This window comes from Microcaecilia unicolor, chromosome 5 (genome assembly GCF_901765095.1).
Source record: "Microcaecilia unicolor chromosome 5, aMicUni1.1, whole genome shotgun sequence".
NCBI lineage: Eukaryota > Metazoa > Chordata > Amphibia > Gymnophiona > Siphonopidae > Microcaecilia > Microcaecilia unicolor.
Genome location: NC_044035.1, coordinates 99,984,949 through 100,273,306, shown reverse-complemented (window position 1 = coordinate 100,273,306; position 288,358 = coordinate 99,984,949). Strand labels below are relative to the sequence as shown.

At 43.0% G+C, this 288,358-nt stretch overlaps 1 protein-coding gene across 1 annotated transcript; it reads right to left on the bottom strand.

Annotated features, from left to right (window-relative positions):
* Positions 1-169,898: 169,898 nt before the first annotated feature.
* On the bottom strand, positions 169,899-288,020 carry LOC115470171 (solute carrier family 22 member 15-like). Its single transcript, XM_030203127.1, has 12 exons — positions 287,656-288,020; positions 272,171-272,317; positions 266,781-266,913; positions 251,792-251,956; positions 239,035-239,164; positions 232,583-232,798; positions 217,165-217,305; positions 202,120-202,205; positions 196,900-197,008; positions 182,084-182,156; positions 178,274-178,432; positions 169,899-170,242 (listed from the first exon to the last, which is right to left on the bottom strand). Exons 1-12 carry the CDS (start codon positions 287,737-287,739, stop codon positions 170,216-170,218), a joined length of 1,470 nt encoding a protein of 489 aa, XP_030058987.1. The 5' UTR covers positions 287,740-288,020; the 3' UTR covers positions 169,899-170,215.
* Positions 288,021-288,358: the final 338 nt, after the last annotated feature.

The following is a 288,358-nucleotide window of genomic DNA, read 5'->3' as shown; positions in this document are numbered from 1 at the left end:
ATGTGTGCTACTCCCATGGTCATTTTTTCTTTTGCCATGGGAGGCATGTCTGGGGGCTGGGAGTAGGTATGCCTGCTCTAATCGGGTAGAGTGGGCACATTACCACATGCTACCCAATTGGGAGCCCTTACTACCTCCTAAACAGGTGGAGGTAAGGGTTCCCAGTGGTAATGGCCACGTGCTAATGGGGAAATTAGCATGTGGCCATTTTGTTTAAAAAGCCAACCACGGCTATTTTTCTGCCACACTAGAAAGTGGCTAGAGAGTGTGGCAAACCCCTACGCTAACTGCAGTGCAGGTCACTGTCTAGCATGCCTTAGTAAAAGGACCCCTTAATGCACAGTAACTGTGAAACCCTACCACACTTTAGTAAAGGAGCCCCATGGTTGACAAAGAAAAACATTTTCCTCTAATGGATAATATAAACCACCATATCACAAATAGCCATAAGAATCAAACATAGGATATATTCTCTCATTGTTGATTTTCAGCTATAAGAATTTGTCATTACTATTTCACAAAACTGAATATCTATTTATAATAAAACTCACATTATTAAAAGCTTTACTTGTAAAACCACTGTTCCTTAAAACAAATCAGTCATAGTGTAAAACTTCATTGCCTTTTTTTTCTTTTAAAGTTTTAAATTAAATATGTCCCTAAATGAAGAACATCACATTGCAGCAATGGGAATTCTGACTATAAAAGAGCCATTATTAACAACGGCAGCATAAAAGTGGTCTTATTGTGTCGTGTAATTGTCTATTAATACAAAATCACACATGTGGAGTCCCAAAGAGGATAAAAAAATGTCATGATTACCTCCTTCAATACCAACCCTATGGGACATTTTCATTGCGGTAGTTGTTGTAAAAACAAGAAAGGTGATGTTATATTAAAGCTTTTGCTGCCGCTAGTTAAGTAACAGTTCCTCAAGGCATACCCACTTAAGGCTCGGCCCACATTTACAGCAATGCAACTGCTTAAAAGAATTAGGGGGCCCTTTTACTAGGCCGCGTAAGCGTCTATGCCTGCCCACCGCATGCCAAAATGGAGTTACCACACGGCTACCGCATGGCACTTGAAGCAATTTCATTTTTGGACCCAAAAATTATTTTTTATTTTCTGGCGCCATCAGCTACACACGCCAAGTGACATTTGGTGCACCTAGGTCATTACCGCCTGGTTACCGCTAGGTCAATGGCTGGCAGTAAGGTCTCAGACCCAAAATGACGCATGGGAATTTTCATTTTGTCGCATTTCCATTTTCGGCAAAAATTTTAAAAAGGGATTTTTTACAGGCACACTGAAAAATGGATTGGCACACGCCCAAAACCCGCGCCTACACTACCACAAACCATTTCTCAGTGCACCTTAGTAAAAGGACCCCTAAAACTGGTGCCATTTTGTTGAAAACTATTGGTGCTCTAGTTTTTTCCCTCACTATTCTTTGATTCTGTGGAAAATTGGTGAGGAAATCTTTTCCTTCTTCTATTTTTGTGATGTAAAAGAATTAAAAGCCATCGTATATGTGGCTAGGGAAGAAGTAGCTGAACAATAACCCCTGGATTCTATAAATGGGGCCCAGAATTGCATGCCCAAGATGCAAACGCAGGTTAATTGAGTAACAAGCCAATTGACATGAGTGACTGTTAACAACCAATTATTCATATTAATTGGCACTCAATAAATTTGTGCACGCTATTCTATAAGGCATGGTGCCCAGTGGTGCAACTACTGGTGGGCCTGGGTAGGCACGGGCCCACCCAGCGGTGGCATCCCACATCAACATCTCTCCTCCTCCGCAGCATCCCAGCATCTGCCCACTCATCGCTGATCCCCGTCCTTTCCTAGTGTACCTTACAGGCGTCCCTGGTGCCTGCAGTGATTCAATTATTGCTGCCTGCACCAGCCCTGCAGACTTCCATCGGCCAGGTCCTGCCAGACAGGAAATGATGAAAGCGAGGACAGGACCCGGCCGATGGAAGCCTGCAGGGCCAGCGAAGGCATCAATAATTGAATCACTGCAGGTGCCAGGGACGCCTGTAAGGTACACCACGGAGGGACAGGTTCAGTGACAGGCGGACAGATGCCGGGATGCCATGGAGGAGGAAAGATATTGATGTGGGGGTAGGTGAAAAAATCTATAATTTTTTATATCTCCGGGAGGGGGCGGGGCTGTTGAGTGCCATGCCGTAAATGGGCCCATCTAAGTTAGCTCTGGGCCCACCCAAAAAACTGGATTTGGCTATGCCACTGATGGCACCTAACTCTACTAGCACATAACTCAAAAGGGGGTTGTGGCAATGGGCGTGTCAGAGGCATTCTGAAAACATGAAGAATTAATCAATGGCAGTGTAAAACAATCAAAACTGCCACACAGTTTTCACATTTTATTTTGCGTGCAGAATTATGAAATATGGCTTCAGTGCACCTAACTTGGGCACCAGCATTTGCACCTGATTCAGCAGGCGTATTTTTGACACCTAAACTTAGGTGTGAGAATCAGCGTTAGGTGGAAGAATCAGTGCTAAGTGTAATTCTGAAAAGGGCATGTGCCCTTTATAGAATCGCTCTTAGCGCCAATTTCTTTGACACCAAATTTAGGGGTATATTTACAGTTGCAATATTTACATTGGTCGACTACACGGCTATTTTTTGTAGCGCATCCGAATAATAGAAGATTTGTGAAGAACTTCAGTACTAGATCCTCACAACAATTTATCCGGTCATCAAGCACTACTTTACAACATCAAAGATTGATCAGGACCCCTGAGGCAGGCCTTCGGGCTGAAACACGGCCATGTCAGGTCGTCATTACCTTTTAAAATAAAGCATCTTTTATCCTCCTTAGACTCACCTCACTGGTTTGTTTTGCTTCTCACGGTCTCGTGAGGTTCCTCTTCTCCTCTTGTTGTTTTGTATATTTACTAAGGTGCATTAGCATATTTAACGCACCTGTAAATTTAAGGCGTGTTAAACGTTAATGCGCCTATACATTTCTATGGGTGCATTAGTGTTTAATGTGCGTAAACTATGCACGTGCATTAAAAACGCTAATGCGCTCATAGCGCCGCTTAGTAAACATAGGCGCTAGAGTGCCCTATATGTGAAAGTGACAAAGAATAACTGCCATCTAATAAATAACATTAATATATAAATATCAATGTATTGTCAAAATCACAGCATTAAAAACTCTAAAACTACTAATACTTGAAATGACAAACTCATCACATAATGTTGGCTGAGTGCCAGAATCAAGGAAACCAATTACAACATAAATGTATATTTATGGACATAATAACTGCATGCTTAACATTGTTATTAAAGTTATTTTAATTGCATCTAAAGTGTCAAGAAATCATCATGAAATTACACAGCCATATTGTTTTAATATAGTAAAAGCTACTACCCCAAGATTAATCAGGGCTTAATCACTGTACATTTATTTAAAACTAGTAAGAAAGGCCCGTTTCTGTTTTAAAGGAAACGGGCGCTAGCAAGGTTTTCCTTGTAGTGTGTATGTTTGAGAAAGTGTGTGTGTGAGAGTGACTGTGTGAGAGAGAGAGTGACTGTGCGAGTGTGTGTGTGTGTCAGAGAGAGAGTGAGACTGGGTGCTAGTGTGTCTGTGGGAGAGTGTGTGTGTGTGTGTCAGAATGACAGTGTGTGCAAGTGCATTTGTAAGACACAGTGAGACCTAGAGTTTGCTGAACCCCCTTCCCCTCCCCCCTTCCACCCCTGTCTGAGTTCCTGAAACCCTTGCCACTTGTTCACATCTGAGTTCCAGGACCCCCCCTGCCACTTCTTCCCATCCCCCTCCCCTTCCCACGCCTTTCAGGACCCCCCTCTGTAGTTTCAGGACCCCCCGTGTCGTTCATGACCCCCCTTCCCTCCCCTGTCATTTCAGGACCCCCCTCCCCACCTCCTGCACGTTTTTACCTCCTGCACGTAGGGACGCCGCTTCACACAGCCTCTTCTTTCGTTCTGTTTCAGCTAACCACACGAACAGCGGAAACAGAAGCGAAAGAAGGACCCCCTTCCCCCCCCCCCCTGTTGTTCATGACCCCCCCCCCTTCCCTCCCCTGTCATTTCAGGACCCCCCTCCCCACCTCCTGCACGTTTTTACCTCCTGCACGTAGGGATGCCGCTTCACATAGCCTCTTCTTTCGCTTCTGTTTCAGCTGTTCCTGTGGTCCCTTAATAATCAGACAGTGCAATGTGCCGTGTTACCTGATTAGTGCAGCAACACACCTACTCTCCTCTCATGGGCAAACCTCCTGCACTGAAAAATAAAAAATAATTTTCAGCGCAGGATTAGTGTACGTTGAGTAGCGCTCTACCGTGGGATGCCTCAGCACATCCTGCAGTAGTGTTTTTTAACACATAATAGCCATATGCTAGTGCTACCGCAGCTTGGTAAAATGGCCCCAAAAAATTCAAGGTGAATGGGACAACATAAAAAAAGAAAAAATGACTACATGCACACAGTTATTAAAGAGAAGGGAGGGGGAAGAAGAAGAGGAAGGGAAGGGGAAGGATAAAATAGGGGGGAAAAAGAGAAAAGAGGAACATTAAATAATTTTTTTGATGAAGCGGCATTATATACATTTTCATATGTTGCTGATCTCACACAATGACCATGATAATGTAGTGTATTTGGAGGAGTAGCCTAGTGGTTAGAGCACAAGCCTTACCATCCAGAGGTGGCTAGCTCAAATCCCACTGCTGCTCCTTGTGGTCTTGGGCAAGTCACTTAACTCTCCATTTTTTTTTGTTACATTTGTACCCTGTTCTTTCCCACTCATGGCAGGCTCAATACAGCTTACATGGGGCAATGGAGGGTTAAGTGACTTGCCCAGAGTCACAAGGAGCTGCCTGTGCCTAAAGTGGGAATTGAACTCAGTTCCTCAGGACCAAAGTCCACCACCCTAACAACTAGGCCACTCCTCCACTCCATTGCCTCAAGTACAAAATTAGATTGTGAGCCCTCCTGGGACAAAGAAATGCTCAGTGTACCTGAATGTAACTCACCTTGAGCTACTAAAAAAGGTGCAAGCAAAATCTAAATAAATAAAATAAATATTTATTTATTTATTAGGATTTATTTACCACCTTTTTAAAGGAATTCACTCAAGGCAGTCTATATAAAGAAAAAGTCAAACATAAGCAATACACAATTACAGCAGTGATAATATTCAAATATCAATACAAACTATGGTGTTGAGGGGCATTTTCAAATATGATGTCTAAGTCCAACTTTGGAAAGGACGAAGGCAGGAAGGAACCTCTATGTCAGGTAATCGCAGCAAACAGGAGTAGAGGCTTACCAAAGGACGAATCCAACGCTGAAATAGTGTGCAGTGATACTTTCATTGTAGCTGATACAAGGACCCAAAATGTTCCGTGTTTTGGCGCAGGGACGCACTTACATCAGAGGTCAGGCAGTAATTCTAAATTGATAGTGTATATGTATAAAGCATATAAAACATATAATAATCACACATTTCGCAAACAATAAAACACATAAAGCATAGGTCACAGGAGTACTTCTTCACCCCCCCCTGCCCTGTCGAACTTTAACCACCACCTCCAGGAATCTCCAGGCTATTGACCCCCCCCCCCTCACTTTATCCTCTAGTATCTCTAATCTCCTCCCCTCCATCAAGTCCTCCGAGACTGTAGACAAAGCGGTCTCCGCTTACAATGCCACTCTCTCCTCTGCTTTGGACACCCTCGCTCCATCCACCTCCCGTCCCACAAAGCGTACTAATCCCCAGCCTTGGCTGACCCCTTGCATCCGTTACCTTCGCTCCTGCACCCGATCCGCTGAACGCCTCTGGAGGAAATCTCGTACCCATTCAGACTTCCTTCACTACAAATTCATGCTATCCTCCTTCCATTCCTTCCTATTCCTTGCAAAACAGGACTATTACACCCAATTGACCAATTCTCTCATCTCCAACCCTCGTCGTCTCTTCACCACCCTTAACTCCCTCCTCAAAGTGCCCCCCGCTCCCACTCCCCCTTCACTCTCTCCTCAATCACTTGCTGACTACTTCCGAGACAAGCCACCACCTCCTCTTCAGCCTGTAGCCCCATCCAACAACCAACCAACCACGGCCTCTTTCTCCTCCTTTCTTGAGATCACCGAGGATGAAACCTCCCACCTTCTTTCCTCCTCGAAATGCACCACCTGTTCCTCCGATCCCATCCCCACCAACTTACTTAACACCATCTCCCATACTGTCACCCCCTCCATCTGTCGCATCCTTAACCTCTTTCTCTCCTCTGCAACTGTCCCTGACACCTTCAAGCATGCCGTAGTCACACCTCTCCTAAAAAAAAACCATCACTTGACCCTACCTGCCCCTCCAACTACCGTCCCATCTCTCTCCTACCCTTCCTCTCCAAAATACTTGAGCGCGCCGTTCACCGTCACTGCCTTGATTTTCTCTCCTCTCATGCCATCCTCGATCCACTTCAATCTGGTTTTCGCCCTCTACACTCGACAGAAACAGCACTCTCTAAAGTCTGCAACTACCTGCTCCTCGCCAAATCCAGAGGCCACTATTCCATCCTCATCCTCCTCGATCTATCCGCGGCATTTGACACTGTCAATCATGATTTACTTCTTGCCACACTGTCCTCTTTTGGGTTCCAAGGTTCTGTCCTCTCCTGGTTCTCCTCTTATCTCTCCCACCGCACCTTCAGGGTACACTCTCATGGATCTTCCTCCACTCCCATCCCACTATCTGTTGGAGTTCCCCAGGGATCTGTCCTTGGACCCCTTCTCTTCTCAATCTACACCTCTTCCCTAGACTCACTGATCTCATCTCATGGTTTTCAGTATCATCTTTATGCTGATGACACCCAGCTATATCTCTCCACACCAGACATCACCGCGGAGACCCAGGCCAAGGTATCGGCCTGCTTATCCGACATTGCTGCCTGAATGTCCAACCGCCACCTGAAGCTGAACATGTCCAAAACCGAGCTCCTCGTCTTTCCACCTAAACCCATTTCTCCTCTTCCTCCACTCTCTATCTCAGTTGATAACACCCTCATCCTCCCCGTCCCATCTGCCCGCAACCTCGGAGTCATCTTTGACTCCTCCCTCTCCTTCTCTGCACATATCCAACAGACTGCCAAAACCTGTCACTTCTTCCTCTTCAACATCAGCAAAATTCGCCCTTTCCTTTCTGAGCACACCACACGAACTCTCGTCCACGGTCTCATTACCTCTCGCCTTGACTACTGCAACTTACCCCTCACCAGCCTCCCACTTAGCCATCTATCCCCCTTTCAATCTGTTCAGAAAGCTGCCGCACGTCTTATATTCCGCCAGAACCGATATACTCATATCACCCCTCTCCTCAAGTCACTTCACTGGCTTCCGATCAAATACCGCATACAATTCAAGCTTCTCCTCCTTACCTACAAATGCACCCGGTCTGCGGCGCCTCACTACCTCTCTACCCTCATCTCCCCCTATGTTCCCACCCGTAACCTCCGCTCACAGGACAAATCCCTCCTTTCAGTACCCTTCTCCACCACTGCCAACTCCAGGCTCCGCTCATTCTGCCTTGCCTCACCCTATGCCTGGAACAATCTTCCTCAACTCCTACGTCAAGCCCCCTCCCTACCCATCTTCAAATCTCTGCTTAAAACTCACCTCTTCAATGCTGCTTTTGGCACCTAACCTTTCGAGAAATATAGTATGCCCCATCAGATCGACTCTACACTTGTTTTTTAGATTGTACACTTGTCTCTAGATTTACACCTGTCTTTTAGATTGTACACTTGTCTTTAGATTGTACACCTGTCTTTTAGATTGTAAGCTCCTTGAGCAGGGACTGTCCTTCCATGTTAAATTGTACAGCGCTGCGTAACCCTAGTAGCGCTTTAGTAATGTTAAGTAGTAGAAATGTTAAGTAGTAGAGTAAGATTTTGTCATATTAAATAATAAAAAAGTGACATAAAAGCAGAGATTACCAAAACATAAATAAAGTAATATAGCAGCATATATACAAGGCATGCAGGACATATATCTAATAAACTATTACATAAATAATGATAGTTATAAATAAAAATATAAATATGATAGTGGACCAACAATTTAAGAAACATTTAATGAACATAACCAGTGCATACTGCTCTCAATGAAGTCACCAAAGAATAATTAATTGAACAACCCACTGCCAATGAGTGTAAATCCGTCAATAAGAGAGGGAAGCTAAAGAACGGCTTGAAAAAGTATCCTAAAGTAGAGGGAAAGAAAAGAAATATGTAGATGCACTTATCCTCAGAGTGCACAATGTACTTTAAAATTGAACGAAATCACAGTTCAGAGGAATGCAGTACAGCAAATGCAGCCGTAAGGCATGAGCGCTTAAGATGTAACATAAAACAGAAAAAGTACTTATTAAATAATTAAGAATGCTTCTAAAACCTAGCACTGCAGGATAGTTATAAAGCTAAAAAAAAACATGATAGCGTTAAACGTGAATGCCGTATTGTGTAAGGGTACAATTATGCAAATATGGGTATCGCATTACAAAATTAGAGCTATGAAACAAAAAAAAAAGAAAGGGAGAGGGTACTACTAAAATCTGTATATAAAAGAACTATGATAAAAAGGTCAATCCAGCATGACGCAGGGGTGCTATAATAAATGTATAACCAAGCGAGAGGCGCATATGATGATAAAAATATACCACTAGTAAGGTGACCAGTGATAATGAGTGATATGTCTGTAATATGTCTGGAAATAAGAAAAAGGATATGTGTATGGTAGAGTCAAACCTCGGGTACAGAGAGAAAGGTGCCAACACTAAAAAAGATGCTAAAACAAAACAATCGAAAGATGCTGTCACTCAGATGTAATGACGCTGTCCTATAAGGCTGCAGGAAAAAAACCAAACAGAGAAAATAATTGGAGGTGCATTCATAAAAAAGCATGACTTTACCCAAAGAAGTGTAGGAAACGATGCTATCCCAAGTAGGTCTGCTCGTCAGGTAAGGGAGTGAGCCGTCAGAGAGGACATGCTTATAAAAGGCGTCTAATGTAGATGTATAAACATACATATTAATGAGAAGACATCTCAGTATGAAGTGAGGTGAAATGGAGAGTAAGAAACACAGAATGAGTGCTCCATAGAAAGTGATTGTAACATATAGAAAATGTAGAAACACTAAATCTTAACATAAAAAGTAAGAAAATCTGATGGACCCTTATATGCTCACTTGAAGCATAACAATAAATAATGAGAACTAAAATTAATGTAAAAGAAATATGTGCAAATAAAATATTTTACAAAATAGAGACAAAACATTTAAGCAAATATACTTAGTGTAAAAAACATTAAATACACTAAAATATCGCTAACAAATGTGAACATCAGATATAATGGAATAAAAGGCAATAACACACCAATGGGTCATAACATATCTAAAAAGGAGCCTATGGGCAAATGGATCATCTTAAAGTAGATAGAAACAATAAAATAAGCATATATATACATATATATATATATATATATATATATATATATATATATATATATATATATATATATACATCTGCATATATGCAGGGACAATGCCTTACAAAAAATATTAATTCTAGAGCAGCATTCAGACCATGAGGGCTTAATGAATTCAAATCATGAATAACTCTCTGCTCTTCTCTAAGTAGCTGTGCATCTAGGTCTCCACCTCTCCATGATTTCTTGAAGACTTTAAATACTATAAATTTCAAATCAGAGATACAATGATTCTTGTCATACCAATGTTCCACTAACGGAGCACTCATGACATGGCGGCTGATACAGCTTCTGTGTTCGATGATGCGTGTTCTGATGGCACGTTTTGTTTTTCCCACATATATTATGGGACAAGGACATATGATGATGTATATTACACTGCAGGTGTTGCAATCTGAAGAATGGTTTAAATGTACTGCTTATAAGTGATTGGATGGTGGAACACAGTGCATGTTTTAACGTTTTTACAGATGCTACAACATCCACAGGCTCTGTGTACAAATCTAAGATCCTGGAGCAGATCGTCCGCGTCTTCAGGAAGTGCTGATGGAACTAGTTTTTCTTTAATATTCCTATTTCTAGAATAAGCAATGACCAAGTCTTTGTTCCTGAAGTACTCGTGGCCTTCTAGAATGTGCCAGTGTTTCCTAATAGTTTTCTGTATCTGATTTACTAAGTAGGAGTACCTCAGACTGCAAACCAAGTCAGGTCTTCTCTTCTCACTCTGCTCTTCCAGCAATTCGCTACGAGGCTTAAAACATGGTTTTGTAAAGCCATCTTCAATACATTTCTAAAGATAACCTCTCTTCTTAAACCTTTGCTTCTTGATTGTGGATTGTTCTTGGAAATCTTCAATATTAGTACATATCCTTTTCAGTCTTAAAAACTGGCTGAAAGGGAGATAACGCTTGAGTGAAAGGATTGTGAAAACTAGAAAATTCCAGAAATGCATTCTTGTCAGTGTTCTTACGATACAGAGTGGTAACAAAGCCATATTCCTTTTTCTGGATGAGTAAATCTAGAAAGCTGATGTTCATCCACGTTTAATTTGAACTTGAGATGGGGGTTTCTTTCGTTGAGCCAATTAAAAAATTCTTCCAAACATATCTTGTCGCCCCGCCAAAGTAAAAAAATGTCATCAATGTATCTCTTATAAAAAACAATGTTATGTGAAAATAGATGATCTTTTAAAAAGGTCTTTTCAAAATTAGCCATGTAGAGATTTGCAGTATCGGGAGCCATGGCCGCTCCCATTGCTGTGCCACAAATTTGTGGATAAAAGACGCCAAGGAAATAAAAATAATTTTTAGTTAGAGCTATAGTCGCTAGGGTTATGATGAACCAATTGGGAATGTGTAAATGAGATATGCGATTCTGTAGAGATTTTGCTATTATCTGTATTGCTTCTAATTGTGGAATATTTGTATATAGAGAGTCAATGATTAATGTGACCAGTAAAACAGCTGAGAGATCTCCTTCAAAGTCTTCTAGAAGATTAATCATATATCCGGAGTCTCTCAAGTAGGACTCTATGGATGGTACCATAGGGTGGAGGAAAAAGTCAACAAAGATTGATAGTGGCTCAAGAATTGAACCATTACCCGATACAATAGGTCTTCCAGGGGGCTTGGTTACAGATTTGTGGATTTTGGGCAAAGTATATATAGTGGGTAAAGTTGGGTTTTTAACAATCAAAAAATCTTTTTCCTTATTCGTCAAGATTCCTCTTCATGATGCAAGGGTTATAACTTCCTCTATGTCATGTTGTATGGACATTGTAAGGTCCATTTCTAGGACTGACTAATAGCATTGATCATCAAGCTGACTCTTGATCTCATCCACATAATCGGTTCTATCCTGGATAATGATTCCTCCCCCTTTGTCTGTGGGTTTGATGACGATAGAATGGTTATTTGATAGGCTATAGATGGCCTCACATTCTTCTTTTGATAAATTGTAGAATCTTTGTTTCTTCTTTCTCTCTAAGTGAGCAACATCGTCTTTAACGCATGCCATGAAAGTATGAATAAGTGGGTCTGTCTGTTCTGGGGGTATCCATTTTGAAGGTTTTTTCACAACTGAGATATCCGTATGTGGTATCTTGTTATTGGAAAACATCGGAATTATTTGTAATTTCCTTGAAAACTTAAACAAATCAATTTGAGTTTGGAAGGCATTATACTTAGGAGTAGGTACGTAAAATAGACCCTTTCAAAGAACCTTATGTTCAGCATCTGAAAGAGAGCACTGTGATAAATTATAGACAGGAATGTCTACTTCCAGCTGGTCTTGTGCTGCTGCTGCTGCTGCTGCTGCTAATGTTGTTGATTGTAATATGGTGGAGGAAACCTGTCTGGAAACATCCTGGGGTAACCCTTCCCTCTCACTCTTCCTCTGTGGTAAGATTGATTCCAATGTGGTCTTCTGGGTGGTTGTTGTCCTGATCTTTAATTCGTGGTGAGGGGATGTGGATCCCATATTCTGTCTAAAAAAGATCTACTGGGTGTAGTAGATGGAGGTGGAGAAACAGGACTAGTCAAAGGTGAGGTATAGCAGTCACCAGAATCGCTCCTAATGCGCTTCTTGGTCCTTTCCGGTGTTTTATTGCTGTTCATAGGTTTGGATGAAGGGCCAGTAGTGGGGGGGGGGGGGTAAGGTTTCTATGTTTCTTGTGATGCTAAAAACATCCAAAATTCAAGTGAAGAATATAGCCATTTTCAAAACAGAAAACTGTCTTATTTTTGTTTTTCAAAAATGGCTATTTACTAGATGTTTTTGTACTCTGTGCATTTATCTTTTTGGCCCATTTTCGAAAAACAAAAAACTGTCCTAGTGAAAATGCTCAAAATCAAGCCTTTGGGGTGTAGGAGGAGCCAGGATTCTTAGTAGACTGACCACACACACATGCCTGGAGAGCAATGGGGCATCCTAGGGGGCACTGCAGTGGACTTTAAATAAATGCTCCCAGATGCACATCTCACCATTGTTCCCTTATCTTGTCCACTGAACCCCTTATGTTTAAATGGTTTTATTAGAGCATCAACATAGCAACCACAAGATATTATATCTTTCCATACATCTGTGTACAAGTTCTAACAGTGTAGTGCTAATATCAGTTATGCAAAGGCCGAAACAGCTTTCTCTTTTCTTTTTTTTTATTTTAACTCCCCATCCCCTACTCCCCTTCCCTCAAGTAATCACAACTATAATAATTTGTAAATTTCTAATTGGAACAGATAAAACAATCTTTAGTCAAGGATCACATTTATCTATAACTATTAGACCAATCCCAACCAGGCAACCCCCATTTCCCATGATACAACTCCACCAGGTCTCTGCCAACCTCCTTCCCTCCAGTCCACTGAACCCCTTAAAACCCACCCAAAATGCACTACCCCCAACTGTATACCATTACAATAGCCCTTATGGATGAAATGGGCACCTATATGTGGGTACAGTGGGTTTCTAGTGAGTTTTGGAGGGCTCACAATTTCCATCACAAGTTTAACAGATAACGGGAGGTATGGGCCTGGGTCCACCTGTCTGCAGTGCACTACACCCACCACTAGACTACTACTGCATGCTGCTCTAATGGACCGAGTACAGCATTTGAGGCTGGCATACAGGCTGGTAAGTAATGTTTTTAATCACATTTTTGGGGGTAGGGGGTTAGTGACTGCTGGGGGAGTTAGGGGAGGTCATCCCTGATTCCCTCCAGTGGTTTTCTGGGCATTTAGGGCATTTTTGTAGCTTATTCATTAATAAAACAGGTCAAGACCAAAACATCCAATTTATAGTCCTGGATGATTTTGTTTTGTTCCATTATGACAGAAAAATGTCCAACTGCTAGGAACGCCCAGATCTCTTAACACGCCCCAAAACGTCTCCTTGTGATTTCAACGCACTTCTGACAGACTTCATAGAAAAATGTCTAAACATTGCTTTCAAAATATCAATTTGGACATTTTTGTCAGAAAAATGTCCAACTGCAGAGTTATGCCACTTTTGGAACGTTTATTTATTTATTTATTTGTTACATTTATACCCCGCTCTTTCCCGCTCAGTAGCAGGTTCAGTGCGGCTTACATAGTACGGGTTACAGTGTATCATAGAAATAACATGGCTGTAGAATGGTAGGGGTAAGATGTGGTTGCTTAGAATAGGTTAGAATAAGTGAAATGGTAGGGGAGGAAGAGCTAACGGAGGAAGGGGTGTTATGGGATGGTCTCATGGGATGGTCTCTTTTGAGGATCTCATTCTCAAAAGAGAAAAAAATCTATCTTTTTTTTTTTTTAATGGCCATTTGCTAGATATTTTTGTACTCTGTGCATTTATCTTTTTGGTCCATTTTCGAAAGAAAGCTTCCAAGTGAAAAACACACAAAATCAAACCATTAGGATGTAGGAGGAGCCAGCATTTTTAGTAGACTGGCCACATAGACATCCCAGGGGGCTCATCTTCAAAAGAGAAAAACATCTAAAAAGTGGCATAAATCTGCATTTGGATGTTTTTCTCACAAAAATCATCCAAACTGGTATTTTCAAAACCAATTTTTAGACATTTTTCTATGAAGTCCACTCCACCCAGAGCTTGCTATGAGACAACACAAGAATGTGTGTTTTGAGCTAGTATCCTTACTGTGAAATAAACTTCTCATTTCTGTTTGTGTCAAAGTGTCACTTAAACAATTCACAGTTATATTAAACACTCATTTGTTTTGTTAGTGTATTTGATGAACAGGGTCCATGAGGGAGGCTTGCTGAGAAGTACTTGTAGCCGTTGACATTTTAAGAGCAGTGTTGTATCATTTTTCAGTGAGAACGTGTTAGGTTTATTTGCTATTATGTTAATTGGAGTTCATTTATTTTATATTTATTGTAATTTTATTATACTGTGAACTGCTGTGACCTGTACAAGCCTGGCAGTGTAGCAAAATTTAATAAACATATGTACACTGCTTTATGTTGGCATGGTGTATTTCCCAATGTAAAGGTGGAATTTGATTATACTGTGCTTTTAAGACTCAGTTATTTTAGAAATTTCACCAAAACAGAAAAAATAATAGAATATAGCAATATAGCAACTAATCCTTTGTATGTAGACCTTATATAGATACTGAACTTATTTTATGATCAATTTCCTGACCAATAGTGTATGTGCTACACAACAAATAAAATTGTTTTTCCTGAATCACTGGAATAAAAATATACATAAATAAATTCCCATATATAGAAGCTTGACCTTTATTGGTAATGCCATGATATTAATGCTAGAGGTCTTGCTGGCCATTTTGAAGAGCTGAAAAAACAAAGTGGGAACGAGTAGGCATAGCTCTTGCCCCACTAGACACCAGGGAGTAGGGATGGAAGAGTCTACTAGGAGGGGGCCTATCTTCAAGGACCTTGGGCATTGGGGGAGTAAGGGTTAACCTGGGAGGAGGCTGCCACATGTCAGGGTCTTGCCCATACCTGTGTTTCGCAGGGGGGTGGGGACTTGTACTGTGCTGGGAGGGTTGTCTGTGCCACACCATGAGTTTAATTAGGGGAGGGGGATTAATCAGGTGGGTCTTTGCCACTGGTGGGAGAGAGCTGGCAATTCAGGTTACCCCATACATTGTAATTTACAGCTGACAGGCACTTAGATGTGCCTCTGAGTAGGAATACATACCAATATCTTGGTTTCTCAATACAGATGTGCATTCGCTATGTGAACTACAGAATGCATCTCTGTATTGTAGATCTGCCCAGATCACCCCTTCTCTGTTTAGCTTCTGTATATGTTATTGACCCCTGTTTTGAACTGGCATTTAAACATCTGGGTCTCTCCAGACATTTCTATGCTGCCATTTACACATGGGGATATTTCTAAAATAAGGGCCACACTATAAGAATTTTTGTATTGGCATTTGCACTTCTCCAAGGCACATGCAAGTGTTGCTAACTGCTCATTTGAACCCTTGGTCTGCACTAATGAATCAGAGTATGGTAGCATAAAACCCTGTAGTGCCAATCACTAACTCAATGACTCTGATGAAAGAGTCATTTCACTCCTCTTCTTACTTCTCTCCTCTTGTATGTACATGTTTCTAAAATTCACCACAAACATGTGTGGGCAGGTACACAGATATGTTGAAAAAATTGGCACATACATATAGTATGTGCATGTTGGTATGTACATGCATGAAGCCCTGAATGATGCTGCTCTTTTTATACATGTGTACATTTATAAAATTGCTGTTCCTTTTTGATGACATCTCTAGAGGCTTTCATGTTCAACACGAACTTTATGTAAAATGCAAGGAAACTTGAGCACATCTTAACTTGGATTTCTCAATTCATAACTGACTAATCTATGGTAAATAGGGTTTATACTGTAGTACTTTTTGATATCTTTGGGGACCTTTTACTATGCTGCGGCAAAAGGGGCCTGTGCTAGCATCAGCACAGACATCCCAAGGAGAACAATGGAGCACCCTAGGGGGGATACTGCTGTGAACTTCATTTAAAAGCTTTCAGGTACACATCTCACCCTTAACTCCCTTATCTTCTCTGCTGAGCCCTCCAAAACTCACCCAAAACCTACTAGCCCAACTCTACACCACTACAATAGCCCATATGGATAAAGAGGTCACCTATATTTATTTTATTTATTTATTTATTAGGATTTATTTACCACCTTTTTGAAGGAATTCACTCAAGGCAGTGTACAGTAAGAATAAATCAAACATGAGCAATAGTCTTATATGTGTACAGGAGGCTTCTGGTGAGTGCGGGAAGGCTCACACTTTCCACCACAAGTGCAACAGGTAGTGTGGGATTTGGACCTGAGTCTAGAGAATGACACGGGAGCGGGTAATCGTGGTAAACTGCAGTAATCAGCAGTAAAACCGCAGGAATGAGGAACATTTTCAAAGTTTTACCGCGGTTGCAAAAAGAGGTTATTTCCCCGCCCCACAGGAGCAGTAATAACCCCTGCACCCACGGTACAACAGACGCCTACCCATGGGCATCTGTCATGTCCCCCCCCCCAAACGCAGGGCTGGCACAACGCTGCAGGCAGCTCTTCCCACCCTCAGCTCCCAAACAGGCTTCATCTTCGTTCCTTCCTGCCCCCCCCCCCCACGCACGTTTAAACCTTTTATTTTCCTTGCAGCGACGGCAGTGAAACACATAACACAGCAGGCTCACCTCCAGCCTTTCCCTTCCCTCACTCAGTGTCCCGCCTTCTTGCGATGATGTATTTCCTGTTTCTGCGAGGGAGGGACACTGTGTGAGGGAAGAGAAAGGCTGGAGGCGAGCCCGCTGTGTTGTGTGCTTCACTGCCGTCAGTGTGAGGAAAAAAAAGATTTAAACACATGGGGGAGGGGGCAGAAAGGAACAGAGAGGAAGGCTGTCGGGGAGCTGAGGGAGGGCAGGAAGAATCGCTGGACATGGATGGGAGGGGAGGGGGAGAGAAGAGATCGCTGGACATGGAGAGGAGGGGAGGGCAGGGGGAGAGAAGAGATCGCTGGACGTGAAGAGAAGGGGAGAGCAGGGGAGAGGAGAATTGCTAGATGTGGAGAGGAGGGGAGGGAAGGGGAGAGGAGAATTGCTGGACATGGATGGATGGTGGGGAGGGCAGGGGAGAGAGGACATGGATAGATGAATGGAGCGGGGAGGGGAGAGAGCAAATTTGCTGGATATGGGTGGATGGAGGAGAGGGCAGGGGAGAATGGAGAGTTGCTGGACATGGATGGATGGAGAGGGAGGGCAGGGGAGAGAGGAGAATTGCTGGACCTCGATGGATGGCGGGAGCAGGGGAGAGATGCTGGACATGGATGGATGGAGGGGCAGGGGAGAGAGGAAAATTGCTGGATATGGATGGATAGAGGAGAGGGCAGGGGAGAATGGAGAGTTGCTGGATATGGATGGATGGAGGGGAGGGCAGGGGAGAGAGGAGAATTGCTGGACATGGATGGATGGATGAATGGAGGGGGCAGGGAAGAGAGCAAATTTTCTGGATATGGATGGATGGAGGAGAGGGCAGGGGAGAATGGAGAGTTGTTAGACATGGATAGATGGAGGTGAGGGCAGGGAAAAGAGGAGAATTGCTGGACATGGATGGATGAATAGAGGGGGCAGAGGAGAGAGCAAATTTACTGGATATGGGTGGATGGAGGAGAGGGCAGGGAAGAATGGAGAGTTGCTGGACATGGATGGATAGAGGGGAGGGAAGTCAGGAAGGAGATGCACATGGATGGAGGGGAGGGAAGAGAGTAGAAATGCTGGGCATGGATGGAGTGGAGGGCAGGGAAGAGAGGAGAAATGTTGGACAAGGATGGAGGGAAGGAAAGCAACACCAGACTTTGTGGAGGGGAAGAGGGAGGGAAAGTGACACCGGATCTTGGCGGGAAGGAAGAAGGGAGGGAGGGAGAGTGACACAACCTTGCAAAGGGGAAGAGGAAGGAAGGGCATGGGTTATAGGGCTTTGGAAGCAAGGGAATGAAAGAGAGAAACAGATAGAGCTGGGGATTGATAGGGTGATGCGATCCAGTGGAGGGTAGATGAGGGCTAATAGGATGGGAATGAGGGCTAAGGAAGTGGGTGAAAAAGATAGGGGTGTAGGAGATTGGATATTAAGTGAGAGACAGAGGTAGCAATGGTTAAAGCTAGTAGGTAGATGAGAAGTGAAACAGAGACTAAAGTGAGAGAAAGGGGGATAAACACAAATAAGGGGGGAGGACATGAAATGAAAGGTCACTGCCAGACATATGTAGAGAAGAAAAGGACAAAGCCAAGAGGAAAGAGAAGAAATGGAAACGTCAACGTGGAAAAGAATTTAGAGAAGACAGACACGTGGAAAGTGGAAAAGAGACTGGGACCAGCCCAATTAGAAAAATAAAGGCTTGAACTACAAAGGTAGAAAAGAACTATTTTTAATACTTTTTAAGCACTGAGATGTGCCTGCTTTGTGAAATGTACGTCTTTTCTATTTTTATATTTTGCAGAGTGCAGGAGAAAATACATTTCTGTTTCTCTTTTACCAGTGTTTACCTGGCTTTCTTGAGGGAGATCTCTATTTCAGTTTTTCTGTGGTTCCCTGTTTTGTATAGTGAGAAAAGAATTAAATGTGCTTGGAGTTGTAGAATGATTAGAAAAATTAGTGCTCATTATTGCTTGTTATGTGAATAAATATTCCATCATTGTTTCATTATTGCTTGCCAAACCAGTCCAGTATTATTACATTTTAAGGGCATTTGTTTTAATTTGTGTATGCAGTCCTTACATGCATATGATTTTGCTTTTTAAACCCAAAGGTAAATCTTAAGTGTTGTTAAACAGCGAGGCTTCTGTGGATAGGGACAGAGTTTGCGGGGACAGGGCAGGGAATGGGATAGAGTTTGCGGGGGCAGGGATAGAGTTCATGGGGACGGGGACAAACTTTGTCCCTGCATCATTCTCTACCTGTCCTCTTCTCTACAGTGCACTGCACCCTCCACTACACTACTCCATGGACCTGCTTGCTGCTCTAATAGTACTGGCTATAACATCTGAAGCTGTCATAGAGGCTGGCATGTAAGGTTTTTATTCACATCTTTGGGAGTGGAAGGGGGTCAGTGGCCACTGGGGAATAAAGGGAGTCATTCCTGATTCTCTCCAGTGGTCATCTGGTCATTTAGGGCACATTTTTGTGCCTAATATGTGTTCTAAAAGCAGGGTAGACCAAAACGTTGAAGTTGTAGCCCTAGACATTTTTGTTTTGTTCCATTATGGCTGTAAAATGTCCAAGAGTTAGGAACGCCCTAAGGCCGCCCTAAGCCCACACCCAACACTCCACCTTATGATCTGGATGCACTACAGATGAATTACATAGATAAACGTCTGCGAAATAAGTGTTAAGAAGAAATTCATCCAAATGCTGCTTTATGACACTTTTTGGACATTTATCTCTTTCAAAATGAGCCCCAAAGTGTCAGCACCAATGCTTAACTGTATATGTACAATCAACAACACTAGCTACACAAATGACTCTACTGAGTATTCATGAAAGTTGTGACTGCATCATCTTTCATATGTGTAGCTTAGGACAGCTATTTTTGGTCTAACTTAAACATGTAACTTATAAGTGGCTAATTTTTGCCACTAACTAGAGCATATACAAATCAAAATTCACATTGAACTATCATTAATTTTGTAAACTGCCCTCCCTCTCCCCCAAACTCTCCCTTCATAACCCCATTCCCTCCTCCCCCCTTTCCCTTCCCCCCCCCCCACCCCAGACCCCCAGGTACCCTCCCTCTTATGTCTCGTTACCATTGAACATTATTTGGGGGGAGTGGAGTTTTGCCGGGTTCTTGAAGCCTGGATTGGCCGCTGTCAGAGACAGGATGCTGGGCTTGATGGACCCTTGGTCTTTTCAAAGTATGGCGGTGCTTATGTACTTATGTAAATTAAACTTTTGTGCCAGCCCCTGATCTGTCCCTAATTCTGCTTCTCATTATACAGAAAAGTTTTATGTGTATAGTGCACAACACCATGGTCTATGCATAAATGGTAAGAAGACTGTAGGAATAAAATGGACTTCTTAGAATTTAGCGCACCTTAATAAAAGGAGCCCAATCAGTTCTGACCGTATAAGTCATTTTAAATATAAGGCCCATTATTTTTTCACCCAAATTCTTAAGCAACTAAAATATTAGTTGAAAATACATAAGCTCCTCCAAAGTTAGAACATGAATAGTATTTTGTTTTCTTCTAGATTTTGGGCCTTAGAATTACTTTGGTTTTCAAGGAAGTAGTTAAATTTCTAAATTTGAGCACAAACAATGTTGTGGTTTCTAGGAAAAAAAAAAGTTAAACCCTGAGCATTAGAGAACATCCTCTTTAAATACCATTCTTAATTGGAATAGCATGAATATATAAAACCAATTTTCTTCTTCGTTTAAGGATTAGGCATTTTATTAAAATCTGTCTTCATGTAAATTGCAGAATATGCTCTTTTATTCAAACAGATCACTTACCTTCTACTCTGGTGTTTGTTAATAATAACTGACAAAATACCAAGGGCTCCTGTACCGTAAGCATGCCAAGTATGACTTTATAGCACAGTTAGATTAAGGACCCCTAGGGTTAATGCCAAAGTTTTTCTCATGTTATTATGATTTTTTTTGATTGTTTAGATTATATTCTATTATATAAACTTCTTTTTAAAACAGCAAATCTGCTAGATTTATTTTACATAGTCTGTGGGGTGATATAAGATTAAAAACATGAAGGAAAATGAATTAAATCATGTTTAGTCCCCTGGCTCACTAATGATTCATCCCTGGAATAATTATACTCTCTGTAGTTCAGTGTAAGTTGTGCTAGACTAGAGCATTGTGAAAAAAGATCCAGACCAGCCAATATTCAAAACATATACCTGGGTTAGTGGTGCCAATAATCGGATACGTGCTGGCGAGCGGGATAGTCAGCAGCATTAACTACATAGTGTTGCTGACTAATCCCTCTTGCTGCATCAGTATTATCTGGACAGTGACGAGGCAGTCCAGGGTTGATGCTTGGGCAAAGTTGGAAGACATCCAGTTAACAGCAATATTCAAATTGCTAACTGGGTAAGCTAACCAGTAGGGCCAGCTCAGGAGACCGTGGCACCCTGAGCCAACGTTTGGTTGGCACCCTGCCATTGGCACCCCTAATTGGCATGATCCCCTCAGGCCATCCCCTCGGGCCTCCCCCCCAGCCTACCTTTAAAGGCTATTTCCCCCTCCTGAATACTGACAGTGTTTCACTTAACGCTACCTGCATCAGCCCCTGTGTCTTCCCTCTGCCGCGCCCTGTGGAAACAGGAAGTTATGTCAAAGGAGGGGTGAGGAGTGGCAGAAGGAAGATGCTGGGGCTGATGCGGGTAATGTTAGGTAAAATACTGTCTTTGTTTGGGTGGGGGAAAACTGCCATTAAAGGTAGACAGGAGAAGGTGGCCTGAGACAGAAAGAAGAAGGGGGTTGCCTCATCTGGCCCTCTCTGATGCAGCTTCTTGTTGCGAGGGCCAGGCGCGGCAGAGGGAAGTCCCCGCAGTGTCTGAAAATGTAAGCTGCAAGCACTGTAGCGGCGGCAGAGGAAGAAGCAGGAAGCAGCAGATGCTGGACCTGTGAAAGGAGAAAGTAGGAAGCGATGCACCACAGCACCCCAGAGAGTTTGCTGCAGCACACCAGTGTGCCATGGCACAGAGTTTAGGAACCGCTGGTGTAGAGTCCAAAATTTCCCCCAACATTCTGGAATGGACTTCAATTTTCAGTTCTTCCCCCCAAAACAATGTAACCATTGCATTCAGGAGTTTAGCTGTATCTCCAAACCACAGTGTTTTTGTTTTCCGTTTATTCAGTTTTAAGAGATGATTCGTAGGCCAATCATCTATTAAAGAAATGTAATGTGTAATAGAGTTTAAGGTGCTATCAAAACTCTGCATAAGATAATATAAAAATTTTGCCATCTGAAAAAGTCACCCAGAGAACTCATATATTAAACAGAAAGGGAGAGAGAAGGGAGAACTCCAGAACCAGGGCTCCAACTAGGAGATCTTGAACCCTTCCCTTAACACTATGAAACCTGTTCTTCAAAAATTGCTCAAACCATCCAAGTGCTGTACCAGAAGTACCCAATTCATTTAATTTAAGAAGAACTGTATTATCAACAGCATCAAATGCTGCTGATATATCAAATTGTAACAGAAAAGCTTGCTTTGCTACACCAAGACTATGGCTGTGAACCATTATGTCCTTAGTTCAGTATCCTGTGCTGTAATTATCAGTTTCTTATCTTTAGGCTTAAATTCACCTCACCACGACATTTCTGTATCAAGTATTGATTCATTTGTGATTTATAAAGTAACTTTATTTCCCCATTGTATTTGTGGCTTAGTCATTTATCCTCAATATTTTTCTTTTATTTTGAACATTAGGGGGTCCTTTTACTATGGTGTGCCGAAAGGTGGCCTGTGCTGGTGTAGACGTGAGTACTGGATGCGTACAGGTCCATTTTTCAGTGCACCTGCAATAAAGGCCTTTTTTCTTTTGGCCAAAAATGGATGTGCGGCAAAATAAAAATTGGTACGCATCCATTTTGGGCCTGAGACCTTACCGCCACCCATTGACCTAGTGATAAGGTCTCATGTGTTAACCGGGCAGTACCGATCTATGCACATGCAATGCCAATTATCACCCAGCTAGCGCTGTGCGCTGGAAAATTTCCAGCTCACTTAGTGGACACACGTAAAAAAATCAAATTACTGCCTGGGTCATGTAGTAGCCGGGCGGTAATTCAAAATTGAGGAGCGTAGGTGCCTACATGGCTTAGTAAAAGGACCCTTTAAACTTAGTCAAACTAAGCAGAGAACAATTGTAACATACATAAGAACCATATGAAAAACAAATGAAACAAAACATAAAAACAATAATGAAAGATAATCAAAAACAGTAAATAATACCATACAACATGGAGATCATCCAAGTCAGAACTGAGATGTCCACATCAAAATGTACCAAACGGACATCCATCTCATAGATAATTGAAACCGGAAATATGTCAATATTTTGTATTTGAAAATATGTGAGATGGACGTCCTTGCGCTGGAAACATCCAACATGAACAGCCATTTTACAAATTAGAACATCCAAATTATGAACGGCAGAAAACAAGGGACATGAATGTTTGTATGGCAGCATTCTTAGAAAATGGCAACACAGATACCTATGCAGAGCAGAGGGGCAGCCCAGTGGTGAGTGAAGTGGCCTGTAAAACCAAGGGACCCAAGTTCAAATCCCACTTTAACTCTTTTTTTTTTAAATAATTGTGAGTCCTCCAAGAACAAAAAAAAATACCTGTATGTGCGTCATTTCAATAGACTTCAGGCTTGCAGGTGGCTTATATATTTAGGTACAGTAGGTATTTTTGTGTTCCTGAGGCACACACAATTAAAAAAAAGAGTTAAAGTGTGATTTGAACCATGGTCCTTTGGTTTACAGTCTACTGCACTAACCACTAGACTACTCCTCAGATCTGCATACTACTGTCTTCAGAATGCCCATAATACCTGAAGTTGTCACAGAGTCTGGTGTTTCTTTCCAGTTTCACTTTCAAGGGAGAAGGAGGGGACAGCAACCACTGGGGGATTAAGGAGGTGTCATTCGTTAATCCCTCCAGTGGCTAGCTGCTCAATCAGAGCATCTTTTTGTAGCCTAGACATGATTGAAACAGGTCTAACTAAGGACATCGTTTTTTGATTTGAATGTTTTCTTCCCTTCGGTATTCGGTGTTGGACATCCTGATTTTGAGGCCTCCCTAGACCCACCTAAAACATGCCTCCAACACTCCTCCTTGCTATTTCGAAGTACAGTAGTGTCAGATATCCAAATCCTGCCTTTGCAAAATTGGGATTTAGACATTTCAAGCACATGGACGTCCATTTTGCCATTATGGGACAGTCATAAACTTCAAAAATAAGCACCATAATGACATAACAGTATGCAGGTCACCAAATTTTAAGCAAAAAAAGCACAAAGTGCCCAGGTAAATGATATGATTAGCATGCAATCAAATTCCTACTATTCTTAATAGATAGTGGGGTCGTTTTACTAAGCTTCAGTAAAAGGGGCCCTATGCTACTACTACTACTATTTAGCATTTCTATAGCGCTACAAGGCGTACGCAGCACTGCACAAACATAGAAGAAAGACAGTCCCTGCTCAAAGAGCTTACAATCTAATAGACAAAAAAAAAATAAATTAATCAAATCAATTAATGTGAACGGGAAGGAAGAGAGGAGGGTAGGTGGAGGCGAGTGGTTACAAGTGGTTATGAGTCAAAAGCAATGTTAAAGAGGTGGGCTTTCAGTCTAGATTTAAAGGTGGCCAAGGATGGGGCAAGACGTAGGGGCTCAGGAAGTTTATTCCAGGCGTAGGGTGCAGCGAGACAGAAGGCACGAAGTCTGGAGTTGGCAGTAGTGGAGAAGGGAACAGATAAGAAGGATTTATCCATGGAGCAGAGTGCACGGGAAGGGGTGTAGGGAAGGACGAGTGTGGAGAGATACTGGGGAGCAGCAGAGTGAGTACATTTATAGGTTAGTAGAAGAAGTTTGAACAGGATGTGAAAATGGATAGGGAGCCAGTGAAGGGTCTTGAGGAGAGGGGTAGTATGAGTAAAGCGACCCTGGCGGAAGACGAGACGGGCAGCAGAGTTTTGAACCGACTGGAGAGGGGAGAGGTGACTAAGTGGGAGGCCAGCAAGAAGCAGATTGCAGTAGTCTAAACGAGAGGTGACAAGGGTCTGGATGAGGGTTTTGGTAGAGTGCTCAGAAAGAAAGGGGCGGATTTTACGGATGTTGTAAAGAAAGAAACGACAGGTCTTGGCAATCTGCTGGATATGATCAGAGAAGGAGAGAGAAGAGTCAAAGATGACCCCAAGGTTTCGAGCTGAGGAGACAGGGAGAATGAGAGAGCCATCAACAGAAATAGAAAACGGGGGGAGCGGGGAGGTGGGTTTGGGGGGGAAAATGAGAAGCTCGGTTTTGGTCATATTTAATTTTAGGTGGCGTTGAGACATCCAGACAGCAATGTCAGACAAGCACGCTGAGCATGCTAGCAGTGATGACAGTTTTTGCCACACACTGACGCCCTTTTTACCACAGCGAGTAAAAAGGTTGATAAAAGAAATGGTCGTGCAGTAAGATTGCACTTACTGCATGGCCATAGGGGGGAGCACATCACCACCCATTGAGGTGGCAGTAAAGGCTCCCGCACTAACCTGGTGGTAATCGGTAATATTTGTCAAATATTTGCACTAGCACCAGAAATGCCACGCACTGGGGGTGGAACTAGGATTACCATGTGGCTCCAGAAAAAGGAGGACACATTGATCCAGTCCAGGTTTTGCTTCCATTGAAAGCAATGGAAGTAAAACCCAGACTGGCTCAATCTGTCCTCCTTTTTCTGGAGCCATATGGTAACCCTAGGTGGAACTACCCTCAACATCCGCGTTGGGCGGGTGGTAGTTCCAGATTGTCACATGGTAAGCCCACGTTGGGCTTACCACCACAAAGTAAAAGGTCCCCATAGTTAGGAAGCAGCAGCAAAAGCCTGCATAAATAATATTGTCTTCAGTTGCTTTTTAAAAGCTTTTGTATTTGTCAGTAGCCTAGCATGGCTAGGAAGCTTGTACAATTCTTTAGGACCAGAAATAGAGGTATGCAGTTGTATTTTCTCTTTATTTTGGTTGTAAACCACTCTGGTAGCCTGGAAAGAGCGGTATAAAAAGTTATTAATAAATAAAACCATATACTGAAACTGATAGCATATTTTGAATATGTACCTGTATAATATGAAAGATCTACTAAACATACTAGTTTTGCTGTTAATGAAAAGAATCATGAATGGCAAGCAAAGGAAAACTCAGATGTGTGTGCAGATATTTTTAGTTTGTTAATGTTAGCAAACCTTGGGTGTTCAGTCAATTAAATCCTTTCACGTGCCTTGTGGTATTCCTCTCTACAAATCTGCATGTGACAACACTATGCAGTCAATAGTACCAGACACAATCCTTCTTAAATCATTATTATTATTTATTGCACTTGTATCCCACATTTTCCCACCTATTTGCAGGCTCAATGTGACTTACAGAGACCTGTTATGGTATCGCCATACCAGGGTGAAGAATACAATTGGTGTTACAAAGAAGTCAAGGAAAACAAGAGGAATTGGTCAAGCAGTTATAGATAGGTACATTCTGAATGAAGGTGGATAGGTATTGTGTTATAGTTAGTTATGGGTTCTCGTGGTAGGCCTTGTCAAAGAGATAGGTTTTCAGAGATTTGCGGAAGTTGCTTAGTTCGTTGATCGTTTTCAAGTGGGTTGGAAGTGCATTCCACAGCTGCATGCCCATATACGAAAAGCTGGCTGCATGTGTTAGTTTGTATTTTAATCCTTTGCAGCCAGGGAAGTGTAAGTTAAGAAAGGTGCAGGAAGATCTTTTAGCATTTCTGGGTGGCAGGTCTACGAGATCTAGCATGTAGGTCGGGGCATCTCCGTGAATCATTTTATGAATAATCATAGAGATCTTGAACACGATACGATCTTTAAGTGGGAGCCAATGTAGTATCTTTCTTAGGGGTTTTGCACTTTCATATTTTGTTTTTCCAAATATGAGTCTGGCTGCAGTATTCTGGGCTGTTTGAAGTTTCTTGATGGTCATGAATAATGAAAAGTACAAAGGAAATGGTTGTTCAAGTGTTGATATTTTAACACTTTCTAGACATTCAGATAGCTTTAGAGGGATAGCTGTGTTAGCTTGTATAAAAAGAAAACAAATGGATTGCATTCACTTAACTAATTTTTACAACTGGGCTTGGGTTTTTAAGAGAGATTCACAGTGTGGATGTAGCTTTAAAGACTACACAATAGAATTTAATTATAGTGTCACTAGGCAATGAGAGCTTGCAGGGGAAGATAATAGCCCAAGGCTGGAGAGACTGAGGGGTTTGGCAGATGTGGGGAATGTTTCCAGTAATTAGCAAATTAATTGGGGAAGAGGGAGCTAAAGGCAAGAGCTAAAAAACTCAAAACTATGAGCTAGAATAAGAGGAGGAAGGAAGCGTTAGGAAACCATTGCAACTAGAAGCTCTGAATCAGCTAGTGGTGGTATAACTAGATTTAGAATTAGAAGCCATAAAGACGTAAGCTGTTACTTTACCCTGTAGAAGCTACAATGGATGGAGGCAACCAAGCTGTAGATAACATCCTAGTCTTAGGCTGTTTTGAACAAAGTCCCTTAACAATTTTATGGAGTAGTTTGATTAAGGCTTCCTTTTAAGAGAATGAAGAAATGATTTAAAATCTCTCTAACTGTGCAGTTAATCTGAATGATTGGAAGCCTAGAAGTTTCCATAAGTCTCTATTGACTGATCACCACTTCAGCAACCTATACAGAAGTCACAGAAACTGATTCACAAAATCACAGGAAAGCATGGAGAAGATGGTGATTTAATAAACAAATAGACATGGCATATGATTATGGACAATTGTTCAAAGACAGCAAGGGATTTTTGGACACTAGAAGTTACAGATGAGCTGTCATTTTCAATGACATGGAAAATGTTAACAACATGTCCCATGTCACTTCATGTCATAAAGAAATGAAAAGGAGCAGGAAAAAAAACATTTTGTTTTTTTTTTTATTTTATTTAGAAGTTTACAACATTTGTTTTATAAGATATACTCTTGCTATTCAGAAACACAGTAGAAACCAAAGACAGATAGAATGAAATATAAAGGCAAATAGAATCAGCTTTCTTAGACCACAATCTCTCAGGAAGCATGACAAAATTATAGAAGATTATTATTCTAATACATATATCAACTATATATATATAGCAATAGGTACAAACATAAAAGCTATACATGATTAACTATCCTATTCTTCCATTTCCAACATTATTATTACTTTATCTTTTTTAAATCAAGAAATGCTTTCAATTGCTCAGGAGAGTAAAAGGTATATTTCGTCTCCCCATATCAGACCAAACATTTACATGGATAAGCAAGAAAAAATGTTCCCCCTAAATTCAATGTTTCCTGTCTCATTGCCAAAAACAATTTTCTCTGTTCTAGAGTTGACTTAAACATCTGGATAAATCCAAAATTTTTTCCCTCCAAAAAACACATTTGAATATCTAAAATAAAGTCTTAGAACGGCATTCAAATCTTGTTCGAACACAAAGGAAACAAGAAGCGTAGCTCTCTCAGTAGCATTTTCTATTGATTGTTCCAAAATGGCAGAAATATTAGTCACATCAATGTTTATATCCTCTCCACCTTCTCCTTCCTTATTTCTCCAGGAATTCTTAGACAAATAATAAATCTTATTAATAGAAGGAATGACATCCTGTGGTATTTTCAAATTTTCAACCAAATATCTTTTGAATAAGTTCAAAGGCAAAGTCCCGGGAACTTTAGGAAAATTCAATAGACGAAGATTTAAACACCTATTAAAATTCTCTATCTGCTCAATCTTTTTATGGAGAGCTAATTTATGTTTGACCGAAGCAAATTTAAAGTCTTGAAGCTGTTTCATATCATCTTGAATTTGTTTGACTCGAGTGGAGAGATCTTCTTTTACTGACTCAACAGTCTTAACTAGATCTTCAAATTTAAGATTAAAAGCTGTTACCTCACCTGAGGATTTCTGAAGTCTATCTTCTGAAGTATCATCCAAATCTTTTCCAGATTCACTTCTGGTGATATACCAGGGACCCCAGATACTCCCTGAGTCCCACTTTCCAGGCTGTCTCGCTGCAATGCTGGACCTTCACTAGGAGCCTCGCCAGCTACACTTCCAGAAACGAGCTGGCCATCTCCCAGTGAGGCAGTCAATGCTGGACATGGAGGAATGTTGGAATCAGAGGGAGGGGAAAGAGATGTTTCATGTCCCAGCAGAGGCTTCACTCCTCCAATTTCCTCCGTAGCGGGATTCACCTCCCTCAACTCCAATGGAGAGAGGCTCCGGCGAAGAAACAATCCAATCTTTGCTGAATTGGAGGTAACGTTGAGGTAGGCGGGGGAACAAACCTCACAGTCCCTTTTCTCCTTGTATGAGCCATAATTTCAGGAAAAAATATAACGAAGAAATCCAACAAAAGATGGGCATCTCTCACAACGCCGGATTCACGCCGCCATCTTGCCACACCCTAATTCCCAGAAAAAAACATTTTGGACGATTCTATATATGACGCCTGTAAAATTGGCACCTAGACGTGTTCTATAATCCTCGCCTAGATTTAGGCAAGGTTTATAGAATACAGCTAGTGGGTTTATAGAGCATGCCTAGTGGCCATGCCTGCGCCTAACTCTATGTGTGTCCATTTATGCCAAGTAAAATAAATACCGGCGCCTAAGTTAGATGTATTCTATAACCCTGTGCATAAATTTTCAGAATGCCCATGACCCGCCCATTCTTCAACCATGGCCATGCTCCTTTTTGGCAGCGTCATTAGAATGTACGTGGACAACTTTACAGAATACATTTACCAAGTGTTGCACATAAAGTCTAATTAATGTCAATTAATGTCAATAATTGCTTGTTAAATGGCAATTATCAGCCCTGATTGGTTAAGTAATTAAATTGCACGTACAAATCCAGAATGCGACAAGATTTGCACACGTAATTTTGGTTGCACTATATAGAGTCCAGGGGTTTATGGTTTTTTGTTTGCCAATAACAATGTGCACTGTTTGCAAAGAATATGCATGATTTGCAAAAACAGTGCACTCATTCAGAAGAGTGCACACTGTTTTCTGATAGTGTGCCTATACCTTCTTTGCAAAAGAATGATGCTGCAAACAACATGAGAAATGAAACAAATGAAACATTTTTGGACTGCCCCATCCCTACATGAAGTTGATTCTAAAGTTGTTACAAAAAGGACAGCAGCAAGATATTTGGATGGTTTTGAGCAGTAACTGAGTTTCAAAGCAAATTCCCTTATGGAGAATCAAGATATTAAAACATCAAGGGGTCCCTACCAGGAAATCAAGAGAAAGCAAATCTATCTCTCTCACTAAACTATATTATATAGACAATTAATAACTTGGGGACCCTTTAACTAAAGTATAATAAACTTTGCATGTACCGCATGGTTAAAGCCAAAATTACTGTGCAGTAAATGCCAAGACTGTGTGAGAAATGCAGGGGGCATGCCCTGCATTTACTGCACAGGGCAGGCAGCGCAGGGAGTGGCATTACATGGCAGGGCTTATAGTGTGGTACCTCCGTGCTATTGACAGTTGGCTGGGTCAGTGTAACTGGTTCCCAATCGCACCTCCAATATCCAATCTGCTCTCCCACACACACACCAACCCTACAGCTTCTGATTCCCCAGCCTCTGATCCTCCTTCCCTCCCTGCTAACCATAGTACCATGAGACAAATCCTAGGGGTCATCAGTGCCATTTTGGAATTTGGTGCCTACTTGACAGGCAGCATTGGGGTAAGATAGATGCCATCTGGCCACAGTGCACTCCACCCCCTCTTTTTTGCTTTAGTCTCTCATGTTCTCATGCTGCTGCGGTGCATAGCTAGTTGCCCACGTCTCAAACACCCCAGATAGACTCCTAGGTTGGATGGAAATAGCAGATACATAATGTCTTAACAACCCCTCACCTCTTCAGGAAAGTCATAAGCATTCTGACTTATCAAGATTTAACTTCAGCTCATTGCACCTATACCACCAAGAAATTACAACTGACTACAATCTAAGGAGGGTAGTTATTAAGGTGTGTTATAGCCCCAACTTACATTATTTGCCCCTTAATGCATGTTAAAGGGTATTAATGCATAATATATTACTGTCATGTATATTAATATGAGGTACTGCATGTTACATAATAATGATATATAAAACATGCAAAGATATGCAAAACAGCTCATTACTATATAAATTGAATAACATAGCATATTCCATTGCAATAGTGTAATCAAACTGTGGTCTTAATAATTTGTTATAGAGTAGTAAGAGTCCAATTATTCAAGTGATTCCCAATAAACTCCCACACTATCAATTAATATCTTTTAATGGACCATCAGAAAGTGATTCTCTATCAAAATCTTCACCATAATCATATGTTCAGGTATCACCAATATTCCTCATTGATCCAAAGATTTGATATTTGTTTATTAAATGTCTATCAATTTTTATATAATATTCAAAAATGCACATGCACTCGATTCTTCATATCAGTTTTGCTCCAACATTAAAATTAATTCAGTAAGGGTTTACTTATCCTTGCTGATATAATTTCAGACTTATAATCCTTCACAGCAAATCAGTCTGACATAGCACTATGTTGCACTTGTTAGCTGAGTCAGAGAAAAGTGACTTCATTCATGATACTTCTTTAACACACTTCATATGAAGTCTTTCAAAGGATACAATATGGACACCAAGGCAGGGAAAATGGCATTGGAGGGGTTTTGGGGTGGGGGATGTTAATTGAGGGGTCTTGAGGTGAGAAGATTGTCAATCAGGGTGAAGAGGAGGTACTTGGGGGGATAGGGGAAGGGTGAAGCTCCTGACTGCGAGCACTAGCCCCTTTAAGAAGTGGCTTGAGAGCATCATGCCAGATCTTTGTGGCCTAACTCTCCTGAAAATATATAATAATGCTGCTTATTTGCAAGGTTGATTACAAGCAGTGTTATTGTACCGTGGAACTGACTAAGTTGTGGTAGTGAGCTACCAGAGATTAGATACATGTGTAGTAAACTACCCCCTAAATGAGCTACTATTTCAGTCCAAATGCAAATATCACATCACTGGAGAGAGAACAGAGCCCTGGGGCAAAACCATTTTCCATGAAGATTTGTTCAGATAAGTCTCCATCCTTGAACACTATTTGAATCCTACCTCTTAACCATAAGCTGAACCCAGACAACACTAGCCCTATTGTCTCCAACCTCTGGAACAACAGGGATTAATTGATCAAATCCAGAAGTATCAAAAGCAAATTCTGTTCCCTATCAGCAGCCTTTCAAGCATTATTTGTAACCAAGGTCAATACAGTCTCAGTCCCATGGTCTGCCCCAAAGCCAGGCTGAAAACAAGGCTGTTGTTAGACATTCAGGGGCTCAGGCAGAAACTGGGGAGGGAGCCCCAAGGTCTACCTGCAGGCCATGCCTCCTTCAGCTTGATGCAGGCTTGGGGTCCCCTATAGCATGGGGGCCCAGGGCAGTTGCTCTGTTTGCCACCCCTCTAATGCTGGCCCTGACTGAAGAGGGTGAATAAAATCAGTCAACTACAATAATTCATAAGGGGAAAAGGAAATGGGCCTTGATATACCGCCTTTCTGAGGTTTTTGCAACTACATTCAAAGTGGTTTACATATATTCAGGTACTTATTTTGTACCAGGGGCAATGGAGGGTTAAGTGACTTGCCCAGAGTCACAAGGAGCTGCAGTGGGAATTGAACTCAGTTCCCCCGGATCAAAGTCCACTGCACTAACCACTAGGCTACTCCTCCACTCCAAACCAATTCATTTACCATCTTCATTTTTGTTCTTTTTTAATGCATCCACACCTATCCAGTTTTTAAAATAGGCAAAAAAGAGAGAAAATGATCATTGATAATGGTAATTAGCCCCTTTCTGAATAAATGTTACATCATTATCCTCACAATCCCCTCTACGAAAGAGGAGTAATTGTTTCTAATAGATGGCATCCATCTCTGGAATATAATTGTGACACAAAAAACTTGTTTTCACACCAAACAGATATTATGGTATTTATCTTTTAAACAACCTTTCTTAAATGTTTAAAGGCTTATTTTGTTTTCTAATACTGACTGTACTATAGCCCATCCTATGCTTCCCTCACATGGGACCTCTGACTGCCCTCATGCACTGTTGCTACCAGTAGAAAAGCTTCTTCTATACATTTTTTTATGCAATTCTGGCTTTTCTGCTTCATTAGATTTGAGGGCACAGAAGCAAGAAGTAGGAAAGGTAGGCTCTTCTAAAAACTGGAGGAGACGTCTACTTCCAGCTGGTACATAGGACAAACCTTTGGTTAGACGAGAATGATCGGAGGGGGTTAATTCATAATCTGATAAATTTATCACCACTGATTCCTTCCCCTTTGAGTTCAGGTCCACGGATGACTCTGGGTGACTGCAAATATGTGGGAAAATGTGGGATACAAATGCAACAAATAAATAAATAATTGAAAAAGTATATATATGTATATATGTGTTACATAAATCAACTAATACAACAATTGATAGGATAAAAAATGATGTAAAATAAAAGTTGTGAATAAAATATTATTTGTATAAGATACAATGGTGTTGTACACCAGCATAAAAACCACAAATGGGTCACAAAAATGTAGTAACTATATATTGCACAATAATAACTACATATGAACACCTAAGAGGACCTATCCAAATTAAAAGAAAAAAAAGGGAAAAAGGGAGAACAAAACAATATAGTGTTATATAACAAAATAATAAACCATATTTAAAACAAATTGTCAAATAGATATTATACACAAAAAAGAAAAGAAAACAAAGTTTAAGAAATAATACAGTATGTTCCAATAAATCTACTAACCTTATGATGTAAAGGACTTTCTATTATACCCCATAGTGTGTCTTCTCAACAGATATTCACAGTTCATTATATATCTTTTACCAGCTACAAACAGCTCATGATGTATCTTTCGCCAGCTACAACCAGATCTTCAATTATATTTCATAATGCATCTTCTCAACAGATATTCATAGTTTGAACTGTTTGAAGTTGGTAAAAGATATATCATGAATTGTGAATATCTGTTGAGAAGACACACTATCCACCTTATAATTGAAAGAGAAAAACGCCTAGATTTCGACCCAAATCGGGAGATAGACATTTTTCTCACAAAAACGAATAAATCAGTTTAATGGAAAGCCGATTTTGGACGTTTTCAACTGCACTCCATCGCGGAAGCGTACAAAGTTGACGGGGGCGTGTCGGAGGCGTGGCGAAGGTGGAACTGGGACGTGGTTATCGGCCGAGGAGAGATGGGCGTCTTTCGCCGATAATGGAAAAAAAGTATGCGTTTGTAGCTAGAATTTAGGGCACTTTTCCTGGACCTTGTTTTTTCATGAATAAGGCCCCAAAAAGTGCTCTAAATGACCAGATGACCATCGGAGGGAATCGGGGATGACCTCCCCTGACTCCCCCAGTGGTCACTAACCCCCTCCCACCACAAAAAATGATGTTTCACAACTTTTTATTTTCACCCTCAAATGTCATACCCACCTCCCTGGCAGCAGTATGCAGGACCCTGGAGCAGTTGTTAGGGGGTGCAGTGGACTTCAGGCAGGTGGACCCAGGCCCATCCCCCCCCTACCTGTTACAATTGTGCTGCTTAATGCTTAGTCGTCCAACCCCCCCAAACCCACTGTACCCACATGTAGGTGCCCCCCTTCACCCCTTAGGGCTATAGTAATGGTGTAGACTTGTGGGCAGTGGGTTTTGAGGGGGATTTGGGGGGCTCAACACCCAAGGGAAGGGTGCTATGCACCTGGGAGCTCTTTTACCTTTTTTTTTTTGTTTTTATAAAAGTGCCCCCTAGGGTGCCCGGTTGGTGTCCTGGCATGTGAGGGGGACCAGTGCACTACGACTCCTGGCCCCTCCCACGAACAAATGCCTTGGATTTATTCGTTTATGAGCTGGGCGCTTTCATTTTCCATTATCACTGAAAAACAAAAACGCCCAGCTCACAAATTGTCGAATAAAACATGGACGTCTATTTTTTTCGAAAATACGGTTCGGTCCGCCCCTTCACGGACCCGTTCTCGGAGATAAACGCCCATGGAGATAGACGTTTTCGTTCGATTATGCCCCTCTATATAACCTTTAGTAGGTTTGTTAGTAACCGTATATCAAGAGAATGGATTTTGTTTTATGAAAGCTCACCCAGTAAATAATCATTTTAATTCACAAACCTGATATGCAGTGGACTTAATTGTAGAAGAGTCAGAAATCTGAATGAGATGCATTAAAGAAGATTGTGTATTGGGTTAGTTGACACAGAGAAGGTGCCCAGTAGGGATAAGTTACAGAGTAAAAGGAATGTTTCAACAAGATTTGTACTCTAAACAAAAAGCCTTGGAGACTGGTCCTGCCTCACCACCACTCTACTCCAGGCTCTTGGGACCCTAAACAAACTTTAAAAATCATTCTGTAAGCCCTGAAACCCACCACTAAGCAAGGGGGTGCTCCAGAGACCCGCTACACTATCCTTATATTTTGCACAATACAGGGAAAGTATATTTCTTTCTATTTCTCTGGTGTTACACTGCATGAAGAGTCTGTCTTTTTTGGTTTCAGTTTAATTTTTGTCCATATATTTCTATTTTTTTAGATTGTGGTCACTTATTCTGTATTCAGAGATGGTCCGTCTATGTTCTGTGTATGTAACTAGGGCTAAGTATTCTGTTAACATGGAATTTCTATATAGAGATTTAAGCAGGTTTCCAAAAGGGTGTATTGATGTTCTAGGTCCAGTGCTGTCTTTTCGAAGGCAGGGTTCTTATTGTGAGTTCTGTAAGTTAGTGTAGTTATGATGTGGTAGATTTGCTCTATAGGTCCTAATCAACATTTACTGGAGAAGGTTTCTGTTGCTGCTACTTCTGTGGATGTAGAATTTGCATTTGCTGTTAATACTATGACAATTCATTTTCAGGGGTCAATATTGTTTTTATTTTACAATTCCAGACATGCTACCATTTTTGCTGAGTATAACCAATATAGTAAAGGAGGGTTTTTTTTAATATAATTGTAAGCAGCCCCATCAATTTCACACAAAAAACAGCTGCATTATTCAAGACTTTACATGTGTAAGAATAGGCAGTGGAATGGGATGGGCTACTGGAGCAATGACCTGTTTAATCTTTTGCTGAACCGAGCATCAGCTACTAGAGAACATGGAGCAAGACTTGAGATTGATTAGTTTGGACCTCCAGCCAAAAAGATAATTGGCTTCCCTTTCATTTAAGCACTGGTAGCTATATGTTTAAGTGCTGATGTTTATGGTTTATGACATTTGATATACTGCCTTTTATGAGTAAAACACAACAATTTATATAACAAAATATATTTTCTTATATAAATTGATGGGAAACTCTTATAGATAGATAGATAGATAGATAGATAGATAGATAGATAGATAGATAGATAGATAGATATATATAGATATAGATATATAGATATAGATATATATATAGATAGATATAGATATATAGATATATATACTAGCTCTACCCGGCCACACGTTGCTGTGGCTCAGTCTGGTTAAATGGAAAAGAAAGAAAAGAGGACGCGTACGTTTCCAATATGTTTAATTTCACAATGTTTGTGGGTATACAATATTTTTTGTTCTTCCATTGTGTGTGCATAGATAGAGATTGTCTGGTTTGCCGACTATAGAACATGCAACATATAATTGTCCATGTGAGAAGCAATCCGTGTGTAGATGTAAACGGGTGAATTCTTGCAAACGCCAATCGAATTGGGAATTGCCACTCTCAGCCTGTCGCTTTGATTCTGTTGAGAACGAAGCAGATCTGAAGCTGCAGAATGCGATCGCCATGCTCGCAACCATGCATCATCAAGTGTGGCTGCACATCGCTCTGCTGCTTCCTTGATATGTATTTGAGCCATTCTTTGTCTGTTTTGCTCGTTCAGTGATGGCCGTTCTTCCTCAGTTTGATTTGCAATTACTCGTCGCACTACTTCTGCTCTGCGAGTACGATAGCTGTGACATCTATATAATAGTAGATATATAAAAACATGGGCGTATTCGAATGCAACTTTGTGTCCAAATTTGAAAGCAATCGGTGAAGAACTTTCGGAGATTTAAGATTTTGAACAAACGAACATTTACATTTTTATTTATATAGATATATAGCTGATTTATGCTTGTTGAGTCTCTATAAATAATTTTCTTGAGACCACATTTTTGGTTAAAACACAGCAAAGCAGTTTACAAAGTATAACATTAATTAATAGGAAGGGAAAGGAATGCCAGTTAATAAAAGAGAAGCATAGACTAGAAAGTAAAGGATATAGAGCAGAAGCAGTAGAGAAATCAATCTGATTAAAGAGAACAAAGTTTAATTTGCAAGACCTGAGGCAAACTAGGCAGACTGCAGCCATGGCTGCATGCATATATATCTGCTGGACTTACAGCTGAAAGTGTCAAATTTCACAAGAGTGTACATAGAAGAGGAGCTAATCAAGGAGCTGAGGTTACACATCACTGAGGTAAGCACAATTGCCCCCTCAATCACTGGTGAAAACCTCAGGGCCAGGTAGTTGACACTCTTGCCACAGAGCAGATGTAAATGCTAACAGGTACATTAAAAAAAAAAAATATGCATGCATTGCCATAGTAAAACAGGAAATACACATGTACCCCCAAATTTTATATAGTGCGACCTAAGTTGCAACTTAATTGGCTTAACAAGCCAATCAGTGCAATAATTGCCACTTAAAAGCAATTATTGCCACTAATTGTATATTTTCTTTAGATTATCTATTATTATTATCTATTACTATTATCATGTTACCCAAGATCCTTAAGCAATACTAAATGTATATTTTCTTATAAATTTCCACTATTCACAATGTAATGTAAGGCACATTGAGCCTGCAAAGAGGTGGGAAAATGTGGGGTACAAATGCTATAAATAAATAAATAATTGGCTTTAATTAGAATTTACGTGTACAACATTCTAAGTGTATTCTATAAAGTGATGCATGTAATTTCTAAGACGCAGATCTGAAAGGGGGGCATGGCCATGGGCAGGGCATGGGCGGGTTGTGAGTGTTCCTAGAATTTATGTGCAGTGTTATAGAATATGCCCATTCTGTAGATGTCTGCATTTACACCAGGTTTTAGTTGGCATAAATGGCCATGACCAAATATAGTCACAGGAAATGGGCACTGAGCGTATTCTATAAACTAAGCCTAAATTTAGGCACATTCTATAAACCGCACCTAACTTTAGGTGCAGTTTATAGAATACACTTATAAGTATATTTTTTTCTGTGTCAATTTTTTAGGCATCATAATTAGAATCTAGCCCATAGGGGGCAATTCTATAACTCAGCAACAAGATGTAGGCGCCACAGTGGAACACGCTTAGTGCCGGTTCTATAATGACACTTAGGCGTGCCTAAGCTGTTATAAAATGCTAGCAGAAAGCCATGCTGATGCACCATATTCTAGGCACACCCACTTATGACAGGTCAATGGCTAGTATAAGTTGGTGCGCCTAAGTGTGCCATTCAATGCACACATCTGATAGTATTCTATAAGTTGTACACATTATTCAGCAACATGCCCACGGCCTGCGCATGCTCCACCCATATGTACACCCCTATTGCAGTTACTCACCAACCCACAGAATCTAACTTGGACTCCAGCTTTATACCAAGGACCAGATTCTATAAATGGCACTCAAAATTGGGCGTCAGAAAAAATCTGCACTAAACGCTATTGGGTAAGGAGTGCATGCCCTTTATAGAATAGCACTTAAGTGAAGATCCCGTGCTTAACTGTAGGTGTCAGAGTTATGCCTACTGAAACCTGGTGTAAATGCTGATGCCCAAACTAGGCACACGGACAGTATACTATAACTGCGTGCACAGATTTTCAGAGCTGGCAGAGTTGAGGAGGAGCCAGAAGTTGTACGGGTGCCAGCAATATTCAATGCCAGCACCTGCACAGCTAACTGGACAAGGTTAGGACAGGATTCACATGGTTAGCTATGGGGGCACTGACTAAATATCAGCTAGGACCCACATAACTTTTGAAATTGTGTTCAACACCTCTGATTCCCCTCCCACCTCCAGAATCTCCTCCCCCCACCCAAAACAGTCCCCTTCCTCCAGCAAGGACAGAACCCCACTCCTATCCCTAGTTACAATAGCTGCCTCCCCCCCCCCCCCCCCCCCCAGCCTACCAAAAATCCCTTGTAGTCCAGTCAGGCCGGTGGGGGCAGGAGAGAAATTCACGCACCTCTGCCCCTACTGGCTGCCGCAGCAAAATGCCAGCTGCAAACTCTAGGATTGTATATTTTCTGAAGAACAGGGCTAGTTAAAACAGAGAAGTGAAAAGCAGCTTTGTGATCTGAGCACTGAAGAAGATGCAATAAAACACAGGAGCAATGAATATCCAGATGATGGGGAATGCATAGGAGATTGAGTGTATGACCCACCTTATGAGTAGGAAAGTCAATTAATTTCTGGTAGTTAAGGGCTTCCATGTGGAGTATGAAAATCTTTATACCAATATCTTTGATGGTGTTTGGCATGAAGATTGAAATCACCAAGAATTGCCAAGGAGGGATGAGTATTAACAAGATCTAAGATAAGAATTGAAAGTTCCTAAAAACTAAATGAAAGAGAGGAAGGAGGATAATAAACAATTAACATGGTAGATGGCGAAGAATTAGTCAGGCAAAGCAACAAGTCCTCATTATATGATAATGTGGGAAAGGACAGAAGAACAGAACAGAAAACATATAGAGAAATACCACCATGTTACCTGCCCTCTCTTGGTTTTGTGATGAAAACATAGTTCGTAGGGCGGACCTCGCAAGCCAGGGTTTCATCACCAGCCTTGGTCTGAGTTTCTGTTAAACAAAGGATGTCAACTAGATGGTCTTCAATAAAATCTTTTACCACAGGAGACTTACAATGAACAGATCTGACATAAACAAAGGATCTTACAAATTTATTAATAGGGTTGTGAGAAATATGTGAGAATGAAACTGACAATACACACCTTACCTAAAGGTAGCAGGCAGTGGTTGAGGAGACTAATGAGGAATGACAGCCAATAATCACAGGGAATGGAAAGTGCTCCCTGGAAGCAGCAGCCCAAGAGAACAAATTAAGTAAGGAAAAATAACAAATAATTCATGATCTGAATATAGATGATTTTGAAATTCTGAGGTCACTCTTGGAGTTGTTCAAAGAACATGCTATTACCTTGGTGCTGCACAACAATGGAGAGTGCGCAAAATAGTCTTGGGAGCTTCCAAATATGTCACCTTTTTGGGCATAACTGGGAGGCGCAAACTGTTTAGTATACAACTACTGTCAACACTGAGCAAGGTATGATACCTATGGTAGTGAAAGCCAGATACCTGGAGAGCTGAGAGAAAAACTGAAGGAGTAGCTTAGTGATTAATGCAATGGAGGAGTGGCCTAGTGGTTAGGGTGGTGGACTTTGGCCCTGAGGAACTGAGTTCAATTCCTGCTTCAGGTACAGGCAGCTCCTTGTGACTCTGGGCAAGTCACTTAACCCTCCATTGCCCCATGTAAGCTGCATTGAGCCTGCCATGAGTGGGAAAGTGTGGGGTACAAATGTAACAAAATAAAAGTGGGCTTTGATCCTGGCAAGCCAAGTTCAATTCCCCTTATATTTCCTTGTGACCTTGGGCAATTCACTTAACTCTCCATTGTCCCACGTACAAAAATTTGTGAGTCCTCCAGAGACAGAGAAAATACCTGCATATAATGTGTGCAGTACTAAGTATGTCTAGTAGTACTATAGAAATGATCATTAGTAGTATACCCTCCAGACTGACATTTCCTTCAGCTAATAAATCTTGTTTTAAAAGAACATTAGATAAACTACTTAATTTCAAAGCAGCTATTGAATGGATGTTTTTACCTGATCAATGGATGGCAGTATGGTCCCAGGCCCAAAATTAACATGTGCTAATTTTTATTTTGCCACACGTCCATTTTTGGCCCAAAAAAAGACCTTTTTTGCAGGCACGCTGAAAGATGGACCTGTGCGCATTCAATACATGCATCTATAACAGCACAGGCCATTATTCAATGCACCTTAGTAGAAGGACCCCTTAGTGCATAAATCATGGGCATGCCCCTGACCTGTCAATGCCCCTCCCACATGCATGCGTCCCGTGCAGTAACACGCTATATCTTTTCTGCATTATTTCTAGAATAACAACTAAGTGCAGTTACGTGCATAACTGCAACTTAGTGCCAATTCATGCCAATTAACTCTAATTATCAGCAATTATTGATTATTAGTGCCAATTAATGCCTACTTTTCCAATTAACTTACTCATATACACTGGCACTATTTTATCATTTGCATGCACAATTTTGTGCACTAATCCTCAAATTCTATAAATGGTGCTTTAAATTGCACACACAAATCTGGGTATGCACCCAATTTGCATGCATAATTTAATTGAATAACAAGCCAGTTAATGCTGATATTTAGAATTTTAGCAAACAATTATTGGTGCTAATTGGATTTAATTAAAATTTAAGTGCCTAAATTTAGGCGAGGCATCTGCATATAAAATTTATTTGCAGGTCCAAAAAGGGATACGGCTATGGGAGATTCTTGGATAGATCAGGGGTGTTCCTTTAATTCATGCATGTTGTTATAGAATTGAGGGGATCCATGCCTAATTTAGGCACAGGGATTTACACCAGGATTTTGTAAAAATAGACATGCTTTCTGGCACTAAGCACTATTCTATAAACAGCACCTAACTTTGAGTGCCGTTTATAGAATACCACTTAATGCTTTTTTTCGGCGCTATTTATAACATTTAGTCCTAAGTGTTAACATGTGCAAACAAGGTTATAGAATGAAGGTGTTTATGCTTATGTTTCGTATAATATATTATTTCTTCCCAGGTACTGCAGCACTGCTCACCACACTCACCCACTACATACTATAGCAGGACATGTTTATCTACTCCTACCCTAGCTAAAATAATATTCAAGCACCTTTCTGACCTCATTTGCAACTTTCTTTAAATTAGTCCCCTTATTTTCTCACTCCTGTTACTCTATCTGTTCCATCTTTGCTTACACTCTATGCTGTCTATTAAAATGTTTTATTGCCTATTATGTTGATATTGCAATATATTCCTGATTACCTGCTTCTATTCTAATTTTTTAAAAAACCTGTCTTTTCACTTGCAGAGGGTCTGACCTCTAAAAGTTTCTAATCTGCCTTTATCCTATTGTCCTATTACCTATAACTTAAAATTGTTGTTGCATTGTGATTTCATATTTTTATGCTGGTACTAAGGCGCTTTTATCAAACTATGTTTTGAACTTCTGTGCCAGTAATTTCATATTTTTATGCTGGAATTGTCTTAAAGGTGCTCTCATTAGAAATGTGTTTTGAACCTGTGCCAAGTGACTTAATCCAACCAATTTGGCTACACAGAATTTGCTGACTCTGGTGTCTGTCTTAAAGGTGTGTTTATTAGAATTGTGTTTTGAATCTTCAGTGCCAGAGACTTAATTCAATCAATTTGGTTACATAGCATCTGGTGACTCATAGACTGCATACCTCTGGAGGAGGGGCAATTTGTATACAGCTGTGTGGTAAAAGAAAAAAAACAGAACTTAAGTTTACCTTGTGAGCTGTCTACATAGTAACATAGTAAATGACAGCAGATAAAGACCTTTACGGTCCATCCAACAAGATAAACTCATTTTATATGATATGTGTTACTTTATATGTATACCTGAGTTTGATTTGTCCTTGCCTTTCTCAGGGCACAGAGGATAGAAGTCTGCCCAGTACTGTTCTTGTGCTAAGTTCTGAAGCTAACATCGAAGCCCCTTAAAATTTACACTCCAGCCCATCCCTATTCAGTCACGATCAGGGCGTAGACCGTAGAAGTCTGCCCAGCTCCCATTTTGTTTCCCAATTACCAGCGTCGCCACCCAATCTCCGCTAAGATTCCACAGAACCATTCCTTCTAAACAGGATTCCTTTTCAGTTTGGAGAAGAGACGGCTGAGGGAAGACATGATAGAGGTATATAAAATAATGAGTGGAGTGGAACAGGTAGATGTGAAGCGTCTGTTCACACTTTCCAAAAATACTAGGACTAGGGGGCATGCGATGAAACTACAGTGTAGTAAATTTAAAACAAATCAGAGAAAATATTTCTTCACCCAACGTGTAATTAAACTCTGGAATTCGTTACCGGAGAGCGTGGTGAAGGCAGTTAGCTTAGCAGAGTTTAAAAAGGGGTTAGACGGTTTCCTAAAGAACAAGTCCATAAACCACTACTAAATGGACTTGTGAAAAATCCACAATTCCAGGAATAACATATATAGAATGTTTGTACATTTGGGAAGCTCGCCAGGTGCCCTTGGCCTGGATTGGCCGCTGTCGTGGACAGGATGCTGGGCTCGATGAACCCTTGGTCTTTTCCCAGTGTGGCATTACTTATGTACTTATGTACTATGCTATACTTTATATTGTTGTTTGAATACTTTTACTGCTGTAATTGTCTATTGCTTATATTTGACTTATTCTTGCCGTACACCCTTTATAAAATAGCACTTAGCACTCAAATTTTGCTGCACTGAATTTTTGGTATCATTTATTGAATTCCCTTCTATCTGCTTCATGTTAACAGTTAACATACAGTTTTCAGTCCCCAGCCATTCTCTGCCCATTCCATGCCCCTTTCCACATTAGCTGTTTCATGCTGGAATTACAGTGCAATGCTCAGATGCTAACTGTGTGTCATTTCCTGGATTAATCAGCTAAAACAAATAAGTATATAGGCCCCTAAGCTGAAAGGCCAAATGAAACTGTCAGTCACACACAAAAATATTACATTAGTTTGCACTGTGCTTTAAGATTAATAGGGCATCATTTTATAATTTTTTTTAGAAACAAAGAGAGGGGAAGTAAAAATAATCCTGAGGTTCATAACTTGTGCATTGCTGATATGCTAGAAAACATTCAACTTTATGACTGTATCTTTATCTACAGAGATCATCATATTTTTCATATATACTGTATATGACTTCATCATCCCCGTCTTTTTTCCTGTGACTATAATTTCTTACAAAACTTGCCTCTCTGTTTATCTTCTGCAGTGAGTTAAAGAAAGGCCACATCCGTCTAACGAGAGAACAAATAATACTGCAAATAAAAACTCAACTCATTTCATGCAGGTCAGGAATGTAGGGGATTTGGGGATGTGTATGAAAAATCTATCTGATGTAAAAGTAATGAAAATCTGACAATACAATGAAATTCCTTTTCTTATCCTAGGTAGGCTAACAATTTCTTATGTTGTGTCTGCTGGTGGAGCTGGTCTTGATGGCAGGTACTAAGTTTCTGTCAGCAATAGTGAGGTAAACATCAACCAAAGTTTCCGTACTCCACTTTGAAAAGTATTAGAATTTCTTACTAGCACAGGAATTTGATTCAAGGAGATGTGCTGCTTCAATTGTGGTAAAAAGGACAATTCATATACATCATGTAAGATAGTTTAGTAAGGTGGAGAGGCATAATCGAATGGCGCCAGCTAAATAGATGGCCGGCCATCTATATAGCCGGCGCGGGGAAAGCGGTGGCAGAACCGTATTATCGAAAATGACAGCCGGCTATCTTGTGTTTCGATAAAACGGTTGGAGACAGCCAAATGTCTGCATTTGGGCCGGGTTTAGAGATGGCCGGGTTCGGTTTCCGGCCATAATGGAAACTGGGCCCGGCGATCTCAAACCCGTCTAAATGCAAGGCATTTGGTCGTGGTAGGAGCCAGCATTTGTAGTGCATTGGCCCCTCTGACATGCCAAGAGACCAACTGGGCACCCTAGGGGGCACTGCAGTGGACTTGCTCCCAGGTACATACATCCCTTACCTTGTGTGCTGAGCCCCCCAAATCCCCCCCAAAACCCACTCCCCACTACTCTACACCACTACCATAGCCCTTAGGGATGAAGGGGGGCACCTACATGTGGGTACAGTGGGTTTGGGGGGGGTTGGAGGGCTCATCATTTATCACCACAAGTGTAACAGGTAGGGGGGGATGGGCCTAGCTCCACCTGCCTGAAGTGCCCTGCACCCACTAAATTCTGCTTCAGGGACCTTCATACTGCTGTCATGGAGCTGGGTATGACATTTCAGGCTGGCATACAGGCTGGCAAAAAAAATTATTTTTTAAAGTTTTTTGGGTGGGAGGGGGTTGGTGACCATGGGGGGAGTAAGGGGAGGTCATCCCTGTTTTCCTCCAGTGGTCATCTGGTCAATTGGGGCACTTTTTTGATACTTGGTCCTAAAAATAAATGGACCAAGTGCAGCCGGCGAAATGCTCGTCCGAGCCGGCCATCTTTTTTCCATTATCGGCTGAAGCCGACCATCTCGTAACCATGCCCCCACCCCGCCCCATCCCGCCCCTGTCCCGCCTTCTGTACCCTGCCTTGAAGTTTGGCCAGCTCCACGACTTTCGATTATACCGATTTGGCCGGGTTCAGGAGATAGCTGGCGATCTCCCGATTTGTGTCAGAAGATGGCCGGCGATCTCTTTCGAAAATAAGCTGGTTGGTAACATAGTAAGTGATGGCAGATAAAGACCTGAATGGTCCATCCAGTCTGCCCAACAGTCACTTTCAATATCAATTCTAGATTAAATCAGTAATGAACGTGATAATATATACTTGATCATGGTCTGTCCCGTCTTCCGCCGGGACCAACACGCAGCTGCTCGCCGCTGGTACCAGTGGGCCATGGGGCCCGGGGTCGCCATGGATGGCCGGCCTTCACCGCAGGTCCTCCGGTGGCCAGCTATCGCCAGCCAGTGGGGAGAGGCGGCCATTGCATTCAGTCTGGCTACAGAGGATCGCCGGTTGTTCTCGCCTCGTGGCCGCCGATGGCCGGCTTTCCACTTCCGGGATGGAACCCCAGCAACATGGCGCCGGCGGAGGTTAGCCGGCGTCTCTTCCAGTTGCGGGAGCAAGCAGAGGAAGCGGTGACTAGCGTCACCTCGGATTGGTTACCTGAAGACTCAACCGCAGGAAGCACCAGCTGGGGCCCCGCGCTAATGAGGAGGACTACTTAAGGAGCACTACTCCTCCTAGCCAGTGCTTCGGCTTCTCGTTCCTGAGAGCTCCGCATCGTTGGATGGAACTCTGTACCCTGCTATCGGACATTGCCTGCTACTGATTCTCCTTGACCGCTGCCTGCCTTGACCACTGCCTGCTACTGACTCTCCTTGACCGCTGCCTGCCTTGACCACGGCCTGCTACTGACTCTTCTTGTCTGCCACCTGCCTTGACCACTGCCTGTCACTAATTCTTCTAGACCGCTGCCTGCTTCTTCCTCTGCCACCGCTGTCCTCGCCAGCGTGCCAGTTCCCCAGGACCTCGGACCAGTTGACTTCCGGGAATCCAGAGCCGCACTGTCTGCAGGGCCTGTCCGCCCCCTGTTCCAGAAGCCCTGTAGGCTGCCCACACCTGGAGGCTCAACTTCCAGGGAACTGCGGCCTTCCCAGGCGAAGAGTGGGGGTGGGTCGGCTGTCCTCTGGAGAAGGAGGGGTTCACTCCGCCATCTCCGGCCGGATCCAAGGGCTCACACCAGCAAGCTGCTCATCCTTTGGCGGAGCAAGACATGGTCTTTCTTTGTTGTTTCTGGGACATAGACCATAGAAGTCCACCCGGCTCTGTCCTAATGTTCCAACTACTGCAGTTGCCGTTGTCTTGTCATTTGCATCTATTTCAAGGACATCTCATTTTCTGAACATGCAGTCGCCACTGTATTGTTAAAACTACAAAATAGTGGCACAGCATTTTTCAACATGTCATGAATGTCTCTCAACCAATCAGGTGTATTCTAAAGCCCTAAACTAATCAGGAAGAAGTCTTATGTCAGATAATCAATCATCTTAGACACAACATTTCTGACCACACTTCCAAATGACCAAAATGAATGAGACAATGCTTTAAAAAAATTGCATTATCATCATTCAAACCAGTGATTCCCATTCAGTTTCTGTATTCATGCCTCATGTCTGACTGATTACAGTGTATAAATCTCTAATACTGTTTGCAGAGATTTATAGCAACATTATCCAAATAATGGTGCTGAAAATCCAAGTATGGCCCTGGTCAACAACATTTATCCGGGTGGCAGATGTTGCAGAATATTAGATGATAAAACATGTTAATGTAATTAACTTAGGGATCTGTTTTCTAAGGTACACTAAGTCAGAGTTTTGCAACCCAGTCTTCCGGGTACACCTAACCAGTTGGGGTTTTCAATCAATGGGGATATCCTGAAAACCCCGACTGGCTGCGTGTGCCCTGAGGACTGGATTGAAAACCTCTGCACTAAGACCTAAGGCAGGTTTAGCATGCTGAAAAAAGGCTTATTGCAGGACACACTAAAGCATCTTGAGTAAATTTCCCTGTCTGCACATGCTAATTGGGTGCTATTTATTTTTTTCATTAGTTTTCCGGAGGGGTTGTGACATGGGCAGGGAATGGCTATGGAAGTGCTAACCAGCTAGCACGCTCACATTAGTGTGTGCTAACTGGTTACCATGGGGCTAACTGGTTACCATGGGGTTAATGCGAGAGTGCCTCCTAAATCAGAGGTGGTAAGTGCTCTTATGTTAATTATTTGCAGTTGCTATACACTAATGACAACACTAGTGCACAACCTGCAAATAAAAAAATCAAACATGTCTCATTTTATGGACGTGCTGAAAACTGGCATAGTGCATGGGAAAGTCTCCCGTTAGGACACACTAAGTCCATTTTGTAGTACATGTTGATTTATTTTAGTTATTTGTTACATTTGTATCCCACATTTTCCCACATATTTGTAGGCTCAATGTGGCTACATAGTACCAGAGAGGCGTTTGCCGGCTCCGGTGAGAACAAATACAAAGTGATGTTGTGGTAGGATAATGTTCATGTGGCACAGCCACAATTAGGGAATCATACAACAGAAGAGTTGAGTTATGTCCATTACGTACTTTAGTTTTGTTGTGTCGCAGAGATCAGGCATTTAGGGCCCCCAAATGTGTGCTAACCAATGCACATCCTTGCTTTTCTTTCCTCATCTACATTCCCTCTCTATTCATAAACTAAACTATTGTTTGGTAGATTTCTTTATTTCCCAAGGTAAGAATATCTAATATGAATCAAATGTCAAAACCTAGTTGAGCAAGAATGTAGAAGAGCCCCCAAAAGCCTGGTGAATATTGCTTTATGTTTACGTGACTCAGACTTGATGAAAATGGACTGCAGTTGAAAAGACATCCTGTATACAATGAAAATCACAATTTTTTTAGTATACGATGTACTGCATGAACTGACAATAAATATTAAAAAGGTATTTTTATGTTTAATCCTACAGGTCTGATTGCTTAGCTCCACAAAGGTGTAGTAGTATATCTAGTTCGTGATGTGCACTTTAGCTTGATTTTTTTTAAAACAGTACTTTATACTTCGAGTCTTTGAAAAAGAAATTTCATTCATGTGTAATGATTGTCACTGCCTGCAAAGAGGTAAAGCATAAAGATAATTCAGAAAACAGGTTCCCACCCCAGGCACATGTTGTTTGTAATGTAGCCTTCATAACATAGTTAAAGAAGTTTAAAATAGCCTTGACATCTGATATTGATTCCACTTTAGTGACTGATATTTTCTGAAGGCCTGATTTAGCAAAGGGTTTTTCCAATAGGCACAGAATGAGAAAAAAAACCTTGTGATAAATCAGGCCTTAAATTCCAAGTGCGCCTTACCAGTGTTGCATATTCATGATACCTGAGTACAAGAAGGAAAATATTTCAAACTTAGAAAGTTCATATCGAGACCCAAGATGGCTCCCTAGAGTGAGGACAGGTTCACATTGCACTCCTTACCTTATGCTTAAGCGTGTGAAGCAAAAGGGGAAATCAGGCTCTGCTGAGTCGGTGAACCGTTCACTCCCCCCTCCAATTTTCTCAATGATGGATGCCTTTGTGACTAGGATTTTACCATCAGGGGATGGGTTGCTGAGGACAATGGAGGGTGATGTGCCAGTTCAACTGCACCCTGACTGCAGCGTCTTGCTGACCCCTGAAGAGAGGAATCCTCCAGTGAACCTGGCAGCTGTGAGGGAAGAAGCGCCTGCGTTAGGGCAGGTGCAGGAGAAAGATTCTACTTCCTATTCCTTGATTGTGCTACAAGGGGACCCCGTCTTAGTTTCAGCCCTGATTAACATTTTGACGCCGCACCTCCCGGAGACACCTAGGGAATGATTCTCTAGCCCGGGAATTTCTATTTGGACAACCTCTCTCGGACCGGCTGGTAATATTGCAGTGCCTGACCTGCCAGCACCAGTTTTTTGAATTTAAACCCGGAAAGACCTTCAGCGTTAACTCTGGATGATTTATGGACTTTGATTGTCTCACTGGGGGGGGGGGGGGGGGGGTCTTTTACTAAAGATTATCTTGAGTTATCTGCAGCAGGGCCCATTTTATTCCTATGGGCCCTCCTGCAGATAACTTGAGCTAATCTTTAGTAACAGACCCCCTGGATCAAGCCCTATCTAAGCAATTAGCGCAAATAGTTCTCAAGTCTTGAAGTTAGAATCATCAATAGAAAATCATTAATCACGTTTAACTGTTTGTGAGTCTCATATTCAGAAGACAGAAGAAGCAATTAAGAAAATAGATACTGTATCTACTGTATCGATGAAAGATACTTATGCCTTGTAAATCAAATGTGAAAATTTGGAAAATACGGTCAGGTGCAAGAATTTGTGTCTGATTAACTTCCAAAGAAGCCTTGAGTTTCTCCCCATGATATGTTTAAGAAATTTATGCTTGAGTATTTACAAGTACCTTCTCAATCATTGCCTCCTATTGCTTGAGCATATCATTTACCCCCATTGAAGAAGAAGACTGGTGAGGGAGAGCAAGATGTTCTATCTCCTATATCTCAGGACAGTTTAAACTTGACTGCATTTTTGGAATCTTCTCAAGATGAACTTTTTATCCCATCTGCACTGTTAGTTACTTTTGCGCTGGATCCAAATAGGGATTGGCTACTGAGACTGTATTTTAGGCATAAAGGCTCTTCATTTTTGTCTTTGAATGTAAGAATGATCCATGATGTTGCTAAAGCTACACAACGACACCGAAAGCAGTTTTTACTGCTGTGTCCTAAGGTAGTAGACTTTGGAGCAGCTTTTGGAGGAGTGGCCTAGTGGTTAGGGTGGTGGACTTTGGTTCTGAGGAACTGAGTTCAATTCCCAGCACAGGCAGCTCCTTGTGACTCTGGGCAAGTCACTTAACCCTCCATTGCCCACCGCATTGAGTCTGCCATAAGTGGGAAAGCGCGGGGTACAAATGTAACAAAAAATAAATAAATTTCCCAGTAAATGTGTGGTAATACATATTACTAACACATATTCTTCTTTGAACCATCTCAATTAGTAGTGTTTTTGAGAAATAAAACTGTGGAGACTGGATGTCAGCAGCAGGCTAAGCCGGCTAATCCGGTATAGGTTGCCCTTTTAGATTAACTTCTCGTGTTATTTAAATAGAAGATTGTCTTTGCACTAGGTTATTTTCTTAAATGTATCTTTTGTGACTGTTTTGTACATAGTTTGTGTACATGGATCTCCTTTTATTGAGGACAGTTATACTGGTTGAAATAGAGATGTTAGGTAACTTTCCTGATTGATTAATGTGATATTTCACTAATTTTCTGTAAGGATTCATTGCTAAATGTGATATTTAAAATTCAGTAATTAAATATTTTAAAAAAGAGAATTATTGCTTTATCTACCACGCCTTCGTAAAAAGGACGTTTTGTGAGGCTAGGACACCGGGGTACACTAGTATTCTATAAAGGGATCTTAGCACCCAGATGCCACAATAGAACAGTGTCTCACTGCATGGCATAAGAGTGCTTAAATGGAAGCACCCACTTACAGAATTGCCCCCACTAATAGCATAACAAAATGCTTTAATATATCTTGCATCGTTCATTAATTGAAAAATATTCTTTGCCGAGATGCTGTACTTTACAGACCTTTGCGAAACTTACACCAGAGTTATGCAAGATTAATTTTTAGGATGAATCAGTAAAGTAACCTAACGTACGACTTCTGGAGTTAAAATGACTTCAGGTGTTTTATGAGACAGCTTTGAGGAACAGGAACATTCTGATCTTTGTCATTTTCTTTTTTCAGGAACAATAAATCAACACTGGGATCTTGTACAGATAATTTCTCCATGATGCTGCAGGTATGTCACTGCTATCAACGTAACTTTATTGAACCTCTTGCCCTTACATTTAAAGGGAAAAGGGCTTTATTAGGTCAAAAGCATGATTTAAATTCACAGAACATGTATTTGGTTCATTCACTCAATGCTTAGAATAAGAACATTGGCTGTGTTTATCTTCAAAAAAGGCGTGCATCCCAAACTCTGATATCTTGTTCTTGACCTTCAGTATGAAGAATTTACTCACTATTCTATTGAAGAGCTTTCAGGACTGAAGATTTCTTTCAGTTGATTACAATGTTAACTTATGCTAATGTGTCACAGCTCCTGCTGTGATTCGCACCCCAGCTCACCTTCCGACACCGTGTTGGTGTCGGGCTGGGTCCTGCGGTGCTCTTCGTCACTCCTGCCTTGCCTCGCGGCCTGGTCCTGTAGCGTTCACTCTGGTGTAGTGGCATCTAGGGTGATCCACGAGGCACACGCGCACACTGTGTGCTGCCTTTTCTAGGGCTGGTGGTGTGTCTCCCTGGATGCACGCCAGGAGTGACTTCATGGGCCTGGGCGCCTTGAAAAGATGCCCAGGCCCTTCTTCAGGGCCTTTGCAATGAAGTCTTTCTGTGTCTTGCAGAGTTCCACCTTTAATGTTCCTGCTGTGGTCCAGTTCCTGCTCCTGTTCTTGTTCTTGCCTTGGACCCTGCCTGCCTCGGAGCCTTGGACCCTACTTTGCCTCCAAGTTCCTGCCAAGCTCCAGCCCTGTCTTGCCTCTTGAGGTCCTGCCAAGCTCTAGCCCTGCCTTGCCTGTGAGTTCCTGCCAAGCTTCAGCCCTGCCTTGCCTTCGAGTTCCTGGCAAGCTCCAGCTCTGCCTTCCCTCTGAGTTCCTGCAAACCCCAGCCCTGCCTTGCCTCTGAGTTCCTGCCAACTCCAGCCCTGCCTTGCCTCTGAGTTCCTGCCTTGTCTCTAGACTTTACCTTATCTAGGACTCTATTTTCTGCCCTGACTAGTTCTGTCTTGCCTAGTCCTTGCTTTCCTTCTTTCCTTGCTTTGCCATTAGCATCTAGTTCTAGTCTTGTCCAGTCCTATCTGGATCCATTCTTGCCTTGCCCTTGTCTTGCCTGTCCTGGACCCCAGTTCTAAGCCTGGTTCCTTGCCTTGCCATGTCCTGTCTGGGTACCAGTTCTAGCCCTGCTGCCTTGCTTTCCTTGTCCTTTCTGGATTCAGTCATTGTCTTGCCTTGTTCCTTGTGTCTTGTCTAGTCTAGCTTTGCTTGCCCAGTCTCGTCCAGTTCTGCCTTGCTTAGTCTAGCTCTGTCTTGTCTAGTCTTTTCTTGTCCTGTCCTGTCTAGCCTTGCCTTGGCTCTTGCCTAGTATCTCCTGTCTTGTGCCAGCCCAGGGACTGTCTAGCCTTGCCTTGGCTCTTGCCTAGTATCTCCTTGTCTTGTGCCAGCCCACAGCTGCGGCTCAAGGGCTCACCATCTTGTGTCCATGACATAATGTTAGTAACATTAGCTGTTAGCAGGATAAATTTACTTTATCAGAAGTGGAAACATTTTAGCCATTTATATTTAGGGTGATGGGTGGGGGAATTACCAGCTGCATTATTGTTTGACCCTTAATGCGTGTTAAAGAGTTCTAACATACATTGCAGTGCATACATAGTTTTTTTAGGTTACTTTGGGGGTACATATAGTGAGATGAAAAACATGTAAAAATGCATGTAAAAACATCGCATTACTGTATAAATTCTAAACACCACAAGCCACATTATAGCTGGAAAAATAACAGCAGCAGAAAGTTGCAAAGCTATGGCCTGATGTGACCCCTCCCCCAGCTCAGACTTCCTCCACATGTCCATCGCCTAATAATGCCTCCCAAACTGAAGCTGAACAGTCCCCCAAATTATAGTTCCCCCCACCCAAAGTGCCTCTCTCATAGTACTACACTAGGGATCCTTATACAGAAACAAGATCCCTAGCGGTAATGCCATACGACTCTGCTAGGGGTCAATGAAGCTGTTATGAATCTGTGCCAACTAGGGCAGGAAGTGACTGGGGAATCACTGCTGCTTAACCCAAGTCATAAAGAAGTACAAAATCCTCTAAACTGAAAACATCTGTATATTCACATAGAGAAAAGAAAACAAATGGAGAAGCTTTAATTAAGTTATTTATATTAGCATTGAACCTTACATAAAGGGCAAATTTAGACAGGTGAAGAATGTCTGGTCACCCCATCTACACAAAACAAGAATAGCATTTGAGGTGAACCCAGGAAGCTTGATTATTTTACCTGTAAACATTTATATATAGCCATGATAAAGTGAACTTCAATACCAAATTAGTGAAGCATCTTTTCAAAGGCAGTGTATTTTCTCTATTTAAGTGGCGATTTGTAGATTTATTTTGCGCTGTGGAAATGTAGATGAACTGCTGCAGCAATTTTGACCACAAAATGTACCTTCAAGCTGCCAAACAGACATAGCTCTTGATAATGAATCCATTGATTTCAAACAATGAAGAAGTTGTTTAAAACAAAGACTTACAAGAAATGCATTGGCTTTTATTGAACAGACTTGTGTTGTCATTGCATTATGGGAATTGGAATTTGTCTGTATTGTGGATCTTTGATTTGCAATGTTTGGTCAAACGGTCTCACTAAATGTGTAGGAAGCAATAAGCAAACTAGCTTTATTGGTCCACTTTTAATCCATGAGGTTTGCACCAAAGATCAGATTAACATTATGCATTTACCTTTAGTTTGATTATTGCTTCTCAAAATTTACCCACAGAAATTTGCACCTACTTTCTATATTTTCAGAAAGCCTGTTGAATGCCTATTGCTGTAGTAGAAATGTTGAAAATCTGTTGGAAAATAAGAAATAAGAAAAAGATGCAAGGGAGCCACTGCCCCCCCCCCCCCCTTCTAGTTTGGGTCATCAACCTTGTTGGGAATTGTAATTGATGTGCTTCCAAAATAAGTGGAGTTAATTGGCAGCCACTGCAAAAAGTGATGACTATTCAGAGCAGAGGTTATCAAACAAGTCCTCGGGGCACACCCAGCCCAGTCTGGGTTTTCACGATATCCCCATGTATCCTGAAAACCCCAATGGTTGGATGTGCCCCAAGGACTGAGTTGAAACCCCTGATTCAGAGACTGATTGTAGAAGTAACTTTGTGATTTATGCAATTATCTTTCTGTGCACCCTTGTATATATTGGGCGCATGAGCAGAAGTTAATCTAACAGAACATAAAATTAGGATTCAAACTAGGAACCACACAGCTTCCCTTAAGAACATAAGAGCAGCCATACTGGGTCGACCAATGGTCCATCTAGCCCAGTATCCTGTTTTCAAACAGTGGCCAAGCCAGGTCACAAGTACCTGACAGAAACCCAAATCGTAGCAACAGTCCATACTACAAATCCAAGGACAAGCAGTTGCTTCCCATGTCTGTCTCATTTGTCCAAATCTTTTTTAAACCCAGATACGCTAATTGCTGTTACCACACCCTTGTGAATTAGTTATGGAAGAGTGCTGACTATGTTTGGAGTACAGTGCGTAGAGCCGGACACACAGATCTTGTTCTACATCTGCATAAATTTTCATGGAGATTTACAGCTAGTGTTATTAATATGTGCTACCATGTCAGTGTGCTCTAACATCAAGAATGCATGTTATTTTAATACAGGTCCCATTTAATTCAATGGGATCTAGCTACTAATAATGTGAATTGTGCAGCAGGATGCCAAGTCGCATGCTTTGTTCATGTGAAACATGCAATTGAAGGGCTCCCTCATTTACACACAGAAAGCCCCTCCTCTCATGCATTCTGGAAGACCAGAAGAAGTTAGGAGGTGGAAATCCAGGACCAAAATGACCGCTGGGTTCCCCAGGCCCCTCAGCCAAAGAAACAAGAAGCAGTCTGGAGTGGCAGTATAAGTGGCCACAGGTGGCCCATATACCCCATAGCTGAAGAAACAGAAAGCAGTCCAGAGTGACAGCACTGAGTGGTTTGTGGGTTCTCCAGGTCCAATGGCCAAAGAAGCAGATATAGAGAAAGTAAGCAGTAAGAAAGAAAAGACAACTACTTGTTTAAATTATCTATAAGCATGTTTCAGCCAATCTATGAAAGAAAGAAGCAGAAGACATTAAGAGCAGTAGTACTGAGCAGTCAGCAGAGTCTTCAGGCCTTGTAGCTGAAGAAACAGAATCAACCCCAATCAGTACAGAGCCACAGGTTGTTACCTATATCCCAAACATCAAGAAATGAAGACCTGGCTTAGAACAATGCAGCAGGAAGCCCATCGAAAATTAAAGTGGGTAGTGGGAAGTGATTAAGGCTAGAGGGGAAAGATTTTGCTGGTAGGGGTGGTAATTGAGGCAGAGGTGGAAGATTTGCATGGTGGGAGGAGATGACTGAAGTCTAAGGAGGGAGGTTTGCTGGGGGTAATTGAATGAGGTCAACTAGAAGGGGTTGCTTGAGAGGGGCATGTAGATTTATACTCCTAAAACACTGCTGGAGAAAGCTCTTTCTTTGAAGTTCATTAGGGCAGTACATCTCATTCTCTGGGAGGGCTACACATACTGTAGCATCTCTGTAATGGTATTAGCATGGTAAACCTGCATGAGACAAACACATAGCTTACATGTTTACTTACATGGCTCTAGTGATGGACTCTGATGTGGCATAGAATAATATCTTTTAAATGGAATTAATGTATTCATCTCAATTCTGATAAGGCTAGCAGGCCTAAATTGTGAAACAACATATAAATGCAAGACAGTCTACATATAACTTGCACCAACTTGCTTTTCTAAGTGGAGGAAAGATTTCAGTAAAAAACAGTGCTTGATTTTCAAAGACCGCTGCTGTCAAAAACCTCCCCCATCCTTTATTGCTTTTCTCTAGTTTTTATATAAATTTGTTTACTTTTTATAATTTTTCTCCAAACTTAAACTTAAATATTTATGAATGACATAGCTTTTAAGTCATGAAATGCTGTAATATGCTCGCCTTAAGCTCAATGGAGCTTCTCCATTTCACATCTGTTGCTTCCTCAGGAGCTGCAAGCAACAAGGTAGCGCTTGGGTCTGTCCCAGAATGGCAATATTTTATTAAATTAGTGCAACTTTCATTCATTTGTCCCAGACAAAGATTGTATAAAACACCCTAGATTCACCATTCTCCTTGATCAATCACTTCTCTTCTCCAAGAAGTTCTGTTTCAAAGTGCTGCTACTACTTCAAAGAAACGCCAACCTTTGATTGTCCAATCAGAGCACTCAAAGACAATCCCGGATGGGATTAATGTATTTATGTAATATTGCTTGCAATAGGTTTCTCTCTCTTCAAATAAGTTTGTCAGGAAATTTTGATAAAGCAAATCCAAGAGTTACTTGAGGAGAAAATATGAACTGTGTTACAACCCAGCAATTGTGAAGATTTTATACAGAAAGAATATTGTATTGTGTTATGGAATAATATTTCATATGGAAATATTCAAATTTACTGGTCAATCATTATTGTCATTATATGCAAAGTTCCTCTCTTCCTTTCTATGGAAGTCAATATTTTGTGGGAATATTGTATAAGGAAGGCAAGAGAGCAGCCCAAGATGATTTCTTAGGGGTTCTTTTACTAAGCAGCAGTAAGCAAAACACAGGCTTACCACTCGCTAAACCAGAAGTACCGCAGTAGCCCAGCAGTTATTCCCCAACCTCCAACGCATGCTATTTCCTGCGCTACAAAACATTGAGATTGAATGACCCATCCATTTTTCTGGCATTACTTTGTCATCCATTGATTTCAGCAGGAAACCCTGATGTTCAAAACCTCACAACCTTTCAGGAGAAACTCTTTCACTTACTTTCCAGTGCTTACAGGCTGATATTCACCCCTGTCAAAAGTAAATAATCTTCCACATTCATGTGCTCCTTTTTTGCTACCAATTTTTTATCATCCATATATGATCGAGATTGTCCCTATTCCAATTGTAAAGGCTGATTTAGAATCATTTGTCCTTCAGACAGTGAGATAATATTTATATTCTGGTATAGGGTTCAATTTAGTGAACATATAATTGATTCAAAATGCTACATGTTGATTTCATTAGTATAGACAGCATGTTTTCACATTCATGCAGTGAGCCATTAAGTGATTTCAACCAAGACTGATATTTATATCACTTTTACTGCTTTTATTTCTCTACCGCTGTGGACAATTTAATATACACACATAGGACTAGATTCTGTATATGGTGGCCGCTCGCTATGACCCCTCCTTACCTGTGGAGCTCCCCTTTATGCCCTCCTTCCCCCCACCTCCTCCCCCTGCCTTTTTCCTTAACCCTTTCCCTTACCACTGTTGGCCCTACAGCCCAGTTGTGTCCGGGGCCTCCCTAATCGGGATTGGCCTTTTCTATACACACATAGGACTAGATTCCATATATGGTGGCTGAAAAAAAAATGGTGCCAAACTAATTGTTGCCTAGGCATACCTGTAAACCATGTCTAGATTTAGGTGTGGTCTATAGAATATACCTAGCCAGTTTAAAGAATATGCCTAGCGGCTATGCCTGCGCCTAATTCTAGGTGCGTCCATTTACACCAAGCAAAACTTGGTGTAAATACCAGCGTCTAGATAGGCGTGGAGCAGGTGTACTCTATAACCGTGTGTATAGATTTTTGGAACACCCTGATCTGCCCATTCTACGCCCATGGCCATGCCCCCTTTTTCTCAGCACGCATTAGAATTTACGCACACCACTTTACAGAATATACCTAGCAAGTTGCATGCATAAATTCTAACTGATGCCAATTAGTATCAATAGTTGCTTCCTAAGTGGCACTTATTGGCACTGATTGGCTTGTTAAGGTAATTAAATTGTGAGCACAAATCCAGAATATGACTGGATTTGCACGTGCAATTTTGGTCACGCTATGTAGAATCCGGGAGATAATGAAGGCAGTTCTGTAGATGGGCACTTTCTTTTAGAACCCTGACGCCACATGGTAACAGCCTATTCTCTAATGGCATCTGGGTGCCCCAATTCCATTATAGAATACTAGCATAATTCAGCATCAGCTTCCTAATGCTTAGGTGTCTGCAGTTACACCAGCCATAGACCTGGTGTAATTGTGGATGCTAAAATACAGCAAGGATGCTTAGTCTGTAAGTTATGCATGTAAATGGGAGCCCCGTCCATGCTCCCCTTGCAGTTATGCATGCCCGTATAGGCTAGCGCTTAGGACACTCTCTTCACTGCATTTGCACGCACAAAGGGGCATGTAACCATGAGTGCCTAGCTATAGAATTGCCCTTAATCTAATTCTATAAAAGTTGCCAAAACTGTGCACACAAATTTGAGCATGTGACCAATTTAATTAAATAATGAGCTAATTAGCTGCAATAATTGGCTTTTTAAACAAGTAATTATTGACACTAATTAGATTTAATTGGAACAGGTGCATGTAAATTTAGGCACGGTTTTCCATTTCCACATGTGTTTTAACAACCTTTAATAGTTTTGTATCAACTGCAAATTATAAATATGTTAAATAGCACCGGTCCCAATACAGATCTCTGTGGCACTCCAATGTTCACGCTCCTTCATTGAGAGAAATGACCATACACAGGAGCAACCTGATGAATGAGGTGCTACACCACTATGTCACAGTAATTACTGTGTACTATTTTAAGTGGGATTATCTGAGGTGCTCTTTAAGCAAATAGCTATTGATGAAAAATACCACGGTTGGTAACAACAGAGAAAATAAGAACATAAGAATAACCATATTGGGTCAGACCAATGTCCATCTAGCCTAGTATCCTGCTTCCAGCAGTGGCCAATCCAGGTACCTGGCAAAACCCAATTAGTAGCAACATTCTATGCTTCCAATCACAGGGCAAGCAGTGGCTTCTCCATATCCATATCCATCTCATAACATACTATGGACATTTCCTCCAGGAACTTGTTCAAATCTTTTTTTAGAAAACATGTTTTTATTAGAAAGATTGTTAAACCTAGATATACTAACCACCATTACCACATCCTCTGGCAATGAGTTCCAGAGCTTAACTATTCTTTGAGTAAAAAAATATTTCCTCCTGTTTGTTTTTAAAGTATTTCCATGCAATTTCATTGAGTGTCCCCTAATCTTTGTACTTTTTGAATGAGTGAAAAATCAATTCACTTCCATCCACTCACCTGTCTCTTTTCCAACCTGAAGAGCCCTAACCTCTTTAGCCTTTCCTCATATGGGAGCAGTTCCATCCCCTCTATCATTTTGGTTGCTCTTCTTTGAACATTTTCTAATTCTACTATGTGCTCTTTGAGATACGGCAACCAGAATTGAATGCAATACTCAAGGTGAGATCGCAACTTGGAGCAATACAGAGGCATTATAATATTTTTGGTGTTATTTTGCCTCCCTTTCCTAATAATTCCTAGCATCCCATTTGCTTTTTTGGCCACCCTGCACACTGGGCAGAATATTTCAGTGTATTGTCTACAATGACACCTAGGTCTTTTCTTGACTGCTGACTCCTAAAGTGGACCCTTGCATCAGATAACTATGATTCAGATTATTCTGAATGTGCATCATTGTCCACATTAAATTTCTTCTGCCATTTGGATGCCTGGTCTTCCAATTTCCCAAGGTCTTCCTGCAATATTTCACAATCCGCATGTGTTTTGACCAGTGGCGTAGCCAGAAGTCAATTTTTGGGTGGGCCAACAGGTTGGATGGGTGGGCACTAGACAGTGGTGTGCTGGTAAATGTTTAACAACAGGCTCTCTCCCCGGTCCACCTCTGCGCCCGTCCACCTCTCCCCCCCCCCTCGTCCACCTCCCCTCAAAATTGCAGAGCTGGCTATAGCCGGGGAGAGAGCCTGGGGGGGGGGGGGCAATGCATTACTGTCTCCAGGAAAAAAAAAATTAAATGATCCCAGGTTCCAATTTAATTCATGTTTAATGTGGGATAAAATGCCATAAATAAGTAATAAATATAAACTTTTAATGTTGAGCACCTGATTCTCAAAGTGGACATATTCCAAACACTATAATGAAAATAAAATGATTTTTTTCTACCTTTGTTGTCTGGTGACTGTTTTTCTGATCATGCTGGCCCAGTATCCGATTCTGCTGCTATCTGTCCTCTTAACTCCGTTTCCAGGGCTTCCTTTCCATTTATTTCTTTACTTTCCTCCTTTCTTCTTCATTTCTTGCTCTATATCCATAAGTAAAAGCTGGGTCCTCTGCAGACTTGACTGTCTAGTGGATCCAGCTTCTGCCTATTTTCTTCATCCATGTGCAGTTTTTCTCCTCTCTTCCTTTTCCCTCATCTCATCTCCTTCCTCATTCTTCCATCCCCCTCCACCCATGTCCAGCATTTCTTCTCTCTCCCTTCCCTCTCTTCCATCCATGTCCAGCAACCCTCCTCTCCCCTTCCTCCATCCAGCAACCCTCCTCTCTCCTTCTTCCACCATGTCCAGCAACCCTCCTCTCCCCTTCCCTTCATCAGCAACCCTCCTCTCCCCTGCCCTCTCCTCTCCCCTTCTTCCACCATGTCCAGCAACCATCCTCTCCCCTTCCCTCCATCCCGCAACCCTCCTCTCCCCCTTCCCTCCATCCAGCAACCCTCCTCTCCCCTTCTCCACCATTCCAGCAACCCTCCTCTCCCCTTCCCTCCATCCAGCAACCCTCCTCTCCCCTTCTTCCACCATGTGCAGCAACCCTCCTCTCCCCTTCTTCCACCATGTCCAGCAACCTCCTCTCCCCTTCCCTCCATCCAGCAACCCTCCTCTCCCCTTCCCTTCATCCAGCAACCCTCCTCTCCCCTTCCCTCCATCCAGCAACCCTCCTCTCCCCTTCTTCCACCATGTGCAGCAACCCTCCTCTCCCCTTCTTCCACCATGTCCAGCAACCCTCCTCTCCTCTCCCCTTCCCTCCATCCAGCAACCCTCCTCTCCCCTTCCCTTCATCCAGCAACCTCCTCTCCCCTGCCCTCTCCTCTTCTTCCACCATGTGCAGCAACCCTCCTCTCCTGTCTGCCCTGTTTCCTTCCCCCCCCCCCCCCCCCCCGCCGTACCTTTAAATATTATAGTTTTGCTGGAGTCGCGGGCAGCCGGCATTGAAGACATCGGCAGGCTTACGCCGGTTCCAGCAGCCTTCCCTTCCCTCGTTGCAAGTCGGATGATGGCTCCGCCCTCATAGAAACAGGAAATACGTCAGAAGAGGGCGGAGCCATCATCCGACTTGCAACGAGGGAAGGGAAGGCTGCTGGAACCGGCATAAGCCTGCCGATGTCTTCAATGCCGGCTGCCAGCGACTCCAGCAAAACTGTAATATTTAAGGTACGGTGGGCGGCGGCCGGGGGAGTGGCGGGCTGGGGAGGCAGATGCAGGATCGGAGCTCAGCCTGCTCCCTCCGCTCCGCTGCCTCCACTGCTGGGTGGGCCTGAACCAAAACTGGGTGGGCCTGGGCCCACCCAGGCCCACCCGTGGCTACGCCCCTGGTTTTGACACTTTGAATAGTATCTTGTCATCTAAAAATTATCACCTCGTTCATCATTTCAATTTCCAGATCATTTATAAATATGCTAAAGAGCACCGGTCCCAGTACAGATCCCTCTGGCACTTCACTAGTCACCCTCTTCCATTGAGAAAACTGTCATTTAACCCTACCCTCTGTTTTCTGTCCAATAACCAATTCTTAATCCACAGAAGGACATTGCATCCAATCCCTTGACTTTTAATTTTTCTCAGGAGTCTCTCATGAGGTACTTTGTCAAAAGCTTTCTGAAAATCTAGATACACTACATCAATCGGCTCTCCTTTATCCACATGTTTATTCACACCTTCAAAAAATGAAGCAAATTGGTGAGGCAAGACCTCTCTTGGCTGAATCCATGCTGACTATGTCCCATTAAACAATGTTTGTCCTCATGTTCTGTAATTTTATTCTTATAATAGTTTCCAGTATTTTGCTCGGCACTGAAGTCAAGCTTACCAGTCTATAATTTCCCAGATCACCTCTGGAACCCATGTTAAAAATTGGCATCACATTAGCCACCCTCCAGTCTTCAGGTACTATTGACGATTTTAATGACAGGTTACAGATCACTAGTAGCAGATCATCAATTTCATGTTTGAGTTCTTTCAATGCCCTGGGGTGTATACATAGGCGTAGACTGGGGGGGGCGAGGGGGGGCAATGCCCCCCCAAACGATGCGAAGCGCCGCCGCGCCATTAGTTAAAAAAAAAAAAACACATGCAGGCACGCGCTCCTCTCCGTCCGCTTGGCTTCCCTGCCCTCTCTATCTGCTTCCCGCCTTCCTCTGACGTCATTTCCTTTCGGGCGGGACGCAGACAGAGAGGGCAGGGAAGCCAAGCGGACGGAGAGGAGCGTGTCCGTCTACCCCTCTCTCTTCCTCCCTCCCTCCGGCGCAGGCAGCAGTCTTTTCCAGCGTTCCTGGCAGCGGTAGCGTTGTACACGCTGCCTTTGGCTCTGCCCCGAAGCCTTCTCTTCAAGTTCCTGTTCCCGCATAGGTGGGAACAGGAACTTTAAGAGAAGGCTTCCGGGGCAGACCGAAGGCAGCGTGTACATCGCTACCGCTGCCAGGAACACTGGAAAAGACTGCTGCCTGCGCCGGAGGGAGGGAGGAAGAGAGAGGGGTAGACGGAGTCACCATCTTGGACCTCGCGGGGGGGGGGAGCAGAGGGAAGATGGATGGGACGGAGGGATGGTGAGCAGAGGGAAGGAACAGAAGATGGATGGGACTGGGAGCGTTGGGAGCAGAGGGAAGGACCAGGAGATGGATTGGACTGGGAGGGGTGGGAGCAGAGGGAAGGAACAGAAGATGGATGGGACTGGGAGCGTTGGGAGCAGAGGGAAGGACCAGGAGATGGATTGGACTGGGAGGGGTGGGGAGCAGAGGGAAGGAACAGAGATGGATGGGACTGGAGCATTGGGAGCAGAGGGAAGGACCAGGAGATGGATTGGACTGGGAGGGTGGGGAGCAGAGGGAAGGAACAGAAGATGGATGGGACTGGGAGCGTTGGGAGCAGAGGGAAGGACCAGGAGATGGATTGGACTGGGAGGGGTGGGGAGCAGAGGGAAGGAGCAACAGATGGATGGGACTGGGAGCGTTGGAGCAGAGGGAAGGAGCAAGAGATGGTTGGGACTGGGAGGGGGTGGGGAGCAGAGGGAAGGAGCAACAGATGGATGGGACTGTGAGGGTTGGGGAGCAGAGGGAAGCCTACTGGAAAGAAGGACACTGGGATCAAAGCGAATAGAAAAAACTAAATGATCAGACAACAAAGGTAAATAAAGTATTTTATTCATAATTTATTAATTGAAATGTGTCAGCTTTTTGAAATGTGCATCTGTGATATTTTGCCTGTAAATTTCATTTCCTTCCTCCATATTAGCATTATTCATATTGCATATGTATATATGCAAATGATATGCTAATATGCTCCGCCCATTCTTTGCCCCCCCCCAAATGAAACAGTCAAAACTACGCCTATGGGTGTATACCATCTGGGTTCAGGTGATTTATCACTCTAACTTGTCAGTTTGGCTCAGTACATCTTCTAAGTTCACCAAGATTTCTTTCAATTCTTCCGCATCAGCACCCCTGAAAGCCATTTCCATATAGGTAAATCTCTTACATCCTCTTCCGTAAAGACAGAGGCAAAGAATTATTTAATCTCTCCTCTATGGCTTTGTCCTTCCTGATCTAACTGTCCCACAGATTCCCTTTCAGGCTTCCTGCTTCTGATATACCTAAAAAAAGTGTTACTATGAGTTTTGGTCTCCGCGGCAAGATTTTCTTCATATTCTCTTTTAGCCTACTTTATCGATGCTTTGCATCTGGCTTGACAGTGGTTATATTGCTTCTTATTTTCTTCATTCAGATCCTTTTATGTATTGAAGGATGTTCTTTTGGCTCTAATAGCCTCTTTCACCTCACCTTTTAACCTCGCTGACTGTCGTTTGCTCTTTTTACCACTTTTGTTATGTGGAATACATCTAGTCTGGGCTTCCATGATTGTATTTTTAAACAATGTCAATGCTTACTTAAAGTCCTAACCTCTGTGGCTGGACCCTTTCAGCTTCTTTTAACCATTTTCCTCATTTTGTCATAGTCGCTCTTTTAAAATTTTAAAACTGCTACAGTAGATTTCCTTAGTGACTTCACTCCAGATATTAGCTGAAATTTGGATCATGTTATGATCACTATTTCCCAGTGGATCCAACATCATTACATCTCATACTATGTCTCACATTCCACTAAGATTAGACCCAAATAGCTCCAAGAAGTAGTCATTTATTACATCTAGAAATTTTATCTTCCTAGCACTCCCCGATGAAACATTTATCCAGTCAATACTCAATAATTGAAATCATCCATTATTATAATGTGTTGCCCAATTTGCCAGCTTTCTTAATTTCTGTAAACATATTTCATTTGTCTGTTCGTTCTATCCCGAGGATGGTAGTACAGCCCTACCAATATATTCCTTCCTTTCACACCTAGAATTTCTATCCATAAAGAGTCCATGCTGCTATCTGTTTCATGTAGAATGTTTATTTTGTTTGACTCAATTCCCTTTTTAACATATAGTGCAACCCTCCCCCTCCATTTGATCCACTCTATCATTGTGATATAATTTGTACCCTGCTAACACAGTGTCCCATTGATTATCCTCCTTCCACCAGGTCTCTGAAATGCCTATTATATCTACATATTCATTTATACTCCAATTTCTCCTATCTTATTTTAAGGCTTCTAGTATTTGTATATAGACAAATTGTCTTTTTTCCTTGCATCAACAGGCTGCTTTGAAGTTAATGGGGAAAATTTGCATCTTTTACTCTGTTGTCCATTGAACACTCCTGGATTTCTTTCACCATCATTGAAACTTTTCTATCAGGATTCTCTAAAGATTCTGTTTCAATAGTATCCTTCAGAATACTCTACACTGAACCATGAACTCCTGGGGACTGTCAGCTTCTCCCCCCCCCCCCCCCCCCCATTTTAGTTTAAAACTGCTCTATATCCTTTTAAATGTTAGCACCAGCAGCTGATACTCCATCCCAGTTAAGGTGGAGCCTAGCCTTTCAGACAGGCTCCCCCTTCCCTTTAATGTTGCCCAGTTCCTACAAATCTAAATCCCTCATTTCGCACCATCTTCTCAACCACATATTGAGACTTCGGAGCTCTGCTTGCCTCTTGGGTCCTGTGCATGGAACAGTAGCATTTCGAAAAATGCTACACTGGAGGATCTGGATTTCACTTTCTACCTAGGAATCCAAATTTGGTTTCCAGAACTCCTCCCACCTTTTCCTATGTCTGGTACCCACATGTACCAAGACAGCCGGCTCCTCCTCAGCACTATGTACAATCCTATCTAGGTGACGTGAGGTCTGCCACCTTTGCACCCAGTCATGGCAAGTGACCAGGAAGATCCTCACATCCACTGCCACCCAGCTATCTACATGCCTAATAATTGAATCACCAAATACAACAGCCTTCCTAACCCTTCCCTCCTGGTCAGAAGCTCCTGGAGACACATCCTCAGTGTGAGAGGATATTGCATCCCCTGGTAGGCTGGTTCTGGCTACAAGATTCCTTCCAACTTCACCAGGATGATGCTGGTCCTTTTAGAAGAACCTCCCTCATCCAAAGCACAGGGGCTGCCAATGTGGAGGTGGTACTTCTCTACAACATCCCTGTAGGCCTCCTCTATGTTCCTCTCTGTCTCCCTCATCTCCTCCAAGTCTACTACTCTAGCCTCAAGAGAACGGACTCATTCTCTGAAAGCTAGAAGCTTTTTGCATCGAGCACACACATATAACCTCTCATCAACTGGGAGATAATTATACATCATATTCCTTTCCAGTTCACTTTCAGGGGAGAGGGAGGGGGACAGCAGCTACTGGGGATTAAGGAGATGTCATGCCTTAATCCCTCCAGTGGCCAGCTGCTCATCAGAACCCCTTTTTGTACCCTAGACGTGATTGAAACAGGTCTACGGATGTACTTCTTTTAGTCTGGATATTTTCTTCCCGTTCGGCTAAACCTGTTGGACTTCCTGATTTTGGACCCTCGCTAGTCGCACTCAAAACATACTCACAACACGCCCCCCCCCCCCCCCTGCTATTTGGACATACTGTGGTGTGCCCTTACCATAACATCAGTGGGTGGTAGTAAGTGCTCCCCCTTACATGGTCATGCAGTAAGAGCAATCTTACAGCGTGGCCATGGCTATTTTCAGCCTTTTTTACCACTGCAGGAAAAAGGGTTGCAGCGCACAGCAAAAATGATCCCCACCACTAACACAGGGCCCTTTTTACCACATCTTGGTAAAAGGACCCTTTAGGTGCTCAACTTTCTTTTGAATATTGACTCTTTTCTCTTAACTTATCACTTGCCTCAGCCTTCTTGAGAACTCTTCCAACCCATGTAACCTACTACTACTACTACTATTACTTATCATTTCTATAGCGCTACTAGACGTACGCAGCACTATACACTTGAACATGAAGAGACAGTCCCCTGCTCGACAGAGCTTACAATCTAATTAGGACAGACAAATAGGACAAACAAGAGATAAGGTACTATTAAAGTGAGGATGATAAAATAAGGGTTCTGAACAAGTGAATAAGGGTTAGGTGTTAAAAGCAGCATCAAAAAGGTGGGCTTTAGCTTAGATTTGAAGACGGCCAGAGATGGAGCTTGACGTACCGGCTCAGGAAGGCTATTCCAGGCATATGGTGCAGCAAGATAAAGGAACACAGTCTGGAGTTAGCGGTGGAGGAGAAGGGTGCAGATAAGAGAGATTTACCCATAAAGGTGCTTGGCTGGAGGCCATGCATTAGGCTTTAGGCCAAGTACCTTTATTTACCTCATAAAGGTGCTTGGCTGGAGGCCATGCATTAGGATCCATCTGGAATCCAGCAGTCATGGGACCTAGATATAGCAACTAGATGTCACCATTCTACAATAGCTAGGACTCCCTGTGAATACTGCCTCCATTGCACTCAAAACTTTGCTTAACCAAGAGAAACAGTGAACCAGACCTAGGAGGTAGAACCAGGTTATTCACACACACGGTATAGATCACTGCTGCTCAGCCACCTTCCCCGCTCACAATTATGTTATCGTATTGCTGAGATGATTTTAGCAGGATAAATAGAAAAAAAAAGGATATTCTGATGTAGTTTCCATTTTCACAAAACACTGTGATGGACTAGGCCAGCGCTATGGTTTTAAGTTATAAAACAATATGGAAATGAAAGATTGGGGAGGTCAAGAGACAATGAGTATATGAGATTTTGTTATCCCTTCAACTGTTGTCACCAGATGCTATCATCAAATAATTCAAGCTAAGAGAAATGGTTTATAAGACTTCCTTAGATCTGACAGCTGTAGAAGTCCCTTGTGAGCTATGAAAAGGCAATCTCTAGCTCGCCGCTTGTGTTTAGGACTAGACAAAATAAAAAGGCTATAAATGACAGATTCTTTTCATCTTCTTTGACAGATGCCAAGACAGAGGCAGCTGCAAATACCAAAACAGAGTTTTAAAGCCAAAAGCTATGCAGAAACTATTTTTGTTTGCAGTAAAAGATAATAAGAGTTTCAGCTAAAATGAGAAATGATCATTTGTGTTTTCAGAGAATAGCACAGCCCAATGTAAAATTACTTTAGAATATCTCCCAATGGGTTAAACATTGCCGTCACAAATAAATATGGTGGAGAACCTGAGGGAACACAACATTATAGGTTTTTATACCCAAAGCTAAGCGATATAATCCTCTTATTTATCTTCCAAGTGTTTTTCCATTATAAAATGCTGGTATCTGTTACGGATGTGCTTTTGTTTGAAAAAATTGTAATGAAACATCCCATTCATTTCATTTTGGAAATGAAACAAAGAAAATTAATACAATTAATTGTATCTTGCTTTACATAAACAAGTAGTAACATCCAGCTCCAGAGCCCCCTTCTATAGCCGAATATTGTGCCTTTAAAAAGTAATACATACCCCACCAGATTTTCCCATTCACTACCTTCATAAAGGTCTTCATAAATCAGGAGTGATCTCTACTGCTTCACTATTCCAAATTCTCGTGTTATAGGGTGAGTTAATACTCTGAGAGCCCTCCAAAAATTAATAATCATTCAAGGAGTACTTTATCAAACAATAGTTTAAAGAGCAATCCTTCTTTAATAGTACTCCCATATCCACCAGCCTGGTCTCTTGGTTGAAGTGTCACTATTCCAAATAGCATCAACCTTGGATCAATAAAACAAATGGTGCATCCTCCAGTTAGCTAACACTATTTTGAATAGAGCCCAAGTAGATCAGAGTAACCAGGATAACTCCTCTCCCATGAAGACACTTTTACAGGTAAGCTGGAAGAATGTAGTACAAATGAGCTGGGTGATGGAGAAAAGCCATAGTAGAGATGTCTCACTTTTAGATGTATAAGTTTTTTTTTGTGTGGGGAATGGGGAATCCTGGGATTGGTTGCTACTGTTTTCATTCTTTTTAAATATTTACGTGTGTACCTGATGCCTAAATCAAGGCATCTCCTTATAGAACTACCCCCAAACTATTTAAATGAGTCAAGAATGAGCATGATGCTCCAGGACTGGACTTTATTCTTGCCTGTCTTCTGTGGTAGGCAGGCATTTCTTTGCAGCCCCCATAATGCAAGCAGGCAAGAATAGCTCTGTCCTGGGGGAATCCCAGCCAGTCAGGTTTTCAAGATATTCATAAGATCAATTTGCATACACTGCCTCCTTCTCCTTGGTATGCAAATCTACCTCGTGTATATTCATTGTGAATATCCTGAAAACTTGACTGGTTGGAGTTTCCCCAGGTCAGGTTTGAGAAACCCTCCTTAAGAACCTATTTCTCAATGTCCTAAGAAAGAGCATATTACTGAAAGCAGAACAGTAATTCATCACTAATAAGCTATTTAACTGCATCATGGATATAGGCAATTGTGTCCACTGATTCAGGGTCAGGTAGGATATCCTGTTGAATCTCCAATGACTTCAGGAGAGCTACATTTCTGTGTAACTGACCATTCCACTTTGCTATAACCCCTAGAAATTCATGAGACAATGCGGATTGCCATGAGTCTGAAAGGGTAAGTACCCTGCATATAGTTGCTGAATTGTCCCATTCTGTACAAATAGGAATAATTAGGCCTACTGGTAGATATGCACAGAGATGGGTTTGTTACTTTTTAAAAGTACTTAAGTAAAAGTACTGACTTCAAAATTAGAGAAGTAAAAGTAGAAAGTCTTATCCAAAAGAAATACTCAAGTAAAAGTAATAAAGTACTGCTTTTAAAATACTTTTTTACTACAAAGTAAAAAGTATTCTTAACAAGTTGGACCATAGAATCTAGTATGTTTACAAGCAAACTACCAGGGAGTCAACCTACCATGGGTGACATGCAGGATCCGGCTCTCTGCAGCACTGCTAGTGCTCCTATACCAGTCCCAGAAGTTTATATCAGAGGAGGTGGGCTTGGTGCAGAAAGCACTAGCGGCACTGCAGAGCCAGGTCCCATGCGACTCCGATGGTAGCTTGTTAGTGTGAGCCCTGCAGAGGTGCAACAGGAGGAAGGGAGTAAGTCTGCTGCAAGGCTATGGTGGAATGGAGGGGAGAGGGAGCAGGCCCTGCACAGAGTGAAGGTGCATTCAGGCTGGGAAGGCAGCTGAGCCTGACAACAACAACAACAACTGTTCTAGGCAGATGTAGAAGGCGGGGAACCTAGGGTTTCCAAGTGATGTCAGACCCTGGCTTGTATCTGATTGGGTCCAAACGTCTGATCCAGATCAATTGTTTTTTGGGACTGGAAACTCAGGCCCCCCAAAGCTGCAAGCTGCGTCTGATGCCACTTGAAAAGCTGTAGAAGGGGAGAAGCAGAGGGATGGAAATACTTTTTTTTAACTACTTTCCAAATGTGTACTTTGTTACTAAGTACAAAAGCACAGCTTAAATGTAACTTGTTACAAGTAAAAAGTATTGCAAAAAGAAATGTAACTCATTACAAGTATAAGTACTGTAACAAAGTACTTTGTTACTACCCATCTCTGGATATGCATCTTACCTGATATTTTTAATAGTCATCTGAATACTCAGATTTAAAGTGACCAATAAGGGCTGTTGTATATCTGAGCTAAATTGGTTTCTACTGTTGAGATTTAGAATATTTCTATTTGAAGATTACAGTAAAAAAAAATAATGATTAGTGATCTCATTTCATATTAAAAATAAGAAGACACTTCTGCTCTTTTTCAACAACCTTGTGAAAATTGAAATCAGCTGAATTGAGCCACGCCATAAAACATGCATGGCCCAGACCCATTATTGATGAAAATCCCTAGGATCCACTCCATCATGAAGATAATAGAAATGCTTCACAGTGCAACTCAAAGATTTTGTTCTGACCCTTGCCATTTAGGAATTGCCCAACTTCAGTTACAGATGTTCATTTATCTTTTCTGTTCCCCTGTTAGTTATATTACTCCTTTTTGTACATAATATAGTATCCTTTGTGTGTGTAATGGAGGTTTTTGACAGTTTCATATATACTGAAATCTTTTCCATGGGGAAATGATTTAGTGTAATGGCCTTTGTGTTGTTAAAACAGAAATTGAGAATATACTCCTGATCTACTTGGTGGCTAGCCCTGGAAAGAGATTCTTTTCAGAGAAGGAAAAGATGTTTACTGCTCTACAAGCATTTCTTGTAATTGGACAGAAACACTATACATAGTCCTCATTCTTATTATACTGATTTAAGGTATAGATCATTTTAAAAGCATCACACATTGTTTACATGATACTGCAAGAGCAGTGGAGAGAATACCCCAAAGTTCTTTGCAGAACACACCCCTCTGTTGAATAATAAATGGTAAAGCACTGTGCAAAGATAATTCTGGCACTGAACAGCAGGGAAGAATAATCTATAAACTTTTTTCTAATGGCACAATTTGAGAAAAAAATGTTAAGGCGTTATGGAACTCTTTTACTAAGAAGCTGCACAAGCAGCTAGCGTGGGTTTCTACCCTGCAGTGCACATTAGCACAGATACATGCTAATACCTCCTCTGCACTAAAACCCGTTAGTGTAGCAATAAACCCACTCTAGCTGTTTAACACAGATTGGGGCAATTCATGGGCATGGCAGGAGCGGAGTGGAAGAGTGATAGCTAGCTTTCAGATCACTACTGTGTGCTAGCTGTTGTGACTGCCCATAACACTTCTGCACCTAATGCCACTTAAAGAGGAGACATTAGGTGCTTTGGGAGGGGGTTTAGAATTGAGGTGGACTCAGAGGACATCTTCTGTTACTCTGGCCAGCAACTTTAGGATGCAGCCCAGGAGCATCAGGCCACACCTTTGCCACACTGCTTGCGAAGTGGTTCACAAGCAGCATTATTCATTTATCACAGAAGTCAGAAACCTGTGGTACTGAGTTGGTTGCTAACTCCTGCAGTAAATCAGGGTGTGGTAAAAGCCCAAATTTTATCACATAAGAACATATAAGTTGCCCTACTGGGTCAAACCAAGGGTCCATCTAGCGCAGTATCCTGTTTCCAATAGTGGACAGTCCAATCACATGTACATGGCACAGTCTCAAAAGTAGTCTTAATGGTAACCCATGCTCATAGCTTCCTTCTTCAGTCTGCTATCTGGATAACAACCTTCTGCCCTAAGTTATCCAGATAGTATACTAAATATTTGCCATTATTTAGATAAGTTCTGGCATGCCCTGGCTCCACCCACACTTCACTCCAGGCTGTAAGGATATTCAGAGGCATTATTCAGATAGTGCTTCTGAATATTCTGAACAACAGCACTTTCATAAATGGGGTAACATGGTCATAGCGACGTACATGGGAAAGTATTCAAATAGCAGTACTCTGTACTGTCTGAAGCTTACGAAAAAAAATATCAGGAAGCCCGCATAAATGACATACCATAATCCAATTTTTAGCAACCAATGCATAAAGTAATATAGCAAAACTTTCATCAGTGAGAAATGTATAAGGGAGTGTATCAGTCGAAGGGAACAGAAACACCTCCTAACAGTGGAAGAGAAGTGAGGGGAGAAAGTTAAAGCACTATCAAAGTGAACTCCAGGTATTTCAAAGAGTCTACCAGTTGAATGGGTTCCTCCTCAATGGTAGGAGTGAAAGAAGAATAGGAACAGTGGCCAGTGAGCCAGATTCCTGAAGTTTTCTGCTGGTTGAGGTGAAGACGGGAAGAAAGCCAGGAAGTAAAGTTGTCATTGCACCATTGAAAAGAACTAAGGTCCGGATGATAAGGTTCCTGTGAGGAGACTAAGAGGATGTCATCAGGATAAAATGTAACATTTAATGTGATACTCTTGAACAAGCAATGCAATACCACTTGCAAAGCTCTCTCAGTTATGTGAAAGGCCCCTAGGAGAGTGGGGGCCCTGTGCAGCTGCCCATTTCCCCTGCTTAAGGCCAACCTTGGCAGCACTCAAGGAGAGTGAAAGCTCATATAATCGAGATTTTGGGGTTTCTTTTTCTTAATTAGTTTTTGAATATTTCTATAGTTATTCTTTCACAGTGAACAGGTAGAATGTGTGTGTAGATCAGGGAACTAAATTCCTACTTTAATGTATCTTGCAATGTATTTTTTTTAGACAGCAGAGTGTGTATGAAGGTTTTTGCAAGGCACTGTATGCAACAACCTATGAAACAGATGGGCTAGCAGCATATTTTTGGCACCCAGACTGGAAGAAACATCTTAAAGAGTAATAATCATAGTGACAAAAATGTTGTAATGGATTTATTTTTTTGCTTTAAATTAAGATACTTTTTTTATCCATCTATACCAGGGTTTCTCAATTCAGTCCTTGGGACACACCTAGCCAATTATGCTCTTCAAGATAGTCCCAATGAATATGCTCAAGATAGATATCCATATATCCCATGCCCACCTTTATAATTAGTGTACAAAGTTGTGTGCACAATTTATAGAACAAAGTCAGTTGCGTGTACAACTTAATTCAATATTTGGCTGTGAATTGCTTAATTAGCACCAGTTAGTAGTTACAAGCATAACTGCCCTTAGTTGCTATTCTATGAATTGCGCACTCCAATTCCAGAGTGCGTAACTTTAAAAGGGCCTGGGACATAGGGGAGGCATGGGAGTGTCAGGGGCATGTCTGACAGTTAGGCAAGTAGGTTATAGAATATCATCATTTACGTGCCAAATTGCCTACAGTTAAGAAAGAGCATTTGAGCTGGTGTAAGTGCTCGCACGTAACGTTAGGTGCCTAGATAGGTTATAAGCAATAGATAACTTTTAAAAATAAATAAATAGATGCAGACTTATACTAGTATTCTATAACAGCAGTTCTGCACAGAGCTGCTGTTACAGAATTCACACTCAGCACGCATCATCCCATTGTCTAAATATTGGCACCATTTATTGAACATACCCATAATGCGAGCAGTACATATTCATTTGGAATATCCTGAAAACCAGACTAGTTAGTGTGTCCTGAGGACTGGGTAGAGAACCTCTGATCCAGATGGTAGGGATATTACTACTACTACTACTATTTAGCATTTCTATAGCGCTACAAGGCATACGCAGCGCTGCACAAACACAGAAGAAAGACAGTCCCTGCTCAAAGAGCTTACAATCTAATAGACAAAAAAATAAAGTAAGCAATCAAATCAATTAATGTGAACGGAAGGAAGAGAGGAGGGTAGGTGGAGGCGAGTGGTTACAAGTGGTTACGAGTCAAAAGCAATGTTAAAGAGGTGGGCTTTCAGTCTAGATTTAAAGGTGGCCAAGGATGGAGCAAGACGTAGGGGCTCAGGAAGTTTATTCCAGGCGTAGGGTGCAGCGAGACAGAAGGCGCGAAGTCTGGAGTTGGCAGTAGTGGAGAAGGGAACAGATAAGAAGGATTTATCCATGGAGCGGAGTGCACGGGAAGGGTGTAGGGAAGGACGAGTGTGGATATGCAGTTAGCTTGCATTCAGTTCATTAGGGCGCCTTCAAAAGTTAGGGTATGCAAAATCAATTGAATGCATATTAACATAGTAACATAGTAGATGACGGCAGAAAAAGACCTGTACGGTCCATCCAGTCTGCCCAACAAGACCACTCATATGTGCTACTTTTTGTGTATACCCTACTTTGATTTGTACCTGTGCTCTTCAGGGCACAGACCGTATAAGTCTGCCCAGCACTATCCCTGCCTCCCAACCATTAACACGTGGAAAGCTGATGCACATTTACTTTTTTATTATTTTTTTCTTAACAAATATGTGTTAAGTGAGGCAAAAAATCTGAAGATAGAAAAAAATGGTTTAAACAAATAGAAATTATTTTCCTGTATATATTCCTGAAATATGGCAGTGGATTACCATTGCACCAAGCCAAATGTCTGAATGTAAATAGACTATAGTAGTTTGTACTGTTTCATAAATAAATCACAGAGTGGTTTATCCTAGACACAGGTATATACCGTGCAGCAATCTGTTCCACACTGCTGCTTCTTCTTTTCTTGCTGTGCTCATGTACACCAGAAGTCTTCATGCCCTTTTTAGAGTTTTACAGAGAGACAGATATATTTAGTTCCCTACATATTTGAAATCTAAAAGCAAAGGTCAAGGTGGAGCTCCTCATTCTAAAGTTGATTTGAAAGAAATTTCAAAGCATTGACCTGCTCCAAAATCTGTGAACCACAAATAACATTTGTTTGTTATCAAGTTAATGTAACAGAGTGGTAACCTGGCTGCTGCTATATCTACTATAATAAACGCACCCTCAACGTTCTGAAGACACTGACGTCACTGCAACCACTCAGACACCGGTTCGTAAGTTCATGGTGGTGAAGCCAGAACCACTCACCATGTCTCCATGCCCCGCCTTCGCGTCACACGTGATGACGTCGAGGGCGGAACAAGTACACAACAATGCAAATGAACGAACGGGGAGGAGTAGCGTGTTTCCCTACTCCTCCCCTTCCAACGAATCGTTGCACACGGCCTAACAAAAGCAAGTCGCAGAGGACGTGCCCATCACCCCGCCCCTTTTGCGCCATCGCCCCCCCCCATTCACGATACCGCCCCGCCCCCGGTCGCCCCTCTTCCCCCCATCACCTTCCCTCTCCCCGTCACCTCCCCTCCCCTTACGCTACTATCCCTGGTGGTGTAGAGGTACCTGTTCGCTCGGGACAGGAAAGAAAGAGCCCCCGCTTTCCTGCCCGGAGCGCTGCTGCTAGCTGCCCTGCTGCATCCTGTGTGAGTCCGGCTCTTGGCATTTCAAAATGGCCGCCAAGAGTTGAAACAGCCTCGCGAGACTTCAACTCTCGGCGGCCATTTTGAAACGCCGAGAGCCGGACTCGCACAGGATGCAGCAGGGCAGCTATCAGCAGCGCTACGGGCAGGAAACAGGGGGCTCTTTCTTTCCTGCCCCGAGCGAACAGGTACCTCTACACCACCAGGGATAGTAGCGTAAGGGGAGGGGAAGGGACTCCCGTGCCCGCTAGCACCTGTTTCATTTCAGGCAGAAACGGGCCTTTTTTACTAGTTTTCTAATAACTAGCAAATATTTTCCGCAAAATTCTAAAGTAGACAAACTTACAATATAGTGTACAGAATTGCAGAATTATGGAGGCCCATCTAAATGCAAACAGCTTTATAGAGAACAATATACAAGAGCAGACCACTAGCACAAAACAAATAAAAGCTCAAATGATTTATTGGTAGTACTGCAACACTTTAAAAATCTGGTCGTAACATGGCCACATTTTTCTGTCACAAGGGCTGCATTAGGGGAACACTAAAAACTACTACTACTACTACTACTACTACTACTACTTAACATTTCTAGAGCGCTACTAGGGTTACGCAGCACTGTACAAGTTAACAAAGAAGGACGGTGCCTGCTCAAAGGAGCTTACAATCTAAAGAACGAAATGTCAATTTGGGGCAGTCTAGATTTCCTGAGTAGAGGTGCAGTGGTTAGGTGCTGAAGGCAACATTGAAGAGGTGGGCTTTGAGCAATGATTTGAAGATGGGCAGGGAGGGGGCGGGGGCCTGGCGTATGGGCTCAGGGAGTCCATTCCACGCATGGGGTGAGGCGAGGCAGAAAGGGCGGAGCCTGGAGTTGGCGGTGGTGGAGAAGGGTACTGAAAGGAGGGATTTGTCCTGAGAGCGGAGGTTACGGGTGGGAACGTAAGGGGAGATGAGGGTTGAGAGGTAAGGAGGGGCTGCAGATCGAGTGCATTTGTAGGTTAGTAGCAGAAGCTTGAACTGAATGCGGTACCTGATCGGAAGCCAATGAAGTGACTTGAGGAGAGGGGTGATATGAGTGTATCGGTCCATGTGGAAGATAAGGCGTGCAGCAGAGTTCTGAACGGACTGAAGGGGGGATAGATGGCTAAGTGGGAGACCAGTGAGGAGTAGGTTGCAGTAGTCAAGGTGAGAGGTAATGAGAGAGTGGATGAGAGTTCGGGTGGTGTGCTCCAAGAGGAAAGGGTGAATTTTGCTAATGTTATAGAGGAAGAAGCGACAGGTCTTGGCTATCTGCTGGATATGCGCAGAGATTGCACAGCATTACTCCCTTCATAGGATACTGAAAATAAAGAATAATCAACTTACAAGTGTATGCTGCATATCCTAGAAATAAGCAGTGGATTTTCCCAAGTCCATCTTAATATGGCTTTATTAAGCTGGAATTGGGAAAGTCCACTGCGTATTTCTAGGATATACAATACACAAACTAGTAGAAATTATAGTGGGCGTATCTCACGTCTTGTTACTATATGTATGGTATTACTCTGGTTCAAAGGGAAGTCTCATAAAGTCACCAGGGTCGTTATAACACCAATCATGGTGGGCCCCTGCTTTGTAACAGTTATAATCACCGACTAACCCTCCTCTAACCACTTTTTTTGTGTGTCTTTTTTATCTGTTTTTCTTTTTCTATTATTCGATTGTTTTGTTGTGGAGGTATTTAAAGTCTTCAATATCTTATAGTCCTGAAATAACTTTATCTCTTCAAGATCTCTGTGTACACACTATAGACTCATGTGTTGGACGATGTTGAAAAGATATAGCAAGGCTGTACTTGTTTTAACAATAGCAAGTATAAAGTCATAGCTTAATTTATATATCCAGATGCTAATGTCGCCCCAACAGGTGCCTGTTTCGCTCAACGTGGCTTTTTCAGGATATTAATCGCACACTGGTGAAAGCAGAGGCTGTATAACTGACTAGTACAGCCTTGTTATAATAAGCTAATCAGCGCTGTTAATTGGATGTTAACAAGCAATTATAAACACTAATTGACATTAATTGAGATTTACGAGCACAACTCACTAAGTGTATTCTGTACCATGATACACTTAAATTCTAAGTCGCATAGTTAAAAAGGGGGTATGGCCATGGACGGGGCATGGGCATTTCTACAATCTATACACATTTGCTCTGTGCCTAATTTAGGCATCGGGATTTACATCAAGTAAAACATGGCCTAAATGGACGCGACTAAATTGGTCACATGGAGAGGTGCTCACACATTCTATAAACCACACAGAAATTTAAACAGATTCTATAAAAATTAGGCATACTTTAGAGAATACGCCTAGGCGTATTTCATTTCCATGCGTCTTTTTCAGGTGCCATATATAGAATCTAGCCCTTAAGAGAGAAGTTATCCATGCTGTTTACTGTTAAGTTCGGTTATTTTACCACACAGTCTCATTACATAAAATGGGACCCTGTGCAAAAATAACCCAACTTAACAGTAGCCCACATAGCTAACATCCCCCCTTAGTCTCCTTTTGAATTGAAGAATAAAAATCTATTAACTTGACATGCCCTGAGACATGTATATCCTGGCTTTGTAAAACTGGGATTAGACATTTATGCAAACATGAATAGCCCTTCTAAAATGACCACCTAAGCGTTGCAGGTAACTCATTCCCTCTAATCTCCTTGACAGCTGTCCGGCTTCATGCCTCAGCTCAAAGTTCAACCTTTCGCCGTAGTCCTTATTGGTATTCCTTTGCCCCCCCTCCCTCATGCAATAAGCTCCATCTTGGGCTTAGAAAGCAACCACTTCACAGCCTCTCTCTCCCTTTCACCTCAGGTTGCCAACTAGATCCATGCATTGGGGTAAGCCCAACAGAGTTGATCCAGTCTTGGGCTTACCCCAATGCATGCAGGGACTTGTAGCCTTGCTTTTCTTCAGAACCACAAGTCCCTGCATGCAATGAGGTAAGTCTAGGCCTGGATCAATCCTGTCAGGTGAATCTGGATCTAGTTGACAATCCTACTTCCACCCCTAGAATATGAATCTTCCTTTTACCTTTTTTTTCCAACATCCCTCTCTTCAGCCATTCAGCATCTGCTCCTTCATTCTGACCATAGGCACCTGGTATAAGAGGCTTGGGGAGGCTTACCGCAAGCCCCAAGCGTCTCTCTCTCTCTCTCATCCCCCCCGGCCCCACCCCCCTGATGCACCATTTATCCCTCGCATTCCCTCTCTGCAGTGCAGTCCCTATAATTAACGTCTCTATCCCTCTCACTCCCTCCAATGTGCTTTAGATCGCCCATCGCTGCCGGTAGCGGCACGCCAACCTTATTACAGCTTGCTTCGGGGCTTCTTGTTCTGACGGCATGACATAACCCGCCTCCTCTGACCAGCCTTCCTGCTTCCGCGAGGGCTGGACACATCATAAGGAATGACTTTTACTTGCAAGATTGTGGTTTGTGGGATGTTCTGGTGTTTTGCTACACATTTATAAACAAAACCTAAATGGAAAAAATAGGAGTCCAATATCCAAATTCTACCTAAGATTATCCACTAGAAAGGTCAAGACAGTCCCTATACTATGAGTACTGTAAAACCCTGACTGTTCAAGATCCAACACAGTTCTCTAGTAGTCAGGTTCCCTGGGCTGCAGTCACTTACTCTAACACCTCACTTGGGAAGAGAAGCATCCAGATGATGGTTTCGTATAAAATTTCAGGAAATATGCCTTGTGAAAATGTTGATATTACTCTCTAATGGCAACAAGCAGCAGGAACCAGTCTGCTTTGATAATAATAATGGGCAGGGATCTGATAACAGATAGGCTCAGCTTTCCTCAAAATTTACTGAAACATCAAAGGGGTTAGCCTATGAAAGAATGTATTATCATGTTCTTTGTTCATTAATTTACTAGGACATTGCTGAGAACCCTGGAATAAGTCAAGTTCCTTATGTAATCAAATTACTTTGTCCATAAAGTGAGCAGCACAGCAGTTTTAACTGAATAATTAGTCAATTTCTCCTGATTTGGGATTTTCTGTAGATATTAATCTAAACACTTCTTGCAGGCAGTTTCCTGCTAGTAAGATTTGACCAGCATATATTTCTTAGCTTCTTTTAATTGAAGGTTATAATTTTTAAATGTATGCAATATTCCTTCTTGTCTATTTCTGAAAGCATCTTCTGCCATTTTCTGTCTAAATGATGTCTAAACTAAGCAAAATGTCTATAAACCAATGGGCGAATCTCTGCCCACCACATATCTGTTCTATTCCTGGTGCTATAGTATTAAAAATGTTTAAAATCCTTTATTCCATTCACACATTGACTCCTTCATTTTGGGGCCCTTTTACTAAAGCTTAGCGTGCACTAACAGGCATTAGCATGTGCTAAGTTCCACATGGCCCCTTAGGTATAAAACAGGATGTGCAGCATTTAGCATATGCTAATATTCGTTATCACGCACTAAGCTTTAGTAAAAGAGCCCCTTGATTAGTTGCAAATTTTTCAGAAAATTTGGAATCATTAGGGGGCCCTTTTACTAAGCCGCGTAGGTGCCTATGTGCCAAATTGGAGTTACCGCCCTGTTACCGCATAGCCCTTGCGGTAATTTCAATTTTGGCGCACATCTGAAAAATATTTTTTATTTTCTGGCGCACGGCATCTACGCGTGTCAAGTGGAATTTGACGCACGTAGACCATTACCACCCAGTTACCACGTGAGACCTTACCACTAGGTCAAGGCTTGCAGTAAGGTCTCAGACCCAAAATGGACGCACGGCAATTTTTATTTTACCGCACGTCTGTTTTCGCCAAAATAAAAAGGCATTTCTTGTAGATGCGCTAAAAAATAATTCTGCACGCCCCCAAAATACACGTCTACACTACCACAGTCCACTTTTCAGCACACCTTAGTAAAATGACCCCTAGATTCTTTTTGTTTCTAAATATGAAATCCTTACCTATATAATTTTTCTGCGATATAAAGCTATATATTGATATACCTAAGGGGTCCTTTTACAAAGGAGCACTGAAAAATGGCTTGTGGTAGTGTAGGTGTGGGTTTTTGGAGCAAGCTGATCCATTTTTTAGCGTGCCTGTAAAAAAGGCCTCTTTTTTCCCCTCGAAAATGGACGTGCGGCAAAATCAAAATTGTTGCACGCCCATTTTCGGTCTGAGACCTTACCGCCAGCCATTGACCTAGCAGTAAAGAATCTGTGTGGCAATGACCTACGAGCGTCAAATGCCACTTGGCATGCATCCGTTACACAAGCCAGAAAATAAAAAATATTTTTCAGAAGCGCATAGCGGATGCGTGCCAAAATTGAAATTACCACAAGGGCCACACGGTAACCGGGCAGTAGTAACTCTAATTTGGTGTGCATTTGGCACACGAAGGCGCCTACACAGCTTACTAAAACGGCCCCGTAGGTTCTACATTGTGAAGATGGACGAGACCTCTAGTGGAGCTACTAAAGTACTGGAATCTGACTTGTGAATACACCCACAGATTCCAGAACAAAGGGAAGACTCTCCTGACCAATGAAGTAGTGGTGGGAGGAGTTTGATTCCCAGTGCAGCTCTTTGTGACTATGGGCAAATCACTTAGGGGTCCTTTTACAAAGGCACGCTAGCATTTTTAGCGCACGCTAAAATAAGCACATGCTAAAAGTTAGAGATGCCCATTTATTTTTATGGGCGTCTCTAGGGTTTACACACGCTAATCATTTGCATGCACTAAAAACTCTAGAGCGCTTATGTAAAAAAAAAACCTAAACCCTCCCATCCCCTTAGGAGACCCTTTTTGAAAGAAACTGTGATTGGTATAAACCATTGCCCTGCTGAGAATTCTTTGTCTTTAGCTCCTGCTTCCACAGCAATCATGCTGAAGAGTGAGGGGAAGCGTTGTTGGCTCTGATATTCTGGCCATTATACTAAGTATTGGAGAGGATCAAGGACTTTGGCCAACCTAGCCATAGTGCCGTAAGAAAAAAATAAGGGGTGAACAGTGACAGGGATGCTGAGGCTTCTGCTCTAAGAGAATCAAAAGGAGTGGAGCAGTTGTAGAAACAGGAGAAACAACAGGGGATCCTGTTCCTAGGAATCAAGCGGGAACACAGAGAATGTCCTTCGGATCTATAAAGGGAAGGAACTGGCGGTAGTGCTCCCATTTGGAGGTAAACCAACTCTGACAGATGCACAGGAGTAAAAGAGATAAAGAGGAGTCTCAAGAATGGAGAGTCTAGAAGGACAGTGGCGTTCCTAGGGTGGCTGACACCCGGGGCGGATCGCCGATGCGCCCCCCCCCCCCACCCCCCCTGGCGAAAGGCCACCCCCCCACGAAAGGACACACCTCCCCCCCGGGTGCATTTTTACCTGCTGGGGGGGGGGGTACCGCGCGCCTGTCTGCTTCACTCGTTCCATGCTCCCTCTGCCCCGGAACAGGAAGTAACCTGTTCTGGGGCAGAGGGAGCACGGAACGAGCGGAGCACACAGGCGTGCGGCACCCCCACCCCCCCAGCGGTGTGCACCCGGGGTGGACCGCACCCACCACCCCCCCCCCCCCCAGGAACGCCACTGTAGAAGGAACAAATACGTGACTGTGGGGTTAATTTTTATATCACCTAGACTTACAAAGTTCCATAAGTTACTGTGTGTGCTGGGTTTTTTTTGTTTTGTTTTAATCTCTGCCCATAGTTTTGTTATTGTTGTGATTTTTTCTCCCTTTTGCTTAAAGACTATTTCTTTTAATACACCTTTGAACTGAATTATTGTGTGCCAAGGGAGAATGTAGAGTATGGATTGTTATGCCAACAGCTCCCCCCCCCCCCCCCCAATATCACTGGGCTCACCATGGACCTAATAACAAATTATTCCCCCTGCTTACTAAGCCATGCTAGCGGCTGCCCTGTGCTAATGCCAATACAGTCTATTCACTTTGAATAGGCTGTGCCGGCATTGCCTCACAGCTTAGTAAACGGGGTATATTTTTATGTGAAATATCTCACATAAGACTGATCCAGGCAAGAAGAGGTTACATACATAATGTGAAACAAATTCGGTAATTAGCCAACAGTCCTTTCAGAAGTACTGAAATTATCTTAAAACTCAAATTATTGTCCATTATTCAGGATGCAAAGACCAAATTTAAAGTATAACCACCTATAAGTAACATAAAGGAGCCAATTTACTAAACCTATTTTCCAGATGCACAGAAAAGGAAAGAACGCTTTGTAAATAAGTATGAAATAGTGTTGTGACATATATATACAGATTAAAAATCCTAAAATAATTTAACAGAAAATGATGTCAAACACCTAACAGGAATACTGTGCATTGAGCCATGGTCTACATGTTCGTCTTTGCTGTTTTCCCATCATGCAATGGTGGTACAAGGACCAGCATGAATTAACAACTACGCTACTGACTTCTCCCTGACTGCTCCTTTTGTTCTATTCCATCTTCAGTAGACAAACCTACTAGAAGGGCTTAATTTCTGTCATAATCTAAGAACTTGATCTATGTGAAAACGGTTGTTAATTAAAAGCAGTCTTCAACCTGACAACCTTTTTTTTGTATTTTTCTCAGTGACAACAAAATCAGTAGTTTCAAGAAAGTGACAGAAACACAAAGTATGTAGTCTTTGGTTTAAGAAGGGTGTATAAACCAACTACTATCACATGCAAAGATTCACACCATGCTAAAATAGAATTAAATGTTTGTTTAATTTCATGGTCACTTACGCTAATTATTAGGGGAAGAAAAACTTAGGGGTAGCTGTATTAAATATGATTACTTTTTCCCTACTTTTGGAAATCAACAAATATGGACTAATATGCAAAATCCTGTACAATCACACACAATTTCTAAAGCTCATAATAAGCACAGTATTTTGGTTTTGGCTCAGTAGATTCTTTGAACTTCCAGTTTAATTGGAACAAGCATCTTCTCATGACTGGTTGATAATCCAGTAAAGAACACCATGGGACCTATGGGCTAGGGTATGTGCTCGCCTATAACAATCTCCTTTCCCTTGGGTTGAGCCATCTAGTACTCAGAAATTACCAGGACTTAAGGCATGAGCCTATATAGTAAAGAATATTTTTACCAAAAGCGTTGTACAGTTTTGATGTTTTATGTCCTTTCTCACACAGCTAAAAGCTCAGTTCTTATAGTGACAGTCCTCTACTGCAGGTCACAAATCAAGGATCCAAGGAGTCTGCAATCATGGTTTTTAAATCCACTAAACTATGTGTTTACACTTCCATGCGTGTTATGCATGTAGACGTTTAGCATAACAATATATGTACATATCTAATATAATAAAACGCACCCTCAACGTTCTGAAGCCACGTTCTGTGAAGCCAGAAACTTGAAGCCGGAAGCCTCAGTTCTGTGAAGCCGGAAGCCTGAAGCCTTGAAGCCTGAAGCCTTGAAGCCATCTGACGTCACTCCCAGGCTGAGGCTGAAGGGTTCAGCCTGCCGTCTCTGCCCCGCCCTCGCGAGAAAACAAACAAATCCGGAAGCGAAACGTCAGGGATGGAGGCGGCGCTCCCGACGTCTAGCCTTCCCTTCGCTGTGTTCCGCCTTCAAAACAAGGCGGAACACAGCGAAGGGAAAGCTAGACGTCGGGAGCGCCGCCTCCTTCCCTGACGCTTCGCTGCACGAACCGCCACGGAGGTAAAGTTAAAAAGAATAAAAAAAAAAAACAGGATGCATGGATGCGAAGGGGGGGTATGGATGCGAAGGGGGGGGGGGAGAAGAGGGCGGGCCAGGCTGGGACATGGGAGAGAGCGTAGCATGGATGCGAAGGGGGGGGGAACATGGAAGGGCGAGAGGGGACTTGCTGGAAAAGGATGAATGGAGGCGGCAGGGGACAGAGGAGCATGGATGGGCATGGATTGGGAGGGCAGGGCTCAGGGAGAGAGGGAAATTGCTGGATAGGGAAAAATGGAGGGACCAGGTGACAGAGGAGCATGGATGGGCATGGATTGGAAGGGCAGGACTCAGGGAGAGGGGAATTGCTGGATAGGGATGAATGGAGGGGACAGATGGGCATGGATGGATATGGATTGCAGAGCAGGCCTCAGGCAGAGAGGGGAAATGCTGGATAGGGAAAAATGGAGGGGCCAGGTGACAGATGAGCATGGATGGGCATGGATTGGGAGGGCAGGACTCAGGGAGAGGGGAATTGCTGGATAGGGATGAATGGAGGGGACAGATGGGCATGGATGGATATGGATTGCAGAGCAGGCCTCAGGCAGAGAGGGGAAATGCTGGATAGGGAAAAATGGAGGGACCAGGTGACAGAGGAGCATGGATGGGCATGGATTGGAAGGGCAGGACTCAGGGAGAGGGGAATTGCTGGATAGGGATGAATGGAGGGGACAGATGGGCATGGATGGATATGGATTGCAGAGCAGGCCTCAGGCAGAGAGGGGAAATGCTGGATAGGGAAAAATGGAGGGGCCAGGTGACAGATGAGCACGGATGGGCATGGATTGGAAGGGCAGGACTCAGGGAGAGGGGAATTGCTGGATAGGGATGAATGGAGGGGACAGATGGGCATGGATGGATATGGATTGCAGAGCAGGCCTCAGGCAGAGAGGGGAAATGCAGGATAGGGATGAATGGAGGGGGCAGGTGACAGACAAACATGGATGGCCATGGATTGGGAGGGCAGGGCTCAGGGACAGAGGGGAATTGCTGGAAAAGGATGAATGGAGGGGGCAGGGGACAGATGGCCATGGATTGGGAGGGCACGGCTCACACTCTCTCTCTCATATACAATGTCTTTCTGACTCTCACTCTCACACACTCTGTCTCACACTGTATCACATTCACTCTCTATGTGCCACACAGTCACTCACACACTCGCTTGGTCTCATACACTCACTCAAACAGAGAATCTGTGTCTCACACACACTCTCTCTCTCGCCCACACACACACACTCTCACTCACACTGTGTCTCACATACACACTTGCACACACTCTCATTCTCACACACACACTCTCTCACAAACACACTCACACCCAGACTCACGCTCTCTCTCACACAATCACACTTTCACTCTGACTCACAAACAGACACTCTCACATACACTCTCCCAAACATACACACTCCGAGGAAAACCTTGCTAGCGCCCGTTTCATTTGTGTCAGAAACGGGCCTTTTTTACTAGTGTGCACATAAGTACCAGACTGAAACCAGCACTGGGAGAGACAGGTACGTACAGGTTTAAGGCTAGAACAAGGAAAAAGTGAGTGGGCAGTGAGTAAGGGCGAAGGAGGAGGGTTGAGCAGAAAATTTTGATTGGGTGAGGAGCAAGGAATGGGGTGGGGTTTAAAATTTTGAATCGTGGAAAAAGCAGTAAGCGGAAGAAGCTGCAGACATTTTGCTAAGGAGAGGCAAGCATCACACAGCCCCTCATCTGCTGGCACTCATGAATAGTTCCTGTGCTGACACAGTTTTGTCTCACTATAGCGTGTTGTATAGTGCTGCAGTTGCCATGCAGGGGGCCCCCAGGCAAGAGAAGAGAGTAGGTTCTAGTGCTCTAGGCAAAGTATAGTGTAGCCATAGGCGCCGACTCCGTGGGTGCTGTGGGTGCTCGAGCACCCCCAATATTTTCTGAGCCACCATCACCCAATTCAGAACGAGCCATCAGAAGTTCCACTTCCAACCCCAGCCCGATCTGCCCACCCTCTTCTCCCACAACTGTCCTCCGTCCTCACCTTCCTGCCACCCAGAATTTAAAACTCATTTTACCTCAGGTCGCGGCGGCAGTGAAAAGTGAACAGGCTCGCCTTCAGCCTTCCCTTCTCTTTCAGCATCCCGCCCTCATTTCCTGTTTCCGCAAGACATATTCCCCTCTGTTTACTGTGCCGCGCTAGTGGCTGCCGTGCATTAATGCTGACACAGTCCATTCACTTTGAATGGGCTGTGTTGGTAGCCGCTAGGGTGGCTTAGTAAACGGGGAATTATGTTTTAACAATACTCCTAACATAGTAAAATGATCAAATAAAAATATAAATCCTAGCAGTAGGCTGTTTGGTCCAGTTCTTTCAAAACATTTGTCTGCTCCATCTCCTGCAGAAGCCTTGGCTACTCCATTTCTGGTAAAAAGCCTGCCTATTCCATTTCTTGTTTTAAGTTCAGATTTTGCTTCTGAGACTCTGCCTTGCTAGTCCAGTTCTTATGCCAGGTCTAGTCTTCAGAGAATTCTGTTCCTATGTCAAGCCCATTTTCTGTTTTGAGTCCAGCACCTGCTTCAGGGACTCCATTGTGCCCAAAGCCATCTTCAGTTTCAAATCCAATTCCAGTTCCTATTTCAAGTCTAGCTCCTGATCCAAAAAATGCAGCTTTTGCTTCAGAGATTCCAGTTCTGCCTTCCAGTCCAGCTATTGCTTTGGGAACTTTAGTGCCAGCTTTGAATCCACCTGGACAATCTAGATCCTGTGCCTGATCCCAGTCTCACAGACTTCTTGTTTGATCTTAAGCCCTGGAGCCTTTTGCCAACCCTAATCCCAGGGGCTCCTTGCTTGATTCTGCCATTCACTCTGACTCCCTAAGCTTTCTCATTGATATAACTTATAAAAGATAAGAGGAGGGGGCAATTCCTAGAGGGATCAGGAGTATTTTGTTGAAAGGGGAATAATGTTAGAATCTGTTTCTCCTGCAGTAGTCGATGTCAGAGTTTGAGGTACGAATCATAGAGCTTATAGAGTCTTCCTAATGATTCCAAGCTGCTTCTACTAATGAGGCCTGTTGGCTCCTCACATGGATGTGCCTTGTCTATTTATGCCCCACCAGTTCCTGTGGTGGCAGCTGGTTCCTTGTGGATTCTTGCCTCTTGTTGCAGTTGTGATCTTAAATCCTACTCTTGTTTTTGTACCCTATCTTGCTTTTTGATTTATTTCCACAACCTCTATACTACAATTTAACATCCATAATAAAACAAAAAGAACAGTTATCTAGTTCTTGTCCCAGAATCCTGCCCTAATTCCTAACTCTTGATCTGAATCCTGGTATTCTGATAGCCAGCCTTGGATCATGAAATCCTAGAAGTTTTCTGAACCTAAGGGCTCAACCTATAGGAGACAATAGTTGTTAAAAGCAGAAGAATGTTTATCCATGTTGCTTTTGGGTGTTTCTTGTATTCTCCTTTGTCCCTGTCTCCTATCTCACGAAGTTACCATCACAGAAGGTATGCCTCCAGGATAGGCTTTAGGAAACACTGGCATACGGTTAGGTTAAATGAAGAGTAGTATACATTTTTAGCAGTGGATGCAGGGGACTGTAAGTTCATTACATCAATTATTCAGATGTCTCTAAGCAACTTAGAGTCCCCTAAAATATGCAGATTACCCTAAAACAGTCATAAGCATGCCTTTTTTCTGTCATTAATTATGATGTCTCTCCTACAGAGAAAAGACCATATTGATGGCAAAGAGCAATCAATGTGTCCTTTAGAGTAAATGAACACCTGGTATATATTGTTATATGTGGCTATGAATCTGCACAAGAGAGAAAACACCTGACGTGTTGTCAAATTGCAGGCCCAAAAAGTCACATTGAATTAACGTGACACTGAAATGAGTGACAGATGTAAAATGAGAAACAGATAAGTTTAGTTTAAATAAAGCATTTAAATAGAACTGTCATACAGTAACTGTCAAAAGTTCTAATACTGAGAAGTGAGCTTCTTCCCAGGAGGCTTCAGTTAGATGTTTCATCACTAGAGATAATAGGTCCTCATGAAATATCAACAAAAATACTTCAGGAATTTTAATTATTCCTTCTGCTGGTCCATTTCCACTAACAAGTCCAGATTGAAAGATTATGTTGCCCCCTATGTGGTTGAAGTAGAAATAATTGAAAACTATATTTTGAATGATAATGGTGCCATAACTAATACTCAACACTAAGATTAAAAGATTTTTAAATTTATTTTATTTCTTTAGTCTGACAATTCCTTAGGGCCGTGTTTACTAAGCCGCCCTAAGGGCGCACTGGTGTTTTTTTTAGTGTGCGCTAATGATTAGCACTTGCTAAACGCTAAGTTGCCCATAGGAACATATGGGTGACTCTAGTGTTTAGCATTCACTAATTTTAGCATGTACTAAAAACGATAGCGCACCTTAGTAAACAGGGCCCTTATACTCCTTTGCATTTGCAGCTCAGTCTCCATTAACTTCATGTAAAGCCACGATCCTATATTAACCATTATAGGTGACCATTTCTGGGAAAAGGTGACTAAAGTCAGCAGAAACAAACAATAAGGTTTTCATGAATTCTGTTAGAGCAAATGTAATACAATAGTCCAAACCCCATCCTTTTATGTGAAAAAAAAAGTTACAGAAGGTCAAACATATAACTTTTCAGACTGAAAAGTCGGCCATTCTCAACATTTTGGATCTATAGAGGCCCTTTTACTAAGCCGGGGTAAGCGTCTACGTGCACCCAACGCATGCCAAAATGGAGTTACCACCCGGCTATCTTGTGGCTCTTGCGGTAACTTCATTTTTGATGTACATCCAATATGTGTGTCTGAAAAATAATTTTTATTTTCGGATGTGCATATTGGGCGCGCGCCAAGTGGCACTTGATGCATCTAGGTCATTACCACCGGTTAACACGCAAGTCTTTAGTGCTAAGTCAATGGCTGGCGGTAAGGGCTCAAGCTCAAAATGGAGGTGCAGCAATTTTCATTTTGCCGCATATCCATTTTATGCAAAAATTTTAAAAAGGCATTTTTTACAGGTGCGCTGAAAAATGATTCTGCACGTGCCCAAAACACATGTCCACACTACCACAGGCCATTTTTCAGCGCACCTTAGTAAAAGGACCCCTTAATCACCTTTTCCCAGAGACAGTCACATATGAGAAAAGATGTTTCAGGTTTTTTCAAGGATAAGTAGGATCGCAGGGTCTCACAAGTGGGTGAAATCATCCAATGAAGTCACCTGCAGGAAAAAGCTTCTACAGTTTAGAACAAATTTTAGAAGCTTTTGTGACACACCGTGTATATGCATCATTTCCCACACTGCGTCATTAAGCAGGACCTCCTTTATCTTCTTTTTTTTTCCATGGAATTAGTAAAATATCCTTCCTGGCTTGGTGTACCATTTTGTTGATACAGTGGGGGAATAAGTATTTGATCCCTTGCTGATTTTGTAAGTTTGCCCACTGACAAAGACATGAGCAGCCCATAATTGAAGGGTAGGTTATTGGTAACAGTGAGAGATAGCACATCACAAATTAAATCCGGAAAATCACATTGTGGAAAGTATATGAATTTATTTGCATTCTGCAGAGGGAAATAAGTATTTGATCCCCCACCAACCAGTAAGAGATCTGGCCCCTACAGACCAGGTAGATGCTCCAAATCAACTCGTTACCTGCATGACAGACAACTGTCGGCAATGGTCACCTGTATGAAAGACACCTGTCCACAGACTCAGTGAATCAGTCAGACTCTAACCTCTACAAAATGGCCAAGAGCAAGGAGCTGTCTAAGGATGTCAGGGACAAGATCATACACCTGCACAAGGCTGGAATGGGCTACAAAACCATCAGTAAGACGCTGGGCGAGAAGGAGACAACTGTTGGTGCCATAGTAAGAAAATGGAAGAAGTACAAAATGACTGTCAATCGACAAAGATCTGGGGCTCCACGCAAAATCTCACCTCGTGGGGTATCCTTGATCATGAGGAAGGTTAGAAATCAGCCTACAACTACAAGGGGGGAACTTGTCAATGATCTCAAGGCAGCTGGGACCACTGTCACCACGAAAACCATTGGTAACACATTACGACATAACGGATTGCAATCCTGCAGTGCCCGCAAGGTCCCCCTGCTCCGGAAGGCACATGTGACGGCCCGTCTGAAGTTTGCCAGTGAACACCTGGATGATGCCGAGAGTGATTGGGAGAAGGTGCTGTGGTCAGATGAGACAAAAATTGAGCTCTTTGGCATGAACTCAACTCGCCGTGTTTGGAGGAAGAGAAATGCTGCCTATGACCCAAAGAACACCGTCCCCACTGTCAAGCATGGAGGTGGAAATGTTATGTTTTGGGGGTGTTTCTCTGCTAAGGGCACAGGACTACTTCACCGCATCAATGGGAGAATGGATGGGGCCATGTACCGTACAATTCTGAGTGACAACCTCCTTCCCTCCGCCAGGGCCTTAAAAATGGGTCGTGGCTGGGTCTTCCAGCACGACAATGACCCAAAACATACAGCCAAGGCAACAAAGGAGTGGCTCAGGAAGAAGCACATTAGGGTCATGGAGTGGCCTAGCCAGTCACCAGACCTTAATCCCATTGAAAACTTATGGAGGGAGCTGAAGCTGCGAGTTGCCAAGCGACAGCCCAGAACTCTTAATGATTTAGAGCTGATCTGCAAAGAGGAGTGGACCAAAATTCCTCCTGACATGTGTGCAAACCTCATCATCAACTACAGAAGACGTCTGACCGCTGTGCTTGCCAACAAGGGTTTTGCCACCAAGTATTAGGTCTTGTTTGCCAGAGGGATTAAATACTTATTTCCCTCTGCAGAATGCAAATAATTCATATACTTTCCACAATGTGATTTTCCGGATTTAATTTGTGATGTGCTATCTCTCACTGTTACCAATAACCTACCCTTCAATTATGGGCTGCTCATGTCTTTGTCAGTGGGCAAACTTACAAAATCAGCAAGGGATCAAATACTTATTTCCCCCACTGTATATGTATTGTTTGAATTTAATATTTATTGACATCAATATCTTAACTACAACAAAATAGAAATCAATATGTGTATTATATACGTAAATTCTTCCTGCATTTTCGTGCCTCCATTTCCTCTTAGTCCTCTTATTTTTTAAGCTTTCATTTTACTCCATTGTTTTCTGTCATCCCTTTCTTTAGTGATTTCTAGGACCTTTTGTTGTTGATGCTTGGTAATATGTCCCAGAAAAATGCAGGCTCTTTGGTAGCATCTTAGTCAACGAAAATATGCATAATTGGTGCTTACATTATTTATTTAATTATTTATTTATTTATTTCGATTTTGCTCACACCTTTTTCAGTAGTAGCTCATTGCTTGGGGTCAGACCGTGAGCTCTTCCAAATTAATCTGCGTCCTTAGATGACAATGAGAAGACTTCAGTTCATCTAAGTTTGATCCAGTGTCATCATTATCAGGGGCATTTGTTCAGAAAGATCCAGGAGCTGCATTGGAGACTAGGGATGCATCAGCATTGAGGGGTCTTCGATCTCCTGGATTTCAAGTATTTATAAAGGCATCAGAGTAGACCATCTACTCTCAAACAGTAACAAGTATTGGTAATATAGAGACTAAAACAGCTAAAATGGAAGAGCATTAGAACATTTTATAAACTAATGGCTTCTTTTACAAAGCTGCACTAGCAAGTAGCAGTGTGTCAAATGCGACAAAGCCCATTCAATTCCTATGGACTACATCGCATTCGGTGCATGGTAATCACTACCATGGCTTTGTAAAAGGAGCCCTATGTGTGGTACTTTACAGTTTGTTGGATCCACAGGGATCAAAGATAGCCTGGCTCTCCATAGGCAGAGGTCATGGAGAACCAGGCTACGAGTAAAAATTTACGAATACTGAATTTTCCTGTTTGTTCTTTATTATCACCTGAGATTCTGTTCCGGAAATATCAAAGAAGTATTGTTAATTCCTGAATCTGACAATATTTTGATTTCCTTATGTTATTATATTCCTAAGAATGTGAAACAGATTTCCCAGAGAGATGGTAAGCCTGATGTTGTGGGTCCGGTAGAATCAATTGATATGACACAATTTTAGAAACTTCACAGGACAACTTCTCAGAGCAAGCCACCCTCTTAGTATCTTTTTTTATCTGAAAAGATAAGGTAACGGTATTGAGGATTATCTATTTTGTGGTGGAAAGCTGCAAATGTTTCCTGATGTGGCTCATGCCATGCAGTTACATAGAAAACAACTTCTTCAATTGAAATCATGTGTGCTTGCAATGGGGGCAGCCTTTTTTTTTTTTAAGTTTCCTGCAAGTGCTTGATAAAAATTTCTGATTTAAGTTATAATTTTGATTCATGTCAGAGCGATTTTTGATAGATAAAGAAGTGAAATGATTTGTTTTATTACAGAGATTGTCAGTTAGGTGAGGAGTTAGTTGAAAAAGGTCTAATTGTAAAGGCATAAAAGTGGCAGTATAATTGTATGTCTGCTTAAATTGACATTTTTCATTTTTCTTTTCTTTATGATTTGTACTCCTCTCCAGAATGTGGATTTGTATATTACCTTCTTGCATTTGTGGATATGTAAGTTTGAAAATTCTAATAATAATTTAAAAAAAAAAGGATGGTACCTACTGATAACTCACCTGAAATTGAAGAAAGATTTGGTTTCTTAATCAACATTGGCAGTTACTGATGTCAATGTGTTTCACCTCTACCTGATGCACTACACCACTCTTCATCAGAACATAATGTGAAGGGCACCCAGATGCTGGCAGCTTCTGTATCTGCTAAGCACCCCAAATGGAAGACTGCTCTTCTTTCTTAAATACCAGTCCACCAATACCCTTAGGGTAAGCAAGGAAGATGTGTCCTCTTCAACTTTGGCACTGGCAGTCTTCAAGTAGGAGGCTCAATGAAGTGATCTGGCATCAATGACATCAATATTGAAGTAGGGTACCATGTGGCTAGTCATCAAACCCCATGCATTTCCTGGTGGTCTTTCATCAACACTGGGATCTTGGAGTCAATGATAGCTGCACTGGGATCTTGGAGTCAATGATAGCTGCCCCAATCTTGATATCTAGCACATTGGGTAATGGTAATGGTAAATCAGTTTTCTATCCCGCTATTACCTCACAGTTTTAAGCGGGTTACAATTTTTAAGAAGGCAGTTTCATTTAACTGGGACGAAGGGCCATAGTAATAAATTTAGTAATTAAAAAATACATGTTGGCTAGAGTAAAGAATAATTAATGATATCAACAATTAGAATGAGATACACAATTCTGAAACAAAAGAGTTTTCAAATTTTTCCTAAAAACAATATAAGATTGAGAAGACTGAAAAATAAATGTGATCACAGTCCATAATCTTGCCGCTTGAAATGCCAAACCTAATTCAAAAAGATGTAACCTTGTTTTCCCTTTTGGTGATGGAAAAGAATAACCTACAGCAGTGTTTCCCAAGTCCAGTCCTGGAGTACCCCTCGCCAGTCATGTTTTCAGGATATCCATAATGAATATTCATGAATTTGATTTGCATACATTGCCTCCATTATATGCAAATCTCTTTCATGTGTATTCATTGTGGATATCCTGAAAACCTGACTAACAAGGAGTACTCCAGGACCAGACTTAAACACTGACCTACTGTACCAGTGTGTCTTGTTCTCAAAGCATAAGTAAATATAAAATGTAGATATAAGTAATCTGGTGCCAAGCCGTGTAGAAATTTAAAGAGAAAATACACTAGCTTGAAATATATTCTGGCTTCAATAGGCAGCCAGTGTCATGTTAAATGGCTAGAAGTAATTCTATCAAATTTGGATAATCCAAAAATTAGTTGAATTGCTGTGTTCTGTATCATCTGTAATCACCTTACTAAATTTCTAGTACATCCTAAGTACACCAGATTACAATAGTCCAATTGGCAGATTAAAAGAGACTGATCCAAAATTCTAAACTGATCTTGTTCAAAATAAAAAAACACACACATCTCGTTTTTTTCATCAGGAAAAAGCATTTCTTCATTAATGAAGAAACTTCTTTTTCCATGGTTAGAGCACCATCAATCAACATCCCTAGTATTTTAATAACTGTAGAAAAATTGAAATGATGTCACAGCTCCTGCCATGACTTGCACCCCGACTCACTTCCTGATGCCATAGGGGCACCGGGGTTGGTCCTGCACTGGCTGTCTGGCACTCTTCCGGGTGGTGATCTGAGTTCCCGCCTTCCGTCCACTGCTATGCTGTAGGAAGCTTACACCCACATTAAATACCCCAGTCACAAGAAGTCTCTCCTATCTGTAGTAGGGAAACACCATTATCTATATGACATCCTATCATTTGAACTAGCTTCAGTTCTACATGTGTTCACAAAATGTCTAGACACAGTAACTATGCAGATAAGCAAACTTGGAGTGCATGTATTTCCCTGTCTGGACAATTGGCTGGTCAAGAGCACTATGATCAATGCACAGAACCATTTGACTGCTGGAATCACTAGTGTTCACCATAAATAACCCACAATCCCATTTTAATTCTTCACCTCAATTGTAATTTATAGGAGCTATCTTAGACATAACTCTGCCAACCCTTTCTTCCACTGGAGAGTATCACCCCCCCCCCCCCCTAGTATCCATGGTTCAGGAGATTGTAATGAGTCATCAGGCATCTGTAAGAGGTATATTGAGATTGTTACATCAAAGGTTCTAATGGCATCAGCTAGTTGGAGCTTGAGATCATCTCAGGAGGTATTTTTTGCAAACTCCCTTGGTGCATGAAGTGGCAGAATATAAGCAAGCAAGGATGTTGTCCATAGCAAGCCCTACTCTATGAAAACCAACTACCTGGCTTTTAGAAAACAAGTAAAAACTTGGCTTTCCTAGGGTGTTGAGGATAACTAAGAAGAGGACTTTGGCTAGTGTTCTGGTAGGGTGCAATGGGGTTGGATTGATGATTTGGTGGACAAACGTTTTAACATTTTATATTTTAACAGTGATTTTTATGTTGTGCATATCTTTGAGCTCTTCTTTGGACAGAGGAAGGGGTATATACATTTATAAATAAAGTGAAATGAAACAATGTATATAAATTCCCTGCCACAGCTCAAAATAAGGCAAACAGTGGAAATGACCACAACATGTTAGTCTAATGCCAAAAGATCAAAAGTACCGTTTATAAACCAACAACCTGATATGGCCATAATTCAGTGAAGTTCCTGCATCTGTCCAATGAATGTATAAAAATCATATTAATATATTTTTATAAGAATTGTCTTTAAAAAATTAATTTAAATATAAATGTAATATAAATAAGACAGGTAGAATGGACCTTATCCTCACAATGGACTCAGGGTATTCAGAACTTGTAGAGCATAGTCTTAATTACCAGATATCTTAGGAAATCCCTATCCTGGTGAATAAATTAATTTAATCTCACAATAGGAATTCCGCTTTAGCTTTTCCTGTCCAAATTGTCCTCACCACAGATGCGTTCAAACTGATGGGAAACCCAAATAAATGGACTTCGCGCTTAGGATCTTTGGTCTGCTCAGGCAAATCTTCATTGAATAAATTTCCTGGTGCTAAGTGCAGTCTGAAACACTCTAAGGGCTTTCAGAGATCAGTTAGACAGTAAAACTATTTCAGCTTCGTACTACATCAATAAACAGGGAGGAACAGGTTCATTCCTCCTGTGTAGGGAAGTGCATTCATTTGAAACAACATGGGAAATGTTAGAGGAAAATTGAGCAAAAACTGAAAATATCTCTCTGACTGATTATTCTAACATAGAGAAACTTCAGCAGGAAGGAGCAACAATCCACATAAATTACTGAGAGAAAAATATCGGCAAAGAATCTGATAGGAGACTAAAATTGATATTAAAAAGTGCTTTAACAGCATGGAATAAGATACAAGCCATTAATCAGCTAGCAATTACCATACTCTCCTACAGCTTTGAAACTGTAGATTGACCTCATAAAAATCATGAAAAATTGGATGTACAAACAAGAAAACTCCATGCCCATGAGGTAATTTACTAGAATCAGTGCAGGCCAAGACTGTACATTCCAAAGGAGGAATGGGTCTCATAGAACTAGATTATACATACAGAGCTGTTATCATAGGTTTCCAAGCCTACTTAGAAGCATCAACAGACTCAAATATGCAAAACGTGTTGAAGTATGAAGGTAAATATCCAGAATCTGTCTCCATCCTTAAATGTGGACAAGGTTTCCGCCATATAAAAGGAATCAGTGAGAATCCATAAGTACCAGATGGGAAGGAACATAAGTACATAAGTAATGCCATACTGGGAAAAGACCAAGGGTCCATCGAGCCCAGCATCCTGTCCACGACAGCGGCCAATCTAGGCCAAGGGCACCTGGCAAGCTTCCCAAACGTACAAACATTCTATACATGTTATTCCTGGAATTGTGGATTTTTCCCAAGTCCATTTAGTAGCGGTTTATGGACTTGTCCTTTAGGAAACCGTCCAACCCCTTTTTAAACTCTGCTAAGCTAACCGCCTTCACCACTTTCTCCGGCAACAAATTCCAGAGTTTAATTATACGTTGGATGAAGAAAAATTTTCTCCAATTTGTTTTAAATTTACTACGCTGTAGTTTCATCGCATGCCCCCTAGTCCTAGTATTTTTGGAAAGCGTGAACAGATGCTTCACATCCACCTGTTCCACTCCACTCATTATTTTATATGCCTCTATCATGTCTCCCCTCAGCCGTCTCTTTTCCAAGCTGAACAGCCCTAGCCTCCTTAATCTTTCTTCATAGGGAAGTCGTCCCATCCCCGCTATCATTTTAGTCGCCCTTCTCTGCACCTTTTCCAATTCTACTATATCTTTCTTGAGATGCGGCGACCAGAATTGAACACAATACTCAAGGTGCGGTCGCACAATGGAGCGATACAACGGCATTATAACATCCTCACACCTATTTTCCATACCTTTCCTAATAATACCCAACATTCTATTCGCTTTCCTAGCCACAGCAGCACATTGAGCAGAAGGTTTCAGTATATTATCGACAACGACACCCAGATCCCTTTCTTGGTCCGTAACTCCTAACGTGGAACCTTGCATGACGTAGCTATAATTCAGGTTCTTTTTTCCCACATGCATCACCTTGCACTTGCTCACATTAAACATCATCTGCCATTTAGCCGCCCAGTCTCCCAGTCTCGTAAGGTCCTCTTGTAATTTTTCACAATCCTGTCGCGATTTAACAACTTTGAATAACTTTGTGTCATCAGCAAATTTAATTACCTCGCTAGTTACTCCCATCTCTAAATCATTTATAAATGTATTAAAAAGCAGCGGTCCTAGCACAGACCCCTGAGGAACCCCACTAACTACCCTTCTCCGTTGTGAATACTGCCCATTTAACCCCACTCTCTGTTTCCTATCCTTCAACCAGTTTTTAATCCACAATAGGGCATTTCCTCCTATCCCATGACCCTCCAATTTCCTCTATAGCCTTTCATGAGGTACCTTGTCAAACGCCTTTTGGAAATCCAGATACACAATATCAACCGGTTCCCCTTTGACCACATGTTTGTTTACTCCTTCAAAGAATTGAAGTAAATTGGTCAGGCAAGATTTCCCCACACAAAAGCCGTGCTGACTCGGTCTCAGTAATCCATGACCTCGGATGTGCTCTGTAATTTTGTTTTTAATAATAGCCTCTACCATTTTCCCTGGCACTGACGTCAGACTCACCGGTCTATAATTTCCCGTATCTCCCCTGGAGCCTTTTTTAAAAATCGGTGTTACATTGGCCACCCTCCAATCTTCCAGTACCACGCTCGATTTTAAGGATAAGTTGCATATCACTAGCAGTAGCTCCGCAAGCTCATTTTTCAGTTCTATCAGTACTCTAGGATGAATACCATCCGGTCCAGGAGATTTGCTACTCTTCAGTTTGCTGAACTGCCCCATTACGTCCTCCAGGTTTACTGTGAAGTCAGTAAGTTTCTCCAACTCATCCGCTTGAAATACCATTTCCGACACCGGTATCCCACCCAAATCTTCCTCGGTGAAGACCGAAGCAAAGAATTCATTCAGTCTCTCCGCTACGTCTTTGTCTTCCTTGATTGCCCCTTTTACCCCTCAGTCATCCAGCGGTCCAACCGATTCTTTTGCCGGCTTCCTGCTTTTAATATACCGAAAAAAATTTTTACTATGTTTTTTTGCCTCTAATGCTATCTTTTTTCGTAATCCCTCTTGGCCTTCTTAATCTGCGCCTTGCATTTGCTTTGACACTCCTTATGCTGCTTCTTGTTATTTTCAGACGGTTCCTTCTTCCATTTTCTGAAGGCATTTCTTTTAGCCTTAATAGCTTCCTTCACCTCACTTTTCAACCAGGCCGGCTGTCTTTTGGACTTCCGTCTTTCTTTTCTAATTTGCGGAATATGTATGGCCTGGGCCTCCAGGATGGTATTTTTGAACAGCGTCCACGCCTGTTGTACAGTTTTTACTCTCTCAGTTGCCCCCCTAAGTTTTTTTTTAACCGTTCTTCTCATTTATCATAGTCTCCTTTTTTAAAGTTAAACGCTAACGTATTTGACTTTCTGTGTACAGTTACTTCAAGGTCGATATGAAAACTGATCATATTATGATCACTGTTATCAAGCGGCCCCAGTACCATAACGTCCCTCACTAGATCATGCGCTCCACTAAGGACCAAGTCTAGAATTTTTCCTTCTCTCGTCGGCTCCTGCACCAGCTGCTCCATAAAGCTGTCCTTGATTTCATCAAGGAATTGTACCTCTGTAGGGTGTCCGATGTTACATTTACCCAGTCTATATTTGGATAATTGAAGTCACCCATTATTATCACATTGCCCATTTTGTTCGCGTCTCTGATTTCTTTTATCATTTCTGCGTCTACCTGCTCGTCCTGGCGAGGCGGACGGTAGTACACTCCTATCACTGTTTTTTTCCCTTTTATACATGGAATTTCAACCCACAATGATTCAAAGGTGTGACTTGTGTCCTGCTGAATTTGTAATCTATCTGAGTCAAGGCTCTCATTAATATACAATGCTACCCCTCCACCAGTCCGGAAGCAACAGAATTTGCAAAACGAGAGGAAATAAAAATCTTTAAATAGGTCAGCAAATGAGGAAAAGCAGATAGTAAATGTACAAATACAGCAGAAAATACAAAGTGTTAGTCCTGGTATTATATATTACTGAAAGCCTGACACATAAATGGTTAAGAAGAAATGAAATGAAACCTAAAGATGAGAGATTGATAGTTGCAGCCAAGTACAGTGGATTACAGATGAGATGTTCACAGCATTTAGTTCTATTATGTTGATACTGTATTGTCCAAATTGGTATTTTTGAGACCTGTTTTGCAGACGTGTATCTATGCAATTCATATGCAGTGTATCCAAATCACAAAAGGGCATGTCGGGGGCATGTGGGGGTTAGGATTAGGGCTGGATTGGGGTGTTCCTAACATTTGGACATTTTTCAGCCATAATAGAACAAAACAAAAACGTCTAGGGCCGAAACATCAACGTTTTGGTCTAGACCTGTTTCTAGAACAAATAAGGCACAAAAAGTTGCCCTAAATGACCAGATGACCACTGGAGGAAATCAGAGATGAAACCCTCCCTTTCTCCCCCAGTGGTCACTGACCTCTCTCCCCCCCCCCCCCCCCACCGCCCCCAAAGATGTGAATAAAAATAGTACTTACCAGCCTCTATGACAGCTTCAAATGTTAAAGCTAGGTCAGGTAGAGCAGCAAGCAGGTCCCTGGAGTAGTCTAGTGGTTGGTGTAGTACACTTTAGAGAGAAGGACCCAGGCCCATATCTCCCTCTACCTGTTACACATGTGGTAGAAACTTTGAATCCTCCATAACTCACCTAAACCCTACTGTACCCACATATAGGTGACCCCTTAACCCATAAGGTCTATTGTAGTGGTGTACAGTTGGGGCAGTGGGTTTTGAAGGGCTAACTCTGCAATATAAGGAGCAATAGTGAGATGTGTACCTGGGAGCTTTTATGTGAAGTCCACTGCAGTGCCCCCAAAGGTGGTCCACTTCTCTCCTGGGATATCTGTTTGGTCAGTCTACTAAGAATGCTGGCTCCTCCTACATCCCAATGTCTTGATTTTCTACGATTTTCACTTGTACGGGTTTTTTCAAAATTGGACCAAAAACATAAACTCACAGAGCACAAAAACATGTTACATATGGTATTTTCGAAGAAAAAAAAAAGACATTTTGCTGTTTTAAAAATGGTTATATTTCCTATTTAGATTTGGGATGTTTAGCGCAAAATGTCAAGTCTGACTTAGACATATCGAAAATGCTTCTGCACCTGGTAAGAAAAGTATGAGAATGACATTGATAATAGGATTGTCAATGCCACTATGCGGCGCTAACCAGGCAGTAAAAGGCATTGTATGTGCATAGACCATTACCGTGTGGTTAACGCGTGAGACTTTACCGCTAAGTCAATGGGTGACAGTAAGGTCTCAGACCCAAAATGGACATGCTCTGATTTTCATTTTGCCACATGTCCATTTTTGGCCAAAAAAAAAAAAAAAAAAGGCCTTTTTTACAGGTGCGCTGAAAAATAGGCCTGCACACATCCAATACACCAGCACAAGCCACTTTTCAGCGCACCTTGCCAATTGCACATTTTTGTCCACTGTTCCATGTTCTGAGAATAAACACAATTGTTTGTTCGTTCTGTCTGTCTGGTCTGATAAAGAATCCTGGTGGTTTGTGTGTTGGATCTGTGAGTGCTTTCTGGGAACTGTGGGACCACTGGGAGTGTGGCTACAGGAAAATAGAAATCACTGGAGATAACTGGAGAGTGGGAGACTCACCCAGAGGTGGTTGTGACCCAGTCGGTGCGAGCAGGGTGCTAGTGTAGAGCACAAGCGGCAGGTGCAGGCGAACCTGAGCTGTGCTGGGGTTAGACCCTCTAAGTGGCTTTGGGGTAACCCCAGGGAGGTGGCTAGGCATTTTGTGACATGGACTATCAGACTATGGTCAGCATTGACCATTGTAGCCAGATATTCAGCACCACTCACTATCTGGAGAGAGATGCAGAATATTTTTGTTTATTTAAGTGCCACAAAGTCAGCAAGTGTAGTTTAACTATGGACCCACTTATTTTTATATATACAATGAGTGGACTGGATCAGACTTCATTTGAGTGGGTGGAGAGACTGAAGAGAGTCAGCAGTCACGTAAAGAGCTGGATTCAGTAAATGGCACTCAAAATTCGGCACTGACAAAAATTAGCATGGAATGGTATTCCATAAAAGGTGTTCTGAGATGGGTGCCCTGTATAGAATAGAGTGTAGTGCCAGGATCTGTGCCCAACTTTGGGCATGAGGAGTTGCACCAACCAGGTGTCATTCCCAGCACACGGATCTGCACTATTCTATAACACTTTGCACATTTTAAAGGAACATTCCTGACCTGCCCATGCCCCTCCTATGGCCACACCCCCTTTGCAGCTCCATGTAAAAAACAGACACTATTCTATAAAGATGTGTGTAAGTGTGTTTTTATGCAGATCTGCCATTTGTGCCCTGTTTCAGCGCCTTGCATCCATTAGAACGCTTTTCCATGCCATTCAACACCATATATAGAATTCCCCCCGTAAGCATCCATTGAACATTGGGCCTTAAAGTTGAGTCTTCATTCTCTCCATCCCACATAAGCCTGGAAGGTAAGGAAAAGACTCCTCCTCTCCATCTGGAACTGCCTGAGGAAGCCAAGTTAAAGAAGGTACCAGAGAGACCCCCCTATATATGATTTAAATCACTTTCATCCCTCTGCACAAGTTCTATGAATTGCGGCTTATTGAAAGGCGGTTTGGCGGGTAAGATCAGGACTAAATGATTCCAGAAGTCAACAAGAGGAATGATTGATTTGGAAAACACGAAATGTGGTTTTGAGTATGAATACTGACAGCAGAATGTAGCACAAATTCAGTGACTTCCTAACCATTTTGTAAGCTTATATATTGTTTTTCACAGTGATAGCCTCTCTTTCTCAGACAACATATTTTATAGTAACAAATTGACCTCTGAAGGATGTCTCATGGACTTAAAGGTCTATTCCCATGAGCAGGAATATATTTTCTACAGTTGTAAAACACAAGTCATTGACAGCACAGGGCAACACAAGCCATCAACAGCAATGTGGTGCTAGTATAAAGAAAGCTAATAGTAAAAAAAAAAAAAATCTGACAGGATTTCAAAGTATTTTGTTAAACTACATTGGTTACTGATTGAAGCAAGAATCTGGTTTAAGTTTGCTTGTTTTTTATTTAAACTTTTAGATGGTGCAGTTCCAAATTATATTTATTTATTTAAAAATTTATAACCCACACATCTACAATCCTGAGTGAGGAACAATATACATTCATAGTACTAAAGACATTTTTCAGACATACATCGTAATCAAGACTGCCGTATATGCTGGATAGCGTGGAGTTCTCATTGTTGACTAGGTCTCTGCGAACCAACAGTAGGTCCTTTTACTTTTCCTTCTGCTAAAGGATGTAAGTGGTTAAAAATTCACAAGCTATTGTTGGCTTATCAGGCTCCTCAGGGAGATTGTCCTGGCTTCTTAATGTGTTTGTAGTTATAGCAGTATATAAATACTGTTATGTTATGTTAGATGTACCCCTGCTATGCATTACTGGAACATGGCTGGAGAATTTGGATGAGATTAATCTCTGAGTACTATGCCTGGTTGCTCTGCTCAGCAACAGCCTAGAAAACAAAATGAGGTAGGGAGGGTTGTACTTATCTATCATGTGAATACTCCTATAAATCGGCTGCTTGGAGCTGGTTTATACTTCTATGTTTTTGAATATCGGAAAGCAAGATAAATTTTGGAATTCTTTTAGTATAATGTGTTCCATGAAAGCTAGATGTTTCTGTATAGAAATTATGTGGAGATTCTCAGAGATACTTTTGGAGTTTCTCAAATGTATATGTTTGAGTGACTTCAATATTTACACTGAGGATGGGCCACCATAGGCAGTGCCTTTTTTCGACTAAACAAAATGTGCCAGTACTGACATACAGAGCCATTCTTAAGGAGTGGGATAACCACTGAGGGTCCTACCCTCCACAATAGCCATGAATCTGACAACCAGTCATATGGGCTCATTTTCGAAAGAGAAAAAGGTCCAAGAAGTCCCATAAAGCACCATTTGGTCAGATTTCTTCTCAAAATGTCTAAATCGGTATTTTCGAAACATGTTTTGCAGATATCTATCTAAGCATTTCATCTGCAGTGAATCCATATCACAAGGGGGTGTGTTGGGGAGTTTCAAAGGTGGGATTAGGGCATGCCTAACACTTGGATGTTGTACAGCCATAATGGCACAAAACCAAAACGTCTAGGGTGAAAACTTCATTTTGGTCAAGACCTGATTTCAGAACGAATAAGATACAAAAAGGTGCCCTAAATGACCAGATGACCACTGGAGGGAATCGGGGATGACCCCCTCTTTACTCCCCCAGCAGTCACTGACCCCCACCACCACCACCACCACCACCACCACCAAACATTTGAATAAAAATAGTACTCACCAGCCTCTATGACAGCCTCAGATGTTATAGCCGGCTCCGTTAGACCAGCATACAGGACCCTGGCGTAGTGCAGTGGTAGGTGCAGTGCACTGAACACAGGTGGACCTAGGTCCATACCTCTCCCTTCTTGTTACACTTATGGTGGAAACTGTAAGCTCTAAAAGCATAAATGCACAAAGCACAAAATCTTGTTCGAGACAGTATTTAAAAAAAAAAGATTCACATTTTTCTTTTTTCAGAAATAGGTATATTTCATATTTGGATTTGGTATGTCTAGCACAAAATCTGACATAGATGCAATATTGAAAATGCCCCTCATAGTGTATATGAAAAGGCAGCATTGCAAGTATTTCCTAGAACGGACTGCTTGTTTAGAAAATAAGTCAGACTACTACAAAATCCCTACACAGAAACTTCTTGCTCACAAAATGCCAGCTGAAATTGTAGACAATAAATCTTAATTTTGCGTAAGAAGCCTTCTTTTAAGCAGTCCACATCTTCTGAATATTCTCAAGTTAAAAATCTACGTTTTAACTGCCGACTTGGGTCTTAAAACCTTGTGTGTTTGAAAAGATAAAAATTAAGAGGTTCTTTTACTATGGCGCGCTCATGTTTTTAGCGCATGCTAAAATTGGGCATGCGCTAAATGTTAAAGATGCCCATAGGAATGCATTGGTGTCTCTAATGTTTAGCGCGCACTAAGAACGAGAGCGTACCTTAGTAAAAGACCCCCTCAGAGTTGGGAAGATTATTTTTCATAGACAATGGATGACTACTTTTATCATGTAGAAGGGTGGTTCTATCTTTTGGTTTCCTGAATAAGGTAGCGGAAACCCTTCCTGGTGTGATGATAACCAGAGCACTTAAAAAAAGAAATAGTCTGTTGAATAAATTCTATTCATCACAGGTGTTCAATCAAGCACAGAAAGATAATAAATCCTGCTCAATCCCAGACCACAACAAAGAAAAATATTTAGCTCATGTCTTTTCCAAGGTGACTTTTTGGTAGGGTATTGTAGGTATTTCCCAGTCCCCAGAGGGTTTCAAGTTTGTCCCTGAGGCAATATAGAGTTAAGTGACTTGCCCAAGGCCACAAGTAGCATCAGTGGGATTTAAACTCTGTTTTTTCTGGTTCCCAGCCTGCAACTCTAACCGTTATCCATAACCTTTCAAACACAGCCACATATACACTGGCAACTGATGGAGCAAATGTTGCCCCCATGACTGTTGCAGAAATCTAATGAAAAAAAGACACTACTGAAAACAAAATAATTAGGCTTCAAAGCTATATTGGTCGGCTGCGACTAAAATTCTGATGTATCCTATGAGGTGTATAAAGCATTAACATTAACGATTATCAATATTAACCCATCTCTCTGATATCATGTTCATTTGGAATCATCAAAAAATGAGTAGTGTCATAGATTTATGATGGTGTGCTTTGGACAAATGGGGGAAAATTCTATAAATGGTGCTCAAAATTTAGCAGCGAAATAAATCAAGGCTGAACAGTATTCCGGGATTGGTGCCCTTTATAGAATAGCATGTAGTGCCATGATTTGTGCTCAACTTTGGGCATGAGGAGTTACACCAACTGAAACCTGGTGTAAATCCCAGCACGCAAGTTGGGCATGGATCCCTCAAAATCTAAAGCACTGAGAACATTTGAAGGGAATGTCCATGGTCCATCCATGTCCCTCCTATGACTACGTACCCTTTGTAGATCCAAGTGGAAACACTTATACAATATTCTGTAAATAGGGCATGTAAGTGTGTTTTCATGACGATCTGCCGGTTTTGCCCCATTTTGGCACCTTGCGTCCATTATAACACTTTTTTGTGTCAAACCATCTGGACAAAAGTAGTGCCTAACATTTGGCACCATATATAGAAGTTCCCCCGTGGTCTCAAAAATAAATCAGAAAACGTGAAAGAGGATCCAGTAGAAAATTTCTAGCCGATACAATCAAACAAGTGGCAAGTGTTTTTAGGAATCTGTGATAACAAAAATATAGGAATACAAGGAAAAACACAATTCAAAAAATTTAATTCCTGCTTAGACAAAAATCAATTGTCTCGCTTATTAGATAGAGTTGATGGCAATTTCTTTTTTTTTAATTTTTTATTTATAAATAGAGTTGATGGCAATTTCTTACATTCTTTTACAGAGTCACAAAAGAAAGGGTAAAACAGCAAACAAAATAATACAGAAACAAAAAAGAAGCAACACTGGGCCTTCAGGATTGAGATAATCAATGTCCTTTTTATTATGAGATTGACCCGACACAGGCCATATAGGTTTGACCAAAACATAGTAACATAGTAGATGACGGCAGAAAAAGACCTGCACGGTCCATCCAGTCTGCCCAAGAAATGTGCCACTTTTTTGTGTATACCTTACCTTGATTTGTACTTGTCTTTTTCAGGGCACAGACCGTACAAATCTGCCAAGCACTATCCCCGCCTCCCACCATTGGCTCTGGCACAGACCGTATAAGTCTGCCCGGCACTATCCCCGCGGCTCTGTTATCCAATACAGTGCCTCTAGCGTAGGTAGTGTCTATTCGCTCAGAAAAATGCTGTTGGTACAAAAAACCGCCAATTAATTTTTCTGAGCAAATAGACACTACCTACACTAGAGGCACTGTATCAAACCTATATCTCTAGGAAAGTCACAAACAGGATTTTCTGACCCCTGAGGCAGGCGTTTCTACGCTGAAACAAGGCCTGTGTCGGGTCAATCTCATAATAAAAAGGGCATTGATTATCTCAATCCTGAAGGCCCAGTGTTGCTTCTTTTTTGTTTCTTTTTTACATTTATTTACATCATTTAATTGCTTCTGCCAAATAATTATCAATATTCAAAAGAACTATTGCACCCCCTTATCTGCTTTGCCCCAAATTCTATATATGGCGCCTTAGGTTGTGCATGCTAATTTGGCTGCACAGCCAAACTGTGTACACAATTTAATTGATTAACAAGCCAATCAATGCTGATTGGTACTTAACCAATTAGTGGCACTAATTGGCTTTAATTAGAATTTATGCACACCACTTTCTAGGCATATTCCATAATGCAGTGTACATAAATTCTCATACGTGCAGTTGTAAAGGGGGCATGGTTATGGGCATGGAATGGGTGGTTTGTGGGGTATGCACTGTTATGGAATATACTCAATCTCCGCCTAACTTAAGTGCAGATATTTAGGCCAAGTTTTAGGTGGCCTAAATGTGTGTGCCTAAATTTTTGTCTCAAGAATGGCATGTGTGCATATTCTATAAATTACATGTGACACTAGGCATAGTTTATAGAATCACGCTAACCGCATGTTTTTTGGCACTGATTTTAAGGCGCCATTTATAGAATTTGGCCCTTTGCATTACAATAGGCTTATGAGGTGATACATTTTCTAAGGCTTTACGTTGTTCTTTATAATGATTGTAATGGATATACTTATTTTTCTTCACAATCGATTCCACATTAGATTTAGAGTTACTGGGCTATAGCAAAATGGAATGGATCTGAAGCTGGGAATAGGGCTGGGAGATGGATCTGAAGGTTGGGGGCTAGGGGATGTTAGCATGCATTAATTCCCATGTTAAACAGCTATCCCAACTTAGAAAAAAGGTCCCTATATGTTTGGCTTGTATTGCTTTAGGCCACAGAAAGTTATTTGTTGGTGATGTTTATGTGCATTGCATATACATTTGTTTCTATATTTTATTTTACTATAACTCAATTGTCATAGCTTCTGCCGTTAAGCAAGAAATACATTTAATAAATAATGTTGCCTTTGTACATTCTTCCTTGGGTACAGATCCGTGCTATTCTGTAACACTGTACGTATCTTTTCCGAACACCCCCTGACCCACCCATGCCCCTCCCATGGCCATGCCCCCTTTTGAGTCGCATGTGGTCCAATTTAGTTGCCCATTACTACAGAATAGCACATAGGCAAATCGGCACTTAAATCATAATTAGTACCAATTAAATGTTCATTAGTTCCAATAATTAAATCATTGGAGCCCATTAACTAATTATTTTGGGCACCAGACTGGGATCTGTGCCCAAATTTGGACAAGCTTTATAGAATCCAGGAGCGTGTGTATGTAAATTTCCCAAAGATTCAAATATGTGTGAATAGTTATATGTTAGAAAAAAAAATTGTGTTCTTTGCATCTGTAAGTGATCAAAAGCACCATGAAGTTTTAGAAAACACATTGTTAAAAGAGGAATTTGGCCAGAACACAATGTTTTCATCGCTCTCCTAGAAGGCCACAAAGAGATCTGATTCTCAGGAAAAATAAAATATGTAAATTAAACGTGTTCTTAGATCAGATGTCTGCAGATACTAATTGTAGATATGAATGTCATCTAACCCAGTTTATCATTACAATGTGGAGTACTTTGGAGACTACAGTATTATCTCCTAGCTGAACCAACTGATTCATTAAGACTTTTTTCCATGCTCTGTCTATCAGAGAAGACCTTGCTGAATTAGGCTGAAAATGATTAATTGTACATAAGATTTCAGGCCTCATAGTCTCCTATTTCAGTTATTGAGCACCAGAGACAGAGTAGGTTTCCATTTAAAACAAAGACATAGCATGTCTAGTAGTGTTTTAGTACAATAAGTTTTATGCCTTTAACAGAATACCTAGGCTGTCAAGGCACATATAGGCCTAGATTCTATATATGATGCCCAAAAAATCAGCGCCAAAAACCCCCCCACTATTCTATAAGCCGTGATTTAGGTTAGGAGTAGTTTATAGACTAGTGCTTAACTTTAGGCTCAGCTATTTACACCAACTGAAACGTGGTGCAAATGTAAATGCCTACATTAGGCACTTATCCCCATTATTTTTATTTATTAGGATTTATTTACCACCTTTTTGAAGGAATGCACATTGAGGCCCTTTTGCTAAGATGTGTAAGGGTCTACGCCATAGGCGCCCGGTATCGAAGGCTTGGGGAGGCTAAGCCTCCCCAGCCACAGTGAGCCGGCTCCTCCCCCTCCCTCCGGATCCAGTCCCAGTCCCTCACGTTACCGACCTGACTCTTCGTCTTCGGAGCTGTCAGCGCTAACTCTCCCCCGCTGCGCTGGTGCTGCCGGCGTTCGTGCTTTAAAAATGGCCGCCGAGACTTCCAGAGGTGGCCTCGCGAGACTTCTGCTGAAGTCTTGGAGGCCGCCCTGTAAGTCTCGGTGGCCATTTTGAAGCGCGAACACCGGCAGCGCCAGCGCAGCGGGGTAGAGTTAGCAGCGCTGACAGCTCAGAAGAGTCAGGTCGGTGGCGTGAGTGGACCGGATCCGGAGGGAGGAGGGAGGAATTCGCCGAACAACTCGGGAGGGGGTGGCAGGGGAGAAAAGGGAGTCGCTGGGCATTTCTGGAAGGAGGGGAGAGAAGGGTCGCTGGGTATAATGGGTGCATGCAGGGCAGGGGAGAGGAGGATCACTGCTGGACATGGGTGGATGGAGGGCAGAGGAAGGAGGGTCACCGGGTATGGGTGCATGCAGGGCAGGGGAGAGGAGGATCACTACTGGACATGGGTGTATGGAGGGCAGGGGAGAGGAGGATTGCTGTGTATGGGTGCTTGCAGGGCAGGGGGAGAGAAGGATCTCTGGACATGGATGGAGGGGAGGGAAGAGTGAGGAAGGAGATGAGATGAGGGAAAAGAAAGAGAGGAGAAAAACTGCACATGGATGAAGAAAATAGGCAGAAGCTGAGGACCAGAAATGAAGAAGAAAGGAGGAAAGGAAAGAAAGAAATGGAAAGGAAGCCCTGGAAACGGAGTTAAGAGGACAGATAGCAGCAGAATCGGATACTGGGCCAGCATGATCAGAAAAACAGTCACCAGACAACAAAGGTAGAAAAAAACTCATTTTATTTTCATTATAGTGTTTGGAATATGTTCACTTTGAGAATCAGGTGCTCAACATTAAAAGTTTATATTTATTTACGGCATTTTATCCCACATTAAACATGAATTAGGGTGTTTTGTGGCTCTACATGAGAATTGTGATATTATGATCCCTTGTTTCATATTGTTGATGGTCTGCATTTTCCGTATGGGTGGTATATTGGTGTATTAGGTTCTGCCCAGTGTAATATTTATGGTACAGTAAGGTTCTGAGTGTGTTTTTGCACAAAATTGTGCATAGTGTTTTGCAGTTGAGCGATTGTGGTTAGTATATGCTTTGAGCAACCACTTTATTCTTTGACATATGATACATATCTAATATCTATATTTAATAAAAGGTATTAATTGTGACTTATATTTTTATTTATTTATTTGTTCTGTGTGTTATCAGACAATTATGGATTTAAGCTCCACCCCGGCTCCACCCCTAGCCCCGCCTCCTTTAGCCTCCCCAAACAGTTGGGCCACCGACCGCCTATGGTCTACGCGTGTACAACGCACACCAAATCGGCACTACCACCCAGCCAGCGTGTGAGCCAGGTAGTAATTCTGAATTTGGCACATGCTGAATCCCACGGTAGAAAATAATTTTCTATTTTCTACCACTGACCACTTACCCAGCGGTAAACAGCAGTTGGTGTGCGCTGCATGCTTACTGTTTGGGTAGCACGTGAGACCTTACTGCTAGGTAAATGGGTGATGGTAAGGTCTCAGGCCAAAAATGGATATGCACTGGTTTCAATTTTAGCACACTTCCATTTTTTGGCCCCTTAAAAAAAAGGCCTTTTTTCTTAGACACGGTAAAAAAAAGCCCAGCATGCACCCAACAGACGCGCTCGCACTACCGCAGGCCACTTTTTACCATGGCTTAATAAAAGGACTCCATTAGTTCTAGGAATGCCCCCATTGAACCCATGACCCTCCCATTTCCGTGCACCCTTTTTCAGATCACATGTAAATTTTAGTCACGGATCCTGCACCTAAATTTGCACACAAAAATGGCAATTAAATCTAATTAGTGCTAATAATTGCTTATTAAAAAGCCAATTATTGACACTAACTAGCTCATTATTCAATTAAATTGCACACACAAATAGGGCACGTGCAATTTTTGGCAGCTTTTATAGAATTAGGAGGATGGTGCAGCTATTTTATGAAGCATTGCACCTATGGTATGTGGTGCCTTTGTGAGGGTGCTTTCAGGGACGCATCACGTTGAACCCTTATTTCAGGGGAAATAGCGATTAATAAGAACAATATTGACATGTACATATGCACTGGTGCTGTTCTACATGTTCAAGTCACTTAGGGGGCCTTTTACTAAAGTTTAGTGTGCACTAATGGAATTAGCACACGCTAAATGCTAAGAAGCCCATTTTATGCCTAAAGGCATCTTAGCATTTAGTGCACACTAATTCTGTTAGTATGTGCTAAGCTTTAGTAAAAGGGCCCCTTATAAAATTGCTCCTTAAAATATTTTGTGGAATACATTTTCCATATGCCCCTGAGGACTATATTTAATTAACAAGAAAATTGTTTAAATCTATTAGGAGAGGGAAATTCTAATTTCTACACTATTATTTGTTGAAAATGAATTAAGTGTTTTAGAGTGAAGAGCTGGGCAGATTTATCTGAGTTTCTTTTTAACAATGCCAAAGATGCATGTCTATGTATTCACATATATTATATGGATTCACTTTGAAACTCACAATCAATGGAATCAGACTCAAATTCATATTTCTTATCCTTAAATATTTGCCAATCTCAATAAATATGTTCCTATAAACACAAAATGGGAGCAAGATCTCCACTGACTTAAAATATTAAAGCCTCCAGAAACTAGTATGTAGGCATGTATAGTGCATACACGTCTAAATCCCAATTTTAGAATGCCAGGATGTTCACATCCAAAAAGTGACTACATGCATATGCCAAGGGGGCATGATCTGGGCAAATTTTGGGTAGGCATGGGGGGGGGGGGGGGGAATTCAAAAAGAAACATGTACATTCCCAAAGCATGTTTTTGTCTGCCAACATGAATGTCTGGGTTTTCACCTGCTCCTGGGGACATCTAGGTTTTTGAAAGCTACTCATTATTATTATTATTATTATTTATTGCATTTGTATCCCACATTTTCCCACCTATTTGCAGGCTCAATGTGGCTTACAATACATCATAAATGGTGGAAATACATTAGAAAGTAGACATTTAGTGTAACAGAAGATTCTTGGGTAACATGATAATGATAAAGCATGAAGTAATATTACAAGCAGATATTATAAAACAGTTCTGAATATATGTGGCGGAGTGGTGTGTGTTCACATTTGTTGATCTTTGTGTTATCAATAGAAATCAAACAAAATAAAACATGGAAAAGAAAATAAGATGATACCTTTTTTATTGGACATAACTTAATACATTTCTTGATTAGCTTTCGAAGGTTGCCCTTCTTCCTCAGATCGGAAATAAGCAAATGTGCTAGCTGACAGTGTATATAAGTGAAAACATTCAAGCATTACTATGACAGTCTGACAGGGTGGGAGGAGGGGGGTGGGTAGGGAGTATGCATGGGGACATCAAAGCATATCATTGATATTCTAACAGGATGGGTGTGGATAGGTGAGGGGAGGGTGATCAACAGAGACATACAGCTTCATGGTTTATAATGGGCTAGGAACCCCAGATCCTTGTTAAGTCCTTTCTGTTGGGTGTTAAAATATTCTTTGTGGTATGCCTTATTAAAGAGATGGGTCTTCAGTAGTTTGCGGAAATTGGTTAGTTTGTAAATCATTTTTAAATTGCGCGGCAGTGCGTTCCATAACTGTGTGCTTAAGTAGGTAAAGTTTGATGCATGCATTAGTTTGTATTTTAGACCTTTGCAGTTGGGGAAGTGCAGATTAAGGAATGTGCAGGATGATCTTTTAGCATTTCTGGGTGGTAAGTCTATCAGGTCTGACATGTAAGCTGGTGCATCTCCGTGAATGATTTTGTGAACTAGGGAGCACATTTTGAACGTGATGCGCTCTTTAAGTGGGAGCCAGTGTAGTTTTTCTCGTAGAGGTTTAGCACTTTCATATTTTGTTTTGCCGAATATGAGTCTAGTTGCATTGTTCTGGGCTGTCTGAAGTTTCTTGATTATTTGCTCTTTACAGCCGGCGTAGAGTGCGTTGCAATAGTCCAGATGACTAAGCACCATTGACTACACCAAGCTATGGAAAACAGTCCTTGGGAAGAAAGGTCTTACTCTTTTTAATTTCCAGATTGAGTGGAACATCTTCTTGGTTATGTTTTTCGCGTGGCTCTCAAGTGTTAGGTGTCGATCGATGGTAACTCCAAGAATTTTTAGGGTATCTGAAATTGGAAGGTTCAGATTTGGTGTGTTAATGGTGGTAAATTTGTTCGTATTATGTTGAGAGGTAAGTATTAGGCACTGGGTTTTTTCTGCATTAAGTTTCAGCTGAAATGCATCCGCCCATGAATGCATGATATGGAGACTTCGGTTGATGTCATTGGAAATTTCCTTTAAATCTTGTTTAAATGGGATGTAGACGTTACGTCGTCTGCGTATATGTATGGATTGAGGTTTTGGTTTGATAATAGTTTGGCCAAGGGTATCATCATTAAGTTGAATAAAGTCGGCGAAAGGGGGGATCCTTGTGGGACTCCGCATTCAGGTGTCCATATGGCTGAGGTGGTTGAGTTAGATGTCACTTGGTATGATCGTGTGGTTAGGAATCCCTTTAACCAGCTGAGAACGTTACCTCCAATTCCGAAGTACTCAAGGATATGTAATAGTATTCCGTGATCAACCATGTCAAAAGCGCTTGACATGTCAAATTGTAGGAGTAGTATGTTTTTTCCAGTTGCAATCAGTTGTTTGAATTTAGTCATGAGTGTTACTAGTACTGTTTCAGTACTGTGGTTAGGCCGAAATCCTGATTGGGAGTCGTGAAGTATTGAGAATTTATTTAAATAGTTTGTTAGTTGTTTGGTCACCATTCCTTCTGTTAGTTTGGTTATTAAGGGAATGGATGCTACTGGCCTGTAGTTGGTTAGTTCACTAGCACTTTTCTTTGCGTCTTTAGGTATGGGGGTGAGTAAATGTTTCCTTTCTCCTTCGGGAAGAGTCCATTTTGTAACATATAATTCAAGTGTTTCGTTATGTCTGTTATAAATTGTTGAGGAGCAGATGTCATAAGGTTGTTAGGACATATGTCTAGTTTACAATGAGATTTGGCAAATCTTTTGAACGTTTGGGAGATGATATCTTCTGATAGTGTCTTGAAGCTGGTCCAGGTTCTGTCTGCTGGGTATACGCCAGGGTCTGGGTCTAGACATTCAAGGAGTTCAGCATAGTTGATGGTACTGACAGGTATCTTAAGTCGTAATTGTACGATTTTCTCATTGAAGTATCTCACGAGATTTTCTGCTCCTGGTGCATCTTTGCTGTTGGTTGTGACTGGAGTAATATCTAGTAGTTTATTCACGAGTTGAAAGAGTTTGTGTGTCCTTGTAGTTTGGTCCAATTTCAGTTTTGTAATATAATCTTTTAGTTTGTCTTATGGTATATTTGTATTTTCTATGGAGTTGTTTCCAGGCATTAAGTATGCTGATCCTTTTTGTCTGAGGACCTTAAAAATCAAACATAGAACTTAAATTTAGACCTGTAAGGTACTGGTAGCCAGTGTTGTTTTCGCAGGAAGCGTGTGATATGTTCATGCTACATGCAACCTATTAATCATGCTGCAGCATTCTAAATTAGTTAGAAGTACTGCATACTATTTTTGTTTTGACCAGTGTACAGGGCATTGCAGTAGTCCAGTCATGACATTATAATGGCATAGACCACTATGGTCATACTCGTCATTTCATTATATGGAGAGAGATTTCATAGTTGCTACAGGTAATAGAAACAGCTTTTAAATGTTGTTTGAATTTGTGGGATCAACGTAAGTAACAATATCTCAACATTCCTGACCTGTGATTTTAGGGGAAGTTCATACTTCTCAAAAGGTATTTTGAAGTCAAATACTTGCTCACTTATGTTAGGAAGCCACAGAATCTCTGTTTTGCTTGGGTTCAGGCAGAGTTATTTTTTGCCCACTGCTGAGTTGCTGTTAGGCAATCAGTTTACTCAGAGCTATAGGTAGATATGGTTCAGTGGGTAGGGGTAGGTGCACATCATCAGCATTGAATATTGTGTCCATCAACCGAAGCAGCTCTGATAAAGGCTTGAGGTAGATATTAAATAAAAAAGGTGACACTATGGATCCCTGTGGCACCCCGCAGTTCAATGCTGTCGCTGAAGAGAACTGATTGTTGTCTGTCTGGCAAATAGGATTTGAACCATATAGATACCGTGCCAGTGAAACCTGTCAGCACTGTAAGCAAGATACTATGATCCACAGTATCAAAGGCTGCTGAGAAATCAAGCAACACTAGTATTAAGGCAGATCCCCTGTCATGGATTCTGTGGAGATCATTAAGAAGGGACAAAAAAATTGTCTCCATTCTATATCCAGGTCTGAAGCCAGATTGACATGGGCCTAGTCAGTTCATTTAGCCAGTCATTGAGTTGAATGCAAACTGTTCTGTAAGTTGGAGATTTGATCATCTGAGTGAACCCTACAGCTGTCATAAAAAAGAAAGGCAGCAGTAGTGTTGTCTCGATTTCGATGTTTAGATTAAAGTCTCCTATAATCAAATAACCTTGAGTATCTCAGGGCTACCTCTGCCACCAGATTCAGCAATTCTTGCACAGATGATGTGTGATTGTGTGGTGCTCTGTAAACCACAAGCAACCACATTGGTTCCTTAAAGAGGTATTCTGACTCAGACAGGTGAGAAATGGAGATTATCTACAGTTTGTCTCTCAGATCATGATTGCTACCCTTCCATCCCACTTCCCTGGTCTTGGTTGATGCAGGATAGTGAATGCTGTGGGGTATAGTTCAGTCAGTGGGACTCCTCCACTTTCATCCAGTCAGGTCTCAGTTATTCACTAATAACATCACGAATCAAAGAAAATTTTTATTGGCTGATATGGCATTTATTAGGCCCAAGTAGTGATTTGTTAGTTGTAGGGGTTACTTGACAGTGGTAGAAAGATATTTGTGTGGGTATATTTAGATAAGTGTTTTGCCTCTTGGGTTTATGTCCTCTAGGATATTGTTTCTTCTTCGCCAAATTACTGGGATATATGAAGATCTTTGGTTTATTGGACCGAAACACATTCTTGTTGTTTAAAGCAAGTAAGATTATAGAGCTCTCAAGCTATGCAGTTTAACAAAAAGCCAATTTCTCTTTGGCAGCAATTAACAGTGAAGTGTTAATTATGCAGACAGTACTTGTTGAAAGTCTAAGCATCTTTGAAGTGTCTGCTTCCTAGGAAGTTCATATTCTCCAGGGGATTGTAGTCAGTCAGTACTGTAGAACTGCTTATTCACCCATAAAAGAGGAGAATCTCTACCTATATTTTGTGCTTTTTCATCTTCTAGCATGGCACCTGTTTACTAGCACTGTAAATCAAATAACCTATATTCATTCCTGTAGGAAATTCATATTAGAAGTTTAATGCAGAGGTAGACTTAGCAGAATATCAGACATTTAAAAGTAATATAAGTTAAAGATATAAATATTGCTCCTGATGTCAGGAAGGAGGCAGTCAGGAAGTGGGTCTCTTGGTCTTCATTCCATGGACTGAAGTATCTCCTGTGCTACTCAGCCATTTCACTCCTAACAGTTGAAAAGGCCCCCAGGCCTAAACTGTTTGGGTAAAAGAAAGAATGTACTCAATCTGTTCTCTTCCCCACCTCCCCCCCCCCCCCCCCCACCACCACCCACTAACTCCCACTCTTATCTAACTCATGGAGAAGGAAGAAGCATCAATGGCCAGGGATCTAGAGACCCACTTATTCGTATCAGATAGCAAACTTGATTTCTGCCCTGAGGATCCATTTTTTCGTGGGAAGATATGGCATTCAGTCCAGGAAGTCCAAATGTTACCCCTCCAAATTTGGGCATTTTAATGACATCACCTAGTGTGTAATTAAAAGTCCTATGTTAGGAGAGTTGTGTTAACCTTCACAGAACCAGACCATATGGTACGTACAGGCACTCAGGGATAGGAAAAGGACAGAAGCCACTGTTCAATCCTACAATGCTTCTCTCACCATGGTATAGCTGATCCCTGGAGCATAGAAGGGGGAATAGAAAACATGAGCTAGAAGAAACTGAATAATGAGGGATGTAGAACATCTGCTGGAGCACAACAGTGGCACTGTCCAACCAAGCAAGTAAACTACTGCTGAGGACAGAAGGAAAGATGCATCCATTGTGGCAAATCCAAGCCTCAGAGTGCCTTTATCCAGCCTCTTGTCAGATTCCAAGGAGTCTCTCTCACGCTAACCATTCATGCAGCTCTGTAATTCTGCACTTTTTTCTCCCACAGTTAATATGTTTTACTTTTCTCTCCCACCTTGCCTCTCTACACTACTAACCTTAATGGTCTGATCTTCTTATATTCCTACCTCATCACAACAGGTCTGTAAGCAGGTGGCAACAATTTTGGATTCCATGGGGCCAATGCAGTGTTTCTGGTTACCCTGTATGATTTCAAATGTTTGCAACCCCCCCCCCCCCCCCCCCCCCCACACACACACACACACAATATCCCCAATTAAACTATTGTTCATGATACCTTCCTGTCCCCCACTGATGATGCCTCATGCTGCTGGGTATACACTGCTGCTGATGCACTTCCCCTAGGAATCCACCACACTAACCTATCTGCTCAGTTCTCAAATGTCTACTGAGGTAAGCCCAAGAGAAAGGGAATTAAGCTGTGGAATTACAGAACTTGTGAGTATGCATAGCTCACAGCTTGATTCATTTACTCACTATGCCTCTGCAAGCAGTGACAGGATTACCTTCCAAGTGCTGTTATGCCTCTGGTGCAGCTTGCAGCTAGAGTGCCAGCAGAGTCTCAGACCAGAGGTGATATGGGAAGCTGGGCCTCAGCAATCTATATCAGGAGGCTCAGATTCCCTGGGACTCAAGCCACGGGATGATTTTCAAAATGGAGGGAGGAGCTGAACAGCCCCAGAGCTTCATCAACAGAAACAAAAAGTTGTTATCTGCACAGTAGACAAAGAGGGGCATAATCGAACGAAAACGTCTATCTCCATGGGCGTTTATCTCAGAGAACGGGTCCGTGAAGGGGCGGACCAAACCGTATTTTTGAAAAAAATAGACATCCATGTTTTATTCGACAGTTTGTGCTTTTCAACGATAATGGAAAATGAAAGTGCCCAGCACAAATCCAAGGCATTTGTTCATGGGAGGGGCCAGGATTCGTAGTGCACTGGTCCCCCTCACATGCCAGGACACCAACCGGGCACCCTAGGGGGCACTTTTACAAAAAAAAAAAAAAAAAAAAGGTAAAAGAGCTCCCAGGTGCATAGCACCCTTCCCTTGTGTGTTGAGCCCCCCAAATCCCCCTCAAAACCCACTGCCCACAAGTCTACACCATTACTATAGCCCTAAGGGGTGAAGGGGGGCACCTAGATGTGGGTACAGTGGGTTTGGGGGGGGTTGGACGACTAAGCATTAAGCAGCACAATTGTAACAGGTAGGGGGGGATGGGCCTGGGTCCACCTGCCTGAAGTCCACTGCACCCCCTAACAACTGCTCCAGGGACCTGCATACTGCTGCCAGGGAGATGGGTATGACATTTGAGGGTGAAAATAAAAAGTTGTGAAACATCATTTTTTGTGGTGAGAGGGGGTTAGTGACCACTGGGGGAGTCAGGGGAGGTCATCCCCGATTCCCTCTGGTGGTAATCTGGTCATTTAGGGCACTTTTGGGGGCCTTATTCATGAAAAAACAGGGTCCAGGAAAAGTGCCCTAAATTCTAGCTACAAACCCATACTTTTTTTCCATTATCGGCGAAAGGCGCCCATCTCTGTTCGGGTGATAACCATGCCCCAGTCCCGCCTTCACCACGCCTCCGACACGCCCCCGTCAACTTTGTACGCTTCCGCGATGGAGTGCAGTTGAAAACGTCCAAGTTCGGCTTGCGATTATACTGCGTTATTCGTTTTTGTGAGATAAATGTCCATCTCCCGATTTAGGTCGGAACTTGGGCATTTTTCTCATTCGATTATAAGCAGGAAAGGCTCCTCTGGAACCAGAGATGAGATACACACTGCCCGAAAGCCAGAATGGATATAGAAGAACTTCCAAAGGAAAAATCCTTACTGCTAGCCACTAGCCAGAGGTAATCTGTATAGATATCTCTCAATGACTGGGAGAAGGGAGTGAATCAAATCAACCCAAGAAGGAACTCAGTCCAAGCAGGGCTCTGAAATGATTATTTCCAGCACAAAATACACAGAGACCATGTAGTTGACAGGTTTCTCTTCCCAAGTTAAAGAATATGATCTATTATTACAGTGCTCAAGGAACTGTCTGGACTGTGTGCATACCCTGCAGAGTGGGGAAGGGGTCTGTTTTTGAACATTTCCACCCTTTTGGCAATCAGTTCTTTTTGGATTTTTTTGGTAATTTGGTCTGGGACTGGGACTGCAACTGGAGTCTTATCCTAGTGCTATATGGCCAAGGATTTCCTTGTGTTTGAAATTATTTTGAATGCTTTATTTTAATGTCTACTTCTTGTTGAACCTGATAGTTTATTGTCTTGTAAATACCATTCCATGTTTCCTTGTACAGTTAACAAGTATATGCACTGCTTCCTCTTTTCACAAAGGCAGACAATTTTTCTCTGTGAAGCACGTCTTGCCAGCATTGTTTCATCTGTAAACTGGTTGCTCTCTAAATATAGATTGTTGTGGGTTGGTCATCTTTCCACCATTGCTAGAAACACCATATTTATTTCATACTACAAAAAGCTTAGTTTCTTTATACATTTCATACATTTCTCGCAATGTATATGTTGTCGTTCATACTGCATTTGTAAGCACTTTTCATGCCATTTGGTTTGCAGCAGCTTCTCTGCTTTATTTCTGTATCTTTCACCATTTATTCAGTACCTTATTTTCATGCTTTTTCACACTGCACTACACTCGCATCTGAATTGTAAACACCCATAGTTTCACGGCATTTTTTATTTTATTTACCACATACCTGGCAACACTTACTGCACTACCTGAATATACCTCTCACAGTTTGCCACCTTTATACTCTCCATACACTGTTTCAGTCTTGTTTTAAGATGGCATCTGTACTTTGTATTCCACGTGGTAGCCTTTTAGACATGTTCCGTTTTACCTTCATTTGCTTGCCATATGCACTCATCTATATATATATCAGTATATTGATATCTGGTAACTAAGATTTAATGCTAAAAAATGCAGGGTCATGCACTTGGGTCACAAGCTTCTGAGGGAACGGTACAATATAGAGAGTGAAGTGCTTCTGTGTACAAAGGAAGAGAGGGACTTAGGGATGATTGCGTCTGATGACCGTAAAGCTTTCAAACAGGTAGAAAAAGCGACGGTCAAAGCCAGAAGGATGCTTGGATGCATAAAGAGAGGGATGACCAGCAGAAAAAAAGTCTCTGGTGAGACCCCATTTAGAGTACTGTGTGCAGTTCTGGAGACCGCACCTACGGAAAGATATAAACAGGATGGAGTCGGTCCAGAGGAAGGCTATGACACTGGTAAACAGTCTTGAACACAAAAAATATAGGGACAGGCTTATGAACCTCAACACGTATATGCTGGAAGAGAGGAGACATGATAGAAATGTTTAAATATCTCAAGGGCATTAATGTAGAGGAAGTGAGCCTTTTTCAACTGAAAGAAAACTCTGGAACAAGGGGGCATATGATGAAGTTAAGAGGGAATAGGCTTAGGAAGAATCTAAGAAAGCATTATTTCACGGAAAGGGTGGTGGAAGCGGGGAATGGCCTTCCGGTGGAAAGCATGGGATAAGCACATGGGATCCCTTAGGAAAAAGGAAGAGTTAGGGGTTACAGAGGATAGGCAGACTGGATGGGCCATTATGAGTCCGTGTTTCTATCTCTTTATGCTCCCATTCTGTTATTTTCTGTAGCAGTGTGCATCATTTACACACTGTTTCGATTCACCTTTCCACTTTTACACGTCACATGTCATTTTTTCACCGTTATTCAATAGGGGGGTTTTAGTTAAATTACTGCAGCATTCACTTAAATCCCCTTTTTTTCATTGACACACAACAAATGCAGACTTAAGTTTTTATTATATTTGGTATCTTTATTCCTTAACAGCAGCATCATTTCTACATTTGGAATGTGCCGCATTTATCTATGCACAGTCTTTTTCCCCCCCTTTTTTCCCTTCCATATATAATAATTTTTTATGACGTCTCCATTATGGCACTTTCTCATTCTTATATATTCTTCTTTATTCAGACCTTCAAACATTGTTGTATTTGGCTGCATTATTTTCAGTCCTGCAGCTCATGTCCTTGTCAGGTCTGTCTTTTGTTTTTCATACACACCTTTTCACCATTCCATTGTTTATACATTTTATTCAAAGCCAAGAGCGTGTTCATATACCACTTTTCCAAGCCATTTATAATATCCTTACCTTTATTTATGTAACAAAAGAAGTACTTTTTGCATAACTTCTGATCATTCTTTTTTATCATTATTAGTGTTTTGATGTAACAACAACAGCACATATTTATTTGTTTCCAATATTCACTAGCAATGTATATGTATTTTTGCATTTTAACTTTTCACTCAATTTCATTGTTTAGCAAGTTCTTTTTATATTTATTCTTTTATCTCATTTATACTTGTTTGTTTGTAGACTCCTGAAGCAGGCACTACAGTGCAGAAACAGCATTAAAGTTGTTTGTTTATCCCATCATCTGTCATGCCTTCTTCCTGTTCCCACTTCTTGTTTAGTTACTTGTAGTAAATAACACACATCAGGACAGTGCATCTAGCTTAAACTGATTATGATTCCTTTGAGTTTGTGTTGTTGTCAGGCAGTGGCGTAGGAAGGGGGGGGCGGTCCGCCCCGGGTGCATGCCGCTGGGGGGTGTCGGCTCCGCGCTGGTGCACTGCCCTCTCTGCCCCGGAACAGGTTACTTCCTGTTCCGGGACAGAGAGAGCAGTGAACCAGCGCGGAGCCGACACACCCCAGCAACGTGCAGTCAGGGCGGATCGGCCCTCCCGCCCGTCCCTCGCCGCAGGTATGCGCTCCGGGGGGGTGCGCTCCAGCGGGAGGAGGGTGCGCTGTGCTGCACCCGGGGGGGGTGCGCAGCGGTGACCCGCCCCGGGTGTCAGCTCCCCTCGCTACGGCTCTGTTGTCAAGAATGATTATTTTGCTCTGACTGCTACTTTTCTATGCCCCTCTCCACATACTACTCCTAGTAGAGCTGATTGTGTGTCCCCTTATGAAGCTTTTATTCCTCTGTGTTCACCAGATACTGCATTGGGACTTCTCATATAACAGAATGTTGCCACAGCCTTTGAGAGTTCTCTTCTCCTCCCCCACCCCCACCAATTAACTCAGTGGTTCTCAAACCTGATATTGGAGGCACCCCAGCCAGTCAGTTTTCAGGGTATCCACAGTGAATATTCATGAGAGAGATCTGAATGCAGTGGAGGCAGTGCAAGCAGATCTCTCTCATGAATAATCATTGTGGATATCCTGAAAAACTGACTGGCTGGGGTGCCTCTAGGTTTGGAAACCACTGAACAAAGCAACCAATTCATTCTGATTTTAAAACTTAACAGCTGTGTCATGTGCATTGTAACATTAGCATAGACGGCCTGCAGGTTTTGGAAACAGTTGCCCATAGTACTCTGTTGGCATTTTAGAATAGATAGAACAGTCAGAGTGCCAACCAAAAAAATCCTGCTGAAATCCATGTATTTCCCCTGGATAATTTTGTACCTTTGCATATGCATAATGTGTGAAATGTGAGAATCCTTTAACTCTATGATCACGCTTTCTTCATAGTGCAATCGTGTTAGACAATATTAATAATCTCAATGTGCAGGTTTTGCTGTGAAGAAGAATTTCTAAACATGAGATAAATACCGATGAAGTATAAATTTCTCATGGCAATTAGTTTGCAGCCTAATTTGTAAATTGGGCGTTCCATCTGACCAAATGCTAGATAGAGTGGCAAGAGGAAAAACAGATTGGTTTGTTATTTGAAACATTTTCCTTTCGTAGTACTGATACCAGAAGATATGTGTGAGACTCTAGGTGGAGTTATGAGGCAACCCTATGAATACCTCAGCCAGCCAAGAGATATAAATGTGAAAATTAAATGTTTTATTCACTGAGTCCTGGGACCAGTTGCCTCACAGGCCAGGAACATCAGATGCAACAGTTTCTCTTATTTATTAACAGTCTTGAATAGGCCTCTGGCCAAGCAATCTGTAGCTGGTGGGCTGACCCACCCCAAACACAGCCAGTAAGTTCTCAGAACTTCTGAGACTCAGGTCTGGCCCTCAGTAAAGCTTGCAGGTCTTAACAAGAAACAAAGTTGGCTTACCTCACCAAGGTCACAGCAGCTAAACACATTCAGTAAAGGCATAGACATGGGCTTTAGTTCTTCCTTCCTTGAGCCTCCCTAACCTCAGCCTCAGGGTTGCCAGGTGGAAAATTTTTTTCCCACCCAAACGAGCCCAAATCCAGCCCAAAACCCGCCCAAAGTCAAACCCCGCCCCTGACACCCCCACCCCGCCCACGCCGTCATCAACCCCGCCTCCCATGTCATCGGCCCCGCCCAGAACGTCACTAACCCCGCCCCCTGCGGCTGAAAAAACGCTTAAAAAACCACCCAAAAGACCCCAAACAAGCCCAAAAAACCGCAACTCGCCGCGGGCAAAAATTACCCGTGGCGGGTCACGGAAAACCGCCCAATTGGGCAGTAAAACTGCCCACCTGGCAACACTGCTCAGCCTGGCCCTGTCTTTTAAATTCCCAGGTATTGACTCCGCCCCACCCAGCTCACTTCCTCCAGGGGTGTGATCAGTGCTCTTAAGGTGGCTCAGGCTAGTTAGTGAGGGGCTTTTCTTAAGGATGAGGGGCAATGTTCTATAAACCCCATCACAATAAGAAAATCAAAGAACTAGAACCAACGATAAGGCCTTTCTCCCAACAATAACTTAGGGGGCAATTCTATAAAGGGTCACATAAATGCAAGTGCAACAAAGAGGCGTGCTTAGTGTCAATTCTTTAATGGCATTAAGGCACGCCTAACCCATTATAGAATAGTTGCGTAAAGATACTTTGGCATGGCAAAACTTAGATGTGACAACTTACACCAAGTCAATGGCAGGCATAAGCTGGTGCACCTAACTGCACCATGTAATATGTGCATTTGATACAATTATATAAGGTGTGCGCATTGCTAGGTGGAAGGACCATGACAAACCCATGCTCCACCCACTGGTACAGCCAATTTGCTGTTAAGCACCATGCAACTAGATTGCCAATTTTATAGAATATTGCTTATCAGATACGTACATAAAAGCCCATTTGTAATGTCATTCACACACATAATGCCTATTTTATAAATTGGTGCATTCAATTGGCATCTAAATTTAGGCATCCATTACAGAATTGCCTTTATATTCTTTAAAATTATTTATTAAAAAAAAAAGACAATCTTTGTCTGCTGGCAATTGTTTTGCATTCATATTGAAAACAAAGAGAAAATGGTGGTATTCAAAATGAAGCTTGGCTCTTATTTTACAAAATCTGTTGGGTAATTCGGTGGTTACTGTTCTATAGGAGGAAAGGTGAGGTGCTCCATTATTTGCTAGGTTTACCCCAAAGCCTATGTGCAAGGGTGTTTCTTATCTAAGCTCAGCAGCCTCGGCTTTGTTTGTAGACCTGTGCAGGTTGTATAGGGTGCAGTTTGCAAGCCTTGCTGCTTTGCATTCAGTGGCAGAACACACTCTGTTCTCAGCCAGTATGGAATTACTGCTGCTTTATGCTAAGGAGCTACAGCTAGACAGCAAATCCATTCTGATTATTGCTGGCAGATCAGAAATTGCAATCAAATTCATTGCTTTCTCTTTTTTCCTGCTACAAAGAAATACATTCCTGGTGCTACCAAATGCCTAGTGCTACAGTTAGGTGCATATTTATGTTCTGATTGTAAAATTAGTTTTGAGGGGACTCAAGCAGACGTCTTGAATTTTTAAAATATACATCAGAGTTTCATATAGTGTTTGTTGCTGTGATTTTGTGAAGGTGTCCCCTGCTTTACTGTAATGTCTATGACATTCTTTTATGCTGCCTATTGTCTTCTTGGGAATGTAGGCATTCCAATGTGTTGCTCTATAAATCTATAATCTCTCTCTGAATATGTAGGATCAGTGATTGTGTCCCCGAATCGCTTCTAGTTCAACCATCAGTGTGTGAAGATTTTTGTTGTTGTTGTTCCTAAAAGAGCACTGAAAAATGTACTAAGTGAGAACAACTTGCATTGCACATTTCAAAATTTCTAGAATAGAGTTCACATGATTTGCGTTGTTCCTTATTACTTATTTTAAGGTCATGCATTTGGGCTGCAAAAATCCTAGAGAACAGAACAGTATAGGAGGTGAAGTACATCTGTGCATGAAAGAAGAGCGGGACTCGTGTGATCATATTTGATGATCTTAAGGTAGCCAAATAGGTAGAAAAGGCAATGGCAAAACCCAGGATGCTTGGGTACATAGGGAGAGAAATGGCCAGCAGGAAAAAGAAGGTGACAGTGCCTCTGTATAAGTCTCTGCTGAGACCTCATTTAGGGGCCATTTTACAACCCCACGTTAAACAATTCTCAAAAGGTCACCTAAAGTTTGGCGCCAAGGTGATGTGTGCTAAGCAGGGGCGTAGCCAGACTTTGGCGGGAGGGGGGTCCAGAGCCCGAGGTTTGTTTGCTTTATTTTTTGTCTACTAGATTGTAAGCTCTTTGAGCAGGGACTGTCTTTCTTCTATGTTTGTGCAGTGCTGCGTACGCTTTGTAGCTCTATAGAAATGCTAAATAGTAGTAGTAGTAGTGAGGGGGCACATTTGTGCTTTTTGTGTCAGGAACATGGCATGGGCATGTGTATACTTTGATAGAAAACTAGGAGAGGGGAGATGTGATAGAGACATTTAAGTACCTCCACGGTAGGTGTCTTTTAATTGAAAGGAAGCTCTGGAACAATGCGGCATAGGATGAAGGCAAAAGGGGGTAAACTCTGGAGTAATTTAAGAAAATACTTCTTTACAGAAAGGATGGTGGATGCATAGAGCAGCTTCTAGGTGGAGATGATGGTGACGAAGGCTGTATCTGAATTCAAGAAAGCATGGGATAATGTGCTAATGTTGCCATTTTAACTGATTAGCACAGAAATACCCAATCTCTGCCCCCCAGACACGCCCCCTCTGCAATAAAATTAAAATATTTTTTAGCACGTGGTTTGTGTGCACAAATCAGGACATTACCACAGGATGACTGAGTGCATCCCGTGGTAAGCCCTTTTAAGCTGCAGTAAAGGTGTGCTAGCACTTACCACAGCTTCGTATAAGGACCCCCATAGTCAGCTGCAGATTAGATGCACATGTAGAAGATTATCAGGAACTTATTTTTAAACTTTTAACCTGTCCTGGATGTTTTATGTTGTCTTTTAAGAATTATATATCCTTGCTTGGAAACCACAAAGAATTTTGGGGTCCTTTTACCAAGCTGCAGTAAAAGGACCCCTGTGGTGGCCACGTGCGTCGAGGCCCCCTTTTACCGCAGAGGCTAAAAGACTTTTTTTTTTAATGGAAATGGCCATGCAACAAATGAACCACTTGCCGCACAGCCATTTCCCAGCAGAGCCCTTACTGTGACCTATTTAGGACGCGGTAAGGGCTCCCGTATTAACTTAGCAGTAACCCCCCCCCCCCCCAAAAAAAAAAAAAATTCCAGTGCACCGGAAATAGCACGCAGTGGGGGCAGGCACTACTGCCAGTCTCCTGTGGTAGCCCAGCAGTAGTGCCAGATCGCTGCACAGCAAGCCCGTAGTGGGCTTGCCATGCCCTAGTAAAAGGGCCCCTTTATTAGTAGTCATATAAAACAATTTTAAATAAAAATAATTTACAGATACTAATTTAGAAAACCGGTGAAAATTCATGCATTCACCTTTGAGCACCAACATTTCCCTATCTTATGCACCTGTCAGTATGCCTTTTCCTGCTAAATTCCTGGCAGGTTCTTGCTGTCCACATCAATTGTAGCGAGGAACTTACATTTTAGTACAGCTGTTTTTCTTATCCTAGTCACGCGGGTTTCACTATCAGGAGTCCTTGTAGAAGCTCCAGACTGCTATGGGAAAAATGTCTCTGTAAAATTTCTATTATCTGTTATTGGCTTATTTTTCTTAGTGTCCTTTATATATTGCTGTAGTCACCTTGGGCATTGTACAATGTGCAGCATATGTAGCCTAATCTCATACTGTTCTGCACCATAATTATTTTGTAAAGGAGATCTATTGTTCCTCTATTTAACTCTCTATCCAAATATTAAGAACTGTACAGCATTTGAGGACTGTGTGATTATGCATAGTTCACTTCTTTTTGTCAGGATTTCTTACAAAGGTAGAAACTTCCTTCCTAATGGCTTTTACCTTGTTCTGTAGTGTGTGCATTGTTTTTCATAGTAAATCTGTGTCACAAATATCTACTTATATCTAAACTCTGTATGTAATGACTTGTAGCTATATTGATGATTCCCCTGTATGTACTATTTGAATGGCCTCTTCCTTTGCAGATAATAGGCTCTGCAACACATAACAGTAAATACACATGTTAGCAACTGGGGCAAGACAAAAATATCTCTGCGCTTGTACCTGACTCTGACCCCTGCTCTTCTTTCTCTGTACTCTCTGATCTCTGATCCCCAGTTCTTTTTTGTTCTCTACTTTGTTCTCCCTAAGCCCAATCCACCTTCTTCTGACCCACAGTGATAGATGCACTTTTCCTGGCTTTTCATCCACTGCTAGCCCACAATTACGTTTGCTATTTTTCTGCCCTCAATCGACTTTGTGTCCCTGTTGTTCACGCTCTTCTCCTTTTACATAGTAAGAAATGGTGAGACTTTGGGATTTTCAGTTTTACATCTAATAAAGTCCTATCCCTGTATCTTTGACTCTAAGGTGCCTTGCTGTTGTGTTTGAAAGCTATCAGCTGGTGGATTAGACTTGGCATTAGTCATTAGACTCCACATCTTCTTACCAGGCTTAGTTAGTCCAGGTTTTGCCCCATTCCATTTTTTCTCTTTATCCTTGGATAAGGAAGGTAACGTAATAGTTACAGGCATACTTTGGGTTGAAATATGGACAGGATAGATAAGCACTGAAACTTCAGAGTGCATTGGCAAGCCTGCTCCTCAGTAACTTGTTTGTCAAGACAAAAAGAATATTTGTGCCTGCATGCCTGGTGCAAAGGATTTCTTTCCCTTAGGGCCCTTTAACAAATGTGCATTAACATAGTAACATAGTAGATGACGGCAGAAAAAGACCTGCACGATCCATCCAGTCTGCCCAACAAGATAACTCATATGTGCTAATTTTGTGTATACCCTACTTTGATTTGTACCTGTGTTCTTCAGGGCACAGACCGTATAACTCTGCCCAGCACTATCCCCGCCTCCCAACCACCAACCCCACCTCCCACCACCGGCTCTGGCACAGACCGTATAAGTCTGCCCAGCACTATCCCTGCCTCCCACCACCGGCTCTGGCACAGACCATATAAGTCTGCCCAGCACTATCCCTGCCTCCCACCACCGGCTCTGGCACAGACCATATAAGTCTGCCCAGCACTATTCCTACCTCCCAACCACCAGCCCCGCCATTAGGCTCCACACGTGTGCAGCATACACCAAAACAAGACTACCGCCAAGCTAGCACACTCCCCTGGCGGTAATTTGGGATTTTCCACGTGCCCATGCTGCCAGGAAATATTTATTTATTTCCTATCACATATGGTGTTTCCAGCAGTAATTGGCAGTTGCCAACCAGTCACCACATATGTAGCACGTGAACCCTTACTGCTAGATCAATGGGTGGCGGTAAAGACTCAGGCCAGTTTTTGGTGTGCTTGTTTCAGTTTTACCATATGCCCTTTTCCCGTTCCATTAAAAAAAAAAGCTCTTCTTTCCAGACACGGTAAAAACTGGCCTGGCGCGTGCCAAATACATGCACCACACTACTACAGGCCACTTTTTAGTGTGGCTTAGTAAAAGGACCCATTAGAGTCTTATAAAATTCATAAGTCATACAGAAAGGGAGAAGCTTTGCAACCAAACAATTGTGTTTAAAATGCTGGTACAGCACTCTCTTGTGTAGCACAGAAAAACTGAAGGAAGTTAACACATATACATTGAATTATATTGAACCATACTATTGGAAACATAAACATAATAGGGAGCATTAAGAGGATATACTCTAAAAAGAGGAACAATAGAAATATTGTGTCTTCTCAAATGAGAAACAATGACAACTCTGCAATGCAAAAAAAAATAACTCACTAGAAAACCTGTGATGTAATCAATGCAAATCTGGTTTTACAGTGAGTTGTTTTTTTTTGCATTGCAGAGTTGTCATTCTTTCTCATTTGAGAAGACACAACGATTTACATAACTAAGGACTTTGACATCTTTTGGATTCAAGTTTTCTTTTTATCCACTTTAGTCCAACAGGCTTGTTTGACCCCTGAGGCAGGCCTATGTGCTGAAACACGGCCGTGTCAGGTCCCTTTATATGACTGCTACAATAAACATCCTCCCGATATCTACCTCACTTTTTTTTGATTTGGTACCAGCGTTTTAAGCACAATTGTTTGGTTGCAAAGAGCTTCCCAGAAGATGCAAAATAGCTTAAATAAAAAGCTTCTAACAATAACTAGGAGTCTTTCAGGCTCATTTTCGAAAGAGAAGGGCATCCAAAAAGCGACACAAAAGGCACATAGGTGTCCCCATGAAAGAAGGTCACCTAAATCCAATAATCAAAACAAGGCCATATGGATGTCCTCAGCGCGACGATGCCCATCTATGGTCGTCCCCACAAGGGGTGTGTTATGGGCCGCGTTACGAGATGGGCACCTCCAATGTATAACGGCTACCGAAATGGGTTTGCATGAGCGGAAACATGGGCGTCCTTAGTTAGACCTGAAATAAAAGTGACCAGGCTAAGAAGGAAGTCGTATTTAGACTCATTAGCGACTTTGTAGAGTTGGAGAGTGGCGAGATCGTTGTTGGGAGAGAAAGTTGAGAGTTGTTCAGTGCCCTGTTACCTTTTTTTTTTTTTTAATTTATGAAAAGTCTTTATTAAGTTACCTATGTCTGTGTCCCTGGTTTGCTGCTCTATCTGCCCTTCAGTATGCTGGGGCTGGTGCCCACTAAGACCAGCTTCTGTGTCTGACTGGTGTCATCACCTACATAGCAAAAGGGGTGGAAGTGTGTGTTGGTTAAAATAACCTGGTTTTGTTTTGCAGCATTCATATACATAGCCCCACATGTGAAGACCCAGGAAACAGATGATGAAGAATGGCATTAGCAGGTAATCACAGCTATCATTGTAGATGGTACAGAGCTGGAGATGAGGAGTGCGCTTTAGAGACTGATGTGCAAGAGAGCCACACAGGCAGGTGGGTAGACATAGAACTGTGGAAGGAGTGCAGAGAACACAGTGAAATTACCTTTGCAGGTGTGTGACTGTTTTGGTGCCATTCTGACAATGGGATGCAGAAGTTCAAAAATATTGAGAAGGACGTCCCAAGGACGCCCATGTAAGAGCGGGATGGTCGTCCTAATTTCAATTATGGGCAAAATCCCTAAACGTCCCCATCTGCTCCTTCCGATTTGGGCGTCCTCATTCCATTATGGGTGGGAACTATGGACGTTCCCACCCAGCTGCTCTTCCAGTTTGGAAGTTTGCATTCCCTTTATTGGCACCTCTTTAAAATGGCTTTACATAAGTACATAAGTAGTGCCATACTGGGAAAGACCAAAGGTCCATCTAGCCCAGCATCCTGTCACCGACAGTGGCCAATCCAGGTCAAGGGCACCTGGCACGCTCCCCAAACGTAAAAACATTCCAGACAAGTTATACCTAAAAATGCGGAATTTTTCCAAGTCCATTTAATAGCGGTCTATGGACTTGTCCTTTAGGAATCTATCTAACCCCTTTTTAAACTCCGTCAAGCTAACCGCCCGTACCACGTTCTCTGGCAACGAATTCCAGAGTCTAATTACACGTTGGGTGAAGAAAAATTTTCTCCGATTCGTTTTAAATTTACCACACTGTAGCTTCAACTCATGCCCTCTAGTCCTAGTATTTTTGGATAGCGTGAACAGTCGCTTTAGAGGTTTTTCTTTAGATTATGGGGTGGTATTTTTAAGCGTTTTACCTTCAGTTATAGTAAACCTTGTTTTTGCCACTGTATGCTTTTGTACACCTGTTTGGTTTTTTCAGTTTAATTTTTTTTTTTTTTTTGGGGGGGGGGGAACACCTTTTGGCCAATTCTTAAAAGATAACTGGTCAGTGGGCTGTGTACCTTTCCTTTCAAAAAGTTTGTGACTGGGCGTTAGCTGGCAGCTTAGCATATACTCTGCATTTTCTGCATCTGACCAACTCTCCATCCTCTACCCTCCAGGAGATGCTTGCTCTGTTTGATGCGGTCCCTCACTGACCACCACTCTCTCTCCTTAGTTGAAGCAGCCAGACTTTGGCCCCTTGGAGCAAACAGATTGGTGTTCCTTTTGGCAATTTCTGGCACCACAACTTCAAGGTAAGCTCATACCTCTCAGCCACCTCTTCTCCTTCTGCTATGTAGGTGCTAAACAAGCACTTCTTGCATCTTGCACTGCAGCTGGTCAACAGGATTGCAAGGGACAGCAGTGGACTCTAATACACTGGACTTCGATAGTGATGATTGTTTCTACCCAACACAGTTCTACAATCCTCCATAGTTATGGAACAACAACATTTTAAAATTCTATCCTGCAAACCATTTTCTAGGTGGCCACAGGAGTGTGCTTACCACGGCCTTGAGCCCTTAAGTCATGGTGAGGGAGAGGGGTTCTCGTTACAGTTCCTATTCTAAATTACCTGCAGGTGGCTACAGCCTGGTGACTATATAATTCCCCTAGCCTGTGCCCTTCTGTACCAGATATATTATATTGCAATTGTGATGACGTAAACATCTATCTCATGCTTTTACTGTTGTTTTCCCTTTTCTCCTCAGCACTATATAGCATTGTTGATACATTGAATGTGAAAAGTTGACCCAGCTGTTTGTAGCTCCTTCCTGGCCCTCACCAATGTGGTTTGGTTGTGGGGAAAGGGTGTATGCTGATCATAGAGCAAGCATAGTCTAGGCGCTACCTATGGTTATCTGCAAGTTTGTACTTTGCAGATCACTAGTGCTAGACAACATACCTATTATTTACACAACTCTGTGCTGTGGGGCTCTATGGTAAGGGGGAGAGGCTGGATGGGCATTTCTGTTCCTGAATAGAAATGCCCACCCAGCCTCCCCCCCCCCCCCCCCCCCCCCACTTACCATACAGCCATACAGTTTGGAACAAACAGGTGGCCTTCTATATGGCCACACATATGACACGTATGTACCAAAGTTTCTCTGTCACAGTTGACCTGTCATGCCACCCACACTCCTCTCACATCAACCCCAGCATATGATAATACCACATATGTAGTGCACAAAGTACACACTCAGACCCTGGTAGTTGAAAAAAGTGTAACATTGTATTATGTATATTAACAAAAAAAAACTATGTACAACAATTCAATGCAGCCTGTGCTCTCCCTCCATGACCCTTCTAACAAATTCAATCAGCACCAGCACAAGATGGCTGTGCATGTCTTGGCACTGCAATACAGAACGCCGAAGTGCTGCCACCTCCAGAAGCAACTGGTTTACTGCAGCAACCAGTTGCTGCAGGAGTTGCAGTACTGCGGCACTGTTGTCCACTGGTGGTGGTGTTGCTGGTGCTGGTGTTGCTGGGGTTGGTGGGTGCTGCTCCTGCTTCTCCTCCTCCTCTTCCTCCTCCTCCCCCGCCAGAGGAAGCAAATCAGCCCATTGGTCAGGTGCCACCTCCCCTTCCCCAACCTCCTCCTCCTACTGCACAGCCTCCTCCTGCTCCTCCTCTGCCTCTGGTGATGCGGCCGCTACCTCCTCCTCCTCCTGTTGCTGCCGCCCTGTGTATGTAAAAGGATTGTCCTTGAAATCAGCCATAGGTGCCCCCTATAAGAGGCTTGGGGAGGCTAAGCCTCCCCAGCCGAATCGTGGACTTCCCTTGGCTGCAGTGCTAGGTGGGGAGCAGTCGCTCCCCCAAAGATCTTTAAAAGAGATGCCGCCTAAGCACCAAACGCTGTCGCTGACCGGCGGTCTTTGCCTCCCCCCCCCTTGCTCTCACCTATCCGCGTTCTCCCTCCGACACCACGCCGTGGATTCACAGAGCCAGCCTTAATCTGCCTGCATCGAAGCCTCTCCCTCAGACACATCCCACCTCTGCGTAAGACAGGAAGTTGCATTAAAGGAGGCGAGACGCGTCTGAAGGAGAGGCTCCGATGCAGGCAGATTAAGGATGGCTCTGTGAATTGCCAGCATCAGAGGAAGAACGACGCTATAAAAATGAGCTGATGGGTGAGGGCGGAAGAGACAGGACCCGGGGGGGGGGGGGGGGAAAGCGATGGCTGGCTGGCTTGGGGGGGAGAAAGTGATGGCTGGCTGGCTGGCTTGGGGGGGGGGGAGAAAGCGATGGCTGGCTGGCTAGCTGGCTGGCTTGGGGGGGAGAAAGCGATGGCTGGCTGGCTGGCTGGCTTGGGGGGGGGGAGAAAGTGATGGCTGGCTGGCTGGCTGGCTTGGGGGGGCAGGGGAGAGGAGAGTCGCTGGTGGGCAGGGGGGAGAGCAGGGTTGCTGGACATGGGTGGATGGAGGGGAGGGCAGGGGGGAGAGGAGGGCTGCTGGACATGGGTGGGTGGATGGAGAGGAGGGTTGCTGGGCATGGATGGAGGAGGAGGGAGGAGTGAGGAAGCAGATGAGATGAGGGAAAAGGAAGAGAGTAGAAGCTGGATCCACTGGACAGTCAAGTCTGCGAAGGACCCAGCTTTTACTTACGGATGTAGGACAAGAAATGAAGAAGAAAGGCGGAAAGTAAAGAAATAAATGAAAAGGAAGCCCTGGAAACGGAGTGAAGAGGACAGATAGCAGCAGAATCGGATACTGGGCCAGCATGAACAGAAAAACAAAGTCACCAGACAACAAAGGTAGAAAAGATCATTTTATTTTCATTATAGTGCTTGAAATATGTCTACTTTGAGAATCAGGTGCTCAACATTAGAAGTTTATATTTATTTACTTATTTATGGCATTTTATCCCACATTAAACATGAATTAGGGTGTTTTGTGGCTCTACATGAGAATTGTGATATTATGATCCCTTGTTTCATATTGTTGACGGTCTGCATTTTCCGTATGGGTGATATTTTGGTGTATTAGGTTCTGCCCAGTGTAATATTTATGGTACAGTAAGGTTCTGAGTGTGGTTTTGCACAAAGTTGTGCATAGTGTTTTGCAGTTGAGCGATTATATTTAGTATATGCTTTGAGCAACCACTTTATTCTTTGACATATGATACATATCTAATATCTAAATTTAATAAAAGGTATTAATTGTGACTTTTATTTTTATTTATTTTTTCTGTGTGTTATCATACAATTATGGATTTAAGCTCCACCCCTGGCCCCACCCCCTAACCCCGCCCCTTTAGCCTCCCCAAACAGTTGGGCCACCGACCGCCTATGAGATCAGCACATCCAACATGGTTTGCATAGTGCAGGAGCTGGCTGGCATGAGGTGGGGGATGGGGAAAGGTGAGCCCTGGGCTATAAGCCCGGGGTGTGAGGTGCATGAGATGACATGACAGGGAACCTGGGAAGCTGGTCTGAAAAAGGAGTACACAAGATGTGTTGGCAGGGCACACTCATTGCTCAACAGCATGTTTGCATTTTGAGTGTTGACTATTGTTGGATGACCAGGGGTTTTTTTTTTTGGGTTGGGGGGGTTGGGGGGGAAAAGCACTATTTCTTTACATTACTTTAATATCATGCTATGACATCCACTAAGTGTAGGACCTCAGGCAGGAATACCATGAAACAGTATCCACCCCTGTAAGGGGGATACAGAAGGGAGGAATGTCATCTCATTCATCTCAGAGAAGGTTAGTTGGAAGTTGCAGCCACACTCATGGGAGGGTAGCTGCAACCTCAGGACTTGATCTGGGACAGAGGTGTTATGACTTACTTATTTGCCTATTAGCCACATGGAAACTGATATTGTACAGGACATTTGCATTAATAAATACATTTACAAATGAGTACAGGTGCCCTGTTTATAATACTTACGTCGAGCCCTGAGGCGCCATCTCACTCTTCTGATTATAACAGGGCTCTCCCGCTTTATCCTGCGGAATCTGCGCCTCAGGGACTCGAGGTCTCTCCGAATGCCAAATCTTCTGCAAGATACAAGTTTGTACACCAGGAGTCAAGGGATGGCCCTTCTTGCCTTCAGCACACAAATTCATTTGGAAGCAAAATTGGAGAGACACACAACACTGATTGGGGGGAACGACATTACATTGGTACAGGTGATGTCATAGAGGTGGACATGAGGATAGAGAGTACCATTTCTGTGCAGTATGGTTTCCCTTTCTAGTACATTGATTCTATTAATGAATGTGCATGTGCACAAATGACTGATTACACTTGAATGCAGACTACAGTTAGTGCTACAGGAGAGGGACCTGATACCCCATACCCAGTGCTGGGGAGGGGGGCATTCCCAAACAGTTACCTTTCCAGGGTATTCCTAATTAGAGTCCATGCTCTAATTGATATGGTCCTCGGGGGTAGGTGGTGGTGATGCATAAACAGGCACCTTCTGTGCATGAGGCATAGGTGCACTAGGCACATGGTTTTCTCCTCGCTGAAATTTGGCTCTCATCGGAGCGCCATGTTTCTCAGTGAATAACCGTTGGAAAATGTGCATCGCCTTATATGGACACCCATGTGTGATGGACATCCTTACATGCACAGTTCCATATATGGACGACCATCCCATATATGGAAGGGTAGGCACATGGACGTCCGGGTCAGCACGCGGACGACCATCACGCACGGACATCCATGACGTGCATGGACTGTCACGTGCGGGGCCTTACATGGATGAGTACGTGTTCATATCTGCGGAGCCTTCCTTATATAAATCATTATCAAGTGTGCGAACCTCTTCATATATACACAATAAAACATGTATGTTCCTTACATTTCCTATAGCTGCATGTTCCGCAAATACAGTGCATGTAGTTGCGGACATCCAGGTACAGGAAATGTAAAGAAAAATTCATAACTGCAAAGTACAGTAACAAGAATGTGTTTCTCACAGAACTGCCGAAGGACGTCCGTCTTATACAACCACTGTCCTTCGGCGGGCCTAGTAAGATGGGCGTCCTTCGGCAGTTCTGCGAGAACTACATTCTTGTTATTGTACTGTACAGTTAGCAATACAAGAAATATAAAGAGAAATTCATAACATTTGTCTTGGGGCCGTCCTTTGGCGGTTCTGGAAGATGGGCGTCCTTTTTTACTATACTTTGGGCATCCCTGATTTGGACGTTTCGCACTGCGATAATGGAATGTCTAAGGGCGTCCATACTATTTTTTTTATTATTCCTACCTGATTTTGGATGACTTCATGAGGGCATCCTATTTCATACTTGGATGACCTTTCGAAAATGCCCTTCTTTATATTCTAAAACAAAATTTACATAAATAAACCCTGGTTCACAAACAATAGGTCACTCACTATCCAGATAAAAATAATTTCTTTTGAAAGAAACAATTTAAAACAATACACATACCACTGAAATTTATAATATTTATTAAATTATGTAATGTGCTCAGAAAACAAATTGCGGCTATATTAAAATATAAAAATATGGCCACTGTTATCTATCATCATACAAAATATGTCCATACAATGCACAACATTTATCTTATTGGCAGGTCACAGCAAACGTTCAAGATGTTCATCCTTAAATCCAAAATCTTCAGTTTAGGTCCATTCCTTAATAATTCACTAGAGGTATCTACATTCAAATTGTGCATTAACCCCCTGACTCTATAAAGGACTCTGAAAATTGCACGTGCAAATTTAGGCATGGTCCTGATTTGCATTTGCAATTTAATAAGCTAACGAGCCAATTAGTGCCAATAATTGTTTTTTTAACATGCAATTATTGGCACTAATTAGATTTCATTGGGTGTTATGCGCATAAACTTTAAGCGTGGAACAAAAAAGGGGGCATGGAAAGGGGACAGTCATGGGCGTTTTGGAGCAGAGCGGGGATGTGGCTTTGAGTTATGTGTGTAAATACAGAATAAAGGTGCTTCGTGCGTAAATTTAAGTGCAAATGGTGACACACATTTCATTGGTGCAAATGGTGACACCTAAATCTACACAGAATAAATACAGTATATACTGCAATAAAAGTAGCTTGGTAAGTGTGTGTGCAAACAACTTCTGATTAATAAAGATTAGATACTTTTCTTTGAGCGCCTTGGAGTAATAAGGTGAAATGCCAGGAGCCGTGGGTTAAAAGAGTGTCACAAGGTCCTTGCACTCTTCAAAGGAAATCTTATCTCCTGGAAGTTAAGAAACTCACATCTGTCAGATGTATTATTTATAACACCATAGTGACCAGAAACTAAAATTACTTTTCTATAATGTATTCTTGTCACAGGGCACATGCAGCATGTAGACAAAGCACATGGTGCTCAGTACTTCCCTCTCCCTGTCCACCTTCCTCTGCTCTCTTCCTTTAGCAGGCAATTACAGATGAGTCCATAGCACACAGTCAGGAAAGATGGGCAAAAGCTGCGCCCATAGCCCCTGCCATCAAAAAGTGGCTTCATGCCTTCCACAGCTGTGCACTGATCACAAGAGAGAAAAAGCTACATATCAGGGGTGTAGCCAGACCTCGGCAGGAGGGGAGTCCAGAGCCCAAGGTGGGGGGGGGGGGCACATTTTAGCCCGCCTCACCCGCTGCCAACCCTCCCCTGCCCACCCCCGCCGCCAGCAGGTACCTTTACTGGCGGGGGTCCCTAACCCACGTCAGCCTTAGTCTTCTTCAGCGCTGGTCCTTTAAGGACGTGCAGGATGTCAGGACTCACAGCACAGATCAGCGAATGTGCCAGAGACTGGTGCTGAAGAAGACAAAGGCTGGCTGGGGTTGAGGACCCCTGCCAGCAAAGGTACCTGGCGGCAGCGGTGGGGGTCGAAAGTGGCAAGGGAGGGTCGGCAGTGGGGTCAAAAGTAGAGGGGGCCAGGATTAAATCTGTGGGGGCCTATGCCTCTGTGGCCCCTGTTACACATGCGTGTATTGAAGCTGTTCTGGTCATTGCTGTTACTCCTGGACTCTCAGTTCTTACAACAGATTCACAGACTCCTGATGCAGGCCTCCCGGCCGAAACACAAAGTTGTGTAGAGTTTTTTCAATTTTCAATAAATACTGTTTCACTTCAGTGCTCCGTGGTCCTGTCTTTGGATAGCCTGATTTTCATTCCCACTTTCCTCCTCCATTTGAGTTTTCCCATGGGATCCCTTGAGTTCTCCACACTTGTGGATTCTCCATGAGCCATTACTGCCATCTACTGTGTAGGTGAAAAGGGCTCATGCACTAATACTGTGGTAACCAGTTAACACATGGCAATGTAGATGTGCTAACTGATTAGCACAGAAATGCCCAGTCTCCACCCCCAGACATGCTCCCTCCTAGAAAAATTTAAAAAAAAAACTTTTTTTGCACATGCACATTCAAAACTTATCTCAGGACGAATTAGCATCTTCTGCAATAAGCCCTTTTAAGCTGTGATATGCAAGCGTTAGTTCTTACTGAAGCTTAGTAAAATGAGCCCTATGTTACTATGGAGCTCATTTTCAAAAGAGAAAAACATCCAAAGAGTGGCATAAATCTGCATTTGGATGTTTTCCTCACTGCAAACTCTCCCAAGCAGTGCTGTTTGCTCAAGCATTGTTTTCCAAGCTGATTGCCTTGTGGCTTTCTTGGTTTCTAAGGTGCCCTTTTACTAAGCCACGTAGGCCCCTACGTGCACCCAACACATGCCAAATTAGAGTTACAGTCCAGTTACCGTGTGGCCCTTGCGTTAATTTCAATTTTGGCGCGTGTCCGCTACACGTGTCTGAAATTTTTTTTTTCTGGCGTGCGGCAGCTACTAGCATCATGTGGCATTTGACGCACGTAGACCATTACCGCCCACTTACCGCATAAGACCTTACTGCTAGGTCAATGGCTTGCGCTAAGGTCTCAGACCCAAAATGGACCCGTGGCAATTTTCATTTTGCCGCACATCCATTTTCAGCAAAAAAAATGCATTTTTTTGTAGGTGCGCTAAAAAATAATTCTGCGCAAGCCCAAAACATACATCTACACTACCGCAGGCCATTTTTCAGCACACCTTAGTAAAAGGACCCCTTAGTGTCTTTTTCTGAACACTATTGTGATCCCTGAGGCAGGCGTTCTGTGATGCCGAAACACAGACCATGTCAGGTTCTTTGTGTCCACGAAGCAAATAAAGCATCTTTTAAAGCACCATCTTCTGTGTTGGATTGTCCGTCGGCCATCCGCTACTCCTTTGCTTTTGTGCTGTTCACATGGAGGTTCTTCCTGTTCACTGTGCCTATATCTGGCTAATGACATAAAAAATGTATTTAAAAGGTATTGGCACCTAGTGCAGGGCATTGAATGCTTTGATGGGAAAGAGTTATCAATAGTACATACACGAGAGTGCAGTCTTAGAAACATACTGGTCCCCTCAGCTTTGCCCTCTATATAATAACCTCCATTTACTGCTGGCCATTTTAAATATGGAAAATGTTCTTTTAGTAAGCAAATATAGGCAGATTGTGATCGCATTTATTCTCCAGACCTGCTGAATATCTCCTTGCTGTAAATTTTTCTAAGACATGAATTCAATCAGTCTCTGTTTACACACAAAAGATGTCTTTCTACACGAGGGTAGCACGATCATTGATATCTAATAAGGAACAGTGCAAACTAATGAAGCTTTGATATGATGCTGACAAATTAAACATTTTCCAGATCTTCGAAGACTTCTGGTAATTTGACTTGAAATGAAATAGAAAATAATCCAGTGAATATGTTTTTATTTGCCATAATTACTGACTGAATTATTTAAAACATCAGGGACAGCTGCTTTATAAATGATAGGGTTCAAAGCCATTGTGAATTCAGATGAATGCTCACAAACCAATCTTTTTGCCATATATTTATCTCTGCTGCCACCTGCAGGTCTCACACTAAATTGTCATCACAATAACGTGCCACTTCATGACAGCAGAAAATTAATATTTCCACATGCAGGCCCTTGATCATCCCTCAACAGTCGCTTAAGCCCTTCAAATCTCATTTTATGTAATATATTACTTCTAACTCACATATTTCAATAATATACATAATGTCTCCCAGGCATGCCCTTGCACAGAAAATGCAAAATAGAAAAGAATCCATTTATAAAAGTAATTAGAACATCCCACTTTTACAAACACATACTCTCAAATCACTCCTTCCTCTGCTTGTGAGAATTTATTTAGAGGACCTTGGGGTCTATTTACTATTAACACGTACTTTGCCATTAACACGTTATTTCACTAAAATTTGACACTAATGACAAAACATTAGCTTTAGCTCTTGAGAAAAATTTAGGAACTGAGAAACGAGGACGCATATTTCTACATTTTGAGCAGACAAGAAGAGAGGCAATGAGCTGCACACCAACGTAGCAGCAAGCAGTGAGCAGACCAGAAATATGGGAGCACTGGGCAGTGTGTTCTTAAATTACAAAGGGCCATAAAAACAGGAAGATAGCAAGACAGTATCTGAAGCTCACTTCTGCCACTGACACGCCTTGTGACCTCGAATAAGTCATTTTGGGGTCCTTTTACTAAGGTGCACCAATTCCATAACAGCATTTGTGTACCTAGATGCCATTATAGAATACTAGTGTAAACCCAAAATGGCATGTCTAAATTTAGTCCAGACCATTTACACCAGATCAATGGCAGTTGTAAATGGACGCACCTAAATGTACCGTGCAAAATGCGGAACTTATAGAATAAGTAAGTTGTGCACACACATTGGAAACATACCCATACCTCTCCTATACTCTGCCCAAATATACAGCCCCTTGCCATTATTCACTATAGCACGTAGGTCCAACCTTACAGAATAGGTCCTATTATGCTTTTGAGCATAACTAACTTATTCTGCATCCCTGATACACATATATATATATATAGGTGCCAAGTTATAGAATTACTCTTTAAATATTTTGTGAACTTTTCCTGTACGTGCTTTTTCAAACCTTATTTGAATCTGACTGTATTGGTTCCCATGACCACATTCTCCAGCTCAGATTTCATAACTTAATCACATGCTGAGTTAAAAAAAATACTTTCTGTGATTTGTTTTCAATCTCTGGGTCATTAGTTTAATGGAATGGCTTCTTGCTTTTATGGTGTTTAACAGGTTAAACAACTATTCCACCTTGCCCATGCTTTTACAAACTTCTATCATGTTCCCTCCCATCATCTTTTCTCCACACTGAAGAGCCCTAAACCACCTTATAATTGAAAGAGAAAAACGCCTAGATTTCGACCCAAATTGGGAGATAGACGTTTATCTCACAAAAACAATTAAATCGGTATAATGGAAAGCCGATTTTGGACGTTTTCAACTGCACTCCATCGCGGAAGCGTACAAAGTTGACGGGGGCGTGTCGGAGGCATGGCGAAGGTGGAACTGGGGCGTGGTTATCGGCCGAGGAGAGATGGGCGCCTTTCGCCGATAATAGAAAAAAAGTATGCGTTTGTAGCTAGAATTTAGGGCACTTTTCCTGGACCCTGTTTTTTCACGAATAAGGCCCCAAAAAGTGCCCTAAATGACCAGATTACCACCAGAGGGAATCGGGGATGACCTCCCCTGACTCCCCCAGTGGTCACTAACCCCCTCCCACCACAAAAAAATGATGTTTCACAACTTTTTATTTTCACCCTCAAATGTCATACCCACCTCCCTGGAGCAGTTGTTAGGGGGTGCAGTGGACTTCAGGAAGGTGGACCCAGGCCCATCCCCCCCTACCTGTTACAATTGTGCTGCTTAATGCTTAGTCGTCCAACCCCCCAAACCCACTGTACCCACATGTAGGTGCCCCCCTTCACCCCTTAGGGCTATAGTAATGGTGTAGACTTGTGGGCAGTGGGTTTTGAGGGGGATTTGGGGGGCTCAACACACAAGGGAAGGGTGCTATGCACCTGGGAGCTCTTTTACCTTTTTTTTTTGTTTTTGTAAAAGTGCCCCCTAGGGTGCCCGGTTGGTGTCCTGGCATGTGAGGGGGACCAGTGCACTACGAATCCTGGCCCCTCCCACGAACAAATGCCTTGGATTTATTCGTTTTTGAGCTGGGCGCTTTCATTTTCCATTATCACTGAAAAACAAAAACGCCCAGCTCACAAATTGTCGAATAAAACATGGACGTCTATTTTTTTCGAAAATACGGTTCGGTCCGCCCCTTCACGGAGATAAACGCCCATGGAGATAGACGTTTTCGTTCAATTATGCCCCTCCACGTGTTTAGCCAGCCTTCATAATGGAAATGTTCTCTCAATCTTTTCTAGTTGTGCTGTTTCATTTTTGAGATGGGGCAACCAGACCTGCACCCGGTATTCAAGGTATGGGCACACCGGGGACGTATACAGAAATATAATGATTTTCTCAGTTTTGTTCTCCATTGCCTTTCGGATAATCCTTAACATTTTATTTACCCTTTTTTCAAGCACCACTGAGTTGGAAATATCAACAAATTGACCACAACAACTTCAAGATCTTCTTCTTAGGGGGTAACTCCAAACTTAGAACTCAGCACTTTGTACCTGTAGTTGGGATTATAATTCCAAATGTGCATCATATTCAATTGCCCACATTATATTTTGTCCACCATAAGATCCTTCTGCAAATCCTCACAATCCTCTGCCATTTCAATGACTTTGAATAATTTATGTCATCCACAATTTTGATCACCTCATTTGTCATTCCTATCTCCAAAAGCATTTATGAATATGTTAAACAATGCAGTTTCCATTACGGACCTTTGGGCGCTCCATAAAATGATCCGGTGTATAGCTAGCAATCTAGTCCTACTCTGTTTATTATCCTTAGCCAGTTTGCAATCCACAAAAGGATACTGCTTCCAATCACATGACTCTAATTTTCCAAAGAGTCTCTCATGTCAAATGCTTTCTGAAAATCAAAACACATTATATAAACTGGCTCACTGTTATCCACTTGTAATAAGGAGAACACAATTTTTTTTAGGTATCTTAATGGCATGAGGAATTCATGGAGGTACTGATAAACCAGAGGATACTACAGTTTTTGGAATCCAATGGTTTTAACAGCTGAGTATTATTAATTTTTTGACTGAGTGTCCAAAGAGCTGGATCATGGAAAGTGCTTATTGTAGTATATTTCCCCACCCCCACCCCAACTCCAATATTAAGCACTATTTAACCGGCCTAAACAGCTGCTGATCGGTTAAATGGTGCTTAACCAGCTTTTCGCCAATATTCAGCAGGGGATAACTGGCTATCCCCCACACTGAATATTCCTGGTTAACAGCTAGCAGATAGCCTGTTATATATCACCCAATATAACCAGCTATCTGCTGATTTTTGTTTAAGCTGGTTTAGCAGCCATATTTAGCCGCGTGAAAACATGGGATATCTTTGACTGGTTTAAAGATAACTGGCTAAGTCTGAATATCAACTTAGCTGATTATATTTAAACCAGTCAAAAATAAAGCGGATATTCAATGCCAGTCACCAGAAATGGCCCAACATTGAATAACCAGGCTCAGCGTCAACCGCGGAAGATAGCCGGTCTAACTGCCATAGTCTGAATATCTGCCCCTTGGACTTTAGCAAGGCTTTCAACACAGTTTTTTCATGGACACCTAATAAACTGAGTGCCCTTGGTTTGAGTTCAGAAGTTGGTATGGTTGTGGAGGTCCATTAGTAATTAAGACTATTGATATTGTCTTGATATGGTTGTGGAGAACCTTAAGATTACAATTTTTTGAGAAACACAAAATGCAAATGTACAATGTAAAGGGAAGACATTATATATTATGACGCTGGGCAAATGTGACACTGAGTAGATGATTCTATAAAGCCCCTGAGATTGCAAGTACTTTTGAGTCCATTAATTTGATTTATAAAAAGAACTGAACATATTGCCATGCACAGCAGAACTACTGTGAGTAATACAGTAGAAATTTCAAATTTTGGACCTTCATCCATTTCCCCACTGTGGAACTTGAATCACTAGATAGTCAGATTCCCTTAGTGAGATCAGTCCTCAAGCCTACTTAATGCCAGTAACCTTTTCTCTCTCTTCCAATATCTAGATAAAAAAAGAACTGTTTGCTGATAAACATGATAAATGACTAGCCACAGATTCAGCTACACTTTATAAATTACTACCAAAACTTTAGAAAACACAATCTACAGCACACTGAAACAACAGGGGCCAGGTCTATACTTTTTTATTTTTTAACATAGGTGGTTTACTAAGCTGACATAAAATATTGCATTTTATCACAGCTCAATTTAACAGTCTGACTCTTAATGGTAACCGCAAAACTACAGTTAAAGACTGAGCAGTGCCATTCTGAAGCCAGGCGCTGAAGGGGCAGGAGTGTCCGAGGATCACTCCTGACCCCCCTCCTCCGGCTACCAGGAAAACCCACAGTAGATGTTGGCGAGTGGGAGTGGGGGGGGGGGGGGGGGGGGGGAAGTATTGGTTGCCAGAAAGGAAGATCAGGGAATTATGGGGTTGGGTATTCACTGCCAGAGGGATTTGGGAAGATTGAGGTGTTAAGTCTGCTCAGCAGCTGAGATGCAGAACTGTTTGCACTATGCTTTACATATTTTAGAGATGACAATAATTTCAAATTCATACATAACACTAAAACCACCTTTTTCTATCCATTGTAGTCGCAAACGTAGTATTGTACTGTTCTCTTATGATTGTAAATGCTTCATGGCAGAGATTCCAATCTCCTTTTATTTCTGTGGCTGTTATCTTGGGCCTCATGCACACCAACATGTGGTGCTATAAAATATCAGCTTCCTTCACATCATATACCTTAAGATATAGCCCTGTTTCCTGTCACACTGACCTTCCTAGAATCTTTTCTGTGCTTGTCAGCCTGCTTTTTCATATTCTCCTCTGAAATGTCACCTATGATTAAACAGCCTCTAAGTGTTTTGCACACACAACTATTCCCATTGATTAGTAGAGAAAAGAATGCTGTGTTTTATGGAGAATGATGATACCTTAATCAGGATAATCTGGTAACCGAAAATGACTCATGAGAGACTCCTGAGAAAATTAAAAAGTCATGGGATAGGAGGCAATATCCTTCTATGGATTAGGAATTGGTTATTGGACAGAAATGGAGGGGGTGAATAGTGGAATGCCGCAGAGATCTGTACTGGGACCAGTGCTAGTTAACATATTTATAAATGATCTGGAAAACGGAACCAGGAGTGAAGTGATTAAATTCGCAGATGACACAAAACTATTCAAAGTTTTAAAAACCATGAGGGTTATGAAAAATTGCAGGAAGACCGTAGGAAACTGGAAGACTGGGCATCCAAATGGCAAATGAAATTTAACGTGGAAAAATGCAAAGTGATGCACATTGGGAAAAATAATCTGAATCATAGTAACCTGATGCTGGGGTCCACCTTAGGAGTCAGCACTCAAGAAAAAGATCTAGGTGTCATTGTAGACAATATGCTGAAATCTTCTGTCCAGTGTGTGGCAGACCAAAATAGCAAACAGGATGCTAGGAATTATTAGGAAAGGAATGCAAAATAAGACCAGAAATATTATAATGCTTCTGTATTGTTCCATGGTGTGACCTCACCTTGAGTATTGCATTCAATTCTGGTCACCATATCTTGAAAAAGATATAGCGGAATTAGAAAAAGTTCAAAGAAGAAAGGGGATGGAACTCCTCCCGTATGAGGAAAGACTAAAGAGGTTAGGGCTCTCCAGCTTGATAAATCGACAGCTGAGGGGAAATATGATTGAGGTCTGTAAAATCCTGAGTGGTGTAGAACGGGTAAAAGTGAATCGATTTTTCACTCTTTCAAAAAGTACAAAGACTAGGAGACACTCAATGAAATTAAATGGAAATACTTTTAAAACAAATAGGAGGAAACATTTTTCATGCAAAGAATAGTTAAGCTCTTGAACTCACTGTTGGAATATTTGGTAACAGAGGTTAACGTATCTGGGTTTAAAAAAGGTTTGGACAAGTTCCTGGAGGAAAAGTCCATAGTCTCCTATTGAGATAGACATGGAGGAAGCCACTACTAGCCCTGGGTTTGGTAGCATGAAATGTTGCTGTACTTGTGACCTGGATTGGCCACTGCTGGAAGCAGCATACTGGACTAGATGAGACCATTGGTCTGACCCAGTATAGCTATTCTTATGTTCTTAAGTTAATGGTTCAGCAGTATTGCAGGATCTCTATAAACTAAATTATAGGTTTCATTAGGTGCACTTTTCATTTATTTTTTTTAAAGCACAGCTTGTTTAAGTTCATAACATTTTAAGGGACCCTTTTACTAAAGTGGCAGTAAGCACTAACACATGTTTATTGCACGCTAAAAGGCACTACTGCAGGATGCACTCAGGCGTTCCGCAGTAGTTCTGGGATCGGTGCTTACCAATCCTGCGCTAAAAAATATAAAATATTTTAGCATGAGGTATTGGAGGTGGAGAGTAGGCATGCCTTGCGCTCAGCAAATCGCCACATCCTGCCGATTAGCAAGGGTTTAGCACGGGAGCCCTTACCACCTAGTAAATAGGTGGCGGTAAGGGCTCCCACACTAATGACTGTGCGCTAATTGAGAAATTAGCATGTGGCCTTTAATGGAAAAAAAATTGCAGCCATTTTAACCCCACACTAAAAGTGGCCTCAGCATGTGGGAAATCCACGGGCTATAAATAGCGCATGCCACTTTTTAATGCAGCTTAGAAAAGGGCCCCAAAATGCGCAGAAGCATGTGAAATCTGTGCATTAATATATACGTCAATCTCTTTCATTTTATGCTGCAAGTTGACTAAATCTGTTTTTTTATTGTATGAATTAAGCAGCAATTTCCTGTCCTAAAGATTTTCATCTGGGCAGTTCAAAACCTTGGAATCCAAGTGACACAAGCTAAAAAAAAAAAAAGATATGAAAATATAAATAGTGCCCTTAAACCTTATAAATTGAATTTGCAAAACCTTGTATAATTTTATGTCACAAAAGCTCATTTTTAATATGAGAGGCTTCAAATAAAGAGACACAAAGGTGTTCATTGTTTCTTTAGTGCCATCTACAGACTGAAATATATATTGGTATGCACCCAAGGAGAGGATGTATTAAGAAAGAAAAAATGGCTAGTTTCTCAAAGAGAGCTAAAGACCTATTTACTAAAGTTTTTTCCCTCAATATGGAGCTAATATTACACATGGCATATATGTGAAAAGTCCATAAAGGCATCCATTTTCCCCTTAATTCTACAAAACTTGCCAAAAATTGTGCACGCAAATTTGGACACATGCCCAATTTGCATGCGCAATTTACTTGAATGTCGAGCTAATTAGCACCAATAACTGATTTTTAAACAAGCAATTATTGGCACTAATTAGATTTAATTGGCATTTTAAGTTCAGTATCTGAGCCTGAAATTTATGTGCAATCTGAAAAAGGGGGCATGGGTCGTGGTCATAACAGAGGTGTTCCTAAAATTAATGTGTTTTGTTATAACATAACGGAGATATGTGCTTAATGTAGGCATGTACATTTGCACCATGTTTCAGTTGGAGTAAGTGGCCACACCTAAAGTTAGGTGTGATTCCAGGGCATAAGCACTATTCTATAAACCGTGCCTAACTTTAAGCATAGCTTGAATAGCACTTTTTCAGCACCAATTTTTTAGGTGCCATATATGGAATTTATCTCTTTGTGTCTATTTTGTAAAGACCACCACAAAACCAGGAGTACTGCTACCTGATGAAATAGTTCATAATTCCTCAACGATTAAAGTTTTTTTAGGGGGTTTGTATTACATTGTATGAGAGTACCCTCAGACTTTTTCACTCATTTTTGCATCCAGATTCACTGCTGCTTGGTAGTATAGCACCTCTTTCATCGGGTTACTCTTCTTTTTTAAATATTTTTCACCATATACGTGCTGTTAGTATCGGCTAATAATACACTTTTTACTTTTTGTATATGTTCCAATACTTGCCGTGCTCATTCACTAAATATGAAAAGGTGGCATAGTCATTCATAAAGATTGCACTTATCTTTCTCTCTGTATCAGCGTCCACATAAACTCGCTGAATCAAAGGGCGGAACCGTGTGTATATGGTGAAAAATATAAAAAAAGGAAGAGTAACCCGATGAAAGAAGTGCTAAACTACCAAGCAGCAGTGAATCTGGATGCAAAAATGAGTGGAAAAATCTGAGGGTACTCTCATACAATATAATACAAAACCACTAAAAAAAACCTTTAATCGTTGAGGAAATGTGGCATAGAATAATTATGAACTATTTCATCAGGTAGCAGTAGTCCTGGTTTTGTGGAGGTTATAGATTGATTTGTTCCAGAGACAGAGGGATTTTTGTTTTTCGTTAGTTTGTAAAGGCAGCAAAGGGGCCCTTTTACTAAAGCCTAGCACATGCTAATGAACATTAGTTCTCACTATCTACAGCATGTCCTATTTTATACCTATGGGCCACTTGACATTTGGGGGCCCTTTTACCAAGCTGCGGTAAAAAGGGCCCTGCGGTAGCAGCGGCGGGAGTTTTTGCCACACATCAGGGCCCTTTTTACTGCAGTGGGTAAAAAGCCCCCCTAAAAAACACACGGCCATGCGGTAAGATTATTCTTACTGTGTGGCCATGCAAGGGGGGAGCACTTACCACCACTGAGGTGGCAGTAAGGGCTCCCGCACTACCCTAATTACTGCCAGGTAACCCCCTGCGGGATATTTTTTTTAATCCAGCAGCGCCAGAAATGGCGTGCACTGGAGGCAGAACTACTGCCAGCAGCTACATTGGGCCAGCAGTAGTTCTGGGTTACCATGCAGCAACCCTTTAGTAACAATTCTTTTTTTGTTGTTGTTCCAACTAGAGAATGACACAGGGATAAAATATGTCCCCATCCCCATGGGTTCTGTCTCCATTCCCACCTCATCCCCACAGGCCCTGTCTCTGTCCTCGCAGGTTCTGTCTCTATAAACGCCCTGTCCCCGTGGGCTCTGTTCTCATCTGCAGAAGCCTCAAACACTTATGATTTTATATTTGAATCTTTTTATTAAAGTATGAAAAGGAACAATATGCTGTGCAGCTGTTGTGCATAAATTACAAATAGAAAACAATAAAAGCAACGGGCAGCTATAATAAACCCTCCCACCACCACCACCCTCTATCCTTCCAAGCCAAACAATAGCTGACTTCTACTACCCCAAGAAATCCTAATCCACCCTGTTAAAATGTCCATGGGTACCTGTTTTGTATGCCCTAGAGGGTAGAAATATGTCCTATGAAGCACTGTTATGATTTTTTAATCTGTGGATGAATAAGAAGCCATCAACAATCTCAGGATTCAGTCTAGCTCTCCTGTCTTCCACAGTCCCTCCTGCAATAGAAGATGTCTTACTACTACTATTTAGCATTTCTATAGCGCTACAAGGCGTACGCGGTGCTGCACAAACATAGAAGAAAGACAGTCCCTGCTCAAAGAGCTTACAATCTAATAGACAAAAAATAAAGTAATCAAATCAAATCAATTAATGTGTACAGGAAGGAGGAGAGGAGGGTAGGTGGAGGCGAGTGGTTACAAGTGGTTACGAGTCAAAAGCAATGTTAAAGAGGTGGGCTTTCAGTCTAGATTTAAAGGTGGCCAAGGATGGGGCAAGACGTAGGGACTCAGGAAGTTTATTCCAGGCGTAGGGTGCAGCGAGACAGAAGGCGCAAAGTCTGGAGTTGGCAGTAGTGGAGAAGGGAACAGATAAGAAGGATTTATCCATGGAGCGGAGTGCACGGGAAGGGGTGTAGGGAAGGATGAGTGTGGAGAGATACTGGGGAGCAGCAGAGTGAGTACATTTATAGGTTAGTAGAAGAGGTTTGAACAGGATATGAAAACGGATAGGGAGCCAGTGAAGCAACTTGAGGAGAGGGGTAGTATGAGTAAAGCGACCCTGGCGGAAGACGAGACGGGCAGCAGAGTTTTGAACTGATTGGAGAGGGGAGAGGTGACTAAGTGGGAGGCCAGCAAGAAGCAGATTGCAGTAGTCTAAACGAGAGGTGACAAGGGTGTGGATGAGGGTTTTGGTAGAGTGCTCGGAAAGAAAGGGGCGGATTTTACGGATGTTGTAAAAAAAGAAACGACAGTTCTTGGCGATCTGCTGGATATGATCAGAGAAGGAGAGAGAAGAGTCAAAGATGACCCCAAGGTTTCGAGCTGAGGAGACAGGGAGAATGAAAGAGTCATCAACAGAAATAGAAAACGGGGGGAGTGGGGAGGTGGGTTTGGGGGGAAAAATGAGAAGCTCGGTTTTGGTCATGTTTAATTTTAGGTGGCGTTGAGTCATCCAGACAGCAATGTCAGACAAGCACGCTGAAACTTTGGTTTGGATGCAAGGTGAGATATCAGGGGTAGAAAGGTAGATTTGGGAGTCATCAGCATAGAGATGGTAGGAAAAGCCATGGGATTAGATTAATGAACCAAGGGAAGAAGTGTAGATAGAAAAGAGGAGGGGACCAAGAACAGAACCCTGAGGTACGCCAACAGGCAGAGGGATAGAAGTAGAAGAGGATCCACCAGAGTGAACACTGAAGGTGCGGAGGGAGAGGTAGGAAGAGAATCAGGAAAGGACAGAGCCCTGGAATCCAAGTGAGGACAGAGTATCGAGGAGTATGCTGTGATCGACAGTGTCAAAAGCAGCGGAAAGATCAAGAAGAATGAGGATGGAATAGAGACCTCTGTATTTAGCCAGTAATAGGTCATTGGAGACTTTAGTAAGTGCAGTTTTGGTTGAGTGGAGAGGGCGAAAACCAGATTGTAGTGGGTCAAGAATAGCATGTGAGGACAGAAAATCAAGGCAGCGGCGGTGAACAGCACGCTCAAGTAATTTGGAGAGAAAAGGAAGGAGGGAGATGGGTCGGTAATTAGAGGGACAAGTAGGGTCGAGTGAAGGCTTCTTAAGGAGAGGTGTGACCACAGCATGTTTAAAGGCAGCAGGGACAGTCGCAGTGGAAAGTGAGAGGTTGAGAATGTGACAGATAAAAGGAATAAGAGCAGGAGAGATGGCATTAAGAAGGTGGGTGGGAATGGGATCAGAGGAACAGGTGGTACATTTTGAGGAAGAAAGGAAAAGTGTAGTTTCCTCAATAGTAACTTCAGGAAAGGAGGAAAGGAGGAAAGGGAATGAGGGGAAGGAGAGAGAGGGATCGGATTAGTGGAGGGAGAGGTGGGGAGGTAGAGAACGCAAGGTTTATCTTTTGAACCTTGTTGTGAAAGAATTCAGCAAGGGTCTCAGGAGATAATGATATGGGATTTGCGTTACAAGTCGTGTGAGGAGAGACTTGCTGACCTGAACATGTATACCCTGGAGGAAAGGAGAAACAGGGGTGATATGATAGAGACGTTCAAATATTTGAAAGGTATTAATCCGCAAATGAACCTTTTCCAGAGACGGGAAGGTGGTAGAACTAGAGGACATGAAATGAGGTTGAAGGGCGGCAGACTCAAGAACAATGTCAAGAAGTATTTTTTCACAGAGAGCATGGTGGATACTTGGAATGCCCTCCCGAGGGAGGTGGTGGAGATGAAAATGGTAATGGAATTCAAAAATGCGTGGGATAAACATAAAGCAATCCTGTTCAGAAGAAATGGATCCTCAGATGCTTAGCAGAGATTGGGTGGCAGCGCCGGTGGTTAGGAGGCGGGGCTAGTGGTTGGGAGGCAGGGCTAGGGCTGGGCAGACTTGTACAGTCTGTGCCCTGAAAATGGCAGATACAAATCAAGGTCAGGTATACATATAAAGTAGCACATATGAGTTTATCTTGTTGGGCAGACTGGATGGACCATACAGGTCTTTTTCTGCCGTCACCTACTATGTTACTAGCAGTTTTAGCACAAGCTAATGATTAGCACAAGCTAAATGCTAGAGACACCTATAGGAATAAATGGGCGTCTCTAGCATTTAGCTCATGCTTATTTTTAGCGCGTGCTAAAAAAGCTACCGTGCCTTTGTAAAAAAAAACCTTACATTAGCAACCTGTAGGTGCTATGGGATAAATATTCTGCTTATTTTTTTTAATCATACTGTCCATCTAATACAACTGAAATATTGTTTTGTGATGCATGCAAGGGAACAATATCGCCATCTATCCCTTATTTCCAATAAAAGAATGCTATTTAATGTTCTTTAGCTAAGATGAAAAGATCAATCAAATACTCAAGAAGCAGGAGCTGATCCTAATTCTATCAAGACGACAGCAAATGAGTTCATTGTTGTTATCAGCCAGCACTGCCACTGCCTGATGCCTAGAAAGGCAGGTGGCATTTGTTTCCGAATCAAAGACTTGTATTATTTGGGACAAAAGTTATTGATTAGCTATCAGGGGCACTTACTTAACTGGAAGGCTGACAGTCAGTCAATAATATTTTGCACTTTCACCCTTCCTGTCAACATAAAGGTGAAAAAAATCTTAAGTGGCAGCATTATTATATTACAACAAATGGAGAAAGTTTACGGTCATACTACTGCATTTTAATAGCTCAGAGTTGATCCTGGGTCTGAACCTATGTGAAACCAAAATAGCTGTAAGGAGGTAAAGATTCTGCACTGGTGTTGGTAAAGTGAATGTACACAGTAAAGATGTTGGGTAGTGAAGCAGAACACTTGTGACAGCTACATAGTTAGGTAAGTCACCAGGCTGAGCAGCCTGGTGATGAAGGACATGGGGAATTTTCAAAGGCATGTCTGCAGATAGAGCATGTTACAAAATTGCTCACTTGCTATGGCAGTAAACCTGTGCATGCAAAATGGGGAAGGAGTTTGCACTTCTGTACATATTGTATAAAATTCAAGCATATGTTTATTACTTAACCCAGAAAATTTGGGTACCCCAAACTGTAGGTGTCATTTTTCATTTTTAAAATCTGTCGGAGTCCAGACAGAGAAAAGTATGTGCATACTTTTAACCCATGTGGATAGTTATAAAATTGTATTTCATTTCACTAAGCTATGGTAAAAAGTGTTTTTTGTGCTCGCTTACATGGGTTTTTCCTGTGCACTTAGGGGTCCTTTTACCAAACTGTGGTAAAAAGGGCCCTAAGGTAGCGGAATTCGGCATATTCTTTCCTCCAAAGGAGTCTGGGGAAGGAGGAGCAGCTGTAGGAGCCCAATCAGGTCTCAAGTATGGCCTGGGGTGCTACATCCTCAATGGGCACTAGGTCACCAGTTGGGAGAATTATGCCACAAACTAATTAGTCTTAACAAATCTATGAGTATGCCTAACAAGAAAGAGATGGGGGAAAAGACCAAGGGGGTCGGTGCAAAGAACAGACTGCAGAACCAAAATTAGAGGAGCCCAGTGCTCAGAGGAGGAGTGCCCAAGTTCCAGCAGCCTGGAAGGAAACAGTGAGTATAAGCGGCAGTAGGGCTATCATGCATGTAGCATGCACCAAATCGATCCTGCCGCCCAGCAGTGAATAAGAATAGTGAAAGTGCACAGTATAAAATATACATTGTTAATATTTTAAATAGTGAATATTGGTAAATATACGTGCTAGATAATAAAATATATGAATGGTAATAAAAAGTGATAACAGGTAAACAAATCAATAAAACCTATAGACTAAATAAAAAATATATCAAAAACAGATGGAGTGTGACCAAGAATGAAGATTAAATGAGAGAACGTTACTGTTTGATATAGCGCAAATTAGTTAAAAGGAGGTTCCAACCAAAAAGGGGACAACCTTATTTCCTAAACATATATTTCATAATAAGCTAAAATAACTAAAAACATATATGCAAACCTAATTTGCAAAATAGCTGAAAGAAATAAAAATTAAAAATTAAAGTTACGTTGCTGAAGTATATCTCTAAAAAAAATGCTAACAACTGGTTCACATTTATTATCATCAGATACCATGGGATCAATATATCAACTCTAATTTGGTGCATTAAGGTCTTCTTTTACAAAGTCATGATAGCAATTCCCGTATGGCAAATGAAAGGAAGCCCATAGGAATTGAATGGGCTTCTTCTCATTTGCTGCACTGAGAATCGGTAGTGCAGCTTTGTAAAAAAATAATTTTGCTATCTATTGATTTTCCCTTTTGCTTTTTTCCTAATCTGCACCATTAATCCTTTGTTTATGGGGGATCACCAATGAAGGTGGTTTTTATATAAATATATTCACAGTGCCCCCTTTTTTTTTTTTACTTATTTCACTTCAGCTCAGGCCTTGAGCTTTTGTTTCTCCTTATCCATCAGCACGTTTCATGTTATGTTGTGTAAACTAATCACCTTGTTGCACTTTCCCCTAATGTCTTTTATTTGAGTGGGAGCTCCAGGGCTGCTGAGAGACTGAGCTGAGCCCGGGGCAGGGCTGCCACTGCCGGGCCCCCCTCCCCAGGACTGCCACTGCCAACCTCCCCGGACTGCCGCGTAGCCAGACCACAAAAATTGGGGAAGGGGTGGAGCCCAAAGAGGGGCGGGGCATATTTTGCCCCCCCCCCCCCCCACACACACACTCTACATACCTTGTCTGGCTTGATCATGCGCAACATGAGGGGAAAAGCAGCCGCAGCCCGCAGGGCAGGCAATACAGCAGAAAACAGCTCTGGAGAAAGACTTCTGCTGGTGGGGCTTGGGGACCCCATGCCAGCCAAACCAGAGGCCCTGAAGACCTGTGTCTGCTCCTCCCCAACTTCTAAGAGGAGCCGGCACCAGAGTTTTCTCTCTTCTGCTCCTGTTGGGATGCGATCACCATCAGGAGTAGGAGAGAGACCCCAGCGCCTGGCCCCCACGTGGGTGACCAATGTGATGCCAATTTTTTAAAAAGGTTGTAAGGGTGATTCGGGAAATTATAGACCAGTAAGCTTGACGTTGGTGCCTGGCAAAATAGTGGAAACTATTATAAAGAATAAAATTACAGAACACATAGAGAAACATGGTTTAATGGGACAGAGTCAGCATGGGTTCAACCAAGGGAAGTCTTGCCTCACCAATTTGCTTCATTTTTTTTTTTAATAAACGTGGCTAAAAGTGAGCCAATTGATGTAGTGTATCTAGATTTTCAGAAAGCTTTTGCTAAAGTTCCTCATGAAAGACTCCTGAGAAAATTAAAGAGTCATGGGATAGGAGACAAGTTTCTGGTGCGGATTAGGAATTGGTTATTGGACAGCTGAGTGCCGTAGGGATCTGTACTGGGACCGGTACTATTTATGGAAATCGGGACAAATGAGGTGATCAAAATTGCAGATGATACAAAACTATTCAAAGTTGTAAAAACACGTGTGAATAGTGAAATATTGCAGGAAGACCTTAGGAAATTTGAAGATTGGACGTCCAAATGGCAGATGAAATTTAATGTGGACAACTGCAAGGTGATGCACATTGGAAAGAATAATCTGAATCATAGTTACCTGATGCTAGGGTCAACCTTGGGGTTCAGCACTCAAGAAAAAGATCTGGGTGTCGTTATAAATAATACGCTGAAATCTTCTGCCTAGTGTGCGGTGGTGGCCAAAAAAGCAAATGGGATGCTAGGAATTATTAGGAAAGGGAAGGTGATTAAAACTGAAAATACTATAATGCCTTGGTATCGCTCCATGGTGCGTCCGCACCTTGAGTATTGCATTCAGTTTTGGTTAAACTCACTCTAATTGCTCCAAATCAACAGGATATAGATGAGACAATGAACTACTATATTAGCATTTAATAATATATAGCCTCATACGTCCAGGGTACCTTTATATAAATTAGGACACCACTGACTGACATTCATCATCGGCTACCACCACCTACCTTGCACTGCAGAGAAAAACTCTCCTACTTACATCTAATCATGAGAGAAAAATCTGCAGTGCTTAGGCATATGGGAAAATCAATTTAATGAATCTCAAGTTCAAATACTCATCAAATCCTAAATATGACCCAAAACAAACTATATCAAGGGTCTAAAAAAGAAGAAAAAAATGTAATCAATAATGAAATATACGAATACAACAGCCAGGTTAAACAGTTCTATATGTACACTTAGCTTTGCCTCATTCCAAAAGGCTCAATCGCTGTTTGATTCTCTTTTAATGTCCATGGCTGTGACTCTTTAAAGTCCACGTTTTACTCCCACTCTTTCTTATTCCTCGACAGGATTAGGACTCCCACTGTTTCGTTCTCTTCGTCAGGAGAAACAATAAGAAAGCATCATACATTTCTCTTCATATCCATATGGACACAAAATGGCGAATGTTTATATAGGACGCCCAGAGGGAGACTCCTCCTCCCACTGACGACATTAAGTACTTCCTCAATCATAAACCAATCAGTAAAAGGCAGCCCATTCCATTGGGCCATTCAGCCCATTAGGGCTGACAGTTTGCAATCGATAGATCCACCTTTGCTCTTTTTGATGTAATACTTTTGAAATATCCCCCCGTCTACCATTATTGATGACTTGCTCAATGATCTTACATTTGAGTTGCTCAAAAGAATGTTTCATCTCATTACAATGTTTGGCTAGAGGCATATGGATTTTGCCGGCTTGAATACTATGCTTATGTTCACTCAGACGAATTTTGAACATGCGCTTTGTCTGACCAATATATCTATAGCCACAAGGGCATGTGATCATGTAAATCACTCCTTTTGAAGTGCAATCTGTAAAGTTCTTCAATGGAATCCATTGATCTCTAATAGGATCCCAAAATTGATCCACCTCCTCCATAACATCACACATAATACACTTCTTACATTTAGAGTGACCTACAAGGACAGGCTTTCTGTTTGTCCAGGTGTCCGAATGGCATAAAATATCAGCCAAATTAGCCCTTCTCGAATATGACACCATACATTTTTGTTCTGCAAAAATATTATGTGTAGTTAAGATGTTCCAATGTTTATGGATAATATTGGAAATTTTCGGAGACAGAGATGTATACTGCATGATACAGGGAGTGTACTGACCAGCTGCTATAGTGGGACTTTAACCCCACTCTGCAGCATCAAAAGTCAGTATGCTAACCATTAGACCACATTCTATAGCCAGTGCTTAGGCTTGTTTTTGATGAGACACCTCTCAGCATAGTAGGGATTGTCTGGCCAGCTGTGACCTGGAAAACCCCCAAATCGAGAACAACACCTAGCTCTTCCCATCAACTGAGATAAATGACTATGTTGGATAGTTCTGAGGATGTGAAAAGCATGGTTGGCCAAAAAGTAAATATATCAGAAACCCAAGTTATAGCATAGACCCCACTCAGTAGCATCAGAAGTCCATGTGCTAGCCATTAGACCATACTATATAGACAGCACCTCCCCCCCCCCCCCCCCAAATCCAGAGCAACATCTAGCTCTTCCCATCAACTCAGACAAAGGTCTATGTTCTGAGGAACTGAAAATCATGGTTGACCAAAACATTAACATATCCGAAGTTACAAGAACAGATTAGTCCATAGGAAAGGTAGTCACAAGTTAATATTTTCAGTCTGCACCAATAAGTTATTTTTTTTAGTACACTTTGAAAACAACAAAAAAATATAAAATGGGGAAAGCATGCAGAGCATAGCTCATGGAATTCCTTCTAACCCCTCTGCATGTAAATGCATGTGTGTCTGGTGGGAAGGGGGATAGTGTATGTTTGTATGTTGGTATTTATGGGTGTGAGTCTGTGATTAGGAGAGTTGATGAGGGGGAAAGGCCATTGAAAGGGGCAATTCCTTAATCATGTTACAGTGAATCAGTTTATGTAGCGGTTCCCATACTGTGCATTGCGGCACCCTGGTGCGCTGCAGCAAACTCTAGGGATGCCGTGGCAAATCCTGACCTTCCTCCCACCACCACCTGAACCGAGATGGCAACTCCCAGCCACCCACAATCCAGCATCACTCCCTACTTTCCCCTCCTGCAGGCCCAAAATCTGCCGCTTCCTCCTTCCCCCGCTGCAGTGCTTGCAGCTTACATTTTCAGGCCGTATGTGATTCACACAGGCACTGCGGGAAACTCCTTCTGCTGCGTCTGCCCTCGCAACAGGAAGTTGCGTCACAGAGGGCTGGATGCATCAGAGGAAAGGCACCAGAGTACCTGTGTGAATCGAGGACAGCCCAAAAATGTATGGAAGCTGCAAGCATTGAAGCAGCGGGAGAAAAAGAAGGAAGTGGCAGCAATCCTGGACCTGCAGGAAGGAAGGTAGTGAGCGATGCTGGATTTGGGGAAGGCAGAGGTGGTGCTGAATTTATGGGAGGAGGGAGGCTGCAGGGAAGGGAGAGATGTGCTGGACTATCTGGGAGGAGAGGGGCTGCAGGTAATGGTGTGCCAGACTTTCTTGGAGGAGGGTGCTGCAGGGAAGGGAATGGTGTCCTGGACTTTCTGGGAGGAGAGGGGTGTAGGGAAGAGAGAGGTGTGCTGAACTTTCAGGGAGGAGAGGTGTGCTGGAGAGGAGAGGGCTGCAGGGAAAGGGAGACCTATCTGGTGGGGGGTGGAGACCTCTGTACCGGGGGGATGGAGACCTATGTGGTCAGGGGGGTGCCGCGAAAATTTGCTCACACACTAAGGGTGCCATGAACTGAAAAAGGTTGGGAACCACTGAGTTTATGTACACTGATAAACTGTTGGAACTGCTTCTACCCCCTCTCTCCACAAACACATGCAGGAACAGAACAGAAACTTTCTCTAAATAATCTCATCCTTTCCTGGACTAGAGCTGCCTTCCAGTCCTCTGCCCCCACTGTCATTCCGTTGGCTGGATTCTCCCTAGAGAATCTACTTCAGGCAGTACAGGCCAGGCCGTAGCAAGCTATGTGCGGGCGGTGCGGCCACACAGGATGCAAGGTAAGCTGGGGTGTGAAAATCATGCCCCTTCCATTGGCTTCCCTTGCAAAGTGGGCTGGATAGGGGCATGTCACACAGGGCATATGCCAGGCTTGCAATGCTACAGGCTTACTGAAGGGGTGGGATGGGGAACTAGACAACCGCAGACAGATGTTGTAATTTCAGAATGTCCAGACATATTACCTATCCTTCTACCTCCAGGATATAAATGTAAAATTCTGCTGATTTCTGAAAAAACAACAGAACACAGAAGAACTGTTGTCCAAGAAACGCAACACACACAACACTCAACAGTGGAGAAGACCAAAAAGTGCCTCACACCAAGGATGTTCAAAAGAACTTTATTCAAGAAAATCTTCGTCACGGCTTGTGTTTCGGCCCAAACAGCCTACACCAGGAGCCTAAAAAATATTATTACATACAAAATACTTATCAAACATCTCAAGAAAGATATAGTAGAATTGGAAAAGGTGCAGCGAAGGGTGACTAAAAGGATAGCGGGGATGGGACGACTTCCCTATAAAGAAAGACTAAGGAGGCTAGGGCTTTTCAGCTTGGAGAAGAGACGGCTGAGGGGAGACATGATAAAGGTATATAAAATAATGAGTGGAATGGAACAGGTGGATGTGAAGCGTCTGTTCACGCTTTCCAAAAATACTAGGACTAGAGGGCATGCGATGAAACTACAGTGTAGTAAATTTAAAACAAATCGAAAAAAATATTTCTTCACCCAACGCGTAATTAAACTCTGGAATTCGTTCCCGGAGAACGTGGTGAAGGCGGTTAGCTTAGCAGAGTTTAAAAAGGGTTTAGACGGTTTCCTAAAGGACAAGTCCATAAACCACTACTAAATGGACTTGGGAAAAATCCACAATTCCAGGAATAACATATATAGAATGTTTGTACATTTGGGAAGCTTGCCAGGTGCCTTTGGCCAGGATTGGCCAGGACTGGCCGCTGTCGTGGACAGGATGCTGGGCTCGATGGACCCTTGGTCTTTCCCAGTGTGGCATTATGTACTTAAAAAGCTTTCTGAAAAACACCAGACAGTTGACAATCATAACCTCCATTCTGAGCACCTATCTCAAGGCCCCCCTAATCATGCAAAGAAGGAATAAAAGGAGGGCAAAAGGAAAAGACTGCTTCAAAACACAACCTGCCAGAAGCAGGGCTACACTGCAGACAAAGGGTTAACACAGAGGAAAGGGAAACTTAAACAAACAAACTGGAACATACAAGGGACAAGCTTACCACAAACAATAGGACACCAGCCAAGCAGTGCTGGTGCAGTGAGGCAATCAAGAACAGGCTAAGAAACACCAGCACTCACACAGAATCTACAAGCTACGAGGAGAGAACGCAAATCTCCAACGTAAATACTGTGCACAAGCACAAACAGAGAGAGGAAAGCTGACTTCAGCTGACAGCAATCAAACACTAAAGCAAGGGTTGCAGGGAAAGGTAGGCTTAAGTAGATCAGGCTTCTGATGTCTGCAGCGTCAGCTCAGCCCCTGACAAGCCAATCAGGAGTGAGTCCCAAACATTCCCCTGCCAATCTAGCAGAATCATAACACGCGTAAATGTAAGCCACCATTTGGGTGCTAAAATTAGAGCTTTGTAAGGTACTTTATATCTGATAATCATACACAAAAGCAATAATTCTGGACTTGTTGCTCAGGAGAATGATAGTACCTAATTGGCCCTTTGGCTAGCTAGCTGTACCAATAAAAGGAACAATGTCATAGATGTGTTCAGGGCACAGGCTGTAGAATCCATATTGTTATAAGAGAATGGTTCAGGCATGTATTGGCCCCAGACCAGCAAAGATGAGATAGCAGGTAAATACTCGTACAGCTTACTAGAACTTACACAGGTAAGTGCTATGTGTGTGCTCCATGCTATTCTATAAATGGCACACAGAAGTTGCTTAGTGCATAAATGCAAAGGGAGCATACATATGAGCAGAGAATGGGTGAAGCATAGGTGGGGCTCCCACTTCTCCCATCGAAGTGCACTGGGCCATTTCTGGGGAGGGCTTATTTCTCTAGAACCCCCAGTCCAATTTGGCCCATTTTCATCCTATTCTAAATTTTCAGAGAATATCTTCCTCCAGACGTTGTTGACCCCTTTTGTATAAATCTTCCCAACTCTTATTGAGTTGGAAAAAAATAAACCAGCCAATATGCAGCCAGGCTTCGGCACTGAATTTCCATTTCTTTTTTTTTAGCCAGCTAGCGGGTGACTGGTTAATATTCAAACTTCACTGGCCATGGACTAGCACATAAAGATAGGACAATTCTTTATGTGGTCCTATTTATGCACTAAAGCTGGTCAGTTAAGTCTGAATATCTGGACCTAACCAGACTCTGACCCCAGAACACCCCTGACATAATCGGCTTTAAGTTTGACGACTTTGAATAACTTTGTGTCATCGGCAAATTTGATTAATTCACTAGTTACCCCCATCTCAAGGTCATTTATGAATATGTTAAAAAGCAGAAGTCCCAGCACAGATCCCTGAGGGACCCCACTAACTACCCTTCTCCATTACGAATATTGACCTTTTAATCCTACTCTGTTTCCTATCTTTCAACCAGTTTTTAATCCACAGTAAGACACTATCTCTGATCCCATGTTCCTCTAATTTCCTCTGTAGTTTTCATGAGGGACTTTATCAAGCACCTTCTGAAAATCTAGATATATAATATCAACCAGCTCACCTTTGTCCACATGTTTACTCCTTCAAAGAAATGCAGCAGAATGGTGAGGCAAGACTTCCCTTCACTAAATCCATGTTGACTTTGTCCCATTAGTCCATGCTTTTGAATGTGCTCTGTAATTTTGTTCTTGATAATAGTCTCTACCATTTTGCCCGGCACCGACGTCAGACTCACCGGTCAATAATTTCCCGGGTCCCCTCTGGAACCTTTTTTAAATATCGGCGTTACATTGGCCACCCTCCAATCTAAAATTAATTATTTAGCAAAACACACATTTCACTATGTTGCTTTACTTTTCTTTTTAACCTTTGCTCCACTAGGTTTTAATATGATATGAATATGACAATAAATTATGTTTTGAATCTTTGCCCTGCTGCTGCTAACATTTGCTCTCTTAGGTGATGAGTGAACAGTGAACAACATGCCTGTACTTTTTTTCTTCTGTAACAGCAGAAATTATAAAGGAAGTGTTTTCAGAAATAATTTGAAGAAGTAATAAAAGCATAAATCAAGGACATACTTGAGTACTTCACAGCCGTGATTTTTAATATGATTCACTGCCGAAGCTGTTATCATTCCCTTTTTGCGATTTCCTATGTCTTTAGCTAATTTTTGGTGTTAATATATTATATAAGTTTTTTTAGTTATGCCAATTACAGTTTTATACCTCTTATATTTTGTGATTATCTTAATCAAGCACAATTTGTGTTTTTATTATTATTTTTGAGATACTGGCAAAACTTTCTAATATAATACCTGTTTTACAATCAATATTTATAAGTGCTGTCTGTATTTGTTTATTTAGTTCCTGATCTTGCTGGTTTTTTGGCACTTTTACTTTACAATACTATCGTATATTTCATTTTATAAGCTCATTTATAATTGTTTTTATGCTTTCTCACATGAACTTTACTTATTTGTAATTATACATATTTTTAAAATAAAAGGAATATATTTAGAGACAACTTTGCAAGTCAACAGACGCACTGAATTTGTCTGTATAAACTTCATTATTCGTGTGGTGTTTCCTTTTTTCATTTAAAATATTCATTCATAAATATTTGCTTTATTATTTTTATTTTGAGTAAATAACATTTTATATCATACTGATTAGTCTCCTTATTCTAACATGGTTTCTGTAGGAATATATATATTTTTTTTATATATTTTATTATATTATTATTTTTTTATCATTTTTTCAATATCTTAAATAATGCTCTTTGATATTAATGTTTTGTGCAGATATATATCTATATATGTATTGACTAATTTTGAAATTATGTAATCCAATTGTATGTTTATGCACATCTTTTTACACGTAATACATCATTATTTATTGAGTGCATTCGATATAGCATATTTCTGTGTGTGTGTGTGTGTGTGTATATATATATATATATATATATATATATACATATATATATATATATACATCTTTTAGTTTCTATTGCGGTTCCTTTTCTTTTTCTCTTGTTATTTTATACATATACTTGTATTTATATGTATACACCTAAGCTGATTATGTCAGCATTTTCAATCTAATTTTGAATGTTTATTATACTGTGTTCTATGTAGACCCCTGACGCAGGTGTGGTGGCACCGAAACACGGCCCGTGTCGGGTCTTCCTTTAATCAAATTTGGACTATTAAAGGTTTTAACATAAGCACTGTGTCCCTTGTGCTGTTTTTTTGTTTGGACCTTTTTGTGCTTCGTTCCCTCTCTTTGTTACACTCTATTTGGATTTTGGACATTTTATGCAAAATGTCCAAAGTCGGACTTAGACATCATATCGAAATGCCCCTCCATGTATGTTTCATTTGTAATCCACCATTCTGGAAATACGTTTTTAAATAAAGTCACTTGTGTAGAATTTTATCAATGGCCTTGCTGAAATACAAGTACAGCATATCTAACACTTTCCTCTGACCCAACTCTGGTCACCCAAAGAAATTGATCAGAATCATTTGATAAGACCTAACAAGCTAGAATGTAAACTATATTACAATTGAGCACAAAGCAAGTATGCAACATTTGCACCTTACAGACTACATGACAGCATCTTTACAGTGGTTACCATGTTTGTGTATGTCCAGGTTTGATCTTATCCAATTTGAGGAATAAACAAATAATAGAATGAGATACATAAGGATTTATTTTTAAGATGGATTGTTTTTCTCCAATAAAATGGACCTCTGTAATTTAAGTTTTAATTTTTGATCCTATTTTTTTGTTATACATGCAGAACCCACTAATAATTATCTCTTTTCTTGTTTACCTTTGCCGACAATCACTTGCTGCAAGGAGGAAAGGACATAGCAGGGTTTTAATGTCACCTGTTAAGGTCACTGTTCAAATAAAGTTGGTAAGCTTAGAGTTCACATAAGTGCCTCTCCTTTTCTGTAATTTATTTATGGGTTCCTTCTCTAGCTAGGACCCTGCAATTCTGAAAGCTAGCCTGAGGTTTGTTGTGGAACATCGCACAACTTTTAGCAGTATTGAAGGGAAATTTTCAGGCAGCCTATTACACATGTAAATCATTATCTACTCATGCAAATGGCTTTACCATTGCCTCAGATACACAATTAAGGGGTCCTTTTATCATGCTATGGTAAAAGGGGCCCTGCTTTGGCATAGGTGCGTGGATTTGCCGCACGCCAAGGCCCCTTTTACCACAGAATGTATTTTCTTTTTTTTTTTTTTTTTTTAAAGGAAATGGTTGTGTGGTAAGTACACATTTGCTGTACGGCCATTTCCTGAGGAAGCCCTTACAGCCTACTATTTAGGAGGAGGTAAGGGTTCCTGCGCTAACCGGGGTGCCCGATTACTGCCAGGTAAAATGGAGCACAGTGGGGGCGGCACTACCACTAGCTCCTGTGGTAGGCCAGCGTTAGTGCCAGACTGGCACGTGGCAAGCCCATGTTAGGCTTGCCATGCCTTTGTAAAAAAGGCCCCTAAGAATGCAAGCTCTCCTGGAATACGGGAAACATCTACTGTACCTGAATATAATTTGCCCTGAACTACTATAGGAAGAATATGAATAAAAATATATTTTGAAAAGTTTCCTCTTAATGAAAACAAAATTGGTTAGGACAAGTCAGGAATAATATAATCGTGAACTGGGTGGGTTTCCACAGTATGAAGAACCCTTAAGAACGATGTGTCTATTCTAGTAATCCTCATTACAGATTCTCGTCTAGTAGAATGTGGCTTCTGAAAAAAATTCCCTGTAAAGACAAATCACTACAACAGAATCTCAACATGACTTCAAATAAATCAGTATAATTTGCTAGCTCCAAAGATTCTCTGTATGTTCAGATTACATACTAAACCAATACAAAATAATTGAGCTCTATCCAAAAATAATTTTATTAGTATTACTTAAATTCTCCTTTTCACAGAATGCAATTTTTGTCATTGTCACCAAAACATTTCAACAATAAGCAGGGGCGTTTCATTTACATTATAAGTACATGCTGGGACAGACCAAGGGTCCATCAAGCCCAGCACCCTGTCACCGACAACGGCCAACATTTATTATTAATTTCTTATGTAAAGTTCACAATCCATCCAAACATCTAACACATTTACATAAGTACATAAGTAATGCCACACTGGGAAAAGACTAAGGGTCCATCAAGCCCAGCATCCTGTCCACGACAGCGGCCAATCCAGGCCAAGGGCACCTGGCAAGCTTCCCAAACGTGCAAACATTCTATACATGTTATTCCGGAATTGTGGATTTTTCCCAAGTCCATTTAGTAGCGGTTTATGGACTTGTCCTTTAGGAAACCGTCTAACCCCCTTTTAAACTCTGCCAAGCTAACCGCCTTCACCAAGTTCTCCGGCAACGAATTCCAGAGTTTAATTACGCGTTGGGTGAAGAAAACTTTTCTCCGATTTGTTTTAAATTTACTACACTGTAGTTTCATCGCATGCCCCCTAGTCCTAGTATTTTTGGAAAGCGTGAACAGACGCTTCACATCCACCTGTTCCACTCCACTCATTATTTTATATACCTCTATCATGTCAGTGACAGTATTTTGTATTTAAGAAAATAAATCATAAACATTGGGGTCCTTTTACTAGGGCTGCAGTAAGCACTAATGTGTGCTTACTGCAGATTAGAATCCACTACCGTGGATATGCTGAGAATTTAAGAATAACCATACTGGGTCAGACCAATGGTCCATCTTGCCCAGTATCTTGTTTCCAACAGTGGCCAATCCAGGTCACAAGTACCTGGCAGAAACCAAAATAGTGGCAACACTCCATGCTACAAATCTCAGGGCAAGCAGTAGCTTCCCCTTGTCTGTCCAGTTTTATCTCTTGAATCCTGTTTGAATGGGACAGGTAGCTTAGGTCTTTCCTATCCAATTATTTGCATTACTTTCTGGTTTCCTGTTATTTTATCTGTAAACCGGTTTAATTTTTGCAACAAAAGTGGTATATCAAATTTTAATAAACGATAAATGAATAGCAGACTATGGACTTTTCCTCCAGGAATTTGTCCAAACCTTTTTTAAACCCAGATATGCTAACTGCTGTTACCACATCCTCCAACAAAGAGTTTCAGATCTTAACTATCCATTGAGTAAAAAAATATTTCCTCCTATTTGTTTTAAAAGTATTTCCATGTAACTTTCTTGAGTGTCCCCTAGTCTTTGTACTTGTGGAACAAATATCGATTCACTTCTACTCGTTCTACACCACTCAGGATTTTGTAGACCTCAATCATATCTCCCCTCATCGGTCTCTTTTCCACGCTGAAAAGCCCTAAACTCTTTAGCCTTTCCTCATATGAGAGGTAATCCATCCCCTTTATCATTTTGGTTGTTCTTCTTTGAACCTTTTCTAATTTTGCTATATCTTTCTTTGATACAGCAACCAGAACTGAATGCAATACTCAAGGTGAGATCACACCACGGAGAGATACAGAGGCATTATAGTAATTTTGGTCTTATTCATCATCCCTCTCCTAAATAATTCCTAGTATTCTGTTGGCTTTTTTGGTTGCCACCGCACACCAAGTGCCCCACAGTAGTTTTGTGTTCGGTGCGTGCTACTCATGCACTAAAAAATAGAAAATATTTTTTTTAGCGCTGGGGGTGTGTGTTTGGGGTTAGAGAGTAGACATGCCCAGCACTAATCAGTTCAGCTGTAACGTGTTGTTAGGGCAGGAGCCCTTACCACCTAGTAAATAGGTGGCTGTAAGGGCTCCCGGGCCATGTGCTAATTAGGGAATTCACATGTGGCCATTAATACAGAAAATGGGAAATGAGGCCATTTTAGAGCCACTCTGAGTGGTCTCAGCGCACAGGAAAGCCTCATGCTAGTGATAGCACAGACCACTTTTTAGCACAGTTCAGTGAAAGGGCCCCCTACATTTGAATATATGTTCTTTGCACCTCAGTATTAAAATAGTTCTCATTGCAATGAATATAAATTTTTTTTTTACAAAAATTCTATGTAAACACACGTCCTATTAAATTAGTCACATGGGGCCAGATACACTAAAGAACATTTTTGTTGGCCCACACTATCCAAGCTTTGGATACAATTGGACATACATAAAAAACAAAAGAAAACTTAAAATGATAGATAGTAATGCTATGTTCTATCTACAGTAAATATCTATTATTTTAAAATAAAATACCAGAAGATAGTGATGTTTAAATTAATCATGGACTCTGAAAACTTTGGTCAATAATTGAACAGATCAGTAAAAATAAACTAGCTTAAATCAGTGCTTCTCAACCAGTGTGCTGCTGGAACTCCATGGTGTGCTGGGGAACAGTGTCTCTCTCACCTCCATGATCTTCCCCAAAAGCAGGTGCAGTAACAGTCACGAGCAGCTACTGCTGCTGGAAGAGCTGTCCCTCTGCTGCAAACCAGCCTTTTCTTATGAGCCCTGCCTAGTAAAGCGCCACCAAAACAGACATCATGTTATGAGAATCAGGTGCTCAACATTCAAAGTTTTTATTTTTAAGTACAAAGATTTTTTTTAACCTGGGAGCATTTAAAATCTTTTGTTCTGTGTGTAGATCAAAAGAGAAAGATGGTATGTGGGAACTTGCTCATTTTGTTTTAGAGAATGCAGTGATATATTATAAAAATGCACTTGACTTTTGTTTTATTAAAAGAGAGATATTGAATAATGAGGGAAGAGCTACCTTCATGCAGAAATTCTGTCGAGTCAATCTAAATATGCCAACATTTTCCAGTTCTGTTGTATATATTTTTATTTCTTCTTACAAGTCTATCTGGACATAAATGACATGTTGGGTTTTTTTTTTTTTTTTGGGGGGGGGGGGGGGGGCGGTTAATCTTTGTCTCTCAGCTGTGTGTTATTATATAGATGAGTCCTGGGAATACTGATAGCAAGAGAAAGCAGCAACAGAACAGATGGAGCTGAATGACATTTATATTCCTCAAATGGTGATGCACAGCTTGATGGGATATCCTTGTCAGGAACAGAATAAATCATTTCTTAGCTTATTGCTTAAAATCAACCAAGAAGAAGCAAATCTGGTAGAAGGTAAATGAGTCAGCATTGAAAATCTTGCCTTAAAACTATTAGCCGGTTGATACCCAGCGAAAGTTAACCGAGTCAACTTCAAGCTTCCTAATATGATTTGATAACAGTATTTACTCAGTAATTACCCAAATCCGAACACAATTATACAATGTAAATTATACGACCATGTCTGCCCCTGATAGTTGTTAGGCTAAACCATTCATACAATAATATCAGCTCACAATTTGGTAATTGACAAAAGAAAAATGCTTGTGGATAATGATCTGCAAAATATTACTGAAGGTAACTGCCTGCCTCTGGAAACTGGCAGTAAGGGCTCAGGCGATAATGGCCACGCACTAATTTGGAAATTAACACATGACCACTAATAGCAGAAATAGAAATTCGTCCATTTTAGAGCCACGCTAAAATTACTACCGGCCACTTTTTAGCGTGGTATGTAAAAGGACCCCTAAATTTATAACTGAAGGCTTATGAATGCTAACAGAGCCTAGACTGCCACTGCCCCACATCACGCTTTTCCTTATAATTCATGCTCTATGGTGTTAGAATCCAGTACCAAGTAATGACCTGTCATCTCCAATCAAAGGTGAAATTGCAATAAGGCAAGAGAACTTCCTCTGGCACTGAATTCTCAAACTAACAAATTCATATATAAGATACCAGAAATATCGGTCTGAAAACCACAAACTATAAACATTGTTAAAGGAGAACTATAGTCACTATCCATTGCAATCACCTAGATGGTAGAAATTAAGAGCAAAATATTGATTCTGTCAACAGTAATAGCAGTTCTCATACATTCATTATCACTGATTTTGATGACAGTGAGATTTAATGTAAAAATGTATATTCAATGAGAATAAAAAGCAGTCAAGTACCACATTTAGATGTATTTCACCTGGAAAATATGCACTCATCTTAATTGTTCTTGTATGTTCACCCCTCCCCCCTTTAAGATGGTTCCACAGTTTCTTCTACCACAGTTGGCTTTATTAGAAGATGCTTGATGAAAAGTATTAGATATGTCTGTGGTTCTTTGGGGGAGGGGATGGGCATTAGTGCTAAAATAACTTGGTGTATATCAGCTAACAAGAAAACAACCATTTCAAGATAGAACATTTTCTCTCTTAATTTATCATTCATGTTGTTAGAGTATAAAATAAATTAAGGTGGGAAGTTATCAACGTGGGCTACTGTTAGGACCGGTTACTCTACAGTTAACCTCGGTTATTAACTACTTCTCACTGGATAGCATGGGAACTGTGCTAAAATGTGTGAGTTGGGCTACTGTTAAGATGGTTGATAACTCCCCTCTCCCACCTCTCACACTCACCCATTTTATTTTTTTAATGTTATCACAAAGTTTTGTGGAGGGAGGGATCTTTGGCAGTTGTTCTCCGAGACATCCAATGTATTCAACGAAGAAAAACACATGTACCTGAGTAAATTATTGTCAAGAGAACATTTTCAGGATTGTGAATTTAAGCAAACAGCTTGACTGAATTAAATACAGCAGGAAGTAAATCTGCAATCATAACATGGTAATATTATTATCACAACTTTAAAAAATCTTATATATCCTTCTTACAAAGGTTTATGCCAATTATATTTATTTCCACAAGTTTACCATTTCACATAGAAAAATATGTGATCATCCAATTATGAAATGTTCTAGCAAATATGGATTACAAAAGTATTAAATTATTGCAGCTAGTGAAGATTGTCTTTACCGTCACTAGAGAAACTGATCCATGTACAGAACTATACAACATGCGAGCATGTATCAATCTGAGCACTATCCCTGTATTTGGCCTTCTAGACAGTTTGGTACTTTCCCTGCTTTACTAAGAACACCTTTATTTTAAAAATGCTCATTTTTATTTCACCATACAGCTTTTGCTTTTCAAGTGTTAAGTGTTTTCTTCTAATCGGTTTACCTGTTAAACAAATGAAAACAAAATTGTTATAAAATTTTGTTTTATAATAGCTATATCTTACTTAAAATTAAAAGTATGACTACATTTTCTCAATATATCAATAAAAAGTTATAAAGAAAATGGATTTTTACTACCACCTGAGGCTTCAGCTTGCAACAGGCCCAGGTTTAACAGGATAAAAAAAATAAATGAACACTTTTGCAACAAAAACAACTGGTTGAACAGACAGGTCCTGGAAATAGTTCTTTACCCCCCTTTTACAAAGCCAAGCGTCAATGCCGACATGGCCTATTCACTTTGAATGGACTATGTCGACATTACCACACTGGCAGCCACTAGCGTGGCTTTGTAAAAGGGGGGGGCAGGGTTAGTGCGCTGCACTCTTGCTCACGCTCAGATAGTGACATGACTGATCTGTATGATGGATCTCTATTGAACTAACTCCAACCAACACACAACTGCTGATTACAACCAAGTGTTTTTATTTTTATTACTGGATAAAGTATGATTATGAACCTACAGAAAGCAAACATTCTTGCAAACTATGCTTCTCAACAAATCTTCAGGTGACAATACCTTATTTAGGGATTCTTTTACAAAGCTGAGACAAAGAGTGGCCTTAATAGTACACCCTTACGCGGGTCTTTCCCATGCACTAAGGCCATTTTTACAGTGGCCATAACATGGCCTATTTTCTATTTTTCATATTAATGGCAATGCACTAATGTTCACAAAGTAGAGATGAACTAGAACTTCTATAAGGGAAAGAGTATCCTCTAGTAATACCTACTCAATATAAACTCAGGAAAACTCCAATTACTGTAAGCTTATGTAAAATCAGGAGGAAAAAGCCTCGAGAAGCTCCTCTTCTGCTCACTGCTGTGTTAAGAGGGCTAGGACTTCTTCATCACAGGCAAAAAAAACCCTGGTTAAAGTCTGTTAGTATAACCTGCCTCATTTATACAAAGCTCTAAAGCCAACAGTCTCAGTAGGTACTTTGCCTAAGAACGAAGCCTGCCGTTCTCCTGTCTCTTCTTATTGTATTGACCATGGTGTATCTGAGTTTTAAAAAGGTTTGGATAAGTTCCTGGAGGAAAAGTCCATAGTCTGCTATTGAGAAAGATATGGGGAAGCCTCAGCTGAATCTATGCTGACTCTGTTCCATTAAACCATGTTTATGTATGTGTTCCATACTTGTGACCTGGACTGGCCACTGTTGGAAACAGGATACTTAGGTAGACGGACAACTGGTCTGACTCAGTATGGCTTTTCTTATGTTTCTTTTTAAACTAAAGAAAGCCACATTAAAAAAATAAACAAATAAATAAAAAACATAACTTTAAAGTATCACTAATGGAACCATTAAAAGGTTCTACTGCACATTAATGCAATGAAATGTGCTATTTACCCTAGTTCCCATTATTTCTAACAGGATCTATTCACTAATAATGTGTTATCAAAGAGTGACATTGTAGCATGTTGCAGTGAATTAGCCTGTAAGTTTGATATAAAACAATATTGGGGCTCTAAAACTCTCATGACAGCTTCCTAAACATCTCTTTTGGAGACACATTAGGTACTTTAGGAAGTTTATTAAATGGCAATTTTTACTATGCAAAATATTTTCCATATTCTCAAGTTTGTTATGTAATTGGAAATGATCCTTTGTTAAAGCAGCATTTTGCTGAAAACAGAATCAGTCTTAACTTCAACTGCTTGAACACGGACAGAAAGAGATTTTAATTCTTACTCCTGAGCTTTTAAATCTTTTGTGAAATTGTGATTCATCTAAGCCTGAAATAAAAATTGCTGAGACAACAGCTTACCAAGTTCTTGTATTTCAGTCCATATCGAATCCAAGGAAATTTCAGCAGAATGTTGTAAGGTAAAGCTGAACATAGGGAGGCTTTTGCTGGTTATCCTGCCCCAATCTCCACTTCAAAATCACCCCGATGTCCTTCCTTCCAAGTAAGTTACTCTACTGCCCTCAGAGGTTACTGCAGAGACAACACTGGGACCCGTATCATCAGCTACAGCCGAAGAGGTTCCTTCACCTGTAATGCTCTACCTGTTGTGGGGTTTGGGGGAAGCTGTCAAAGCCCTGGACTCAGTGAGGTTTCTAAGACCAGGGGAAATTCCTCTTCATACTCCTCAGGCGTTTCCAGCAGCAACGGTCCAAGCAAAACTGCCACTGCAGGCAATGGTCCATCAAGCCAATTTCTGGGGCAGGTGGTAAGACCACTTTAGTCACTCGGTGGCTTCCCTTTCTTTTTTTTCCCCCATCCAAAGTTTAAAGAGGAAAGCTACAGACAAACAATGGGTGCTGTTGGCCATCTTGCTCCACCCCCTGTAAATAGACTTTGAATAGATAAGACATTAATACCAAATATAGAGATAACAAATGAAAAATTAGTTCTAAAGTCATTCTGTATTTCTAAACTCTAACAAAAAAAATCACATTACACACACTGAGTAAACAATCAATGTTATATTCAGTGAATTAGAATTGTGACAGATGAATCAATACCTTCAAAAGAGGTAGTGAATTCAATACTGAGAGCTATTTTGAATTTGGGGGAGTTTTCTATAAACAAACTGAGGATGAAAACTGTCAATCATGAAAGCACTGGTATTCATCTTTAAAATAGTGATGCTAAAAGAGGAGGACTTTTTGATTGAGCACTGTAAGTTTGAAGACAAAGTTGCTTTGCTATTTAGATCTCTTTTAGTTTGCCGATTCTTTTTAAGGTAATTACTCCTCCATTACAATTTTTCTCTTTGTCGGTCAAAGGACCCTGTTTACTAAACCGAGCTGTAGGCACACTAATGCTAGAGACACCCATATATTCCTATGGATGTCTTATTAGAGCGCTAAAAAGTTGGCGCGCCTACAGCACAGCTTAGTAAACAGGCCCCAAAGATTTTGCTCTTGAAAGTTTGGAATAAATGTTTTTCTCTAATGTTACAGAATTTATGATACAGATTTTTTTTTAATTTACTATCTTTAAAAAAAAAAAAAAAGTTCAGCCATACAGCACAAACTACTATAGTGTCTTTAAAATTGTTGTTTGCTTTAGATTTTTTTCTTAGGGGGTCTTAATTATCTAGGTCAGGGGTAGGCAACTCCGGTCCTCGAGAGCCGCAGGCAGGTCAGGTTTTCAGGATATCCACAATGAATATGCATGAGATAGATTTGCATACCATGGACGCAGTGCTTGCAAATCTATCTCCTGCTTGTGCATATCCTGAAAACCTGACCTGCCTGCGGCTCTCGAGGACCGGAGTTGCCTACCCCTGATCTAGGTGAATGGCTGGCGGTAAGGTTGCAGATCCAAAATGGACGCGCGGCAATTTTGATTTTGCCGCACGTCCATTTTTGGCAAAAAAAAAAGGCCTTTTTCACAGGCGTGCTGAAAAATGCATTGGCGAGCGCCCAAAACCCGCACCTACACTACCGCAAGCCATTTTTCAGAATACCTTAGTAAAAGGATCCCTGATTTCCTTATCATGCTTGTAGAAAGTTTACTCACAGCTGTTTACTGTAATGTAACTTCACTGCTTAAAATAATATAAAATAATTATTAATTATGGGGCCCTTTTACCAAACTGCAGTAAAAGGTGGCTTTAGCATGTCCTTACATGGGTCATTCCCACACAGTACACCACAATTTTACTCCACAGGGGTAAAATGACTATTAATGGCCATGCACTAATTTTCCTAATAGCGCATGAGTCTCTACTGCCATCTATTTTGTATGCTGAAAGGGCTCATGAACTAACCATGCACTAATCAGTTAGCACGCCTCAATGTAGCTGTGCTAAGCAATTAGTGTAGAACATGCCCACTCTCCGCCCACAGTGCTAAAAAAGAAATTTTATTTTTTAGCGCATGGATAGTGCGCGCACATGCAAAAATTACCACAGGACGCCTCAGTGTGCTTTGCGGTAAGCCTTTTTATGCTGCTGTAAGCATGTGTTAGTGTTTACCGCAGCTTAGTAAAAGGACCCCTATATGCTTTAAATTTATGATGTTAAATTAAGTTGGTCTTATAATTGAAGAACTAAAGGGAGAAGTTATCAGCGTGAAACTGTTGAGTTATTTTAACACAAGGTCCCATTTTATGCAATAAGACCCTGTGCTAAAATAACCTTACTTAACATCAGCCCATTTTGATAACTTCTCCCCTAAGCCTCCTATGTGTGAGTTGCATATATCAGAAAGGACATGCAAGAATTTAATTAATTAATTAATCTTAGTTACAATATTAACCCACATTCACGAAGGTATTGCATCTTCTGTTTCCCTCCTTATTCAGGTTTAATAATAGTGATCGTACATTCAATTATTTTAAAGAAATGTCTTTATGACTCAATCTAGTGGAGTTTTCAGTTATAAAAATACCCTCATTAATTTTTTATTGATAAAGTTGGTATACACACGATATGATATATTAAACACCATTAAATATCTAGTTAAACTCCAGGATATATCACTGTTTAATTTTGGTTCAATAGATTTACATACGTAGTAGAATCCATACTGAATGCATTGCCATTTTTGATTCATCTGTCACAATTCCAGTTAACTGAGTATGACGTGGAATGTTTTCTCGGGAATATAAAATGATTTTTTTTTTTTAGTTTAGAAATACAAAATGACTTTTTATAAATAATTAAAAAATTAGTTCTAACTCATTATCTTTGTATTTGGTATCATCTATTTATGGTCTTAAACTATTCATTACATAATTTTGTATGTCTTTCTGTGCACTATAGTAAGATGTGTTTATGCATTTTTAAATGTTTAAGTTTGTTTAGGTTTATTTATGTAAAGTTTTTCTATGTTCATAATTGTTCTATAGATACAATATGCTGTGCCTGATGCAAATGTAAGCTGAAACTTGATTGCATTTAGCGATGCTACTATCCAACCACTGGTTCTTCAATAAAAGAATTATCACCATACTGATGCTACCTGTGATTTTTTTCCCATTCTGTGACTGTTTCAAGTCAAAGTTCTCACTTGAACCCAATAGCAATGCTGTGGCAGGACCTGAAATAAGTGGTTCATGCAAAGAAACCAATGAATATGTCTGAATTCAAGCAGTTCTGCAAAGAAGAATGGGCTATGATTCCTCAACAGCGATGTAAGACTGATATCAAATTACAGGAAGTGTTTGGTTGCAAGTATTGCCGCTAAAGATGATGCAACCAGTTCTGAAGATAATGAGGCAGTTACTTTCTCACAGGGTGGCAGGAGTGTTGCATAACTTTGTGCTCCTATTACTAAGCGGCGGTAAGCCCAATGCGAGCTTACCGCTGGCTATACAGGATGTACCACCGGGCTACCGCTGCAGCCCAGCGATACTTCCCACCCCAGTGCGCCATCATTTCTGGCGCTATGAAAAATCTATTTATTTTTGTAGCGCCAGAGTGTACCAAACTTTGGGGCCCTTTTACTAAAACGCGTAGGCGCCAATTTGGAGTTACCGCCTGGCTACCGCATGGCCCGGGCGGTAATTTCGTTTTTTATGCGTGTCCTCTACGCGCGCCGGAAAATAATTTTTATTTTCTGGCGCACAACGGGCGGTAATCGTCATTCTACGTGCGTGGACGATTACCGCATGGTTACCATGTGAGACCTTATCGCTTTAGTCAATAGGTGGCGGTAAAGTCTCAGACTCAAAATGGACATGTGCCAATTTTTATTTTTACGCACGTCCATTTTCGGCAAAAATTTTAAAAAAGCCTTTGTACAGGTGCGCTGAAAAATGGACCTGCACATACCCAAAACACGTGCCTATACTGGCGCAGCCCATTTTTCAGAGCACCATAGTAAGAGGACCCCCTTGGTTGCAATGATTTACACCAACTAAAAACTAGTGTAAATCCTGGAGTGAAGTTAGGCATGGATCCCCAGTATTCAGTAATACTGTGCGCATATTTAGTGAATGCCCCGACCTGCCCATGCCCCTGCCATAGCTACACTCCCTTTTCAGTTGCGCACTATGGGGGCCTTTTAACTAAAGCCCAGCAAGCACACCGTGGGCTTGTCATGTGGCAATCCAGAACTTCTGCTGGTCCAAAGTGGCTGACGGAGGGAGCTCGGGGCCCCCCCCCCCCCGTTTGCGACATTTCTGGCGCTGCCAGAATTTTTGTAAAATTAATACTGCCGGGTTAACATGGGAACCCTGCCACCTCAGTGGGTGGCGGTAAGTGCTCTCCTTGAAATGACCGTGCAGCAAGTGCGAACATACTGCACGGCCATTTCTTTTTTTGGCCTTTCTACTCACTGCAGTAAAAGGGGCCCTAGCGAACGGCTAAAACAGCCACCGCTGCCACTAGCATAGGGGCCCTTCTCCCACATGAGTTTATGTATTATTTATTTATTCATGGGTAATTTGTTAAGAAAAGGTTTATAATGCTAATAGCCTTCACACTTTGCTAGAGGCACATGCAGACAAACTTCTGAAATTCAGTGTGTCCCAGAAAGTCATGTGACTAAAAAATGCCATCCAAGCAGAGAGATGCTATTCTCCAAGGTTCCTGATTACTTACCAACTGGAAAACTCCAAGTGTTTGCTGCTTTAGGCAGACAGGGAAGCCTCAGTAAAGGAAGTTTGCCATCATGTATGTATGTATGTATCTATCAGAACTCAAACAATTGGAAAATGTTTTAAAATAACTAGGCCTCCACCAGATATATGTTTTGAGACTTTTGGGTATTGACGACTAGAGTTCCAACATATAAAACCCTCACAGATACTCCATGGGCCCTTTGAGACAGGTTTATCCACAGGCACCATTTTTTAAAGATTCTTTTGGGTCCAAATCACTCACAGGTAACACCCTGGGCCCACTGGGCATGTGCTATGTTCCTCTTCTTCATTTATATCAAATAATCTTGTGAGGACAGTGAATCCGATACTGCTTCAGACAGCAGATGAAAGTCTGAGGAGAAAGAACAATGGTTGCGCAGGAAGGAGTGCTGGAGGGCGGTCCCAATCTACTGCGATCAGGATGACAACATCCATGTATGACTGATTATATCCTGCCTGTCTAAGGAGAAAGTTCATGCTTTGATGGTACACTCTTTGCCAATGGGCGTGCGCACGGACACAGTGTGGGTGAAGCACATATGTACAAATGTAATTTACAGAACACTATAATTGATGTGCATTCATGTATACATCTAGGCAAATGAAACCAAAGTAGGGTAGACCAAAGAATTTCCAGGAAACAAATGCAAAAAAAATGTTCAATTATTGTTATTGAACTTTTTTGTTTTGTGTATTCTAGTATACATTCTGTCTGTCATCTGTATGGAGACAATGTTTTTATATACTTCATATGCGCCATGACCTCCTCACAGTATATTTATAATTAAGTTCCAATTACTCTTTGTCTAAATAGGACTTAAGAGCTACATTTAGCCTCTGTGTCTGTCCTCATATTGGCTGTTCGGGATAAATTATCTTCCATGCTGTTTTGACACGTGATTTTAAACATGTTTATATTGAAAAATAAATATGCATTTGTTTTTATTTTGAAAATTTACTGTTGTCTTTGTTTTGTTCAGTTTTAGAGCATTTGTGACCCCTGAAGCAGGTCCTTTTTTATTATTTGTGGTTTGATCAATAAAAGTGTAATGTCGGGTCCTTTTATTGGTGCTTTGTCAATAAAAGTGTATTTTTTACATTGGTTTGCATTGTAAGTCCTTTGGTCCACCCTACTTTGGTTTCAGGTGTTTTTCATACAGTCATTTACCAAGTAAATGGGCTATCTGAAAATTTCCCACCCTTCTTGCAGGCAAAAGAATACATTGATGGTTCTTTGATTTTGTGCAGCTGACAGGATCTTTTTTTTTTTGCCTTGATTGCAGCCATTCTTTGCTGCTCCTAAGAAGCTGCTGCCCTAGGCAACCTAGTCTTGCATAATGATTGGGCCACTCTTATTACAACTTTTTTTTCAAAATCATTTTACTCATCTGAAACATTCCTCTGATTTTGAAGGTAGAAAAATCTACTTTGCCTTTTTGTTTTTGAGAGCCTGGTAGGCAGGAGAATTCAGATCTTGAAGGCTCTCTGCAATCGGCTTATTTAGAGTTTCCGGAAGAAGCAGAATGAGGATTCCTGCCGATAATCCACTTATTCCAAATGCCATAAATGGCAGAGATGGATTAAAAGATTTCTGAAATCAAACATATCAAATTAGTTCACGTGCTTAGTTAAAAAAAAACAGAAGATGGCAGCAGAAAAGAATCATTTGTTCTGTCCATTTGTACAAACAATGAGTTACCATCAATTTACTTGATCTCTGGTCTTCTCCTTTTCTCTATCACTAAGGTCCCTTTCTATTTATTCTGTGCATACTTAAATTCTGCCACTATTTCAACTCCTATAACCTCAAATTGTATTTAACTATTTTCAATTTATAACCAGCCTATTAACTAGGCAGCTCACAGCACAGCAAATAAGAATAATCTTAAAGGCACCTATGCATGTCCAACACGCACCAAATTGGAAATACTGTGTGCCCCAGGCGGTAATTCAATATTTACTACGCGTCCAAAATATGCAGTAGAAAATATTTTCTACCACTTGGCACTTAACCAGTGGTAATCGGCAGTTTACGTGCGCTGGCCGCTTACCACCCAGGTGGTGCATGAGACCTTACCGCTAAGTCAATGGGTGGTGGTAAGTTCTCAGGCCGAAAATGGATGTGCACAGGTTTTAATTTTGCCGCACGTCCATTTTCAATCACAAAAAAAAAAAACTTTTTTCCAGGCATGCTGAAAAAAATGACCCGTGCGCGTCCAAAACACACACCTACACCAGCACAGGCCACTTTTAGATGCGCCTTAGTAAAAGGGCCCCAAAGTCTCTTCCCTGGACTCTGTTCCAGGTATCCACCGCCCTCTGAGGTGAAAAAATATTTTCTCACATTCCCATTTAGCTTTCCTCCTCTTCAGCTTCATGTGATAAGCCCTTGTCCTTGAGCTGCATGCATATCTCTCTCATGAATATCCATTGTGGATATCCTGAAAACCTGACTGGCTGGGGTGCCTCAACGACCAAGTTTGAGAACCAGTGGTTTAAGCGTTATATCAAGATTGCAATAAACAAAGAAAATCTTACAGAGAAAGGCTCTGAAGTCATAAAGCCTCAAGGTATCTGAATTACGAAAACCTCAATAGTTAACTTCTATTGAAAAGGGGATATTTTAATTAACTTCCCCCCACTAATCCACAGAACATAAGAATAGCCATACTGGGTCAGACCAATGGTCCATCTAGCCCAGTACCCTATTTCCAATAGTGGCCAATCCAGGTTACAAGTACCTGATAGAATACAGTAGCAAGATTCATGCTACTGATCCCAGGGACAAACAGTAGCTTTATTTATTATTTATTATTTATTTATTTGTATATTAAAAGCAGAAAGCCGGCTAAAGAATCGGTAGGGCCGCTGGACGACGGTGGTGTTAAAGGGGCGATCAGGGAAGACAAAGCTGTAGCGGAGAAATTAAATGAATTCTTTGCTTCGGTCTTCACCGAGGAGGATTTGGGAGGGATACCGGTGCCGGAAAAGGTATTTGAAGCGGACGAGTCGGAAAGACTAAATGATTTCTCTGTAAACTTGGAGGACGTAATGGGGCAGTTCTGCAAACTAAAAAGTAGTAAATCGCCGGGTCCAGATGGTATTCATCCCAGAGTATTAATAGAGCTGAAAAATGAACTTGTGGAGCTGCTGTTAGTAATATGCAATTTATCCCTAAAATCAGGTGTGGTACCGGAAGATTGGAGGGTGGCCAATGTAACGCTGATTTTTAAAAAGGGTTCCAGAGGAGATCCGGGAAATTATAGACCGGTGAGTCTGACGTCGGTGCCGGGAAAAATGGTGGAGGCTATTATTAAGAATAAAATTACGGAGCATGTACAAAAGCATGGGCTGCTGAGACAAAGTCAGCACGGATTTAGTGAAGGGAAGTCTTGCCTCACAAATCTACTGCATTTTTTCGAGGGGGTGAACAAGCATGTGGACAAAGGGGAGCCGGTGGATATTGTATATCTAGATTTTCAGAAGGCGTTTGACAAAGTGCCTCATGAAAGACTCCAAAGGAAACTGGAGAGTCATGGGATCAGAGGCAGTGTATTATTATGGATTAAGAGCTGGTTAAAAGACAGGAAGCAGAGAGTAGGGTTTAATGGTCAGTATTCTTGATGGAGAAGGGTAGTTAGTGGGGTCCCTCAGGGGTCTGTGCTGGGACCGCTGCTTTTTAACATATTTATAAATGACCTTGAGATGGGAGTAACTAGTGAGGTAATTAAATTCGCAGATGACACAAAGTTATCCAGGGTCGTCTCGTCGCGGGAGGAGTGTGAAAGATTACAAGAGGACCTCGTGAGACTGGGAGATTGGGCGTCCAAATGGCAGATGAAGTTCAACGTTGACAAGTGCAAAGTGATGCACGTGGGAAGGAGGAACCCGAATTACGGCTATATCATGCAAGGTTCCGCTTTAGGAGTTACGGACCGAGAAAGGGATCTGGGAGTCATCATGGATAGAACGTTGAAATCTTCCGCTCAATGTGCTGCGGCGGCTAAGAAGGCGAACAGAATGTTGAGTATTATTAGAAAAGGGATGGAAAACAAGCATGAGGATGTTATAATGCCGTTATATCGCTCCATGGTGCGACCGCACCTGGAGTATTGTGTTCAGTTCTGGTCGCCTCATCTCAAAAAAGATATAAAGGAATTGGAGAAGGTGCAGAGAAGGGCGACGAAAATGATAAAAGGGATGGGACGACTACCTTATGAGGAGAGGTTAAGACGGCTAGGACTCTTTAGCCTGGAGAAAAGGCGGCTGAGGGGTGATATGATAGAGGTCTACAAAATAATGAGTGGGGTAGAGCGGACAGCTGTGAAGCGTTTGTTTACGCTTTCTAACAATAATAGAACTAGGGGACACAAGATGAAATTAGAATGTGGTAGGTTTAAAACAAATTGGAGAAAGTTTTTCTTTACTCAGCGTGTGGTTAGACTCTGGAACTCATTGCTGGAGAAGGTAGTGACAGCAGCTGGCCTTGCTGAGTTTAAAGGGGGTCTGGACAGATTCCTGAAGGAAAAGTCCATTGATCGTTATTAAATTTTGGGTTTTTGCCAGGTTCTTGGGGCCTGGATTGGTCGCTGTCGGAGACAGAGTGCTGGGCTTGATGGACCTTTGGTCTTTTCCCAGCGTGGCAGTGCTTATGTACTTATGTACTTATAGCCCGCACTTTCCCACTTATTAGCAGGTTCAATGCGGCTTACATAATATAACAGGTTTACAAGATAACATAGAATGGATAACAGCTGTAATATAGTGTATAAAGAGGTGGACAATTAAATGTTGGTAAGTAAGATAGGTAAGGGAGGAGGGAGGTAGAGGTAGGGAGTGGGAAGAGGGTGTATATTGGGATAGTGTGTTGTTAATTAAGGAAAAATGTATAATGAGGGTTCCCACGTCTATCTCAATAGCAGACTAAAATTGTTTTTAAAAAATACAGAATGAAAGTATTAAGAACATTATAGCATAAAACGGTCATTGATAACAAGAACTGATTACATTTTACGAGGGTAATACATGAATAATACAATGCACATTGACAGTCTAATCAATCACACAAAATAAGAGGGAAAGCTATTGCATTATTTATTTATTTTTCCAAACTTATACCCTGCTTTAAACCAAAGCAGGTTACAATCAAACATGCATAATTAAAAACAAAACAAAATACACCATGACAAAGACATGACTACAGAATAAGATATACAGTTGATTTAATACAAAGCAAACTTACGATTGATGGCACAAAAGGAGCCAAGATACCACCAAATCTACAAGCCATTGCACAGACACCTAACCCGGCATTCCTGAGCCAAAGGGAAAACAAAACAATTACTGCACTGTTTCAAAACTGAACACTACAGGATAAGCCTGACCCACAGCTCCCAACCTGCTTAGTGACATGATTACCACTTTAGCATTTGTCGCTCTCTATACAAAGGACATGTCAAATAAGAATTAATCAGAGCATTTCTCCTAATACTTTTTAATTAGGAACTCTAAGGCATGATAAATCAGGCACAACAGTGTCACAGCAAGCAACAAAACTAATCCAGTATACTGTACAGATACAGACTGATTTCTGAAATGGTTTTAAAAGCTTCCATTGGTTTCATAAAGTTTATTGGTAAATACCAAGTGCTGTTTTACTCTCAATATGAAACTTTTTGTGTATGACAAGAAGGATAATGAATAATACTTACGTTTGTCTCTTTACATACATCCTTGCAATTTCTGGACTTTTCACCCAAGTACTTGGAGGGGTCAATCAATTTGTAAGGTGAAATGTTTAATTCTTAAAAAGAGTCCCTTATTAACTAACTAGGTCAGTCATTCTACATACAGATTTCTGGGCCTAAGGCATCTGAAGCTGTATGTGTACTTAATCAGCCTAACATTTTACCCAGCTAGAATTTACTCATACATAAATGTGCTCTGCACGGTCTGAGATTTCTGTCCGACTCAAATTGATTAAAATCTTACAAATGGGAGGAAATGATGTCATCTTGACGTCAGATGACTAGAGGCAGAGCTCTGGTCCATGAGCTTAAAAAAAAAAAAAAATTTAAAACCCACCGGCAATTACTCACTCCCAAAGGGAAAACAAGCCAACTAAACAGCAGATAAAAGATGTGGAAAGTGAGCAGTGGTCACGTGTCATCCATAGAATGGCCGACCTAAAAGATTTTGCTTTTAGACCTGAGAGAAGAAATCCATACAGCCACAAATGGCCATGGCTTGCATGGTGATAGACAACAAAGCAAAGTAGGTGCCTTTGAGGAAGAAGATCAATGCTATCCAAGGAAATGTGATCACCAAAGAAGAACACCATGTGTGGTTTCAGGATCTACAAAATGAAATCACAGCAGTAAGAGGGGATCAGATTGAGGCAATGCAAGTATTCCAGATGGATATGGCAGACTTGGGCCGCTGGAGGGAGGTGGTACTGAGGGAAGGTGGATGAACCTGCGGATAATCTAAGAAATGAGGAAAAAAATGGGGGAGGGGGCATGGAGAACTATAACAAGCAGGTAGCTGAGAAACATGAGGATCTGCAGAACCACAGAGGAGAAATAATCTCAGGATAAGAAGAACTCCTGAGATTATAGACTATGAGGATTGGGTGGATCTGGGGAAGAGAATTTGAAAGATTGTGCTGGCCTCCAAAGACTGAACAGGCACACAGGACACTTGGAAAGCTGAGAGTAAATTGATCTGCAGGATACTGAAATTTGTTTGTATAAAGAGGTTGTAGCACCAGTGACCCTGCAAAAGAGAAATGAATTTAAGGAGCTTATGCTTAAAATGCAAAAAGAGAGCATTCCCAATCACTAGCTGCTTCCATTCACTGGCACTCATGATCAACAGGCAGACCAAACTAGTCAAGTCGGTGACAGATGTAGTGAAAGCCCTGAAGGAAGTGGGAATAGAAAGGACTGAGCCAGAAGGAGAAGCAGGAAATATATCAGAAGGCCTGATGCAGAAAGATGGCAGAAAGTGAACAAGAGATTGCTGGCCAACAATAAAGAAGGATGAATGAAGGACTTTGACAGAGAGTTATAGAGCAGACTAGACAAGAACCTTGAGTGAATGACACTGAATAAATAGGGAGATATAAGGTGGGTTGTTCTGCATGGATGACTGAATATTGACGGATGGGAGAATGTGATGGAAATGAGGGGAAGAAAGAGAGGTTACAGGTATGCAAAGAGTGGAAGGGGTGGCTAAAACATCTGAAAATGATTACATGTGGGGGCCTGATAGGGGTGAGCTTTTCCTCTGGAAAGAGATTATAGTGGGTGAGAGGAGAAAAGATGGACAAGAGGGATGGAAGATCTACCCACCAGCACAGGTGAGCAGCATGTAGTGTTTGAGGAAGAGGGGGAGAGGTACAGGCAGATGGAGATATGTAAAATGAGGGAAACTTTAAATATTATAACCATGAATGCGAAGGGCCTGAAGATGAATGTGAAAGGCCTGAAGATGAATGTGCAGGGCATGAGAGAAAAGATGAAGAGTGCTTAGGAAGGTGCAAAGAGGGAGAATGCACAATGTGTTTCTTCAGGAGACACATATGAATTGGAGGGATGAACATTTGATATATAATAAGTTGATCCAACACAAATTTACAGATCATACCTTACTATTACGTCTTCATGATATCGGCACTTCTGGGACAGTATACAGCTGGTTCCAATCATATTTAGAGGAAAGACAGTATACTGTAAAACATAACAATATAACTTCCATTTCTTATACCCCAGAATCAGGTGTACCACAAGGTTCCATTTTATCTCCTACTTTATTTAATAGTTTTCTGTCTCCATTGCTTACCCTAGCACAATCTATTGGTTTCACATTATTTGTTATGCAGATGACAACCAGCTTCTTTGACCCCCTAGATCCCTGATGGCGAACCTATGACACGCGTGTCAGCACTGACACGCGTACCATTTTCGCTGACACGTGGTGGATTTCAGCATTTCCTTGATTTGTCCAGGTTTCTCGACAAATCAAGGGAATGCTGAAATCCGCCCCGCACTCCCCGACAGAATCCTCCGATGAGCATGCGACCACCTCACCTTCTTAACTCCTCTGCTCTGATGCACGCGCGACGGCGACGCAGGCAGGCTAGAGGCAGCGTCTGTGCTCGTGCGCGTGCCAGCCAGCGCCTGCATGCTCAGCATCAGCTGGTGATAATCCTGCACGCACTGCACGCTTCACGCAGGCGCAGCAGCTTACTGTCTGCAGCCTGCCGCCTTCTCTTCAGCCGCTGCCATAATAATCGCGAGTCGACGAGAGCACGAGGCTGCAGCGGAACGGTCTGGTCTCTGTCTTCTGACTCTTCTCTTGTGCCCTGCCTGCCCCTTGCTTAGCCGCCGCCATAACAGTGAGGTAAGATTCTTAAGAATCTTAAATTGTTTGGGATAAATATAAGTAATATAACAGCAGGTTATGCCATGATTTAACAGGGCAGGCATTTCTCAGCCTGGGGGGGGGGGGGGGGGGGGTGCATAGTTCTATGAAAGAAAGACAATCTACTGAAAACCTTCCAGAGAATTATGTGCAGTGTGAGCTGATTTTCATTTTCTAAGTCTCACCCTGCTGCTGCTGCTGCTGCTGTTCTTCTTTCTTTCCTTTCCAGGTTAGTTAAGGAGTGTGGTAGCTGTGTTAGTCCACTCTTAAGGTTATCAATAGAAATCAAACAAAATAAAACATGAAAAAGAAAATAAGATGATACCTTTTTTATTGGACATAACAATACATTTCTTGATTAGCTGACGAAGAAGGGCAACCTTTGAAAGCTAATCAAGAAATGTATTAAGTTATGTCCAATAAGAAAAGGTATCATCTTATTTTCTTTTCCATGTTTTATTTTGTTTGATTTCTATTGATAACAGGTTAGTTAAAGAATTCCCCCTCCCCCTCACTTATCTTAGTTCACGGCACCCCACACAAGTTAAATAATATCAAGACCAACAAAAGAAACCGACTGACAGATGAACAAAGAAGTCACTAAGCAGGTAAGTTAAATAATTAGTTTTTGGTTTATTAAATACAGTTATATATTACAATTATACATTTTTGTTATTTAAACTATAAATATCATGAAATTATGTTTTTTTTCTTGAAGTGACACACCACCCAAGTTATGCTCGGTTTTTTGGCGAATTTTGACACACCAAGCTCAAAAGGTTGCCCATCACTGCCCTAGATCATCTTGATGTTAGCCAACATTCAACAGCTAATTCCAAACTTCAGTCAATAACCAACTGCTTAAAAGATAATTATATTATTCTCAACCCCGACAAATCTAAAGTACTTCTCTTCACCAATCATATGATCAAAAATCTCAGTCTACCTATTTCTCTATGAAATCACTCTTGATGGTATCTCCGTATGGCAGGACAGTAAATAACAACAAACTTGGAAACTTGGACTTATGGTGGTAAACTATTTGAAACATACATGGTGGAGGTGGGGGGAGGATCCTAATTTCTAAGGAATGCAAGTTAGAGATAGACAATGTTGAAAGGGACATGATAGGACAATATATCATACTGAAGGGAGACTATGTTTATTTTGGTGGGAATTTATGCACCAAACAAACAAGGACTGTTTCATGAGAAGGAAAGGCAAAAGGTGGAACTGATGGGACAGGGTATGATGTGGAGGGGCATAGTCGAAAGGGGCGCCCAAGTTTTCCTGAGGACGTCCTCGCAGGACGTCCCGGCGAAAGGGTGGGGAAACCCGTATTATCGAAATAAGATGGGTGTCCATCTTTCGTTTCGATAATACAGTCGGGGACGCCCAAATCTCAACATTTAGGTCAACCTTAGAGATGGTCATCCCCAATTTTCGACGATAATGGAAACCGAATACACCCATCTCAGAAACGACCAAATCCATGCCATTTGGTCTTGGGAGGAGCCAGCATTCGTAGTGCACTGGTCCCCCTCACATACCAAGACACCAACCGGGCACCCTAGGGGGCACTGCAGTGGACTTCAGAAATTGCTCCCAAGTGCATAGCTCCCTTACCTTGTGTGCTGAGCCCCCCAAACCCACTACCCACAACTGTACAACACTACCATAGTCCTTATGGGTGAAGGGGGGCACCTACATGTGGGTACAGTGGGTTTCTGGTGGGTTTTGAAGGGCTCACATTTACCACCACAAGTGTAACAGGTAGGGGGAGATGGGCCTGGGTCCGCCTGCCTGAAGTGCACTGCACCCACTAAAACTGCTCAAGGGACCTGCATACTGCTGTCATGGAGCTGGGTATGATATTTGAGGCTGGCATAGAGGCTAGAAAAAATATTTAAAAACATTTTTTGAGGGTAGGAGGGGGTTAGTGACGACTGGAGGAGTAAGGGGAGGTCATCCCCGATTTCCTCCGGTGGTCATCTGGTCATTTAGGGCACATTTTTGTGGCTTGGTCATAAGAAAAAAAGGATCAGGTAAAGTTGTCCAAGTGTTCGTCAGGGACGCCCTTCTTTTTTCCATTATGGGTTGGACGCCCATGTGTTAGACATGCCCCAGTCCCGCCTTCTCTACGCTTCCGACACGACCCCTTGAACTTTGGTCGTCCCCGTGACGGAAAGCAGTTGAGGACACCCAAAAGAAGCTTTAAATTATGCCAATTTGGGCGACCCTGGGAGAAGGACGCCCATCTTGCGATTTCTGTCGAAAGATGGGCGCCCTTCTCTTTCGAAAATAAGCCTGATAGTGTAGGGATTTTGACACCAAATCCAAAGCTAGACAATTCTAAGGGAGATGACATAAGATCAAATACCCATAGGAGAAAACTGAAAGGGGTCAGATGAAGGCTAATGCTGGTAGATTCCTGGAGATAACTAAAGCTACTATTTTCCAGTTATTCCCAGAGTAATTTATATTTATGAAGGCCACAATACTAAGGAAAGTGAAGAAAGCAAATATTTTTTGAAAAGAGTAATAAAGTAGGCAGGTTATTGCCAGATTAGCTAAAGAAAAGCGGCTTGGGTTCTATACAGTATTGAGAATTCAAGACAAAAAGGAGAATATGCACCAGAGGTTTGATGAAATCCAGGAGGGCTTTTATGAAAAGTTATACAAAGTGGAAAGTGGTGGCACAAAAATGATATAGTGGATTATTTGATGGAGGTAGAATTGCCAAAATTTGATTAGGAGAAGCTGATATGGTTGAATAGGGAAATAAAACCTACAGAAGTTGAGGAGGATATTAAAGAGTTAAAGGCCGGAAATGGACCTCTGTTAGATGGGAAGTCTGATTAAAACAATGGGTTTCTGAGCCTATGAACTGTACTGTTTAGCTGATGGCATGTATTTCTCCTGGTTGTTTTGTTGATATGAATTTCTCCTGGTTGGCCAGCAGATGGCGACTGTCTTTACTTTTTTTTTTAAGCTGTACCAGAGGTGACAGTTTTTTCTTCCCACTTAACTATGAGGTAATTTGGTAGTCTCAGTTTGGAAGTAGAAGAAGAAAGACCTCTCCACTGAGACCCTGTGATCAGTTATATTCTGTAACTTATGAGCAGCTATATTTCCTGTACTTCCAGGCACTATTGAGATAGTGATAAAATGTTTAGATAGTTTTATAATTAATCCTATTTCAGTTACCTGTTATTGTGTGCTGTTTTCCTCATCTGTTTTATAGTTCACTGTTCAATATTTTTATGACAATAAACCTCTTTTAGTTTATTGCCTCTGTTTGACTAGACTGACTAAGAATCCTGGTGGTTTATGTGTTGGATCTGTGAGTGCTTTCTGGGAACTGTGGGACCCCTGGGAGTATGGCCCCAGTAACCTAGAAATCACTGGGGAATAATTTGAGAAATGGAGACTCGCCCAGCCAGAGGCTGCTGGGACCCAGTCGGTGGGAGGAGGGTGCTAGTATAGAGCACAAGCGGCAGATGCAGGTGGACCTGAGCTGTGCTGGGGACCCTCCAGTTGGCTATAGGGTTAACCCCAGGTGGGTGGGCTAGGCATTTCGTTACAGGAAGACATCATAGTTTTATAAAAAAAATTCAAAGAGTTTCTCAGACTGAACCTTGCAGCCTTGTTTAATAAGGCTAGAGATGGGGTAAGCTGGGAGAAGGAATTGATACTGGAGGAGTGAGAAAGAAAAGGAGAACAGACCCTGTGGCAGGGGAAAAGCAAGGGCACATGCAATGGAAGGTGGAGATGCAGGAGCAGGGGGATGGATGCTGAGGAAAGTAGGAAAGGCAAGGAAAATGAACACTGGAGGAAGATGTAGGTAGGTAGATATTGGGGTAGGGCTACCTACCCCAATATCTTCCTACCTCCAATGGATCCCAGTGAGAATGGATGCTAGGGATACCTTTTGTTTTTACCTATCCTTTGGCTTTACTATCATAAAATGGCATTCTCCCCTCTTTCCTAATGTGTAAACATGTTTTGTTTGAAATTGTCTACCCCTTTTTTTTTTATTTTAGACCCTTTTTTTAAATTTTAGATTGTACACCGCCTAGATGGATATTCCTATGGCAGGATAGAAAATTTTAATAAACCTGACATTTGGATGGAGGAGAGGCAGGGCAATGGATACACAGAAAGGTCTTTGGTGAGAGGGTGGAAATGGAAGTATAAAAGGGAATAGGAGCCTGGATAAGACATAAAAGGGTCTGGAGGTAGAGTGGGGATCAATGACCCCACCTCCCCATTCCCCCTCTACTCATCCCAACCATCTCCTCTCCATCTCTCCTTTAGCATATTCCTCCTTACCCCATTCCCCCAACCTATACTATCATATCTTGTCTACCCTCCCTTATCCTAATCATACATTATCAAGCTTCAACTTTATCATGTTTCACTACCGTTTAATTTCTCTCACTATTAGAATTTGTATTTCAAATTACTATGTAAGCCGCATTGAACCTGCATTGTGTGGGAAAGCGCGGGGTACAAATGTAATAAATAATAATAATAATGACAGGGAAGAACAGGGTGGTGAAGAAGGGATGACAGGCAGAAGTAGGTGAGGCTGGGTAGAGTATGAGTACAGAAGATGGAAATGAAGAACCAGAAAGTGGCTGAAAAACGGGACTATGAGAGAAGTGTAAATGGGAAGACTAGAGCAGTAAGTGTATCGAGGGACACAAGGCTGAAGGAGAGAAGGAATAAAATCTAGCTAAATGAAAATAAAAAGGCAGATAAGAAAACTGAAGGAAAAAAGATGAAACAGAAGAATCAATGTCAGAGAGAGATGAAGTAAAGAAGGGGAAGTGAAGAAACAAACTGAAATGAAATTCCGAAAAAGGACAAAAGATACACCAACTCAGAAAAATAAAATAATTGGACAAAAGGACAAAATATTTTCAAATTTTTAGAGAATGAAAAATGTCAACTTTGAAAATGTGCATGCCCAAAAAACTGGAAGCAACAGACTTACAACATAGTGGAACAGTTTCAACTTGTAACTGAGCCCAATGCATTAGCTCAGACCTAGAACCGATTCAAAGAGCAGTATCCTAGCATTGAAATGAGTAGGAATTCTATACAAGCTATCCAGAGCTAGTCTCTACCCATCTTGACTTTTCACTGTTTAAAAAAAAAAAAAAAGGAGAGAAGAATCAGATTCAACAGTTCTTGGGTCCGCTTATTTTGTTTTTTCCAACACAATGCAGCTTCGTGCCCTTGAGATAGGAGCACAAGGAGTTTTCCTCTATCAGGCCAGCGGTCTAGCAGCTTTCTTTCTTGTTTTCAGATAATTGTTGTGTGACTTCAGGCTATGTTTTTACTAAGGTGTTTCACTGAGTAGCTTCACCGTTGATAGCCTGCCTTTCAGTTCTTGCTATGGGATTCTGAGAAGTGCTGTTTTAGGGCATGTGGTCTGAAATAAGTAGGTTGCGTAACAACTGTGGCAGCCAAAGGGATCTTTCACATGATTTCTGTCCACTTGATCCAGCTCTGTCACTAGTCTGTAGCTGTTACTATGAGGTGTATTTTCAAAGCACTTAGCCTTCCAAAGTTCCATAGAAACCTATGGAACTTTGGAAGGCTAAGTGCTTTGAAAAATATGCCTCCAAGTCTCCTGTACAGAGAGGCTGGAGGGATCTAAAGTATTGGTAAATATAACTTATATATATATATATATATACAAAGATAAATTTACCATCTATTAACACATGCTGGAATGCTGTTCTGAACATAATTTTTTTATAGATAGTTTAAAAAATTATAATCGCCATTCAGAGCTGTGTTTGGACACATTTGAGCACATGCTGGAATGCTACTTTGCACATTACCCTTCAAAAAACAATTCCCCCCCCCCCCCCCCAACTAAGCTCCTCATCCTTCTTACTCACAGAAGGAACACAGACATGGAATCCCCATTAATGCAGGCTACAGAACAAACCTGGGCCTCTTATCATGCCTCGCAGCAATGCAGACGGAGCCCATTCAAAGTGAATGGGCTTTGTTGGCATAACCGCACCGGGAGCTGCTAACATGGTTTGATAAAAGAGATGTTAAATTTTCACTCCTCCTCAGAACTGGCGTTAAATCCCCACCATTGAGATGTTTTCTGCACACTTTTTGCATCTGGATTTAATAGCTAATTCCTTTCTTTACCATGGGGTCCTTTTACTAAGCTGCCACAAAAGGGAGCCTGCACTGGTGTTAGCGCATGTTTTGGATGTGCGCTAAGGCCCCCTTTTACTGCATCAGATAAAAGGCTTTTTTTTTTTTTTTAAATAAATGGGCGTGCGGCAAGTGAAGCACTTGCCGTTTGGCCATCTGGGGGGGGGAGCACTTACCGCCACCCATTGAGGTGGCAGTAAGGGATCCCACACTAACCGGGAAGTGATTACTGCCGGGTAAACACCGGCACTACAAAAATAAAAAAACATATTTTTGTAGCACTGGAAATGGAACATGCTGGAGGTGGGAACTACTGCCGGGCTGCTACGGTAGCCCAGCGGTACTTCCAGTTTAGCAAGCTGTAAGCCTGCATTGGGTTTACTGCTGCTTAGTAAAAGCCCATGTGATTTAAGTGAGTTGTGTGCTAATGTCAGCATGACTGTGTGCAGTTTGCTCATGTACAAATAATAACAATAATGGCTACTTCCCCACTTTATCCCTAAATATAGGTTCAGAGCAGGTTAACAATAAGAATAAACAAACAAAATCAAGAGGTTACATTAATAATTCATCTAAACTTACAATAGGAACTTTGAAAACATATATAACATCAAAGATTTACAAAACTGAAAATATGATGAACATAAAAGAATATCTTGTGGTAATGCATTCCAATGTTTTACTAACTGAAATAAATAAGATTTACTATATAAAGACATTAGCCTAATACCCTTAAAAGAGGGATATTTTAGTTTAAAATAGTTCTGAGTTTGGTAGTCATAGAAACTACCTAACAGAGTAATTAATTGAGTCAAAGCCGCTGGACAATTAGCCTCCAATGTTTTAAAAACTAAACACCAAATTTTAAAAATTATACAAGCCTTTAACAGTAACCAGGGAAGAGAGACCAGTAGCGGTTGTATTTTGAATCAGTTATAATCTGCATTGGGCAAACACAGTAGACCCAAACGTTGCGCACTGAACTCTATGCAAAGCTTCTCACACTATTACACTGGTCCTACAGTGTACAGAGACACTCATATAATTATATAAAGTTCTAAAAATGCCACCAAAGATCCATGTTGTAGACAGCTCTGCTTCTGATCGTAGCTGAACATTAACTCATAATCATCACCTCTCTTGTCACACCTATAAATGTTCTATGTAATTCTGTGCAAAACAGTCTCTTATTCAAAATAGCACTTATCTGAGAAGGCTAACAAATAAGGTGCAGCAAAAATAATCTGACAAGGGACGCATTTAGCTGATACTCTGTCAAGGGGATACAGCAGCTTCTTCTCTTCTACAGTGCTGCTTCGTAACAGGCAACAAAGGCTCTGACTGCTTTTGTGGGTCGCCATTAATGTAGTAGTTATACACTATTCAAACAAACTAAATTTAATGTATACTTTGGATCCTAGTCATTAAGCAAAGAACTTATATGCTTTATTGAAACAAATACAAAAATAATTAGCAGATAAACAGTACAGGCTCAAAGGTTTTAACACCCTCAGCCAACTTTTGCTTTGGCACCCACATCAAATCTCTTCCAGCCAAATTCCCCCCCCCCCCCCCTTGACCATATCAACTCCCTTCTGGCCAGCTTCCCTGTCCATCCTCGTGATTGGCTCATTGTTACCAAAGTCAGTCCTGGAGTACCCCCTTGCAAGTCAGGATTTCAGAATATCCACAAATATGATGCATGAGATGATTTCCATACACTGCTTCCATTGTATGTAAATCTCTATCATGCATATTCATTGTGGATATCCTGAAAACCTGACTGGCAAGGGGGTATTCCAGGACCGACTGGGAAACACTGCATTAGCTCCTACCATATCTTTTAAACCGCAGTGAGAGCATGCTGCTCTGCTCTTGTTGTTCTGTTCTCTTCCCTGTACTGCTGCTGTCACCACCGCAGGTTTAAACATGAGAACAGATGCTTCCTGTTTCTAATAGCAACAGAAGTATCTGACCTCACATTTAAACCTAACTGTGCTGGTGGCAAAGCAAAGAGTAGAGCACAGCAGTGAGAGCAGAGCAACATGTTCTTGCTGCTGTGAAGGTTGAGATGGTGAGGCAGACTTTTGGCACCCTTGAATTTTGAACACTGAGGCAGTGCCTCATCTGGCTCATGCCCTAAACCAGGGCCACTGAGAGATTGAGCCGGGCCCAGGGCAGGGCTACCCCCCCCCCCCCAAGACCGCCACGTAGCCAGACTATAAAAATGGGGGGAGGGGGCCAGAACCCAAAGTGGGAGGGCACATTTTGCCCCACCTCCCTGCCCCCCACCACAACTCCACATACTTTGGCTGGCGGGGGTCCCCAAGCCCTGCCAGCAGAAGCCTTCCTCCAGTGTTGTTCTCCACTGCATTGCCTGCCCTGCGGCTGCTTTTCCCCTCAATCATGCATGAAGCCCTGTGTCTGCTCCTCCCCAGCCTCTAAGGGGGACCCGGTGCCAGAGTTTTATCTCTCCTGCTCCTGTCAGAATGCAATCACCCAGGTTTCGTCAGGAGAAAGAGAGACACAGACCCCAGCGCTGGGCCCCACTTGGAGGCCGGGCCCGGGGAAATCCTGCCCCTCCCCCCTCTGCGGACCTGGCCAGACTTATGTCCTATGTTCAGGACCAAAAGGAAGTGGAACTTTGAAGTCAGGGAACAGATGGGTGGACCAGAAGCAGGACTAACAGAAGAAGAGGGGCTGGACTAGGGAGTAGAGTGACTATTCTCTGCTCCAGACTCAGCTCCTCCTCTCCTCCACATCCCTACAGGATGACTGGGAGGTAGGTGCTGGAGCAAAACATCTCTGCTGCTCTGGAGTCTGAAGTGGTGGAACTGCATTCTAGATGGTTTCCCCAGAAATTAAACCTTGCCTGTCACAAATCAAGATGCATGCCATAAAATCATCTGACTTAAGGCTCAAAATACCTTCAGAGTTTTATTAAAACATGCCATGAATGTACTCCCAGAATTGCTTGGCCCATAATGCAGAGCCATAAGAAATGTACATTGTTGGGAAAGGTAAGTAATTGACCAAGCTACCTGTCCACTAGGGGTTATAAGGTGTTTATTTGGCATAGTCTTGTTATGATCTTCTATAGTCCAGAATCAGTTGGTCTCTCCTAGATCACTTTGTCTGTGTGGCGCACCACAGCAGAAAGTGGCCAAAGAGGTATGTACTGGGATTGTGTTTGTCAAGATCTGGGGGATGGTTTCTGTTAAAGGTACCCATTTTGCAGTAGGGGTTGATCTGCTTGAAACAAGGATTTAATAAAGCAGGGGCTTTCTTCAGCATGAGGTCTTCTAAATCTATATCTAGCTAGAGCAGGGGTGGGCAACCTCAGTCCTTGAGGGCCACAACCCAGTCGGGTTTCCCAGATTTCCCCAATGAATATGCATGACATATATTTGCATACATTGCCTCCATTGTATGTGAATAGATCTTAAGCATACTCATTGCGGAAATCCTGAAAACCCAACTGGGTTGTGGCCCTCAAGGACCTAGGTTCCAAAGGTTCAAAAGCTTGATCCTTTGTCAGTGAACTGCTACAAGGAGAGAAACCTACGTGAGTGGGTAGGTTAGTTGCCTCATGCTCTGTCTGGTTTGACTACACAGCAAAGCATTAGCCAATGCAAGAGCTTTATCCTATAATCAGATTTTTGCTAGCTAAACTTCAGAGGAGCCTGTTCATTCCCCTTGTCCCTACAAGTCACCTCTACCGAAGCTGCCTTTAGCAGACACCAGTTTGCTTTGGTATACTGTTCGTTCTGTGTGCTTTCCATGCCTTGTTTTACTGGAGTGCATTCTATTTTGTCACAATATATGGTGAGGTTGTGTTGTGAACATTATGCTTCTGGCACATAGTGTGGACACCAGCAGCATTCAGTGCATGCCAATAACATCTACTATTATTATTAGCATTTGTATAGCGCTACCAGATGCATGCAGCACTGAACACCTGGTACAAAGAGACAGTCCCTGCTCAAAAGAGCTTACAATCTAAATAATACAGACAGACAAGACAGTTACGGGTGAGGGAAGTAATGGGTGAGAAGGAAGGAAGGGACAAGGGGAGGGCAATTGGGTAGTGGCTAGGAGCTAAAAAGCAGCAGTGAAAAGGTGGGTTTTCAGCATAGATTTGAAAACAGGTAGAGATGGAGCTAGACGTATAGGTCCAGAAAGTCTATTCCAGGCATAAGGTGCCGTAAGAGAAAAGGAGTGAAGCCTGGAGTTAGCAGTGAAGGAGAAGGGGGACGACAAGAGAGATTTGTCCAGTGAGCGGAGTTCACGGGGAGGAATGTAGGGAGAGATGAGAGTGGAGAGGTAATGGGGGGCTGCAGAGTGGATGCATTTAAAGGTAAGTACGAGAAGTTTAAACTGAATGCGGAAGCGGACAGGGAGCCAGTGAAGTGACTTGAGGAGTGGGCTAGTGTGGGTATAACGATTCTGGCGGAAAATAAGTCGTGCTGCAGAATTTTGGACAGATTGGAGAGGAGAGAGATGGCTGAGCGGAAGACCAGTGAGAAGTAAATTGCAATAGTCCAAGCGAGAGGTGACAAGAGTGTGGATAAGGGTTCTGGCAGCATATTCAGAAAGGAAGGGGCGAATTTTGATAATATTGTAGATAAAGAAACGACAGGTTTTGGCAATCTGTTGAATATGCGCAGAGAAGGAGAGAGAGGAATCAAAGATGACTCCAAGGTTAAGAGCCGAGGAGACAGGGAGGATGTGAGAGCCATTAACACAGATAGAGAAAGGGGGAAGAGGGGAGGTGGGTTTAGGGGGAAAAATGAGAAGTTCAGTTTTGGTCATGTTGAGCTTTAGATGGCATTGAGACATCCAAGCAGCAATGTCGGACAAGCAGGCTGAGATTTTGTCCTGGATCAAGGTTGAGATTTCAGGGGTGGAGATGTAGATCTGAGAGTCATCAGCGTAAAGATGGTACTGGAAGCCATGGGATGAAATCAGGGTACCAAGGGAAGAGGTATAGATGGAGAAAAGGAGGGGTCCAAGGACAGAACCCTGAGGCACACCAACAGAAAATGGGATGGAAGTTGAAGACGATCCACCAGAGTGAACACTGAAAGAACGAAGTGAGAGGTAAGAGGAGAACCAGGAAAGAACAGGGCCCTGGAATCCAAGCAAGGACAGCGTATCCAGAAGTATAGTGTACACTGCACAGATCACCAACTAGTGTCATAGGAATCTCATAATAAGTAGTTACGTTTTTAAACCTGCATTTTTTCTCACAGTCCTATTTTGGCTGCAAAATTATAGGCTGGGCTGAAGGACATCAAATGCATCAAAAGCTGACCCACACACTCCAAGCACAAAGGTGATTTTCAGCATGACTGACCAAGTGATGTGTGTGTGTGTAGACAGATATACATGAATATCACAGAACTTTCTCTCAACAAGTGTATTAGATACATAAAATGCATTTACCTTACTGCAGTTGGATAAAGTTCTGAAGTATAAATATAAACAGTATTGAATGCAGCACTAACAGACAATTTTCCACACATTGCTAGGACTGTTGAATTCAAGAAAACACCTAAAAAGAAAAAAATTCATTACATTAGCCATGAGTAATAGATTCATGACATATTGTTTATCCAATTGCTAATCTCATCTTTAAGGTTTCTCTTACTCATAGGCAGCAGAATGGGGGTGGGCCATTGGGGCGAAGCTCTACCAATATTTTACCCAAAACAATATCAGCAATTAGAGAACATGGGAGCAGGGCTGAAGGCTTTTTTTTTTTTGGCCCCTCCAACCAAAAGGTTTTCCACTTCCCCTGTTTACTGTCATAACCAGCATCCCTGGTCTCTTGCAATTCTGCAGCCACAGGAAGGTCCACAATATCAGACCCTTCCATGAAACTCCCTGGTCCCTGTGGAATCACCATGGGAGACTTAAGGTCAAAGCATAAACAAAAGTAGTGGCTACCTTGTTTCCCTCTACTATTCCACAGCCAATGTGATCTTGGCAACTCATGAGCACAGCAACAGCTTTGTACTTCAAGCTGTATTCCTCCATCCCCCTATTTTCGAGCCTGGTGCATACACTTTGAACCAATCAGTGCAAAGCACAATACCAGGCAGAGAAACAGGTCCGAGATGCCGCACCTCCACAACCTTTTCCTGCAGCTAAACCAAAAGCAATCCAGATTGAATAATTATGACAAAAAAACTTTATTGATAACCCGCATACCTAAAACATTCTATGCGACAGCGAGTGTGAATGAAGGCATAGGAAAGGAATGCATGGGAGAATGGAGGTGGGGATGAACATGTAAAAAGAGAGCAAATATAAGCGATCAAGTTTAAAGTGCATTTAGTATTTGTTATCCCGCCCATCAAATAAGTATATGTCTGGACGGCTTACAGACTAAACAAATGCATTAAAATAAGAAATAGAGGGAAATAATACATCATAAATATGACGCAGAATGCTGTATGGATGTCAGCACTTACTCTAGTGAGCCACAACATTACATAACGTCGGTACCGGAAATGAACTGAGCTCCATAGACCTAGGAGAAGATAGGGAAAATCATGGAGTAGATTGGAGAGGGATGAGAGTGAGGGACAAGAGGAGAGAAAGGGTATCCAGGATCAGGAAAGGGAGGAGCAGTCCATTCGGCATTCCTTTAGTCACCACTCCCCTGTCTTGCATAAACTCCCCTACTGATTCCCTCATTCATACTGCACAGCTCCTTCAGTCCCTCTCACACTTTCTCATCACTTTACTCTTGTCCTCCCCCCCCCCCCCCCCCCCGTTCTGCTCATGTTTTCCTCCTCTGCTCTCACCCCCTCCCTCCATCCACTCACTTACTCTCTGCCCCCCATTCCAGGTCTCTCTATCAATATTGTAGTCCTGCCCCCCTTCCCTTCTCTCTTGTCTTGTCCTCTTAAAATAAAGTTTGTTTTCCCATGTTCTATCCCCTCTACTTCCTTTATCCCGCTACCCCTTTTGCCTGAGATCCTCTCTCTCTCTCTTATATCCGATTCATTCTCCTTCCCCTATTTTCTATCCTCTCCTCCTTTCTAAGCACCACTTGCTTAGACCTCAATTTCTCCCCCAAAAACGACCACATAACTGTACAGACAAAAAATAAACACTTTATTTGTTTATTTATGACTTTTATACTGCACATTTTCTGGCACAAATTTGAGTTCAATGTAGCAAACAAGCTACAAAAAGACAGTACAAAATATGAAATAAAACCATAATCCCACACATCAACAAAAGAAAGACTCGTAAATACATAAGCATTGGGGGGAGGAGAGAAAACTAAAATGTGTCAAAATCTGCTGCAAAATTCCAAATTCTATTCGGCTACTTCAATTACAGGCGTGAAGGATAATTTGGTGGCAGCTGCCTTACTGACCCGAGATGCTCCTGCTGCTTCCACAGCTGCTAATTCACCATGCATGTCTCCTGGAAAACAAGGCTGGCGTTGGGTAGCTAAGTCTGGGAAAACTTCATGATCAAGAACCTAAGATGCTGACTGAACTCACTTATACCCCCCATTGGGGACATGATATAGACAATATCGCATAACTCATGTTTCTGATATATGTTTTTTGCTACCTTGTTTTCAGATGGCCCTGGAGTCAGGGGTTTGCTCTTCCTCAATTGATGGGCCCTATATATACGTTGTGGGGCCAAATTTCTCAGGAGGGGACTGGGGGAGGGTGGAAAGGGAGGGACACCTTGCTCCTCTGGGTAAATTGGTTTGAGTGGGAGGTGAGGGTGGTGAATGCATGGCACTGCAGGAGGGTCATGGCCCTTTGAGATAAATGGGTTTTGGATGATTTGGGTGGCATGTGTGGGCTAGTGCATCTTAACATATTATGTTTTTATGGGATCTTTGCATTTTCTTACTTATAAAGTATGGGAATTGAATTCCCATGGAGTTTGTGCAGGAGACTCACCTACTGCCTTCTAAAATATTTTTGTTGTCACATCCTAAATTTTCTGCGGTGTTTCAAGCCCCAAATAAGTTGCATAAAAAAAACTAATGGAGTGGGAATTTTGATACACAAAAGAGTTCGGGTGAAACTTTGCGATACTTTGGGAGATCCAAAGGGCTGTTTTATTTTTGTAAAGGCGGAGTTGAATGAGATGCTCTAAACTTTGGTAAACATCTATGCCCCCAATACCGGCCATGGAGTTTTCTTTGATATCTAGGATGCTCTCCTTCCAGGAGGGTACTTTAGTCATAGGAGGAGATTTTAATCTGATGTGTCATTCTTTGAAGGATAATTTTCAAGTAAAATTCAATATGCTAAGTGAGATCATGTTATGTTGAGAAGTTTCATGGCTCGTCTGGGCTTGGAGGATATTTGGCACCTATACCACCCAGGGGAGCGGAAGTACTCCTTTTATTCTGTCTTACATGGTGTGGTTTCTGTTCGTTGGTATCTCAAGTATCTATTGCACAGCGGGTGTGGTCAGATAATGCTCCAGTATCGTTGGTGTTGAACCAACCACAGGCACAGAGAGATACAAAATTTTGGCAACTGAATGACAAAATGTTGACTGATCCTCAACTTTTTTCGCATTTAGGAGGTGGAGTTTAGGGAATATTTTCTGCAAAATACTGATTCTGTGGACCCATGTCTCTCTGTGAAGGCTTTAAGGCCTTCGCTTGTGGAATCTGTATATCGAAACAAGCTTTCCATAATAAGATGAAAAATCAGCGACGCTTGCAGCTCTGTCAGTGTTTGGCTGACTTTGAGCGAGATCGAGCACGTCCATCCCTTCACACAATTAGTCAGCAATTAAGTCAATGTCGGAGGATTTAGCTGCTTCTCTCCAACAGGTCCATCAGGAATATTTTGAAGGGGGCAACAAGGCGGGCCGCCTATTGGCGGCCAAAATCCAAAAGCAGCAAGCTCGAAATGTAATAATGCAGATGAAAACTTTGATAGGTACAATGGTTCAGGGCGAGGAAGCAATTGGGCAAGAGCTTGTTCGGTATTATGAGAGACTGTATTCAGCGAGTCAAGGGGTTCTGGACACTGAGGTAGACAGTTATCTGGGATGGAATTACACTTCCTAGTTTGTCACTCAGTGCTAATGTCCAACTTTCAGCTCCAATCTCCATAGATGAAGTTCAGACAGCGATTGCCCGCCTACTGATTTATAAAGCCCTAGGATTAGACGGCTTCTCAAATTTTTTTTATAAGAAATATGCTCAGATTTTGGTTGAGCCACTGACTCTTTACTTAAGGAATCTCAACTACCATTTTCATCAGGCAGGAGTGACTTTGATACACAAATCGAGGAAAGATGTGGCTGAGTGCAGGCTCTTATTGTCCAATATCTTTACTGGGGGTCGACGATATTTGCCAGAGTTGATGCAAGGGGACCAATTAGGGTTCATAGCAGGGCGACAACCAAAAGATAATATACGGGGTCCGTTAGATCTAATTTGGATAGCCCACAGAGGCAGCTTGCTGCAGTTCTTAGTATAGACACAGAGAAGGCATTTGATCGGGTGTCTTGGCCGTTTATGTTTGCCACACTTTGTCAGTTTAGTTTCTCTGGACATTTTATGCGCTGGATAGCGCTTATTTATGACTTTCTGATGGCAAGCCTTCATATTAATGGTACCTATACAAATTTTTTTCAAATCTATCGAGGTACTAGGCAGGGATGCCTATTATCCCCACTTATATTTGCCCTGATTATGGAACCGTTGGCCCAAATGATCTGCAATAGCCCTAAGATTAGTGGGATAAGTGTAGGAGAGCAGAATCATAAGATCCTGCTTTATGCTGATACTTTTTACTTTGTCAAACCCCTTAACATCATTGGAAGCAGTTATGGACTCACTGCACTGTTACGGTCAGGTATGGGGATTTACCGTAATTCTACAAAATCTGAGAATTTGAACCCTACTATGTCCGGTAGCACTCTTCAGGCTCTCCCTCAATGCTTTTCCTTTAGGTAGGCGGCTCGTGGCATCCGGTATTTAGGAGTGTCTGTCCTGGCGGATCTGGATTGCCTGTTTTCGCTGAAATATCCACCCTTGCTAACTTGAGTGCTGACAAATTTGGATTGCTGGGATGGGCTTAGTTTATCTTGGGTAGGGAGGATTAGTGTGGCGAAGATTAATATGCTACCCCATTTAAAAAATATTATTTCTTATGCCTCCCATTACCCATTCCGAAAGGGTTTTTCATTAAATTGCAAAGGAAAGTGTTTCATTATATTTGGAAACGAAAACCACCTCGGGTATGTAGGAGTCGTATATATGTGACTAGAGAACAAGGTAGAATGGGGGGTACCGGATTTTCTCACTTATTATAGAGCATCTCAACTCACAGCCCTCTTTGAGAGGTACGCCTTTCCAGAAAAACGCTGGGTACAACTGGAGCAAGTTGTGCTTTGGCACTGGCATACTGGAGAATTCCAGGTTGCACCAGCCTTTATATCAATGATGTCACTGGAATAATTCAGTGTCTCTACCTACATCTGCTAGTAGGGGAATACAATCCACTTGATTGAACTGGTCTAACAGGACTAAAGGAAAGGAAATGAACAGGTATGAATTAAATTTCACCATAACAGAAATCATTAAGGACTACTTTCCAGGACACAGCCCATTTAACAATTCTTAACTTGAGTTGAAACATTTTGCTACATACTTACCAGAGCTTTCTGGTATAAGCATGGTGAAAATACATGCAAAACCTGCGAAAGTCAGAAACGCAACTATTGCTCTACGCCTGCCTGACCTACAAGAAAAAAAACACACACATATATACCCTGTTAAATACACTCCATGATATACAGACACCTTATTACATATTTCACATAACTTCCACATGGTTCCATATATATTTGATCACCGAAGATGTAGGGAAGGGGTGTAGGACAACCAAACCAGGCAAAAATCATGGACTCAACCCCACGCTGTTTGTGAGAGCTCAATATGCTTACACAACTACTTTGACTACTTGAGTGTTTGTTTGGTTTGGCCAATCTTGATATTACTTGAGACACCGAATATTGTCTATGCAGATACTTTTGACTCCTGAAACAGGCATATTCTTGCCAAAACATGGACCGTGTCGAGTCCATGGTATCTGGTGTCTCAATAAATACTGTTTACTACAATCAATGTTTGGAGATTTGCCTGGTTTGGTTGTCCTACGTCCCTTCCCTACTTCTTTGGGTGATGTGATTTTTTCATAGGGAACCTTTCCTTGATTTGTCAGGCGTCCATAAATATTTGAAACTAAGAAAGGAAAAATTAGATCTTACCTGCTAATTTTCTTTCCCTTAGTCTCACCAGATTAGTCCAGAACACATAGGTTGTATTTGTTGACCAGAGGATAGAAGAAGGAAAAGAAAAACCCCAAGTACTTGGCCCTATAAAGCCTCAGTGTAGTATCAGATCCTCAGTATTTTGACATGTCAAAGCCATGGGCCCCTTGTTTCTTAATGTCCTTTGAAATGTCATAATAGCTATTCTGTTGAGATACCATTCCATTGGTGGCTCCATTGTTCATACAGTAGTATCACAAATCCATAACAGGCATTCTGAGAAAAAGCTGTAACAGTAGTCCAGTTGCCGACACAGTGAACTGTCAACCCATTAGTGAAAACCTGAGTGGTGAAACTTAAAGGTAACTGTAAAGATTGTAACCAGAAGGAGTAAAATTGACACATACCAAGCAACAGACGGGAGGGACCCCAGACTGGTCTGCTGGGACAAAAGGAAAGAAAATTAGCAGGTAAGATCTAATTTCTCCTTCCTTAGTGACCTCACCAGAACAGCACACAACCAAAAAGGTAGAAAAAACCTCAGCAAATGATCATGGCTATGCCCCTATATTGAAACTAATGGATTAAAGGAAGAATGAAGAAATTAGGAAACACCACTGATTGAATAACAAAAAGTCACTCTCTGAGAACTAAGTCCATGAGATTGAAAGAGATAAAGTACCAAAAATCTCTGAACTCCAGGCGGAACCTGTCTTCCAACATATCAGGCAGAGAATGATGTTGTAATGCTCCCACAAAATAGTATATGTTGAGATTTATTGCTTCACAAAGCAGAAGAATTACCAAGGGCTACAATCTACCATAGTATTGTACTTTAGACAGTTCAAGATCTAAGACCAGGAGCTGCAAATAGTCAAGGAATAAGGATCCCACAGAATGCAATTCCTAAAAAGAATAGAGAATTGCAAAGGTAGATTGTAAGTTCTGCAAACAGAGCAAGAGGAAAAGGCTGTAAGACGTTCAGGGTGTTTTTTCTAGTGAAAAATGTGCAGGTACTCAAATGCCAGGTCACTCTGCAGGAGTGGGGTGGTCAATGAGGGACCCACCCTAGAATAGCCAGGCCCCCTGCAACCAGTCACAGAATCTATGACAAGGCAGAATTGGTGTGCAGAGCCTGAGCTCTTTCATTAAAACTTGGGGACCGTGGGTCAATTTTAGCAGACCATGGAAAAGGTACCGGTACTCAGTACTCCCAAGTACCCCCTCAAAAAAAGCCCTGAAGATGTTAATCCTCAAAGTCAAGTGTCATCCATTAGGAGGAACTTCTGGAGAACAAAATCTTAGATGTTGGAAAAATAAGACATGAAAGCCCAAGGTCTCTGCTCTTAAACAACCAATGCACTCCAGACCATACAGGAAAAAGTCAAGAAGGAGCATCTGTAAGGAAGGTCGCAAAAGAAGCCTTCTCATATTCAGAAGAGCTACTACCAAAAATCTCTAGCTAATCAAACATCACAAAAAGTTGTTATCTCAGATCTTAATAACATCAGGTGTAGTTTTGCTTGGAAAGATTACTAGAAAGGGAATTTCCTCTTGCACCCATATTTTCAGAGTCACAAAATATTCACCAAAGGGTCACCAAATAGGTACCATTCTATCATCCTTCACACAGCTCGGAGCTGGCGTTAGGGTTTGCAGATCATTGAGGAGGATTGGTGAGCCCTATCCAGCATGCATTTGCATTTTAGCAGGCCACCCATTCTCCCCAATGCAGCAGCACCCCCGACCCCCCCCCCCCCCCCCCGAGAAATGGGGCTGGAGGTATGGTGGGTCTCTAACCCTGCTGTTATCCCCTCAAATGGAGCCCTGGTGGCCCAGTGGGCCGCAAGTCCTGGTGGTCTAGCGGCCCTTCCCCAGCCCCCTACCTTCGTTGGAGGAGGAAGGAGGCCTCCATCCTCTTCCATTGGCGCCACCTCGAAGATGGCGGCGCCCATCCCTGCCCAGTGCATCCTGGGATGCGCTAGGCGGGGCTTCAGGGAGCCATGCACGCTCGTTTTAATGAAACTGAGCATACGGGGGTTGGGAGAGGATCCAGCTCAACATCCGAACCTGATTAGAAAAGGGGGGGTTGGAGAGTGTCCCTGGGTCCTCCAAGGACCAATCTGATCTGCTCAGTGCCTCTGGGACAGCGTGGTTCCTCCCCCCCCCCCCCCCCCCCCCCCACCCCCGTGACAATTGGCCTCAAATGCGGAGCCCCTTCACCAGCCTCTACTTGCAACACCTGCTTGACCATCTGGACCAAACTCCAGAGTCAAAAAGGATCCAGGGTCCCCATGGCCCCCATGAACCGGTGGGGTCTGGGAAACCAATTGCTGTTGAGAAGCTGCAGCAAAAGAAAAAAATAGAGGAATTCAAAGTGGCTGTCAATCCTGCCAAAGACATCAGAACCGATGGGGTCCAGTGCCTCCATGCTGGGAAGCTGTAGAGTACTTCGGGTGACCCCTCCCCCCATGATCCCCACAACTCCCTCTCTCCCCCCCCCCCCCCCCCCCCCCCCCACCCAAGCTGTTTCCAAACTTGGAAACAGTACATCACAGGAGGGGCTGACAGAACAGGCAGCTGTGCTCAGCTGCTGCTTTTGCAAAGAGAAAGGTGTCTGTCAGCAGGCATGTCTGGTCATATGGCCCACACATGAAAACTTACTGACTTCAGCCCGGGCCTCCAGCATCTTCGTTGACCCCCCTGCTCTCTTAGGGTGTGCTCTCCCTCTAATTCTGTTTTTTTTTCTTTTCTTTTTTTTAAGGCAAACAAGCGGAATGTTTTTTTACTTACTTATTTATTTTTATACTCACTTAGTCTTACTCCTTAAACAAGGGAACAAGGCTAAACCAGGCAGGAAGATTTTTTTAAGCTGCTTGGGAGCTAAAGGGGATCCAAGGAAAAAAAATCCAAACAGGGTTTATGGGTTAAGAGGGGAGAGGGGATGGAGTCCCGCTCCCCTCTGGCAGGGCCATGCGGGGCCAAGCCAACGCCTCACCCAGTGGCCGATAAGCATGACTGGGGGCACTGGAACAATGCTCTGCACTCTACCAGGTCCGGCTTGGGAGCTGGGAACCCAGGAGTAGCTTTTAGGCACTACCAAGCTGTACGGCTGTGGCCAGCAGAGCTGGTAGCAAGATAGGGACCAAGAGAACCACCCTGAACCACCTACCATCTGCTACAGGTAGAGAAAATACTGGAGTTCTCCCACTGAGTACCAGCCCTTATACCGGTGAGCACCAGCCCTTATATCAGTGAGTATACTGGAAGAAATTAGCTTTTCTCTACCTTCATCTGCTGGTAGGAGGCATAACACCCACCTATCAAGGACAATATGGCCCTAGAGAACAAGGAATATATGTTTACTCTTTTATTTTGTTTTGACGATTCTTTATGTTCTAACTTATGTGTGTTTTAGATGGAATTCACCCTAGGGGTAGGCAGATATAAATAAAATAAAGCTAACATCCCACACCTAAATTTTGATGACACAATAATAAACTACAGAACCACTGCTTGAGATTTTACAAAAATGAAGAGGACATAAGAAAATAAAAGTAGCCATACTGGGTCAGACCAATGGTCCATCTAGCCCAGCATTCTGTCTCCAACAGTGGCCAAGCTATGTCACAAGTACCCGGCAGAAACCCAAATCATAGCAACATTCCATGCTATCAATTCCAGTGAAAGCAGTTGCTTCCCCATGTCTGTCTCAATAGCAGACTATGGACTTTTCCTCCAGGAATTTGTCCAAAACCTTTTCTTAAACCCAGATACGCTAGCCACTGTTACCATATCCTCCGGCAAAGAGTTCCAGAGATTAACTATTCGTTGAGTGAAAAAATATTTCCTCCTATTTGTTTTAAAAGTATTTCCATGTAACTTCCTTGAGTGTCCCCTAGTCTTTGTACTTTTGGAACTAGTAAAAAATCGATTTACTTCTATTTGTTCTACACCACTCAGGAATCTGTAGACCTCAATCATATCTCCACTCAGTCGTATCTTTTCCAAGTTTCAGAGTCCTAACTTCTTTAGCCTTTCCTCATATGAGAGGTGTTCCATCCCCTTTTATCATTTTGGTCCCTCTTCTTGGAACCTTTTCCAATTCCACTATATCTTTGAGATACGGTGACCAGAACTGAACACAGTACTTAAGGTGAGGTCACACCATGGAGCAATACAGAGGCATTACAGTATTTTTGGTCTTATTCACCATCCCTTTCCTAATAATTCCTAGCATCCTGTTTGCTTATTTGGCCGCAGTCAAACATTGAGCAGAAGATTTCAGTGTATTATCTACAACACCACTTAGATTTTTTTCTTGGTTGCTGACCCCCAAGGTGAACCCTAGCATTAGGTAACTATGATTCGGATTATTCTTTCCAATATGTATCATCTTGCATTTGTCCACGTTAAATTTCATCTGCCATTTGGCTGCCCAGTCTTCCAATTTCCTACGGTCTTCCTGCAATACTTCATAGTCCACACATGTTTTAATAACCTTGCATAGTTTTGTGTCATCTGCAAATTTAACCACCTCACTCATCATTCCGATTTCCATATCATTTATAAATATGTTAAATGGCACAGATCCCTGCAGCACTCCAATGTTCACCCTCCTCCACATCAAGAGAAATGACCATTTAACCTTACCCTCTGTTTTCTGTCCAATAACCAGTTCCTAATCCATACCAGAACCTTCCCTCCTATCCCATGACTCTTTAATTTTCTCAGGAGTCTCTCATGAGGAACTTTATCAAAAGCTTTCTGAAAATCTAGATACACTACCATCAACCGGCTCACCTTTCTCCACATGTTTCTTCACAACTTCAAAGAAATGAAGCAAATTGGTGAGGCACGACTTCCCTTGGCTGAACCCATGCTAACTCTGTCCTACTAAACCATGTTTGTCTATGTGTTCCATAATTCTATTCTTTATAATAGTTTCCACTATTTTGCCCGGCACCCCAAAGTCAGGCTTACCGGTCTGTAATTTCCCGAATCACCACTGGAACCCATTTTAAAAATCGGCGTCACATTGGCCACCCTCTAATCTCCAGGTACAACGGACGATTTTAAAATGACAGGTTACATATTACTAACAGTAGATCAGCAATTTCATGCTTGAGTTCTTTGAGTACCCTTGGATGTATCCGGTCCAGGTGATTTACTACTCTTTAATTTGTCAATTTGGCTCAGTACATCTTCCAGGTTCACTGAGATTTCTTTCAGTTCCTCCACATCATCACCCTTGAAATCCATTTCAGATACAGACATATCTATCACATCTTATTTCATAGAGACCAAAGCAAAGAATTCATTCAGTTTCTCCACTATGGCCTTGTCCTCCCTGAGTGCCCCTTTTGCTCCTTAATGATCTAACGGTTCCACGGATTCCCTCGCAGGCTTTCTACTTCTGATGTACCTGAAAAAGCTCTGTGAGTTTTAGCCTATGCAGCAAATTTCCCTTCATATTTTCTTTTAGCCTTCTTTATTAATTCTTTGCATCTGACTTGCCAGTGCTTATGTTGTTTCTTATTTTCTTCATTTAGATCCTTTTTCCATTCTTTGAAGGACAATCTTTGGCTGTAAAAGCCTCTCACTTCATCTTTTAACCATGCTGACTGTCGCTTTCTCTTCTTTCCACCTTTGCAAATACGTGGAACGCATCTGGTCTGGGCTTCCAAGATGGTATTTTTGAATAACGTCCACACCTGATTTAGTGTCCTAACCTTAGCAGTCAATCCTTTTAACTTCTCACTTCTCACTTTATTATAATCACCCTTTCAAAAATTAAATGCAGCTTCAGTAGATTTCCTTTGTGGGTTCATCCAGATAGTATCTCAAACTTGATCATGTAATGATCACTGTCTCCCAGGGGATCCAACATTGCCACCTCTTGTACTATGCCCTGCATGCCACCAAGGACCAGATCCAAAATGGTTTCCCCTCTTGTCGGTTTCTGGACCACTTGCTCCAAGAAGCAGTCATTTATTACATCTAGAAATTTTATCTCCCTGACACTCCATGATGTAACATTTATCCAGTCAATATTGGGGTAATTGAAATCACCCATTATTATAGTGTTGCCCAATTTGCCAGCTTTCCTAATTTCTGCAAATATTTCTTCATCTGTCTGTTCAATCTGTCCTGGTAAACGGTAGTACAGCCCTACAAGAATACTCCTTCCCTTCACACGTGGAATTTCTATCCATAATGGGTCCACGCTGCTGTTTCATGTGGAATGTTCATTTTATTTTACTCAATTCCCTCTTTAACACATAGCGCAATCCTCTCCCCCTCCAATTTGATCCTTTCTATCATTGCAATACAATTTGTACCCTGTTAACACAGTGTCCCCAAGGATACTCCACACCGAACCATGCACTCCTGGGCGACTGTCGGCTTTCTCCTCCATTCTAGTTTACAAGCTGCCCTATCTCCTTTTTAAAAGTTAGCGCCAGCAGCCTGGTTCCATCCCGGTTAAAGTGGAGCCCATCCTTTTGGAACAGTCTCCCCCTTTCCCAGAATGTCGCCCAGTTCCCAACAAATCTAAATCCCTCATCCCTGCACCATCGTCTCAACCACACATTGAGACCGGAGCTTTGCCTGCCTTTTGGGTCCTGCACATGGAACGGATAGCATTTCTGAAAATGCTATCCTGGAGGATCTGGACTTCAGCTTTCTACCTAAGAGCCTAAATTTGACTTCTAGAACCTCCCTCCCACATTTTCCTATGTCATTGGTACCCACACATACCAAGACAGCCGGCTCCTCCCCAGCACTATCTAAGATCCTGTCTAGGTGATGTGTGATGTCCGCCACCTTCGCACCAGGCAGGCAAGTTATCAGGTGATCCTTACGTCCACCAGCCACCCAGCTATCTACATGCCTAATGATCAAGTCACCAACTACAACAGCTTTCCTAATCCATCCCACCTCAGTAGAAGTCCTTGGAGACATATCCTTAGTACGAGAGGACAGTGCATCCACTGGTGGGCAGGTTCTGGCTACAGTACTTCCTACTTCAGCAGGGTGCTGCTCTCCTTCCAGGAGACCTCCCTCCTCCAAGGCAGCACAGGGTCTGCCAGACTGGAGGTGGGACCTGTACAAACTGCCCTTCACCCACGATCTCTTCATCTCTCACTCCCTTCAACTGCTCGCCCTAACCGAAACCTGGATCTCCCCGGAAGACTCGGCCTCAGTTGCAGCCCTCTGCCATGGAGATTATCTCTTCTCCCACACTCCCCGCCCACCTGGCCGCGGTGGAGGCGTTGGGCTACTACTCTCACCCTCCTGTAGTTTCCAACCCCTCCCCCTACCGCAGTCTCACTGCTTCTCTTCCTTTGAAGCCCACTCCATCCGGCTATTCTATCTGCTGCCACTCAGAGTCGCAGTCATCTACCGCCCCCCTGATAAATCCTTCTCTTCCTTCCTCACTGACTTTGATGCTTGGCTTTCCGTCTTTCTTGAACCCTCATCTCCGTCCCTCATTCTCGGAGACTTTAACATACACGTTGATGACCCATCCGACCCTAACGCTTCTAAGTTCCTCACCCTAACATCCTCCTTCAACCTCCAGCTGTGCTCCACCACCCCTACTCACCGTGACGGCCATTGTCTTGACCTCGTACTCTCCTCCTCCGGCTCACCCTCCAATTTCCACGCTTCTGCTCTCCCTCTCTCCGATCATCACCTGATCACATTTACACTTCTTCACCCCCCCCCCCCCCTCTGCCCCGTCCAACTTTAACCACCACCTCCAGGAATCTCCAGGCTATTGACCCCCCCCCCCCACTTTATCCTCTAGTATCCCTAATCTCCTCCCCTCCATCATGTCCTCCGAGACTGTAGACAAAGCGGTCTCCGCTTACAATGCCACTCTCTCCTCTGCTTTGGACACCCTCGCTCCATCCACCTCCCATCCCACAAAGCTTACTAATCCCCAGCCTTGGCTGACCCCTTGCATTCGTTACCTTCGCTCATGCACCCGATCCGCTGAAGGCCTCTGGAGGAAATCTCGTACCCATTCAGACTTCCTTCACTACAAATTCATGCTATCCTCCTTCCACTCCTCCCTATTCCTTGCAAAACAGGACTATTACACCCAATTGACCAATTCTCTCAGCTCCAACCCTCGTCGTCTCTTCACCACCCTTAACTCCCTCCTCAAAGTGCCCCCCCACTCCCACTCCCCCTTCACTCTCTCCTCAATCACTGGCTGACTACTTCCGCGACAAGGTGCAAAAGATCAACCTTGAGTTCACTACCAAGCCACCACCTCCTCTTCAGCCTGTAGCCCCATCCAACAACCAACCAACCATGGCCTCTTTCTCTCCTTTCCTGAGATCACCGAGGATGAAACCTCCCGCCTTCTTTCCTCCTCGAAATGCACCACCTGTTCTTCCGATCCCATCCCCACCAACTTACTTAACACCATCTCCCAAACTGTCACCCCCTCCATCTGTCGCATCCTTAACCTCTCTCTCTCCACTGCAACTGTCCCTGACACCTTCAAGCACGCCGTTGTCACACCTCTCCTCAAAAAACCATCACTTGACCCTACCTGCCCCTCCAACTACCGCCCCATCTCTCTCCTACCCTTCCTCTCCAAAATATTTGTGCGCGCCGTTCACAGTCGCTGCCTTGATTTTCTCTCCTCTCATGCCATCCTCGATCCGCTTCAATCCAGTTTTCGCCCTCTACACTCGACAGAAACAGCACTCTCTAAAGTCTGCAACGACCTGCTCCTCGCCAAATCCAGAGGCCACTATTCCATCCTGATCCTCCTCGATCTATCCGCGGCGTTTGACACTGTCAATCATGATTTACTTCTTGCCACACTGTCCTCTTTTGGGTTCCAAGGTTCTGTCCTCTCCTGGTTCTCCTCTTATCTCTCCCACCGCACCTTCAGGGTTCACTCTCATGGATCTTCCTCCACTCCCAACCCACTATCTGTTGGAGTTCCCCAGGGATCTGTCCTTGGACCCCTTCTCTTCTCAATCTACACCTCTTCCCTAGGCTCACTGATCTCATCTCATGGTTTTCAGTATCATCTTTATGCTGATGACACCCAGCTATATCTCTCCACACCAGACATCACCGCGGAGACCCAGGCCAAGATATCGGCCTGCTTATCCGACATTGCTGCCTGGATGTCCAACCGCCACCTGAAGCTGAACATGTCCAAAACCGAGCTCCTCGTCTTTCCACCTAAACCCACTTCTCCTCTTCCTCCACTCTCTATCTCAGTTGATAACACCCTCATCCTCCCAGTCCCATCTGCCCGCAACCTCGGAGTAATCTTCGACTCCTCCCTCTCCTTCTCTGCGCATATCCAACAGACTGCCAAAACCTGTCACTTCTTCCTCTTCAACATCAGCAAAATTCGCTCTTTCCTTTCTGAGCACACCACACGAACTGTCGTCCACGCTCTCATTACCTCTCGCCTTGACTACTGCAACTTACTCCTCACCTGCCTCCCACTTAGCCATCTATCCCCCCTTCAATCCGTTCAGAACGCTGCCGCACGTCTTATATTCCGCCAGAACCGATATACTCATATCACCCCTCTCCTCAAGTCACTTCACTGGCTTCCGATCAGTTACCGCATACAATTCAAGCTTCTCCTCCTTACCTACAAATGCACCTGGTCTGCGGCTCCTCACTACCTCTCTACCCTCATCTCCCCCTATGTTCCCACCCATAACCTCCGCTCACAGGACAAATCCCTCCTTTCTGTACCCTTCTCCACCCCTGCCAACTCCAGGCTCTGCTCATTCTGCCTTGCCTCACCCTATGCCTGGAACAATCTTCCTCAACCCCTACGCAAAGCCCCCTCCCTACCCATCTTCAAATCTCTGCTTAAAACTCACCTCTTCAATGCTGCTTTCAGCACCTAACCTTTCGAGAAATATAGTATGCCCTATCAGATCGACTCTACACTTGTCTTTTAGAATGTACACTTGTCTCTAGATTTACACCTGTCTTTTAGATTGTAAGCTCCTTGAGCAGGGACAGTCCTTCCATGTTAAATTGTACAGCGCTGCGTAACCCTAGTAGCGCTTTAGAAATGTTAAGTAGTAGTAGTAGTAGTAATGTCCCTGTAGGTCTCCTCTATGTACCTGTCTCAATCAACTCTTCCAAGTCTGCTGCTCTAGCCTCAACAGAAATGACCCATTCTCTGAGAGTTAGGAGCTCTTTGCATTGGGCACACACATATAACCTCTCATGTGACACTCAATGCAAAAGACTGAATAGCATCCTTCTTGCTGCTGGACTTGCTGTCTCCATCTTAGTATTTTTGAGTTTTTTAATAATTTAAAACTTGCTAAAGTACTAAGGATATTAGGAATACATTGGCATCTTCAGCTTTTAGCGCGTGACTATTTTTAGCACGCGCTAAAAACGCCAGCGTGCCTAAGTAAAAGACCCCAGAGACTTTAAATGCTTAACAAAAAAAACCTAAGGGGTCCTTTTACAAAGGCATGCTGAAAAATGGCTTGCAGTAGTGTAGGCGTGGGTTTTGAGCGCACACAGAATCATTTTTCAGCACACCTGTAAAATAGCCCTGTCCCCCCCCCCCCCCCCCCCGAAAATGGACGTGCGGCAAAATCAAAATTGGCACACGTCCATTTTGGGTCTCTGACCTTATCGCCAGCCATGAGCCTAGCGGTAAAGAATTTGGGCACTAAGTACCTGCGCGCATTCGCTATGCACATCCAAAAATAAAAATTACTTTTTCAGACAAGTGTCAAAAATGAAATTACCACAAGAGCCACGCGGTAGTCTGGCGGTAAGTCCATTTTATCGTCCGTAGGCGCCTACGCAGCTTAGTAAAAGGGGCCCTAAATTCCTTAAACTGCCTTGCTAAATGAGTAACTAAAAATAAAGACACTGAGGTAAGCTATTTAACTCTAAATCTACCTTTCCCAAGTTTAAAAAGCAATTTCCCAGCAAATAACTTACCAGTGAAGATTTGTCCTTCTCTGGAAGTCCTCACAATATTCAGAAATATGGATAGCTGGTTGAAAACAACCAGATTGTTGAGACTGAACTCCACAAATATTTTGAGGAACAGAAGTTTCTTCTAATTGAGCAGGCTTTGCTGCTAAGTCTCCTGGACTACTGTAATGTTATATATTTGAGCTGCCCACTTTACTTGATGAAAAAAATACAAAGAATTTAGAATACAGCTTTACATTTGATTTATTCATTGAAAAAATCAGATAGTATTTCATCGTTTTATGTTAAAACTCACTGGCTTCCTATGCCAGCAAGAATTCTGTTTAAATTTTTTGTTTATTGCATAAAGCATTGTATGGAGAGGCACCATTTTATTTAGTTTAAATTTTGTTTTAGCAGCTCCTATTTGATCATCTAGGAATATTTATTTTTGTTACATTTGTACCCCGCGCTTTCCCACTCATGGCAGGCTCAATGCGGCTTACATGGGGCAATGGAGGGTTGAGTGACTTGCCCAGAGTCACAAGGAGCTGCCTGTACCTGAAGTGGGAATTGAACTCAGTTCCTCAGGACCAAAGCCCACCACCCTAACCACTAGGCCACTCCTCATATCAACTCATTTGCCTTCTTCTTTGTTAAGGGGTCAGAAACAACAACAATTGAACAAACTGTTCTCCTTTCAAGCTACAAAATTAGACCAGGAAATTTCCGCTTTGTTAACAACTGTTACGGAATACAAAGATTTTTGGCATCAGATTAAGGAATATTTGTTTCGGGAATTTCTAATGATCAAGAATTAGATCTGTTTTATGAAATTTGATTATATTTGTACTAGACTTGTATGTTGTATTTGTTTTATCACAATGTATTATTTTAAGTGATTTATAATTTCTGGTTATGGCCAATTTTTTTCCACTGTTATCCACGTAGAACTGTACGGCTTAATGCAGAATATAAAATAAATTATATTATTGAACCATATGAAATGATAAAATGTCAACACTCCTTGAGCCCCTAAAGCTGGTCAACATCAGTGGGATCATGATCTGTTTTCTTGAATTCAAAAAACTCTTTTAAAGCTAAGTGATTCATATGTCATATTGATTTAAAAATATATTGGTGATTTTTCACTCTTAGCAGTTAATTAAAAACTCTTGTGATGTTCATTTAGGAAGGTATTTTCAGCCTGTGATGTTTATATACCACCTTTCAATGTCCTAATTACACAGACAGGGAGTCTGAGACTTTTTCACTTCCTTATCGAGAATTTATGGCTATACATACTGTCTGTGGTAGAGTTTTCTATACTGTCTATTAAAAATAACCAGATAAAAATATCCAAATATCTTCAACCAGATAGAAACTATCTGGACACAACTATCTCTCTTTGAATGTGGCTAGGTGTTTTGTGATGAAGTTGCTTAATTGATGCCAGTCATTGCTGTGGTCTCCATGTTTATACCCACCGAATCCACCTCTATAGCACTAGCTACAGCAGCTGCCCCTATGGCACTAGCTACAGCAGCTACCTGAATGGCTCCAGCAATTGTAGCTGCCAGTATGGTTTTGGCTACATGCTTTCTTCTTGTTACCTCCTTAAGTAGTGGCCTGTTTCTCTCCAGTTACAGCTCCCGCTTTTATAGCTCAAATTGTTGTACTCACTTGTATATCTCTGCTCTTTCATTCTCTGAAGGTAACTGGCAGGTCCAGCGATTGGTTGGCTCGATGTCACCAGTTGTCTAGATATCTGATTACTCTGGTCTCCTGTTTATTTGCTTTTCAAGTCTAATCACTAAAAACCAACCTGTTCAAAAAGGCATACCCTACCGACCCAACATAAATGCCTACACTATGCAACACAGCAAAACCAAAGCACGTAATGGACCCTATATAACCTTTCCTCTCTTCGATCCCCTTTGTGCCTGAAGCACATGACCCCTTATTCAACCACAACATCACCCTGTATTTGTTTCTCTACCGGACTTGGCGAACGCCTTTACGGTACTATGTAAGCCATATTGAGCCTGCAAATAGGTGGGAAAATGAGGGATACAAATGTAACAAATAAATAAATAAATAAATGTAACTACCCTGTCAACTGGTTTTCTAAAACCGACTCTCTTACACACAATATATCTGAAATCTACTTGTCCAGTTAAAAAGGTGGTGTTGAATACTGGCACCATTTGGTAAGCTATTTGGCATGTTTCCAGCACACATACAGTTCTTTCCCATTGCTAAACAGACAAAAAAAAAAAACATATTGAATCAGACCAAAGTGCATAGAGACAGGCATCCTCTCTCCAAGAAGCCTGTAGATCCTAAAAACAGGTCATTTCCAAGGATGAGCAATAACTCTACCAAGTCTACCTGGCTAATAATTTTTAATGATCTCTTCCTCCAGGAACTTGCCAGACTTCTCAAATCTGCTATGTCAGTCACCTTGACCACATCCTCTGCAACAGATGCCACAGTTCAACTATGTACTTTGTGAAATAAAGCTTTCTATGATTTCTTTTCAGTCTGTTGGTCATTAGTTATTGTGGATTTTCCTCTTGTTTTAGCACTGTTTAAAAGGTTAAACAGCCATTCCCTATTTAACTATTCTATCCACTCATGATTTTCTAAACTGTCATATATATCCCTTTTTAGTCATCTTTTCTCCAGGTTGAAGAGTCCCAACTTGTTTAAAGGTCTAAACAACTGCTCCCTATTTAACTGTTCACATATAAAACGTTTTGGGTGGACATCAACCTGTCTGCCCAAAATTGAAAATCTCCAGAAAAGGGAGGGGGAATTTTTAAAGAGACATTCATCTGGTTCTCTAAGTTAACTTGATATATGCCTCAGGTTATCAACCCTCAAGTCACCAAAGAGCACCTGGAATTCAAATAGATATAGTGTGTTCAGGCAAGAACATAGATGTTGTCATATTGAGACAGACCAAAGGTCCATCAAGCCCAGTATCCTGTTTCCAACAGTGGCCAATCTAGGTCACAAGTAGCTGGCAGATCCCAAAAGAGTAAAATAGATTTTATGCTGCTTATCCTAGAAATAAGCAGTGAATTTTCCCAAGTCCATCTTAACAACGGTTTATGGATTTTTCCTTTAGGAAAATATCCAAACCTTTCAGGAACTTATCCAAACCCTGCTAACTGCTTTTACTACATTCATTTGCAATGAATTCCATAGTTTAATTACACACTGAGTGAAGAAATATTTTCTCCAATTTCCTTTAAATTTACTACTCAGTAGCTTCATTTCATGCCCCCTAGTCCTAGCATTTTTGGAAAGATTAAACAAGCAATTTTATTATATCATCATGAGACAGTTGTATAGTCGTCTAGCTAAGCATGACCCACTGCAGGCCATGCTTTCTTCAATACCACATCAGTCATAAGGATAGTTACTTTCAAATGTACATTGGATTAACTGGCTGTTTATTAGCTTTTGTACACTTACCATGGTTTTTCAATGAAGAACAGGCAGAGAGGGAATGCTGGAACTTCAACAAGGCCATACAGAGCCACATTTAGATACAGGTTTCCTTTTAGTTCACCAGCATTTAATGTCAGACCATAATACACAAAACTGCAAACATACCTAACAAAGCCAGATACACAAAATACAAAATAAAAAGGTTGCATTAGTGCAATAATGTTGATTAGATTTCCTAACAAAAGTCAAAATGAACTGGGATGAAATTTGTTTTTAAGAGAATGCAGTAACTTGAACATTTATATTGCAAGAGGAATACAATGCACCAACCTGCCACAACAGAAGGCTGTTCTAACAAGCCACATTAGAGCCATGCACTGAATCTCTGTGCATGATTTTCTAAAACACACATAAAACAATTTTGCATTCAAAGCAGTAACCAAATTTCAAGCAAGTATTATGCATGCAAAAAAAATGTGCAAAAAACACAGGAAAGCACACTGGTTGCCATGAAAATGTGCATACGAGTGTGAGCTAACAGCGGTGCCGCCCAGGCCCATCCGTAGGTACACCACTGTCGAGCACACGTTGAAGAGCACAAACCAGAGGTGAGGCATATTTAAGGTCTGTAGCAATTTCACGAGGTCATTCACTTGAAGCTGCAACACTTTAGATGTCATGGTTAAAATCAAAAGTTGACTGAACAAGATTTTCTTTACTGACATTGACACCACTTCATCATTCTCAGGTTTGTGGTTTACCAGACAGAACTTGCACCTAATATAAACATTATTTTTTCGCTTACTAAATCCAAAAATTTAACATAAACACAGCATTTCAAGGTTGAAGACTGAGCAATCTTTATCACCTTGAAAGGCTTGAACAATTTCATTCAAAAGGAAGTTTGCCAGAAACCGGAAGCAGCCCACTAATGGGTCTAGTGACACAAAGAGAATCGGATGGGTGTCACTAAAAAGTAACTATATAAAGTAACTAGACATTATGTTGCTGAAAAATGTGATACATTACAGTTATTTCATTACACTTGCACAAAAGTAATCATTACAGTTACTCATTACTTTAAAAGTAATATTGCCTGTAATATATTACTGCCCAACATTGCCAAGTACACCCCCCCCCCACCTCTCATTCTTTCTCTTCGCCTCCCCAGCTATCACTGTACCTCTCCTCCAACCTCCCCCATGGCACAGCCTCAGCCTTAATTCCCCCCCCCCCCCCCCCCCCCAACACATGCACACCAGTGGCACACTCTGATCCTTCCCCCATGGCATAATCTGAGCTTGCTCTGTCCCTTCCTCCCAACCACCATAATTACCTCATCCTGCTCTGCCCCGCCCAACCCCCATGACTCACTAATCTTGCTCTGCCCCCCACCAACCCTCATGATTCACTCATCTTGCTCTGCCTCCTTCTCATCCTCATCCATGGGCAGCAGCAGTTGCTCTGCTCACTCTCTTCCCCCTCCCCTACTGCTGCACATAGAGTCACTTCCTCCTGGTGCCGGCTTAGACCCAACTGTTTATGTGAACCAGTCATGTCTAAGGCTGCAAAGAAGGAGTAAGTGACCCAATGTGGAGTTCACTTCATCATCTTCTTGCAACACAAGCTGCTGCTGGTTGTGCTGAATTCTGCATGGCAAGTGCAGAATTCTGTGGATATGGGAAATTCTGCGCAAAAGCGAATGCTACATACCTGTAGAAGGTATTCTCCGAGGACAGCAGGCTGATTGTTCTCACTGATGGGTTGACGTCCTCGGCAGCCCCCTCCATCGGAAAGTTTACTAGCAAAGGCCTTTGCTAGTCCTCGCGCGCCCATGCGCACCGCGCATGCGCGGCCGTCTTCCCGCCCGAAACCGGCTCGAGCCGGCCAGTCCAGTATGTAGCAAGACAATACACTTCAAGGGAAGACACAACTCCAAAGGGGAGGCGGGCGGGTTTGTGAGAACAATCAGCCTGCTGTCCTCGAAGAATACTTTCTACAGGTATGTAGCATTCGCTTTCTCCGAGGACAAGCAGGCTGCTTGTTCTCACTGATGGGGTATCCCTAGCCCCCAGGCTCACTCAAAACAACAACCATGGTCAATTGGGCCTCGCAACGGCGAGGACATAACTGAGATTGACCTAAAAAATTTACCAACTAACTGAGAGTGCAGCCTGGAACAGAACAAACAGGGCCCTCGGGGGGTGGAGTTGGATCCTAAAGCCCAAACAGGTTCTGAAGAACTGACTGCCCGAACCGACTGTCGCGTCAGGTATCCTGCTGCAGGCAGTAATGAGATGTGAATGTGTGGACAGATGACCACGTCGCAGCTTTGCAAATTTCTTCAATGGAGGCTGACTTCAAGTGGGCTACCGACGCAGCCATGGCTCTAACATTATGAGCCGTGACATGACCCTCAAGAGCCAGCCCCGCCTGGGCGTAAGTGAAGGAAATGCAATCTGCTAGCCAATTGGATATGGTGCGTTTCCCTACAGCCACTCCCCTCCTATTGGGATCAAAAGAAACAAACAATTGGGCGGACTGTCTGTGGGGCTGTGTCCGCTCCAGGTAGAAGGCCAATGCTCTCTTGCAGTCCAATGTGTGCAGCTGACGTTCAGCAGGGCAGGAATGAGGACGGGGAAAGAATGTTGGCAAGACAATTGACTGGTTCAGATGGAACTCCGACACGACCTTTGGCAAGAACTTAGGGTGAGTGCGGAGGACTACTCTGTTATGATGAAATTTGGTGTAAGGGGCCTGGGCTACCAGGGCCTGAAGCTCACTGACTCTACGAGCTGAAGTAACTGCCACCAAGAAAATGACCTTTCAGGTCAAGTACTTCAGATGGCAGGAATTCAGTGGCTCAAAAGGAGGTTTCATCAGCTGGGTGAGAACGACATTGAGATCCCATGACACTGTAGGAGGCTTGACAGGGGGCTTTGACAAAAGCAAACCTCTCATGAAGCGAACAACTAAAGGCTGTCCTGAGATCGGCTTACCTTCCACACGGTAATGGTATGCACTGATTGCACTAAGGTGAACTCTTACAGAGTTGGTCTTGAGGCCAGACTCAGACAAGTGCAGAAGGTATTCAAGCAGGGTCTGTGTAGGACAAGAGCGAGGATCTAGGGCCTTGCTGTCACACCAGACGGCAAACCTCCTCCAATGGAAGAAGTAACTTCTCTTAGTGGAGTCTTTCCTGGAAGCAAGCAAGATGCGGGAGACACCCTCTGACAGACCCAAAGAGGCAAAGTCTACGCCCTCAACATCCAGGCCGTGAGAGCCAGAGACTGGAGGTTGGGATGCAGAAGCGCCCCCTCGTCCTGTGTGATGAGGGTCGGAAAACACTCCAATCTCCACGGTTCTTCGGAGGATAACTCCAGAAGAAGGGGAAACCAGATCTGACGCGGCCAAAAAGGAGCAATCAGAATCATGGTGCCTCGGTCTTGCTTGAGTTTCAACAAAGTCTTCCCCACCAGAGGGATGGGAGGATAAGCATACAGCAGGCCCTCCCCCCAATCCAGGAAGAAGGCATCCGATGCTAGTCTGCCGGAGGCCTGAAGCCTGGAACAGAACTGAGGGACTTTGTGGTTCGCTCGAGATGCGAAGAGATCCACCAAGGGGGTGCCCCACGCTTGGAAGATCTGTCGCACTACCCTGGAACTGAGCGACCACTCGTGAGGTTGCATAATCCTGCTCAACCTGTCTGCCAGACTGTTGTTTACGCCTGCCAGATATGTGGCTTGGAGCACCATGCAGAGACGGCGAGCCCAGAGCCACATGCTGACGGCTTCCTGACACAGGGGGCGAGATCCGGTGCCCCCCTGCTTGTTGACATAGTACATGGCAACCTGGTTGTCTGTCTGAATTTGGATAATTTGGTGGGACAGCCGATCTCTGAAAGCCTTCAGAGCGTTCCAGATCTCTCGCAACTCCAGAAGATTGATCTGTAGATCGCGTTCTTGGAGGGACCAACTTCCTTGGGTGTGGAGCCCATCGACATGAGCTCCCCATCCCAGGAGAGACGCATCCGTGGTCAGCACTTTTTGTGGCTGAGGAATTTGGAAGGGACGTCCCAGAGTCAAATTGGCGCAAATCGTCCACCAATACAGGGATTTGAGAAAACTCGTGGACAGGTGGATCACGTCCTCTAGTCCCCCAGCGGCTTGATACCACTGGGAGGCTAGGGTCCATTGAGCAGATCGCATGTGAAGGCGGGCCATGGGAGTCACATGAACTGTGGAGGCCATGTGGCCCAGCAATCCCAACATCTGCCGAGCTGTGATCTGCTGGGACGCACGCACCCGCGAGACGAGGGACAACAAGTTGTTGGCTCTCGCCTCTGGGAGATAGGCGCGAGCAGTCCGAGAATCCAGCAGGGCTCCTATGAATTCGAGTTTCTGCACTGGGAGAAGATGGGACTTTGGGTAATTTATCACAAACCCCAGTAGCTCCAGGAGGCGAATAGTCATCTGCATGGACTGCAGGGCTCCTGCCTCGGATGTGTTCTTCACCAGCCAATCGTCGAGATATGGGAACACGTGCACCCCCAGCCTGCGAAGTGCCGCTGCTACCACAGCTAGGCACTTCGTGAACACCCTGGGAGCAGAGGCGAGCCCAAAGGGTAGCACACAGTACTGGAAGTGGCGTGTGCCCAACTGAAATCGCAGATACTGTCTGTGAGCTGGCAGTATCGGGATGTGTGTGTAGGCATCCTTCAAGTCCAGAGAGCATAGCCAATCGTTTTGCTGAATCATGGGGAGAAGGGTGCCCAGGGAAAGCATCCTGAACTTTTCTTTTACGAGATATTTGTTCAGGGCCCTTAGGTCTAGGATGGGACGCATCCCCCCTGTTTTCTTTTCCACAAGGAAGTACCTGGAATAGAATCCCAGCCCTTCTTGCCCGGATGGCACGGGCTCGACCGCATTGGCGCTGAGAAGGGCGGAGAGTTCCTCTGCAAGTACCTGCTTGTGCTGGAAGCTGTAAGACTGAGCTCCCGGTGGACAATTTGGAGGTTTTGAGGCCAAATTGAGGGTGTATCCTTGCCGACTATTTGCAGAACCCACTGGTCGGAGGTTATGAGAGGCCACCTTTGGTGAAAAGCTTTCAACCTCCCCCCGACCGGCAGGTCGCCCGGCACTGACACTTGGATGTCGGCTATGCTCTGCTGGAGCCAGTCAAAAGCTCGCCCCTTGCTTTTGCTGGGGAGCCGCGGGGCCTTGCTGAGGCGCACGCTGCTGACGAGAGCGAGCGCGCTGGGGCTTAGCCTGGGCCGCAGGCTGTCGGGAAGGAGGATTGTACGTACGCTTACCAGAAGCATAGGGACCAGTCTTCCTTCCCCCGAAAAATCTTCTACCTGTAGAGGTAGAGGCTGAAGGCTGCCGGCGGGAGAACTTGTCGAATGCGGTGTCCCGCTGGTGGAGAGACTCTACCACCTGCTCGACTTTTTCTCCAAAAATGTTGTCCGCACGGCAAGGCGAGTCCGCAATCCGCTGCTGGAGTCTATTCTCCAGGTCGGCGGCACGCAGCCATGAGAGCCTGCGCATCACCACACCTTGAGCAGCGGCCCTGGACGCAACATCAAAAGTGTCATAAACTCCTCTGGCCAGGAATTTTCTGCACGCCTTCAGCTGCCTGACCACCTCCTGAAAAGGCTTGGCTTGCTCAGGGGGAAGAGCATCAACCAAGCCCGCCAACTGCCGCACATTGTTCCGCATGTGTATGCTCGTGTAGAGCTGTTAAGACTGGATCTTGGCCACGAGCATAGAAGAATGGTAGGCCTTCCTCCCAAAGGAGTCTAAGGTTCTAGGGTCTTTGCCCGGGGGCGCCGAAGCATGCTCCCTAGAACTCTTAGCCTTCTTTAGGGCCAAATCCACAACTCCAGAGTCATGAGGCAACTGGGTGCGCATCAGCTCTGGGTCCCCATGGATCCGGTACTGGGACTCGATCTTCTTGGGAATGTGGGGATTACTTAGTGGCTTGGTCCAGTTCGCAAGCAATGTCTTTTTCAGGACATGGTGCAAGGGAACAGTGGACGCTTCCTTAGGTGGAGAAGGATAGTCCAGGAGCTCAAACATTTCAGCCCTGGGCTCGTCCTCCACAACCACCGGGAAGGGGATGGCCGTAGACATCTCCCGGACAAAGGAAGCAAAAGACAGACTCTCGGGAGGAGAAAGCTGTCTTTCAGGAGAGGGAGTAGGATCAGAAGGAAGACCCTCAGACTCCTCGTCAGAGAAATATCTGGGGGTCCTCCTCTTCCTCCCACGAGGCCTCACCCTCGGTGTCAGACACAAGTTCACGGACCTGTGTCTGCAACCTCGCCCTGCTCGACTCGGTGGAACCCCGTCCACGGTGGGGGCGTCGAGAGGTAGACTCCCTCGCCCGCATCGGCGAAGCTCCCTCCGCCGACGTAGTCGGGGAGCCTTCCTGGGAGGTGGCCGCGGTCGGCACCGCACGCGGTACCGACGTCGGGGACCTCAACCTGGGCGATGGGCCAGCCGGCGCCACGCTCGACGGTACCGGAGGCGCAAGCACCGCCGGTACCGGAGGGGTAGGGCGCAACAGCTCTCCCAGAATCTCTGGGAGAACGGCCCGGAGGCTCTCGTTTAGAGCGGCTGCAGAGAAAGGCTGAGAGGTCGATGCAGGCGTCGACGCCAGAACCTGTTCCGGGCGAGGAGGCTGTTCCGGGCTGTCCAGAGTGGAGCACATCGACACCTCCTGAACAGAGGGTGAGCGGTCCTCTCGGTGCCGATGCCTGCTGGGTGCCGAATCCCTCGGCGACCCAGAGCTCTCGGTGCCGACGCGGGGAGGAGACCGGTGTCGATGCTTCTTCGACTTCTTCCGAAGCATGTCACCGGAGCTCCCCGGCACCGACGAGGAGGACGTAGAATCCATCCGTCGCTTCCTCGGGACCGAGACCGAAGAGGGTCGATCCCGGGGGGGCTGTACCGCAGGAGCCCTCAGGGTAGGAGGAGACCCACCCGAAGGCTCACCGCCACCAGCAGAAGAATGGACAGCCCTCACCTGCACTCCTGACGATGCACCTCCGTCCGACGACATCAGCAGACGAAGTCTCGGTACCACCGACGTCGATACAGTCGCCCGATGCCTCGGCGCCGATGCAGAGGTCCGATGCCTCGATGCAGTCGATGGAGCGGCAGCCAAGGAAGATGGTCCGGACGCTGACGACGTCGATGCACTCGATGCCTCCGGTGCCGATGCCGACGAAGAGCCCGAGAACAAAACGTTCCACTGGGCTAATCTCGCTACCTGAGTCCGCCTTTGTAACAGGGAACACAGACTGCAGTTCTGAGGGCGGTGCTGGGCCCCTAGACACTGAAGACACGCAGAGTGCCTATCAGTGAGCGAGATTACCCGGGCGCACTGGGTGCACTTCTTGAAGCCACTGGAAGGCTTCGATGTCATGGGCGGAAAAATCACGCCCGCGAAATCAAAAGCCGAAATGGCGAAAATTGAAGCACCAAAATTTAGAGGGAGAAAAATCTCGACCGAGGCCAAAAGAGGCCTACCCCGACAACGAAAAAAAACTTACGGGGCAAAAACTAAGAAATACGGGAAGGGCAGAAAACCCGAAAGGGTCTTCCGGAATACTACCGGAGCGCTTCCCGAACTTTTCTCAAGGAAAAAAAGGACAAAAACACGTCGAAAAGGACGCGCGAGGTCGACTCTCTGGGGCACGAACGGCGTAACACGACCGTACCGAGTGCAGACGAAAGAAGACTGGCCGGCTCGAGCCGGTTTCGGGCGGGAAGACGGCCGCGCATGCGCGGTGCGCATGGGCGCGCGAGGACTAGCAAAGGCCTTTGCTAGTAAACTTTCCGATGGAGGGGGCTGCCGAGGACGTCAACCCATCAGTGAGAACAAGCAGCCTGCTTGTCCTCGGAGAACTCTGCACTACACAGTTGCACAGAATTGCCCCAGGAATAACGCAAATCCTGCACTGGCTCAACCTCTTTGCCAGAGCTTGGTATGCACCTTTCTGTGTTATCTAGTGCTTTGACTCCCTTACCATGTTTGTTTCATCTCAGCAAAAGCCTCCTCTACTTTTATACCAAGACTGCCAAGTTTCAGCTCTACATCCATTCAGAGTCTTCCTAGTGAGTTCCTGCATGCTTGTGTTCTCCACCTTTCTTCCTTGGCTCCCACAGTATATGACACTCTACATCATGTTCTGGGTTTTGGGCAGCTACGTCCTGATGGCTGGCAGAACTGGAAGGCTCAATTTGAAGGGAAAGTGACCACTATAGGTGAAAAAACAAACCATGTCCTTTTCCAGACACAGGGTGCCCCATCTAGTGGACAACTGATCTATGGACCCCGCCTGCTCACTGCTCCCAAATCCTTTTTACAAATGACAACTGTCAGAAGTTCATCAAAAATTCAAAATGCTACGATATGGTGAATTTCACTACAATCTACTATCCAATTTTTTTTACATATATATTCTGCCAAACATTGAGGCAGATAATCATACATGCACAATTCAACATACAAAGCACCATAAAAAAAAACAATATACATATACAGTGCACTCCATTTAAGTGCACGTCGGATAAGCGCATGCTCAGTTTAACTGCATGCCGTACTTCGGTTCCGTTTTTGGTGCCAACAATTTCTATGGGGACAAACTTTGGTTTAGCGCACCACTGATAAGTGCAAGATTCGCTTATATGCATGTTTTAAGACTGCTCCTCTGCAGGAAAGACTCCACATAAGCGCACGCACGGAATATGGAAGCCGATTGGCATGTGGCAAAGGGGCGGTAAATTTGAAATCTCGTTGGTTAACTGCCACAGGCAGAATAAGGAAAAGAAAGCTGTTAAGAGTGTACACTGGAGTCGGAGTCGTCATCGCGCAACTGTAAGACTTTAACACTGGCTGAACGAATAGAAGTTCTTAAAAAATTACAAAACAAATAAAGTCAAGCATTTATTGCTAAAGAACATGGTGTCAATCCCAGTCAAATTTCACATATCTTGAAGCAGAAAGACCAGCTTCTGGAAGACTGGCAAAACAATACAAATCCACAATGGAAACAGGCGGGAAAAGCTGAGGAGGTAGAAGATGCTGTTCTTCGGGGGTTTTCTTAAGTCAGGAGCAGACAGTTTCCTGTCAGTGGTCCACTGCTTATGGAGAAAGCTAATCAGCTAGCTGAAAGTCTTGGACTAACTGAATTCAAAGCCACTGTTGGATGGTTAGAAAGATGGAAGGAGAGGAACAACATAAAATTCAAGAAACAGCATGGTGAGAAACAAGACGCCGATGACTTTGGTGCTGAAAGTTGGGTTGTTTCAGTTCTTCCTACCATCTTGAATGAGTTTGCACCTCGTGACATTTTCAATGCTGACAAAAACAGTCTCTACTGGCGAGCGATTCCTGATGGAACACTTGCATTCAAACAAGCCAAAACTACAGGAAATAAAATGTCGAAGGACCAACTGACGATCCTCCTTTGCTACAATATGGATGGGAGTGAGAAGTTGGAACCCCTCGTCATTGGAAAGAGCAAACAGCCCCATTGCTTCAAGAATGTTAAGCGACTTCCTGTGTCATACGAGGCTAACGCAAATTCATGGATGACTGGGGAAATTTGGAAGCAGTGGCTAAAGAAGTTAGACACTAGAATGCAGGCACAAAAGCATCAGATTTTGTTGCTTTGTGATAATTGTGCTGCACACAGTGATGATGTCAGGCTGTCTAACGTCAAGGTGGTCTTCCTGCCACCAAACACTACCTCTCTGATCCAACCTATGGATCAGGGCATAATAGCCAATTTCAAACAACATTATCGGGCTCTTGTGCTACGTCGTCTGATGAGCGTTATGGATGACCAGACTGGCAAGGATAAACGTGCTGTTGAACTGGCTCGTAATCTATCACTGTTGGATTCCCTACATATGCAGAAAGAAGCCTGGAATCGTGCTACACAGGCAACCATTGTGAACTGCTACAAGCGGGCAAACTTTGTTAGGGATGTGGAGAGGGATGAAACAGATGCAGCTGTTGCAAACATGTCAGATGAACTGGCTATTGACATCCCAGCCTGTGTTACTGAAGAGGAGTTTCATCACTACGTAGCTGTTGATTACGATCTACAAACAGTTGACAACAGCACTGATGTCCAGATATGTGCCTAAACGCAGGCAACGGCTGATGATGAAACAGATGATGAAATGAGCAGCGAGGCACATGCTGATGAAATTTAACAACCTCCTGTCACTTTTGCAAGAGCGCTGGAGAGTCTCAACACCATGCGGGCCTATCTGGAGACCACTGGATGTCAGTGCTATGACAGTTTTTACCATCTGGCAGACGTAGTCTATGAAACTCACAGACAGAAGAGTGTACAGAGGACTATCACTGATTACTTCAAGTAAGCCTAACATCAGTTAACGGAGACTGTATACTGTACGTATAATAAACAGTACTGTACATATGTTTATCAGATGTCAAGCTTCTTTGTGTCACAACGGTTAAGTGCACGCTCCGGTTAACTGCATGTATTTCTTTGGTCCCAGACCCTTGCACTTAAGCGGATTGCACTGTATATGTAATCAAATTGCCTACCTGGCTACTTAGTCTAATATAAATAATACATACAGTAATTAAACATCAACCATCACACTGCAAGATGAAATATTCTTCATCCTTTTACCTGTCCCGCTTCGCAACACTAATCCCAATATTCATTCTGCAGTCCCTAGGAAATGGAAGGCATCATGGCCAATCAAGACAGATGGAGAAAGCTTGTTGCCTGATGTGCAGCAATGCACAAAATGAACTAAGAGAAAGAGAGTGCGTTATTTACAGTAGCCTTTGGGACTCTAAGTTTTTAACATCTTCGTTTGATAGAACTTAAAAGTGCCCTACACACCTGTGTAAAATATCATTCCTTTAATGATCTGAAATGTATGGTTTTGCAAGCTGTGCCATACTTTCAGAAAGAAGGAGACCGTTGGCGTGTTTTGCTACAACAGGAGCAAAAGTGGATTTTTAGATTGCGCTTCCTGGAGCCCACTGGACTGAATGCACAAATAGAATGGTGCCATTTTTTCTAGCTTAATTCTCATAGGCTAGGAAGTTCTAGCGTCTGAAGTCATTTTCTGTTTTTATAGGGGGCCATTTTTCTTTCAGAGCAGTGGCAGGCACTTAGATCCAGACACGCTGTTTTTGCGAGTATGAGATTGTTTGTTGTTTATAACCAAAAGTATGGCTGTGTGAGCTTTCAGTGATCTTTTGTTTTTTCTTGACTTCAGAGCAGCCCCTCCAACCAGGACCCTGAAGCAGTAGAGCGAAACGCTGGCCATTGTCAGCCTGGGGCATTGAGAGAAGACATTGGCGCAGCATAGTCCCACAAGTGCCATGCAGAGATAAGTGCTTTACTTTTTGCCTATATGGGGATTATTAGTGATTAGTCACAGTAGTTCCTCATGACTTTACTTTGCTAGTTTTGATTGCAACATTATATCTTGGATTAACAGCATACAGTTAAAAGGATTTATAAATGATAGCCTGTGGAAGGTATTTTGCCGGTAATGAAGAGAAGATCTTTTTGATCTGTTTAGCTCTGTAGATTGTCATGATCTTTGAGCTCTTTGAGGCCTTTTCCTTCCTTTAATGAACTGAATCACATTTTCTGAGCATTTTCATATTGTGAATTTTAGAAATGCCCCTGAACTGCCCATACCCCTCCCCTGGCCACACCTCCTTTCCAGATCCACACAATAGAATTTACACACACCTCTTTATAGAATATGCCTAAAGACATGCGTGTAAATTCTAATTAGTGCCAGTAAATGCTTATTGCCCAATTACTGGCACTGATTGGCTTGTTAATCAATTAAGTTGCACATGCAAATTGGATGTGCATCCAAATTTGCACACACAACTCAAAGTGCCATATACAGAATCCAGGGATGTATGTGCAACTTTATTATTATGAATTGTGAGGAACCCCTGAGGGATATTGTCAGGCCCCTTATCAAGTCCAGTAGGGGATACACCTATATATTAGTGGTGGTGGATATGGCCTCTAGATTTCCCTGGGCAATGCCACTACATAACATCTCGGCTAAAGCCATAGTGGCAGAGTTGTTGCGTATATTTTGTGAGGTGGGGTTTCCCAGAGAAGTCCTGACGGATAGGGGTACTAACTTCCTGCCAAGTACTCTAACCCAAGTATGGGAGGCGTTTGACGTCAAACATATTCGCACAGCAGCCTACCACCCCCAAACTAATGGCTTGGTAGAACGCTTCAATAAGACTTTGAAAGCTCCTCTACGGAGGGGGTTGGGTTCTAATTATGAGAACTGGGATCAACTTTTGCCCTTTGTCCTCTACTTATGTAGGGAGAATGTCCAGGCATCCTTGGGGGTCTCACCTTTTGAGCTAATGTACGGGCGGGTTCCTAGAGGTGTTTTGGACATTTTTAAGGAACAGTGGGTGGCCCCTGACTCTGAGGATAGGACGGTCGTGTCTTTTCTATACAATTTGAGGGAACGTCTACGAAGGTTGGGGAAATATTCCCGGGAGTGACTCAAAGATAGCCAGGAAAACCAAAGGATCTATTATGATTGAGGAGCTAAGAGGAGGGAATTCCAAATAGGGGACAAGGTCCTCATTATGATATCAGATTCCCCGCATAAATTTACCAGTAGGTGGAGGGGACCTTGGACAGTGCAAAGGAAGTTGGGGCCCACTAACTATGAGATAAGTAATGAGAGAGGAAGGACTCAAACATACCATGTTAATGTCATGAAACCTTGGCGGGAAAGAGGGATTTTGGTTGCCCAGGGGGTGGATGAGCAACAGGAGGAGTTGGGGCCCCAAATTTCAGATATATTCAAGCCGTCAGAGCCCCACATTAATATGACCTTAAGCCCCAGGCAGCAGGAAGATGTGCGGGAACTCTTAGAAGAATTTCGGGATATGCTGACCCCCTGTCCAGGAGAAACGCATCTTATAGTGCATGAGATCATAACGGAAGAGGGCAAAGTGGTAAAACAGAGACCGTACCGATTGTCTCCGCTTAAAAAAGAAGAGGTCATATGGCAGGTGAAAGAAATGTTAGACTTCAGGGTAATTGAGGAGTCCTATAGCCCTTGGTCGAGTCCGGTGGTGCTGGTTCCCAAGGCAGATGGAACCTTGTGGTTTTGTATAGACTTCCACCAAGTGAACACCCTGGCAGCGGCTGACACCTATCCAATGCCGTGGTTAGATGAGTTGTTGGATAGGTTGGGTACAGCACAGTATCTGTCCACCCTAGACTTGACCAAGGCATGGCAGAAGACGGCGTTCAGCACTCCGCTTGGCTTATACCAGTTCAAGCGTATGCCTTTCGGACTTAATTCGGCGGCTAGCTGCCAATGCCTCTTAGATAGGGTGTTGCGGCCTCATCAAGAATACGCTGCGGCCTATATGGATGATGTGATAATCCACAGTCCAGATTGGGGCACTCATATGACTCAGATAAGACAGGTTCTTACCTCCTTCCGGAGAGCGGGACTCACTCTAAATCCCCAGAAATGTCACTTTGCACAAAGGGAGGTCAAATATCTGGGGTATCAGGTGGGGAACGGAGAAGTAAGACCTTTGGTGGATAAGGTCCAGAGCATTAAGGGGTTCCCTTGTCCTTCAACAAAAAAAGAGTTAAGGGGCTTCCTGGGGTTAATTGGGTACTATAGGCGATTTATTCCCCATTTCGCAACCCTGTCAACCCCTCTGACCAACATGTTGATGAATAGGAAGCCCAATCAGTTGCGGTGGGAGGGAGAGGAGATGGAGGCATTCAAGAAGCTTCAGGATGCCCTGTGCGAGGAGCTGGTGTTAAGAGCTGTAGACTTCGATAAGCCTTTTATTTTACAAACAGATGCCTCGGGGGCGGGGCTGGGGGCTGTGCTGTCCCAGATGCATGGGGGGGAAGAACATCCTATTATGTACCTCAGTCGTAAGTTGCTTCCACATGAAGAACATTACACCACTATTGAAAAAGAGTGATTGGCCATAAAATGGGCCATACAAACCTGCCAATATTATTTAGAGGGGCGCCCGTTCAGACTGGTGACAGACCATGCCCCCCTGAAATGGCTGACACAAATGAAGAATAATGCCAGGTTGATGCGCAGGTACCTAGCCTTATAGTCATTCCAATATGAGGTGGAACATTGGGCGGAGAAGCTCTTAGGAAATTATCTAGGATTGCCGACCCAAACTCGGTTGGAGTCTTTGAGTCTGGGTCTGGCAATCACTTAAGGGGGAGGGTATGTGGGGAACCCCTGAGGGTCAGGGAAGAAGGGATCCAGGAGAAGAGCAAGATGAGTAGGTTTCATACCCGGGATTCCAACTACAAGTCCCAGGATCCTAGGGGCTGGGAAGCCACGCCCCCACAGAGGCATAAGTTTCCCAAGATCCGGAGAAGGGAGGAGGACTACAGTTCCCAAGAACCCCTGCAAAGCCCTGGAGGCAAGGGAGAAGCCAGGAAACTACAAGTCCCAGGATCCCGAGGGAGAGGAGGGGGATTGGCTGAGGAGGAATAATCAGGAGGGAGAGGACCAGCTGGGGACCATAAAGGGAGAGGAGTCCATGGAATGGGAGGTGGAGAAAGAGGTCGGAGAGGAGATCCAAGCCCAAGATGACTGGGAACGTGAGCCCATGGTGATTGCTGCCCTAGCTCAGGTACGAGGAAAGAAGTTGAAAGGCTTCATAACAAACCTTCTTCACGGCTGAGGAAAGCTTGGAGGAAAAGTTAAGCAGCTATTCCACTCAAGGGGGAGAGAGGTGCCGTGCTGTAAAGCAGTGAATGATTTCAGCTGTGGCCAGAAGTCAGACCCGGCTGGAGAAATAGGTAGTGACTTGAACTGTGTCCAGGAACCTGGCCATGCTGGGGAAGCAGTGAGTGATTTGAACTGTGTCCAGAAGTTATGCCATGCTAGGAAGCAGTGAGTAATTTAAACTGTGTCCAGAAGTGGTGCCATGTTGGTGAAACAGTGAGTGATTTAAAACTTTGTCCAGGAATCAGGCCATGCTGGGGAAGCAGTGAATGATTTAAACTGTATCCAGAAACTGTGGCCGGCGGGGGGGAGGAACAAGGGGTGATACGTGATGTAACCAAGGACTGTGTCCAGAAGAGGAAACGTCTTGGCCTTGCTGATGGAATAAAGCAGTTTTAAGTATATTTTTGGAGTCTGCTTCAGGGAGTGCTGTGTCCAGGGAAGGGCCCTTCCAGTGTCAGCCGAGTTCATACCTGCAGGAAGGCCTGAAGGTGGTGGCCTGCTGACAGAATACACCATATTTTATCACTAAAGGAATACAGTTATTAGTACATAAGGCAATTGTTATATAAGTATTTTTTTTCTCTCTATTCCTATCTTGGATTTATTCTTTGTTCATTCTGCTACTGACACATCCCCATTTTCTAACTTACCAAATATACATCAAGATGACAGTTCGCCAACGCAGAATTGGATGTTTTACTAGGTCCAGGATGCCAAAAGCAGAGTCATCAACCTTCACTGCACATAGTTTCAGTTTTATAATTGACTCACTCTTTCCATTATTACGAGCCATGTAATGTAGCACTTCCTCAGCTTTAGCAGTGTTTCCATGGGAATACAGCCATCTTGGTGACTCTGGAATTAAGCTGCAAAAGAGGATTCAAAATTTGGAAAAATGAAGCCCACTGAGAATTATTTCTTGCTCATAACAGGTGTTTTGTCAAATTATATACACAGGGTTATGTTAAAAATGTTTTGTGTAAATGTCTCAAATCAAGTTTTCAGTACCAAAATCCACAGCAGCTGTCAAAAATAATAGGGTTGAGAAAAAAAAATCACAATAAGGTAATAGAATGGTTGTATATCAATGTATTGATCCCTGTCGGATCATGAAGTGCTTAGAATAAAAAGCAAAGTAAAACCAAGGGCAGAGGTAAGATGAGCACCTAAGAATATCACAATGTACATAATGAGAATAAATATTCCTCGATAATGGTCTACATTTTGCAATGTACAAAGCATTAAAATAGCTCATTTAATGCATCGGTAGTAAAACAAAGAGTCTTTACTTGATCCAACTGTGCAATCACTGATTTTTGCACAAGATCTTAGAGTTCAGCTCTCATTCAGATAGTCATGAAGATACATAGCTAAATCTTTTTCCAAAAAACTCTAACATCTGAATATAAATGCCTCATTATGCTAAGAACACACTTGAATAATTAATTGGTTCTTCACTCTTCAAAGCCTTCAGAATTACTGTAATCTCTTTAATAACTGCCCAGAATATTATTAGAAACAGTGGGTTTTCTGAAGTCTAGGGTGGGCTATTAACGAAGGCACAATTTCTCTCCTCCACCCTGCACCCCCCCAAATGCAGTAGCATAGCCAGACCTGTTATTTTGGGTGACCCACAGTTAAGTTGGATAGTCCTTCTCAAACTATCTCCCTCCCCCCACACACTTTTATCCTGCATCTTGCTCCCTCTCCTCCACCCCCCGAATCTGGCATTTGCTGCCCGCGGCCTGGTAACTCTCCCCCCTCCCACCAATGTACCTTAACTCCTTAATGGGCAGCAGCAGTGACATGCATCTGCTACCTAAACCGGCTCCACAGGCTAGTCTCTGCCACATCCTGCCATACAGTAAACAGGAAGCGACATCAGCAAGGGTGAGACGTGGCAGAGGGAAGCCTGCGGGGCAAGCACAGGCAGCAGATGCACATCGCTGCCCTTGTCTGAGAAAGTGATGAGCTACACTGAGAAGGGAGAGGTTCAGAGAGAGGGGGATTTGCCAAGCCATGGGCGGGCAAGTAGGGGCAAATGCCAGATCCACACGTGAAAGACAGGGAGAAAGGGGAGAAAGGCAGCCACTACTGAACTGTCTTGGGTGGGCCTGTGCCCACCCAGAATTATGCCCCTGCAATAACCATTTCTCTCCTCCATCCTGCCCCCTGCAGTAACTGGTACCATTCTCCTCCACCCCTCCCCCAGGCCCCCAATGATGACCAGATCTGTCTTCTTACCTCGACTCGAGGTTAAAGTGCTGGGCCGGAACAGGGCCTTGAGCTGCACATGCATGTTCACAGCCCCCACACCAGCCCAGCACCATAACCTTGAGACAAGGTAAGGAGAGAGATCCATCATTGCTCTGGGGGGGGGGGGGGGGGAGAGGGAGTAGGTGGAGGGTGGAAGACAACAATGTCTAGAGGGGGTGGGCGATTATTGAGGAAATCCTGATTTGATCTGAAGACCAAATTTTCTATCGTTTTTGGGTTCTTAAGCAGGGAGGTGGGCGATTATTAGACAATATGGTAAATTAGAAATTTTTAAATACAAAGAAATACTTCAAAGCAACCAATAAAGGAATAACTGCCCAGCTGATTATTTAGCCAATGATTCCTTATAACTGTAAATATGTAAAAGACTGAACTTTGAAATAAGAATCTACTCTTTTTATCTGTTCATATCCAATTATCTAAAGCAACCAAGTCCCTATCTTTTTGATATAGTTCAGAATCAATTACTCCCATATCAGACAGGCTGACACTTTCATTAGAAATGGTGTCTTAACAAGTTTAACAAGCATAAAAAATGTCTGTGCTGGTATTACCACTGCAACAAAATGCTCCTAAGGCAAAGGCTATTTAATCAGCTGTGACCCATGCAAAGCAGCTCATCATTATTCAAATAGGTGAACAAGGATTGCATTAAGGTACTCAATTTGCACTAATGTAGCATGTAAAACTAAAGGTATAACTAACTTAAGTTAAGTTGGCAGCCTAACATATTTGCAGATGTTCAGATGTACTTCAAAAAGGCCTTCTGCGGCTCCTCTGAAATCGAAGAGCCGTGGCCTCTACAGACCAATGAGACACCTTCCTAAATGAGATCCCCTCTTGAGATCTGGCAGAAGGCTCAGAGTGTAATCTCAACCTCCGCCCACCCCCAACCTACCCCCGGGTTAGGCTATCCCCACCTACCCCATTCAAAGATATGCACAGGTTCTTCAGAGAAATAATCCCTCATACATTTTAGGAGTGTCGCTCACAAAAATGTTTTTTTTGTGCTATAGACAAAAATGCATTGCTAATACTGGTGCTCAAGAATTGTTGGTTTTTAAAATATGTTGCTCAAAAGAAAAAAAAACATTTTCACACACCAAGACACTCCTTAGAGGAAACATTGTGCTGATTCTAGCCTTCTCATTCCATGGATCAAGTTGGCATTAGCTGATCCAATGTTCCCCTTTACCCAGCATATACAGAACACAAGAGACCTTCAGGTCAATTAGGACCACTTTGATTACCAAAGCAAGCACAGTACTACTACTACTACTACTACTATTTAGCATTTCTATAGCGCTACAAGGTGTATGCAGCGCTGCACAAACATAGAAGAAAGACAGTCCCTGCTCAAAGAGCTTACAATCTAATAGACAAAAAATAAATAAAGTAAGCAAATCAAATCAATTAATGTGTACAAGAAGGAAGAGAGGAGGGTAGGTGGAGGCGAGTGGTTACAAGTGGTTACAAGTCAAAAGCAATGTTAAAGAAGTGGGCTTTCAGTCTAGATTTAAAGGTGGCCAAGGATGGGGCAAGACGTAGGGGCTCAGGAAATTTATTCCAGGCATAGGGTGCAGCGAGACAGAAGGCGCGAAGTCTGGAGTTGGCAGTAGTGGAGAAGGGAACAGATAAGAAGGATTTATCCATGGAGCGGAGTGCACGGGAAGGGGTGTAGGGAAGGACAAGTGTGGAGAGATACTGGGGAGCAGCAGAGTGAGTACATTTTGCCAAGCTTGTCTGCATATCCTGAACCCCGCTTCAGCCAAGCTTGTATGTAGGTCCTGACTCCTGCTTCTGCCCAGCTTTGTGTATATCCTGAGTCCTGTTTCTGCCAAGCTTGCTTGTATACCCTGAGTCCTGTTTCTGCCAAGCTTGCTTGTATATCCTAAGTCCTGTTTCTGCCAAGCTTGCTTGTTTACCCTGAGTCCTGTTTCTGCCAAGCTTGCTTGTATACCCTGAGTCCTGTTTCTGCCTAGCTTGCTTGTATTTCTGGAGTCCTGCTTCTGCCTAGCTAGTGTGTATATCCTGAGTGTATATCCTGAATCCTGTCTCTGCCTAGCTAGTGTGTTTATCCTGAGTGTATATCCTGAATCCTGTCTCTGCCTAGCTAGTGTGTATATCCTGAGTATTGTGAAGAATAAGGGGCTGTCCTATCCTGGGTAGGCCACTAGATGGCGCTGTTCCCATAGAAATGGGGGGAAAATGTCCAGGATGAGTCACTAGAGGGAGCCAGTAGGGGAATGTCCAGGTGGAGGTTGCTAGGACAAAGGAGAGTCCTGGGCTGGAAACAGGTGTAGGTGGTTGTGGGCTGGGTCCTGCCTGGAATTAGGGGGAAGAGCCTAAAGAGGTGGAGAAGCTAATTAACCACCTTATACCTGCTTGTGTGGTGAAAGAGGAGAGAGGAGCTGGAGACCTGGCAGCTGGAGGAAGAAGATCCCCTTGAAGGTATTGGCTGAACTCTGAGGACTTTTGAAGCTCTCTGCTGAAAAGGTGGCAGCTGCACTACCGTCGGAGAAAGAAAAGTAAATGTTTTTGTTTGGCTGTTTGAACTGTGAGAGTTTGAGGAACTGCTTTAAATGTTTGAATTGAAGAAGAAATGTTTAAGTTAGAGAAGGAATAAGCCATGAAGATTATGTTAAATGGCAACTAATAAAACCTTTAGTTATAAGAAGCCTGGTGTTGGTGAACATTTGTGCAAGGTGAAGAGGAGGCAGAGAACTCCCCTGTGTTTGAGGCAGAGTCCTGGTGAATTACCGAGGAGTGTAGAGCCCAACCGTGACTGTGTGTGAAGGAATCTAAGCAGGGTCAGCCCTGGCCAGAGCCTGGAAGGGTGACCAGCTCACAGTGTATATCCTGAATCCTGTCTCTGCCTAGCCTTTGTGTAAGTCTTGTCCCCTTGGTCTGTCTTGTGGCTTAGCCTAGCTTCCTTCATGTATCCCAGCCCCAGGGTGGGTCCTCTGGATCTTCAGTTCCTGCCTTATCCTGCAAGTCCTGCCGGCCACCTGCACTCCAGAGCTCAACTCCGGAGGAACGGTGGCCAAGCGCAGGTGAAGCTGTTCCTGTTCTGCCTGTTCTAGTTGCCTGCTCTTCCAGGGTGGTCTTGCCTGCCGCTGCCGCTCCTCGGCAGTGGCCCAAGGGCTCACGAATTCCGGTTCTGCCTCGGGGACCCGACATATACAAAGGTTTTGCGGGAAACACGGCCCTTGTGCACACACCCTGACAAAAACCAGAAATGTAGATGCACATTGGCACTGTTCTTCTGCAATTTAAATATGTCTATTAAAAATTGTTTGCACTTAAAATTTTGAAAGTCTCATATTTAAGCGCAGAACAGGAGGCACTGATGTGTGCTTGCACTTTTGGTTTTTCTTGGACTCGCACACATGCATATATCTCACTTTCAGTGCTTCAAACCTGCATGAGCTTCCTTCAAGGCTACCCCTGAGCTGATGGTAAGCTTTTTGGTGTTAAAGGCCATCATTTGCTTCTGTGCACTGCAGCACTGCTATCTGAGCATTGGGAAGGAATACTAACTGACCTAACTGCACCCATTTAACTGCATATCTGTGGCAATGATTAACACACATCTTAACACCCATGCTCCACTTCTTTGGGTATGCTGCACACAAGAATTTGCGCGCAAATCAGGTACTAAACCTTTTTATCACTAGCAGTGGATCTCAACCTTTTTTCAGTCTGGACACACCTGATGGACAATGTTTGCATATGTGACACACTTCATACATGTCCCTCATGGACCTTTAGTCTGATACAGTATGGCAGATGTTATAAATTAAATGTAAACATGCTTTGCATACACAACACCCCCTAACAACAGATGTAGTGCATTTTCTCCAAAGAAGTTACCATACAAAAATAGATATATAGATATAGATATATACACATACACACACTAGGTGTGGGCAATAATTGTAATCATGATTAATCACAAAATTAAGCCTTTTAATCACGCGATTAAAACGACGTGCATTTTGGGCCATAAAGTGTTATGACATTTTTATAGCTCTCACTACCACCATCCTCTGGTCTAGGAAGTTTAATATTTGATGGGATGGAGAATGGGGGCTGCGACTGTACTGAGAGAGAGGAAGGAAAATGGAGGGAGAAAGGTATGGTTGTAGCTGTGCTGGGAGGGGTAGGAGGGTATAAAATGGCCAGGATCTTCAGGGAAAGACTTTCTGGTTACAGTTCAGGCATAATTAGTGTACTGAAGTGTTTCCCAAGTGGGTCCTGGAGTATCCCCTTGCCAGTCAGGTTTTTAGGCTATCCACAATAAAAATGCATGAAAGAGATTTGCACACAAGTTCATTTTGAGTAATTTTTTAGCTCACTTAACTCTATAGTTCTTTTGTCAACAGCTTCTTCCTGCTTTATATTCCCCTCAATCCACATTCCAGGCATCTTCTACACACTTTAGATGAAAAAACTGCCACTACACAGTTCTCAAACCACTGCCTAAGTAGCTGAGGTGAGGTGAGCCTGCAGTCAGAATTATGTAACTATCTGGCTGAAGTTGGATCCACTTTTGCTGCAAGATCTAATTCAACTTAACTTTACTATTCACTAAGCAGCAGACAATACAAATGTATATCCAGTGTACAAAACTTGTTGCATTTGATAGAAGAGTGAACGCTGAAATACATAATGTATGATGTGTCACCTTGACATCTACAGTTATGTGAAAAATTGAATCTTAGCATATGTTTTTGCTTTTTCATTTTTTTAAGACTCTTCCTCACTTAATTTTACTAAAAACGTTACTTAAATGTATTAATATAAAACAGTAAAATTTACTCACAAAGACATAAGAAAGAAGAAAACTCCTGGGGAGTTGGCCACCATTGCAAGGGTGCGCCAATCCCTTATGTAATAACCCAGTATAGCATAAAATGCTATGCCCACTGCAAATGTCAAATTTGTTAAAGAACCTAAAAACAAAACAAAAAAAGCACAACATTAAAAATAAAATTTGGATGTCATATTTTATTTCTGCAGTTCATCTTTACATCCTCTGATGCTGTCTGAAAGTTCAGGCACAAGAAAGTTTATAGTTAGGATTTTTCTATAGATTATTTCATTTTTTAAAATCATTTACAGGCAAAGGGGTTTGCTTTTTTTTAAATTGGCCTAAATAAAAGGCATCAACTCTAATTCTGATGCTGGTGCTCTCAGCACATTCTACTCTAACCAATTTCTTATTGAAATTGAGACACCTTTTATTGAACAAACAGAACAAATGTTAAATCACATCCTACATTTCTCTCAAAGATCAACTGTGTACTGCCAAAGTTAAACAAGCTTAGGATTTGCACGATCTTTACAATAAATCCAGCTAGCCACTTAAATGCATGTCAACAATATGAGTACTTACTATTTGAGGGTTCACAATTATGAGAGGTTTTTAGATATTAACTGTGGTTGCAAATAATGCATATTGACGTAACCACGCTAATGGCCAATTCTAGAAAGCCAATGCCCTTTGCAAAAACTTCCCTTCTCCTTATCACATGACAAAGAAGTGTATGAAGAGGGATGAAGGTGCCAATGTAGTGCCACCATCTTGTGCATGGTGTACATCCAAAAAGCCAGCTCTATGTTGTTTGGGGAAGAATGCATGCCACATTGTTATAATTATCATCAGATTACCTGCACAGCATCACTGGCAATATGATTATAGAGTATGACCAGACTAAAATTAAAAATCATAAATGTGACTAAATTATGTAAAGTTACTTGAGATCGTAGGAAAGGTAAAAGTAGCTCACACTGTAGAAAGACAAGGCTAGGATGTAAATGTGAAGGGCAGCTAGGCTGAACACTTATATTATGATCCATAATGGTTTTTTTAATGCTAGGTTGCATTTTTCCCCATCCTTCACTGAAAATAAATATGCTGCTCCTGTTTTTTGTATGTGAATGAATTTTAACTCTTTTGAACAATTATAATTTATTTGTTCAAATAACGAAGTAGTAAGTTAAAATTCATCCACAAACAAAACAGGAACAGCGTATTGGTTTTCAGGGAAAGTATGGTGAAAAAATGCAAAAGCATTAAAAGCGAAGATACTGTAGCAGGTATTCTCCGAGGATAGCAGGCTTTATATTCTCATGCATGGGTAAAGCGATCCCGCGTTACCCGGTCCGGAGCTTATGACAAGCTATTAAGAGCTTTGTGGCATGCGAGACATGCTCTACTGCGCATGTGCGAGTCCCTTCCCGCCTGCTGCAAGAGCGCGGTTACCACACTACAATAGCATATATAATAAAAACACAAAAGGAGACAACTCCAAGGGGAGGCGGGAAGGTTATGAGAACAGAAGGCCTACTGTCCTCAGAGAATACCTGCTACAGGTAAGTATCTTCACTTTCACCGAGGAAAGCAGGCCTATTTATTCTCACATATGGGGAATCCCTAGCTACCAGGCTCACCAAAAACAACCACCATTGGTCAATTGGGCCTCGCAATGGCGAGGGCATAACATATGTGAGAGTGCAGCCTGAAACGGAAGAAATTGGGTCTAGGAGAGTGGTGTTAGATTCTAGACCCCAAACAGATTCTGCAATACTGTCTGTCTAAACTGACTGTCGCATCAGGTATCCTGCTTAAAGCAGTAGTGCGATATGAATATGTGGATCGAAGACCAGGTTGCAAATTTCTTCAATGGAAGCTGACCACAAGTGAGCTAGCCATGGCTCTGACAATGTGAGCCTTGACATGACCTTCCACTGTCAACCAAGCCTGGGCATAAGTGAAAGAAATGAAATCTGCCAGCCAATTAGAGGTTGTGCGTTTCCCTAATGGCGACCTCCTTCCTGTTGGGATTAAAAGAAACAAAAAGTTGGGCAGACTGTCTATGGGGCTTAGTCCGCTCCATGCAATAGGCCAATATTCACTTACAGTCCTAGGTGTGCAAGGTGCTCTTGCCAGGATGGCTATGAGGTCGGTGAAAGAAAGAAAGAATGTTGGCACGACAACTGACTGGTTCAGATGGAAGTTCGACACCACCTTAGGCATGAACTTAGAATGCCTGCGGAGGACTACTCTGTTGTGATGAAATTTGGTATAAGGTGCATCCACTACTAAGGCATAATACTCACGGATTCTACGAGCTAAAGTTAGCCACCAAAATGACATTCCAGGTCAAGTACTTCAGATGTCAGGAATCCAGTGGCTTAAAAGGAGCTTTCATCAGCTGGGTGAAAACGAAATTGAAGTCCAGTGATACTTGTGGAGGTTTGACAAGAGGCTTTGACAAAAGCAAACCTCTCATGCAACGAACAACTAGAGACTGTCCAGAGATAGGCTTACCCTCTACATGTTGATAAGCATTAATCGCACTGAGGTGAACCCTTATGGAGTTGGTCTTAAGACCAGACTCAGAAAGGTATAGAAGATATTCAAGCAGAGTGTGTGTAGGACATAAAATGGGATCTAACGCCTTGCCCTCAAACCAGATGGCAAACCTCCTCCATTTAAGAGAGTAACATGTCTTAGTAGAATCATTCCTGGAAGCCAGCAAGACCCGGGAAACACCATCTGGCAGATCCAAGGAAACAAATTCTAGGCTCTCAACATCTAGGCCGTGAGGACCAGAGACTGGAGGTTGAGATGAAGAACAGACCCCTCATTCTGCATGATGAGGGTCAGAAAACACTCTAATCTCCACGGTTCTTCGGAGGATAACTCCAGAAGAAGACAGAGATCTGTCGAGGCCAACAAGGAGCAATCAGAATCATGGTCCTGCAGTCTTGCTTAAGTTTCAACAAAGTCTTTACCACAAGAGGTATGGGAGAATACGCATACAGAAGACCTGTCTCCCAATGAAGGACAAAGGCATCTGATGCTAGTCTGTCGAGGGCCTGGAGCCTGGAACAGAACTGAGGACCTTGTGATCGATGTGCGTGGCAAAGAGAGCCACCGAGGAGGTGCCCTACATTCTGAAGATCTCGCGGGCAACATCCATGTTGAGAGACCACTCATGCAGTTGCATTACCCTGCTCAGTCTGTCAGGCAGGCTGTTGTTTTAGACCGCCAGATAAGTGGCGAGAAGGAGCATTCCATGCCGGAGACTCAATGCTACATCTGAATAGCCTTCTGACAGACGGCATGATCCGGTGCTTCCCTGCTGTTCATGTAATACATTGCAACCTGGTTGTCTGTTTGAATGAGCATAATTTGGTGAGACAGCCGATCTCTGAAAGCCTTTATAGCGTTCCTGTCACGGAACCCAGGATGGTGAGCCCTTGGGCTGCAGCCAGGCTGCAGCAGACAAGTCCTCTGGGGAGGCGCAGAGCAGAGGAGAACCAGGCACTGAATACAAACAGGATACCAGACATGGCAAACAGACAGAGCACACTCAAGACAAGCAACAAGCACCACCAGAAAAGGGAGATAGACTACTCAGGTGGGCCGCAAGGCAGATCCGGAACCCACTCTGTACGAGTCCAATACAGGCCTCACGGCCGAACTGGAATCAAATCATACCAGAGGGAAGGGGAAAGAAACAAAACGTAATCTCTTGAGCAAGTACTACTCAAGCAGTGCAAACACACTGCACTAAACAGAGCCACAAACAAGGAGTCAAAAGACACTACACATAGGCACAAAGGAACTGAAGGGGAAAAGACAACCCCAACTTAGACTCACATGGTAGAAACCACAAGTAAAAGATAAGAAAATCACACAGGAAGGCAGCACAGGACTGGGCTTAGAACCCTAGCTATAAATGAATAGTCCTAACCAACTCAAACAGACATCACACAGAGAGGTAGCACAGGACTGGGCTAGTAGTCCCAGCTAAACAGAAGAACCACCCACTCAAGCACAAACAGAACCAAACAGAGATGACACTCAGGGCTGTGCTAGATCCACAGCTATAAACAAATAATCCTAACCAAGTCAAACAGAAATCACACAAAGAGGTAGCTCAAGGCTGAGCTAGTAGTCCCAGCTAAACGGAAGAGCTGTCCACTCGTGCCACACAGCAGCAGCTAAAGGCTGAGCTAGTAGTCACAGCAAACAGAACCAATCAGAGAGGGGATGCACAGGACTGTGCTAGTAGACAAGGCTGCACTAGTAGTCACAGCTAAACGAAAAAACAACCCACTCAAACACAACCAGAAACCTCACAGAGAGAACTCAAACAGAAAACACACAGGAAAAACTCAAGACAAGGCCAACAAAGGAACACTCACAGCTATGCCACACAGCATTCAAGGATAAGGGAAGCCACTCATGAAGGAACACTCTAAGCTGTACCATACAGCACTCAGGGAAGAGGGAAGCCACTCAAAGAAATACTCAAAGGTGTGCCACCAGGCACTCAAGGAAAAAGAGAAGCCACTCACAGGAATACACTAGGCTGTGCCACACAGCACTCAAGGGAAAAGGGAAGCCACTCATAGGAACACTCTAGCCTGTACCATATAGCACTCAAGGATAAAGGGAAGCCACCTATAGGAATACACATGGCTGTGCCACACAGCACTCAAGGGAAAAGGGAAGCCACTCATAGGAACACTCTAGGCTGTACCATACAGCACTCAAGGGTAAAGGGAAGCCACCTATAGGAATACACAAGGCTGTGCCACACAGCACTCAAGGGAAAAGGGAAGCCACTCATAGGAACACTCTAGGCTGTACCATACAGCACTCAAGGGTAAAGGGAAGCCACCTATAGGAATACACAAGGCTGTGCCACACAGCACTCAAGAGAAAATGGAAGCCACTCATAGGAACACTCTAGGCTGTACCATACAGCACTCAAGGGTAAAGGGAAGCCACCTACAGGAATGCACAAGGCTGTGTCACACAGCACTCATGGGTAAAGGGAATCCACTCATAAGAATACACAAGGCTGGCCATACAGGACTCAAAGGTAAAGGGAAGCCACTCATAAGAATACACAAGCCTGTGCCTTTACATACATAAATCAGATAAGGAGCAATGCTCACACGAATCAGGAGACAGACACAGCAAAGAGTTAAAGCAGGCTAAAGGGAAAGGCTGCTTCTAAAACACAAATCAGCAAGAAGCAGGGCTTATACTGCAGTCAAAGGTTTAAAGCAAACAAAGGGGAAAAACACACAATGTTCTTACCAGAACTCAGCCAGCACACAGCTGAGTAAGGGACAGGAAAGGCAGGCAGAGACAGCGCATACCCAGCTGCATGGAAGCAAGGTAATCAAAGAAAGCAGCTGGGCTGGCAACAACCAGCTCTCTGAACAGTGAAAGGTAACAAGGGAAAACCACACAAGGAAACAAAACAGGTTTAAGCTGGAGAGCCTAGTTCAAACCAGAACCACACACAGAAAAACAGAACAGGGCTTTGCTTGGAAGCAAAGTTAACAGGTGTCATCTGTCATGGTCCCAGGCTTTAAACAAATAGTCACGGTCTCTGGAACAACGTGAGCCCTTGGCCTACTGTCATTGAGCGGCAGCAGGAGGCAAAAACCCCCAACCAGGGCTGGACAGGATTCAGGATGCTCAAGCAGAATTCAGGATTCTCAAACAAGCTTGGCAGGAACAGGATTCAGGATACTAGAACAGGATTCAGGATTCTCAAACAAGCTTGGCAGCAACAGGATTCAGGATTCTCAAACAAGCTTGGCAGCAACAGGATTCAAGATACTGGAACAGGATTCAGGATTCTCGAACAGGCTAGGCTGGAATGGAAGCTGAAAGCAAACAGGGCAGACACAAGCAGGAAGGGAACTGGAGCTGAAGACAAACAAGGCAGACACAAGCAGGATACAAAGCTGACCCACACAGACAAACAACAGAACTATGACTAAAGGCTGAACCTAGCACACAAACAGACCGAGAAGAACAGAAGCAGAAGTGCACACAGGCACCCTAAACAAGAAATCAAGACAGAAGTGCCCACGGGCACACAGACAATGAACAAGGCAGAAGTGCACACAGGCGCACAGACTATGAACAAGGCAGAAGTGCACACAGGCATACAGACTATGAACAAGACAACAAGAAATCAAGACAGAAGTGCCCACGGGCACACAGACAAGAACAAGGCAGAAGTGCTACACTGCACACGGACTAACCTGAAGACCTTTGGCATTGCAAAGGCCCTGAATGAAAGTCCACCACTTCCTTATAAACAGGACAGAGCCAGGAAATACACTGAACACCAAAGTGAGGCTTGAAACACGCAGGAAGTGGAAACCCTTGAGGACAGAGGCAGGAAACACACTGAGCACCAAAGTGAGGCTTGAAACACGCAGGAAGTGGAAACCCTTGAGGACAGAGGCAGGAAACACACTGAACACCAAAGTGAGGCTTGAAACACACAGGAAAGAAACAATAATGCAGATAGGAGCCAGCTCAGAAGCTGATTATCGGAAATAAGGTGAGTCAAAGAGGGGTCACGGCCACAGTCGTGACAACAGGCTAGTAATCCATACAGGTTTAAAGCAGAACAACTCACACAGAGAAACAGAGAACAAAACCACTCACACAGGGCTCAAGGCTGTGCCCAAAGGCACAGCATAAAAAGAAGACCAGTTCCCTCAGAATCAAACAACAGTACAACAAGAAAAAGGAAAATAGACCTGTTGCAAAGGCAACACAGGAAAGCTCCCTGGGTCCTTATAAAGGAGTAGGCTGATGATGTCACAAGTAGGAAATGAAGCAGAAGCATGGAGACCAAAGCAAGGCTTGGCTAACAGGAAGAACAACATCAGGAAAAAAGACAGACTGGAGAGGTCACAGAGCTAGATACAGAGAAACAGTAGGTCTGAATATAAGGGCACGTGACATTTCCAAATAGCCTGATGCTCCAGGAGATTGATCTGGAGATCTGTTTCCTGGGTGGACCAAGCACCTTGAGTATGAAGCTCATCTACACAAGCTCCCCAGCCCAGGAAAGATGCATCCATCATCAGCACTTTTTGCGGCTGAGGAATTTGGAATAGAAGTCCCAGAGTCAAATTGAATTGAATGGTCCACCTCAAGAGGGAGTAAGCAAACTCCGGGGGCACTCGGATGACATCTTCCACATTCCCTGTGGCTCGGCACCATTGAGAGGCTAGGGTCCACTGGTTAGTTTTCATGTGAAGACATGTCATGTGTACTAACTGTGGATGCTTGCAGGCTTATTTTCGAAAGAGGGCGCCCATCTTTCAACACAAATCGGGAGATGGGCGTCCTTCTCCCAGGGTCGCCAAAATCAACATAATCGACAGCCGAATTTGGGCGTCCTCAACTGCTTTCCATCGCGGGGATGACCAAAGCTCACAGGGGCGTGTCGGAAGCTTAGCAAAGACGGGACTGGGGCATGCCTAACACATGGGTGTCCTCGACTGATAATGGAAAAAAGAAGGGCGTCCCTGACAAGAACTTGGGCGACTTTACTTGGTCCATTTGTTTTACGACCAAGCCTCAAAAAGGTACCCAAACTGACCAGATGACCACCGGAGGGAATCGGGGATGACCTCCCCATACTCCCCCAGTGGTTACCAACCCCCTCCCACCCTAAAAAAACTTTCTAAATATTTTTTGCCAACCTCAAATAGCATACCCAGCTCCATCACAGCAGTATGCAGGTCCATGGAGCAGTTTTAGTGGTTTAGTAGTTTTTTTCGGCACATTTGGAGATAAGAGACTGTTCATACGACCTCAGTTGCTTTTATCAGCATATTTCTGCTTTGGTAGTGGAGAACTACTATATAGCGTTTTTTTGGCACATTTGGAGATAAGAGGCTGTTCATACGACCTCAGGTCCATAACTATTTGTTTCTGCATTTCTGGATGAGCAGTTTTTTTTCAGGATATTGACCATATACTTGCTTTTATCAGCATATTTCTGCTTTGGTAGTGGAGAACTACTATATAGCCCCTGAAGCAGCCCAGTTGGGCGAAACACGGCCTGTGTCGGGCTATTATATGCATACGGGCTATTGTATGCATATTTTATCTTTGTCATATCAATAAAATATATTTTGGTTTATTAACGATCTGCTTTGTACAGTTTCCACTTTGCAGTTTTAGTGGGTGCAGTGCACTTCAGGCAGGTAGATCCAGGCCCATCCCCCCCCTACCTGTTACATTTGTGGTGATAAATGTGAGCCCTTCAAAACCCACCAGAAACCCATTGTACCCACATGTAAGTGCCCCCCTTCACCCCTTAGGGCTATGGTAGTGGTGTACAGTTGTGGGGAGTGGGTATTGGGTGGGGGTTGGGGGGCTCAGCACACAAGGTAAGGGAGCTATGCACCTGGGAGCAATTTCTGAAGTCCACTTCAGTGCCCCCTAGGGTGCCCGGTTGGTGTCCTGGCATGTGAGGGGGACCAGTGCACTAAGAATGCTGGCTCCTCCCAAGACCAAATGGCTTGGATTTGGTCGTTCCTGAGATGGGCGTCCTCGGTTTCCATTATCGCCGAAAATTGGGGACGACCATCTCTAAGGACGACCATCTCTAAGGTTGACCTAAATTTCTCGATTTGGGCGTCCCTGATCGTATTATCAAAACGAAAGATGGCCGCCCATCTTGTTTCGATAATACGGGTTTCCCTGCCCCTTCGCCAGACGTCCTGAGAGGACGTCCTCAGGAAAACTTGGGCGCCCCTTTCGATTATGCCCCTCCACGTGTCCCAACAACCACATCATCTGCCATGCCAAGAACCACTGAGTGGTTCGAACCAGAGAAGCCAGGGCAACTACAGTGTCCGCACTTGGCCATGGGAGGAAGGCTCAAACCTTCTGCGTATCAAGCAGGGCTCCAATCAACCCCAAGTGCTGGGCAGGGTATAGATGGGACTTCAGGTAGTTTAAAACAAACCCTAGAAGCTCGAGCACCCCAATAGTCTTCTGCATGGACTCCCGAGCACCAAGCTCTAACATGATCTTCACCAGCCAGTCATAGAGATAAGTGAACATATGGACTCCCAGTCCGTGTAGCGATGCTACGGCTACCACTAGACATTTGGTAAATACCCTGGGAGCTGATGTGAGGCTAAAGGGCAACACGTGATACTGGAAGTGCTGTGTTCCCAGCCAAAATTGTAGATACTTCCTGCAAGCTAGAAGTATCAGGATGTGAATGTAAGTATTCCTTCAGTCCAGAGAGCATAGCCAATCATTTTCCTGAATTATGGGGAGAACGGTGCCCGGGAAACCATACTGAACTTTCCTTTGACCAGGAATTTGTTCAGGGCCCTTAGGTCTAGAATGGGACGAATACCCCCTGTCTTCTTTTGCACAAGGAAGTATCTGGAATAGAATCTCCGCCCTTTCTCCCCACTAAAGAGCCAAATAAGGTCATGCTCTTTTTGGCAGCCTTACCCCAAAAGTACCATAAGATTCCCAGCAGGGGGCCAAGGCTGCCATTTTGAGTCAGGAAGCTATAAAAGCAGGAGTATCTAAGGATCATTCCTGCCTCCTACTGATTACTCGTGAATCTCGTTGAGAGGGAAGATCCTCAAGTATCAAGAAATGCAAATCCGAGATTAAGAAAATGTGGCAGAAAGATGCTGAAATATTTCCCATTGTTTTGGGTGCCAAAGGCTTGATTAAAAAGAACTTACAAGTACACCTGGATAAATTGCCTACAAATGTTACAATCTCCAGAAAGAAGCTGTTTTTGACACAATGCAAGTACTACAGTGAGTGTTTACAGTAAATCTGAGAGACTGAGATCATACTCCACATGCTCTGGCTTGAGCGTGACGGTATACACAAAACTAACCCACTTGGAAAAATTGCACCCAACAAAACACTATTTCACTGCAGATTAGTAAATAGGCCTCTAAACTTGCCAAGAAATCAGACCTAAAAATTAAAAGCCTGCCTAAAAATCCAAGTCTTCAATATATTTCTAAATATTAAATAATTTGTAATTATATATGCTTCACTCACAAGAGAATGCCAAAGACCTTGGGCAGCAAAAAAAAGTATGACAATTACTGTTATTGTTATATTAATTATTGTTTTTCTTTAAAATAAAATCAATAAAATTTGAAATCGAAAGTATGACTGCTTCCCCTAACTAATTTCACTTTGGTTAATGACAGCGCACAGAATTTCAGTAGAATAGTATTTTTATTTTGACCAATTACATTTTATATTTTGGGTGTAAACTCTGTATAGCTAGAGCAAATCACCACTATATAAAACTAGGGACATTCAAGTTTTTTTCAACAGTGGGCCTCTGGCCTCATAATCAGAAATTCTTATGTGTGGAGGTCACATGAATATTTTAGTCACTTACAACATTATTTGAACTCCTCAAAATGTGCAATTCTCTTCTGAAATTTTGACTTAATTTACACCAAATAACTCTACTAAGTCATGTGTGCTAGCTAATTCGTTTTTATAAGATTAAATGAATCTCAAGTGAGCTGCATCCCAAGGTCAGGCAGGCTGCATTTGGCCCATGGGCTAAAAGCTAAATGCTCTGGTGTAAAACACAGCAGGAGTTCTTCGAGGGCAGCCCGATAGTGATACTCACATATGGGTAATGTTATCCAACACAGCTGCACAGGAAACATCTCCAGAATTTTTCTGAACTTTTGAGGAATGTCTCACCATCCATGTGCCCCTGTTCCAGCCTGCAACTGATACACAGGACTCTCTTAGTCTACTGCAAGCTTTTAGAATAAAACTCATTGGGGAGGAGGGTGGAATGTGAGGATTCCTATCCCGCTGTCTCTGAGAACACCTGCTACAGGTCAGTAACTACATTTTCTGAGAGGACAAACAGGATACATGAATCCTCACATATGGGTTACAGGCTGCCTTCAACACAAAAAGGCGAGAACAAAACAGAAGCAAGAAGTGCTGCAATGAGCAAACACCAATGCTGTTTTTGATGGTAGCAAGCCTTATTATATCAGTTTTACGTTTACCTTTATTCTATTTTGTTTTTCAAAGGCAGCCTGGAACTAAATGAAATGGGCCTGGGGGGGGTTTGGAGTTGGATTCTAAACCCGAAACAGATTCTGGAGGACCGTCTTGCCAAACCTGTTACATCAGGAGTCCTTTTCTAGACAGTAGCAAGAGGTGAATGTATGGACAAAAGTCAATGCTGCAGCCCTGAAGGCTGATCTCAAGTGGGCTACTGACATTAGAACAGCTCTGATATTATGAGCCATGACCTGACCATCTAGAGCAGAATTTCTCAACTTCAAGCCAACTTCTAGGTCAAAGAAGGTTCAACCTAGTACCCCTGAGCTCTGATCACCAGAGATTCTGAAATGAATATTTGATTATTAAACAATTAACTACCTTGGCAACATATACAACAATTATAAGTCACTTCAACTGGCAAATGTAACAAGACAGAGGTCCTTTTACTAAGGTGCACTAACAGATTTATTGCATGCTAACAATCAGCGCGCCGCACACTAAATGCTGCTCCAGCTTCCTGTTGTGGGCATCCATGAGAGCAGAAGCATCCTCCATTGATATCACTCTTGACTTAACTGGGGAGTGAAACTGCTTGCCCAAGTCCTCACAGAGCAAGCGGTAATCTATCGAATGGTCTGGTGTCCCATAGGACACACACTAGTACCTCCAATTCAGCCTGTATCATCTGGGACTGCCTTTGAAAGCCTCCTGATTCCCTCCAGAACAGGGTACCCATCCCTGACTGGGATAGAGCCAGCATATGAAGGGCTTCTGTCAGTAAATCAATGAGGTGTCCCAACTCCTTACATAAGAAGATCCAAACTACTAAGAAGTCCTCCCCCTTGGCCAAAGAATTTACATCTGAAGGCAGAGAAATATTGACTTCTCTGGAATAGTTCAGTATCTCTACCTCCATCTGCTGGTACGGGAACTCAACCCACTCCTTTGGACTAGTACAGCAGAACGAAAAGGAAACTTACTTTGGCACTGAAAACTGCAACAGGTAGTTGGCACCTGCTTTTTGTGCAGAGATATTTTTTAATTTTTAAGGGAAAATAAAACGTGCATGCAATAATATCCTCCTTAAATCAAAGCACAGCCTGGAAACATCTTCTTTTAATGCAGCACATAAAATGTATACCACACTGGGAGTGCACTTTTCAGAAAAATAGTTATATGCGTTTTACTCACACACAGGGCCGTCGAGAGGGGGGGAGAGAATAAGGAGCAAAATTCTCCAGCAAGCTTCTTCCTGACAGCCTGCTTCTAGGCCTGTCTCTCTGTGTTAACGCAATTATCCAGGTCCTCCTGGCACACAGCAGCAGAGAGACAGACCGAGGGAGGAGCAGTCAGACACAGGAAGGTAAGGGGGTAGTGGCATGAAAGTGGGAGAGCTGCTCAAGTGGGGGGAGGCGTGCCACAGCAGCTTGAGTGTGGGGGCGCACCACGGTGGCCCAGGTGAGAGGGCGGGTGGTGTCTCTTGGCAGCCCTGCCCACACATATGGCTTTGATATTTCCTTTATACAGTTCAAAGGGAATAACTGATTAAATTCATTTCAAACAAGACTTTCTGTTCATTATAACATCAGCCCTACTCGCAACATATTTTGATTGATGAAAATCCATTCTAACTTAATTTTGCAAACTCTATTTCTTCATATTTTTGAATATAGCAGCAATATTGAGTTCTTACCTGTTAAAGCCCAGTAAGATTTTCCTACATATTCCTGTGTCAAGACAAAAGACACCAGAGACATGCCACCATTCATGATCCCAACTGCCAGACGAGACACTGCAAAAACTTCATAGCTTGGAGCCAGTGCCGTGACATAACCAAAAGCAACATCAAAAAATAGGCCTGTACAAAAACAAATCACGTCAATTTACTGTATTGTAGTCCAGACAGCATACTGTCAAAACAAGTGAGTCCATACAAGAATTAAGGGCCTGATATACAGCAGCCATTTGGATAATTCTTAGCCAAAAGTATCTATGGATATTCAGCAGCACTACATGGATGGTGCAGAGTATTTTTACAGACCACCTTTAGCACTATTAAAATTGTGCCAGGCAGGCATATGGCCAGAATGCCAATATTCAGACCACTCTTCAGATAACTGGATAAAATAAGGACAGAAAAATAATAAAAAAGCTGTCCCAACTTTATCCAGTCACATAGATAGAGATCTGAATATTGCCGATATCCGGATGAAGTGGATCAGCCTACTTTACCCAGATATTCAGAACTGCTCGCTATCCATATAATGGCATTTAATATCCACGATTCATTTAAATGACACAGTTATGGTTTAAAAAATAAAAAAACACACACCAACTATACAGTTTACACATGAAATTCCACTGGTGATCCCTGTGTTATTCCACAGGTAACACCCATTTACATGTGAACATGCCTTAGAAAACATCCCCTTGAAGTGCAGAAATTGTTTAGTATTATATATATATACACACACACACACACACAGTGCAATCCGCTTAAGTGCAAGGGTCTGGGACCAAAGAAATGCATGCAGTTAACCAGAGCGTGCACTTAACCATTGTGACCCAAAGAAGCTTGACATCTGATAAACATATGTACAGTACTGTTTATTATTATACGTACAGTATACAGTCTCAGTTAACTGACATTAGGCTGGCTTGAAGTAATCAGTTATAGTCCTCTGTACACTCTTGGGTCTGTGAGTTCCATAGACTACGTCTGCCAGATGGTAAAACCTGTCATAGCACTGGCATCCAGATACACCCGCACGGTGTTGAGACTCTCCAGCACTCTTGCAAAAGTGACAGGAGGAGGTTGTTGAATTTCATCAGCATGTGCCTCGCTGCTCATTTCTTCATCTGTTCCATCATCAGCCGTTGTTGCCTGCATGTAGGAGCAAATCTCAACATCAGTGCTGTCTTCAGCTGTTTGTAGATTGTAAATCAACAGCTACGTAGCGATAGAACTCCTTTTCAGTAAAACCGGCTGGGATGTCAATAACCTCTTCATCTGACGCATTTGCAACAGCTGCACCTGCTGCATCCATCTCCACATCCTTAACAAAGCTTGCCCGCTTGTAGCAGTTCACAATGGTTGACTGTGTAACATGATTCCAGGCTTCTTTCTGCATATGTAGGGAATCCAACAGCGATAGATTACGAGGCAGTTCAACAGCACATTTATCCTTCCCAGTTTGGTCATCCATAACGCTCATCAGATGACGTAGCACAAGAGCCCGATAATGTTGTTTGAAATTGGCTATTATGCTCTGATCCAGAGGTTGGATCAGAGAGGTAGGGTTTGGTGGGAGGAAGACCACCTTGACGTTAGACAGTCTGACATCATCCCTGTGTGCAGCATAGTTATCACAAAGCAGCAAAATCTGACGCTTTTGTGCCCGCATTCTAGTGTCTAACTTCTTTAGCCACTGCTTCCAAATTTCCCCAGTCATCCACGAATTTGCGTTAACCTCGTATAACACAGGAAGTCGCTTAACTTTCTTGAAGCAACGGGGCTGTTTGCTCTTTCCAATGACGAGGGGTTCCAACTTCTCACTCCCATCCATACTGTAGCAAAGGAGAATTGTCAATCGGTCCTTCGATGTTTTACCTCCAGTAGTTTCGGCATGTTTGAATGCAAGTGTTCCATCAAGATGGTAGGAAGAACTGAAACAACCCAATTTTCAGCACCAAAGTCATCAGCGTCTTGTTTCTCACCATGCTGTTTCTTGAATTTTATGCTGTTCCTTTCCTTCCATCTTTCCAACCATCCAACAGTGGCTTTGAATTCAGTCAGTCCAAGACTTTCTGCTACCTGGTTAGCTTTCTCCATAAGCAGTGGACCACTGATAGGAAACTGTCTGCTCCTGACTCGAGAAAACCACCAAAGAACAGCATATTCTACCTCCTCAGCTTTTCCCACACTTTTTCGTTTCCGTTGTGGATTTATATTGTTTTGCCAGTCTTCCAGAAGCTGGTCTTTCTGCTTCAAGACACGTGAAATTTGACTGGGATTGACACCATATTCTTTAGCAATAGATGCTTGACTTTGTTTTCTAATTTTTTAAGAACTTCTATTCGTTCAGCCAGTGTTAAAGTCTTACAGTTCCGCCGCGACCCCGGTGCATGCTCCAACAACATTCTTTCCCCTTATCTGCCTGGGGCAGCTAAAGAGGCAGTAAATTTGAAATCTCGGTTGTCACACGCCAATCGGCTTCCATATTCCATGCACGCGCTTATGCAGAGTCTTTCCTGCAGAGGAGCGGTCTTGAACCATGCATATAAGCGAATCTTGCACTTATCAGTGGTGCACTAAAATGAAGTTTGTCCACATAGAAATTGATGGTGTCAAAAACGGGACCGAAGTACGGCATGCAGTTAAACAGAGCATGCTCTTATCCGACGTGCACTTAAATGGAGTGCACTGTATATAAAATTGTTTAGTATATTTTTACTTCTCCTTTCTTACCCATCCAACATTGCCCCCAGTGAAGTTTGGGGGGGGGGGGAGATTTGGAATTCCCTCCCAGATTAACAGTAGCTTTTTCAGAAATTGACTAAGATTTTTTTCTCCATTAAGTGACTCTGGGCAAGTCACTTAACCCTCCATTGCCCCTGGTACAAAATAAGTACCTGAATATATGTAAACCGCTTTGAATGTAGTTGCAAAAACCTCAGAAAGGTGGTATATCAAGTCCCATTTCCCTTTCCCTTGTGGGCAAAGAATCAGTTCCTTAAGGTGCCCTGCTAATCATCTGCAGAAGTCAATAGTCTCCCTTCCCAAAGCATGATGTCAGTTTTGTGACAGTACCCTCTAGATAGGTGAAGCAAAGAGGCAGCATCTTCCTCCCTCTTCCTCTACTAGGAGGTTCTTGAGTGGGCCTAGGTGGAGACCTTGCTACTATCAGTGGCGTAAGTTTACTCCACCTTCCTGCTCTGCTCAGCAGGCTCAACAACTGCAGCAGTCCCAGCCACGGACCTAGAAGTCTCAGCCTGCTTCACAAATACGTTTTGAATAATAGAGATAATCCAGAAGAAGTTAACAATAAAAAGCAAGATTAGTCGGATTCTGATTTACGCCATGCCCTTTCAGCATGTCATAATCGGCATTTAGTCAAGCATAAATTACCATTGTACTAAGGTTTGCGTGAGAAAAATATTGGAAAGGAACATGAGGTTCAAGAGCTAAGCTTAGGAAGCCAACGAGAAGCTTGAACAAAAATTGGCAAAGTCAAAAATCTGGAGGAAAGGCAGCGTCAAGTGGGGGAATAGAAGTAGGATCAAAAGCTTTAAAATGTAGAATGAGTGAACTAGCAGAAGAAATGATAGAAACAGGGAGGGAAAAGGACAAGGAGAGTTTAATAAGATGGTGGTCTGACCAAGAAAGAGAGAAATTAGAGAGATGAGTAATCAGAAAAGGTGCAGAGGAATGAGTCAAAACCAAGTCTTGAGTATGACCATCTTGATGAGTGGGGAAACTGATATGTTGAAGAAAAGAAAGATCAGATAATAGAGATAGAAACTTTTTGTCAGAGGGACAAGTTGGGCAATCCACAACAAAATTAAAATCTCCCAAAATAACTAGGGGGTCCTTTTACTAAACTGCAGTAAAAAGTGGCCTGTGCAAGTATGGGTGTGTGTTTTTGGCGTGTGCTGGGCCATTTATTAGCGCGGCTGGGAAAGGGGCTTTTTTTATGGTGTAGTAAATGGCCATGTGTTAAAATGGAAAGTAGCACGAGGTTATATTTACTGCATGAGCCATTACCGCCTGGATGAAGACAGACTAACTGTAGGAAGCAAACGACAAAGTACAACAAGCCTTAACAGCAACCAAAAAACAGTATTTCTCTCAATGCATTGCACAGGTTGCCAATTTAACCAAGCAGTTGTTCAGTAAACAGTCTACTGCAACCGCTCCCCCCCGCCCCCCAACAGAACAAACTTGCCCAGTCTAAACTTGAGTTGCAATGATTTTGCTGCATACTTTGCCCACAAAATTAAAGTCTCTGAAAGGATTTACAGGCAATCCCACCCAATCTCCAATCAGTTAACCAGGAGTGCACAAACTCGCCCCCCTTCCTGATAGAGATACATGAGATACTTTTAACCCAATGACAGAAGAGAGCCTTGACAAAATCCTAAGAGACCTTCGACCAACTACCTGCTCCCTCGACCCTAGTCCATTCAAAGATAGCACAGCGGGCAAGAATGGGCCTCATAGAAGGCGCCACAAAAACTGTGAATTCCTCTTTTTCTAATGGGCAACTACCAACAGCATTAAAAAGGGCAGTGGTTCACCCTTTGCTAAAGAAAAACAACCTTGACCAGGCCAAAACTGAAAGTTACCGGCAAGTATCCAACATCCCACTTCTAGGGAAACTTACAGAACAAACAGTATGTGTTCAACTCAGTGAAGAGAGAAACTGGCTAGATCCATGTCAATCTGGATTCAGACCCGGTTATGGAACAGAAATGGTCCTCATATCCCTACTAGATGGTCTTCACAGAAACTGAGACAGGGATTCACCTCTGTGTTAGTACTACTAGATTTCTCAGCAGCTTTTGACACTGTGGATCATGATATCATGCTAACACAACTTACAGAAACAAGTATCAATGGAACAGTACTTGCTTGGTTTAGATCCTATCTGTCAGACAGGCAACAATCCATAATGTTTGGCAGCAACTCATCGCCACCATGGGCGCTGACCTGTGGGGTACCACAAGGATCAATACTGTCACCTATTCTGTTCAATATCTACCTCAAGCCACTAGCTGATTCGGTCAATGGATGCTCAGTTCTACATCTATGCGGAAGATGTGCAGCTATTCATACCTATTGAACCTGACTTACCTACAGCCTGAATAAACTGATTACCTGTCTAACATCAATTCAAGAATGGGCTAAACACAACAAACTTTGCCTGAACCCAAGTAAGACCGAGCTTCTCTGGGTCCCTAACACAAATGAATACATACCCGACATCAAAATCTCTTTTAGGAAGTACAAACTCCCCCTCAAATCACAAGTAAGGAACCTTGGAATACAGTTAGATTCAACACTTACTCTGATTCCCCAAATCCAAGCAACCTTCAAGAGCTGCTTCTACTATCTGCGACAGATATGCTGCCTCTCTCCTTACATCGAGAAGGTAAATCTTATCCCAGTTGTGCATGCCATGTTAACATCAAGATTGGATTACTGTAATGCACTCTACAACAGTCTGACTACAAAGGGCCTGTACCAGCTGCAATTGATTCAGAATTCTGCAGCAAGACTAACAGAAGGCCGCAAGCAACGTGACCACATCACACTATTTTTGCAAAAATGTCACTGGCTACCAGTACAATAAAGGGCTAAATTTATTATGTCTTATCTTCAAGGCCCCGAGTACTTGAAGAATAGGATGATCCTCTACGCACCTCCAAGGACACTAAGGTCCTCTCAAGGACTAACACTAACCACACCCTCTCTAAAAGACATTACACGATGTGATACCTACAAGCGAGCCGCCTCCGGAGTAGCCCCCACACTCTGGAATGCACTCCCTGAAAGATTCCACTTAACACAAGACTATCGGTACTTCAGGAACCAGGTGAAAGCTTGGCTCTTCAGCCAGGCCTTTAATGGAAGAAGTAACTAACTTGTTAGTCTCACTCACACACACAAGGAGAGACACGGCTGCACATACTGCAGCAGGACATGTTTATCCACTCCTGCCCTAGTTGAGATAATATTTAACTATCTTTCTGACCTCATGTGCACCTTTCTTTAATTGTAGTCACTTTATTTTCTAACTCCTCTTACTCTCTTACCTATCTATATGTTCCATCTTTGCTTATACCATACACTGTTAATTAAAATGTTTTATTACGTATTGTGTTGACATTGTAAGTAGTATACTATGCTATACTTTGTATTGTTATTTGAATATTTTTACTGCTGTAATTGTCTATTGCTCATGTTTGATTTATTCTTATTGTACACCGCCTCAAGTGAATTCCTTCAAAAAGGCAATAAATAAATCAATAAATATTTCAGGTCTACTTTTTTGATTTTGAAACCTTAGGACCCTGTTTACTAAGGCGCGTTATCATTTTCAGCCAAACTAAAATTTCATGTGCGCTAATGATAGAGACACCCATATATTCCTATGGGTGTCTCTAGCATTAGTGCACGCTAAAAACAATAGCGTGCCTACAACACGGCTTAGTAAACAGGGCCCTTAATATCTAAGCAACAGCTGGGTTCTAGAAATTTTAATTTATCTTTTCAGAAAGCTCTCATATAGGGGAAAATTAGGTTCTTACCGTGATAATTTTCTTTCCTTTAGTCATAGCAGATGCAGCCATTACAGATGGGTTGTGTCCATCAACCAGCAGAGGGAGATAGAGAGCACACTTTTTTTCAGTGCCTCATACCAGCTTGCTCCACTGCCTCTCCAAAGCAGTATAGCAAACCGCAATGGGAATAACATGAGCTTTCCTCACAGCGAACGATGGCCCTACAACAAAGGGCATTAACTCAGAATGGAGGGAATGAAACATCCTCCCGGAGGGCATAAACTCATCCTCCACTGAGACTTAACTGGAGGGAATAAACTCATCCTCCCGGAGGGAATAAACTCATCCTCCAAAACATGAAACTGGAGAAAATTAAGTCATCCTCCTTTAATTGAACAAGAATCCTGAAGACTGTTTCCAACTTTCTCCCAAGGATGGAATCTCCAGGAAACATGAACAGAACCTGAAATAGATTTACAGCAGATAGCAATCAGACAGGGAGGGATCATGGCTGCATCTGCTATGACTAAAGGAAAGAAAATTATCACGGTAAGAACCTAATTTTCCCTTCCTTGTCATCAAGCAGATGCAGCCATTACAGATGGGATGTATCAAAGCAATCCCTAGATAGGGTGGGAACAAGCCACACCACGCGCCAGCACTTGCGCTCCAAAATGTGCGTCCCTCCTGGTAGCCACATCCAGCCTGTAATGTCGGGCAAAAGAGCTTAGAAGCCCATGTTGCTGCACTACAAATCTCTTGAAGAGAGAGTGCTCCAGTTTCAGCCCAAGAAGAGGAAATTCCTCTAGTGGAATGTGCCTTAAAGGCATCAGGCGGAGGCCGGCCGGCAAGCAAATAAGCTGAAAAGATAGATTCTTTGAGCCAGCGGGCAATAGTGGCTTTAGACGCTGGAGACCCTCTGCGAGGACCTGATAGCAAAACAAACAGATGATCAGAGGTCCTGAAAGAGTTAGTAACTCGCAGATACTGCAGCAGAGTCCTGCGCACGTCCAACAGGTGCAATTGCCCAAAAGATTCTGGAAACTCCTCCTTGACAAAGGAGGGCAATAAAATAGGCTGGTTTAGGTGAAACGCTGAAACCACCTTAGGCAAGAAGGAAGGCACAGTCCGAACCGTGACCCCAGACTCTGAAAATTGCAGAAAAGTGTCTCTACAGGACAGCGCCTGGAGCTCTGACACCCGTCTCGCCGAAGTAATGGCCACTAAAAAGATGGCTTTCAGTGTCAAATCTGTCTCTGAAGCACGCCGAAGCAGTTCAAAGGGAGCACCCTGAAGGGCTTTCAGCACTAGCCCCAGGATCCAAGCTGGACAAGGTGCACGCACGGGAGGACGGAGCCGAAGCACCCCTCTAAGAAACCGTGCCACATCTGGATGAGCAGCTAAAGACACACCTTCAACCTTGCCACGCAGGGAGGCCAACGCTGCCACTTGCACCCGCAGGGAATTATAGGCCAAGCCTTTTTGTACACCATCCTGCAAAAAGTCCAGAATCCTGGGCCCGCAGGGGTGTGATCTCTTTAGAAGCACACCAGACTTCAAACTGGCACCAAATCCTGGCATAAGCCACGGAAGTGGAATGCTTGCGGGCTTGCAGGAGAGAGTGGTAATTACTTTATTGGAATAGCCTTTGTCTCTCAATTGCGCCCTCTCAATTGCCAGGCCATAAGACCAAATCGGCCGGCGTCCTCCAAGGTCACCAGACCCTGTGACAACAGGTTGGGAACCAGAAGTAACTGAAGGGGATCCTCTACGAGCATCTGTCGGAGGTCCGCATACCAAGGCCTCCTGGGCCATTCCGGGGCGACGAGAACCACTTCTGGATGCAGCCGAATCCGCAGGAGCACTCGCCCTATCAAGGGCCACGGAGGGAACACATACAGTAGGCCCGGAGGCCAGGGTTGAGCCAAGGCATCCAACCCCGCCGAGCGAGGATCTCTCCATCTGCTGAAGAAGCACGGGACTTTGGCATTGGTGCTTGTCACCATTAGATCCATCACGGGCTTGCCCCACTTGGTACATATCTGCAGGAATACTTCGTCTGCAAGTTCCCACTCCGCTGGATCGATCTGATGCCTGCTTAGATAATCGGCTTGCACGTTGCTCTGACCTGCAATGTGAGCTGCCGACAGAAACTGTAGATGCAGCTCGGCCCAGTGGCAAATTTGTTCGGCCTGCGCGGCTAGAGCTCTGCACTGAATGCCGCCTTGTCGATTTATGTAGGCCACTGCTGTCGTGTTGTCCGACATCACTCTGACAGCCAATCCTTCCAGGGTCACTTGAAAGGCCAGAAGCACCTGAAACACCGCTTTCAACTCTAGGCGGTTGATGGACCACTCCGACTCCTCGGGTGTCCATAGACCATGGGCATGCTTCCCCTTGCAATGTGTGCCCCAGCCTTTCAGGCTGGCATCTGTCACCACTAGGCACCAATCGGGGAGCGCCAGCAGCATTCCTCGCCGCAGCATGCTGTCTGAGAGCCACCACTCCACGCTGAGTCGGGCCGCAGGGAGCCAAGAGAGTCTGCATTGATAATCCTGAGATACTGGAGACCATCCATGGAGTAGAGCACACTGTAGAGGTCTCAGGTGCGCTCTCGCCCAGGGCACGAGTTCCATGGTGGCCGTCATCAATCCAAGCAGCTGGACAATGTCCCAAGCTCGCGGGCGGGGCATCCTCAGGAGCAGACGGACCTGATTCTGAAGCTTGCACCGCCTTTGCTCGGGTAGGTACACATACCCCGAGGCTGTGTCGAACCTGGCCCCCAAATATTCTAGAGACTGCGAGGGGGTCAGGTGACTTTTGGCCAAATTGACGACCCAGCCCAGAGATTGAAGTACTGAGACCACTATAGCTGTGACATGCTGACTCTCTGCAGCAGAGTTTGCTCGAATGAGCCAGTCGTCCAGGTACGGGTGAACCCGAATACCCTCTCGCCTTAGAAAGGCAGCTACTATCACCATAACCTTCGAAAAGGTGCGGGAAGCTGTGGCGAGGCCAAAAGGCAAGGCCCGGTACTGGAAATGCTTTCCCATCACCGCAAACCTCAGAAACTTCTGGTGCGGGGGCCAAAGTGGAATGTGCAAGTAAGCTTCTTTCAGGTCCAGAGACGTGAGAAACTCTCCTGGCTGTACCGCCTCAATGACGGAGCGCAGGGTTTCCATGTGAAAATGCCGCACTCTCAGGGACTTGTTTAATTCTTTTAAGTCCAGAATAGGGCGAAAAGACCCTCCTTTTCGCGGCACCACAAAGTAGATGGAGTAGCGGCCGCAGCCGTGTTCGGCAGGAGGTACCGGGGACACGGCCCCTATCTGAATCAGACCTTGCAAAGTCTCCTCTCCCGCCACCCGTTTGGCGGCAGAACCGCATCGGGACTCCACAAACACGTCTCTTACAGGGGCGTGGAATTCTATTCTGTAACCGTCTCTGATCAGGTCCAAGACCCACTGATCTGAGGAAATGTTGGCCCACTCCTCGGCAAAGAGGGAAAGACGTCCTCCGATGACAGGACTCGAGGAGAGGGCCGGCGCACCATCATTGAGAGGGTCGCCCCTGAACTCCAGGCCTTGAGCCAGCGGCTGCGGAACGTTTGTCCGAGCGAAAGGAGTTCCTCTGCTGAAAACGGGCACGAGAAGTGAACCCAGCAGAACGCCCCGGGCGGTACCTTCGAGCTTCATGGAAGCGAGGTCTGTAAGAGGAGTGGACCGCCGCACCCTTAGAGGAAGGCCGAGGCCTATCTTCAGGCAAGCGCTGGGGTTTAGCCTCACCCAGGCCCTTCACAATTTTCTCGAACTCCTCACCAAACAGGAGAAGGCCTTGAAAGGGCAACTTCACCAACCTTTGCTTAGAGGCCATGTCCGCCGCCCAATGCCGTAGCTAAAGAAGACGGCAAGCCGCCACTGCTACTGCCATGTGTTTAGCCGAAGCTCTGACAATATCATAAAGGGCGTCAGCAAGAAAGGACAAGGCCGACTCCATCCGCTGAGCCACATCTGAAAAGGGCTCCGCTCCATCACCGGGCTGTTCCAATGCCTGTTGCAACCAAGCCAGGCAGGCTCTAGCAGCATAGCAACTGCATGCAGACGCCCGAATAGTGAGACCTGCAAGTTCAAATGACCGTTTAAGTGCTGATTCCAGTCTACGGTCTTGAATATCCTTCAGGGCAACACCTCCTTCAACAGGGAGGGTAGTTCTCTTTGTCACAGCTGTGACTAGGGCATCCACTTTAGGCATAGCAAAGCGAGCCATATGCTCCTCACTCAGAGGGTATAATTGCCCCATAGCCCTGGAAACTTTCAACGGACCCTCGGGGTCAGCCCACTGAGCCGAAATAAGCTCTTGGATGGAGTCATGCAAAGGAAAGGCTCGAGCAGACTTTTTGGTACTAGCCATCCTAGGATTCACAGAGGAGGTTGAGCCACTGTCAGGGTCCTCAATAGAGAGAGCCTGCAGGGTATCAGAAATAAGCGCTGGCAGCTCATCACGGTGGAAAATCCTCACCGCGGAGGGATCGTCTAGATCCTGAGTCACTTCTGCACCAGACTCTGGCTCCTCAGACCATGAAGGCCTGCCAGAGTCCTCCGAATCCTCACAGCCCGACCACGGGGGGGGGGGGGGGCATTAGAAGAGGCCCCTGCAGGGCTTTGTGGGAGAGCTCTTTTAAGCATGTATGCTTTATGCATTAATAAGACAAAATCAGGAGAGAAAAACTCACCCTGGGCACCCGGATCTCTGCCGAGGCTAGTAGCTCTCATATCAGCCTCACTCCGAGGCCTCCCCCCGGGCTCAGGACTCTCCGTCTCAGCGGAGGTCGCGCCATGTGGTAAATTCAAAATGGCGTCCGCTGCCAGCTCAGAGCGCGAAGAATCGTTGCTCGCCATGCTCGGGCCGGCTCTAACGTCTGTACAGCCCGATTTACAGAGCCCTGCTGCTGATCTGCGCTTGCCACACTTGGAACAGCACTTTACATTCTCTGCAGCCATCGCCGAAAACGGCGGTAAAATTCAAAATGGCGGTTCGTGCCAAAATCGCCCCGATCGCGGGCCCACCCCGGAGGAGTCAGAAAACACTCTTACCTCACTGGACCGAGTATCACAGCTCCAGTCCCACAGAAAAAGGCAAGGAAAAAACCTCTGTTCCTTTTCTTTTTTTTATGCTGTGAGGAAAGCAGAGGTAAATAGAACTCCGGAGGCTCAGGTGAGTGGGAAAGGCAGGGAAAGGGCAAACCTATGTGCTTGCATCCACTGTTGGTGGGGAAGGACAGGGAAAGCTAAGCAATGTGTCCACATCCACGGAGGTATGGGTAAGGCAGGGAAAGGGCGAACCTATGTGCCTTTAAAGTGAAGCTGCTATAGCCTCCAACACCTCGGCTAACAACTGGCAAGCCAGGATTCACCTCCAGGCAGATTTTTGATGGAGCTCGAAGATGCTACAACCACTCTGCTAGGGGAGATAGAGATTACTGAAGGAGCTATAGAAATGCTAAATAGTAGTAGTAGTAGTAGTAGAGGCAGTGGAGCAAGCTGGTATGAGGCACTGAAAAAAAGTGTGCTCTCTATCTCCCTCTGCTGGTTGATGGACACAATCCATCTGTAATGGCTGCATCTGCTTGATGACAAGGAAAGGTATATTTGTTGTTGCAAATTTTAAAAATAAATTTTAGCACTGCTTGATGTCAAACTCTCAATCTTCAAAGCACCAAACCACTAACGCTAGTCACTCTACAAGTGTAAACTTTCAACTTGATTACATTTACAACTTTCCATAAAGAATAAAATACAGTCTTTCAAACTGTATACTTATCAATAGAAACCAAAAATCAAAACAATTTTTGAAAGGTCTTCAGAGAGTAGAGTTTAGTTTCTTCCTCTAAATCTGAGGCTTTAATCATTTTCCAGTGACAATTTATTTGAAATCCATGTTTTCAATTTTCAACCCTTAATACCTACTACTACTACTACTACTATTTGGCATTTTTATAGCGCTACAAGGCGTACGCAGCGGTGCACTTACATAGAAGAAAGACAGTCCCTGCTCAAAGAGCTTACAATCTAATAGACAAAAAATAAAGTAAGCAAATCAAATCAATTAATGTGTACAGGAAGGAGGAGAGGAGGGTAGGTGGAGGCGAGTGGTTACGAGTCAAAAGCAATGTTAAAGCGGTGGGCTTTCAATCTAGATTTAAAGGTGGCCAAGTATGGGGGAAGACGTAGGGGCTCAGGAAGATTATTCCAGGCGTAGGGTGCAGCGAGACAGAAGGCGCGAAGTCTGGAGTTGGCAGTAGTGGAGAAGGGAACAGATAAGAAGGATTTATCCATGGAGCGGAGTGCACGGGAAGGGGTGTAGGGAAGGACGAGTGTGGAGAGATACTGGGGAGCAGCAGAGTGAGTACATTTATAGGTTAGTAGAAGAACTTTGAACAGGATGCGAAAACGGATAGGGAGCCAGTGAAGCGACTTGAGGAGAGGGGTAGTATGAGTAAAGCGACCCTGGCGGAAGACGAGACGGCAGCAGAAACTGCTGAGCTTTGCAAATTATAACTATCTTTTCAGAAAGCTCTTTACCAGGGCTAAGTTTAAAAAAAAAAAAAAAAAACAACTCAACGCTCTAGCTTTAATTAGATTTTTTCAAGTACTGTATTATCGCAGTTTACAAAAAGCTGATGGACTTTACAACAAACCCCTCTGAGATGCTCTTAGAGCATAGCCCAAATCTGTTCGAGGGCACAATCGGTAAAGGCTGGGGCGCCGGTTCGGAGACAGGCTGCAGACTTCTTGGTACTTAAACAGAAGATGGGTCCCAGCTACATCAAGACTATCGCAAAGGCACCTCTTCTATAGAGGAGGTGCACTCCTCCCAGTGCAGACGCTTTTGGGTACCGAAGACTTTGATACCCCACAGCTCCCAGTACCATGCGTCAAGGGAGACCGATGCTTGTGCTTCTTGACCTTCGCCCGATGTCGAGCATGAGGTCTCTTGGTGCTAATGAGCAGGACATCAAATCCACATGCCTCCTCAGTGTCAGGCCCGATGCTAACCACTTCACTGCCTGAGCTACAACAGACTGTAAGCCCTTTTTGGCAAGGAAATAAGGTGAGTTATATAGTCAAGTACACAAGTAAAGCTCAGGAACAAGTGATTAATACCCAAATCTAGAGAAGCCAACACAGAACACTTCTCTAAAGTTTTCCAGTGAAGACTTGAAAAGCACTCTTGGCATGTGGGGCAGCTCATTCTTTCCTTTGGCTTGCTTCAGTTCTGTACTTAAGTTAATGAGCTCAACTTGAAAGGGGAGAAAGTGAACTTCTACCTTCAGAAAAATACTTATTAGGTAAACATCATTACAGATAGACCTCCCTAGGTACAGGCTGTTTAACAAGAAAAGCTTGATGGCTTGTCTCACCTGTTACCCATAAACTCTGGATGAACATGCAACACCGCCCTACTATGATGAAATTTAGTATAAGAAGTAAGTCCTTTTGGCTTACACTTCTCCAATTGCTCAGAACCACTCAGTAGCACAAAGGCAGATCTCCAGCCTCTCACTCAACAGTTCAAGGTCAGAGAATTGGGGTTTTTTTGTTTTTTTTTGGGGGGGGGGGGGGGTGGCCCTTCCTGAAGCCCTATTGTCTAAGAAGGTGAGGTAGAATGTGGAAAAACAGAGTTGTTCCAAGTGGCCTTCAAGACTTTACTGGAAAGTTCTGGAAAATACCAGGAGATGTCATCCTTATCTGTCTGCTAGATGAATTTATATCTTTAGGGAAAAAAAATATATTTTTAAACACCACTATTTAAGGAACTAATTAAAGTATCGCCACTACTCTGTTTGTCATTTTTTGCAGAGAACTCTCTTCCTATACATTATGTAATGTGAGCTCCTACCATGAGTAGACTGAGGAAGATGTTTATAAACTTCATAAATGTAATGGGTAGGAACAGCAAAACTAGTTAAGGCCTGAGTCTGCCATGCTTAACTGTCCTTGAAAAGAAAAATACAAGAAACAACTAGAAAAAAACAAATCACAATAAACAGTACTTCTTTCATCATGTTTAACAACTATTTTTGAGTACATCAATAAAAAACATATTGCAGTTTTAATAAATGCCACAATTCTGGAACGTTGAAAATAAATAGAAAAGAAAATCTGAGCCTAAAAAAAATGGTAAACCTTACTATGATCACTAGTGTATAACTACCCTCCTCCTTTTCCACTTCATTTACTTACACATATTATCAATTTAATTATGAAGGCATTTAATCACAGAAAAAGAATATAGCCTCAGCTAAAATCCAAACAAATCATTTGAACTAGGAAGATGTAAAAAGAATGTATAGTGAAACAGCAACAGGAAAAAAAAAAGAGTGAGACATGAATGCTTACCTAATAAATAAATTGGTTTCCTACCCACTTTATCAGAAAGCGGGCCAAATAATATGTTCCCAATAAGTAGTCCAACAAAAAACATGGATGCTGCAAGACTCACTTTGTATGCTTCATCTTTAATTAAGTACCACTGTTGGAAATAAAGATTTCTCTTTTGAGTTGTGCCCAAACAGGAAGTCTAAAGACATTTGGCTAAAAAAGTATTTGTTCCGTTTATGAACAATATTTTTTATTCAACAAGTAGAAAACATGCACAAGAAATTGTTACCAATTACAGAATTTCTCCCCTCTCCCTCCTCCCCCCCATCCTCCCTTCCCTCCAAGTTGTTTTTTTAAACATTAAGCCGTTAACAATGTTCCTCTTTGCAAAAGCCAATTTTGTTCTGTGTGGCTTTTTGATTTATAAATTAATTAAGGGGAATTTGATTCAAATTAATGGGTTGCCAATTTTCCAAGGAAAGAAAAAAAAACACAAATCTGGGAGAGCCCAGAGCCCAATAGCCAGCCTGAGCGCCAGTTCTTTGGGCTGCTTAGGACTGGAATGCTACTGAAATAACATTTTAAAAAAGGGCTATTCAGAGCATCAGTAGCCCAGTCAACCAATTTATATCAGACAGTATAGTACTATATGACAGTCTCTTGGCTGTCCTGCAGTTAATGGTTTCACTATTGTAGGCTTCTGGAAATCTCATGTATCATGTTTTGTTAATCCAGTATGAGTTACCAAACCCCCCAAAAAACCAAAAAACCTATATAAGATTCCAGAGCCATGACATTGAGGTATATTTCAAAGACTTACAAAGTTGCATACTAGCCTATGGAACTTTGTAAGTTTAAGTGCTTTGAAAATGAGCCCCTATACCTCTTATAGTTCACATTCTTTCAATATTTATTTTAGATAATATTTTCTAGAAAGGAATACATCCAGGACTCTGAATTCAATCAGAGTAAAACACAGTCAGCATTCAATGATACGGCATCACATGCAAACAGCTTTTCAAACACATTTAAAATGGCACACAGCAACTACTTAGCTGTACCAATTTGCCCATCTGTGAGTACAGAAACATGAAGTGCTGAAAAATTTGTCTCATTGCCATCATAAAATATGCAGTTTATTGTAGACAATACATATGAGCCCTGCTGTACATGGTATGACTTCTGTACTTAACTCACTCACCTTGAGCTTGGATTTAGAAAAGTGAATAACCAAATCTAATGCCCAAATAACGTTAGTATATATTCATATTTTCTACTAGTTTTATCTTCCATTTAATTTTTCAAATTTCTTCTTTAATCCTATGTATTTCCACAGATAACATTTTTATTTTAGTTGAAAAATAGTTTGTCTAAAATAAACTGCTTTAATGCTATTTCAGTCTCATAACCAAGAAAAAAAAAGTGTTTTCCAATAAAATACTTGCCTACAGGATTAGTCAATTTGATGTTTTCACGTATATAAAGTAACCCATACATTTCAAAATCTGTGCCTGGGTCAGGATTCTTAGTAAGAGCCAAGGAATATGAACCCCTTTCATTAGGACAGGTGGACAAATTTTATTTATTGTAGCTTGCTCGACTATTTTTGCAAACTTTTACCATGAAAGGCAATAGAAATGAAAAATGTTACAATATAAATTATTTTTGTATAATTTGTTGCACTATGGCTAGCTAATACCTGTGTTTACAAAGATGCGCTATAGGCGCGTTAGCGTTTTTAACGCTACCACGCCTAAAGGAATGTACTGGTGTGTTAGCGTTTAACGAGACTTAACTTTAAAGACGTGTTAAAAACGCTAACGCGCCTTAGTAAACATACCCCTAATTAAGGTAGTGCCTAGGAGTAGCTTAATGGTTAGATCAGTGGATTGAGAACCAGAACAGACCGTTCAAATCACACTAATGTGCCTTGGGCAAATCAATGAATCCTCCACTGCCTCAGGTGTGAATTTAAGATTGTAAGCCCTCTGCAGACAGAGAAATACCTGCTGTACTTGAATGTAACTTGCCTTGAAATATCAGTGAAAAGGCAGAACCTAAATTCAAAGAAGATTAAAAAGCAAGAGGTGGAGAATAGGTGAGGGGTGGCTAGCCAGTTAGAGACCTGGGGCTGCTGGGGACAGAAAGACTGGGGTGAAGGGAAATGAGATAGAGAAAACTGGTAAATCACAGTAATAAGCAAAGCAAAAACAGCAATTCCTTAGCTTCAGGCACAGCTATTAGGAATCACTGACATGCTGCTAAGAGCAAGCTTGGTTTTTGCCAGCATTTTGTAGTGCATTAAAGGCCTGATTTATTATGCTTTATGTTTCCAGGATGTACCCAACAGAACTGCCCTCTGGCGAGCACATCAAGTCTGTAGTGTTTCTTTGTGATGTCCAAGTCACTGCTCTGCAGATTTACTCAGACAAGGCCAATGGTATTCTGCACAGACTGCTTAAGCCCAAGTACAGTGATCTCTCAATCCTCTTCGCAAGCTGCTCATTTCAACAAATAAATACCACTTCAGTGGCCACCCTGATCCAACAAGCAATGGAGGCCACAAGTCCTTTGCATGGAAAAGCACAAAAAATGATCGAAGAGACAGAAGGAAATTGTCTCCTACATGTAACTAAGTAACACCCACCATATATCTAGCTTGTGGAGTCTTTGTGCATAAGAACCTCACTCCAAAAAGGAGGGCAAAGACGCTCTTGATTCATGTGCAATGAGGCAGCCACCTTCAGTAAAAAGGAGGGCACTGCCCAAATGGACATATGGAAGGGCATAATCGAAAGGGACGTCCAAGTTTTGATGAGGACGTCCTTGCAAAACGTCCCCATCCAGGGGCGGGGAAACCTGTATTTTCGAAACAAGAAGGACGTCCATCTTTCGTTTCAATAATACAGTCAGGGGCGCACAAATCCTGAAATTTGGTCGTCCTTAGAGAGATAGTCGTCCCTAGACTTGGCCATTTCTGATTTTCGGCGATAATGGAAACCAAGGACGTCCATCTCAGAAACGACCAAATGCAAGCCATTTGGTCGTGGGAGGAGCCAGCATTCGTAGTGCACTGGTCTCCCTCACATGCCAGGACACCAACTGGGCACTCTAGGGGGCACTGCAGTGGACTTCAGAAATTGTTCCCAGGTACATAGCTCCCTTACCTTGTGTGCTGAGCCCCCCAAACCACCCTCCCCCCAAAACCCACTACCCACAACTGTACCACTACCATAGCCCTTACGGGTGAAGGGTGGCACCTAGATGTGGGTACAGTGGGTTTCTGGTGAGTTTTGGCGGGCTCGCTGTTTCCTCCACAAACATAATGGGTAGGGGGGAATGGGCCTGTGTCCGCCTGTCTGAAGTGCACTGCACCCACTAAAAGTACTCCAGGGACCTGCATACTGCTGTGATGGACCTGACATCTGAGGCTGGCAATCAATATTTTTTAAGATGTTTTTTGAGGGTGGGAGGGGGATAGTGACCACTGGGGGAGTAAGAGGAGGTCATCCCCGATTCTCTCGGGTGGTCATCTGGTCATTTCGGGCACCTTTTTGCGCCTTGGTCATAAGAAAAACACGACCAGGTAAAGTCTTCCAAGTGTTCGTCAGGGACGTCCTTGTTTCTTTCAATTATGGGTCGAGGACGTCCTAGTTTTAGGCACACCCAAGTCCCGCCTTCGCTACGCTTCCAATATGCCCCCTTGAACTTTGGCCGTCCCTGCAACGGAAAGCAGTTGGGGACATCCAAGATCGGCTTTCGATTATACCGATTTGGACGACCCTGGGAGGTGATGTAATTGAAGGTAATAACTCACTGGATTTGACAAACTTTCTTGGATCTTCTAATGATATTGACACTAGAACAACATTATTAGTCACTTGCTAAAAGTTTTTTTTTTCTAATAAGAAAAATTTTGTGGTCAGTCTTTGTTCATATTTTCTGATAGTTACACCTAAGCATATTCTATAAGAAGCACCTAGATTAAGGGACGGTATATAGAATACTCTTAGTTGATATCCCAGCACCTAGAACTACATGCATCCATTTACACCAAAGACAACATGGCATAAATACCGGCGCACAGGGGCATATTCTATAGCAGTGCGTGTAAATTTTCGAATGCCCATGTGTAATGTAAATTACTAAAAATTTCAATTAAAAAAAAAAAAGTAGGATTCAAGGGGACTCTTCTTTCCTTCAAGTTAAAAGAAATTGCAAACACTGGATAAGGTAATGCAAGCAGCAAGCATCTGTGCGTCCCTACCAAAAGGCAGCACTAAGCAACGATCCATTGGGCCCACTACTGGGAAACAGGTAACCTCTGCCAGAAATACTCAAGTCTTCTCTTTTCTTTTAACTACTTTTGAAGAAAACTGCAGTAAGCCTAAGCACACAACTGAGCCAGCATAGCCTAATGTGCCACAGCTGTACACCTTTGGTAATGCATTCTTAATAAATCAGGCCCTAAAGGAATTGTGTTAGCATTATGGGGTGGATGGGCTTTGTAAAAGTCTCAGGGCTAGCTCCTAAAGTCAAAGAAAATGAATCAAGCCCTGAAATAGCTTTTGTTTTAACAAAAGAGATATAGTTCAGATTCTGGAAGGAGAATCTGGAACAAGAGAGTCATAGCATGAGGGTGAAGGGAGACAAATTTCAGGAACCTAAGGAAGTACTTCTGTATAGAAAGTGTAGTAGATGTGTGGAACAGCTTCCAAGGAGACTGCTGTACTGTGATCCTTGCTCTGAAAGTAAAAAGTAGAACTTCAAGAGAGGAAAAAAAATTAAATCAACTGAAATGCAGGGCTTATGAAGAAATGAGATAAACCAAGAATGATCCACAGCGTTATTTTTATTTATATAGGAGTCCTTTTACCAAGCTGTGGTAAAAGGGGGCCTGCACTAGCATCAGCACGTGTTTTTGATGCACACTGAGGATCCCTTTTACCGCAGAAGGTAAAAGGCTGTCTTTTTCCCCCAAAAAGAAATGGCCGTGTGGTAAGTGAACCACTTACCGCACAGCCATTTCAGGGGGAGCACTTACTGCCACCCAATGAGGTGGCAGTAAGGGCTCCTGCGCTAACCCAACGCTGCCCGATTACCGCCGGGTAAGAACCGGCTCTACAAAAACAGAAAATATTTTTTGCAGTGCCAGAAATGGCCGAAAGCCTGGGGGGTGGGAACTACCACCGGGCTCCTACGGTAGCTTGGCAGTAGTTACGGACTGGCACGCAGCAAGTCTGTTGCCGCGCACCAACCCTTTAGTAAAAGGGCCTCATAATTTCTACATATTTTGTATTCTTGTCCTGCTTCTCTTGGGAATACAAAAGGATAAAACTAGGACTGAAACAGAAAGTCAGTCAGCAAGTCTTAGATTATATTCACTAAATGCAATACAATATACTTGCCTCAGTCACTATGGATGTAAAATTATCTGCAAATCGGACATGCTTGGGGAGCTCCACTTGACTAGTGGGAACTTCTTCTTGGTCAATATGATACTCTGGCACTGCACCCACAATTACAGTAAGCATAGATTGGCATGCCACATAAACCTATGAAAACAGTCCACATATTTGTTTAAAACATGACAACTCCACATACAGTATACAGTACCAGTTTACACCTTGAAGATTACCTTAAATATTTATAAGTCAATATTGAACTTGCAGCAGTAAGCGTTTTTTAAATGCTGACCTCTGCCAGGTAATTAAATTTTCATTTATTTAAAAGAATTTGTAACCTACATTACCCATGATTCTAGTCAGGTAATAATACATCATATATAATTAAAAATTCAAATAAGAACAAACCACCAGGTCAAAAATTAGAGACACAAAACACAAACAGAAAGGCCATCCAATTAACCTTATTTCATAATGAAATTAGTTGAAACATCACGTTGCCAAGTAAATATAAAAATAAATTACCAATAATCAGGTTAAAAACCGAGATAAATCTGGGCCCAGATATTCAATACCAGGCCATATCTGGGTACCAGCATTGAGGGGCCCTTCTGTTAAGGTGCATACACGTCAAATTGGAACTACCGCCCGGCTACCACGTGCGCCAGGCAGTAATTCCATTTTTTACGTGTCCAAAACATGCGGTAGAGAATATTTTCTATTTTCTACCGCATGGCACTTACCCAGCAGTAATCGGCTGTTTACGCACGCTGATGCTTACAGCCTGGTTAGTGCTTGAGACCTTACCTCTAAGTCAATGGGTGGCAGTAAGGTCTCAGGCCATAAATGGATGCGTGCTGGTTTTAATTGGCCACAAAAAGGCCTTTTTTCCAGGTGTGCTGAAACGTGGACCTGCGTGCATCCAAAACACACGCCTACACCAGCACAGGCCACTTTTTGGCACGCTTTAGTAAAAGGTCCCTGAATATCCAGGTCAGCAGCAGTTCCTGGAAGTTATGCAGATACAGTTAATTTTTCAGTGTTGTGCCATGTGGAGGGGCATAATCGAACGTCGCCGGCAATCTATTTTGGCGGTGGCGCAACAGCTGGCCGGAACCGTATTATCAAAAAGATGGCCGGCCATCTTTTTTTTCGATAATACAGTTTAGACCGGCCAAACGCCTTGGAAGTCACTGGGTTTGAGATGGCTGGTTTTGTTTTTCAGTGATAATGGAAAAAAAATGTCGGCCATCTCCAACCCGGCGACATCCAAGGCATTTGGTCGTGGGAGGAGCCAGCATTTGTAGTGCACTTACATGCCAGGACACCAACTGGGCACCCTAGGGGTCAGTGTGGTGGACTTCAGAAACAGCTCCCACATGCATAGCTCCCTTACTTTGGGTGCTGAGCCCCACCTCCCCAAACCCCCTACCCACAAATGTGCACCCACTAAAAGTGCTCCAGCGACCTGCACACACTCAGGCCTCTAGGACGTGCTGTTGTATAACCTTGGCACAGCAGTTGACACCTGAAGACTAATGTCTTTGAAAAAGTGCTTTATTTGAATAAGCACCTTTACTCACAGTTAACTGCAGATCAGAGGTTGTGCCCCACTGGCAAAGAGTCTCCCTGATACTGAGATTAGCAGTAGGTCCGAGCTGGCAGATTGCTGTACAATGCCCTCTTTCAGCAGCATTCAAGGTAATAACATTTTCTAACGTGAGTAACACATGAAAGGGATCTAAAACTGGCTTACAAAAATGGCCACTACCTCATGGACTACTGGAAACAAAACAGTGCACACTCTGACCCAGTTAGCAGGGGGGAAAAGCACCATGGGAGTAGAGCCCAGTACCCTACACCCACCACAATGCATTGCTGATGTGACTCTGCAGGGCACCTAACAGAAAAGGTGTCACACTCACCCGAGAGCCACATCGCAACCACGGAAAGGCTGTGAGACGATACAACACGTTCTGCTGTCATTGAGGTGGGTAAGGGATTTGAGGCTGGCATACAGACTGGCAAAAAAGGTTTTCATTTTAACTTTTGTAGTATGGAAGGGGGTTGGTGACCACTGGGGGAGTAAGGGGAGGTCATCTCCCATTCCGTCCGGTGGTCATCTGGTCAGTTGGGGCACCTTTTTGAGACTTAGTCGTGAAAATAAAAGGACCAAGTAAACCCGGCCAAATACCGCTTAACGCCGCTTTTTTTTCCATTATCACCGAAAGCCGGCCATTTTCACAGAAGAAAATCCTGGAGAAAGACCGCAATGGACTGGAAAAAGTACAAATGATATTGAACTGGATAGAGCACCGTTCACGGAAGAGTGTGTATGAACAACTTGAAAAGCTAAAGGTGGACAAAGCCATGGGACCAGATGGGATCCACCTAGGATATTGAGGGAGCACAGAGAGGTTCTGGCGGGTCCTCTTAAAGATTTGTTTAATATATCCTTGCAGATGGGAGAGGTTCCAAGGGATTGGAGAACGGCGGATGTGGTCCCTCTTCACAAAAGTGGTGATAGGGAAGAAGCTGGAAACTACAGGCCGGTAAGCCTCACTTCAGTTATTGGAAAAGTAATGGAAGCGATGCTGAAGGAAAGGATAGTGAATTTCCTGGAAGCCAATCAGTTGCAAGATCCGAGACAACATGGTTTTACCAAAGGGAAATCGTGCCAAATGAATCTCATTGAATTCTTTGATTGGGTGACAGGAGAATTGAATCAGGGACGAGCTATGGATGTAATCTACTTAGATTTCAGCAAAGCTTTTGACACGGTTCCCCACAGGAGGCTCTTAAATAAACTGGATGGGCTGAAGATAGGACCCGAAGTGGTGAACTGGATTAGGAACTGGTTGACGGACAGATGCCAGAGGGTGGTGGTGAATGGAATTCACTCGGAGGGAAAGGTAAGTAGTGGAGTGCCTCAAGGATCGGTGCTGGGGCCGATTCTGTTCAATATATTTGTGAGTGACATTGCCGAAGGGTTAGAAGGTAAAGTTTGCCTATTTGCGGATGGTACTAAGATCTGTAACAAAGTGGAAACCCCGCAGGGAGTGGAAAACATGAAAAAGGACCTACGGAAGCTAGAAGAATGATCTAAGGTTTGGCAATTAAAATTCAATGCAAAGAAATGCAAAGTGATGCACTTAGGGAACAGAAATCCACAGGAGACATATGTGTTAGGCGGGGAGAGTCTGATAAGTACGGACGGGGAGAGGGAGCTTGGGGTGATAGTATCTGAGGATTTGAAGGCGACAAAACAGTGTGATAAGGCGGTGGCTGTAGCTAGAAGGTTGTTAGGCTGTATAGAGAGAGGTGTGACCAGCAGAAGAAAGGGGGTGTTGATGCCCCTGTATAAATCGTTGGTGAGGCCCCACCTGGAGTATTGTGTTCAGTTTTGGAGGCCATATCTTGCTAAGAATGTAAAAAGAATTGAAGCGGTGCAAAGAAAAGCTACGAGAATGGTATGGGATTTGCGTTACAAGACGTATGAGGAGATACTTGCTGACCTGAATATGTATACTCTGGACGAAAGGAGAAACAGGGGTGATATGATACAGACGTTCAAATATTTGAAAGGTATTAATCCGCAAACGAACTTTTCCCAGAGATGCGAAGGCGGTAGAACGAGAGGACATGAAATGAGATTGAAGGGGGGCAAACTCAAGAAAAATGTCAGGAAGTATTTTTTCACAGAGAGGGTAGTGGATGCTTGGAATGCCCTCCCGTGGGAGGTGGTGGCAATGAAAACGGTAACGGAATTCAAACATGCATGGGATAAACATAAAGGAATCCTGTTCAGAAGGAATGGATCTAAAGGAGCTTAGCCGAGGTTGGGTGGCAGAGCCGGTGGCGGGAGGCGGGGATGGTGCTGGGCAGACTTATATGGTCTGTGCCAGAACCGGTGGTGGGAGGCGGGGCTGGTGGTTGGGAGGCGGGGATAGTGCTGGGCAGACTTACACGGTCTGTGCCCTGAAAAGGACAGGTACAAATCAAGGTAAGGTATACACAAAAAGTAGCACATATGAGTTTATCTTGTTGGGCAGACTGGATGGACCGTGCAGGTCTTTTTCTGCTGTCATCTACTATGTTACTATGTTATCTGGTAGCCACGCCCATGCCTGCCCATGCCCCGCCTTCGCTTCGCCGGTGACACGCCCCCTCGAACTTTCGCCACCGAGGCGACAGGAAAGCGGCGATGCTGTTAAAAAGCCAGCTTTTGATTATACGCTTTTAGCCGCTTTTGCGAAATCGCCGGCAATCTCCCCATTTGTGTCGGAAGATCGCCGGATAGGTAACCGGGCAAAGACAGGACCACTATTTAATCACTCCTACTTGCTCGATTAGCTATGTGGACACCAGCATCAGGCCCTTAAACGTTTTTCAGCTACTGTAAAGTTATACTGTATGCTTAAAAATAACTTCTCTTAGCAGCAACATTAACTTATCATCAGCTCAAACGGTGCTATATATATTTCCAAACTCCAGCAATGTTAGCCTTATGTTCTTTCTGCATTATTGCTGGCTTGAAAAGAACTTTCAGACAGCAATTATGGCTACGCTGCATCACCCCCCTCTTTTTCACTCCTGTGGCTTTGCTTTTAAAGAGTTGGAGGGGGGGGGGCCTCAGTTACTGGGGTATTATTAAGTAGTAATTTAATAAGCAGACAGAGGTGCTGCACCTTCATTCCCCAAACAATTGTTCCTTACATTTGCCATGGCCAAGTTAATAAGGGCAGAGAATGGAGCTTTTCTACAATAGCTACTAATATACCTTATACGAAGACATATCAGGAATTGTTTCTATTGAGGCAGATATAGAAAAAGATTTATAAGACTTGCACTGTAGTCAAAATCCTAAGGCACAAAATTTTTTCTGTAGCAATTAATTCTTGTGGGCCTTTTTTTAAATCCACCTTGTGGAGTTTTATTATTATTATTACTACTACTATTATTGTAGGTGGGATTTATTTTGCTTATTCTTGAGGGAGAGATGGTAGATTTATTTTTTTTATCAGGAAACACATCTATTATCACAAAGATAGTAGCAAACAGGAATCAGATATGGCAATGTTTCAGCCACAGACTGCATCAGGGGTTAAACTTCATGAACAAAAAAAGAAACCCCCAATAATAAAATTTAATTAGACAAACATACAAACATAAAAATTCTTCAAAACTCTTAATAATCTAGATAGAATACTCAGAAATCATAGAAATACTTTGCAAATGCAATATGAAATCATTATAAAAATAAAAGGGTCCTTTTACTAAGCTGTGTAAGGCTCTACGCATGCCCAACATGCGCCAAAATGGAGTTACTACTACTACTTAACATTTCTAGAGCGCTACTAGGGTTATGCAGCGCTGTACAAAATAAACAAAGAAGGACGGTCCCTGCTCATTACCGCCCGGCTACCGCGTGGCTCTTGCAGTAATTTCATTTTTGGCGCATGTCCAATACGTGCGGCTGAAAAATAATTTTTATTTTCGACACGCATATCAGATGCGCGCTAAGTGGCATTTGACGCACATAGGTCATTACCACCCGGTTATTGTGTGAGACTTTACCGCTAAGTCAATGGCTGACGGTAAGGTCTCAGACCCAAAATGGACTTGTGGCAATTTTCATTTTGCCAAACGTCCATTTTCGGCAAAAATTTTAAAAAGGCCTTTTTTATAGGCGCACTGAAAAATGGATCAGCGCACACCCAAAACCCATACCAACATTACCACAAGACAATTTTTCAGCACACCTTAGTAAAAGGACCCCCTAATTTGCACAAAATATTAGCATATTGCACATTTTAAAAAAATCTAATCAATATATAAATAGGTAAAGGAAAATAACATATAGAATGAATTAAGCTAAAGAAGACGAATAATCAAAGTAAACATACTCATACAATAAAACTTAGCATAGCCTGATCCAATCAATGTGTTTCAGCAGCAAAAAATGAGAACGAATCAACTAACTTTAACAAGGGAAAGCCAGAACAGAACACACTACAATCCAGGCTTTTTATACATTAATATGTCTGACCATCACAATACTTTACAAAAATATATGCAATACGTATGTAAACAGAATAAAATTGTAAAAGCCTTCAACACATATCAATGGCATAGCCAGACGGCCAATTTTGGGTGAGCCTGAGCCTAAAGTTGGTGGGTACAAAATCTTTCTCTGTTCCCCTGTCCACCCCCCACCCCCCCAACACACACACACACCTTTCACAGCACCTCCCAAATCAAAATTTAAATAAATACTTTAGCTGGTCAGGATCCCCAAGCCCCACCAGTTACAGACCTCCTGCAAAGGAGACTAGAACTCCTTTTTACCAAACTTGGCAGTCAGCAGCAGAAGCATCCCTGAGCCACTGACAATGGCACCCCACAATGCTCCGCTGTTAGCATCAGTACTCAAGGACATGCCACTGAGACTGCCAAGCTTAGCAGAAGGGAATTCTGGCTACCTTCGAAGGAGGTCATCAGGTGATGGGGCTTGGGGATCCCAACCAGCTGCAGCAGGGACTGTGTTAGATATGCCGGGGCCCAGGACAGAAAATAAGGAGGGGGCCTCCCGACCCCCTCTCCTTCCTGTTCTTCCCCCCACTTCTCATTATTACTACCACACAGGGTCGGCATTAGGAGGGATAAACAGGGCAGCTACTCTGGATCCCACAGCTCCAGGGGGCCCTGTGGTCTGGGCATCTCTTCCCCTTCTCCCACCACGATTTGTCTCCCTCCCATCCCTTCACCTTCTTGGTCTTCTTAAAAGTAAAATTTCCCTTCTCAGAGGGGCCCTGGCACGACAGCCATTCTCACAAGCTGCCTGCTGCTGTCCTGAAGCTTTTCATCTGTTACAATCCACCCCCCCCCCCCCCCTCTGGTGAAACTTCCTGTTTTCAACTGGACGAATCATAGCCGAGGGAAAGCTTCGGAGCTGCCGTGACAAGGCCCCTCTGAGAAGGGAAATGTGATTTTTAAAGAAGACCGGGAAGGTGAGGGGAAGGGAGAGAGAGACAGTGATGGGGAGAAGGGGAAGAGATGCCCGGACTGCAGGGCCCCTTGAAGCTGTTTTAAGTTAGCCCAAGGGTGGGGGCAGGAAGGGATGAGAGAGGGGGAAAATGTCAGACCAGATGTGGGGGGAGGGGGATGAGAAAAAGAAATGATGGGTACAGAAAGAGAGAGACAGGGGGAGGGGAAGAGATGGTGGACAATGGGATTGAGGGAGGGAAGAGAATGGCAGAGATGCTGGACCCAAGGAAGGCTGGCAGGCCTGGGAGAGGGGGAGGTGCTGGATGGAAGGGCAGTCGGGAAGAGAGATATGTTGGACCAGGGGATGAGAGGGAGGGACAGAAGGAGAAATGTTGGACCTAGAGGGGGTGGGAGAGAGGGAGGGATAGATGCTGGATCGTGGGGTGAGAGGAGGGAAGAACAGCAGGAAAGAGAGGAGATGAGATGAGATGATGGACAGTGTGGGAAGGGACAGGAGGGAAGAGAGATGGGACAGGAAGATGGTGGAGGAAAATGCACAGGAAGATGTCAGGCCATGGGGGAGAGGGAGAGGAGATGCTGCACTACAAGAATGGAGGGAGGGAGTGATATATTGGAAATTGTGGAATCATGTGGGAGAGGCAAGGGGAGTAAGGAGATGAATGAGAGGAGGACAGTAAGTACAGAGGTAGAAATGTGGTAATGAAAGGGAATAGGAGGCAGGAGATAGAGTGAGATGGGAAATGGGAGAGCAAGAGCATGCGAAAGGGAGATGGAAAGTTGGTAGGTAACCGAAAAGGAGAAAGGTGATAAAGAGGGTGAAATTTGAGTGGACTGAGAGGCAGAAAAGAAAAAAAGGGAGGAAGAGCTAATGAAGAAAGATCAGTATGTCAGAGCCTCATGAATGTGAAATGTACGGGACGGTCGCTTAGCCCCTGACATAATGGAACGAGCCGGCGAAGAGGGGCCACTGCCATCCGGAGATGAAATGTTTAGTATCTCCAAGGCCTTGACAATTAGATTTGCCAATTCATCCTGACGAAACAACTGCACCGCCATGGGGTCATCACCACCCTCATACTGAGACTGCCCCTCCTCCGCTACCGCTGACAGGGTCAGTTGGGAAACATCTGACAACTGACCGTCATCTACGTCCGAAAAAACTGAGCAAGCATCCGCCTCCTGCAAATCCACGCAAGGTCTCTTAGCCAATAGAGCAGAAGATCCCAAAACGCTATCCTGAGGGCCCGCAAAGTCACTGCTACTGTCCAGAACCCCCCCCCCCCCCCAGCCCTTTTCAATAAAAAGGCCCTGTGTAATAACAACATAAACTCGGGGGGAAATGGTACTCCCGATTCCCCTGATTCCCCAGCCTGCAAACCTGTCAGCGGGACAGGCATCGTCCGCTGGCCATCTGCCACAGGAGGCCCTGAACCCTGCAACGTGCCTGCATCCAAAATGGTGCCCGGTTCACCTCCACGCGGCGATTCCACGTGGGAAAGCACCCGAGCCGCACCAGACTTCGCCTTCGCTCCCCCGGCCACAGTAAAATGCCCGACATCAGCTGATTTAGAATCAGCTGTTTTTTGTGCTGTTGTGTCGGAAGCCTTTCATTCTGTCAAAGGCGCAACAGAGCCGAAATCGTCCGCCGGAGGGCGGGAAGAAGAACGGCCGGAGGTGGATAACGGAGCTGACTGACCTGCAGCCCGATCCTGTCAGTCTCTACCCGATCCCGACGCCCCAAGCTCCGGAAAGCCCTGAGGGCAAAAATCGCAGGAACCAGACGCTGCTTTCCGATTCCCACACCGGGAGCAGCGCTTCACAGATTCTGAAGGGGCTGCCATGTGCCCAGAGAAAACTCTGCAAAACCAGCCCCTCTACCCGCAGAACAACGGTCCCCACCCGATGCCTGAGCAGATTTCTGCTCACTGTGAGTGCCGAGAACCGGCAACGCAAATTTAAAGAGGTATTACCCCCTTTTTTTTTTGTAAACAAAAAAACAGGAGAGTACACTCACGAATCCTGGGCGGGCGGGGGAAGAAATGGAGGGACCTGGCACCACCAGGTATCCACGCTCAAGCCAATGCGAGCTCTCAACCCCTTGGGCAGCTCAACTCATCCCGAGGGAACGGGCTAGGAGGCCCCAATCCAGAGCTGCAGAGTTATGACCATCCAACTGCTAGATAGAGAGAATACTGAGGTTTGGCTGGCTACACATGACCACATATAGAGCCTCAGAAGTTCTTTCTATTTCCACCTGCTGGTAGACGGACACAACCCACCAGTCTCTGGATCTGTGGGACGCTATGGAATTTCATCTTCTTTCTCTCCCTTCTTTTCACTTAACTACCAACTTTTCATCTCTCTGTCTCACCTCCCCACCTCCAAGAACACACCTAATATAGACCAGGGGGAGGAAGGGACATGCTGAACCACAGAGGCAAGGCCGCCGAGGGAGGGGGGGCAGGGGGGACAAAATTCCCCGGGCCCGGGCCTCCAAGGGGGGCCCGGCGCCGCAGTCCCCTCCACTCTCTGTCCACCACCGGGCCGGGCCCCCCTGAATTCAAATCATAGCGCCTCACCTCAACCTCGCTCCGTGTGAAAGAAGCGCAGCAGCAGCAGTCTGCAGATCGCCTCCCTTCGGGCCTTCCCTACCTGTGTCGCACCCTCATCTGTCGTAACTTGTGCGAGGGCGGGACACAAGGAGGGAAGGCCCGAAGGGAGGCGATCTGCAGACTGCCGCTGCAGCGCTTCTTTCACACCGAGCAAGGTCAAGGTGAGGCACTAAGATTTGAATTCAGGGGGGCCCGGCCCGATGGAGGGGGCGGCGGCGACAACCTCGGGGGGGGGGGGCAGTGGCGGGCCCTGGTGGTGGCCTTGCCCAGGGCCTGGCCAGGTCTCTCGGCGGCCCTGCACAGAGGCCTCCTGTAACTGTGGGGCCCACTTTGCCTCCCCTGACAAGATTGCACTGCTGCTGGGTGTGCCTGACCTCAAAGTGGCTATGCCATTGACAAACACATGGTAGAGTGCACCAGTTTCAAAATGTACTAAAACCCAACATTTTGTATAAATACACTTACATAATAATTTGTACTATAACTTGAGATAAACAATCATTACATTTCAGAAGCTTGCAGTGCTTTCCATACATTTACAGCATAAAAAATTGTAGGTAATAAATCAAATTATAATCCATACTTCCTTCATAATTTCAATATACCACTCATATAAAATATGCGAGCCACAACATTATAGTCTAGGTCAATGGGTGGCGATAAGGTCTCAGGCCCAAAATGGACGTGCGCCAATTTTTATTTTGCCGCACGTCCATTTTCGGCCAAAAAAAGGGCCTTTTTTGCAGGCTCGCAAAAAAATAGACCTGCGCACGTCCAATACATGCGTCTACACCAGTGCAGGTCATTTTTCGGCACACCTTAGTAAAAGGACTCCTAAAACTGAACTACCGCCAGGGCAACGCGACCGCCGGCAGAAGTTCCAAGTTGAGTGCGCACCATTTCTGGCACTCCCCGGAATATTTTGTCTAGCACTGTGCTAACCTGGCAGTAATCAGGCACAGTGCTGCCAGTTTACCGTAAGAGCCCTTACCACCAACTCAATAGGTGATAAGTGCTCCTCGCCGCATGGACTTGCAGTAAGAGTTATCTTACCACATAGCCATTTTGGGGGGGGGGGGCTTTTTACCTGCTGTGGTAAAAAGGACCCCGACACGTGGGAAAAATGACCCCCTCCGCTACTGCATGGCTTTATTCCCGCAGCTTAGTAAAAGGACCCCTTAGTGACAATAAAGGGGCACATGAAAAATTAAGTGCCCTTAAATTCAGTACTCTTACCTTATTTTCCAACAATTTTAAGTCTATTACACTGTGCCAAGAAATCTTTAACAAGAACCATTTTCATTGGTATTTCTCTTATTTGAGCTCCCTGGGCTGGCACACTACCTTCCAGAACATTGACCCTAAGAGGCTTCAGCATTGTTTACTCTGCTGGTCAGTGCTTGTTCCAAAGCCACTAAATGCTGACCACATAAAAACTTTAGGGCTGTAAATGGGGAGGTCCCTTTTCCTCTTGCGACTGGAGGGAATTTTATATATGACACCTTAAAACCACGTGGTTAGTGTGTATCTATAAACTACGCCTAAAGTTACGCGTACTTTATAGAATACGCTCACGTATTCTAGACATTCTTACTACTAAAATTTAGGTGCACCCATTTAGGCCACCTGAAACCAGGCAAAAATACCTGCACCTTAGTTATGTGTAGATCAGGTGTATTCTATAATAGTGGGGCATAGTTTTCTGAAATGCCCACAACCTGCCCAATCCACGCCCCCTTTTTGATTGTGCACATTAGAATTTATGCGCACCGCGTTATAGAATATGCCTAGAAAGATGTGCAAATTAATTCTAATTAAAGCCAATATCAGTGCTGATAGGCTTGTTAATCAATTAAGTTGTGCATACAATTTGACCAGCGACCCCCCCCCCCCCCCCCTGTAAAGGGAAATGCTTTTTAAAGTAGACCAGGAAGGTGAAAGGAAGGGAGGGACCGTGGTGGGAAGAAGGGGAAGAGACACCAAACCACAAAGCCCACTGGAGTTGTGGAGCCCAGGGAAGCTGCCCTGTTTGCCGCCCCAACCCCTCCCCCCAATGCCAACTCTGCTGTAATGAACTCCTTGTTTTCACGAAAACTGAAAAATGTGGATATATGGTGAAGTCTAAGGGCCAGTCTGATTCCACAGACTTCTCTTTAGCTCCTCCCTTTATCATATGAACTCTTCTTTAAGACTTTAAGCCTACGCACAACGGGCCTTTTTACTAAGCTGCATTAGATGCTAAATGAATGCCTAATGCACCTTTAAATGGCGTTCCGTGGGAGGTACTCAGGCATCCTGTATTAAATATCAAAAATGCGTGCACTACAAATTTTAACGGCCACACACTAATGGCAACATTAGCGAATTAACTAAATCTTAACACAAGGGGGAGATCCCTTCAAATTAGACAATCTACACAAATCTATAATACAGGAGATACTCTTCTCGGGGTCTGAACTTGCAGAATAATTAAGAAGTGTGAGGAGGAAAAAAGCCTGGAAGCTCCCAGCTTCATCTAGCTGTAGGAACAGGACGGCTTCATCACTGGCATTAAAAAAACCTCCTACTTTAAACGTTATAATGCCCCTTAAGTTTGAGCCAAAACAAATTTATAATAGACCACAATTGTTTTGTATTGTCAGCATTTGCTATCTAGTGCACAAAAAAGTATTTTGTAAAGCAACTATCAGTTTTCACTTAGCTTGTCTTAGCTTCTTCTGGTGCTTCCTTTTCCACAAACAAAGACTGTGACCTACAATGGCCAGCGTTTCGTCAGCCTGCTTCAGGGTCTTGCGGTCAAAAAGTGCTCTCCGCATGTATCTCTGTGCTCAACCTCCCTCTGTATTGCTTGGCTAGTAACATGCACATACCATCCACAGTAACCACACAGTTAGGCTTGCAGTAGCATTCTGTATTGGCCTCTTCGTTAAGGGTTTTTTTTGTTTTGTTACATTTGTACCCCGCGCTTTTCCACGTCTAGGCTAAAGTGGGTTCTGACATGATGGTTTCAGTATGTCCATCTATGGTGGCTATGAGAAAGTCCTGTTTTCAAAGATTTGGGGGGGGGGGGGGCCATGACAAGGAACATTTTACAATGTGGCTCCACAGGTGGGTTGGAAAGCTGAATATCTGATATTTTTTTACTTGAAGACATTTCATCTCATTCTGTCACTATATATAATCTGGAGTGGCTTTGACACTACCCCCAAATTCTATATACAGCACCAAGCGTTAGGCATCAGAATCAGCACACAAATCTGAGACCACAAGAACTTCAAAAGGTAATAGGCACAAACTGATCACTTAACTGATACCTAATTGAGGTTGAGCACAAGCTCCCCTATGTGCTATTCTAATCTGGCACCTAACTTTCTCATGCACAATCAAAAAGGGGACATGAGCATTCCGAAGAGTTAGGCGCCAAGTTATAGAATTTGGCCAATCCACATCTAACTTGTGCACCAGACTTATCAGGCGCAGTCTGCGCACTATGCCAGTATTCTATAAAGGTTGGGTGCCCTTTATAGAATACCAGTTGAGTGCCAATCTTTTCAATGCCTAAATCAAAGTGCTATTTATAGAATTTCCCCCTATTTGGGTCAATCCCTCAGATTTAGTCCTGAGAAAAATTCTTTGCACACCCAAGAGCATTTAAACGCATATTGGGGGGGGGGGGGGGGAGTACAATACACCAGTACTTTCTCTTCAAATTGTTCCAACAGCTGCTTAAGTATGTTCCTTACAATCCCTGCAGTAAGAGCCACACTAACTAGAGAATGACACAGGGACAAAGTTTGCCCCTGTCCCCATGGGCTCTGTTTTCATCTGCACAAGCCTCAAAACTTATGATTTTATATTTAAATCTTTTTATTAAAGTATAAAAAGGAATAATATTCTGTACAACTGTTTATAAATCATAAATAGAAAACAATAATAAACAATGAGCGACTGCCCCCTCCACCACTGTCTACCCTTCCAACCCCAACCATATCTGACTTCTACTACCCCAAGGAACCCTAATCCACCCTGTTAAAGTGTCCAGGAGAGCAAATTACAACTGGCTCTGTGTGCCCAAGTGGGGGAGAAGTATGCCCTATGAAAAATTGTTATGATTTTTAAATATGTGGATGAATAATAAGTCATCAACAATCCCAAAATTCGGTCTAGCTCTCCTGCCTTCCAGTCCTTCTGGCAATAGAAAATGTCCTCTCAAAAGATGTGCTGGTAGCAGGAATGCACAGGATCCACCGTGCAAGTTTTGCCAGTTTTGGCAGACCATGTTTTTCCAAAAAAAAAAAAAAAAAACACCTTCTGCATCACTATCCAATTCATTAACAAGTAGCCTTCAAAGAAGGCATTGTTCCATAAAAGTGGCTTATAAAACTGCTAACATGCGATTTTCATTCTTTTGGGGGGGAGGGGGGCTCTTCCACAGATGTGACACTTTCTGTGGTTGTGGATGATCCCCAGTTGTTGATGTTGATGGACTCAAGCCTTCCATTTCAATGATTTTGATACAACCTTCTCAAAAGATTTGGTTGCCTGTGTTTTTACATCATCTGGGAAGATAATTGGATTGTCTTTCAGATGTGGGTGTAGAAGAGAGCCAACACTATGTAGTGGATGAACAGGAAAATAAGTGTCAATTAAATGTTGGAAATCCCCCTTGATGCCAGCAACAATGGATGAATCTGTTGCAGAAGATGGTTGAGCAACTGGGCACATGATGGAAAGCTGTTGCAGATGGTAGGAGTCTAATCAGCAGACAAGACTCTTGTTGCCACATCAAAGGCAGACAAGACACAAATGAAGTAATTTAACAGTGCTTCACTTAAATTCAAAAGCAGCTTCTGCAGTCTGTTTGTTTTTAATCACTGAATTCAGTTGACAGTTGTCAAAAGGTCTGTTAAGTTTCTACATTTTGAAACTAGCATTTTATAGATGCTGTTCCAAAAACGCCTGTTTAAGGCTAGTCTCAAGCTTTTAGAGAATAACACAGGACAAAGTCTGTCCCCATCCCCGTGTCCTTCTCTAGCAATAACCTAGAAATAGAAAGGTTTACACTAGCTGTTCTGTTACAAATGGCATCACATATACCTTTTAGTATAATGAGTTTCCACAGCATTTTAATTATTCTTTAAATAGTTTAAATTTATTCTGCGTATGCACTGACTATAGAAATGATAAGTAGTAGTAGTAGTATTTTTATTACTACACTTGTTGATATTTTGTAACGTATTATTTTTGTCCTTATAAGCTGCTTTGGGTCCCTGGGTAGAAAAGTGAAGCACAAAGCCAATAATTGAAGAGAACAGGTACTACTGTGGTACAGACCACTCCAGTTCCAGCAACAGAACCATGTTTTTAAACTTTAGTAACAAACACCGTTAAGTGCGATCACTGAAATAATAAAAACAAAAAAGTATATTATTTGGGTCCACCCACAGGTGCCAACTGCGTGTAACTGAGCAACCCCAATATCGATTAAATGTGTTACACTTTTTCCACCGAGGGGGAACTGCTGTAAATGTTTGCAGCCTCGCTCGTTTGGAACGTACGAAGGCTTAAAGCCACTCAACATTACGAAACTTATTGTTGCGTCACAGCAGCGTTTATCTCACAAGCTTCGCATCACATCATAGCAACACAAAAAGCCAGACCCCCGACCCTCTCCAATCAGTGGACAGGCGGATACTTATTAAACGAGCGAGCACTGCAGCAGCGCGCATGCTAGGCTTTTTTTCCATTCACATACTAGCCAGTAGCGATGTCTCGCGCTCTAGTCAAACACAGCCGTTGCATCGCATGCCCGCTCCCCGGAAGAGCCGTTTAACCACAGCATCATTCCTACGCAGATGCGAGACAAACCTGGAGCAGTATCAAGACAGCGGTCAGCCACTTCTGGCATCTGCCAAATTCCCCTACGGAGCTAAAGGCTTCATCCAAGTCCATCCCGTGGCCACAGTTCTTCTTCCTGCAGGAAAAATACCATAACTATAGATAGTAAAAGACTTAGGCGCGGAAAGAACCGCCTACTCTAGAAGCAGTGACATCACGCAGAGCGGCTCATCTCACGGCGATGCACGGAGCGATCTTCTGACGTGCACAAAGTTGTGGACAACGAGGTTTGGTTGCGGACGCCTAAGCGTAGCGTGGCGACCCGTTTAGTTCTGTAATTGATGCTTCTTGCTTCCTCCAGTTCTCACATGACCAAGGTGGAGCTGACTGTGCGCAAGTTGCAAGTGCGACGTGGCTGTGGCTGTAGCTGTGCATTGCTTTCTGTGTTGACTAACATACAGCGCGCCCTCTGCTGTGTGAAGCGGAGAAGGCGAGGCGGTAAACATGAACTGGAACAAGCCAAGGAAGGTAGACAAAATATCGGATGCATTACACTTAGCCGTAGGAATTGGCTCGGTGGGTTCTGAGTCACGTGTCCAGTGAGGACGAATTTGTATTGTTTGGCAATACCCTAATATTTTTTTTTATTATTATTGGAGCCAGTGCTTACAGTCCTGTTTCGCAATTCGCACAGTGCAGCTCCAAGGGTGCAAGCTGAAATTTCATTCAGGAG

Bases quoted from the DNA above. Each gene is read 5' to 3' on its own strand.
- LOC115470171 (XM_030203127.1), bottom strand. From the start codon at position 287,739: ATGGACTTGGATGAAGCCTTTAGCTCCGTAGGGGAATTTGGCAGATGC. The intron at 239,165-251,791 runs GTAAGAACTCAA...TTTTGTTTTTAG, and splicing joins ATCTTACTGGGCTTTAACAG to GTTCTTTAACAAATTTGACA. The intron at 197,009-202,119 runs GTAAGTATGTAG...TTTTCTTTTTAG, and splicing joins GCTTATACCAGAAAGCTCTG to GTGTTTTCTTGAATTCAACA.